The 288,358-nt window shown below is 38.3% G+C and overlaps 4 protein-coding genes across 12 annotated transcripts in view; 1 reads left to right on the top strand and 3 right to left on the bottom strand.

Annotated features, from left to right (window-relative positions):
- Positions 1 to 22,026, bottom strand: part of LOC130559201 (collagen alpha-1(XIX) chain) — a 129,440-nt gene extending 107,414 nt beyond the window's left edge. For 2 of the 6 annotated variants that reach the window (XM_057342138.1, XM_057342140.1), the window contains exons 1-9: positions 21,891 to 22,026; positions 20,214 to 20,338; positions 18,648 to 18,719; positions 17,408 to 17,507; positions 11,108 to 11,231; positions 8,983 to 9,258; positions 8,789 to 8,869; positions 7,627 to 7,746; positions 7,209 to 7,268 (exon numbers count right to left, since the gene is read on the bottom strand). In XM_057342138.1, coding sequence (XP_057198121.1) covers positions 7,209 to 7,268; positions 7,627 to 7,746; positions 8,789 to 8,869; positions 8,983 to 9,258; positions 11,108 to 11,231; positions 17,408 to 17,507; positions 18,648 to 18,719; positions 20,214 to 20,338; positions 21,891 to 21,892 — 960 coding nt within the window. In that variant the 5' untranslated portion in view covers positions 21,893 to 22,026. The remainder of the gene's footprint in view (positions 1 to 7,208; positions 7,269 to 7,626; positions 7,747 to 8,788; positions 8,870 to 8,982; positions 9,259 to 11,107; positions 11,232 to 17,407; positions 17,508 to 18,647; positions 18,720 to 20,213; positions 20,339 to 21,890) is intronic. The other 4 variants (XM_057342142.1, XM_057342143.1, XM_057342139.1 and 1 more) reach the window with 3 other exon arrangements.
- Positions 22,027 to 31,540: 9,514 nt separating this feature from the next.
- Positions 31,541 to 33,414, bottom strand: prmt3 (protein arginine methyltransferase 3). Its single transcript, XM_057341698.1, has one exon. It carries the CDS (start codon positions 33,412 to 33,414, stop codon positions 31,825 to 31,827), a length of 1,590 nt encoding a protein of 529 aa, XP_057197681.1. The 3' UTR covers positions 31,541 to 31,824.
- A 43-nt stretch (positions 33,415 to 33,457) lies between these two features.
- Positions 33,458 to 111,565, top strand: lmbrd1 (LMBR1 domain containing 1). The gene is made up of 16 exons (XM_057341697.1): positions 33,458 to 33,590; positions 35,753 to 35,929; positions 40,521 to 40,584; positions 55,858 to 55,955; positions 57,641 to 57,708; positions 61,087 to 61,178; positions 69,024 to 69,097; positions 78,646 to 78,771; positions 78,941 to 79,093; positions 87,764 to 87,828; positions 88,158 to 88,260; positions 89,715 to 89,819; positions 91,752 to 91,901; positions 94,043 to 94,124; positions 110,544 to 110,635; positions 110,728 to 111,565. Exons 1-16 carry the CDS (start codon positions 33,522 to 33,524, stop codon positions 110,836 to 110,838), a joined length of 1,629 nt encoding a protein of 542 aa, XP_057197680.1. The 5' UTR covers positions 33,458 to 33,521; the 3' UTR covers positions 110,839 to 111,565.
- An 11,169-nt stretch (positions 111,566 to 122,734) lies between these two features.
- On the bottom strand, positions 122,735 to 266,941 carry adgrb3 (adhesion G protein-coupled receptor B3). Of its 4 annotated transcripts, XM_057341391.1 has the most exons (31): positions 266,562 to 266,939; positions 263,591 to 264,335; positions 202,795 to 202,905; positions 200,122 to 200,283; positions 197,189 to 197,353; positions 193,400 to 193,564; positions 183,958 to 184,122; positions 183,482 to 183,583; positions 180,696 to 180,802; positions 178,296 to 178,490; positions 175,053 to 175,121; positions 169,873 to 169,981; positions 164,344 to 164,490; positions 162,514 to 162,589; positions 159,072 to 159,174; positions 156,793 to 156,836; positions 150,669 to 150,795; positions 149,387 to 149,490; positions 149,192 to 149,294; positions 135,139 to 135,289; positions 133,324 to 133,393; positions 132,891 to 132,957; positions 132,405 to 132,490; positions 131,534 to 131,632; positions 131,097 to 131,268; positions 130,528 to 130,623; positions 129,818 to 129,857; positions 126,537 to 127,180; positions 126,408 to 126,443; positions 125,768 to 125,872; positions 122,736 to 123,804 (listed from the first exon to the last, which is right to left on the bottom strand). In XM_057341391.1, the coding sequence occupies exons 2-31, from the start codon at positions 264,318 to 264,320 to the stop codon at positions 123,616 to 123,618; spliced, it is 4,539 nt and encodes a 1,512-aa protein (XP_057197374.1). In that variant the 5' UTR covers positions 264,321 to 264,335; positions 266,562 to 266,939; the 3' UTR covers positions 122,736 to 123,615. The 4 variants fall into 4 exon arrangements, with proteins under 4 accessions (XP_057197375.1, XP_057197374.1, XP_057197376.1 ...); XM_057341392.1 differs by lacking the exon at positions 125,768 to 125,872 and having other exon boundaries at positions 122,735 to 123,804; positions 266,562 to 266,941; XM_057341393.1 differs by lacking the exon at positions 202,795 to 202,905 and having other exon boundaries at positions 266,562 to 266,938.
- Positions 266,942 to 288,358: the final 21,417 nt, after the last annotated feature.

The raw sequence follows: 288,358 nt of genomic DNA, 5'->3' as shown, positions 1-288,358 counted from the left end.
TCAGGCTACATTTACCACCTGGTACATGTTTCAATGACACTGACCAGAATGTTTTTCTGCATTTTTCCTTATCCTCCAAAGAGGAGTTCATGATGTCCTGCTTGTTATGAAATATGAACATTTTCAGTCACACTTTTATATTCTGGATTTCTGTTCAAATTATACATCTGGATACATAGCTATTCACCCATTTTACGGTTGAAGTCATCAATAATACTTTGAGCTCACAGCTGATTGGATCACGATTTTAATCACATGCATCCAAACCAGACAGAGCATTTAAGTGGACCCACTTAATGTCCGTGAAGGGACTAAAGAGAAACTCAGGCACAGACTAATGATTTTTCAAGCTCACTAAGAAGCGTGGCATCTATCTTACAACAAGAGACTGTTGACAAGTCTCCGTTAACATACTCGCACCCGAGTCATAGCGCTCAAAACTTCTCTTCTGGTGAAACGGGCGGTACAGCATGCCCCCGAAGAGAATACAGCAGATGGCCATGTTTGTGGACAATCCCATATTGACACATTAAGAGGGATTTTAAGGTCCAGTGTTGTGAACTCTCATAGCAGCATTACAGCTGTTCTGGGCTTTTCCAACACGCTGGCCAGCAGCTGCAGAACTGGATAATATTACTCGATAATTGGTAGGTTACAAGCTCAAGACCCACTTTAACTTCGTCTGACACGCCTGAGAACATTAAAGTCGAGGTTAATAGAGTAAAACTACCGCAGTTGAGTAGCCCATGTGCAGTTGGGATATCCAGCGGGTGTTACGTTTGCGTAATATTGCATTTTAAATTTAATTGCGCTTTATCTTCTGTTTCCATATTGATGCGCTAAAGAGTTAAGCCCATTGCACATTGAGTCCGAAATTTGCGTCCGAAATTTCCGCACGTTAAAAAATAAATATGACCTCACGTTGTGTCAATCACATTTACACACCGCCTCCGATATTTTCGTCCGTCATAAAAAAATTCGGACCGGGTTCGATTTTCTGCGTTTTCGCATCCGTAGCAAGCATTTTGAGTGGCCTCTTATAACAATTCAGAGACACCGTACAAACGAGAGCCAAATACGAAAAAACGCATACGAAAATTTCGGACTGTATGTGCAAAGACCATTATGAGACAAGAAATGAAATACAGTATTTTGTTATTAACCATCAATCAAACTACACACATACTGTCAATTTCACCTAAAAATAACCTTGAAACTCCATTGATTTAATTCAATGTACAAAGCATAATGTTGAATGTGCTTTAATGAATTGCAAGGCTATTAAAACAACTACTTCAAAGCTCATAAATAATTCAGGTGTGCAGGTAGCCCCTAGATTCACGTTTGCTGCCCAAAATCACTTATGTTGCTTGGTTTCTAGCTCAATATTGCAATAAAGAGAGAGAGAGCTCTTAGGGAAGCAGTGTGGTTAGAAAGTACATCTCCATAACAACAAAACAAGCTCAGGTAATTGCATTTCTTATTGCGTGTGCATTGACCAGTATAAAGTTCTAGAAATGCCATTCCACTCCGGACAAAATACCTCACGCGGTTAATTCCGCTGCATTCAATCCATGAAACAAGATTGAGACCGGCAATTTTGAGTGCTGGGTACAAACCCTATTGAGAGACACATTTTAAGTGATCCACAAAGAAAGTTCTCATGCAGGTCACCGCAATTAACCTTTGGGTGACACTCCGTAAGCTTAATAGCTCAGAACGCTGTAATGTTCCATGCTATCTTGCAAACTGGCACAGTTTAATACTCTGTTCTCTTTCGGGGGTTAAGAGGGGACCGTGTTCAGTCAGAGAGTATGACATTCTCTTTGTGCCTCAAACAGATATAATTCACATTGCTAATGCTTCTATTAAATGTCTGAACAGTGTGTCTGTGTTTTGTAAATGCGGTTTTAAAGCTGTTGCTTGGTACAGCAGGCATTTTAGCTGGTTTATAGGGCTGTCAATCCGAAGTTTTAATTTAGCATAATTAATTACATTTAGAAATAAAAAGTTGACAAAATAAGGCATTTAATCCTCCCCCTGACTCATGCGTAATTAATAAGGGATTTCCCAACCATCTCAGAGAAATTCAGCTGAGGCTTAACTTAAAAACACGGTTTTACTACGGAACAAGATGATGAGGTAAAAAAATTGGATGCATCAATCTGCATGTGTACACAGACCAACTATTTAAAAATAGCCCAGAAATAATGCACACTTTGATTGTAAAATGGATACCTGGGGGTTTGGTATTGGGTCTTTGGTATAGTTTGGGCCTTGGATTTATACTTTTTATAGACTAAAGGTTTTTGCACATACGGTCCAAAATTTCTGTGTGCGTTTTTTCGTATTTGCCGCTCATTTGAAAAAAATCGGCCTGGGTTCGATTTTCTGCATTTTTCGCATCCGTAGCAAGCATTTTGAGAGGCGTTTTGACCATTCAGAGACACTGTACAAACGAGCGCCAAATACGAAAAAGCGCATACGAAAATTTCGGACTGTCGTGCAAAGACCTTTACTCTATTAGTATTCTCCAAAAAACTTACATTTTTTACAATGCCAAAGTAAAGACAAGCTGTAAAAACTTAATGGTCAGTCAAATAAAGAGCAAACCACAGGTCATGCTCCACAGAGCAACTATACATGATGCACTACAGCACAGCAATTCAATACAGAGACAATCCTACTAGGCAATTCAACCGTACAACTCAAATACAGCCGATTTAGTAAGTAAACAAGTTTTGCAGTCTATAAATATGAGTTTTTATTTCACCCTTTCCCATTCACAGTGCAGCAGTAAATCAGGCCTGTCAGCTCATACATATGCACGCTCTCCCCAACATTCCCTGTTGCCATAACTTTGCATTTACTTAAAAAAACATCCCTAAAATGGTGTGTCATTGACAAATTACATCACCAACACAAAGGTTGAAATGGTGTTTGGTACACAGCTTCCCTGCCTGGGATATTTTCTATGTGGAGGCAATAACGGAACAGACTCAAGGGGAGATAGTGAAAATCACCGCCAGCCATAAAACGCATGTGCTTCGTTTCTACGTAATGTGTTTTCAGTGCCAGAGAAACATTCTCACGTTAAAGAAATGTGGGTCACATTCTTCCCTCATTGCTGGAGATGAGCCTCCCTGCTGACACTCGCCAACCAGTAAACACAACCACAGAAACATGGTGCCCAGATTCTCATGAGCTTCTGGATCATGAGTTAAAGAATATGCTTATGCAAATACATTGGATATTTTAATATGGACATGGTGAGAAAAGGTTTTATGGCATAGTCCATGTCAGTTACAGTTTTAAAGGTCCAGTGCATGAAATTTAGCAGCATCTAGAGGTGAGGTTGCAAATTGCAACCAACAGCTCACTCCTCCCCTCCATTTCGATGCACGACAATGGTTGACACAGAACTAAGACGTCATCACGTTTTCGCTTCTTTGCCATGAGATAACGTATTTACGAAACACGCTCTGTATTGCAGTTTGTCCGTTTAGGGTTACTGTAGAAACAACATGACGAATTCAATGTAAGGGGACCCGCAGTATATGTAGATAGAAATAGCTCATTCTAAGGTAATAAAAACAAAGTTTCATTATGTAAGGTCTTTATACACCTCTCAAGACAAAGTTATGTATATTATATTGCATTTCTGTCAATATACTCCAAAAAATGACACACTGGATGTTTAAGAGCAACAATATGCTAGTACCTAAAATATGTCTTTTAGCAGACATACGCATTTGAGATTTACAGTCTCTCTCTTTTGGAACAAAACAACAAAATATATATATATCATTAATAGATAACGATGATTCAACTTGTTTGTAGGAGGAAATACAACTTTTTATACAATAAAATGCTGTTAGCAAAACCTTGGCTACTTGGCTAGGCTACTGGCTAAACCAAAGGTCACAGCCTTTGATATATTCCACAATATTTGCACACAAGTTTTCAATAGTTAACCTTTCAACACGTGAAATACATTAGTTTTCGTCCAACTATTTAATCATGTCTTCAAAGAAAAATGACATTACATTTTTTTTAGAACAAGCTTGTTAGTCACTTCTGCTAATCCTGTATTAAATGAGATTAAAGCCTATGACTGGTTAAGTAATACAAAATAACTGCTAATCTTTTAAATATCATAACTAGAGGTGCACCGATTGACCGGCCAGAGATCGGAATCGGCCGGTTTTTCGTATGATCGGCCCGACCGGTGACCGGCCGGTCAGTCTCACGTCTCGCCGATTCTAAGCCGATCTTCTGTTGCCCGTGATGCGGGCAAGAACGTCACAGCCGTCAGTACACTCAAAGCCGCAAGTAAACATGTAAACGTGCGCGCGCACAGCCTGTCTTTCACGGCTCGTTTATACTCGCATGTGGGTCCACCGGACCGCGAGTCTCTGCTGACTGACGCGCATCTCTCATATCCGCTGACTGCACACGCATCATGTACTGTACAGACTGTAGTTCATCTCTCGCTGCTCCGTCTCCATGGGGTATGTATGCTAACAGTGATGCTATTAGCATCATGCTAAACTCTGACACGTGCTAAACTCATGTTGAAGTCGTTCACTCTGTGTAAAACAAACGTAAATTCCACTCAACCTGATTGCTTGTCTTACGTTAAAACTGTGGTCATTTCACCTAGGTAAAATGACATTAAACACGACTTCTACTTGTTTGTAAAAATCCAAAATATAAAAAAATGAATAAATCAACCAATATATGTGATATATATCTGATTGAGTTCTTTACTAACACAAAAAACTGCAAATACATATACTTCTTTAGAGTAGAATTCACTCATAAGATTTTTAACCTTTTTATTGAAGTTGCAGCAAAAATCAACCCACTTCTTTTAATCCTACAGACCCAAGATAAAGACAATTTATTTTACATTTCAGAAAAAATGAAATAAAGCAATGTTAGTTTCATAAACGGAAACAGATGAGAATAAAGTTGAAGTATTTTATTGTTATCTTAGACTTTTGTGAGATGAGTACAAAAATGAAAAAGGTAAATTAAGTGACATGTTTAGTTATATTTTATTATTTGTACTTCTTTTCAGTCACAGAGTTATTCAATTTAAAAGTTGTTTGGGAAAGAGAAGATTCTGTAATTTAATGCAGCCTGGAGAACTGCATTTGGGGAAACAGTAATGTTCAATCATTTATTCAATGAAAATAAAAAAAATGTGTATTGAAGAAAAGTTCATATGGATTTATATACAGTATACTGTCAATTATAGTTTGTGGATAGAAAATCGGAATCGGCAGGTTTCACTTGTAATAAAATCGGAAATCGGAATCGGCAAAGAAAATTGCAATCGGTGCATCTCTAATCATAACATCATTTTATTCGATTTCCTAACCTCAGAAACCTCTTACAAGTAGATCAAGCGCTAAACTAGACGCCAAACCAAATGTGTCCAGACCATTGAAACTGACCATTGATTAATGTGCACCCTGCTGTCACAAAACAACCATCAGAAGACAAATGTGCAAGAATGTGTGATTCCAAAACCGGACAATGGACTAAGAAATGCACCGTGATGACGTATTGACTTCAAACTACTGTGAATGGAGATTCGAGTCATCGCTCTGCATTGAAACTGTTCCTAGAATATCCCATGGGATTGTACACTTTACCACTGGATCTATGGAGAATTCCAACACTGACAACTTGAGAATCGAAGCATGTACCTCCAGTGATCCTGCAAAAACACAATAACCCAGAATGCCATGAAACGCTGAATTAGCCAATTATCTCCATCTTACTGCAACAATAACGTAGCCAAAACACCAAAACAATGATTGTATCAACCACAGCGTCACCCAGAAAACAATAAAATTCCCTTTCACCTCTGGCCTTGTCTAAACCTCTGATAAAATTGCCTTGCTATTTGGTTAAAACTACTTGGATTGTATCACCGAATTCAATATGTACTAGTTACAAAATTACGTGAAGAAACAGCATCATGTTTGAGTTCAAAACCATTTAAGACACATTCAGATATTGAAGTCATTTTCAGAGGTTTCGACTACTGGACGGAGTAAAACAATCTACAGCAGGTTCTACAGATACTTCCCAAGACCAATTCAACTTCATTTATCGGTAAAAATGAAAATGGTAGTCAAAGGTGCCCTAGAACGGTTTGCTTTCCTAAATTCTTCAAAATATCTCATTTTGTGAAAAAAAGATACAATCATTTTTCCTAACTATGGTATCCAATAATGTCCCAGAAATGTCAGCTGCTAACATTTTTCCAAATATCTTTGTGTTCATCAGAACAAAGAAATGTTTACATTTATTTATAAATAATGACAGAAATGTCATTTTTGGGTGGAGTATCCCTTTAAGTTTATACAATTGCATGGTGCTAACATCATCAACGTCATGTGTTTGATACCATATTTGAACAACATTGTCAGCAAAATGAATAAATGTAAGCATCAAACGGCTACAACATAACTTAAAACCAACAAAATACTTAACAGCGAGCTGAGCACACATCTGTCTGATCGGTTTCATATAGACCGTCTGCCACAGAAGACGCAACACAGATGTGACTATGTTGTGGACACCTTGAACTCCTGCTGGATTTGAAAACAAATTCAATGTCACTTCTTGGCAAAGGCCGCACTAATTGTGTGAATGTGAGGCAAGAGGAAATTTCACAGCAAGTGGGTCCTATAGCAATGTGATTTATTGAAAAAAGGCATTCAGAACATCCCACTCCATACCGAACACGTGGTGCTGTCAAAAAACGTCTCTATTCCAAAACACAACAAAGCAATTAGGCTAATGACCTGAAAGACCATTTGTCCTTAACAAACATATATTCAGCTGTTCATTCATACGAATTCCAATCATTCTTGCTGCGATCCAGTCTCTTGTCACACCACTATCTACTGCTAACACACTTCACAGAGAAAAATCCTTTAAATCACTTCTTAATATGTTAGGATAACAGCATTATAACCTCTGCATGAGGCAACACATGTAATGATATAAAGTCTAGCGCAAAATTTGTAGTGGGGAAAATCTTATGATATTAAACGATTGTTTAGATTTTTTAGAAAAAATATTTTGGCAACCTTATAAAGAAGAGATTCACTGCAACGAAGAACGAAGCAATTTTGTGTTATTAAAAAATAAATCAATCTGAGATGTTGTTAAAAACCATTATTTACCGTATCTCCTTTTTCTCCTTTAAGTCCAAAATGTCCCATACCTAGTAGTCCATGACTCGCCTTTCAAAATTAAAGCAGAACACAAGTCAAATTACTCAACGTTGATATGCTAAAACAGCTTTCCGCATCAGGTCTTGAAAACTGTGATGAAAATTCAAACAAGGGTCCCAGCCTGGACTCTCTTTGTACTTCTGAACATCACCCGCTGATGAAGTGCAAGTCTCTGCCCAAACACCCCTTTATTTGCGCTAAATTGCTGCTAATCAGCTTTTATTTCTGCTTCTGGCTGTCGTCCAGGTATATGGACTGGCATAAATATGCTTTAATTGACCATTCATTTTGCATGCAGCATTATCTCAGAATGCACAATGGAATGATAAGTCACTCATTTAAAAACGCTTTCAAGGTTTTACTTTACTTTTAGAGCAGGGCAGTGGCATCGGTCTGTAGGCTGCTGGGCCGGCAGAGACAGCATTCGGTGGAAGTATCCGGTGACCAGTGGGGCCGCTGTGGGTTTGTGGGTTATTATGGGTTCACACTGGCCAAATAGAAAAACAAAGCACATTGTTAAATCATTCAAGAGCAGGCTGGGATAATCAATTATCCCGGTGGAGTTGCACTCTGACAAAGATGGGATTTGTGGGGATTTTATACATTTGCATGCATGCATACAGTGTTCATGTAATTTCTTGTAAAATGCATAACATTGGCTGCCAACACATCATTTATATTCTCCTCATTAACCTGCTTGGCCACTTGGACCATGGCCTTCCATGTGGAAAAAGTTAAGGAAATATTACCCCTGATGCTGAGAGTGGGGGGATTAGCATATCACTAAAGAGCATGTTCCAATTACAGCAGTGAGCAGGGATGTGGATTTTCTCTAATCCAATCGCTTACGACAGGATGTTGCCTTTAATTAATCAGAAATTATTGACCGGAGCAAGTCGAGCTAAAAGGACATCCTCAAGGGCTTTACCTACTGTAGAAACCATCCACTAAGAACAATGCATGGAAATCACTGTGGCTCACATCCAAAACCCACGTAGGCAGCATTTTAAGACATCAAAGGCATAATTATATTTATGCCTTTTAAGATAGATTCTTTTGGTCAAGAGCACTGCATGTGTACTTCTCAAAGAAGCCAATCCCATAGTGCATTATGACAGCTCAGTGGAAAAATCCGCCTGACATGGCTGACCATGCGAGAGACATAAACATAATTAATTCGATTTATAATAAAATCGAAGATTAAAATGAATCCAATCCAAAATAAAATGGACTATGTAATGCAGGCAGCTTACTAGGTTTTGGAACAGAGCCTTTAAAAACTAAGTAAATCCTGCATTTAAAGAAATTATGTCTTTTAAATATTTATCAGAAATATATTTTACATATATATTTATTCATAGATATTTTAACATGCAATAGGAGTGATGCCGTGTGAAGAAGCCATTAAATTTACATTAATAAATATGTGTAAAATTATGGGTTGCTTGTATACAGTTACAATCAGAAAGAATATTTTCGTCTGTATCCTTATGTTGCTGCACCATCAAACACCACAAACAACATCTTACCGTCACTTCAGGAGAATCGCAACACCTGTCCAGTTCGGCTATTCTAGCATCACAAAACATCAAAATCTCTTGAAGTTCAATCTGTGAAAGTAAATGACATTCGTGGGAATTAAAACAGATGCAGTGAGGGCCCAAACAACTGAAGATTCAAAACCAATAGTATTAGGATTTCTAATGTTTTCTGAATGACTCACATCCACTGGACGTCCATTCTCCACACTCGTGGCGATAAAGGTGCGCCCGCTCAGATTCAGTCCCGCCCTTTCTGCGGTCACCTGACGCTCTATGAGTTTACAGTCTAGGTAAACGGACACGGCGTTGCTCTCCACAGATACACCCAGCTTGTGAAACTGCCGGTCGAATAGGGCTTGAAGGTCTCGGTTTTTGAACACATACAGGAGACTGTTCTTCAGAAAACCTTGAGCTAAAAACTCCACAGATTTTTTGGCTCCATCCACTATTAATGACACCTAAAAGAAATAAGAAAATGGACATTAGAAGTTCACTGGCGCGTTTAATTAGGAAGCCACGTCGATTCTGAAGCAATCAAAAGGTGTTCGACTTCACAGACTGTGCAGACTGACCGGCTTAAGTACCGCGAGAGCATTTGAGAAAATACTCCCATAGATCTTCATAAAATCAAACATTTTAAAGTCGCCGTGAACGTTAGTTGCGATAGTTTTTACTTCCGTATTTTGACGCATTTCTGAGGAAAACGGTATTTCTAATGAGAAAAAAAAGTTGCCGTGGCTTTCGTCTTCCTCTGCGATTTGATTGGATGTATAAAAACAGCCGTTGCATTTTGACATGTAACTGGCAGCAGACTGACAGTTGAAGGGGAGGAGTTAACAGATGCTCCGCCTAACGTACGTCATTTAAAGGAACGCTCCACTTTTTTTGGGAAATAGGCTCATTCTCCAACTCCCCCAGAGTTAATAAGTTGAGTTTTACCTTTTGGAATCTATTCAACTGATCTCCGGGTCTGGCGATAGCACTTTTAGCATAGCTTAGCATAGATCATTGAATCCAATTGGACCAGTAGCATCGTGTTCAAAAATGACCATAGAGTTTCGATATTTTTTCTATTTAAAACTTGACTCTTCTGTACTTATATCGTGTGCCAAGACCGGCGGAAAATGAAAAGTTGCGATTTTCTAGGCCGATATGATTAGGAACTATACTCCCATTCCGGCGTAATAATCAAGGAAGTTTGCTGCCGCAGTGATATCACGCAAACCATGTGGAAATAGGCTAACTTCCGTCAACATATCCAACGTGAACAACTGCTTGCACAAGGAGCATGATATCACTGCGATGTTCACGGCCATGTTACGGCAGCAAACTTCCTTGATTATTACGTCGGAATGGGAGTATAGTATAACGGTAAAACTCAACTTGTTAACTCTGGGGGAGTTGGAGAATGAGACTATTTCCAAAAAAATTGGAGTGTTCCTTTAAGATGGTTAGTCATTACAGGAAGGAAGTGCATTTTCAGATTTTAACTAAAGATTATGAGGGCACACGAATTTGAAAAAAGAATGAACCACATTGATAAACTATTTACAATAACGGAGTGTCTATTTACACTGAGTACAAATAACCGCCTTGTTGGCAGAGACTATTTGCACTAGCTCCGCCCACCAATATGTGATTGGAAAAGAGAAAGTGTAAGAACTACGCTATCTCAAACAGCGACTCCAGTGGCGTAAGGTGTAAAGTCTGTGTGGCTTAGCAAGGGAGACCGGGATTCAATTCCACCTCTCGCTGAAAATGCTCTTTAACCTGTTTCTATTACCTTACAGATAAAGGCATTTGTTATAAATAAATAAAATTGATTGAAGACTTAAAATTCATTTTTATTCATAAAGTTTAGGGTAAGGTTAGGGGTAGGTGTAGGGCTTTAATATCTCAAAAAGTTGCCTTCATTTTAATAATTTATATTTATACAAATGATTAACACTCTGTTACTATTGCATAATGTTTAATGCACAACAATACTGAGGTGCAAATAGTAACGTTATCTGCCACTATTTATAAGTAAATAGCATCTACTTAATCCAAAGAAAATACAGCTATTTTCGGTTAGTGTAAATAGCATATCGCTAAGAAATGCTGCTATTTTCACTTAGTGCAAATAGTGAAAATACAATACAATAGCCTTACAATAAACACTGTAATATTTCACATAAAATAGGCATTGTCATTTTTTTTTCACTTTAAAAATAATAAAACTTTAAAATAATACCATAGTCATTTTGTTGGATTTATTGCTCTTCAGCATAAACATGTTTTACATTTAAAACAAATATACTTTCATACCTGTAAGTCTCCGCTTTTATCAAACACTTGCACGACAAACCAGCGATCTTTCTTCATAGTTTTACGGAGCCGGAAGGTGGCGATGATGGAGTATTCATGAGAAAGTCCACTTGGGAACACAAGTCTATATAAGAAACATACAAACAGCGCCATTCAGTGTTTTATCAAGCTTACAAAAATGGACATTGAGTGCGTTTCCATGCACAAAATAAACGGATATCTATCAAAAATAATCTTAAAAACTAACCTGTTTTCACGTGTTTACATGCATAGTAATGAACCGGCCATGCGTAAAACTGCATTTACATGGAAGTTTACTTGCCGGGTTTCTCGCGTGAAGTGACGTCACCGTCGATAATCTGTTTAGTAATTAAAAATACAGCAGGAGAACGGTCAGAAGCTGTATTTTTACATCTCTTCTCATGTCCGCAGTACCTGCATATGCTTATTCTTACTCTGCATATTCTTCATTTTGCCGTTTCTACATTAACTGTATGATTCGAGAGCGGATTTATGCGTTATTTTACTATTACTTCCGTTTGGAACTTTTACTAATGCGCTGTCAGACATGCGCACATAAACAAAACAGAGAAAACCGGATAAAGGCGTTTACATGCAACGCGAAATCGGAGTAATGGGTTTTTCTTATGCCGTTTATGAGCTTTCCCCTATAAAAGAAACCCGTTTTACGCGTTTACATGACTTACACGTTATCAGCTTGCGTTTACATGCACAGTCTTACTCCGATTATGCTTAATAAACTAATAACAAGTAGGTCATGTAAACGCATAAAACAGTTTACTTTTATAAAAATAAAAACATTTTATGAGTTTAAAGAAATCCAAGTGGCGTTTTTGCGCCCTTGAATGGTACTGTGGGAATATAATGCCACAGGAACAGTCATTCCAGTTAAGGTGTAATTTTTATTGCTCCATTCGTCACGTGTATTTTAAACAGGCACATTATGAGACACACAAACATCCTACATCCTCTAAGACAGTGGTTCTCAAACTTTTTCGTTGTAAGGCCCCCTTTGTGTTAAGTGCATCGCTTTGCGGCCCCCCATGTAAAGACGTATAATCTTAAACTTAGAATTTTAATTAAACCAAAAACATTCAGTTATACAATGCTGGAACCTCAATTCTTTTGGTTGGTGGTGTCATTTTTCTGATGTTTGATTGCATCAAATCTATGATAAATTTCTATATTTCATAAAATGCCAAAAAATCTGTAGCCCCCCTGGATCCATCTTGGGGCCCCCCAGGGGGCCACGGCCCCCAGTTTGAGAACCACTGCTCTAAGAGTTCACACATCCATCAAGAGCTCTGCCCCTCAAAGTTTGTAAGGATGGTCATTTCCACCTGGAACCTGCGCTTCTAGTGTATGATCTGTACGTATTCAACACAGTCTTTGGTTTGTTTTGAAACTTGAATTTTTTATTAGGGTAAAAATAAATAAAAAAATTCAAGTCTTTCTTTTAAAAAGAGTTTCTGTGCATTGAGTCAGTGAGTAGGCTACAACAAACTAGAGGTTTGAAAACAACCGAATTACTGACAGCTCAGTGAAACATGTAGCAATGTCAGAACTGTTACTCTGTTTACTCGCAAACTACCTTGGTTAATTGTCTAAAAGTCCATTTTTTTCAAGACAAAAAATATGCCAAATCAACAGGACAGCACCGGGAAGTCAATCTTAAGATTGAACTATATTCAGACAGTTCATAGCTGATAAAAGTTAAGCTAAGTGTTAGCACTGTTAATCTTATTGCTAGCACTAACATGTGTGTTATTAGTTTCAGTAACTGATTCCACCATAAGTGTGAACTCCGTGAAATATTACAATATTACAATATTGCATTTCTCTAAACTTAAGGAGTCAGCTTCAGACCATTCATAGCCTATAACATACTTTTTGAGCTTCTGTCAAGTTATTAAATTCACTAAAACAATAATATTAGCCTTTAAAAGTGAATCTCATAACACTGTGTTACAGGAAGAATTACTGCGACTTTTTATTTCATTCGTACGGTATTTGCTAATTTACTTAAACACAATCAGCAAAACTGACAATGAGAAAATCTCATGTAGCCTATGAGCAGTTTAAAGGACCGAAGAGAGAGAGAAATCAAACTTACAAGAGACAGGTTAAAAATGAGTTTCTGCTTAAATACAGTAGGCTACATCATGCTCTTTTCTCTCTAGGCTATAGGCCCGTCTGTGTTTCACAGTGGGAGAAATGCACATTATTAAATTGAAATACTCTGACTTTTCATGCTGACAAGAGCAAATGCGTTTGTAGAAAAAGAAAACTCAAAAGACAGAGAGAAATGAAAAGGAATGTGGCCCGAAGGCTAATGGGAAACTACAGATGTAATACAGTATACGACAATTGGTAGAAAATTAGTAAAATGGGCAAAGATTTTAAAGCGTATTTTCTTTAAACCCCCTTAAAGGAACAGTTCACCAAAAAAAAAAATCCTGACACTCATGTTTCATATATTTTTTCATTTTCCGTTTCGTTTTATTATAAGTAAATTGACCAGCCATTAGACTGGACTCCACTGCTGAGTGAAACGTCACAAAACGCACAAACCCAAGCACAATGACATCAATTCACTTCATCACTGAGCTGTTAAATAGGCACATCTGAGGCCATATGCCAAATATAATGGGATGTAACACTTCCATTAACACAATCATTGAACATACAGTTTTAATTCAGCAAAATAAGAAAGTTTCTAGAATTGCTATATTTTCAAGGTGAACACAAGGCTCTCAGTCACTAACATTCTGTGTTTCACGGTCAAAAAAGTTTGAATATACTGTGAAAGTGAGTAAATGTATTTCCATTTTTGGGTGAATTGTTCCTTTAAGACAAAGCGTACAATTAGTATTAAGCCTAATCTGTCAGAGTCATTTGTGACACAACTAATGGAAAAGCATCTGTGGGAGTGCAGGTTTCCATTTCAATTTGATTGCATCAACTAGACGATGAGACTGCCGTTTCCTGCGAGTAAAGTGAGAAAGAGGTTTAGAGTTTGGGCAGGGGGCTTTTCGACGCCCCCCCTCCCCGCACACACATCCAGCTGACTAACGCCATCACCTGTCAGAGTTCAGCTTAATTGAGGTCTGGTGAAAAACTGTATACAAGTCTGCATGAGGTAGACAGCCTGGCATTCTCAACCCCCAGAACCGCATTCTACCTCCAGGGAGATTCATAGTTGAGGGCCAGTGTGAGCAGTGTAGAGAGGACCCCGCAGCAGGCCGGTGACCACCAAGAGCTAGATAGAGCAACAGATCGCAAATCATCTGACCCATGGCCCTGTCAGGGTCCCGGGGAGCAAACAGTGTGTTTACAGTTGTAGAAAAAACGCTAAATATATCTTTCCTTTCCCTGTGCAGATGAGCGAGTGTTATTTTTCACTGGTGAAGAGTAAGGAGGTACAAGAGACGTCCACAGAGTGCTAAATCTCTGTGGCCAAACCAGCAGGTGTGTTTGCAACAACAGTGAATAATCAATTAGACTATAAACCAACGACCATGGTAAACTAAAACGCACAGTAAATAAAAATAGAAATGACCTACAAACATGAAGCAATGTACAACTTGAGTATATTTTCACACTGGGATACAGTGTGACTACAAACTCCCATAGCTCTTGGTAACTTTGGAAATACAGTCGCAGGAAAAATTAGGAGACCGTTCTAGTTTTCATTTAATTAGCATTTCTAGATGTATTGTGGCCATTCCGGTCCAGTGTCCGTTGAATTTCAACAAAATCAAACATCAGGAGTGACACAAAGTCATCCAACAGCAATGTGAAAGACTGACAGCATGACAAGACACATGAAAACTGTGATAAAAATCGAGGCTGTCACATAAAAATAGATTTTTGAACTTTTCCTAAATACATATTGCTTAAAAGTACATATAAACTTGTTTTCTTTGCAGTATTTGAGGTCTGTAAAAAGACAGAGCATCTTTTCTGTTATTTTGACCTGCTTCGCTTGTTTTTATTTTCTGCAAATAAATGCAAATAGAAACTATATTTTTATTTGAAATTTGGTAGAAAAGTTGTAAGTAGTTAACAGAACGAAACAAAAATGATCATTTTACCTAAACACATACCTATAAATAGTGAATTCAGAAAAACTGAAAATAATTTTGAAATGGTTTCTTACATTTTTCTGCGGCTGTATTTGTGCATGCTCTTAAAGTGTTTTACACAGTGTTGCAGTGATTATTATAAATGATTTAGCCGTGCACACCATTATTTTTTTTTTATTCATTTGCACTTGTAATCTTTAATCAAAAACATTAAGCTCCCTTTCCACTCTCAACGACAACTCTTCACCACATGACGTAAGCAACAAAAAAGGGGTAGGACTATACTGATTGTCCGATGGCCAGGTATTTTTAGCCCTCCCCTCCAGGCCGCCCTACATTTTTTTCTAATTTCAGAAGCCGTTTCGCTCGGATATACGTCACGATACGGAAAAGAGGTCAATCGCAACTTCCGTTTCATGGTGACTTTAAAAATATAATAATAAATATGTCTTTATTATATTGCATTATAAGAAATATTTAATATTTTGTATTACATATGAAATTATGCTAGACTTTTTCAAAGTGATTTTTTGTGGATGTGTTGTTCCTATCAAGGTTACACACACACACACACACACACACACACACACACACACACACAGGCTTTGGTTGACTATCCCCGTGGGGACAGTCCATAGGCGTAATGTTTTTATACTGTACAAACTGTATATTCTATCCCCTATCCCTAACCCTATCCCTAAACCTAAAGATCATAGAACACTTTTAGCATTTTTAGATTTGTAAAAAATATTGTTCTGTACAATTTATTAGCTTTTTTGCCCCTGGGGACCTCAATTTTGGTCCCCACGGTGACACGAGTCCCCATGTGTTGGTGTGTATTCAGGTTTAGGTCCCCACCGGGATATACAAACATGAACGCACAGACACACACACACACACGCACGCACGCACACACGCACGCACACACACACACACACACACAAGAGAGGTTACACAGGTGTGCAAAGAAAATAAATTGCAGGTGTAGCTCATTGTTATACTGTTTGAACATGTTCCACCAAGTTTGACAACCAAAGATTCTCTGAATACGTTGTCTCCTTTATTTTGAAAAGCATAGACAGCTATAAGCCAAAAGGAGATACTGTGCAAGCAATTCTAAACCCCCTTGTCCTGTGGTAAAACCTGTGTAAACGTACACCCAAAGTGGCTCATTATAATAAAACAATGAGGAGTAAAATTGTTTCAATAAAATACAAAGAGTTCATGAAAGATGTACTCTAAATAAAAAGGTTCTTTGGTTGGAACAGGTGACCTTGACACTACACAATATGGAGTCAGATACAACTTTAACCATCTAAGGCAATAATACGCATGATACAGCAATGATTAAACACACCTACAACCAATCTTTAAGCTTGAGGTGTAAGTTATAGAGTCATTTCAAGGCAATTAATATACAGGACATGATTCCCCATTACTGCTTGATTTCTCTACTAGATGGCACTCCATTATAGTAACCTATCTTTCTCCTTGGTCAAGCCCGCTGCCCACGGTCTGCAAATTAATTCTGTTCGAATTATTCAACATGTCTCACGGCTCACCTCACAGTTTATCCTTATTAGCCAATGCGAGAGGAATTATCTCGGCTATAGCTCGTGATATCTGGGTCATCGCGTGTCAACACACCGTTAAAAGTAAACCCGGCTTCTCTCAGGTTTTTCTTCCGGATATCCGCTGAAGTGTAAGCAAGCTTACACCATGAGAAAATACAGGTTGCAGAAACCCAATAAGAGTCTGGCATTTTTTCAGGTCTTGCTCGTGCAAAGCGCAGGGATTGGTCGGTCAAATGCATTTGTCTGGCGATGTGTCTCATGCTTATACCGGCCTCACAAAGATTTATATGAGAAGCTGTCAGACAAGCTAAAGCAAAGCTTCCAGAACTCGCAATATGTGGATCTGGGCATTAATTCAAACTACCATAATAATGTGCTCATCACAGCATAGATCCTACAAAAAAAACTGTCCTACTTTCGGCTCTCCAGATGCCAGAAGATTCTACACATCGTTGCTCACGTCAAAGCTACGTAAACATCCATATGGACGTGCACATTTGCTTCTGTAACTTTTAACTCGGATAGCTCTACATTGTTTGCAGACAAAGCGGCCCTCTGCGTGTCGTGCGAGTGAAGAAATGGCACAATATCAAACTCAAATCAACATTCGAAGCACTTACTCTGTGGGTTTAAAAAGGGGTTTGCTCCCCAGTCTAAACAACGGTCTGTTTTCCGTCACTGTGCCTTTTCTAAGAAGAAACTTCTCGGCTAAATCGAATCCTGTAAATGGGAGAGGAAAAACATGCCTTTGTTAGATTTCTATGCATTTGACAGATGCTTTTATACAAAGTGACTTACAGTGCACAGTGTCACTGTGTTTATTTTATCAGAATAAATGTACAGCATCCATAACGTTGAGATTTCTAGCCGATCCACATGTTAGATTCAGGGTAAATAACCTCTCAAGAAGTGTTTAAAATGTCTTACACAAATTGTTGAAATCACACTACAGCACTGGCAAGACATGGTAGGTTTTTCAAACCATTTCAATAATTCATTAATTCCAAACTTTTTAAGAAATCAAAGTTTAAAGTATGAAAATCCAAACTTACAGTGACAGAATGTCCAGCATTCTAATATAACCTACAGTGATGTCATTGCTGTTTCACGTACCGGTTTGTCATTGGTCTTGTCTTTAAAAACCTAAAACCTCAGCCCACCCACACCTTTACCATTATTCATTAGCTGCCACCAGTGTTGGGTAAGTTACTCTGAAAAAGTAATTAATTACTAGTTACTAATTACATATTCAATAGTGTAATTAGATTACTGTACAAATTACTCTCTCCAAAAAGTATTTAGTTACTTATTACTAATTACTTTCTATATCCTATATCAACCTTGATTAGTTAAGTGATTCAAGGATAGGCATGAAACGGCTCTTTTAATTCATTCAAATAAATAATATAAACTACATAAAGTACTCTTATTTACTGACCAAAGTATTACAAATGTGAGAATTATACATTAAAGCACGGATTTTAACGTTAGACTTTGAATTTTGATGTCAATTCCATTATTGCACACACATATATTACACAAAGTATTTAGTTTAATTATGTCAGAAGTAACTGTAATTAAATTACAGAAAAAATAAGAGTAATCCCTTACTTTACTTTTTCAAGGGAAAAGTAATTAAATTACAGTAACTAATTACTTAGTAACTAGTTACACCCAACACTGGTGTTTTCTTCAGGAAATGCAAATCTAGCTTTGTAAACCGCTCTGTCGGTTTCAGCCGTGCGTGACATTAGTGATGTTTTAAACAGCCGAATGGATGTTTTACAGCAGTAGAGGTGGACGAGGGCTGCTTGATTCATGAGATTTTCAGATGGAGATTGAAGTATTTCTGGTCTGTACCTGTAAACTCTTTGTGAATGCTCAAGCTGGTATACCATTTCTCCTCCAGCTTTATGGATGGACATGCATGATCTGCACAGGAGACAAATACAATGCATGAATGATGTGAAAGTTCATAAAGTGTTTATCTTGTTTAGTATAGCGAAAAGCAGGACTGGTTGACATCACTTTTTTATTTTTGAATGTACTGTACAGACACTTAACAATTTTGACTATGAAACAGATGTTTATTACTGCCTTGAAAAAAGCCTATATTGTACATTATATACTTTATCTCGCCTTAAAAATTCTGTCCTTGTTTATTCACCCTCATGTCATTTATTTGCGTCAGTTTCTGGGTTTGTGTCCATACTGTGAAAGTCAATGGGGTCTAGTGTTGTTTGGTCACCAACATTCTTCAAAATTTCTTCAAAGTCATACTGGTTTGAAATGACATGAGGTGAGTGGATTATTAATGCTGTTTCATTTTGGGGTATCCCAGTGTGTTTTTTATTGTGTTTTTATTGTGTTCAGTGCTGTTTCGAAAAAATATGATATTGTAATTTCAGTTTAGAGGACAGAACTCACAAACATATTCTAAGTTTTAAAGTACTGTACCCATTGCCAAAATAAAAACAAACGTAGCAATTGTGTGGACTTTTGAATCAAAACCCTTGTAACTGTCAACGAATCCCGCTTTCCCCTGCATGACGTTTGCATTCTGATATTGTTGAAGGATGAATTTTGCTTCATCAACGACAAATCTACAAAATGGAAAAAGATGCCACATGTACATAGACTAAATACACAAACACACACCTACCCACAAACACATGCACACCCACACCAGAATATAAACAAACATATCTACATTCACACCCACAAAACAGCATTAAGAGGAAATTCCAAAAATTCAGCACATCTGTTGGCAAGGAGAGGGGACACATGCTGTAAATCCTCTCTAAATCTCTTCCTGGCTGTCAGACTCACACAGTTTGTATCACGGGAGATAGCAATTCACACAGCTGGCAAAAATATTGCTTAGCTGTCCCCTTATTCGATACAGGACCCTCATCGGTGGGCATTTACACGGCAGGAATATTTCTTAATCACTTGAGGTTAATCTGAATGGGGCCAATAAAGCAGTTCTGCTGGACACGCAACACCACGGCGCATGTTTGCCACCCAGGTCAAGGGCTTCACACTATTTCCCAGTAGGCACAAATAAACAGCACTCCAAGAGTCCACACTTCCTAAATTAAAGCAAGACGGCTTTCATCGCAAACAATTCATTTGCATACAAAGATTCCAAAGAAGAGACCTAAAACAGCGTGCTAATTAAAGGTGATGACAACAGCTCGGCATCCTGGGATATCTGGGCAGCAAGGCATTGAAGTGAACTTCGACCTCTTGTGTGCTAAGACTTACACAAACTACAGTGGGAAACCGTATGGCTCTTACAGAAAGAGCATGTGCGATAAAAAAACAAGATGTAATTGGTTCTCATCAAAATGTTTGTAAACAGAAAGCTGTGAGTAAATGTGGTGTGTCACACAAGAACAGTTGGTGACAGCATACTGAACGTACCTATTCTCTCAGTCACTGCCATTCCTGAAGTAAAAGGGACGGAATTTACGATCCACAGGAAAACAGTCCATCTGAGCAAGTAAATCATGTCGTCTTTGGCACATGAGAAAGGGCCTCTTGAAAACCTACAAATAGAAAACAACGTCACTTTTCGAAACTCTTTGATGCTCTTCTTGGTAACCCAACACCACTTGTTATGGTCCTTACTGTAATGGATATCTTTCCCACTGTATTAACTGGACTTTTTGGCATTTTATATTATTATTCATAATTCTGTAGTGTTTAAATGCACTTTTACAACAAAGTTTGAGTTAGTCAGGCCTTATAAAGTTTAGTATTCACGTCCCATATCCAAACTGATATCAACACCGGCTTACTTGGAAGAACCACTTTATCTGATAGAACGTACAGGAACAAACTGTGTTTAGCAAAATTCGTCTAGCAGTTCAATTACGTTCTGAAATGTTTTAACACAAAATGTCAAGCGTGACATTTCGCCCCTCAGAATAAACTCCAGGCCAGAGTAAGTTTCCAGCGTGAGGGACTTCTGAGGAACCTGTGCCAGATTCCTGTAAACCAATATGAGCCGTTACCCATCGCTGACTGTTGTTATTGAGCTCTTAAGTAACAGGGCAAACAAATTGCAATAAATAATTGAACACTTCTGCATACATCATTTTCAACGGAGGTGAAATTAATGCAGCTATTATTTCGCGCATAAAAGTGCAGTAAAGCAGTTTTGCTGCACTTGGACCTCAAGTTAAATTTAACTGTCAAACGCACAGCATAAATCACAATTTACCAGCAGTTTCATTTGTTTTCCCTATAAAATAACAAATAACAATAAAAAAGAGCCTGGAAAAAAAGAGATGTGGATATGACAGTCATGTCCTGAAGTGTAACTTTTCTCATTTTTATAGCCTACCTGAAATTTTCATTAATAAAAAGACTACATTTGGCATTAAAATCAAATGTATCAAGATGAAAGATTATTTATGCAAAAGGTTATTTGAAGTTATGAAACATTTAAAGCACATTTTACATTCATAAATAAATAAAAACCCATTTACGTTGTACTTGTCAACCATAAGCATTATTAATATAGAAAAAACACAGAAAAAATCAACATGCTACATGTTGGTGCTTCATGAAATAAACATGCACTATGTTGAATATCTGATACAGCGTTGCATATTAAACCAAAACAGCTGGATTGCACTTCAATCTTTCTTCTAAACAATAAAACAAAAAGTAGCAATCACTTATATGATCATAGCTGTATCCGATATAGGGATACTGTCCCATTGTGACCGATCTCCAAATAGTTTCTTAAAACTTAAAATTGACTCGCGATTTATATTAACTCGTAATATTACGAACAGCAGCTTGTCCGAAATTTGCGTGCGGTTCATCATCATGTGCATGGAGAAAAGCAAACGTTTCCTGCAATTTCTCTGCGTAAATGAGCATAAATCAGCAATGCTGAACGTTCTCTCGCTCTCTCTCCTTTAAGCGCACGGAGATCGACAGCAGGTGTGGCGTGTTAAACTCCCGTGACATTCACTTGAACATTACCACTTATAAATAATAGCGGAGACATGGTTTGCGATCATCAATAAAGTCAAAAGCACCCAAGCCAACGCACGGAGCAGAGCGAAAGAAACACCGGCTACTTACATTTGCTGAGAAAGTTTATTATTCCAGCGCAAACACACGCAAGAAATAAATCCTGTTTGGACAATTAGCGCATTTTAGACATCTGTGGATCTAAAGCACACTTGCACATAAAAAGTGAGAATGAAACCTCGTGCAGGAACCGTGTCCTTATTTGTCGCACTGCCTGACCCTCCCACCCACTCATTAGAGCCCCCACAACACATTAGGACACAGGACACTCCGAGGGGCGCTCGGTACGGAGGTACACTTGACGAATCACATGGATATTGTAGTGACGTGTAATGATGACATTTCATTTATGGTTGCAATTTGTGTGGATGAGGGAAGCGTCTTTTTTTGGTGCTTGTTCTTTTTTCCATGAATAGCGTGACAGGAATTGATTGATTTATTACTTAATTACCTTTTAACAAATTGCATGGTTAATAGTTATACAATAATTCAAATAATGTTTGAAATAGCTTTAGTTGAAGAAGGACACAGCTGCTGTTATAGCGCAATCTTGGACTTTATCGCACCAGAATATCATTTTACTGAATGATCAAAAGAAATGTGTTTCATAACTTGTAAATGTTTAAATCCAAATTGCTTTGTAAGAAATATTGCATTGTTAATTATATGATCCTGTAAGACATGTAATAACAATTTACTTTATTTTATATAAAAATCACAAATCAAATAAAAACTATATTTATGATTTATTAAACAATGAAATGTTTATATAAAATACACAACATACACAGTGCATCCAAAAGAAAATGATTCAATATTGACAGAAAAAGCTACACATACCACTACAAATCTCCAATATATCGTCAACAAATCTTTAGTATATGTGCGATTTCTTGTGATATTTGTAACCTACATGTCTGAATGCCCTTTCATATGAATCCATGACTTTGAAATCATCATCTCACCTGACCATCTGACTCCCCTGGTCATTACTTTGTTTACACAAGGCCCTTAACACACTGATGAATAATGAGACACATTTTTCAGGATTGTGTTTGTGTTGGCTTTATTAGTGTGACTGTCTCCACATTACCATGTAACCCCCCCACCCAGCTGCTTTCTGAACAGCTGTTTCTGAGACAGAGAATCAATGAGTCTGTGAGCCATTCTCAGCTGTGACTCACTTCAGACTCTTCACCACGATGCCATAATGTCCCTTGTGTTCTGTTGTGGAACACCACCACTGCTAAAGTCCCACCAATATTCATCAACCAATGAAAAAACACATGCTTGGTTTAGCCACTGTTCACGTTGACCCAGAATCAAACTTTTCTACAAAAAACGCACAAATATAAAAGAACATGTCATGGCTCTGCTTCATTTAGTCATGTTTTTCTTGGTCCTGTAGCAGAGTCATGACAAAGCCTTTGGTTATGTGTGGAGAGAAACATATTATTGTCCTTTTGACAATAATATACGTTCTCTCCAGTGTCTTGTCATTGGCCCCGCCATCTCGTTTCCTTGTTATCTTTCCCTGAGTGTTTGATTTCCCACACCTGCCCCGTGTCGTTATCCATCGTTTGTCTTTCCTTTAAATACCCTCTTGTTTCTTTGTCTTGTGCTTGTGTATTGCGTGTATTACGTTTGTTGTGCTCACCGTTTGATGTCATCCCTACGCTCCATGTTCACTGTGTCCAGTGTTCTGGTGTGTTGCTGTGAATACCCTGTCCTAGTAAGTGTTTAGTTTAGCCGTTTGTCAAGTATTGTCTAGTTTAGTGTTAGTTTAGCCTAGGTCCTGTTGTTTGTTTATTATTTTGTTACCGTTTTGTTTACCCCCTCGTGGGTGTTTTGGTTCTGTTTTTGTTGGTAATAAAAGTCTTGTTTGTTAACCCCTTCACTGCCTGCCTGCATCTGGGTTCTTTCACGCCAGCCGTGACAGAATACACGAGCCACCACCGAACCCAGCAGGCATGGAGTCGGACGAGGCGTACAGGAGCCGCCAGGCTCACGTCCTGTTCGGCTTCCGCCAGAGGGGGACCCCTGTGAAGGACTTCGCCATGGACTTCCTGTCCACCGCGCGCTACTCGGGGTTCACCGAGGCAGAGTTGAAGGTAATCTTCAACAGCTGCCTCGATGAACCTTTCGAGCCAGTTGAGATGCGCCGGTTGAGACACCTGGGCTTCGCGGACCAGGTCGAACTCGCGATGAATCGTGAGGAGCCCAGGGGAATGTCCATGGCGGAGCCTCTCACGGGACTGGTGGCTATCCCCGAGGATGGTCCCTTGCAGATCGGGGTTGTGGGCATCGCCATGCCATCCCCCTCACTCTCGGCAGCCTCTCCACCGTCCACCAGCCTCGTGGGCAAGCGGGGCAGGCGAGCGTCCTGGGAAACCACCTCCGAGGAGTCCCAGCCAGAGCCAGCCGTTCCGTATACCTCCTTCCATCACCCGACCACCAGCCAGGTGGCTCGGCGGAAGAAGAAGAGGCAACGGCGGGCAGCGTGGACTCCAACCCGGCCGGTGCAGCCAGCGTCCAGTCCGGTGTCCAGTCTTGTGTCCAGTCTTGTGTCCAGTCTTGTGTCCAGTCCGGTGCAGCCAGCGTCCAGTCCGGTGCAGCAGCCGGCGTCCAGTCCGGTGGTCCAGCCGGCGTCCAGTCCGGTGGTCCAGCCGGCGTCCAGTCCGGTGATCCAGTCTGGCGTCCAGTCTGGCGTCCAGTCTGGCGTCCAGTCTGGCGTCCAGTCTGGCGTCCAGTCTGGCGTCCAGTCTGGCGTCCAGTCTGGCGTCCAGTCCGGCGTCCAGTCCGGTGTCCAGTCCGGTGTCCAGTCCAGTGTCTAGTCCGGTGTCCAGTCCGGCGCCCCAGCCGGTACAGCAGCCGGCGTCAAGCCCTGTACAGCCGGCCTTCCAGCCGGCGTCAAGCCCTGTACAGCCGGCCTTCCAGCCGGCGTCAAGCCCTTTACAGCCGGCCTTCCAGCCGGCGTCAAGCCCTGTCCAGCCGGCCTTCCAGCCGGCGTCAAGCCCTGTCCAGCCGGCCTTCCAGCCGGCGTCAAGCCCTGTCCAGCCGGCCCTCCAGCCGGCGTCAAGCCCTGTCCAGCCGGCCCTCCAGCCGGCGTCAAGCCCTGTCCAGCCGGTCTTCCAGCCGGTCCCCAGTCCGGCAGCAAGCCGGTCCCTGGGAAACTCCCAGGGCCAAAGACTGTCCTCCCTAGGACTCCCCTGATGTCTACCCTACGCTCCATGTGCTCCATGTTCGCTGTGTCCTGTGTTCTGGTGTTTTGCTGTGAATCCTCTGTCCTAGTAAGTGTTTAGTTTAGCCGTTTGTCAAGTATTGTCTAGTTTAGTGTTAGTTTAGCCTAGGTCCTGTTGTTTGTTTATTATTTTGTTACCTTTTCGTTTACCCCCTCGTGGGTGTTTTGGTTCTGTTTTTGTTGGTAATAAGTCTTGTTTGTTAACCCCTTCACTGCCTGCCTGCATCTGGGTTCTTTCACGCCAGCCGTGACAGAACATCTGGTGTGCCAACTCACGCATAGTACAGCAGGCAGTTACATGTATTCTTTTCAAACTTACTAACTTACTCTGTTAAATCAGCATAACTTGACAACCTGACAATCCGTATCATCCCGGCGTGATGTGAGAATGTCTCAAAGACATCTATCTAACATGTTAAACTTATACAAGATATATTTTGATGCATCAGATGTTATACTCATTACGATAATTTGATACTTTACCAACAGTTCTTGAGTATTACACTTTGTTTATAAAAAGTCTACCATAATGTTTAACAAAGTGTACCAATTTTAACGTTTTTTAAAAATAAACACATAAGACAGGGCAGTTTTTTTTTATTTTATTAAAATCGTAACCTAATAACTTCAGAACTGACTGTAGCATTCCCAAGTGCAAACAGACAAAACGCCAGCAACAGATTTGGCTCCACCTTTATGTTACTCCAACAATGTCACTTGGACAAAACCATTTCAGTAAAAATTGAGGGAATTTTGTATGTATTTTTGTGTGTATAAATCATTGTTACTATTTCACTTTAATTACCCAACAGTTTGATCCAGTAAATATTATATACCTTTCCTTTAATGTTTTTGGTAGAGCCGTGTCGACAAATGTTCCTTGTTTATACAACTGGATGTGGTAGAATTTGGAGACTTGAGATTTTTGTTCTTTTTCCGTGAGATGCGCATTGACTCAGGCTATTTCTTTTATTTATGATTTCTTTTGGGAAGTTTGTTTTTGTAGGCTTAACCGTGTATGTTTTGAAAAGTCTCTTTTTCCACAGTGCTGTTCTGAAGATCATTAGATCTGTGAATAAACAGGCAGTCAAAAATGTGTGTGGGTTTTTGTCATAAAACATTAAACCAATTTTGCACAAATTACATTTTGGTTATTGTGTTCATTTCAGTAAAATTGCAATTTAACATTCTATGGGAGTGGCTATAGTTTTAAGGGATAGTTCACCCAAAAATGAAAATTCTGTCATGAATTACTCACTCTCTAGTTTTCCAAATCTGTATGAATTTCTTTGTTTGGTTAAACACAGAGAAAGATATTTGGACGAATGCTTGTAACCAAACAGTTCTTGGCCACCATTGACTACCATAGTAGGAAAAAATGACAATCTTTGTCGTTCAACAAAACAAACAAAAAAGTCATTTTTCCTACTATGGTAGTCAATGAGGACCAAGAACTGTTCGGTTATAAGCATTCTTCCAAATATCTTTCTCTGTGTTTATCAGAACAAAGACATTTATACAGATTTGGAACGACTCGAAGGTGAGTAAACAATGACAGAATTTTTATTTTAGGGTGAACTATTCCTTTAAATTCTCAAATGTTGGCCAAAATGTGAATGATAATGAATTATAAGAAGTTTTATTGTTTTGTTTGCTTTCTTCTCAAAGCAACATAATGAGTCTAGAGTGTCACATGAGAAAACATTAATTCGTTTACGCACGCAAACACACAAAGGAAATGCGTTAAAAATTCAAAAGCGTATTCATGTATGATTAAATGGGGTTTATGTTAAAGCCATTTAAATCTTTATACACAAGTTCTATCAGCACACGTCGTGTTCATCTCTGGACTGATTGTGTTTTACGGTAATTAATTCCTTTAATTTGTCAAACAAACCTGTACTACAGACTTTCAAATCCTCTTTGCCCTTGTAAGCAGAGGAAGTTGGTATTACAGAAGTGGAGCGCTAACACGAACGCCCTCTAAATCTCTTCCTAACAACCCCGCTCTGCTTTCCCAGGTGATGCTGCCTGCTTCTCAAATAGAATGTTCTGAAAATCAGAGTCTGAAACTTTCTGTTTTGCTGGCAAACAAACATCCCAATCCACACACGATATCAGATGGAACACCTGCCTTTCTAGCACACCTGCCACTATAAGAGAACCACTATTTACTTTGTCCACCGTTGTTGCATATTTCCCCGCTATTGAAATGTCTGTTAGCTCAGTGCATCATTCTGAACATGGGTTATATTACTCTGTCTGTCCTACTGCCATACGCTGTGTTGACTAAAGTGTTTAGTTGAACGCATGCTTTGTTTCCCCAAAGTGCTTTCCAAACAATGGCTCTGCTTCAGTTTGTGACTGAACACTATATAAATGGATATTGCGAGCCACCGAGAACAAGAGGTCCTAAAAACCTCATTCACTGCTGCAGTGGTGAGCTCACGTGGCCATTTGGAGAATGTGAATCTAATACAAAAGCACAAAGGCGGAATGTATAGCCGGCCGATGCCGGGAAAGCCCAATGCATTCATTTGAAACTCAATTTGATATATGTATTTCTGTACATGTAAAAAGGTGAAGCGTTGTTTTTTGGGGGGGCTGAATGTACCTTGAGACAATGTGAGCGGAACAGATGCAGATTTGCAGGATTGTGGGAGCTGAGCCTTAACATTTAGTTTTAGCTGTGATCATAAGAATAATAGAATAATATTTGATAGATAAATAGAAAAGATTGATACAGTAGATAGATCCTTTCTCTTCTGTAACTCCTGCTGGGCTTGTCGAGTCGTTGTAGAAAGGACAAATGCGACTGATAAAGCCATGCTGAATGATACCCGGAGGCTAAATGAAATCAGGGTATTAGATGCAGTATCTCCTAGTGTCTCACGGCTAATGGAAGTCGCCTGGTGCCCGGCAGTCTCCTTGAGACTACACAATATAGTGTGTAGTGCACTTATTAAAGGAATGGGAGCATATATCAGCTGTGTACCTGCCTTTTAAAGGACACTGGTAGAAATGAAGAGACAGCCTATTAGTTTGACAGTAAATTAAAGCTATTTGAGTAGGTACTCCATCACATATGACAATTTTCATTTAGGACTGTTGATAATGAACATCAACCTTTTGACATTATTGCTTATTAGATGCTGTTTTTAGCCTCTGATAGGCTTTCATTGTTATCATTATGAAACATTATGAGTGATCAGCTTCATTTCTGTACTGTAGCTCAGCTGGGATAGGATATACTAGTGATACTAAAGGTTATATGTAAAGGATAAACTTTGTACTGTTTTGAGTAACATATAACACAGTTATTTACCTTTTAAAGGGACAGTTCACCAAAAATAAAAATTCTGTCATCATATACTCACCCTCGAGTTGTTCCACATTTCTTTGTTCTGATGAAGAACACAGAGAAAGATATTTGGAAGAATGCTTGTAACCAAACAGTTCTTGGCCACCATTGACTACCATAGAAAAATAGCTTTATACATTTCTTTGTTCTGTTGAACACAAAAGAAGATGTTTCGAAGAATGTAGGACAGCAAACAGTTCTGGGCTACTTTTGACCTGCATTTTTCCTACTATGGTAGTCAATGGTGGCCAAGAACTGTTTGGTTACAAGCATTCTTCCAAATACCACTCTCCGTGTTCATCAGAACAAAGACATTTATACAGAGTTGGAACAACTTGAGGGTGAGTAAATGTAGAACTTTCGTTTTTGGGTGAACTGTTCCTTTAACTTGATAATGTACTTACTGTATGTTTAGTTTTGCAGTAGAGATTGAAGCCGCGTGGTTAGTGTCATATATCTGTAGTGATTATCCTGTGACCGCTTGCTTTCCGCCCGATCACTTTGCACTGGTGTTTAATCGCTATAGCAACCGCTGAACTTGCTCCAATATACCAAAGTGGGTAAAGTGATACTAAGTTTATATAAAGTCCAGACACCTGAGCAGCATAAACAACATTCAAGATGCAGCTGGTGTCATTACGGGCTTTGTGACTGTATTGCAAAATTTGTTTAAGAAACAACAACAACATTGTTGCTCAAAGCAGAAGTTCCAATGTTTGAGATTCTTTTCCCGTTTGGTATGCAGAGAAAACTATAGAAACCTGTTCTACATTTGCATTGTACATTTAGCATTTACATCAAAACCTTTTCACCTTTGGGTGATATTGTTAATTTTGGGAGTATTCACTCTTCTTTGGAGCTCTGTCAGTCTTTTCTAAACACCAGAACACCAGATGCATTATCACAGTGAGAAGGTTATTCATTTACACCTTTCACACTGGTAATTATCCTCATTAAATCGAACCAGGTTCGTTCTCCTGATGTACAGCCAAGCTATTTAAAGAGATAAAAAATTAATTAGAAATAATGACAGAGAACAGATTATGTTTGATGAACCTCGATGAAAAGACTTGCTGAGCTTGACATTTTCTGATATCTGTGCCGTAAGGAAAATCTGGGATTGCTGGTTCACCAGGGGTTAGAATCAATTATTACTGTGTGTGTGTGGACAATGTTATATCTGTACTTTATTAAAAATGTTGATTTATCATTTTGTGCAGAATCCATCATAAAGACACATTCATTGCCTACCGAAAGTAATTAAACTGATTATAGGAAAACCTTTCTTTTATAAATCACAGTGTGTATGTTTTGTATTGTTTTTCTGGCGTGTTTAAATAATATGGATTCCTGTCTCTGCTTTCAAATCATACAGGAATCAAACGTGAGTACTGCTGTAAATCATTGTTCACCTGAGGGTGACCTTAGAGCGAGATCTCATCTCTGACAAAGCACTGACTTGCTGCCAATCATCTGTCTTGCAATTTAATTCAAAGTCAAAAAGCTGGCATTAAACAGAGTTTTGTAATATTAGGTAATTGATTTTGAGACGTAAGAGACAGGAATAATGTTGATTAGATAAAAACCCTAATGGCTCCCAAAGTGTCACTCAGTCAGAAGTTGGCAAGTGAGTACACTCGAGGAAGATTTATCTCCTTATATAATGTTATGCAAAAGTACAGTTTTGCTCTCTGATTATAACCAAGGGCAACTTGATTATGAATAGATACACGGTGGAGCTGAAATAAAGAGAGGTGAAATTCAAATTTAGCAGGCGTCATGAATTATTACAGAGACACTTGTGCTAGATTGAATATAGGAAGGATTTGGACAGACAGTTCCAGCCCAAACATTCACACTGTCCCAGCTGAAGGGATAAGGGATTTGAAAAGATTAAACTTTATATCAGGAAAGCAATTTTTTTGCCCGTGAGGAAAGAATTATGTTAAATTAAGATGACATTTTTGTACTCTAAATTTCTTACTTTTAAAAGAGATATAGTTTTAGACACTACTTTGGACGTTGGGTAATGTGTAACATAATGGATAAACACTTATTTCTTTCCAGAAAATGTAGAGCTATATACTGAGAAATATACTGTATTCAAGGTTATTTTAGTTAGCGTTTTTGTTTATTGAAATCAAATAAAATATTGGCCTAAAAATGATTGAAAAAAACTAACAAAACATTGAAATGTAGCCTCAGAAATAAACTGAAATAAGTCTAAAGCACTAAAATTATAATAATAAAAACTTTAAAACTAATTAATCTTATATGTAGCAACATAAAAAACAAACAATAAACTGACAAAAGCATATAACAAAGTTGCTAAATATTTAACTAAAATTAACATAAAAATGAAAAATCTGAAAATAAAAGCTAATTTAAAATATTCATAAATAAGAAATAAAACTAAAATCAAATCTATACTAAACTGATTGTATTATTTCTAAAAATAAAAATGATTCTCAAATTTCAGACCATGTTTGTTTATAAAAATATATGATTGAAAATTGTATTTATCTATGTTTATTTTATTTGTAGTTATTTGATCCAAATGAATTGGGGACTGCAAACATAGCAATAATTTTTTTTCATTTAAAGGGATCAAAAATTGAAATTGTAATTCTGTCATGAATTTCTCACCCTCAAGTTGTTCCAAACCTGTATATATTTATTTTTTTGGTTGAACACAAAGATATTTGAAAGAATGCTAGCAATTTAGCAAATGAGATTTCTCTGGCACCATTAACTACTATAGTAGAAAAAATATTGTATATATTTTTTTTTGTTCTGTTGAATACAAAATGAGCTATTTTGAAGAATTTAGGAAAACAAACAGTTCTGGGGCACCTTAGACTACCATTTTTTTTTCTACTATGGTAGTCAATGATGTAACAGAAACCTCAGTTGCTAACATTTTTTAAACATCTTTCCTTTTTTTTTAATTCATGACAGATTTTAATTTCATTTTTGGGTGAACTATCTCTTTAAATGTCTGGAAATTTTGAAATAAATATAGTCTTTAGGAGTAAGACTCTGACTTTCACATTTGTTTGCTTAAAAAATTGTAAATTTAGATTTTTTTCATTTAATTGTTTAAAACATGAACAGAGAAAACATATCTCAGATATGATACAATTACAATAACATAAAAGTGAAATCATTGCTGACCATTTTTTTTTATATTCAGCCATTTTTTATTATTTTGAGAAATGACACAATAATAAGACATGGCCAAATAACCCACCCACATAATGGGTTTAGATGTTAACCAACTCAGCATACTTGGTCATTATTCAAAACCATTTCTACATGAAGAAATTCTACTTTTTAATAGCATGTTCCACACATGCTGTTCTTCCCAAATAAAAGGTGAACTCTCACTGGAGGCTGTAGGTTTGTCTCAGACCGGAAAGGTCCAGAGTAATCAGCAGTGCTCTGGGGTCCTTTTTGTTTTTATGTACAGTGATTTGACCTGGAAGTTCTTCTCCAGCTTTGACAGAGATTGGATTCTCCAGTATAAATGCGGTTTGTTTCCAGTGGGTCTTAGGGCAGTTTGGAGATGTGGAAAACTCGACCTTGTTTCTGCAGCGCACGTCGAAGAAAATGTCAAAATAGCCTACGATTGCTGTACAGAAGGTGTCGAGCGTTATTTTCAGGGCGAAATCTACACTGAACTCCAATTCAGACTCAGTCACAGTACAACAGTCAATAGTCTTTATAACTGCAGGTTCCGAAATGACCGTCTCAGGCTTCAGGACCTCCACTACCGCCTCCGGCACCACAGCCTTCTTCATACAGGTCATCTGGAAGCCATAAACATCATCCCAGAAAGCAACACGGTCATTGTGCTTCTGAACGTCCCCCACTGCCGCCAGGCTGATATTGCAGCGATCTGGAAAGACCAAACCATTGGGAGCAAGGTAACGATCCCTCGCGTATATCACGGAGTCCAGCATCGACTCGAACAACAAGAAGTAACCCATCCATTCTGAAATAATTATGTCCACTTTTTCCACGGGCAGGTTTATTTCCTCTATTCTCCCCTTGATCAGTGTGATAGTGTCCTCAAGTTGATTTGACCTGACAATGTCAATCGCCTGGTAAATGATCTCTGATTGGTCGACAGCGATGACCTTCCTGGCTCCCGCTTTGGCGGCGAACATGGAGAGGATTCCCGTACCACAGCCGACGTCAAGCACCACCTTGTCTTTAAAGACATCCATGTTGTTATACATAAAGTCTCGATAGCTTTCAGTGCGCACACGGTCCTTCAGCATCTCTTCGTGGATGCTGTAATGCCCGTAAGAGCTAAAGTATGCCTCGTCTTCATCATCTCTCAACTCAGCGACGGGCCCCAGGCTGGAACGGCCACGGCTCGTGTCTGCGTCTAGCACTAGACCTTGGGCCAGCAATTTGAGTTTGTTCAGATCTTCCATGGCTTGAGCCAGAGCTTCTTCCGCTCTCCGAGTTCTGTCTTCAGATTGCCTGGCTCTAAGAAGCAGTCCAGATGCTTGATCTTCAGAAGGGCTCAACATCATGGCAGTGGCCCCGCTCAGTTCTTCCACATCGATCTGCAGTAATGGGTCATCAGGCAGGACTGGCTTCATATATTCATCGTTGTCCCACGGCAGTGAGCCATTTGGAACCATCAACAAAGCCTCTGCAGAACATTGATTCACTCTGATGTAGTTTATCATCTTTATATAGCCATAATCATCAAGGCTGTGTTTATTCACAAGTTCTGGAATGTACACACCGTGGTCTGCCTTACAGTGTTGTAACGTTTCAGCAACCGACCCGAGATTCCTGTCACAGAACACACACGGCACCGACACGTGATCAGATCCTTCTTCCTCCATTGAGTTCCACTTTTCATCGTCGCTGTTATAAAGCTCGGGTACATCATCATCACCATCACATTGCTGATCGTCACGTTGCGCTGCCATATTGTGCTTTCGTCTGTTCATGAGGTTTACCTCTTCCGGGTCTTTGGATCCGGTTTCCAGCGCGCTCACTGCGTGACATCATCGGTCATGTGACGCGCGTCGTCGGTGTTGCAGGAAGTGAAGCCGTCATGGCGACAGCAGTAGCGTTACTCTCTGAATCTGTGCTCGGATGGTCCATTTTTACCGTCGTTTTACTGGTAAGACACAAAAACTGTCTGTTGTAATTTGCGTTTTGTGTTATTTTATTATTCGCGCTTATATTCTTTTAGGTGTCCCGGTGGTCTGTGGCTCGATATGCATATTGTTATCATCACACATCTATCACCTGTCACTATCATTTCTGTGTTTACAGTCAACATGGATGTTCTGTAACTCAAAGTACAGCTGAAATATATACGTTGTTTCTTGATTGAGCAGTTAATAAAGTACACTTTTGTTTGTATTGTTGTTGTTGCTATTTCATTTGATTTCAAGTCAGTGACGACAGGTGTGCTATATTCGTTCAATATGTATAGCGCTTTTCACAGTTTACACTATTGCAAAGCAGCTTTACACAGTTTTAGTGTTATTTGGGATTAGTGAAGTGTGTGATTTTGTGAAGATTAACACTTTATTCCACTAGCTTTGTTTACATTTATGCATGTGGCAGACTCTTTTATCCATAGTGACTTTCAGAGCATTAAAGTGATAGTTCACTTAAAAATGAAAATTTTGTCATCATACTCACCCGCTTGTCATTTCAAACCTGTATGACTTTCTTTCTTCGGCATAACACAAAAGAAGATATTTTGAAGAATGTTGTTAACTGGCCCCCATTCATTTGCATTGGTTTTCTGTCCATACAATAGAAGTGAACGGGGGTCCGGTGCTGTTCGGTGACGAACTTTGTTCAAAATATCTTCTTTTGTGTTCTGTGGAAGAAAGAAAGTCATAAAGGTTTGAAATGACAAGAGGGTGAGTAAATGTTGACAGATTTTTCATTTTTGGGTCAACTATCACTTTAAAGGTTGATGTAGTTTATTATTAACCAAGAATCTAACCCACGACCTTTGTGCTGCTAGTGCAATGCTCTGCATGTTACATTTATACATTTTAGGCAATTTACTTACATTAAATCTAAAATTTGTTTGTACTATACCAAGTCCTGGTGCTTAATTGCAGCGTGCTATGCGAAGAGAGCTGCATTTCCTGTTATATAACGCGCTCAGTTCATCCTGATTTAAATGCAGAGCATTGGGTCATTATCTGACCAAGCGTTCAGGCTGAGTCTAATACGCACTGGGCTCTTAATTGATCTGGTCTGAAAACAGCATCTTGTAATCACAGGCTCATTTGAGCTGCGTCCTGAGAGCTAATGCTGGATGTGTTTGGAATATGACCTTTCTATTCTCGAACAAGTTCCTCCGGAAAGTTTGACTCATCGCTCTGTTTTGTTAATGAGATACAACATTAGGGTTTTCAGAGACAACTGTCCCAGTGGTTCGTTTGAAATCTCTATGCTTGTTTGTCTTTGTCTTTTTAGGAGAGCAACTACTGGCTGGTATATTAAAAGTAGATTTACATGTTGAGGACTTTAAATAACAGGAGACTTTTAAGCTGTTTTGATCTTTCACTGAAGTGTCGTGTTAAAGTAGGCCGACTGTCTGTCTAACATCTGAAATAACATATCAGTTTGAGATTTAGGAGTGTTACAGTTTTCTTTAATGCTATTGAAAGGAAAACACCACAACATTTTAAATATGCTGATGAAACGGTTACAAAAAATCAGTTCATTCACACATTTTCAACATTGATAAGTTTACATTTTCATTTTCGGTTCTTAGCGGGGACTGAGCACTCTTTGTTTTAGTCTTTGTGTTTGTACTTTGAACTGTCAATTATTCCATGTTGTACTTTTGACCGGAAAATAAGTTTTGTTGTCTGTGCACTGTTGTGTATGTACCCACAAAAAATATTTTGTGGGTTTTGTTATGGGTTTGTTATTGTGATGGTGTTTTAAATGGTGTAGAATTTAAACTTTCTAAAAATAATTTAAATTTAAATGTAAAAATGGATTAAAATCCAACAGCTAATTTCTCTAAAATTTATTAAAAATTTTCATGAAAATAAATAAGTATTTAATTAATACATTTTATTTTAAATATATAATTAATATTTTTTTAATTCTAATATTTGAGTTACTCAGATTTACTTATTTTACTTACATTTGCTCAGTTGAAACAGTATATTTCATTGATTTTGACAGCTTTAGAATTAACTCAATTTTTTAGAGTGTAAATTGTTTTCCTCAAAAAATTGAGACACAAATCCACAAATATTGAAGTCCATCCCATATTGTCTGTTTCCCCCGTATCTTCAGGTCATCTTGGCTTTCTGCTGGGTTTATATTCGGAAGTTTCAGAGCCGGCAGGAGAGCGAGGTCATCTCCACGATCACAGCGATATGCGCTCTGGCCATTGCACTCATCACATCGGCTCTTCTGCCTGTGGATATCTTTCTAGTGTCCTTCATGAAGTACCCCAATGGCACATACAAGGTATCAGTTTCCCTGTATCTTTTACAAGCTCCTTACTCAAAACTATGTTATCAGACAGGTTAATTCAGCCTGGTGGCTCCATTATTAAAGGTGTGATGGATAAACACAAAAGACAAAATGAAATTCCCTGGGGTTAGTGTGCGTGATCAGTGCACATTGTTCTAGAAATAAGTATTTGTCTGCCGTCAGTGTGTGTCCTGCTTTACATCATTTTCTGTTTTTCTATTTTTCTATTTTGTTGAATTTGGGAATACATCAAATTACGGAAACTAAAATCAAAATGAAAAAGTCTTCACAACCCGTCAACTTTTATAATGGTAATTAATTAATTTGTCACAGGATATTTAATGACAGCATTCACCTTTAGTGAGAGTTTAGAAAAGCTGCATTACCTAAAATAGTAACTGAAATACCCGTTAACATTAACTAATACATCATGATACCTAGGTGACATCATCAGAGGAGTTTCATGGGTGATGCAAACTATTTCGAATGAATAAAAATGTAAGAAACTTTTTCTTGACAGTTAGATTCATTCAGTATAAAAAATAAAATCTTCAGGGATGTTATTAAGTATGATTGTTATTCTTTGTGTATTTTTACAAGAATACAGTGGACTATTGTGTTTAAGTCTCATGGTCTCAACAAATCATAAAGTTGTGACTTTAACATTCTGACCTTTTCTATTAAATAAAAAATGATGGTCTAACGGTAAATATTTTAAGGGCACTATTGCTGTTAGGACATATAAATGTTTCTCATACTTCACAGATGTCAGTTAGATTTGATGCAGTCTGTGAGTTATGAAGAAAAGTGTAAAAAAATCCCCCTGTTGTCCCCCATAAAGAGACATGAGAGAAATCAATACTGCACTTCAGGCTTGTATATACAAACTGAATTAAGCACTTCATTCTTTTTCAATATTCTTTTGGATAATGAAATATTTAACGCAATATTATCTCACAGTTTGGAAAAGAACAAAATGTTCTCTTATTTTACCCTCATTTACATTTTATTCTTTTAAAGCATCCATGATAGCCGTTTTTCTGTATTGCAGTATTGTCAATATTAGGCCCTACACTTCATAGCAACATGAGCACAATTTGTTTAGGGCTGTCAAACGATTAATCGCGATTAATCGCAACCAGAATAAGAGTTTGTGTTTACATAATATATATCTGTGTACTGTGCATAATAATTTTGTTTTTATTAACACATACACATACATGCATATATTTAAGAAAAATCTCAAAATTAATTAACATTTATATATAATGTTACAAACAAATTCTTCAATTAGAGAGAGGAAATGATTTCGACTTTGTATTTAAATATGATTTCATCACATTATATTATGTCATTTGGATTCGATTTGGGACTATTTCCTTATTTAATGTTCAGTTGTGCTTTGACTGACAAAAGCAAACCAATTGTGCACCAAGAGTTTACACATAAATAAGCAAGTTAGAAGTTTTCTGAGGAGATGCGTGGTTCAGTATTTTCACCCGGACGTGTGAAAGGGCCTTTGAGCGTGCTGTCCAGAATAAATTGAGATCTAAAGACAGTGTCGGCCTGGCTTTAATTTGTGATAATAATCTGCCCTACGATTGTTAAAAGGGATTTGTAGAGGTCAAGCCCAGATATAACTTGATCGAAACTAGACGAGAAGTCTTTACCGGTTTCATTCTTTAATTGGAATTTAAGGGTTTTGAAGTGTTATGAAGAAACCAGATTCCACGATTATATCTGAGGTCATGTGTCTGGGAGGAGGAGGTTAACCAAGATTCTCAGCAGCTATGTCAGGTTAATGAGATCTTTGATGAAGACACAGATCCTGTCTCGCACATTCTTAAAACACATTCAATGATCTTTAGCTTAAAAGCCATGTAGAAAGTGTAAATATCTATTTTTGTTTGCACAGTGTTGAACATCACACATCTTCCTGTTTGCTTCACTAGCTAATAGCAATATATAAGTTTAGAGGTGTGAAATTTTGAACGTCAACAGACACGTTTGCCGTTCTTAAAGGGCACAGTAGAATGTTTACTGTAACTGTGCAGGGAAGATGCTGATGAAATACAAAACATTAACCCAAATCGGTGTGAAACTGTTGTTTGGAAATCACTCTGAAGTGTGGCAGTGATTCACGCCGCATAATAAATCGAGCAGACAACTGCTTTTGTTGTGGGAGGCTGAAATGGAAGAAGCCGTCAAATCTTTGGATAAACATGCGAGATTATGGGAGTGATCTTCTTGGCTTTGGCCCACTGGTAATCCGTTTTTCTTATGCGACGATCAAATGTCTCTTGCTACAGCTGAGTAAACTGGCTTAATGGGCAGAGGAACCTTCCTGACACCACATCTCCTTAATTCAGACTTTATTTCTGTTTCTCTGCTCGAAAGAGATTACGGCAATGAGTGACAAGCCAGGGATTCAGATAATGAGGATGCATTCTCGTATGCTTAACTTGCCTGATAAAGTGTTGTTAAATCAGGCCGGTTTTGTTTCACAGACCTTCATTATTCTAGGAAGGATGTTTGGAAAGCAACAAAGGTGAACGTGTTAAATTAGGTGACAGAGTTTAAGCCAGAGCTAAAAATGTGAATGCCATTGTGTTTGACAAATGAAGAGCAAGCCAAGTGGCATATATTTTAAAGGTAAAAATTTTAGGCTCTATTGACAGAAATGCAATATAATATACATAACTATGTGTTCAGAGGTGTATAAAGACCTTACATAATGAAGTGTTATGTTTTTATTATTTTAGAATGAGCTATTTCTATCTACATACACCGCGGGTCCCCTTACATGTAAATCGGCATGTTGTTTCTACAGTAGCCCTAAAAGGACAAACTGTTCTACAGAGCGCGTTTTGTAAATACGTTATCTCCTGCAAAGAAGCGAAAACGTGTCGACATCTTAGTTCTGTGTCAGCCACCGTAGTGCTTCGAAAGGAAGGGGTGAGTGAGCCGTTGGTTGCAATTTGCAACCTCACCACTAGATGCCGCTATATTTCATACACTGGAATTTTAAATAATAATAGCACATAAACGCTTCTAATTCAAAAGTATAGTTGCAGAAAGACATTTGTTGGGTTTTAAATGAAAAACAAAGCTCTTTTGACAAAATGTATTTTTTAGGGTGTTTTCTGATGATCAAACATTAGTGGAACGTGTACATGTTCTTCCAGGGCTTTATTGTTTCTATAAGCATCTCTATTATTTCAGATCAAATAAAATATAGGTATAAATAATATTTGAAAAATGAAACAGAAATTTGAAATGTTGCCTTAGTAATGAACTGAGATAAGGTGAGGTCGAGGCACTAAAATTATGAACAGAAAATAAAAACCAAACTAAAGCTAAAAATGTGTTAAACTTATATAGCAATATTACAAATAAATAAATAAGAATAAAATGACTATAGTGCACAAAAATTGCTAAAAAATTAACTAAAATAAACTTAAAAATATGAAAAGCTAATTGAAAATATTAAAGGGATACTTCACCCACAAATGAAAATTCAGTCATCATTCACTCACCTTCGAGTTGTTCCAAATCTTCATAAATGTCTTTGTTCTGATGAACACAGAGAAAGATATTTGGAAGAATGCTTGTAACCAGACAGATTTTGCCCCCCATTGACTACCATTGTAGGAAAAAAACAATGGTAGTCAAAAGTGCCCCAGAACTGTTTGCTGTCCTACATTCTTCAAAATGTTCAATAGAACAAAACAAAATGATAAAGTCATTTTTCCTACTATGGGAGTCAATGGGGGGCAAAATCTGTTTGGTTATAAGCATTCTTCCAAATATCTTTCTCTGTGTTCATCAGAACAAAGAAATGTATACAGATTTGGAACAACTTGAGGGTGAGTAAATGATGACAGAATTTTAATTTTGGGTGAAGTATCCCTTCAATTATGATCTTAAAATCTGATAGTTATGAATTTGTCAGATAATTTTATCCAAAGTGACCTACATTGTATTCAGACTAAAAAATGTTTTCCAGTATGTGTTCTCAAACCCATGGCTTTTGTGCTGATGACACAATGAATTACAAGAATTCTTGAAAAATCATGAACAATTATTGATCAAAGATAGAGGCAGGAGGCCTGGTCATTGTTCATAATCTCTGATAAAATTTCTTGTTATCCCTCAGCCTGTTTATTTTGTAAGGAACGAAAGCAGACGTCACATTAGTTTGAAGCAACACAGAAATGATGTTCTTTGTCTAACAATTACGAGTTTGATCTCTTGGCATGATGAAATGGTGAGTTACGAATGCAGGAATATCGTTTTTTGAGGAAGAGAGACATTTACTGCAGTAAGTCAATTTTCTCTGGCATTTGGATCTACTGAGTCATCAGAGTGTCAGGTCACGTTTTTGATGGAATCTCTGACACATTGGGAATAAAAAATACACTGTGTACTTGAAAATACGGTTCTTTGAATTACCACTGTCCCATGGTACCATTTGATGTGCTGATATAAAAGATATAAAAGATCTAATGCTGATGTAATTTAATGTGTGACAGTGCATTGTATTGTTTATTCTGACATTATTGTGTGTTTTTTTTTGTAAATCTAGAACTGGGCAGCAAACAACGAAACAAGGCAGCAGATTGAAGACACAGTTTTGTATGGCTACTATAGTAAGTAATATATTTGAAATGTTCATAATATATTTTTCAGTCATTTTGTCCACCCTCATGTGTACTTATAGTATTAGTGTTTTTTGGTCTTTGCAATGACACTGACTGTTTTGTGCTGTTTTGTGTAAACGCCTTCTTCACATGTGGAACGAGAAACAGTTGCTCTTTACACACAGGGTTTTTTGCTTTATAGTTTGAACGTTTTAGGTTTCTGATTCTCAGAAATCCACAGGCTTTTGCGGCTTGATGTTGATACGTTTCCTTTTTGAACTGGAGCAAAAGTTTTGAGTTTTGAAAGTTACAGTATGTTTTCATAATACAATGAACTTTTATCCGTAGAAAATTCGATTTCTCATGTTATGACCCCTGTAAGACGTCTTGGAACTGGAGATGACAAATGCAGTAAATTGAATTTCTCTACCTTGCATTTTAGAGAATGTACCATTCATATTTCCTTCATCATCTGCTTCCCTTATTGTGTGCAGTGCATTGTGGGAGCCTGCACAATCCACCGCTCACCATTAATGTCCATTGCCTAGGGTTATAAATTACGGCGTGTACACGATTTGACATCTGTCTACAAAAGCCGGTAGTTAAGTCACAGGACAGTTTTATTTGTGCGGTACCTTCTTGGTGAAATTAAGCTAAAGCGAGTGCAGTTTTCAGCTGAATAAATCTCTTGTCCGCGTGGGTAAAATTCTGCATTAGTCAAGTGACCTTTTCTACAAACAAGGTCGGAAAGTTTGGGCGAACACAGGCACGGTTGTCCGTCTTTCATTGCGTCTAATGCTGACTTCAGAGCGTTAAATATATCTCAATGACACATGTGCATGCTTTAATTGAGTCCTCCATTGCTTCCACTCTAAATAATATCTTTCAGCAATGTTGCAGGCTAGGACAAGGTAACATAAAATTGAGTTATGATACACTTGCTTGATTATCATTAGAGTTTGTGAACAGATGCTGCGTGGAACAGGCCGCCAATAGCAGGACGGCGCGGAGTCTGTTGAGCGGTGCCAAATGCGCCAGAGACAAGCTGTCAACCAATACAAACCAGCCAATCAAAAAGCCTCAGTTTCATCATCAGAAGATTAACGATGACAGAGCAGGTAGACGCGTCACAAATCCCTCGTCCAGCTGTCGGGTCTGAGTTGTCCAAGAACAAAAAATAAATGTGATTTTGTGCTCAAAATTGATGTGTGTTTGTTGGGAGGTGTCTTCAGGAGAACTTTGGTGTGAATTGTGTCAGAACACAAGGAAAATACTGTAGTTATAAAAAAAAGTGTAAAAGTGGGTTATGATGTTATTTGTGCCAAGGCAAGTATCTCATACTTAAGGTTGGGGGTTTAAACAAGCACCTGACCTTAAAGAGAAATGTAAATTCTGTCCTCATCTTTCAGGAAGGAAGATATTTGGAAGAATGTCAGTAAGTATTTATTTTCCCTACTATGGCAGTAAATGGGGGAAGAGATCTGTTTGGTTACTGACATTCTTCCAAATATCTTCCTTTGTGTTCAGCAGAACAAAGAAATGTATACAGGTTTGGAACAACCTGAGGGTGAGTAAATGATGACAGAATTTTCATTTTTGGGCGAACTGTCCCTTTAATACTGTCGTTCTAACTCAGTGTTGCAATCACGCTATACTTATGAACTTCTTCTTCATTTCCCATGTTGCATTTCTTCTCCCTTTGCTGCGGCATCAACACAGGGTCTGATCCTTTCATTTTGGGCTTTGTGGAAGATCAGGGGTTGCACCCTGCTGTCTATGCAAGATGCACCGTGGCGGCACCATGTCTGTACTTCAGAAAGACATGAAACTTAAAGGGAAAAGACAAATGCCACAGTAAAAGTCTTCCCGGTGTGCCGTGTGGTCCCTCATGCAGGCGTCATGCGTGAAAGCAGGCTAGGAAGATGAAGATCAAGGTACCCGACACGTTAAGTTTCTTAAGAAGATAGGGAACAGAGAGATCGTCGTGTGATCGCATGTGAGCCGATGAGCAACGCAGCGCAGGCTGCAGAGCGATCCATTCACCAGAAAAATGGTTACAGGCTACAAATACGTCTGCTTTAAAGGCCCGCGTGGAGAGGGGTTTGAGTTGTAACTCGTGCTTGCATAATACACATGATTTTCAGTTTTCTACATATTCAGTCTGCTACACCCATCGGTTTATTCTGCGGAGATGGACTGTTTGCTTTTGAACTCCTGCTGTTTGTCTTTCGTTTTTATTTGCTCTCGAGCTCATCCCGTGGCACTCGTGGGGAGGGTTCCGGTCTCATCCAGAGAAGCTCAATCCAAGCAGGAGGAGCAGGAACAAATTTGATTCCTCTGAGAAAGTGTGGTGTCAACACCTCTCATAAGCTCATCTAGGAAAAGTGCCTTTGTTCTCCAAAGAAACAAAAAACCCCTGAACGTGCTGTTTGCTGCTTTTCTATCAGGGGCTATTAACACTCTGAGCTTTGGGTATTTGCATTACAATCACCTGCTGCAGTGAAATCTAACGGTAATTAATAGATGGCCCTCGATCAATAGTCGCATCCTGCACGTCCCGCCCGCAGTCATTATACAACGATTAAGGTGTGTAGATAGCGTTGTTTTCCTGTGGATATAACCGCAGTGGTTTCAAATGGAATTATCCAGCCTTTTCCCCTTCTCTCGGTGGCATTTTTGCTCTGCTGCAGTTCTTGAATTAGTCGCATTGATTGCAGCCCCCCTCCCATCATCCTCGGCATCATGTGCAGAGATTTCCCAGCAGCCTGTAGGTGGAGATCAAGCTCCATCCAGCAAAGCAGAATCCAATATGTGTGAGGAGACTGTCAGGTCAGACCCTTAAAGGCGAATTTACAAAGCAGAATTTGAGATCACCGTCCGCCTGCGTCTTTGCAAACGGAATAATTACAGCGCCGACATCAGTGCGATCATCACGCTTGTCTTTAAGGAGGAAAAGAAATGGCTTTTTATAAAGCAGTTCGGCTCCGGAGACATTCATTCTTGTGGTTATTTTAGCTTGAATTTTGATGATGTCAGGTGCACAAATGTGCACTGTTTGTTAGAAGCGTAATTCGCAATCCCGACGTGAAGCCCTCTCAACATCCACTGACGTGCTTTAACAGCCTCTTTGAGAGCTCTTGGCTTGTTACAGCCGCCCGGTTTTAATCAAACTCTGCAGCGCTGTGTCCTGTTAAACCGAAAATGGTTTGATGCTTTGTGTGTGACAACACTTTAGCTGTCATGTGACAGTACTCAGAGCGTCAAAGATCTCGGTTCTTTTGCAAATCTGACAGTAAACTTATAAATCCCACTTTAAGCCTGGAGTTGCAGAGAACACATTTTTTGCAACTGTACAGTATGTATTTAAGAAGGGCCGTAAATGTCCAAAATAGGTCTCTTCTTAGTCTTTTATGAAGCATAATCCTTTTACCATCTCTCTTACAGCTTGACATCAGCCTGTTTATATAAATGCTCTGTTTGAGTTGCACTTCAAAGCCACAGAGTTGCACGCGGTCCCAGAGCAACAGGGTAAAAGACCCTTGAGTCCTCTAAATAATTCATTAGGTTTCAGTTTGGCCAAACGCTTTATTTTTGCATGCATTTATCTCTGGGAGATGGTTCAGTGCATATTCACAGTGGGTCTCATTTACTAACTGTGTATGTTCACTTGTAAGTTTGCACTTGGAGGGATAGTTCTTACTTCATTTGCACACTCCGATGTCATTCCAAACTTGTATGAATTTGTTTCTTCTGCAGAACACAAAAGAAGATATTTTGAAGAATGTCGGTAACCGAACAACGCTCGTCCCCATTGACTCCCATTGGATGGACACTAAACCACCGAGACATTTCTTAAAATATCTTCTTTTGTGTTACACAGAAGCAAGAGTCATATACAAGGTTTTGCACAACATGAAGGTGAATTAGTGATGACAAAATGTTTATTTTTGGGTGTACTGTGCCTTTAAAAAGATCCGTACTCCACGCCATGTAGTATTGCTTTATGCTACTTGTATACTGCATGCACACGCACTCTCATTTTAAAGTGATAGTTCACCCAAAAATGAAATTCTGTCATCATGTATTCACTCTCTTGTCATTTCAAACCTGCATGACTTCGTTCTTTCTAACACAAAAGAAGATATTTTGAAGAACTCACTTGCATTGGTTTTTTGTTCATACCATGAGTGAATGGCTACCGTCGCTGTTCGGTTACTAAATTTCTTCAAAATATCTTTCATGTTCTGCGGAAGAAAGAAAGTCATACAGGTTTGAAATGAAAAGAGGGTGAGTAAATGGTGACACTATCCCTTTAAGTAATCCGGATTAATCAACAATACAACTGGGTAAGAATAATTGTGTTCGCACCTGTTGTAAATCCCTTTTTCTCGCACATAAGTAACAGTCATTAGTGACTGAGACCTGAGACCCCGAGTGAGCATAAATATGTGTTTTGTTGGCCTGCTCTCTGTTCTTCTTGCATGTTTCAGCATGATGCCTAATGGAAAGTGCAAATCGCTGGTTGCGCCCAACAGCAGCAAGCACTGACAGATTGTGCATTTATTGAAGCGGGCAGCTGTGCATGGTGCAAGGACCTTGAACCTGCTGAGATGTGGTTTCAAACACCGCCCGGCTTTGCCTGCCATTAACGCTCGGCCCGATTTCTGAGAGCCGCATCACGGTGCCTTGTGTCTCGTAGCGGGGATTTTGTTGATCGGTAGTGGACGGTAAACCCAGATGGATTGCGGATGGAGCCGCTATCCAAGACATCCCTGGAGATTAACCTTTTAGGTTAAGTAATTAAAGGGAAATGTATATTTGTTCAGATGGCCCGAGGCCAAGTCCTTGGGCTGCGTTTCTGTTTAATAGTGTTCTTTAGAGTGGACTTTTGGCGTTTGGCTGCAAAGTACGAGGTTAGATGGAAAAACATCCTTAAAATCTTCAAATACATCCGCAGTCTTGATCTTAAATGCTTCCCAACAGCCCGGAGTCTGTTACCAATCCAAGCTTTTGTTTGAAATGTCAAGGATGTTTAAAAGCTGAATGCTTTTTCTGAATTTCAACTCAACTTTTTGCTCTTTCATACAAGAGTACCACAGACGGTTTTGAAAGGTAATCAGATCCAGCTGTCGAGGAGTCGCTGAGGTGTCCACCTCTGCACACATTTGAATCTACATCTCAGAAAAATCGGACTAGGGCTGTATGTCCTCTGCTCGCTCTGCGCTGGCTCTATTCATGCTTTCATCAAATATGTGAAAGGCAAAGTCAGTCAGGTGTGTCCTTCTGCAAAGCTCAAACTTAAAATGAGTGTGAAGATAAAAGTGAGGTAATTTCCTGAACTGTGGACGGCCCTCGCATCAGGAGGACAGCAATTCATACGCCATCACAGAATTAGTTCTGCAGTTAAAGATAAAGCTGAAGTCAAAGTAATACATTGAAGCGTCACTGTTATGGGACCTTGAAGTACAAATAGATGGATTTCATCTTAAAGGGATAGTACACCCAAAAAATACATTTCTCTCGTTATTTACTTTTGTGTTGTTTCAAACTTACAAAGACAATGGAACATTCATGGAACTCAAGAGAAAATTTTATCTTAATTTTTGGAACTTGACGGCCCCAGTCCCCGTTCACTTTCATTGTATGGAGAAGTGCACCCCAGGACTTTCTTCCTAACATATCTTTTCATGATGACACAGTTTTCAGTGTTTCTTCGAAGGTTTTCAAGAAGTGGCTGGATCGTGCGAGGAAGAGTATTTGCAACGTTCATGCAATATGATTCATAAGTCTTCTTGGATTGCAACAAATGGCAGCTTTGTCTGTATTTGCCATTTACAAGCAATATTCAGCAAATTCTCTGGAGACGTATTCAGAATATGGGCTATGGAGGGAAATCTCTGTGAAATCCATACAGGACAGTGTGGTTTTTTATTTTCTAATGTGTTCAATGAAGATGATCTTACCTCTCCTTTGTGCTATTTTAACATTACTTCACCATTCTTGTCTTGTATTACGCCACCACTTTATGAAATTGATGCAGTTTTTCCCTGCTGTAAAGACGGACATGGAATCCCATTAAGTCTTCATACCTCACCAAGGGTGTAGTGCTTTATTTTCAATCAGATATCAGCCACGCTCACCTGCAAAGTGGAACAGGGATACTATTCAAATGTTGCTTTTTCATTCTATTTATTTATTTCTGCTTTCAAGCACTTAAGTTGCAAATAGGAAAGCCATTATAGCGGCCTGTGTTATGTCGGGTAGATGTGAAGGTTTTGCATCATTTTCTTTCTTTAGCATTATAGGGTTGATATTCTTGTACAATATATTGATATTCATGTGCAATATATTTAATTTATCTATATGTATACAGCCAATAACTGCACTATTATGACACTTTTCTGATCTGTATGCTGTGTAAGATCATTCAGTGTTATTGTTTTGCACAGTATTTGTTATTCCATTCCATTCCAAATCATTATATTTGATTCAGAAAATTTGATGTGTTAAGAAGGTCTGCAAGTATTTTCAAGTTTTGTGAGCATCAAATGTCGAAAGCGACTTTGGGCGGTTCAAGGGCGTGCCGTCTGAGGTTGAGACTAGCCAAACTTTGACCCCTTGGGTCACATTCTTGATGAGGCCTATATTTGATGTGGTCCAGACACTTATTCTGGGGTAAAGTGTTTTGCTCAAGGGCACTACAAAATGGAGTGAGAGGAAGATCTCAGTGGCTCTCCGGTTCATTAATGGTTCATTTGTGATAGCAGCCCGCTCTTCAGCTATTAGGTTACCACAAAACCACTATACTGTGTCAAAATATTGTCGAATGATAAGGACAGCACTTGTTAATGTGCGTATTTGCTCTGACTGTGATTTGATTTAATTACAGTTCTGTACTAGATCATACAGTATGATGCAATGAAATTCTTTGGTTAAATATCGTTCAAGTATGACCTTTTATAATATGACTATATTTCAGTGTTGTCCCTGGCAACCAGTCATCTACTCCATTGTAGTGTGTAGTGTTAATTAGGTACTTATTTATACAGCTGTGGAAAAAGTTAAGAGACCATTTTAAAATTATTTTCAGATTTTCAGAATTTACTGTTTATAGGTGTATGTTTGGGTAAAAAGATCATTTTTTGTTTCATTTTGTGAACTACTAACAATATATATGGCAAATTTCAAATTTCAAATGTTTCTATTTGCATTGATTTGCAGAAAATAAAAACTGGAGAAACGGGCCAGAATAACAGAAAAAATGCTCAAATACTGCAAAGAAAACAAGTTCATATTCACTTTAAGCAATACAACACCAATACTTGTACATGTATTTAGGAAAAGTAAAAAAAACGAATTTATGTGATGACCCCTTATGTCACTCCTGAGGTTTGATGGTGTTAAAATTCATCGACTGGAATGGCCACAATACATCTACAAATTCTGATTAAATTAAAATTTTAAATGGTCTCTTCATTTTTTCCACGGCTGTATATATAAAATTTAATTTGATAAAAATGAAATCTTTCTGTATGCACGAAAAGCTGTTTTGTAACAATACAAAACTGTGAAAATCGCTGTAGAAATAAAATTGTATTAATAAACAGGATGTTTAGCTGGCTTTTATCAAAAAAGAAACCCTTAGAGGGTCATTACGACACATAGCAGAGGGGTGTCGCATCATCCTGAAGAGGCCTACTTATACAATTTTGTAATAAATGTATTGCATTTTCATTGCATCGTGATCCATCAATGCACTTTTATACCCACACTTCAAGATCTGGTATCATGTCTTTTGGTAGATCCATGTGTTTCATAAAAAGCAATTATAGTCCTATTCGCTGAAGGTCGCGTCTCAGATTCTGTCGCACGGTTTCTGTTTGCGTTGGATTGCTAGTAATAATGCCCTGCCACAGTGTCTTTCTGTGATGTCGCCTGATCCAACGCTGCTATCAGTATTCTTGCTGTGCTACTTTCAGAGGATGTTTGGCCTCAAGGGGTCAGTCTGAGTCCAATACAATGGAAAATTATTACCTGTGCTGATTTGTAATCCGACAGGCCACACACAAGCCAAGAGGTTTAGCAGACTGCTAATTTTCAATCTAGTGACAATCAATTCCAGCTTTGCCGCCGCTGAATGAGCACACGTCTCCTTCACGCAAACCTGCTGTGACATTCAGAGTTTAAGATGTGTATGTCCCCAAATGACTAAAGGAAATATTTGATCAAACCTGCTTGACCTTGGTTAGTGTTCAGTCCACTTCCACCTGCCAGTGCTGTGAGATCTCAACAAGTAAAAGACTGCTTGTAATGAGCTTCTGTTGTGTTTAACTGTCATCGTTCTCTTTTTAAAGCTCATTGTGTTGAATGTGGCATTGCAATCTGTATGCATATCTGTACATGTACACAGTATGGTGGGTCAACACAACGCTAATAGTTTTTACAGGAAACTGCAGGGATGTTTAGCATTCATGGATGTCATAATGTCAGTGTAATATGTTTGTTCGTTCAGGGAGGATCGGATGATACCCTTGCGAGAGACAGCTTTCTATAGTAGGACAGTGCTGGATGAGTGATCACCAGTCTCGACCTTGAATGATCGTTCTGGGTTGACGTGGCTCTTTGTGGTTTGCTTGCCATTTTAGGCTGTGATTCCTCCGCAGAGCTTGTGACCCTGATGTGTGTCGGGCCTGTAAACCTTTGATTCTCTCATACTTGACCTCCCTTTCACAGTAAACATCAAAGTGTTTTTTAACGCAGTGTCAAAGCGGTCAGCTGTTGTCTTCAATGTGATGACATTTATGTACAGAGCCAAGTAGGGCTGGCCGGTATATAACTTAAAAAAGAGATTTTTGATGAAAGATATTTTGGGACATTGTTGCTATGTATGTTGAATGTTGTATGTTTAATGCAAGACGTGAATTCTAGTTTGAAAAAAATCATAGCATGTGTTCCACTGATGGTTTCGCACCAAAACACAGTGAAAATTTGTGTTTGGTCATATTATATTTAGACCTATTCATTTATCAGGTGACATATGAGCTAAAATGTATGTACATTAATTGTATACTTGTCATCATAATATAACAGTACTGTACATGGTAGTGACAATCAATATTTTTACTTGTATTATTTTCTCATTATGAAAGTGGTAGTTCTATAGAGACACTTTTCTCTCACCCACATGTCATTTCAAACATTCACACTGCAGAACACAAGAAGATATTTTGAAGAACGATGGTAACCAAACAACATGGAACCCCATTGACTTCCATTGAATGGACACAAAGGCATTGAGACATTTCTCAAAATATCTTATTTTGTGTTACACAGAAAAAAGAATCATATACAGGTTTTGAATGGCATGACGGTAAATAAATGATGCAAGAATTTTTATTTTTTGGTGAAGTATCCCTTTAAGTATATCAGTAAATGAGTGTGCTTCAAAACAGTGACAAAATTCAATGATTTTTATGACATAAATCTGTACTTTTGTACTAGATTCCGGGCTGTGAGGTAAACTAAACGCTATTGGCTGTTTGAAAAGGGGGAGGGGCCACTAAATATTTCCCACCCTTGCTTCCAGTTTCAGTGGAAATGGAGTGGTGCGCAGATGTATTTTTGTAGACCAAGCTGAAAGTTAGTGCCACACGGGTTCCCTCGACCGAAAGCCTATGCATTTTTCCCATAGACTTTTGGAAGATCGCAAAAATAAGATTTGTCGATTAACAAAAGGTTTATGATACATGTTTTGTTTAGTAAGATATTCTTTACAAATTAAAACAACATTTGTTACTTTTGAAGCCGAAATACAATCGCCAGAAGTAAAAAGCTAACATGAGGCTATTGACAGACTACACTACGGTCGCTCGATATCAACATCGGCACCACCAAGCCTCCGACAACTCTTTCAAACTTTATTAAAAACTTGCTCCCTGGTAGGTAATTACTCCGTGAATGAATTCCAATCCACGTTTTTAGAGATTTGTACCCATGTTGCATTATTTGTGAGATTTATATGCGCAATGACATCTAATGTCCCCGCCAAAGGAAGTAGTCGCTTATAGCAACTTGTTAGCAACCGCTGTCTTTAAGATACAATAAAGCTTAAAAAAATCACGAACGGGTTATAACTGGTGTGTTTTCAGATGTTTTGTTAACCACAGACCTTATTTCAGGCAATTTACCAAAGACCCATTCAAAAAACCCATACGCTACGTCCGAAATCGGCTACTTCCATACTATATAGTAGGTGAAAATGAGTATGAGTCATAAATAGTATGTCCGAAACCTCAGTATGCAAAAAACAGTAGGCGAGAAATACCCGGATGGTCTACTACTTCCGCCGAGATTCGTGAGTATGGATCGGATGGACACTTCTCTATCCCATGATGCCACGGGAGCTGAGCAACGGTCAAATTTCAAAAGTAAATTAAATAAATATTTATGTTTTTATCAACGCTCATGTATAGGTTGATGTTAATACGTCATAGGTCAAAGAGCATACAGGTCACATGACCATAAAACATGGCGGACGCAGTATCTCCGAAATGTATTCATACTACTCCCACTCATACTATATAGAACGTACTGTTTTAACAGCCGATAGGTAGATACTTATTCAAATTCAGTATGTACTGTCACAGTATGCGATTTCGGACGCAGCGCTAGGCTTTGGGGCAATGGAGCCGGAAGTCCTAAAACTCGCTTCTGGGGTTTGCATGCAAAAATACGTCATCTCTGCGGCTCCCCATTACGCCAATGCATCAAACAATGCTAAAAAATTTTCAGCTCTTCACAAGGCACTCACTTAATTCTTGGTGTTTCGAGTCAGATCCGTGGGCGTGGCTTGTTGGTTTTGACTAAATCTTTGGTGTTTCAAGTCTTACGAAACCTTTACCCTAACCCACACCCTAACCCTAACCTTACTGTAACCATCTAAACTACCCATGATTGTTAAAATTGACGAAAAAACACGTTTGGGTGATCACATCTGACTCGAAACACCAAGGATTTAGTGAGTGCCTCTTCACAAGGGAAACTGTTTTTTGCTATTTTGTTTGGCAGGACAGAAGTGACACACAACACCTTTAATTTGGCGAAAGGACAATATCTCGAGTTGTTTACAGTTAATTAGACTTGTAAAAGGCTGAGCAAATTTAACAAACCAACTTTCCCCTAAAGGTACACTTGCAAATTTAGCTTCCCAATAACATGCAGGAATGCAGTAAAACTTTGCAACCCTTTTAAACTAATAACCATCAAAATAACAATACCCGCAAGATAAGTCTGCAATCCCAGGTGTGTTTTTACGGGCTTAATCTGGGTGCCTCGCTGTGCTTTAGTGGACTCATCCGCATTCTTGTCCCCACACCTGGGAGGGCGGGGGATTGCCGGCGTGCTATAAAAGGAGGCAGAATTTAGCGGAGGGCTCGAGGTTGGGCGTTTAATTATTTAGTTCCCTATTCCTTTTGTCATGGGGATTAATATGCTAAACTTTTCTCCCCAGTCAGGTGCTTTCCCATTAGATCTGGTTAGATTGAAATGGATGATCTGCAGTAAGGCAGTGCAGCCTATTCCCTCACCGTGTTAATATTCATGTTGTTATGATTAATATTAGCCATTGGTTAGGTGCCATGAGCTCATAGACTGGGGATAAGGATCCGTGTATCCAATGTGTGCCTGCCACTAGCATTAGATGGGTTCGGGTGTGTGCGTGTTTGCTGGAAAACGGGTCTTTGTTATTAGACTGAATAGCGGGCTGAAAGCGAACACATTTCTGCATTATCTCGTGCCCATTTGATCCATCCTTTGCCTTTTTCTGACATGCGCTAATGACTTCATTTGGAGCAAATGGAAATAAATTCTGCAGGAATAATCCAATAATTTCATTTGTGTATGATTCATGTTTTTTTTACTAACCCGCTCGTGGTCTGATTGCCTTTTTTCGACGGTTACCAATTTACATTATAAAGCTGAAATTTAACGCTGCGTGGTGCTCGCGTTAGGCAAAAGAATTTACACTCAAACGTGAAGTGTAATTCAAGACGAACGTTTCCTGCAGCCTTTATAAAACAATACAATGAACCAAAGCAGCCATCATCTCACCAGGAGCCGTAATTGCTGTCAGTGAAACGTTGACGTTCAGGTTTCACATTTACTCGCCCTGGTTTTCCGCAGCATGTCTCGTATTTAACCGCTACACTCGCGGTACCATAACGCCAAATTGGATTTAAATTCTTTGCTTGCTTCATTTGTCTTTATTTCCCATACGTCTTTGGGATTAATGCGTGTGATTTCATGTTTTAAAAGAAAACGACAGATATCTGCTGCGAATGGCATTGCGTTTATTATAGTCGACTGTATACCGAAGCATCCACTGTTTGTATAATTTGTATAATTGTGTTTTTTATGTTTCTGTTAATGAATCAGCAAAAAAAAAAAAAATGCATTGCAGCCAGACGTGGTGGTGACGCATGGGGTTTACTGGTCCTGTCCTCATAATCATCTATGGTGAAGAGAACCCCCTCCAACCTTAAAACGCTTCACAGACCCTTTAAAGTTACCATGAAACGGAAGTTGCGATGGACTTATTTTCCGTATCGTGACGTATGTCCGAGTGAAACGGCTTCTGAAATTAGAAAAAAAATGTAGGGCGGGGCTTTATTTTGCCCTTCTCTTTTTGATTGGTTTGTTGTAAGTTGGGCCTGGAGGGGAGGGCTAAAAATGCCTGGCCATTGGACAGTCAGTATAGTCCTACCTCTTTTTGGTAGCTTAATGTTTTTGATTAAAGATTACAAGTGCAAATGAATTTGGAAAAAAATAATGGTGTGCATGGATAAATCATTTATAATAATCACTGCAACACTGTGTAAAAGACTTAGAGGTTTCCTGTTTAATTTCATGGTGACACTGGCTTTAAGTGTCTGCTCCTCACCACCTTCACTTGAATTCATAATGCCTGGCAGAGTTATTGTACCACATGTTAGAAGGGGTTCGCTTGCTCGGGATCTGCCAAACAAACACAATGGAGGCATTTAGCATGGATGCTGGAGGAAGGAAGAGAGTAAGTACTGTATTTGGGTCAGCTTTTAAAGTAGGAGAAAAGCTGCGATAGGGGTCATTTAGAAATCGCTGTGAATCTGATATCACAATCGTGAGCATGTTAACGTTCACATGACAAGGCTTATTGGATATTCAGCAGACGGACCCGCCCTGATAAATGACCCCTGCCACTATAACATAGTCATTTAGTACATAAAGATGTCTTAAAGGTATAGTTGTAAAAACAACTGTGTATTTAGGTGAGTTGGTGAAGAATGGTATTGTGAAATGTATTTATTGTAGATTTTGTTTTTGGTTTAAGAAACCTTTACATTTTATTTAAAGGACTTTTAAATGGATTTAAGAGCCCATGGTGTATAGTTTGATGTCCTGTGATTTACCCTGATAGGCTTACACACATTATCATTATAACCACGAGAAACGCTTTATTCACTAACACTGCGATGAGAAATAACGCACCCAGTGATTCCCCAGACGCCTCGAGGTAAATTGTACAGAGAGTTTGCGAGAGCGTGAAGTTTATCTTCATGAGGAGCCCTGAGCCACCGAACGAACTCGTACCAGCCACATGACCGAATCCCTCACCGGTAATCCAGAAAAAGTGCAGCAGTCGAAAGATAACGTTTGGAAAAGCGCACGAACAGCTGGCGAAATCATCCTCCGTTCGCCACAGGGCTCGTGAAACAATAACAATAACCGTTTCCATCCCATTATGTTTAATTTTGAAGTGTTGCGGCTGTTCTGCTTTCTTCCTCACCTGCTGTTAAAAGACATTTTGTTTTGCTGAAACGCGTTCTGCCCTCGTTTTCAAATATCTCTAGCTTACAATCAGATTTCAAATGACTGATGTGTACATAGCGTGTTTACATGTTCATGGGAATGAGCTTTTTGTCCTACATGACCGCATGATGGATGCATTTTTGGGTTCTGTATTGTGTCTGTGGTCATTGTGAAGCATTTTGATGTGATGCCGGTATGTGTGATTACAGGCCTGTTTCCTTTTGGAAAGATGTTTGCGTGATAGAACTATTTCTCCTGTTTTTCATTCTTTCTTATTCCACTTAATACAATAACCCATCAAACTAAAGAAGGATTGTATTATTCGTAGAATCAGTAGAATAAACTTGTAACCTACATTAGAAATGAGGATGACAGCGTGGATTCGATTCATAGGGTCACGGGAGTGTGTGATCTGCTCGAGGACTCAAACAGGACAAGTTGACAAGTTCAATTCATTGCATGTCATTGCAATCACGGAAAACTATTTCTCTGTCTGCACAGTCTGTTACATAACTGTGATTATAATAACAGCGATCTTTGGACCTTTAACTTGATTATTTTAGCTCATCTCTACATTGGGGCTGAGGGCTGATAATATTGCTGTTCTTCTTGTTTTTTTGTTGTTGTTTTGACAGACACTGATTTGACACATGATTTGTGTTTATTTCCTTTATCCTGTTTTATATAATTGTATAGTAAAGTTGGAATGTGTACAACTTTGGATCTTTTGTAAAAGCTCATACAGTTGTTTTCTTATTTTTTAAATGTACTATTTATAGGTATGTGTTTAGGTAAACGGATCATTTTTGTTTCATTCTGTGAACGACTAACAATATTTCTGTCAAATTTTAAATATTTGTATTTATTGACAGATAATGAAAACTGGAAACAGGTCAAAATAACAGAAAAGATGCTCTGTGTTTTTCAGACCTCAAATACGGCAAAGAAAACAAGTTCAGATTCACTTTCACAACAGTAATATTTGTAAATGTATTTAGGAAAAGTTCAAAAATATTTTTTTTTATGTGATAACCTGGATTTTTGTCATGTCATGTATTGTCTTGTCATGCTGTCAGTCTTTCACATTGCTGTTGGATGACTTTACGTCACTCCGAGGTTTGATTTTGTTGAAATTCAACAGACACTGGACTGGAATGGACACAATACATCTAGAAATGCTGATTTAATTCAAATTTGGAATGATATCGTATTTTTTTTCTCGTCTGTATATAGAGCTGCTATAAAAACAAACACAGCAAACAGGCTGAATTGATGTTTGTTTTATATGGTTTGGTCAATATGGAAAACCACGCCTTATTTATGTGGTTCTGTCTGGTCTTGTAATGTCAATGACAGAATATGACACATAATGTCAAGGAAGTTTAAAACACATACTTTTTGTACTGTCTCATTGAATGTATCTTTTCTCTTTCACAGCTCTGTATTCCATCATCCTGTTCTGTGTCTTCCTCTGGATCCCCTTTGTGTACTTCTACTATGAAGAAAAAGACGAAGACAACAGCAACAAGTGCTCGGTAAACGTCTATCTAGTACACCCGTGTGCTCTGACACAGATCGCCTTTTCATCCTTTATATGGGGCAGGTCAGGCTAAGGGCATAAAACAATCTATTGTAGTATGTAAAGCGAGGCTTGCTGTCTACATTCAGAAAAGTTCATATTAATCATATCAACAGAAATGCCTGTGAGACATTGCTAAGTGATATTTGCCTGATTACAGTTGTGGCAGTTCATTTATAACAACCCAGACTCCATCTGCAAGAGGTTTGACTGCAGCGGGGCCACATAATGACAAAAGGCCCAGTCTCCGCTTTATAACGCTGCTCTCTTCAAATGTCAAATATTTGTCTCTTAGGACACCGCAGTGATGTGGAGATTACATGCTGAGGCACTTGCTCCATCTTCTAGAATGGGTTTCAATCTAAAAAAGGCACCTGTCTTTCCAAACCTTTTCCTACACCTCTTGAAACTGTCAGAAGTGAGAGGCACAAATTGCTCTCTTCCGCAATTGAGTGAGCTGTGCATTTTTAGACATGCCTCCAATAGAAAGCCAGTTTCAAAATGTAGACCGCGTGTGTTCTGAGGTATATTCTGTTGGATGAATAGTGTATCATGTGTGTCCTTTGCAGAAGATGTTTTCCCACAATGCATTGCAACAAGCATAGTGTATGGCATGACATGACATGGCATATACAGTATAGCAATACAAACAATTTAATATGTGTCGTAGTGCTATGGCAATTGTTGTATGATATGAGGTCTGTTTAATTCTGTTGGTTCAGCTGCATCTGAAAATGTGAAAACATTTCTGTTTATTAAAATAAAATAAAATATTGGCCTAAAAATTAAGGGAAATTTAAAAAACTAAACAATTAATTCAGAATATAATCAGAAATAACCTGAAATAAATTTAAGACAAAAATTCATAATAAACAAAAACTAAAATACTACAAAAATAAAAATGTATTAATTGTATTTAGCAACATAAAAAATAAGCAAATAAATAATAAAATGACAAGAGCATATAACAAAAATATTGCTAAAAATTTAACATAATTAACATAAAACAAAAAAATCTCAAAATAAAAGCTCATTGAATTTTTTGTGAAACTACAATAAAACTAAAAACAAAACTATAATAACTCTGGTCCACATGTTTTAATATGTTCTTTTCATTTTTGTAGTTTCCCTCTTAGGGTTTAGCTTCTTTTTTTTAATTTAATTTAATTAATTGACATACATATGATTCAATTACATATTGAATGTTGTCTTTAATTCTTTGTTTTGCAAATAAAATCTCTAATTTAAATTTCACAAAATTTGGTACAGATTGGTTAGGTATTGTATGGAAACGCAAGTGGAGCGTAACGTTACACTTCTAGTCGATAAAACTAAATAAAAAATCTTAATTTAGTTTTGTACCCAATATTTGTAAGATAGTATGTTCAAGTTTAATATTAGTCATTTATGTGGTGGCATTTCAGTTAGATGCTGCCTTGACTACACTAGTTTGTGTAGTCAATATAAAGCTAAGCAGCTTTTGGAGCACAGCCACACTGCCAACACTACTTCAGTGCTGCAAATCTGAAATGACACGGCATCTGAAAACCTTTGGCCTGGCCACATGGATCATGTTGTTTTTACAGATGTATGTCTTCACAAATATACGATTGATAACACGCTTTTGTTGTCTTTTTACAGCAAGTGAAAAACGCACTGAAGTACACAATGGGATTTGTGTTCGTATGTTCAGCGCTGCTTTTGATTGGGTAAGTGTGCATTTCTGCAGCACCTTTTGTGTGTGTGGACCGATCAATGTGGGCTTTATTATATCGTTCAATCGCCATCTTTAACCTCCATCAAGTGTACAGCAAGTGTGGGCTGTTGGAATGTTGTGAAGAGAAAATGGCTTGATACAGCATTGACCGTGACCTGTGTTTTCTCTGTGCTTTGTTTGTCTTTGTCAAAGCAAGGTTTTTTTAGGAGAAAACAACTCTATAATTAGGAAACTAACAGAGTGTATTAGTTTAAAAGAGTGATATCTCTACAGGGGGCACCTCCAATGCTGATTATATGATTTTCAGGAAGTCATGGTCTACCGGCGACATCATGTGTTTTTTCTTCTAATTGCATCACTGAAATTATGCTTTGTGTTTGTAAAACAATATCATGCTCACAGTCACAGGGAATGTATTTGAAGGCCCAAACATTAGTGTAATGACTGCGGTAGGCATCACATTGAAATGAATGGCTTAGAGAGCTATTGCCCAACACATAAACCAATATGGCCGACTATCTCATTCATTATTTGCAAAATCCATCAAATTAAAAGTCCAGCGGGTGGTCCTTGAAACAATTAACTTGCACATCTAAACCTGCCGTAGGTTCCATCAAGATGTTTTCTTAAGCTTGTGTACCCCAAAACAACCGACATCATGCTTCTCAATGTGCGCTAATACACGTTGTGGCTTTGTCCCATTTATACTCATTTCTTGACTTTGTTAGTACAGCATCAACACCAGGTTATATAATTTAATGGGCTCTTATCCATTAAATAGTATTCTCCTAGAACAGGAAAGCTTTATCAATGTAGTGGGACTGAACCATGTCTCATAGATCCAGTGGGATGGGATACTCGTATCGGAGAATAGAAAGAGAGACACGTCGTAGACCAAATCTAAAAGTGGCGCTTCGGACAGAACCAATTTGGAACCATTTTACCTTTTGAACCCGTGCTCTCTTTTACCAGGGGATATTGTGTCTCTGAGTTCTTGATGTGGGAGGGCATAATGGCTTTTTCCATCTTCTTTTTTCCGGAGTCAAAGACACAGAGCCCTTGTGTTTGTGACTGTTCATTCGCAGACAGACTTGCCCCTTTTGTTTGCCTGTTTTGATTGGTCTGTGTTAAGGATGGACCTTATAAATGGAAAGTTGACCCGTCTCAGCCTCTGTCTTTTCATTCGGTGCCAGTGGACCCAATTCAAACGGGGCATCTCTCAAGTGCGCTTCATTGGCACCATTGGTTTGAAAGTGCAAACATAAAGACTTGACATAAAGACGGTAGACTGCATCAAGTTTTTTTTGTGGGACTTTTTTATGAATGGATGTGTGATTATATTCAGCTTCGCAAACTGCGCTGTATACAGTGACAGTAACAAGTATTTGGGCACTTCAGCCACACATACTGCATTAGCTAACAAAGTATGAAATTAAGTGGCATCTCCAAATAAATTATTACAAACTTTAAAAGGGCTTGTGATATATTCATGTTCTACTTATTGCCACGTGGTTTGATATTTTGTCATTGTAATAAAGAGTTGATTTCTAAGTTTGGCTTAAAGGGATAGTTCACCCAAAACCTGTTTAAAACCTGAAGCACAAAAGAAGATATTTTGAGAAATGTACAGTACAAGTCAATAATGGCAGTGTTGTTTGGTTACCAGCATTCTTCAAAATATCTTCTTTTGTGTTCTCCAGAAGAAAGTAAGTCAAACAGGAATGACATGAGGGTGTGTCAATGAAAATCATTTTGGGTGAACTATCACTATAAAGTGTATATTGCAGATGCTACAGTTGCTGCATGTTATTTTGGACCTTAACTGATGAAGGCGAGGAAGTGAGTGCGGAGGTCAGATATCTGTTATCTCGCATCAAGCATAAACCAGGCTTCAGTCGGAGAACATTCATGCTTTATGGAACTGTTTTATGCTGTGCATATATTTTACGGCATAATTTACAGGTGCCCTTAAAAGGTGACGTTTTCACGTTTTTGATGTGACCCATCATTTGAATTCCCTCAGATTGTGTCGATGATGCTGAATGATGTGGCTGCATCAAACTGCCCCATTAGTGCTAACCAAGTTTCATCCTTTTACATACGTTGTGATTTGAGTGTAGTTCTCTTTGCTGATTGGATGTTAACACTAAGGGCCAGATTTACTAACAGCTTGCGGCAGCTCAAACGCCTCTTCTGGTGTTAAAAAACTACTGTTGTTATTTACTAAACACACGCAGTGAAAATTAGCACTGAAAATGCGTGGACATGTTTTTGCGACTTATTGCATATGCATTTGTAAGAGTTTCCTCTTCAGACGCAAACTTTATGGGAGGAGAGTATTTAAATGAATCACGCAACGGGATTTACTAAGGTTTGCGCTCATCATTGTATGGTATTTGAGGCTTTATTTAACGCACAAAAATAGCAAGTCTTAAACCATGTGCTAATTTGTGCTGCACTTTTTGTGTTGGTCATTATGGGAATGAGATATTGCGCCTGTGTTCTTTAATGTGCGCCTTGTTAGTAAATCGCCCACAGAAATTTCCACTGAATTTGAAAATTTGCGCTCTCGTGCTATTTTGCCCTGTTTAGTAAATCTGTCCCCAAATATTCAAAACTACAATACATGTATTAGTTACAAAAATGTTCACGTCGTCTTCTGCCTCTGTCGTCGCATGTTTGCAAAAGAACCAGGTTTGTTATGATTGCCATTATTTAGGAATGAGCAACAGCCAGGCATACATAATATAATTGCTTTCCATATAAATTATTGAGTTGATAAAGACTAAAACTGAACCTTCTGTTTAAAACACGGGATTCCTTTTCAGAACAGCTGTAGCCTCGGGTGTCTGCTTATGTAACCTCATACTGTGACTGATGTTCGCCTCATTGGAGATGACTGAGTTTTCTAAGTGTTGCAGATATTTACTCAGAATGTGAGTTGCTTTCAAAGCTTGCGGCGATACATCGCATGAGCCACGCACCGATATCCGTACACGGATAGTTCAACGCAAAGCACACGCACCGTCAGCCGTGGGCAAAAACAGAATACAGATCGTTTTGATGTAAACAACTTTTGTTGACCTGTTAATGTGGTCATATGGTTCTACACAAACTGGGAAGTAAACAGCACTTCATCTTTAAGTTAAAGGCGCACAACGTAACTTTCCACTGCAAAAAGTTTAATATCTTAAATGCGTAGTATTACTGACATATCTGTTTATGTTAAGTCACAAGATCAAAACAGCTGTAGTATCGGTGGCCCTAAAAAGTTACATAAAAGTACATAAGGGTGTCTCAGAAATGTTTGCTGACTGATGTTTTTTGCTTCTAAACTTATAATTGATGTACAAATGAACTTCTGTTTCAGAGCGTTTGTTCCTCTGGCGCTTCCTCCCAGCCAGAACTCCACCAGTGAGTGGGAGAAGGTCCAATATCTGTTCCAGGAGTTGGGCAGCAGTCGTAAGTACCATAGCGACCACTTTAAATGAAATTGTAGATTTACTGAGACTTGCAAAAAGAGGCTTGTCGAAGCATTCCGGGGCCGAACGCTAAAGCGACAGGTGCTTTTTAGAGAGCGACGGATGCTGCCTCACGGCGAGCGGAGGTGATGTGAAGGGTTGGCAGCGTTGACATTTAGCCTCGTCAATGTCAACAGACCTTATTGTGCTGCCTAACATTGCCGTCTGAAAAAATAAAGGCCTAGCCCGCTTTTCATGTGTCAATCAGGGCTTCGAGCTGAAGCAGAGGTGGCAGACCTATGCGTGCACCTGTGTTTATATCTGGGATTCCGTGTGGCCATTAGCAGTTACCTCTTTTTCGTACGTTCTGAGGGATCATCCCCCTTTTCCAATTTCCCATGTTTCTTTTTTTGTCTCCTCCCACTTAATTGCTCCAGATAGAAAACTAATTGAGCAAAGGAAAATGTGGCTGTGCAGAGTCACCCCATGTCCGAGAGTTTTTCTGTCAGCGTTCTCAACGGGCCCTTCCGTACTCTTCTTATCATATTCTAAAGGATCATTTGAAGGTCACGTAACAAGACGTGTCAATTTTGCCACAGTTTTGTTTTGAACTTGTTTTGTCAACGTCACGGTGCTCTTCGGAGACGTTCCCTTGTTAGGCGGGTTGTGACTTTTTCGCTCTTTTGTGGAGACCCTCGAGCAAGCAGGAATAAAGCCACCAAGCAAATCCAATAATAGCCTGTGGCTTTGTAAGACAGTGCCTGAGTCCTCTGAGGGGGTCTTAGAGCTGCCCCCTTCCCAAAAGTCCCAGAATAATGAATAGAAATCAAGCAAAAAAACAGGTGAAATAGACTTCATCATGATCTTCTTCAGCTTGAGGTTGATGGTGCAAATGCTTCATCATCTTCCTCGCTCGATGGTCGCGGTGCCCAGCGCTTTGTCACCACTCTGCAGGAAGAATTAATGACCAGACCCGGTGCGCGAGATAAGCGGGGTCACAGTGTCCCTTAGAAAGCACAGCTGCTGTAGAAACATCTTGACCTAAGATAGAGACCAGATAGAAAGACTTCAGTAGCAGTGTCGTCCTGACGATCTGTCGGTTTGTTACTGATGCTGTAGATATGACATAATTCAGCGACTGTTTTCCTATTGAAACAAAAATGTACTGTAAATGCAATACCTGGTTTCCTATTAGCGGTAAGGTTCAAGCAGGAGCGAGGGAGCGTGCGGATGGGTAGACAGCTGGAGATGTGATGTTATCGCAGACAGAGGCTCGAGAAAACGTCTCCACTTAATTATGCAGCGAGGACCCAGACCCAGAATCCACTCAGACAGCTCTTGTTCACTGATTTACCTTCCCACTGAGCCCAGCATTGAGTTTTACCAAGAGCAGTGTTTCAGATTGAACCTAACGTCACACAGTGTGATGGAGAGACGTCGGGTGTCATCTGCTCTGAATATCATTTTGCACACACATTATTGACCTATAGTGATGGATGGTAAAAATACAGTTATGCATTTGGAAGATGCTTTTATATCAAAGATATTCATATTAACAAGATGCACCACTGCCGTTACAATGAATGGCGAGGAATGCAACGCTCAATATGGCCGCTCTAGCAAAGGAAGTCCTTCCTTCCAGTAAAACGAGCCAATCGTCAATCAGTAAAGACTGACGATTCTCTGGGGCGGGGCTCTCGTGAGGCGCTTGCCAGCCTGTGCGCATGCACACACAGTAGATGAAGCGACCTCCAAAAAGCGCAGTTGAAGCTTGGCAATCCATAGTTATGATACAGTTCATGTCATGTTAATTATTGATCGGAAATATGCTGTTTAATTGTGATTTTATGCCAGCGATTTTAGAAATATCTGCCTTCCCCCATGCAAGTGGATAGGATTGTGGACTTTCTATGACGTAAATAGCTGCCCAGATGCGTTGCAAACATGGCCGCCGAGTGGCGTGACTTCTGTAAACGGACTTTGTTTATACAGTATGCTGTTTTTCAGGAAACGGAAAAATACTGTACTTTTAAAATGATTAAATACTGTGTTGTTAAAGATGACAAGCAATTTTTAATGCTTTTTATTATTATAATTGAATACTTTTGTTAGATATTTGCAAAATTCAGTGACAAACATAAAGGGTGACTAATATTAACGATTTGACAAATATAAAATAACAACATTTGGAGAAAAATTATGGTTTCAGAAGGACAGAGTGTGTTGCAAAAAAAATTGATCAAAGGGAAATTAAGCTATGTTTACCCTTTCAACTACTATCTATTAAATCTATGAAACGTTAGCACTTCTCAGTTCTGGGCCACCATTGACTACCATAGTAGAAAACATTATGGTATACATTTTTGTTCTGTTGAACTCAGAAGAAGATATTTTGAAGAATGTAGGAAAGCAAACAGTTTTGGGGCACATTTAACCACTATTGTAATTTTTCCAACTATGGTAGTCAGTGGTGTTACTGACATTCTTCCAAATATCTTCTTTTTTATTCAGCAGAACAAAGTTATTTATACAGGTTAGGTTAAACTTGAGGGGTGAGTAAATGGCGACAGATTTGTTTTTTTTGGGGGGGGGTGAACCAGCCCTTTAAGTCTTGTTTTTTGTGTGAATTTAAGCTTAAAACAAAATCAAAAGTATTTGCTAATGATAGACAAGCAGATAAAAAATAATCTTGCTTTAAAGATGTTTAAAAATGTCATTTGTACTGGAAAAGAAGACCAAAAATACTACATATGAAATTCATTTCGTTAACCTGAACTCTGTCACACTTTTGCTTAACAGTGTTTGTCGTTATTTGGTAAAAACTATGTCTTTATTTCTTTCTCAGAAATGCAGAATCCTGCAAGCGCGCTGGTTTCTGTCTTCATGAGGATATCACAGCAGATTTGTGCGGCGAATATCACGGCTAAGAGCTCTTTAATAAACACTTCTCGGTGTCGACGGTCTCCTCCGCACACATAAGCCCGAGGTGCTCGGTGCCTGCTGAGATAAGGGCCTCGGCTCTCTCCTCATGCAGAGGAATCAGGCACTGGAGCAGCTGTGGAGCCGCCACAGATAATAAACAGTATATTCTCTGTCCAATCCCCAAGAAAGTCTTCCGGGGAAGCGACGGAAAACGCAGGTCTTCCCGCATTGTGAGGAGTTCATAAACAGAGCTGCCTTCCGCACCGAACACGAACGCCATTGTCTCCGGCCCGGCGCCTTTGCCGCTTAACAAAAGCAGTGAGATCACAAAGGGAAGCACCTATTCAGATGTAAATGCTCATTTCAGCCATCAGACATCAAAGCCGTTCTTCTTTTTTTTAATTCTTTCTACGTTTGCTGCATTAGCACACGGGAGCGTCATCGTCTTGGTTTCTTCTCCTCGCTTTTAGTATCTTGGGGCTTTTTGTGTGTGGAACATGGTGGGTGGTGTTGCAAACAGTTTTCAGAATTTGTGTGGTTCAACAAAACGGAAAGGAGTAGTTTTCTTTGAGTGCTGTAAGGCAGCTCCCGAAGAGTGTAAACAGAACAGTTTCTCGCATTGAGTGAGGTGGGCACAACGGGGCATTCTGGGTACAGGGCTGCCGGGATGCTGTGTTTTGTCTGCATAGCTTAGAACCATGGGAGTTTTTGTGCATTCGACTGTCTGGCTCAATATGACAGGTGGGATCCTAACAGGGAGTGTGGTGGCGGTCACTTTCCTTAAATCTGCCTCTGCTGGCCTCAGATCTGACAGCTGGCAATGTGCCCTCATGTTGCACCCATTTTCCTCTTTCTTTCCTTCTATTTCACTCTTTGTCTCACGCTAATGTGTATTATAAGCACCAGTTACTCCCAAAATGCAGCACTGGGAATGTCAAAATGCCAGTAATTATGTGTACTCAGTTTGGTTCCCTCTATATGTGAGACACAGTTTGTGTATGTTATCCCACGTAGAACTCTATGATAGTCGAATAGATGCATGCGTGAATGTATTGAGTTCAGTTTGTTCACCTGAACACTTTTTAACTGTGTAGCTGGAGTCTGTATTTTGGGCCTTTTATGTTTAAATGTATATATTTGAATTTTTTAAGTTCAATTAAATTGGCAAGTCATTTCAACTTAATATTAAAACATTTGTCAAGTTGATGCAACTTATACAAAGTTGGAATTGAAAACTTATTTATTAAGCAAACAGTAAATTGTCTAGCGTTACCTTCTCGGTAACGCTAGACAAAGTTGCTCCACTACGTTTAAAGAAGATTAAAAATAGCAGCCCCACACCGTGGTATAATGAACACACTCAGGCTCTAAAGATAGCGGCCCGAAAAATGGAGCGCAACTTTAAGAAAACTAAATTAGAGGTATTTCGTACAGCATGGAAGGATAGTATTCGAAAATACAGGAAAGCCCTAATAACTTCTAGATCCGCCTACTTTTCATCACTAATAGAAGAAAACCAGCACAGCCCTAGGTTTTTATTTAACACGGTGGCTAAATTAACAAAAAATAAATCGTCAGTGACTTCTGATCCTGTATATCAGCATAGCAGTGATGAATTTATGAACTACTTCACATATAAAATCCAAGATATTAGAGAAAAAATTATAACAATGCAATCAGAAGTGAAACCCGCTGAACAAACTAACTACAGCGCCCTTAAGGAGAAAATGCAATTATTTTATACCGTAGATCAAGATGAGCTGTCTAAAATTATTAGATCATCTAAATCAACAACATGCATACTAGACCCTATACCTACAAATCTACTGAAAGAGATGCTCCCAGAAATTATAGATCCTCTTCTTGGTATTATTAACTCATCTCTGACATTAGGACATGTGCCTAAAGCATATAAGGTGGCTGTTATAAGGCCCCTTGTCAAAAAACCCCAACTCGACCCTAGAGAACTAAGGAACTACAGGCCTATATCGAATCTACCTTTCATATCTAAAGTTCTGGAAAAAGTAGTTTCAACTCAATTATGCTCCTTCCTCCAAAGGAATGACATCAATGAAGAATTCCAGTCTGGATTTAGAGCATGTCACAGTACAGAGACTGCTTTGATCAGAGTTACAAATGATCTGCTATTGGCGTCTGACCGAGGTTGTATCTCGTTATTGGTGCTGCTAGACCTTAGTGCTGCATTCGATACCATTGACCACAGCACACTCCTACATAGACTCGAAAATTATGTCGGCATTAAGGGAATAGCTTTGAAATGGTTTAAATCTTATTTATCCGACCGTTTTCAATTTGTAGCAATAAACAATGAGGTGTCACGCAAATCGCAAGTCCAGTACGGTGTACCACAGGGCTCAGTCTTAGGGCCTCTGCTCTTCGCATTATACATGCTACCTCTAGGAGATATAATAAAGCGACACGGAGTTAGCTTTCACTGTTATGCTGATGATACTCAACTTTATATTTCCTCGAAGCCTCATGAAACACAGCAGTTCCATCGAATAATGGAATGCATAGTCGATATAAAAAACTGGATGAGTAACAACTTTTTATTACTGAACTCGGACAAAACGGAAGTGTTACTTATTGGACCGAAAACTGCTATAAGTAACAACCAAGAATACTGTTTAACTATTGACGGATGTTCCATAAAACCCTCGTCGTCAGCAAAGAATCTTGGCGTTCTATTCGATAGTAATCTGTCATTTGAGAGCCACGTCGCCAACACCTGTAAAATTGCGTTTTTCCATTTTAAGAATATATCTAAACTACGTCATATGCTGTCAATCTCAGATGCAGAGAAGTTAATTCATGCATTCATGACATCAAGACTAGATTACTGTAATGCACTGTTAGGTGGTTGCCCTGCAGGCTTATTACAAAAACTCCAATTGGTCCAAAACGCGGCAGCTCGAGTTCTTACACGTACAAAAAAGTATGAACATATTAGCCCGGTTCTGTCAACCTTGCACTGGTTACCTATAAAGCATCGCGTTAACTTTAAAATCTTGCTTATTACCTATAAAGCCTTACATGGTTTAGCTCCTCAGTACTTGAATGAACTCCTTTTGTATTACAGTCCTTCACGTGCATTACGCTCTCAGGCGTCCTGTCAGTTGGTAATACCTAGAATTTCAAAATCAAGTGCAGGTGGTAGATCCTTTTCCTATCTAGCGCCTAAACTTTGGAATAGTCTTCCCTGCACTGTCCGGGAGGCAGACACACTCTGTCAGTTTAAATCTAGACTAAAGACGCATCTTTTTAATCTTGCATACACTACTCTTCCATAATATAAATCTTCAGAGGGTTTAGGCTGCATTAGTTAGATCAACCGGAACCAAAAACACAACTGATGTACTTGTTGCATCAAAGAGTACAGAACAGTACTCTACTCTCAGCCAGTCTTGTCTCATTGTTCCAAGGTTACCACAGCGAGCAGGATGCAGTTCATGGCCTGACCTGATGGTAGAGCGGAGAATGGGAAGTGGGGACCTGACAAGAGCTGAGATGATAGAGCTGGATAAAGAAGGACGCGGTCTCTTGACATGTCTTCACCACAAAACTTCAAATGCTATTAGATTATTAATGATAATCTTAAACTATAATTTATTTTATTATTAAGTTTATTTATTTTATTTAGCCTTGTTGTGCAAGTTCTCTGGAGCTTGTGCAGAGGCAGCAGCTTTTGCCAGAGGGGAACTGGAATCCCCTGGTTGGGCCTGGGTTCTCCTGAGGTTTTTTTTCTCGATTAGAGTTTTGGGTTCCTCGCCACCGTTTGCATACTGTTTTTGCACTATCTGCCTGACCGGGGGGGCTGCTTTAGAATTTTAAAGTTTTACTTAATTAATATTGCATATAGGAATTTATTATCTGTTATATTTGACCTGTGCTTCTCTCTCCTTTATCCTAAATGTGTGCTCTCACTGAGCGTGTGTGTGTGTGCGTACTTGTCTGTGTACGTACGTACGTGTGTGTGTGTGTGTGTTGTGTGTGCATGCGCATCCGTGTGTGTGTGTGTCTCTGTGTCTGTGTGTGTTGGTGCGTGTGCGTGTTGTGTGTGTGGAGTGTTTTGTGTGTGGGTGTGTCTGTCTTCTGTGTTTCAACCTTTTCTTGTTTTTGCAGGTACAACTTTGATTGTTTTGCTTGTAGTCAATGTGTCTCATGTGCAGCTGCTTTGTAACAATGAAAATTGTAAAAGCGCTATATAAATAAAGTTGAGTTGAGTTGAGTTAAATTATATAGCAAACAGTAAACAGACTGACAGATACAAATACTTTAAAATTGCAGCATTTTGTTTACTGTTGTGTGTCCATTTAGCTGCTCTGTGTCTGCACTACTGTTGTTAAAATTAGCACGTGTCTGCTGCTCTTCATGCTGCGTGTCATTGGCGGGAGAGAAGCAGTACACGCGGAGTGAAAAGGGTTCAAATGAAGTGCGTTTGGCTCTAGATAAAGGTATAGCGGCAAAAGATCAATGACATGAATGATCATGAGAGCGCGTGTGATACGATTCTCTGTCAATTTAAACAGCCGGTCATAGTCAAATGTTTTAAATGGTTTATTAGGCTATGTCTTGCGGTCCGGATGGAAAGAAGCAAAGGTTCGGATCCGGTCCGCGGTCCGCCAATTGAGGATGACTGGTCTAGATCTATTCAATGTCCTTATATCTGCCGTATCATTGTGACCAAAAAAATGTGGAGGGTAAAATCTTCTCTGACCTTTCGGGAACTATGTCACAGTATGAGAAAGTTTAGAGAAATGATAGCAGGAGAGGAGATGAGGTGCATTGAGAAATTTCCCAGGGGGCGAGAAGTGCTCTGAATATCTGGCGCATGACCAAAACTTAACAGAGCTCTGCATTTGGCCCATGTCATAAATAAATTTCCCCTCTGTCTTTCTTGCAGAAGGCCTGGCCGCCCTGTCGTTCTCCATCAGCTCGCTCACCTTGATTGGCATGCTGGCAGTGATCACATACACGGTGAGTAGCAACAGAGAATTGGGAATGGTGGGTGGTTTCTTGTGCCCCATCGATTTGCCTTCGCTCACAAGGGTTCTCAGCAGTGGCGTAGGAAAGAGCTTCAAGATATTACCGTGACGTTTATGTCCACCCTCGGCCTGTCAGTGCTGTTGACCTAAGCAGAAAGTATTTTACTATTGAATTATTTCTATTATTTAAATGGTTCGGGGTTTTATTTCATTCAATTATAATATTGAATAAGGTTATTATAACATTGAAACCTTGTTTTTAAAAGAATTTAGTTTGTCATGACTATTTTCCATCTTCTTTTTGTAACTTTTTAGTAGTTTTTTTTAGCTACTGCTCCTTATAGGTCTTGCAAGTAAATACGCTCTTTACAAATAAAATGCAGGTTCGCTGCTTCGTTTCAATGAATTGGCGCTTAATTTGGATACGGGAAAAGTTTTGAATCTTAAGATTCAGGTCAGGGATGCCAACATGCTTAGACATAATGTAAACGCACCGCCTGACACACCTGTAATATTGGGTTAGTGCTGAATAGCGATAATGTTCGGCTGAAGTGGTTGTTGACCTAACTTTGATGGTGGAGTTCACATCTTTGTCTTTATGGAAACTGTCTTTGATTGTAGTCATCCTGAGTGATGAAGCGGCCTCTCAACACTAGAAATGTTTTGTGATTCTTTCGTTTGGCCTACAATTGCTCAAAATGACACGCTGTCATTTCTCACCGACATGTGCCTGAGATGCCGGCGTGATGTATATGCCCTGTTATCTCACTCCTATTTATATTTCTGAGCCTCAAGGCCATTAATAAATGCCCGTATTCTGATTCTTTCAGCATACTGTAGCTGTTTTATTCGCCTAAGATAAATAGATTTTACTGTTACATTTGTTAATGCCATCCATTTTTCATCGCTATAAGAGAACAGGGTTTTGCAAGCAGAAGCGTGTTGGAAAAATGGTTAGATACTTACCGTCATGTTAAATACTGTAAAAGCAGTACCACATATTCCTTAACAATCTCGGTAACAAAATTGCAGCAGTAAATCTGTGTTTCTCTGACTTGTGGTTGAACCTTACGGAGGCTTTGGTGTGCAGTGCTGGAGAACACAGGGCCGGTTTAAAGTCTTGATAATTATTGGGGAGTTCTGAGGATAGTCATGCTCTGTTCTGTGACCTCCTGGTGTCAGAAATGTGGAGAGTGGCTCACAGAGAGAGAAAGTCTTATCCAATGCTGTTGTTTTTCATCTTCTCTATTGTGGTGCAGAGACTCAGAACCCATCAAAGATTCCCAGTCAAAAACCGTGACAGACCAGGGTTCACTGACTCTCTCTCTCTCTCTTTTGCTCGTATTGTCTCTCATCTGGTGATGTCAAAAGCACTAGTTCTCTGATAGCAAGTTGATGCTACAATAAAGTGCAAAGATGTGTGCCCTATGTGGATTTTAGTTAAGTCTAACAGTATGGAATCAGCATTAATGTATTGGATCTGATCATTGTTCCGTGTTTACAAATTGGCAACAGGTAGCTGTATTTTACATTTCAATACTTTTGTGTTTGTTTTTGTTGTTATTTAATAGTGACACAATCAGTTTACACAACACAATCTGTCCTTAGATAATCACATCTCTGTGTCTAGTTAAAGATTTTGTGTTACTTTTAACTCAACCTTGTGTTGGCCCTTTAATTTATATACACAATCAACACAAAATGACATATATTGTGTTAAAATGACACAGTGTTTTTGCTAGTTTCAGCCTGACGCAGTTCTCATTTTCCCGTCCTGCACCGCATTGTTTCAATAGCAAATGCATTTGCACCCATTTGTGCGCCCATGGGCATGCTGGTCTGAAAAAGAGGTGTGCTCAGGCGCATTGTTGGCGCGTTGTTATTTTGAGGAACTGAAAATAGACGGCGCCATAGACCAACTCAAACCTGGTCTAGAGTCTAAAATCAATGACGCAATATGTTTTGGGTTATTTAATTACATAATACATTCTGCTTATTACACACAGAGGGACGCGCAGCAGCACACAATCATGCCAAATATACAAAATAAATGGACTACAATATAAACGATTATCATTGTGTGTAAAAGATAGAAAAATTTGGCTTGTCCTCTAGATCAGTGGTTCTCAAACTGGGGGCCGTGGCCTCCTGGGGGGCCCCAAGATGGTTCCAGGGGGCCACAGATTTTGTGGCATTTTAGAAATATAGATATCTATCATACATTTTGTGCAATCAAACATCAGAAAAACAACGCCACCAACCAAAAGAATTGATGTTTTAGCATTGTTTAACTGAATATTTTCTTGGTTTAATTAAAATTTTAAGTTTAAGATTATAAGTCTTTATTTGGGGGGCCGCAAAGCAATGCACTCTACACAAAGGGGGCCTTACAACAAAAAAGTTTGAGAACCACTGCTCTAGATGGTCTGCTCCAGATGCGTTTCCTCTCTGGAGAAGCGTCCAGTCTTTGCTCTTGCAAATTCCGCCGTGTAAATAGCGAATCCGCCATGGCGCGAACGCAACTGGCTCTTAAAGGGAATGGGAGATGAGACTCTGATTGGTTTATTGCACGTTTTGCCCAAAACACACCCATGATTCATTAAGAGAACCCGTTTAGACCAGGCGCACCGACCGTTGTGAAACTAATGATACCTTATCGTAAAGTGTTACCACAATTGGTTATCCCAACAACTTTTTGCTTTTTGTTTTAATCTGTAGATACTCATCAAAGAAACAAAGTCACTCCCCCACCCCTCGAACCCCACCAATTCCATCTTCCTCAGGTTTCCAAGGTGATTTATCATGCAGGGCTATGTGTTATTATTATGCATGATTAACCTAATGGAATCTAAGTGATGGGCACCGTATGCAGCGGTAGTGTTGTCCAGGGGAGGGCAGGTTAATTTATCGCCGCGCTTTCAACCGGTGTGGCCGTTCGCTCTTAATTCAAACAACTGGCTGAGATGTAAACTCATAATAACAATGCCGCGGCTAGCTGCACTTCAACTAAACGCTAAAGCAAGCAGTTCAAACCTCCAGCACTCGCTTGTTTTTGGCCAACACCACACTTTGCAGCGCTGCTGGGAAATTAATATTCAACCTAAGCGCGTACAAACAGGACCCCCAGCTTGTTAATAAGCCTCCGAAGTGCCATATGGTCAGGGCGGCCGAAGCTAACTTACCTGTCCGACGCCTGGATGGCCGGCTCGTAAAAACAATTATGCGGGGTTTTTATGAAGTGCGACTGCGTTTTTGCATGAAGTCACAAAAGTTTTAGTTTGTTAGTTTAGGATGTTTGGGGGTGAAACGCTTATTTGGGGAAATTCACGGTTTCTGAGTTGTTTGGAAAATCCTTTTTGTTTACTGAGTGATGCACTCGTTTTTTCACAGAACTTTGAATTCAAGCATCCGCTTGCTTCTTCTTTTTATAAATCTGCTTGAGATTTTAAACGTCGGCCTCTCGCGTCATTCCCGCACAATACATTCAGTTAAAAGTTCACAGTCTTTTGTCACTGTATTTTCAACGTCTGCCGTTGACTGAATCCACCAATCACAGAGTTTCACCTTGACCTCATTATGACCTCATCCGTGTTTTCAGTGCGAAAGGTTTTCCGATGTGACATGTTTATAGACTTCTTGATGTTTCTTTGTCCCGCTTGAAGGTGCCATTTCCAGTAGCCTTTATCACGCTCAGCGTTACGAGGTGAGAAAGTGTGCGCTATGCTTGATCGAGTCCCGTTCTGCTCAACGAGGTTCCTGACCTCCCAAGTCTGAACAGGTTACTGTGCTTCAGTAGTTTCGGACATCAAACCTTCACTCGCCGTCTGGCTTAACCTCCTTCATTTTTCACCGGCTAATGCAGACGTCCAGGCCATATATAAAGCTCAATTTGCTGTCGGCATGACGTTACAATGAAAATTATAGGCCTGCTGACTTTTTAATGCGAATGTAATATTTGCATATGCAAATGAACGTATATCACGGCTCTTTGATCTGTCCGTTTGACCGTGGGCCGTCGCGGGCGCTTTGCTGCCAGACGCAGCGAGGTGATTTAAAAGTCTGGCTGGCGCGCTGGCGTTCAGCCCTGGAGGGTTTCTCTCCCTCTTAAATCTGCAGCCCAAAGATGCTGATTCCCAAAGAGAGGATGACCACATTAATTCCCTCTGATTTAATCACGATGCTGCAAAAATGACCTGTGAGCGGTGAGAATAATCCCCCGTTTTCCCCCACCCTACCTGCGATCCGACAGAGGGACCGCTTCCAAACAAATCTGATTTTCTAAGCTTTGGTTTTGTCTGCTGCTTTTCCCATCTCAATCCTATTCATGTGATTCTTGAGATATAATAATATTGTTTTTGTCTTTTTGGTTCTGGTTTCATTTGTTTTATATTTTAGAGGTTTGATTTTGGAATTACATTGGTGAAATCATTTGTTGCATTCGTTTTTCATCTCAAAATAAGATGGTGGTAAATTTAAGGTAAAGTGCTGCAGAGAGCAATGGGTCATTCAGGTGATGTTGAAAGTTTATAGATCGTTCGTCTATGATATAATAGTGGACGCCTTCAAGGTTATATACAGTAAATAAAATCAATAAAATTTTATCAAGCAAGTTTATTAAGCACCATTTTTCTGACATTACCAAAACATTCTTTACTTGTGGTCATATACACAGTAACTAGGAAAACAGTTTTGTTCAATGTTGTCTATATCGTTTTTGTAGCATGCATGTTGGCCTAATAAAATCCAGGCCCAGAATGTTTAATATGGTTTATTATATTAGTCCTCACCATCACAGGTGATATGTGCGCGTTTCTTACCAACATAATGTGCTCCACACCTGTCTGGAGGGGGTAAATTGACAGTGCACAATGTTTACAAAGCTACAGCAAATAGAATTAGTTCCTCATTTCCAGCAGTGTAACATGTTTGTATTTAATTTAGGGACTACAAAAGGGACAGAAGAAACACTTGCCACCATCTGGCAAAAGAGCATTTCTTATTGTAGACTCTATACATCTGTTTACAGGTTCAGTTGACGGGTGCTTGCTGATGTCTTGGTTCACTATCGCTTCTCATTGGATAGTGACTGTTTGAGCGGGGTCACAACAATGAGCACATTATCATTACGCAGTTTAGTATGCAGCACCTTGGCCTGCTTTTATGTTTTACAGTGAGAGCTACAACGCAAGTTTTAACATGTAAATTTATCCAATTATAAGGGTCATTTAGAAGGTACCGTAGCAAAATGTATGTTTGTATACGGGTCAATGACGTATAAGGATTTTCGACATGCCAATTTTAAGATACAAATAAACAATATCTATTGCAGTTATTCAAAATTAAGAACGCGGTGTACACATTAATGCAGATTAAAATGTTATATTAAGTGATTTGAGTGTTTTTTTATTTATGAATTGGCCATAACCTTAAAAAATGTCATGTGGTGCGATTGATTTATATTAAATATGTTATATTAAAATTAATTCATTTCCTTGACATGCCTAACATTGTTTTTCAAATCTTTAGTATTTAAAGTGGTTAGAAACAAAGTATTTGCATTTTTTTGAGTTTTGGTAAGTAATCATCTCACAAAATGAACAAACTTATTTGTCCTGTAAATCGCATATGGTATGTATAGTAAGTAAGTATAGTAACAGTTATTGTAAGTAGTAATTAAATTAAATGCAAATTTTGTCAAAACTATGTGATATTGTCACGGTTTGCGCAGGGAACAGACAAAACGGGCAGGTAATCAGAAGGATATCTTTAATCCACGACAAACACAGGGAAAACACAACACCAAAACATTCAATACTGGACCATGAAACAACCAAAGAAGAGAACTTATATAACACAGATAATGAGACATAAACAGGTGACGTGGATAAACTAAGTGAGGGCAGACGGTGGATTGTGACAGATATTTAGCATCTTCAAATTTAGTCACTTTTAATATGTAAAAATACTCTTTTAAATTCTCCATTTTATCAAGCAGCTTTTTGGGGGTCTCACCATGGCATGCTTTTTTTTAACAATATTGAAGAAATCTGTTCTGGGCTATTTACATTTACATTTATTCATTTGGCAGACTATAGGCAGATTTTTCTTTATTATTTGGTCCTAGTCATCTATTTTAGAAACATTTTTTTATAAAGAAATAAATTAAATAAATTTAAAAGATTCAGACCTATGCCTTCAGATCCAAAGATGTTTAAGATCAAGAAAGTGACCCTCTTAGTGTAAATCTGAGAGACTAAGACAGGTTAGAAAATGGTAATGTGAGAGTAAGTTATGTTATTAAAAACTTCGGACTATAGCTCATTTCATTTGGAAAATTGCTCCTTGACAGAATCCTTAAAGGAGAAGTGTATCATTTCTGTACCACTAGGGTCACCAATTGGAATGGCTAAATAATTACAGGTAAAGTGTTGAACGAGTCTTTTATTGGTTGACAAACATCCTAAACTCACGCCATTGGATGCCAAACAAAGCCCATATCAAATCGGCGACCTACCGAATGGCCAATAATCGTCTGTACATATTAAGAGTTGGTGAAAGAATTTACTGACCCAAAAAAATAGCATTCTACTTTTAAGTCCACAGCTTGGTTATAAGCAATCCTTTGGCTGTGTACTCATTACGGCTATGGACACTGAAGCAGTGTTAAAGTAATGTAATAAGGGATTGATCTTTATATGCTTTAATGGTGCGCGTAACCTTTAGTGAAAGCGCTGATTATCAAACCCACTTGATTATTGTTGTGAGGCTGATGATATTTTCATTTGTTGCATCTTTTCTTGGTGACTGCCATTATTTCGGGTTTCCTTCCTCAATCAAGATGTTTTTTTCCCATTCGTTTGCATAATCACAGTATGCTCGATCGAATAGAGGAACAGATGATTTGCCTGTTAAATAAAGTTACCTACCAAAAAACTAAAAACTGCATCTCTGTCATTAGATTGGATTGAAACTGACACAAGCACGTGGGCAAGCGGACAGACCCTGTGTCTCGATCAGCTCCCTTGCTCCCGAGATGGTGAATCGGTATATTATCGTGTACACGGTTCCGGGCACTGTTGGGACACCGTTCACTTATTTTCCTGTGACGTGACTGTTTAAGCGCGTTGTGATACTTCACAGCTGGTATTAATCAACAACCGGCAAAACCGACATCTCTCTGACTTTATTTTTTAAATACTGGTTAAAGTACATATGAGAAACACTTTCGTTATTCTGTTACATATCAACAAATTTGGTCGATTATTAAATTGAACTGTGAAGTAAATTGTGTTGCCTGCCTATGTTTATACATAACATAAAATAAGCGTTTGTCTTTTCAAAAGTTATATCGCGTTTCATGAAGTTCATTGAGTTGGCTCCTGCGATTTCGGTTAAATGTCTTCAAAACTTGTCACGTGATTTCCGGTAAGGGAACATAGGCTGCATCGATGCTCCCTGGTTTTTGCGGCGCATTGTGGGAATTTTTAGGGAACGTTTCAGATTTTGCGAATGAGACAGCTCTTGAAATGGCTGACTCCCTGATCAGTGCCCTGACTACTGAACAAGGGAGCTGATAGAGACACAGGGGCAGTCATCAGCTAATTTTGGTCAAAAGAGCTAAAACATGGGTAGCTTAAGTATCGATTATTCGGCCAGGCCAATATATCAGAAGGTTGTTTGTAAAATGTCAAAAAACTCTGAGTTTTGTGTTCTCCCCAAACAGCTCTCACTTTTCCCATGCAGTCTGTCGAACAAAAGCATCCCTGTGTAAGGGGGAGTACGCCTCCACTTTTTCCACCCCTCCCCATCTCTCTCTCCTCATATCTTCCAGCTGACAACCGCAATCCCTTCATCTCCCAACTCTCCACCTTTACTCTTTCTCCCTTCCTCTCAAACTATACTCTCTGTCTCTGCCGCCTCAGGTCTTCTTTTCCAATCAACACAGAACACACCTGTTTTTGTTTGGAGTGTCTCTTTTATTTTTCTCACGCTTGACGGGCTGCAGGGGCGAGGAGGGCAGGGAAGGATAGGAAAGAGGAGGCGAAGCTGGAGGAGGCGAGGAGCGCGTCACACCGGGGATGTAGGACAGATTCCTCTTTTATGAGGAGTGCTTGGTATTCGGGACATGGTCGGCCCTTTAGAGCCCCGTGATTCATAGAGAGGGGTGACACGGCCCGTGGCGGCGGTCTCGGGCAGACGCGGTTCCCTGCGCGACTGTCGCCGCGAAGCTCAGAATCGCCCGTTTGAAGCTAGAGCGGCACGTCAGTTTCGCTGCTTTAAAAGCAGTTTTCTGTAGAGGAGTTAAAAAGGTCAGCGGTGTTTTAGCTGCCTTCTAAAGATCTAATTGTGCCGGTGACTATTGTCTGCGTTCTGATATGAAAGCTTTTGAGTGTGGACGCATGCGGGGTTTTTTTCAAGGCAGAACAAGTGAGCGCATGTGTGTGCCTGTCTCTTTTATTTTCTGCCTGTATTGATTTGCCACCAGGAGAGAATTGAAAATGGTGTTCATTTTTAATTAAAGTTCACAAAGCCCATACTGAGAAGGCTGCTGGGCTTCTGACCCCAAGAACCACGCTTTCTTATGCAAAGAACGGGAGGAACAGCACGGGATTTTGATATAACCTCTGATTTATAGCATTCAGAATGCCGAGCAACTGCAGGGTTTTATCATATTTCCATACATGTGCTCAGATATTTCTAGTTCCTTTGCTGTGCGTATTTCTCGCTTTCTGTGAAGAGAATACACGTGTGTCACATAGCTGGTTTTTTTTGCATTAGAGGATCATGTAAAGCACAAATCCCATGTTTTTGTTGTGAGAAACACTGTATGTCTTTGATGAACTTGCATGAAGAATAGTTAAACACATCAAATGCATGTGTTCATAATAATGTGTTACTCAAGCTACAAGTGATCAAACAAACCAAAACATAAATGTTTTTTAATTATGAAAATAATTATATTTACTAACCAATAAATGTAACTACAAACCAACTGGTTCCTAACTACAGGTATCCCCCAATATGTGACATCTAACACAAGACAATACAGTACTTTGACCTCTTGAGGTTTCTGAAGGTTACGTCTCTCCTTCACAGTCCATTTCCTAAGGAAAATAAATGCTTGCTTTTCAAGATTTTCAGGCAATATCATGCACCATTCTCACGAAAAATGCCTCATGCGTTCCGGTCGAGTGCCGTCACATGGGGGCACTGTAAGGCTGTGCATTGCAGGAATCAAACCGCACATCTCAAAATGGTTGCTGCATGCAAACACACTCTCACACACTCCCTTTCATCTTCCTTTCGCACACAAAAACCACATGTATGCGTTCAGAGTTCTGAATGACAGCCTTTGGAAAGCTCTCTTTTATCAAGTGCCATAATATATGGATTTAGCTCCCCCGTATCGCTCCGACAAGTTATTACACACGCCACGCGGGGTCCTTTGGGCCAATCGCCGGGGCTCTCGGTGGAATCCTGGTGGCACTTTGGCTGATGATTGTGAATGGTGTATAATTGGTCTTTAACACTATCTTGCAGGCTTATGGGATGTCCGTCCTGCCGCTGAACCTGATTAAAGGCACGCGCAGCGTCCTTTACGAGCGTTTGGAGAACACGGAAGACACAGAGGAGGTGGAGCACCAGATAGACAAGCTCAAAGCCAAGGTTTGTGTGTGTGAAGTGAATTCAGATCAGCTGTGCCCCGCTCAATTTATTTATCATGAGCCGCTATCCGTCGCTGTCCTTAGGGTCACAGATCTGATGATAGCGGGTGAGAGATGTCCCAAATGCAAATAATAAAATGCAATTAACTGTATGAATATATATGTCGCAGTGTGCTGATGGGCGTCCGCTGTCGATGAGAGATAGGCGGAGTCTCCAGGATCTGGAAGCCAAGCTGTTGGTTCTCTGTCGGCGGGGGCGTCACCTGGAGATTGCAGAGAGGAACTGTTGCAATAAAGTGAGCTCTGCCCTTCGCCCCATGAAGGTTTGTTGAGTTTGACCCCCGATATTGTCTTACCCTCATGCATTTCCAAACCTGTATGACTTTCTTTCTTCTGCAGAACACAAAAGATATTTTGAAGAATTTTTGCCTCCATTGACTTCCACTGTATGGACACAAAACCTTTTTCTCAAAATATCTAATTTGGTGTTCTACAGAAGAAAGAGTTGTACACTCTACAAAAAATAATAGTGCTATATAGCACTAAAAGTGGTTCTTTGCTTGTTATCATAGGGGAACCACTTTTAGTGCTATATAGAACCTTATTTTGGTGCTTCAGTGGTTCTTCAGAGGTTCTTTGGGATGACTGAGGTGCTATATAGAACCGCTGAAGAACCATACGGTGCTATATAGCACCTCGGTCACCCCAAAGAACCTCTGAAGAACCACTGAAGCACCATCATACCATGACACCATTTTTTTTTTTTTGAGTGGTACATGTTTTGAATGACATTCTAGCAATTCAGGGTCTGGATCTCTTTTGGTCCTCTTTTTATGATCTGATCATTTCCCAATGGATGCACTCATGCAGTAGCCTAGTCTTAATTATATATACACTTAATTCTCATCTATATTCTATTTTTTCGGTGGATTTTTTCATGTTGGTAGTCATCTGTTCTCTAATTAATTTCTCCAGTATTGTCAGTGTGTTATTAAGGGGGAGGTGTGAATTAAATTAATTTTCACGGTGACTTTGATGCAACTCTTTTGCATATATTATGACTTGTTTGAATGCCAACACGTATGCTTGAGAGTATCAAGAACTTACTTTTACCACTTAGGCACCAAGTGTATTTTCTGGTTTTGCTAAATGTATAATTTTACAGATATGTTCATATGTTTTTGTTCCAACTAAAAAAGACACATCTAGGTTGAGTCTGTAATGTTTAAGTGTGCGTTTATTTGTTTGGCAAATGTTTTATCCAAAACAAGTCAAAATGCTTCCAGACTGTGTAGTGTCTGGGTATGCACTCTCTTTGGGAATCAAACCATGGCATGGTTCGTGTCATGCCCTACCAGTTGAACTACATGAACCACTTAAAGGGACAGTTCACCCAAAAATAAAAAATCTGTCTTCATTTACTCACCCACGAGTTGTTCCAAATCTGTATAGATTTCTTTGTTAGATTAGATTAGATTCAACTTTATTGTCATTGCACATGTACAAGTACAAGGCAACGAAATGTGACCTCTGCATTTAACCCATCCAGTGAGTAGTGAACACACGCACAGCAAGTGGTGAACACACGTACTCCCGGAGCAGTGGGCAGCTATCACTGCAGCGCCCGGGGAGCAAGTAGGGGTAAGGTGCCTTGCTCAAGGTCACCTCAGTTGTTACCTGCCGGCTCTGAGAATCGAACCGGCAACCTTCTGGTCATGAGTCTCTAACCATTAGGCCCCAACTGCCCCACCACAACTGCCAACACAACTGTGTTCATTGTTGTGATGAGAAAGATATTTGGAAGAATGTTTTATACCAAACAGTTCTTAGCCACCACTGACTACCATAGTATTATAATTACAATGATAGTCAAAAGTGCCGCAGAACTGTTTGCTTTCCTACATTCTTCAAAATATCTTCTTTTGTGTTCAATAGAACGAAGAAATTTATAAAGCAATTTTCCTACTATGGTAGTCAAGCCCCAGAACTGTTTGTTTACAAACTTTTTTCCAAATATCTTTCTGTGTTCATCAGAACTAAGACATTTATACAGGTTTGCAACAACTTGATGGTGGGTAAATGATGAGAGAATTTTTTTCTGGGTGAACTGTTTCTTTAAACAGGTTTATATTTCTTGGGATGCTGGGATATTGAGAATTATACAACATTTGTTTCCGTGTTTCCTGTTTTTAGGCGTTACAAGTGTGCAAAAGAGATTTTGTCTGGCGTGAGAGTGGGTTTTTTAAAAGCATCTGAGCATCTGGGTTTTCTCTCTCTAGTTTTGCTCAAAGAGGGATTTCTCTCACCTAGTGAGTGTGTAGTGGCTAATGGAAAACCTGGAGTGTAGATTGAGCATAAGAACGCTTTCTGGAGGGAGGGGGATTTGCTGTGTTGCTCTGTTCGAGTCTGTATGTTGCTTGGTGACACGCAGAGCCTAATAGACTCTATGCACGATCACTTCCGCGTTGTGTCTCAACCAGCTCAGTTACATCCGGCGCACGTAGCGTCTGTATTGAACAATTATGTTTTTCATTCGGTCACTTCAAGATGCACCTCGGATTACGCTCAATGACGTGAGTCGTATTATCCAAACACTACATCATACATCGACAACCCAAAAGAAGAAAGCCTTCAAGCTATACGTTTCGAGCTACATTCGCAAATATATAAAAAACAAAGTAAACTTTCACGCTTACTCGAGGCTTGATCACAGAGGCAGTAGTGCTGTTGGTTCGCTGAAATTTGAATGTTTTTTTTTAGCAAACATATCGTTATCGCTTGGCGGCAAATAACCTCAGTGCTATGAGAGCGGAAGTGGCTTAGCTGGATGAGATTTTGGTGGAAGTACGTCATCATCCTGTGCACATAATATTGCTTTTTGGGGAATTGTTGGTGGAGAGAAAGCTGGCCAAGTTTTGCCTGAAATATAAATGACTCTATGAAAGACCCCAAAATAAACATTAAGTCACCATACTCACCTACTGGACATTGTGACTTTCTTTTTTCAGCAGGACACAAAAGAAGATATTTTGTCCAGTAAGCAAAAGTTAAACGGGTCTTAAAACTGCGCTAACTATCACTGTAAAAAAACCCAAATCATTCCACGAAAGAAAGAAATGCATTCAGGTTTGAAAGATAAGAGCGAGACAACAGTGTCAGGATTTTCATTTTTGTTTGAAGTATTCCTTCAGCTTTTTAAGATCTGTTGTATGAAAGCAATATCAGACTGCTGCTCGTGTGATATTGCTTAAATATAAATCCAGTTATACACAGAATAGCTCTGAGTGTCAGAATGTCTTTTGTTGTACTCTGTTTCTGTATTCTGTCATCAAGTCTCTCATCATCCTCCTCTCATTTGGTGTTTTTGCACCGTCTCTCTTCCCAGCATGCTCTGCACCGGAGGGGTTCCTCGTTTCCATCTTTAGTGGCTCACTAGCAGAAGACATGAGCATGGCACTCTAATGATAGACTCCAGACTCTATTTATACCTAAACCAGGCTTGAGATTTACTAATTTTCCCAGCAGAGCTTCAGGGGAAAGGCATACTGAGAGAGATCCGTCTGCTTACACCGACAGACGTTGTGCCTCGTTTGTGCGGCCCTGATCGTTCACACTGCGCCACGCTTATTTTAGCTTTGACTTCAGCCTCTAGCAAGAGTGTTCGGGTGACTTGAGAAAATGTCTTGGATTACTTGACAAATTTGATGTCGTGCATTTTTTGAGACCATTGAAGTCTTGGAGTTTTTTACATGAAAGTTTGTAAAGACTGACTGAAATTTTCCCAGACTGCCAGAAACACGAGAAATGATTTGCTAATTAAATTATAAATGAAGTTGTTTTTGATAATGAGACTTGTTTAGAGAATGATTAAATAGTTTCTCGTTTTAAGCATAAACATCATTAAATGTTGTTGGATCAATGTTTAATGTTTAATGTTTTAATGTCTTGTTCTTCTTTTAAGCATTAACCCAACAAAATATTGCGAAGTGCTTAAACCAAAAGTATATTGAGATGTGTTATTTGAGGACAAATTAAAGTTGTGCGGTTTAGATGATGATGTGAATGTTGAAAGCACATAAAACAAAATACCGCTTAAGACATTTTTTCCTCCGTAATCCTCCAAGGGCCGTTTTCAGGCGCGATTCACACATCCCGCGGCCAAGTGGCACGTGTACTTTGTTGTTTCTAACACAACATGTGTACTGCTATTAAACACGTTTCCGTGGCCGTTACATGGAGTCACATTGCGGCAGTTGCTCGGTGACAGTGCGGGAGAGTGGGTGGTTTGTTAACTTGCGCACGGGTGGTCTGACGGGCCGATTCGAGACGTGTAAGACCCCGCTGATGAGTTTAGATAAATTCAGCTGTCAAAACAGACTAACGGATCGCACACTCGCGCTCACACGAACACGCGAGCGCACACTTCCATTACCTTCTAATGTGGGACTGGCAGGTGTGATTGATTCTGTTAAGAGAGCGGGTTAATTGACCTAAATTCTGTATCAGATTGATTGATTAACTTTGATTGATTTTAATTATTGTGTTTACCATTTCATCTGCAAAGGAAATTGGTTTGGAAAATTGAAAGTGGCGTATTGGAGGTGCTTAGGTGTTTTAATGAACCCCGAGCAGATTAAACGCAACACTTAGCGCTCAAATTGCGTATATATTTCCTCCCTTTGCGACAGAAATAATGAGCGTGGTGGATCTATATTACATACGTTACGTACAGTACAGCGCTGGTTTGCGTGCAACTTATGGCTTGATGGGATGCTGATGATGCGAGCAGTGAGAAAGAAACGAGATGCAGAAGTATCGGGAGGTTCACAAGTGAAGACCCAGCAGGCCCGCTACGATGGCAGTGGTAGGTGGTCGACGGCCCAATTATAAAATAAAATAAACCTGTTTATGCGTTTGAGACCTATGGAGATTTTCAGTATAGCTGAAAGGATATTCAAAAAGCCTCTCCCATAATGCTTCTTTAGATGTGTTGTGATAAAGCTGTTAATTGGCCTTGTGTTTGGTTTAGCTCAGAGCAAGGAGGGATTATGGGTAAAGTCAACAGGGCCAGTGCACCGCGGCCTCTGACTGCCATTGGCCTCGAGCTGAGCGGCCCGGTGTAACCCAATATCCGGAAAAATGTGACTGCGGGGTAAAGGTGATAGATAGATAGCGAATGTGTGCCGGTGCCTTGCACAATGTGAAATAAAGTAGAAATGGGTCAGATGATTGATGACAGGTTGATTTTATCATTATTCTTTTTTAATATACTGTATATATTTTGAGTGTTCTGCTGCAAGTGTTTTTAGGACACTGTAGTCACAGATAATCCTTTTTTTTAAATAAGATAGCTAGCTGTCTCGCAGTGTGTTTCCTATGAAACGCATAGAATTTGGGTTAGACCCAGAAAGGTCATTCACACTATCCATTGATTAGTTGATTTTAAATAAAACAATTTCTTTATTTGTATTAGCCTATTTATTTTAATTATAAATTAAGATTAGCACATCATGGAAACGAAAAATACGAAATTGTCTGTTTTTATGTTATCTATTATATATTGGTATATTGATTTTCTTCGAATGGTTATATATTGATATGTTAATTTTCTTTTAAACGGCTCTGTGGAATACTTGATTCTGATTGGTCAGCCACAACATTGATATGTTTTAATCCCCACGATAGCAAGGTCTAAAACTGATAACACGCTCATCTGAGTACGGCGGGACAGATTGAACGGTACTACTATGTTAAATGTATCACTTTTTGTTTGTTTGTTTGAATTTGTTACAAATAAGCTATTCAAATATGTCAGATGAATATTTTGTGCCGTGCCGTGTAATAAGCGGGACAGTGTACATCCAGCCGGTTGTTATCACAAAATTAAACCCTTCAAGGTGTATTTGTATTCCTGTATTTGTTCATTTATATCTCACAATTGCATCTTAAGTTCACATATGTACAATATTATTTCTCATTTTCTGTACATTGCATATCAAGTAATGACAAGAGAGGGTCTTCAGAGGCCTGTGTACCAGGGCCCTCAAGGACCAGCGTCTGTCCCTGGCTCTTGTGGAAACGTCTTCCGTTGCTCTGCAAGATCTTGTCTGGTGCACCAGGTGTTGAGCTTTATGCCCCTCTCGAGGGAACAAGAGAAAAGAACATTTCGAATATGCTGACATGTTACCTCATGTACTGTTTTAAAGGGAGGTGTAGTTTGGCTGGCGGTGTTCAAGCTACATATTGAAGCCTGAGGTCTTGTTGTTTACCTAAAGGGATGTTAAATAATGAATTCCTTGCCACAACTATTGTTATTATTAATGCACTTCTTTCTTTGCTTGTCACAGTTATTACAGCTATAACGGCAAGCATTCATTATTGGAATTACGGCAACAGCTTGAAATATACATTTCTAATATACTTTTAGAATTGCTCCAGCTGTGTTTTTAACCACAAAGCTTAATGTTTAGCATCACTAATAACTTGCAGTCATTCATTTGGATGAGTTATAGATTATGTCTTTAGGGCAGATTCAAACTCATTTACAAATCTGTTTTCGCTGCACTTCATAATCTGTTTTCTTGTTCTTGAGGAAAATGCATATAATGCTAACATAACTTTGCGGTCACTTGTAAACAACCAGATATGTTAGCATTACTCGGTCTAAACATTGCTAGTTATGTATAAGAAATATTTGCTCACGTCAAATTTGTATTTGCTCAGTCATTGACCATTCCTTTGACCATAATATTCGTTATTAATTATTTTTTATTTAAAATGGAATATTTGGATGGATGGATGGATGGATGATACTGTAGATACATGAATGTACATGCCCCACCTATAAATACATGTACAGTAGATATGGTATCCATTTATCCATACCATATATATAGTACATGGATGGATGGATAAATGGATGATACTGTAGATACATGAATGTACATGTCCCATCACATCTATGGCATCCATCCATCCATTATCTATCCACCCATATATATATATATAGGATGGATGGGTGGATAACATATATACATGGATGGTTGGATGATACTGTGTATAGATGGATGGGTGGATGCATGAATCGATGGTTAGATGGATTGATACATGGATGATAGATGGCTATATACGGTGGATAGATTTATGTATGGATAGATACAGTACTTGGATAGATAAGTGTCATGGTTCTGCCCCACCTTGTCTTGCTTTTCTTGACCTAGTGGCAGAACCATGATAGAACCTCTTGTTTTATGTGGAGAGAGTCAGTTTTGGCATTCCATATACTCCCTCTCTCCGGTGTGGCGTCTCTGTTCCCGCCCTTTCGTCTCGTTATTGCTTGTTAATTAGTTCATGTCCCGCACCTGTCCCCTTCTTGATTTAGTCCCCTTTATATAGTCCTCTTGTTTCATTGTCCTGTGCTGAATCATTGTACTGTCGTGTGTGTGTCATATGTGGCGAGTTCCTGTCTTGTCAGTGTAGTTTAGTTATTTTGTATTTAATTCAAGTGTTGTCTTAGTCTGGTTAGGTGTAGTTAGTCCTTGGTGTCATGTTTTATACCCTTGTGTTTTGTTATGTTACCCCCCCCCCCGTGGGTGTTTGTTTTGTATTTATATTTTATTAAATGTCTTGTTAACCCCTTACCCGCTGTCTGCACCTGGGTCCTCTGTCCTTGTCCTCACCACCCACGTTCATGACAGATAAGTGCATGGATAGATTATCGATTGTAGCACAATAGCTCAACGTTCTCTATTTGGAGCATGTAACTGCTGCTCAAATAAAAAGCGTATTTCAATATGTTGAATATAAAATCATCCCACACACAGAGTAAATATCTGTCCCACTGTCCCTCTGCTGTCGTTTTGTTTTATTTGTCTGTGCCTCCGGTCCCTCTTCTGTTTATCTCTCTTCACGCCGTCTCACTCGCTCTCGCTCTCGTTCTGAATTTGTTTTTGCTTTGTTTGCCACCTCTTTCCCTTTTGTTTTGTGAAAATCTGGAGTGATTACTGCGCACGTCAGGGTTTTGTTTACTCCCTCAAGTCAAGTCAAGCAGACGAAAGCTCCAGGAGGCCAGTCAAAGGCAGCCGTTCAGTCTGGCATATTGCTTTTGTTTTGCTTCGTGGATGCGAGACTGTGTTTGTGCTGGTGTCTTCGTTCATTTACTCGTTTCATTTTTTGTCTTCATTCAGTGCAGTTCATCCCATCTCTTTTTTTGAGGGGATCATGACCAGTTCATATCACTAACCTTTGCTTTAGACACGATGAGCTAACAGAGAACGTTTCCATTTTTACAATGACGTTTGGTGAGGAAGTGTGCAGCTTCGGGGATGTAACTAAATGGATGCTATTACTTACTGTACATTTGTCAGTAGCGTGACAGTAGTTTGGCTGTTTTCAATGTATTGTTGCTTTTCCAGTAACAAGCCACTTTTTCTAAGAAGTATCAATGTAGCAGGAATGTCACATTGTGTCGGCACTCAATTCAGCTGCCTCTCATGTAATGTGCTATTCTCTCCAGTATGTGTTAGTCTCCATTTATTCAGACAGTTCTTAGTTAGATCCTTTGTCAGCTTTTATTTCTTGTGGCACGATAAATTAAGCTAATGTTTTACTTAAACTGAGACCCTCCTTATTCAATAAAAATGAAATCTTTGTATACAGTCTCTGTATTGTATGTTCTATATATTAATATTGTATATTAATTCTAGTGCTAACTAATGTCATGCTATCTTGCACTTTTTAAAGCTGTAATTCATTGGTCCTTTGAAACTGTCTCCTTTCCACGATTCGCAACTGTAAGTTGAGCTGGCGTGTACAGTTTTGCATTCAAATGTCAGTTGCAAGTCATTTGTCATTTGATTACCTGCAATTTTACGTTTTAACAGAGATGGTGATTTAGAGGCAAAACTTACAGATTGCAGCTTGAACGTGGAAACTCTATTCATCTGCTGCTCATATCACTATAACTTTGTATTGATATTTTGCGTGTCTTTCAGATTTTGCTTGGGGTCTTCTTCATCCTGGTGGCTCTTTTGTTCATCGTGACCTTGTTTATTTCTAAGTAAGTTTCGCATGTTACTCTGACCCGCTGATATTAAAAGCACTCTTTCTGAAATTTCTGTTTTGCTCACACACATTCACATGTGCTTACAAACACATGACTCACCCAAATAAACAGTCAGAATGCAGTCACCTCAAAATACGAATGAAGAACACATCAGAAATGAACGTTTTAAAGTAGCGTTGAAGTAATTGTCGTAGTCATTCAGGCACCTTTTCATTTGCTCACGCTTTTCGCTGTCTTTCATTTGGTTACAGAACACTGTAGTTAATGATGTTTTTAATTTGGTCTCTTATGAGATGATGGAATGAAATGTTTATTTGTTGCAGTCTGGATCAGGCTTTACATTCAGCTGGTATCAGCACTGGGTTTATCATCTTTGGGACCAACTTAACCAACCCGCTTAATGAGCTACTGCTGGCACTGCAACCGGTAAAAAAAAACTCTCTTTATTAAACTATTCATGAGAATATATTCACATTTGGTTTTATTACTTGATCTGAATGTGAATTTATTCACACATTCAACATCATTTAAACATGTTCTCCAGTTTCTTTGCTAAACATGTATCTTTAAGGGACAGTCCCCCCCAAAAATATTCTTTTGTCATCATTTACTCACCCTCGAGTTGTTCCAAATCTGTATACATTTCTTTGTTCTGATGAACACAGAGAAAGATATTTGGAAGAATATTTGGTTTTTGATAAGGCTCTTTGTCACGTTTTGCTCAAATGAAAAGAAAAACTATAGATCACAATCTGCAAAATACAAATTTAACTTCAAATTAAAGTCATATCTAAAAATAAATACTATACATAGATCATCTCTTGGCAACGGTCAGATGGTCTTCTGCTGTAGCATAAAGAAATGAGATGTGATGACCTCTGAATTAGCGCAATTTCTGCATTAGAAATAAGCATCTTCATCATTTAGTTTCTCAGAGGTGGTTTCAAATCCTTCAATCTTCTTTAAGTAGCACAATGATCAGTTTCCATGTGCTTGAATAAAATACCATCGCTTGTTTCAGTCTCCGCTTAAGATGCCTTGATTAATCCAAATTGTTCAGGAATCCGCGCCATTGATTTCAGCAATTACGCGCGTGCGAAGCGGGAAAAAGAAAAGTAATTTGCAGAGGAATAAGAAAGGCAGGCTCTTGTGGACACCCGGATAATTATTGCCCGTGCATCCAGAAACATTTCTCATTTGTGCCTCATGATGTCATTCCATCCGCGATTTGAGAGCAACAGTTGAGGTCAGCTAATAAAAAAAAAAGAACTTTAGGGGAGTTACGGAGGACAAGCTGGCAACGAAAGAGGCATGGGCGTTTCTACAAGCTGAACCGAAGCCAAAAAAACTTCCAGGAAAAGAGAAAGTGGGCCGTTTAAGCTTGACTTTCAAAACGGTTCTGTCATCTCTTTCCTGTGGCTCTTTTGAAAATAAATGCATTGAAATAACCGCGATTGCCAGAAAAATCACCTCCGAGTTTTGGAACGATATATCTCGAGGGCAGGAGTGACAGTAGTTTAGTCCACTGTTGTTGAGTGTGTGTAGATATATTCGATAGCCTCCAGCATTGTGGGCTTTGTGAAACATGCATCATTTACTACAAAAACCATTCCATTACACAAGTAAAAGAGACCAAAAGCAGACAGCACTATCATGGTCTTTCCGCAGTTTTCACGTTAGGCTTTGTGATGGTTGATAGTGCTTTTTGTTGACTGTAAGGCCAGAAAATTGTTTGGGGGGGGTCGGGAAACATGAATAACAACAGCCCTTGTTGAATGGCTAAAAGAGACCAAAGCTCTTTGGGTTAGTTTGGGTATGTAGTTTCTTTCCATTTAAGAAATTAAAGAACTGGTTGATTTGTCTTTTTCCTTTCTTTACAGGTTTTTCCTCTGGATTATGTTCTGATCACCATCATCACCGTGTATTTTGTCTTTACATCCATGGCCGGTATTCGTAACATGGGTATTTGGTTCTTCTGGATGCGGGTGAGTTATCCCCATTTCTTTAACCCCACCTGTCCGCGTATCAATCTGGATTATGAAAGAATATTTCCATCTTTAATATTTTTGGTTTACACATCAGTTTAATTGTACAGTATCAATCAAGTATGCACAAGCTTTGTGTTTAAGCCTAAATCTGACCTTCAGTATAATGAAGAATGATACTGTAAGATTTTGGTTTTAAAGAAAGTTTTTAAAAAGTTTAAAAGGAAACGTTTTTAGTTATTATTGAGAGTGTTTGTATATGGGCTTAAAAGCTAAAAGTAAAATTAAAGGTTACAATTGAAAAAGTGTATAAGGGCCATTCTACAAAATCAGAGTTGGAAACATCTTGAATAAATGTGTTTTTTTCCCAGAATTTTTTATGTATGCTAATTGTATCATATCAAAGGTACATATTTCTAGTAATTGTGCAGTTCATTTTTATATTGTAATTTCAGAAAGTTTTGGAAAATTCTTCCTCACCCCAAATTGTGTAACTACCGATTATATTTTTCATATTAAGATTTTGTTTAAATCTACTTTTTTAAATATATTTTTATCTATTTTTTAAAAAATGTTTCCACATGTAAATGAGCAATAGTTACAATTTTAACAATATTTCAGGTGTAATTTATGCGATTTGTTGTATTTTGAATCCAATCTTTCTTTGTAAGAGGCATAAAAATGATCATAACGATTTAAAAGTTAATGATTCATTTGTTTATATATACATTGAACCAAACACTATCATAACATCTTAGTTTATAATTTAATGTACGTTTCGGTACAACACATTTTCAGTAGTGATGGTAATGTTTTGGTAGTGATCACAATATTTAATTTGTTTGGTGCGCACCAGGGTTCGGGTTGCAGCGTTCACACTATATATTTTTTAAGTATAATTTTCATAAGTTGAAATTTAGGGGTTTGGGACACCCATCTCCCAATTGAAAGTACCCAATGAATTATGATTTTATATATTAGGCTTACAATAAATATTTTTGTGGGGTTCCAAAGATGATCGAAGGATCTTAGTAAACAACTAAGATTTGAATGCTTTTTAAATGAGTTTTTTTTATGTGGGAGAGCAGTTTGCACGAATTCTGTAGAATGGCCCATAATATAAAAGTTTTAAATTATTAAATTATTTATTTATAATTAATAAAAAATACATTGTTTTCATTTATTACGAACGCAAACTTGATTTGATACTGTCTAAAACTCAGTTCATTTATTTTTTCACAGTGTGCATATGAAAACAATTTAACAGAGAAAACTAATGGACAAAACAGTGGAAAACGTGAAAATATGCAAATTTGTCATCATTTAGCAATAAAGATAACTGTGGCAAAGTGTAATAAACTCCATAGAGTGTTAGAAGAATTATAATTCGGCTCAGTTTCTGTTTAAATATCATGAACATATTGCAAGTGCTTGTTGTGTAAGTCATATTAAGATGTTACAATACACATGAAAGAACAATGTATAACACTACAGATATTGATTTTATCTTACAGCGCTTAGATGTGTATAGGATTGTAATCAAGGTGTTGTATTCGAAGCAATAGACAGAGAATGTATACTATATGTTGTGGTTAGTCCTGACATCTCTGACATTATTCAGAAAACAGTCCAACCAAGCAGTTACGCACACAGTTGATTTATTAAGACTGAATATAGTCTCAAATTATTTGCTGTGGTCCTTTGTGTGAAACTCAAAAGGTATTTCTATAATGCCTCAAGTTGCATTGCTTAGCAACCATAAATGAATAATGTGGCACATGTGCACGTGGCGTACTATATATGAATAATTATTTAAGTTATGGACAGTTATATATAGTTTTACGTAATGCATGTTACTTTTCTAATAGCAGTTTGATATGTTGTTCTCAGTCATATGAGTGCTATAATGATGTTTGAATTGGTTCTGCACAGCTGTATAAGATCAGGCCTAAGAGAACCCGTCCACAGGCCCTCCTCTTCCTCTGTATGATCCTGCTTCTCATCGTCCTCCACACCAGCTACATGATCTACAGTCTGGCCCCGCAGTACGTCATGTACGGCAGCCAGAAGTACCTGCTGCAGGTGAGATGAGCTCTTATAGCAGTCAATCCTCTCGGCTGTCTGGATTACAGGATTATAGCTGGCATAATCTCAGCAAACAGAGCCCACGCTGCTGACTCGAGTATGTAATGATAAACCCTTTACATAGCAAGTGTTTGACAACCTTTCAGAACCTTTTCTACAGACTCCAGAATCTGTTGAAGCTCTTGATGCATATGCTGTTTGTTTCTAATGCGAACACTTGCCCACACACTGTATACTTTGCGTGAGGTAAGTCTGTAGAGTCTTGCAACTGCTGTACTGCTTTACATTATGAAGTATAAGGAAAGGGTTGAAAAGTACTGAAGAGAACATATGATTTTGACCGTTGGCATGAAGTGTGGTCCACATTGTTTTGATAAATAATAAATTCAGATGAAATAATCTGTAAAATAGAATATAAAGATGTTCACATATCTTGTGTACTTCCTAAAAGCTTACTATTAGCATAATTTTTATAGTTCTGTTTTTAGTTTTTTTTGTTTTAGTTTTTCTAGTATTTATGTTAATTTTAGAAACATTTTTAGCGATTTTGTTAAGGTTTTGTCATTTTATTATTTTAATGTTGCTATATAAATTGTTTTTTATTTTAGTTTTTGTTTTATTATAATTTTAGTGCCTTCAATTTATTTCAAATTATTTCTGAGGCAAAATGTAAATTTTGTAAAAGTCTTTTCAGTCATTTTTATGCCAATATTTTGACTAATGTTTTAAATTAGGTTTATTTTTAGATTTGTAGTTTTTATGTTAACTTTAGAAACATTCTTAGCTATTTTGTTATATCCTTTTTTTCATTTTATTATTTATTTGTTTATTTTTTATGTTGCTTTATACATCATTTTTTATTTTAGATTTATTTTCGTTTTTTGTTTATTATTATAATTTTAGTTATAGTTAAACTTATTTCATTTGAATTCTGAGGGAAAAACAGAGGAAAAACTGATTTTAATAAACAGAGATGTTTAAATTTTAGTAAACTAAAATAACCATGACTATCAGTTCAGTCCTTCAAACTGTGAAAATCCAACAGTAAAATATAAATCATTCTTTTGACACAACTTTAATATCGCTGCTGTCCTTCTGAAACCTTGGATGTTCAAATTTGCTGTTTTTCAGGAAATTAAAATAAAACACTGGACTGTAAAAACTGTGTTGTCAAAGTTGACAAGCACTTATAATACTTTTTATTGGTGATATATTTGCACAACCCAGTGACAAACAAAAAGGATGACTAATAATAATGATTTATGGCAAAAATCAAAACGACAGCAGCGATATACGTCTTTGAAAAGCTAAGCCATCCTGTCAAAACTAGTTGTTTTTGTCATTCACTGTTGACTGTCTGACACGATAAATTATCCAATCAGATTTCTCTTAGTCGTCTCCCAGGAGCGTAACACTATTATTCTGCATCCACCCAGCAGTCCGTGTTATCCTGTTTGGTTACTTCTAAAACTATTATGTTAACTTTATGGAAATACAAGCTCAAATTAAGAGTCATTTGCTCAGAAGCCGACATGCTGTCAGAGGGCTGATGGTTCAAAAGACGAAAGAACAGCTCACGGCAAGAACGAACCTCCTGTTCTACTCTGTAAACATCACATCGTGTGTCAAAATCTGACCAATTAAACCTGTCCGTCACGTCTCAGTGGTAGCGTGCTGTTATGCTGTGAAACCAATTGCAAAGCTTGCACATGTTTTTACTCTCATAATAAATACCTTTAATTTAACCTGGTTCCCAAACCACAAGAAGTTTACTTCATGTATTATCCAACACGAGCTGTGTGGCATTACCTCAAAGTACGTAGTTTGAACACGTAATTGAATTACGTGTAATTGAATTTCGGAATCTACAGTAATTACCCAAAAAGCGTCAATCAGTCTGCTTCGTATAATATTTAGGAAGTGTCAAATGAAATCAGGCAGAACGAGTCAATCAGGATCGTTTTTTTGCTTCGTATTTGATATCAAACTTGATCAGAGCAATGACAGATGTCACATCATTCTAACACTTATTGGCACGCTAATGTCATACACCGACGTAGATACAGTAATGTATGTATCCATATGTTTGCCCTGCATGCGGTCCATCTATTCCATATTCCTATTCCATCTCTCTCCAGACCCCGCTGCCCACCTCAGAGCCATCACAGGGGAATCGTTCCACTGCCATCACGAAGATATGTGACGCTGGCGCTCCTGAAGGTAAGACTGTCTCTTTTATCACCCCCAGACTGACTGAATTCAATGAATAACAGTCAATCATTCCATACGACAGAGTTGTTGGGGTGTTTCAAAGGCGATATATCATGGAAAATGGTTTTTTTTAATATCTTGTACAGTAAGTGTGATGTAATTTTCACAGTGCAGGGCTTGTGACGTCGCAACCGTGAGCTTGTGAACCGATGACAGCCATTTACATGTCGTTGCTTATTCTGTATTTAGCAACAATCGGTCCAGTCCATTGTGAATGGATAATACGTTTGTCCAGTTGTATAAATAATGTGTATTTAAATTATATTTAATAGTAACAATTTAAATATTACCTTAATATTGTTTAAGCATTGTTTTATAATATTTAGATAATCTATTTATTATTTAAATTAAATATTAATGGTAAAAAACATTGCTTTCACTAACCTTAAAACATTTTTAAGTCATTTTTAAACTATAGATGCAAAATTAGCCGGTTCAATTATGTTGGTCTAAAACGGACGCACACATCTGGCCATAAGTTAACTTCAGGTCTGTTTTTGGCTGTAATATAACAATTTATTTATATTAATATTAATTATATGAATATTTTATTGTATATTAATTGTAGTAAATTCAATTAGAACTACGCAACAGTTATTGATTCTTTGCGGAGGTCTGCCAGAAGTTGAGTTTGGTCCACATAACGTTTGTTAAAACTATATTTTATAAGTACTTGTGGACTATAAATGTGTACACAGGATTGTGCGACATCACCCAGCATTGTCACTTTCAGTGTGCACAGAATATCTGTGGGAAGCTGTGGGAATTGTGCTATTGCATAGCATTTTTGATTAGCAGGAATCGTAAATAGTGCTGATAATGCAAACATTGAACAGTAGATATCATGCCTGCGCCACACAACCCTCACGACCAGGCTTTGCTTTCATAATGAGGGGTCAGACTGAAAGCAATCTTTAAAAGATCTACATTAGTTAAAATGTGGCAGAAGTATTCATTACTGTCTAGAAGGTCAATTGCCAGCGCATGTTTTCAGTTAATTGCAGATATTCTGTGTGTTGTGAGTAGGCAGTGAGTCAAGCAGAAGATAGGAGCCTGAATTCAGTTTAGTGAGCATGTTGTAGCCTATAGACACTGCTTTTCAACATGTTTATACTCGTGTCTTATTACACACTGCGACAGCAGAGCGAAGAGAGAAGGTGTTCCAAAAAACAATGACGTGGGATTTAGTGTAAAATCTCAGATTTTGTGTTTTCACGGTGTGATATCATGTGATTTTAAGCTCTTTAGCATCTTGTTAACTTAATGCCGCTTCTCTCACTGTTTCTTGACACATTTGACAAGATCATCTTTAAAACCAACAGGCTTACAAAATTTTTCCTTAAAGTCACGGCGGATTCAGATTGGATATGTTTGTGGTTTGATATGCCACCACCCAGTTAGCTTCTGCAGTCACGCTGCTGTTTTTTATCCAGAGGAGGGCACTCCGCTATTACAATCTCATCTCATTGGAGGACATGAGAATAATAATGAAACGATGGTGTTAATATGTAATTGGATCAGCGGTGCAAGCAGCCAGTCGTCCTAAATGTTTTTTAAGACTGATCTGTAACCTTCAGTGGGTACAATGTACCTCTGTGCTGGTCCATGTTCCACTTTCATATCCGCTTCGGTCTTCCTTAAGTCCTGCAGGAACGTCATATTGGCAGCCTAAGGAATTCTTTAGCTCAAATGTTCACTTAAAATCCAGGTCACGTAGGCTGATGATGATATGAATGTGTGTGTGTGTGTGTGTGTGTGTGTGTGTGTGTGTGTGTGTGTGCGTGTGCGCATGCTGCTAACACATGCTAGCTGTCACCATGCTAGTCGTTTGTGGGTGGTTGCCAGGGCATTGCTGTGTGGTTGCTAGGGGATTGTTTTTGTAGCATGTGACCGTTTTTAGCGTGTTCTGTGTGGTTGCGTGCTGATCCAAGTAGAAACAGCCCACACCAAAGTCTGTATGATCCAAAAGTCTTTGGTCCCATCCTCCCCTCTGTGTTATCATTTTTTTCTATTAGTCTGTAAATGTGCATTTTTTTTGTTCGCATTCTCTAGTTGTACCTCTGCATTGAATTGGTCCGATTTGCTGCCCTTGACCACCCAGGTGTGTAAGTGATGTTTATTCATCATCTGCCAGGTGAAAATTAGTCTGATCGCTTTGAAAAGTAATAGCTCACCTCTCCTCAACAAACCATGTGATTTAAAATATTGTTCAGGGAGAGATACTTTTATACTCTGGGTGTGTTCAAATCTCTATTCTTATAGGAATTTTTCACCCAAAAATCTATTTTTTTCACCCTCACATCGTTCAAAACCTGTACATGACCTGTACAATTTTCTATTGAACACCAAAGAAGATATTTTGAGAAATATGGTTTTGTGCCCATACAATGGAAGTTAATGGGGACCAATGTTGTTTGGTTAACAATGTTCTTCAGAATATCTACTTTTGTGTTTCACAGAAGAGAATATCATACATGTTTAGATTGGCATGAGGGTTAGTGAATGAACAAATAATTTTCATTTTTGAGTGAACTATCCCTTTAAGTATGAGCACTAGAAATATTAATCATACTTACTGTACAAGCAGAAATGATAGAAGACGGTTGTGCTGCATCGCTTTGTGCCGGCACTCTTCCCCGTGTGCTTTATTTAAACAAACGCTCTGTATCATAACCCAATTACGTCTCTCAAAGCCAAATAAAGACGCAGTCTCGCACAATAGAGGAACAGAAGTTGCTCTGCGGGTCATCTGCAATTGATCCATCTCCAGTTGACTCGCACTTTAGAACCAGCGTCGTTTTAAAGCGTCTGCTCGCCAAATATCACAGCCCTCCAATCTGTTAGTGTGGGTTTTGGCCTTTTCCCATCTGTGGACGGTCAGTAGAGCCCAGTCATTGTGTTTCTGCCACCTACCCATCATCGGCAAAACGCCTCATTACTGTTTTCACATAGAACAGCGCAAGACAAGCTGTACGCCATCCATTAGCACACGACTCTCCATTGCTTCACAGCGGGAAACGTGATTTCAATTTGCTTTTATTACGATTACAGTTTACCATCAGCATGATAAAGCTTTTGGTGAAAGAAAAGCAGCTTCTTGTCGTTAAAGGTTTTGTTAGTCTAGTCACTTTTTGGAGACATAATTTTCCTTCGTATTGACTCATTTCATCTTTTCAACATTTGCTGTTGAAGTGGAATTGAGACCATAAGCGGTTTATTTGTGGCACGAGCTAATTGACCAAATCTATTTATTTAGGTATTGTTGTCGGTATATTTCAGAATCTCTTTTCAGAGGCTCTATTCCACTTTCTCCAGATGGTGTGTGACATCAAATATTTGTCTGTTCCTGTGGTCGCCTCCTGTATTCAGACTACGGCTTTATTATTGTGGTTTGATTTCTGTGATTGAAGTCACGCGCTTGGGATGCGCTTGTTTTTCACCCTGAATAATTTTTCAGATCATTGCGGTCAAGTCAGATTTGTTGTCTTTGTTGTGGATAATAGGAAGAGGCTCAGCTTGTTTTTCACGACTGGGTCCAAAAAAAGATAAAAACTATATACTCTGCTTAAGGATGCTGAGCTGGAACTGTCATGATATGTGTTGACCGTTCAAAACATGATGATAGGGATTTTACTTTACACTTTGTATATGCATTATATCATTTATGCATTAGATGTTATATACAGTCGTGGAAAAAAAATAAGAGACCAAGTTTTCATTGATTCAGCATTTCTATGTATTGTGTCCAGTCCAGTGTCTGTTGAATTTCAACAAAATCAAACCTCAGGGGTGACATAAAGTCATCCAACAACAATGTGAGAGACTGACAGCATGACAAGACACCAGGTTATCCAAAAATCCAGGTTATCACATAAAAAATACATTTTGAACTTTTCCTAAATACATGTACAAATTTTACTGGTGTGTCGCTTAAAAGGGAATCTTTTATATACTTTTATATACTCTTTATATACTATTTTACATAAATATTACTTTCTTTGCCGTATTTGAGGTCTGAAAAAATGTAGTGCATCTTTTTTGTTATTTTGACCTGATTCTCCAGCTTTCATTTTCTGCAAATAAAAATATTTTTATTTAAAATTTGGAAGAAATATTGTTAGTAATTCACAGAATTAAACAAAATGTTTACCTAAACACATACAAAAATAGTAAATTCAGAAAAACTGCACATCATTTCGAAATGGTCTCTTATATACAAATACAGAAGTTTTTCAATTACTTCAAAATCTTTAAAACTACTGATTTTTGTGAAATTTGTTTAAAGAAAAGCTTTCAAATATAAAATAATGCCATAGTGTCTTGTTTTAAGTTTTACATATTATTATTATTATTTTAATATTGATCTAAAATATAATTTAATATTAATATTAAAAAACATTTTAAATAGATTTCTTAATCTGTTCTTTTGTACAATCAGTTGCAGTGCCTGCCATTACAAGTTTCAGAGACCAAAACAAAAATCATATTTACTATTGAAAAAATACTGAAAATGTATTTAAAATAAATATGTTTTACAGCAGAAAGTGACATTTGTTATATGTTTTTTTGTGTGTGCAAAGTTTATGCTTGTGGTTGTACTAGTGCTTTGAGAATTTTTATTATCCATCTTATTTGTTCAAATCCAACAGCCAGTGTTGACCAGGGGTGCGTTTCCCGAACAACGACAACTCGCTGGTTAACCACCGTAGTACGATGCATCATTGGGGAAATTAACGATGTAGTTACGACTGAATGTTTCCCGAAACCGTAGTAACTCTGTCAGAGATCAATCGTTTGAACCAAGTTGGTTCAGCAATCTAGTTGATGACACCATACAGGTGGCGGAGTAATGACGTCTACTGATAAATACGTTCAGATCGAATTAATGTCAAATTCTTGCTGTAAATAACATACATTGCATTTAACGGCGACTTTTGTTATCCTATTTTTGTTATTTGTTGTTTTATTTCACTATTTCATTCATTCATAAGTTTCCCTCCTACATCACTCCTTGGATTCCCCAGGGTCCTACAGCATGTAGGTTCATGCACATGCGCACTTTTAAAAAAACGGTGCTTGTATTTTCTTAACAAACTAAAAGATGTCAAATTAAATTTGTATATATTTCAAATGATGTATATAGAATGCACTGCTTGTTGCTTGCTTAGTTTGCTCAAAGGCATGATGCTTGTAAGTCTACACTTCATAATTATAAGGAACTATGCTTCTAACCACAGCTCTAGAGCTGCAGTTCCAACAACGCAACTTTGCGATGCTGTTTGCGATTGATCGTTGGAACGATTGTTTCGGGAAACACTTGAATCGTTGAAGTTCACTTGAATCGAGTTCTTGTGCGTTTGCCCTCGGGGTTTCCCCCACGCATCAGGATTTCTGATCGTAAATATTCAACATGATTCGCGTTTGGGGTGGCTCCGATGTTCTTCCGATCACTCTTAACACACATCATCACACCACAGGAAAATCTGATAAGATCATTTGTAGAGCCGTTTTAGATCATCGGGACTTTACCTAGGATTGTCGGAAGGGGAGAAATCGGCTTGATTATCTTGTGGTGAGGCCCCAGCTAGATGTCAGACATCATTTACATTACAAAGTACTGAAGTTTAAACTAGAATTGTTATTAAAAAAGGTTTGATTGTAACATTCTATTCTATTTATTTATTTAATTTTATATGAATATTCAATATCTCATCCAGCTCTAGGTCGCAGCGGTTAATATGTTGCTCGAGAGCAGAAAATGTCCCTAGTTGAGGTCTTTGTCTCTGCTTTTCCTCTTTAAAGAGTAATAAATGAGGGAAGGAATGGTAAGATGAAGTGCTTTAAGTGGCAGCTTAATTATTTTAATTGAAAGAGTAATCAATTTAGCACTTTCCTCAATTCTCTCCAGACCCTCCACTCTCCACGTATCGACTGTCAATTTAAGACACTTGATGAGATACTCAGTTTAACGGCCTCGTGCGCTTTCCTTCCCTATGTACCTGTTCACCTGCAGCACAAACCAGCAACCCTGTGGATAAAAGAATTGAATATTATCGACGTCTTCTCTCTTGCTCTTCTTTTGTCAGTCGTTTTTCATCCGCAGTGCTCTCTCTCTGCCAGATCTTCCCTCTTGTGCAGCAGTCCGAGTCTTCTCATCGGTCGGGAAGCTGCTCCGTCTTGCGTAACAGCCGGGCGTGAGTGGGAGGAAGTGTCAAGCAGGGAGAACACATGCGACGGAGAGGGCGCGTTATGCAGCCGAGAGCATCTCTTGCTGCGGGGCTCGACCCGTGCTCTCGAACCCTGCCGTTCGCGCGTCTCCAGTCCACGGAGCAAAAGGCACGTCCCGATCCAGAGAGCACAGCTTGGATTGGGTCATCTTTAATTCTCCTGAAGGAGTGATGGCGAGTTAGGGTTGGGTGGTATGATGGAATGAAGTGAGATGATAGAAACCTTGTGAGAAAGAAAAATCACATGTGAACCCTCTAATATGTTAATTATTTCTTTCAGACATCAGTGAGATTAAATGGAGAGTCAGTCTTCTGCATCTCATAAATTTCTTCTGAGAAAAAGACCCAGAAATCTCACAAATGTTTCCAGTTTCAGAAGAGATCTTACTATTTGTAATGTAGTTATTAAATATGTTAACCTTTTTTCTATCGACTGCTCGACACATAGATGTAAACTTTATCTGACAAAAGACTTTTCTTTTGCATTCAACAGGCAAGCGATTGTTTTTCTTTTCCCCTTTCTTTCACCATCCTTTGTTTTGCAGATTTATTTAAGCAGAAATACATTTCTCTTTCTGTCTATCTTTCTCTCGCTGCACTCATTTAATGATATTATATCTGTTCGTTTTAGTCCAGATATATGCGGAGTATCTGGAGGATCAAGTGTTGTTGCCATGACAACCATCCACCAAGTCACTTGGTGTGCCAATAGATTCAGGAGGCACAAATTAAAATGAAACTTACAATGTTCTGCTCTCCCCTCCAGTCTGCCAGGCATAAATTTTCTCATCCTGTCAGATTGATTTCTAACCGCGCTCTAATGAACGCATGATACCGCTCCAGCTCTCTCCAATGCCCACATGAGGTTTACTTAAAAAATCTATCCTATTGATTTTTAATGCACTGATCACAGGCGAAAAATGAGTAATAACAGATGAAAGATGAAGAGATTAAAATGATCAAAGATTTACATTAACACACAAGGCGTTTAGCAGACACTCTCAGAGTACTTCAGATGCCTAAATATTATTTGTTATTTGAATTCTTCCCTTCCGCTACAGCTCTTAAATCGTATGTATTTACAGTATACTTGCAATAGTTAATAACACTTTTTTAAAGTCAGTTATCTGATTTTGCAAATGAACTCTTCAGATCTACTTTTGTTTATTGTTACTTTATGTTTGTTGATCCAGAAAGTGTCATTTATACAGCTTGAAAATGGAAAAGGCGTAGAAAAATGTATTAATATGTACGATTCATACATGCTGTAAAAGTATTGCTTATTTCATCAGATTAATTAATGTTGATGATAACTTCACTGTATTTATTGCAAGGTTATTTTAGTTTACTCAAATTAAAACTGTGAAAATGTTACTGCTATCTCAAAATAAAATATTGACATAACAATTTATCGGAAAAACTAAATGAAAAATGTAAATGTTGCCTCAGAAAAACGACTAAAATGATAATAATAAAAAATAATTGATCTTATAGCAACATAAAAAAATGACAAAAGCATATACTGTATCAAAATTGCAAAAACTTTAATTAAAATTAACATAAAAAATAAAAGCTAATTAAAAATATTATTAAAAAGGAAATAAAACTATAATAACTCTGATTTATTGATGTTAACTTTATTATACACAATGGTGAGGTGTCATAGAACGTTCCTACAAGGTTTTTGTAACATCAGAAATTTGTGTACAATTCAGTTATAAAGTTAATTTTTGATCATGTGTATAAATACTGTCACTACAATATCAGTACACTTTTATTATCTGAAAAAACATCTCACAGCTGTAACAAACTTGTATCAATCTAATCAATCAAAACAAATTGGAATGTGAATATTTGAATCTGAAATATATAGTGTGACCGTGGTGTTGAACCGACGTGTATATTTTGGCAGATTTTATTAAGAGAATCTCCATATCATTGCTAAAACGACGTCACTATTTTTGTGGTCCATGCTTTTTGGACAAGTAGCACATTAGTATTATGGCACACTGTAGTATTGAGTATTCAGTACCACGGTACTGCGGTAAAACACTGCGGTATTACCATCCGCAGTATTTTGTAAAAGTTCTGAAAGTATAATTTTGACCATAAACTATTGTGATTTGTGCAGAAACTCCTACAACATCATGAAATGTTTTAATAGGTTACATACAGATGTTGTTGTTGTTACATTTCCTAAGGGTCATATATCTGACATGTGAAAGAAGCACTCATATTCATGCTGAAGAAATCAAGCGCTCACAGAATTCTCAGGACCGTTCCCTAGCAACAGGGATGTTCAGGAGAAACGTTTGATGTGTTCAGAGATGGCAGGTTCTCACGTTAGTTTTCTACAACACACTACAAATCACTTGTAATAATGTCATTATGTGGATGGGTTAGGCTCACGGGTCGCTCTGTTTGTTCATAAACATGAGATTTTTCTCCCCTCTTGTAGCTTGTGACAGATATAATAAAGAGACAGGAAGACGGTGCGCGGATGTCAGCGCTTGATGTCAGCTTTGAAGGACAGAACAGAATTCAGCAGTTTAATTTATGAGTTCAGTCTAGGGTAGGCCTACATGTCGAATGGAATGAAGGGAATGTGCTCTCAGAATAGAGGAAGGCCACAGTTACTTTATTAATTTGCGTATTCTAAATGTGACTTCACTAATTTATGTTTAAGAAGTCTAAAAGAGACGAGACTTTTTTTCTCAGAAACAACCAGAGCCATGTGTTCTAGACATAAGGTTCTGGGGAATTTTACTGTTGAAAGAGAACATTTTTAGCAAAAAAAAGCTTATTCAATTACAATTTTATTTTAAGCATCTTAATAGTGATAACCTTGTCGTAGTTTACCCTCACGCTGTTCCAGATTAATATTAAATACCCATGGAACATGGAATTTTGCAAACCTGTATGAACCTTTATTTCCTAAAGAATACGACACGCAGAAGGCATCTTATGCCACAAAATGTTTCGCAAACAAAATAAAGTCATATGGTTTTAAAACAACCTGAGGATAAAGTTTTATTTTTCAGTGAACTTCTTGGGTGCATTACAAAGTTGTTTTCATTTCATGCTAGGTTGAACTTGTATGCGCTTGTTCTATGTTCAATGTCCGTGCACGTGCGCTCGGAGAGGTGTTGTGGATGACTGGTATGAATCATGAGTCACATGATGCACCTGTTACATTGCCTATAAATAAGAGGATAGGTGAGACGGCGGCTCTCAAATCACTCATGCGCTTCTGCCTCACATCTCCGCCTCGATCTCATCTCATTCTAACCTCGCAGGATTATTTGTGGTGAAAAGTGCCACCATTTGATTGTATGCTATTTCTCACTCGATCTGACGGCCTTCTATTTCGCAGTTTCCTCGAGGTGACACAATACACTCTCTTCTCCTCCCTTGGTTTTGGCTCTCGTTTCTGTTGTTATGTGTGAAAGATTAGCAACTTCTTCCTTTAAGCGCTCGTGAGAAGACTGCACCAAATGTATGCATCTGTTGGCTGAACAAACAAAGAAACTGCGTATCCAAAGCTTTTCCAAAAGTGGAAAGTGTGTTTGCTTCCAATAATAGTGGCACGTGTTTCTGTGGGTTTTAAAGGTCCAGTGTGTACTTTTTTGGAGGACCTTTTGACAGAAATGCAATATAATATACATAACTATGTCTGCAATGTATGTATGACGACCTTACATAATGAAACGTTATGATTTATTACCTTAGAATGAGCTATTTCTATCTACATACACCGCGGGTCCCCTTACATGGAATCCGCCATGTTGTTTCTACAGTAGCCCTAAACGGACAAACTGCTCTACAGAGCGCGTTTCGTAAATACATTATCTCCTTCGGCAAAGAAGTGAAAACGTGATGCCATCTTAGTTCTGTGCTTCAAAAGGAAGGGGTGAGGGGTGGAGTGAGCTGTTTGTTGCAATTCGCAACCTCACCACTAGATGCCGCTAAATTTCAATGCAGTTTCTAGATCCTTAGCCTTACTGTGACACTTTATGTCGTTTTTTACTTTGTCACCTGCCATGCTTGTCCTTTACTTAATACTCTTATGTAGACGTTCAGAAACTGCGGTGTTGTTTTGTTCTAGCCTCACCTTGTCTTGCTGGTATCTCAGTCTGAATCGGAATTCATCCCATGACTGGTGCATAGATAGCGGACTATAATTACCCAGCTAAGCACTAAAACAGAGCAGATAATGAAAGCACACTTTAATGAATAGCCACGTCAGGCACAGCCTGGCACGGGTCCATGCGCCATGTGCACCCCCATGGTGTTACTTTAGTGGTAGATGTGGACCGCTGGTACAGAGAGAGCTAATGCATCTTATTGCAGCTGGGTCAAAGCCAATGCACACTGATGCTGACGGTGCTGAGACTGAAGAATACTACATGTCCTGTATATAATCCTATATATATTTATATATGACTTCATATAAATGTACTGAATATAATAAGATATTTTTGAAGAAAGTTGGTAACCAAACATCACTGGACCCCATTGACTTACAAAACCACTGAGACATTTCTCAAAATATCTTCTGTTGTGTTCTACAGAAGAAGGAGTCACGTTTCGAACGACACGAAGGCGCATAAATGATGACAGGATTTTTATTTGTGGGTGGTCTTTAAGATGTTTACTGTAGTGCAAGTGTTTTCCAAGAGTTTCTACAGTAGGTGGAAGTCGTTGCTCATGTGTAGAAAGTGTATTCGATTTTTTCAGGTCAGAGCAGGATCTCTGGGGTCCAAGTCAGATGTCAGAGAGTCACGCAGCTTTGAGAGCATTGGTCAGAGGTCGAGTCAACTTGGAATACTCATAAACGGTCAAATGTGGAGAGTGCTTTCAGAAAACAGCATCAAAACCCAAACCAAACAAACAGAGAGGTTGAGAGTATGTTCTTCTCACAGAGAAAGTGCACTTTGGAGCACTTTCCCTGTTTTCATCCTCTTCCTGTCCGGTATACACAGAAACAAATGAGGGATTATTAATAATGTATGCTTTTAGTGAAGGCCGCCCGGCTGACCACACGCTGAACTCGCACTCTGCCATGCTCCTCCTGTCAGTCAGCTTCGTTTCTTAAAGGAGCAGTTCACCAAAAAATGAGAATCACTTTTGTATTGTTCCAAACCCTGTTGAATAAGGATTTCTTTGCGTCATTGACTGAGGAACAGATTGAAAAAATCTCCTTTTCTCCTTTTAAACTCAAACCACGTGACTTTGGAAAGACAGGAGCGTGTGTGCATAATAATATGATTTTCATTTTTGTGTTGAACTGTTGCTTTGGCTGTGGTGGTTCAGCAGGCGTTCTCCATCAGCAGTCACTGCGGTCTGAAGGTGAAGCGGGTCAGCGCTGTACACGTTGATTTGTTTAGCCAGAGCACCGGCGAGAACCATCTGCCAAGTAATTCAGGTGAGCATCTGCTGAGCTGCAGATGGCAGGAAAAGTGCAGGAGCGGAGGAAGATGCCTGCTCTCAAACAGGTCCGGTTCCTCACGAGCGTCATTGTTGCTGTGTTGGCCTATCAGACCTGCTCTTTTAGGATTATGGCATTGGGATTTGCTTCATATGCAGAGATTCCATTTATTCTTTATTAAGCTTGGATCGTTTATAATGAAGAAGATATTTTGAGAAATGTCTGCGTGGTTTTGTGTCCATTCAATGGAAGTCAATGGGGGCCAATGTTGTTTGGTTACCAAAATATCTTCTTTTGTCATACGGGTTTGGATTGACATGAGAGTTTTGAGATGCATGTTGATATAGTAAGGATGCCAAGTGTAAAAAGAGCTACATGTGCGTGAGATGAAAATAGAAAGTTTGGTGACCTTGTGATGTCTCTCATGTTTTTTAATAAGACTAAAGGAGCCGTCATTGATGTTGTCTCTCTTAGACTCTATATGTGTAAACACTATCAGACCTTTCTTTCCACTTCTCGTCCCTTCTCTCTGAAAAACATGCTCCATAGGGCCGGATCTTCATAAGCACCTGCCGTCCCAGCAGCCCCACAGATTGAGCTGATTACAGGCGTCCTGCTCCAGTGACACTCAGCCCTGTTTCATCCATGTGCCCATATCAACAAACCCTTTACATGAACATACATGATTCCCATATGATCAATACCACCACCATCTTCAGCTCCGAAATTCGAGAGACTCTGACATCTCACAGATCAGATTCAAGTTCACACTGCCCCAACAATTTCATGAAGTTGTGTGTGGTTTTTTTGTGTTTGGTAACTGCAGGATTCTGGCTAGAAACTCACAGTAAATCTGCTCCTTTGTAAATCTGCTCCAGAAGATAAATGAAACCGAATGTAATTTAAATATATTGAGGCGTCTAACATAAATAACTGTTTTTATTTTACATTCTGTTGCTTTATTCTGTTGCTATGATTTTACTTTTTTTTAAGTCCCAGTGAAATTAAAAATTACCTTTTTATTTTTTTTATGAAATATTGCTTTATTGTAAATAGCTTATCAGTGTGGGTCATTCTCTTTTTAAAATTCATTCATCTTCAGTTAAAATCTGAAAATGCACTTCCGCCGTCTAGTGACTATTCATCTCAAATGAGGTAAGTTAGCCGGCTTGGGCGGAGCATCTGTTAACTCCTCCCCTTCAATCTGCTGCAACGACTGTTTTTATACATCCAATCAACTCGCGTTGAAAAACGCAAGCCACGTCTACTATTTTTTCAATCGAAATTCCGTTTCACTGGAAATAAAAACAACTTCCGGTTCACAGGGACTATAAACGTAAAGGTTTCTTAAAGGGACAGTTCACCCAAAAGTAAAAATTGCGTCATTATTTATTCTCCTCATTTTGTTCGAAACCTGTGTATTTTGAGAAATTTCTCAGTGGATTTGATACTCAGATTAAGAATGGAGCATGTAAACAGAGCTTTTTGATTAGCTTAATCCGTCTAGACTCATAATCGTAGTAAACACAAATCGAATTAAGACGGGTGGAGTACTCCTATTTTAGTCGCATTATCGAAGTGCGGTATGTATACACCTTAATGGCACTATTACCGGCGCGTAGGAGCTTTCGCGGCACTTTGCGACAGTTACCAAACCAGTTACCAAACCACCCCTCCGTCGGTTTCGGCGGCTTTTACCCGCTGGTTCGCCTCCACCTGGCCTGCCCAGCTCACAGTATTACCATAGTCTCTCGCATCCTCTGCATTATTCGAGCTTTACCCAATAGTCGTAGCGGCTTAGCTGTGGGGCAAAGAATGGTCCGCCTCCAGCATCATAATTCATTGCGACAATGAAGCAACGGTGCACTGCATTAATAAAGGTCGCTCTCATTCACCCGCCTTAATGCCTCTCCTCAGACGCCTCACATGGATATCGGATTGCGATCAGTTCATTTTGACAGCCAAACACATACCCGGGTCAAAAAATCAGATAGCAAGACGTTCTCTCTCGATTTTCCTTCCAAAAGTTTAGGCTGTTAGCGCCGGAGGCAGACCCCATGCCAACGCCGGTCCCTCAATATTCGGAGCTGATCTTCGAGTAAATCACCCTCTTAAAAACACTGCTAGAGGCCTCTCTCATCCTCATCACCCAAAACATCAGCACCAATCTTTCACCAGCCCACACTCTGACACAGCAGACACTTCCAAAGCTCATGCTCTGCCACAGCAGACACTTTCCCAAAGCCCACGCTCTGCGACAGCAGACACCAGCCCACACTCTGTCCCAAGCCCGTACTCTGTCCCAAACCCTACTCTGTCAAAAGCCCGTACTCTGTCCCAAGCCCACGCCCTGTCCCAAGCCCACGCTCTGTCCCAGCCCAAGCTCTGTCACAAGCCCATGCTCTGCCGCTGCAGACACAAGCCCTGTCCCATGCCCTGTCCAAAGCCCACGCCCGCACTCTGTCCCAAGCCCGCACTCTGTCCCAAGCCCGCACTCTGTCCCAAGCCCACACCCTGTCCCAAACAGACGCCCTGTCCCAAGCCCACGCTCTGTCCCAGCCCAAGCTCTGTCACAAGCCCACGCTCTGCCGCTGCAGACACAAGCCCTGTCCCATGCCCTGTCTAAAGCCCACGCCCGCACTCTGTCCCATGCCCGCACTCTGTCCCAAGCCCGCACTCTGTCCCAAGCCTACGCTACATCCTACACCCACTCCCGTTACCAAGCCATATGCCACATCGGCAGCCTCAAGCCCTGTGCCTTTTGGGGGGAATGCATTACCCGGCTGCTGTCCAGCATCATGCGCCTTTTGGGGGGTACACAGGGTTCCGGCCGGTTCCGAGTTCGGCTCACTCCCCCCATCGAGGGGGAGTGATCTGGGTTCGACAGGAACCGGCGAGCTCGAGGCCCGCCCCCCCCGGACAGCACGCCAAACAAGCATACCCTCGCTACTCCTGCTACCATCAATATTATCTGCATAGGCGAACTAGTGAAATGATGTTTTATTAACAAAGTTCGGGAGGAGCCGGAGCATATAATCAAGCCCGGCTGATGTGCATCAGCAATCGCAGCTGATCCGCATCAATTATCATGACTTTGACCCTATCAGACCCAGCGAACTATTCAATAAATAGGTAACCGTCTTACCTGCACTTTTGCAGTCTTCGACATCCCTCCACCACCCCGGCTCCTCTCCCCAAACTAACTTTTCTCGCAGGACACTGGGGGGTACACAGGGTTCAAGGCTCGAGGCCCGCCCCCCGGACAGCACGCCAAACAAGCATACCCTTGCTACTCCTGCTACCATCAATATTATCTGCATAGGCGAACTAGTGAAATGAAATTATGGAGGGAACGTCAAACGGCATTGCTTAGGGACGTAATGACGTATGCCATTAATCCAACTATGTAGTGTAACATGTAAAACGGGAACATGAAAGGTATATTCTTAAAGCAACTCATGTAAACACCTTAATCGTAATATTAGTTTACTCAGAATAAGGCAAATAATTGGATTACTGACGTCCATGTAAACGTGGTCAGTGATGTCCAAATTGAGTCTCTATGACATGAGCTCAGCTTGTTATTCTAGTTGATGTAACAGGTTAGCTGGTAGCTGATGTGGCTCTCTGCGGTGCTGTGAACAGGTTCTCTTGAATGCAAATACAGAAATCTGTGTGCCGGCTGTAAGAAGCAAACAAACTGCTCTTCGTATAATTTGCTCCACAGTAGCTTTTGTGTGGTGGTAAGATGGAGACTCTTATGGGCGAGTAACCCACTGACCTTCTGGCTACAAACACATGAGAGTTATTTGTATATTACTGTACATTACAGATGTTTATTATTAGTTGCTTTCTGTTTTCTTCTGTGGGTGCATGCCTCTCATTAGCTCGATTCATTGTTGTGATTTCCGCTTTAGGGTGTTTGGATGAAAATTACATTTCTCCCTGGAGAGCACTTTGTAACATTTAGAGTTCGTGCTGATGGAGCGAAAAAAACACGCTCAGAACAGAGGTGCCCTCAAACGCCATGAAATAAAGTGTTTTATCGCAAGCTTAGCTTAGATTACCCTTCCTGACATGCTCCAGTTCTATTACTTTTCTGTGTACTGGAGGCGTGTTTAGAGCGAGGGCTCTTTTAACATAGCAACCACACAGGAAAAGGTATAACAATGCCCTAACCCAGTGGTTCTCAAACTTTTTCGTTGTAAGGCCCCCTCTTGTGTTAAGTGCATCGCTTTGCGGCCCCCCATATAAAGACGTATAATCTTAAACTTAGAATTTTTATTAAACAAAAAACATTCAGTTATACAATGCTGGAACCTCAATTCTTTTGGTTGGTGGTGTCATTTTTCTGATGTTTGATTGCATAAAATCTATGATAAATTTCTGTATTTCATAAAATGCCACAAAATCTGTGGCCCCCCTGGATCCATCTTGGGGCCCCCCAGGGGGCCACGGCCCCCAGTTTGAGAACCACTGCCCTAACCAACCAGATCGCTGTTCAGCTGCTTTGAGGAAACGCAAAAATGTTTAAGAGCACTGTAGAAGTAAAACGGAATTGAATAGAGGTGTGGAGGGAAGACTTCAGGAGGGATGAGAGATATTGCTTTAGCATCATGGCAGCGAACCACCACCAAATACAGAACTGTGTTCTATCGATATTACTTTTTTCAAAAACTTAGGGGACATTTTTGTTCACATTTTGTTTTACAGACCAGTGCACAGTAACCAGATCATATCTGTTTCTACACAAGTTTTGGTTCTTCAGCACCATCTACTATTTTGGCAACTGGGCTTTCCTAGTGGTAAGTTTATATAAAGTGACGTTTATTTACATTAAGGCCAAGGGTGACATTTCGATTGTATTTATTGTAACCTCTCTGTTGTTGTGTTGCAGGTGTTTCTCATCGGTCTGGTTGTGTCGTGTTGTAAAGGGAAGAAATCTGTGATTGAAGGTGAAGTTGATGCAGATGACTCAGATGTCAGTGATGATGAATATGTGCATTAACTCTCCGTCACAACCACCTGACACTCTGCTGGTGTTATTAAAAAGCTCAGTTTTTACTCGAAGTTAAAGCTGGAATAAATATTTCTTTAGCATTTCATTGGTCAGAGAGAAAAATATTTAGGTTCTTAAAAAAACATTGAATGTTTAACTATGCCAAATAGATTTCGTCTCATTAGAGACATTGTCATGTTTAACTTGTAATCTGATATGCTAACTTGTCTTTACTAGTGACCCTCACTACTAAGGGTACGTTGTGTATGCATGTCAAATGACATTTTGTTTTCTACTGTAATACAAAAAGGGTTTTCTCTCTGGCATAAGACCAACTTATGTTTGAAATAAAGACAAGGTACGCTCTTTGTTGTAAAAAAGGTTTAGATTTTGATTATTTAAAATATTTGAGATTTTTATGCTGTTTATCTGTGATTTTGCATCTAGGCATCATCATCTTCCTGTGTTTTTGATGTGCGCTTCCTGTAATGTTGCTTTAATCCTGGTTGAATTACCATCGTTCTGGTGATTGGATCTTAAAAACCCTCTTCATTTATTTGAGATTTTTATTTTTCAAGTATAGCAGTACTTGCAATTAAGTCAAAGTGAACTGAGACGAGACTAAAATGGTTTAACAAATGTATTTATTATACAGTATTAGACTTTTTGGGGGTTCTGAACTTCAGAATGCATGTACTATTGCAGTTTTGAACCATTATTAAAGACTAAAACAGTATTTCTGGTTTTATGTTCATTAATTCACACCTCAAATTCATAAGACAATTTTGAATCTTTTTGAAGGTGCAGAACCAAAGAAATATTTCGGACCTGAAGTTAACTTTGTAAGCCTTGCACTATTGTATATCGCTGCTGTCATGTATTCTTTGCATGTTTTGAAGGACACTTTGCTCATACAATACAGTCAAGATAATACAGCCGTTGATTTAATCAGCATTTCTAGATGTGTAGTAGACTAGTGTGTTGAATTTTAACAAAACCAAACCTCAGGAGTGACATGAAGTCATCCAACAGCAATGTGAAAGACATGAAAACCTTGATTTTTATCACAGTTATCACATAAAAAAACTTTTCCTCAATACATGTAGTAATATTACCTGTTGTATTGCTTAAAATTGAATATGAACGTATTTTCTTTGCAGTATTTGAGGTCTGAAAAAAGACAGAGCATCTTTTGTTATTTTCACAAGTTTTTCCAGTTTTCAATTTCTGCAAATAAATGCAAATAGAAACTATATTTTTATTTGAAATTTGGGAGAAATATTGTTAGTAGTTCACAGAATTAAACAAAAATGATCATTTTGCCTAAACACATACCTAGAAACAGTAAATTCAGAAAACACGAAAATAATTTTGAAGTGGTCCCTTAATTTTTCCATGGCTGCATATGATATTTACATGCAACTGTTTGGATTTGAGTATTAAATCATTATATACATTTTTTCAGGTCAGAAATGTGTTCTGTTCTTTCTGCCCGAAAGACAGCCTACTTTGCATTGTACAGGTTGCTCAAATTTTTACGTTCAATCAGTCTGTTAGAAAAGCTCAAATGAAAACAGAAACAGTGTGTATGTTACATGAATCGGTGATTTACATTTAACTCCGCTGGATTAAATTTGATTGTGTCTAATTGTGAAAAACAGTTGAAGTTTTCACGTCAGCTGTGTTAATTCTCAATCACAGTTATGAATAAAAGTTCACCATAGAGAATTAAGAGTCATCCAGACTCTACGGTTTATACTGTAGATTGCACACATGCTGAGAGCTGTTTGGCTTTTTGCATTTTCTCACCTGGACCAGATGTTCATATGATTCATGATCCATGAAGACACACCAGCCAGACTCTTCAAACAGATGGCACAGTCATCGCAAAGGGAAAAATAACCATTTTCTCCAGCATGCCTATAATAGACCTTAAAACAGTGGTTTGTGACAGCTTTCCCTTACAAAAGGTTTTCCCTTACAAAATGTTTTTTTTACATATCGATTACATATTTTACTTTTTTAAATAAAACAATAAGAGTTTACATGCACCCTGGCAGTTTTTGCAGTCTAACTCATTCTTTAAATAAAAGGAAATGATGAATTTGTTAGATCAAAAGACAGTTAGATAAAAACGTTTTTAAGGTTGAGAGCCATAATGTCGCGTATACGTAATACAAGTGTCCAAATTCATTTTGTAGATTTATTTTGTCATTTTAAAAGTTTGCAGACACTGAATGAAACTGATGCTGGTTAACTGCACATTCACTTCTGTGTAAAATACATGTTAAAAACTGTTGTTTGTTTCCTTGTGGGGTCAACAGAACATTCTTGTTCACTTCAAAACGGTCAACTTTAAAAATGCAGTAAGTGGCAACTTTTTATTTAATGCATTCTCTTTATTCATCTTCAAATGGAATACACTTCTCCAAAGGTGAAGAGAAACATTCTCATGTCACTGCATGTTCGACCCGTGCATGAGGCAGGGGGTTCCAAACAGCACTTTCAAAAGCCGTTTGTCCTGATTGATTTGTTGCCGAAAGGGAAAGACACGATTGACTCATGGATTGAATGTAAAGCTCACAATCACAGATTCCCACTGGACTTCTTGTTTGCTTTTCATGTAGGTCTTTAGAAAAACATACAACGTGATTTTAAAGCAATATTGATTTTCAAAGAAATTGAATTATATTGAAAATGAAATCGAGTTAATTTTGTTTGTTGTTGTATTAACTGGTAACAGCAGACATCTGTTTTATGATGATGTCATATGAACATAGTCATTGTGGCTTAGATATCCTGGGTTTTCAACCCGGCCGGTTGGGTAAGAACTATCCAACATTTTGTTTTGTTCGTATTTTAACCAACCGTGTATTGAAAACAGCCCAGCATTTTTGAGTGTACACCATACTTTTTCGTACACCGCTTTTTTGAGTTACAATATTTACATTCCCCAAAAGTGTAAACATAAATGTAAACTGTGTAAAAATGATATAAGGAGTTAAGGAGTTAATATAAGGAGATAAGGCGTTTTTTAGACCACAGAATACTTGAATATATTCTTGATACAAGTTTATTGTAATTCCCTTATATGCATCAGTAAAGATGGTAATAAGATTTCATTCAGTTTTTTAATTACTTATTATATTACTATGACAATGATTCCTAAGTAGATGTGCATATGATTTTCCTGTTGACCTGTCTGTTCAGTCATTTTGTTCTTATTGTTTTACCAGAAAATAAAAAGCTTTTTTTTAAAAAAAGGAAGTGATAAAAAGACTGCATAAATAGACAAAATGTTGGTGTACAGTACTGTACAAAAAAAGAAAAAAGAAAGAACACCTTTTTAACGTTTTTCTTTTACATCAGAGACGGATGCACTGTGAGAACTCCACCAAGGTACCCAACAGCCCTTTAGCTTTTACCCAATAGCTTTATTTGAATATAATATTAGTAATATACCAGTAAACTGGGCATGAGATATTGTTCATTTTGTTTTATTTTTCTATAATTAATTTTGTGTCTATATTTTATCAGTAGAGATTTTTGTTTCACGTGATTTATTTTGCTCACCTAAATGTCGTAGTCTCACTGGTGGCATTAATATAGGATATTCTATAGCTGCTTTAAAATGATCTGTTTTCTAGCTGCTTTTTAAATAGTCTGACAGCTTCGCATATACTGTACGTCTAACATGGTAACCAATGAAACACCCTGCAATTTTCAGACCCTGCTTATTACACGCAATCACAGGAAGTTTCAAGAGCTTTTAGATTTGCCATTACAATAGTTTTATTTGAGAAATGACACCCTTCACTTACAGGAAACACTTCATACCGTGTAGTGTTAAAGGCGGGGTTCTATATATCTGGAAATGTACAGTAAAGTGGCCGATATTAATGCTGACTAAAGGGGATTTAGATTTTTTGCAGTCTGTGCAGGTGTCACGGTTCAGAATAAACTGATGTGTGTTTACTGTTAATCACCACTGAGCTCCTTTGTCATTATACAGCATTTATCAGCATTACATCACGTTCAGTGTGTGTGTGTGTGTGTGTGTGTGTGGACTTGGTTTTTATATGTTAGTGGGGACCTAAACCTGAACGCACACCAACACATGGGGTCACTGTGGGGACCAAAATTGAGGTCCCCATGGGCAAAACAGCTTATAAATTGTACAGAACGATAATTTTTGAAAATCTAAAAATGCAAAAAGTTTTCTACGATCTATAGGTTTAGGGGTTGGGTTAGGGGTAGGGGATAAAATATACAGTTTGTACAGTATACAACTCATTACGCCTATGGACTGTCCCCACGGAGATAATAAAACATANAGAGAGAGGGGGAGAGAGAGGGGTAAAGAGAGGGAGAGAGAGAGGGAGAGAGAGAGGGGTAGAGAGAGGGGGAGAGAGAGGGGTAAAGAGAGGGAGAGAGAGAGGGAGAGAGAGAGGGGTAGAGAGAGGGGGAGAGAGAGGGGTAAAGAGAGGGAGAGAGAGAGGGAGAGAGAGAGGGGTAGAGAGAGGGGGAGAGAGAGGGGTAAAGAGAGGGAGAGAGAGAGGGAGAGAGAGAGGGGTAGAGAGAGGGGGAGAGAGAGGGGTAAAGAGAGGGAGAGAGAGAGGGAGAGAGAGAGGGGTAGAGAGAGGGGGAGAGAGAGGGGTAAAGAGAGGGAGAGAGAGAGGGAGAGAGAGAGGGGTAGAGAGAGGGGGAGAGAGAGGGGTAAAGAGAGGGAGAGAGAGAGGGAGAGAGAGAGGGGTAGAGAGAGGGGGAGAGAGAGGGGTAAAGAGAGGGAGAGAGAGAGGGAGAGAGAGAGGGGTAGAGAGAGGGGGAGAGAGAGGGGTAAAGAGAGGGAGAGAGAGAGGGAGAGAGAGAGGGGTAGAGAGAGGGGGAGAGAGAGGGGTAAAGAGAGGGAGAGAGAGAGGGAGAGAGAGAGGGGTAGAGAGAGGGGGAGAGAGAGGGGTAAAGAGAGGGAGAGAGAGAGGGAGAGAGAGAGGGGTAGAGAGAGGGGGAGAGAGAGGGGTAAAGAGAGGGAGAGAGAGAGGGAGAGAGAGAGGGGTAGAGAGAGGGGGAGAGAGAGGGGTAAAGAGAGGGAGAGAGAGAGGGAGAGAGAGAGGGGTAGAGAGAGGGGGAGAGAGAGGGGTAAAGAGAGGGAGAGAGAGAGGGAGAGAGAGAGGGGTAGAGAGAGGGGGAGAGAGAGGGGTAAAGAGAGGGAGAGAGAGAGGGAGAGAGAGAGGGGTAGAGAGAGGGGGAGAGAGAGGGGTAAAGAGAGGGAGAGAGAGAGGGAGAGAGAGAGGGGTAGAGAGAGGGGGAGAGAGAGGGGTAAAGAGAGGGAGAGAGAGAGGGAGAGAGAGAGGGGTAGAGAGAGGGGGAGAGAGAGGGGTAAAGAGAGGGAGAGAGAGAGGGAGAGAGAGAGGGGTAGAGAGAGGGGGAGAGAGAGGGGTAAAGAGAGGGAGAGAGAGAGGGAGAGAGAGAGGGGTAGAGAGAGGGGGAGAGAGAGGGGTAAAGAGAGGGAGAGAGAGAGGGAGAGAGAGAGGGGTAGAGAGAGGGGGAGAGAGAGGGGTAAAGAGAGGGAGAGAGAGAGGGAGAGAGAGAGGGGTAGAGAGAGGGGGAGAGAGAGGGGTAAAGAGAGGGAGAGAGAGAGGGAGAGAGAGAGGGGTAGAGAGAGGGGGAGAGAGAGGGGTAAAGAGAGGGAGAGAGAGAGGGAGAGAGAGAGGGGTAGAGAGAGGGGGAGAGAGAGGGGTAAAGAGAGGGAGAGAGAGAGGGAGAGAGAGAGGGGTAGAGAGAGGGGGAGAGAGAGGGGTAAAGAGAGGGAGAGAGAGAGGGAGAGAGAGAGGGGTAGAGAGAGGGGGAGAGAGAGGGGTAAAGAGAGGGAGAGAGAGAGGGAGAGAGAGAGGGGTAGAGAGAGGGGGAGAGAGAGGGGTAAAGAGAGGGAGAGAGAGAGGGAGAGAGAGAGGGGTAGAGAGAGGGGGAGAGAGAGGGGTAAAGAGAGGGAGAGAGAGAGGGAGAGAGAGAGGGGTAGAGAGAGGGGGAGAGAGAGGGGTAAAGAGAGGGAGAGAGAGAGGGAGAGAGAGAGGGGTAGAGAGAGGGGGAGAGAGAGGGGTAAAGAGAGGGAGAGAGAGAGGGAGAGAGAGAGGGGTAGAGAGAGGGGGAGAGAGAGGGGTAAAGAGAGGGAGAGAGAGAGGGAGAGAGAGAGGGGTAGAGAGAGGGGGAGAGAGAGGGGTAAAGAGAGGGAGAGAGAGAGGGAGAGAGAGAGGGGTAGAGAGAGGGGGAGAGAGAGGGGTAAAGAGAGGGAGAGAGAGAGGGAGAGAGAGAGGGGTAGAGAGAGGGGGAGAGAGAGGGGTAAAGAGAGGGAGAGAGAGAGGGAGAGAGAGAGGGGTAGAGAGAGGGGGAGAGAGAGGGGTAAAGAGAGGGAGAGAGAGAGGGAGAGAGAGAGGGGTAGAGAGAGGGGGAGAGAGAGGGGTAAAGAGAGGGAGAGAGAGAGGGAGAGAGAGAGGGGTAGAGAGAGGGGGAGAGAGAGGGGTAAAGAGAGGGAGAGAGAGAGGGAGAGAGAGAGGGGTAGAGAGAGGGGGAGAGAGAGGGGTAAAGAGAGGGAGAGAGAGAGGGAGAGAGAGAGGGGTAGAGAGAGGGGGAGAGAGAGGGGTAAAGAGAGGGAGAGAGAGAGGGAGAGAGAGAGGGGTAGAGAGAGGGGGAGAGAGAGGGGTAAAGAGAGGGAGAGAGAGAGGGAGAGAGAGAGGGGTAGAGAGAGGGGGAGAGAGAGGGGTAAAGAGAGGGAGAGAGAGAGGGAGAGAGAGAGGGGTAGAGAGAGGGGGAGAGAGAGGGAGAGAGAGGGAGAGAGAGAGAGAGAGAGACTGGAGAGTTGAGTTGAGTTGAGTTGATGGATGAGGAAATAAATATAATTTGGAACTCAGGAGACACAAAGGCCGCTGTTTGCTGTAACGGGCACAATTGCAGTCATGCAATTGAAAATCTGTTGAGTATGTTTTGTAGTTCTTGTAGTATGAGTTGAGCTGTCGGGTACGATTTCCCGGGAAATGTCAGTTTGACATCCTTTGACTTCAATCCACATAAAGATAAGTACGTAAAATCACTTGCATGTTTCTCTTTCAAACAGAGATGGCGACATAGAGGCAACAGATTGCGGCTGTAAAATCCTCCCCACTGTCATCAACCTTATAAACCTCCGACCAATTTCTGATTCCACAGAGGCCTTCACTTCAGCGACTGGATCCCTAAATAGCAACGCCCCATCTGGTCCGGAAAAGGCCATCTTTTCGAGGATGATAATTACTTAGTCAGAGGTCAGAGAATAGAAACTGGTACTTGCCGTGTGATGTCCTGTGCCATTATGAGCTCAGTTAAACTGAGGCCATAAGGGGCTGTTGGCAGCAGGGGAGCCGTACAGCTGAATAAAACACAAACCCGTCCTACAGGGAGCCATTAGCACAAGCTTCTACTTCAAAGTAATTAGAGAATGTCATGGGACGTGCCATGTTTACTGAAATAATTGAATGCCCCCAAACTTATGCACCTCAGCAGACTGTTAATGCCCAGAAGCATGACTGTTCGATGGTTATTTGTTACGCTGGTGATTTTGGTGTCCTGTAAGCCAAACTTGGTGTTTATCTTACATCCTATGGACACACCAAATTAACCTTGACATACAGTGCATTCGAGGTCCCAGCAGTGTTTGACCTCTATAGATAAAGGGTCACATTTTAATTATTTAGGGATATTCTAAATACGGCTCTGGAAACAACTGAGAACACTGCAGATTTGCCTTGAATCAGCATGTATTCCCTTATAAAAAGTTTACTCAAATGTGCTATTAATATACACTTATAAACTAAAACATAAGAAAGTAAACTTTCAGTCAACTTATGAACTTCTCAGAAATGTCATTAAAAATACACTTAAGTACTTGACTCATACTGACAGAAAAGTCAGTTTGGCTTATACTTGTACTCAGTCTTTTGATTGAGATGTACTTCAAAACTTTTCTAAAGTACACTGTAAAAACTCTGAACTCATCCTTTTTTTTCTGTTTTTGCATGGGCTGTTTTTTATTGTAGCCTACTGACTTCCAAAAGCTGAGATAACTTATATTTTTTAAATTATCAAATGGACAACATGGACAAATCAATTAGATTCACACAATTAATTAAGTTGACTAAAAAATGTTTACAGTGTACATTGAAAAGTATGTTTCAATATAAATTATATAATTATATCTAAATAGATACATAATAGTATCTAAAGTGCAACATTGTAAAATAGTAAACTGTAAGTATGAAGTTACAAATATAAAAACTACTAAATGTTTTACAGAGTATACTTCACAATGTACTGTTATAAACCATAAAAGTGCTATATAAGATTATGGTTTGTGTCTATAAATGATTGCATTCACTAAGAAAATATCAAACCAAGGGACCTGCAATCAGTAAGGTAAGACATCATTTCATTTTGTCGGTGTGTTCTATGAAACAGCAAACAAATTTGCATGCTAACCGAAACTGTTCATTTTTTTACTTTGGTTGAACACGGAGAAAAATATTTGAACGAATGCTTGTAACCAAACAGTTCTTGGACCCCAATGACTACCATAGAAAAATGTAAAAAAATGATAATGATAGTCAAAAGTGCCCCAGAACTGTTTGCTTTCATACCTTCTTCAAAATGTCTTCTTTTGTGTTCAACAGAACAAAGAAATTTAAAAAGCAAAATTTCCTACTATGGTAGTCAATGGGGTCCAAAAACTGTTTGGTCACAAGCATTCTTCCAAATAGCTTCCTCTGTGTTCATCAGAACAAAGAAATGTGTACATTTCAAATCTTTTAGTCTCTTACACAAACAGTTACTATAGTAGATCTCAGTCATGCATTCGTTTAAAAGTTCCAAAAGTTCTCTCAGAATTTGGAAAATGTGCTTTCTCCTTTTATGCCCCTGGGGCTTGGAATGTTCTGAAAGTACTGTCAAATTAGAGTCTCTGCCATCTCTTGGGTCTTCTGCAATCTGTTTTAAAAGAGTCTTGTACGTGTTTTGCTTGATCTTACCTTTATGAACTGTCTTGTATTGTAATTGATTGTGGATGTAACCTTATGTGCGGCCATCTTGACCAGGTCTCCCTGGAAGAAGAGACTGTAAAGTCTCAATGGGATTTTCCTGGCTAAATAAAGCATAAATAAAATAAAATGAAATGTATACAATATGGAACAACTCGAACTAAAGGTGAGTAAATGATGACAGAATTTTTCTTTTTGTGTGAACTGTCCCTTTAAGTGGTAATACTTACTGTGTTGAAATGCCGTGTCTTTTTAGTCCTCTTTTTATATGACGTTATAGCTCATTCTTTCAGCTTAAAAATCATCCTTCAAGTGACAAATGGTCCTCTCCCCCGTCACAATACCGCAAGACGAGTCTCTTCCAGCTCTCCACGTGTCCCCTGCAAGAGCTACAAGTGTCCACGAGGGCCCATTCGCTATATGTTCTCAGAATGTTATTTGCTGTGATTTCCCGCTGGACCGTAACGTGATGGATTTGACGTTTTGAGAACAGAAGAGGACGAAAGCATTCATTCAGAGCCGTGGAGACCGCGCAACCGCCGCTTGGGATCTCTTGCGCGTAAGAGAAAGTGTGTCATTGACTTTGGCTGATGTCATAATGAGACTGTCTCACGCACTTTAATATGGTGACATATCCAGTCACCGTTCGCATTATCCAGCGCTTCCTCTAAAACTCATTATCGTCTGTTTTTCTGAACTCGGGTCAATGTTTCGGTCACGCTCATCATTAGGTCTTCTCGAAGCTCGACTAACAAATCGAGCGCGTTGTTATTCGCGCGCTGTCTGTTCCGTTTAAAACGAATGACACGCGCCCTATTTCATATCTCAGAATGTTGATAATGAATGACTCATCTAAACTCTTGCGCGTAAAGTTGAGTTTGATTTATCCACAGACCCAAATGTTGTTTCTCTGAAATACAAATTGTGCTCTTTAACAGACTGGGGGATGAATTTAAACTGTCAGACACCTTCATTCGCTCAGACGTCACCATGGCAGCAGGCGTTCCTCTGTGGCTCGGTATAATTTTAATGCATTTTAATGTGTCAGTCATAAACCAGAACTTGTGGCTCATGTTATTAGCTCCAGGTGAGATGAAGTCGGGACGTAGAATCCCTTTTAACCACTTTTACTGTCATACCTGTCATCAGTGAAAGTCGATATAGCCCTAGCGAATCTGGTAAAGGTATTAAATCAAATCCCAGAGAGTTCCGAAATAATCTCCTCGAGTATTGTTAAAGTCTGACCTGATGGAATTGAGGATGGTAGGCTATGTCTTATTGCGTAGGCTACACATGATTGACGTGTGTGTGACCATATCCCATTACACATTTCACACAGCGTGGCATGTCTCCGATGCGGTAAACATATAGGATGAGTCAAGGAACTGCAGTGTTTGGTAAATCAATTCTTTGACGTCATGGAGGCTGCAGGTTTGTGGGATGAGGATTTTTTCCTGCATTACATGCATCTGAGGAATAAAGATTGAATAAAGATTATCCCGTGGTTCCACCTCTTCATGATGTAGCCTCAAGCTAAAGGTATCAGGGCAGGTTTGACTTTAAATGACTTTAAATTCATAGAGGAGGACCTGAGATATAAAGTTCTAAAGATAACTTTTTAAAAAGTTCCAAAGCGACAATTTGTCAAAAAATATATGGATCCTGCATGCTGATCAGTTTTGAGATAGATAAAACCTTTTCGTTTTCTAAAAAAGTCTCTAAATGTACTGTACACAACTTAAAGAAACACATCACATAATGTAAATAAGTTGTCACAAAATTTTTGAAAAAATGTGACATGGCAGATAGAACCTTATTATAATTCCAAGGCGACAAAATTGTGACATCCAATAAGTATTTTTTTCAAATGTGAAATCCACACATGCTTTTTTTACACAATGCTTTTCTTCATATCATGTTGTTTTTGCTGACAGGATAGGCTAAATTTGCATCCATAGGTCTTGCATTCTGGCTTTTTTAAAGATCAAATAAATTTGGTTTAATTTGGATGTTTTAGATGTTTAGTATGTCTCAAACTGTCAAATGTTGCAAAATCGCAAGCCTTTATATTGCATACAATAAACACATGTTGGAAAAAAACAGCTCATACAAATATTCAGTGTGAGATCTTAAAAATGTTAAAGGGACAGTTCACCCAAAATGTTGTATTCAAAACCCGTATATGACTTGTTCTCCTGTGGAAAAGAAAGTATCATGAAAAGTGGTTTTGTGTCAATACAATGGCAATGGCTTACCAACATTCTTCAAAATATCTTCTTTTGTGGTCTGCATGAGAAAGTCACAGTTGGGAATGGCATGATGGTGAAGAATGAAAGAATGTTCATTTTTGGGCGTCCTATCACTTTAAGTACCTTCTTTAAGTTTTGATGAAAAATGAATGCTTGTGGAAAGTGCCATATGGTGTGACGTGCAGTAAAAACAGAAAAGCACTACAACTGTAATATATCAAGTCAATCAATCTATTTACCACCAATATGACACTGTGCTGTATGAAGCTGTTTGGGTTTTTGTGGCTCAGTCTTCTTTATCCCGTCAGGTCCGCAGCTCACTGCATACTGGCACATAAGGCATGACATATGTGATGCGGCCTTACCCCGAAGTCACTACACTTGCTGTTATTTTTAGCGTCACGGTGCTGTTTTTATATACAGCACCACGCAAGACTATTGCCACTGTTGTTATTTGCCTGTGGTGTAACAATCATTATCAAACATTTTCTTCTGCTGTTAAATTAGGAATGACCTAGAGAATATTTCCACACAGCCTCAGGGATCATTGCTGGAGAGAAAAGCACGGCAGACACACGCAGCAGCACACAGGAGTAAGTTGACAAGCTCTCTGAAGCAGTACGAACATATTTCCTCTTTTATTTACATTCCGTTTTCAAATGTTAACATTTTTCGCTATAACTCTCTCATCATGTTGGCATTTTCTCTTTTCTCATTAAAATAAACTTGGCACAAGTAAAACATATGTAGACAAAAGTTTTATTTACACCATACAACATTTTGGATTTTTAAATATTTTATACAGGGCTGCAGATGAGAGAGCTTTACTGAGCTTCCAAGCAGATTCTGCAGTATTAAAGTTTTGAAATATATTATTCATAAAAAAGTGAGTATTACCTTTATTGCATTTAAAGCAATGAAGAATGTAGCTTGACAAACATTCGTTTTTAAATGACAGTGAAATCTCTCTTTGCCTCTGAATAGTTTTCTCTTTTCGTATTATAAAGTAAAAAGTGTAGTAATGGCCAAACGGACTTGTTATAAACGTTTTTAAAAACCTGCTCAAGTATATACATTGTGTTGCCGGGCTCGTCTCCAGTCGAACGTGAACCCGCTGCCGCTCGTGGGTGGACGTCACACGTTGTGTCTTGTTCATTTCTCTCATCTGGGACTCGAGATATCAGGACCCAATCTTTTCCGATTGGTACGTTTGAAACACGCGATGTTCGATATTGTACATGTCTGCCCCCCACTAAATACACGAGTGCGAATACAAAAGAAAAGATAACACAGATGTTTTTTTGTCTTTTTCTAAAGTCTTCTTATCCTGCGCCTTTGTTTTTTAAAATCTTATTGGCACGTATCGTCCCTGCTATTCTCCTAGAATCCAGATATGTCGTTCCAAGGCTGCGTGAAAAGTCTTCAGTGTTTTTGTTCAGTGCAAAATATGTCCACCGTCTCATACGCCTCATTATTCCTCAGACTTCCGTCTGAAAATCTCCCTCCTGCACGTCCAGCGGGAGACTGACACACTTTTCCCACTCGGCGTTAGTCATCTCCAGAGAGTTCTTTGTGTCGGGTTCTAGTACATTCATTGTGGAGTAGTTCTGGTATTCGCTCGCCGGGTTGAAGCTCTCCCAGGGGTTCTTGTTCTGCATTATCTTGTCCTACAGAAAAGGACGAGATGCAGACGTGTTAGAAATACCACATTACCGGAACGTTCTCCATGCGCTCGCTCATTATAGAAACTCGTGTGGTTAGCGTTTTACAGCACAGGAGTGAGCGTGAATCATTCAGCTTTAACTCATCTTCTAATGTGTTCTTCTATATTGGCCCCCAAATATTCAGACTACAGTAACAGTAACTACAGTAAGCCATACTTATACTGTATGAATGTCTTTGCATTGCAAAAGTTTTGCCCTCTGAAACGAAAGTTCTGGTTTGGTTAACTCAAGTCTCTGAATGTGTTGAATGTTTGAAAAACTTCAAGAGCAAGGTTATTATATTTTATTAAAACTAAAACTATTAAAATAAATCTGTTAATCAGCCGAAATAATCTTTGAAATACTGAACAAAAATTAGTAATGTTGCCTCAGCAAAAAACTGAGATAAATTTAAGTTAAGGCCCTAAAATGATTAACTGAAAATAAAGAGAAACTAAACTAAACCTAAAAATAAATAAATAAATAAACATAAATTAATATAATGTAATGTACTATAATATAATATAATTTAGTATAATATAAATAAATAAATAAAAATAATAATAATAATACAATGACGCCAAAAATGAACATGAAAAAATATATAAATAAAAGCAAAACACAGAGGAAACCATGATAAAACTGAAAACAAAACTACAATAACTATTTTCTTAAGATTTAAAGTAGTCATCTGATTGTACAGTTGAATTCTGCGGGATGTCTGGGACATAATGTTTTTTTATAAATGTTTCATTTTCACGCCCCTAAACATGAAGCTGAACAAAACGAGCTGTGATTGGTTGCATCAGACGGCCTTTTGGGCGGTCCTTGGCCAATGAATGTTGCTATGGAGACCATAATAATTCACATAGCTGATGGATCTATACACCAAACATGAACTACAGTAAATGTTATATTTTAACATTACTATATGCTAATGCAATAACATTCATTTATTTGTTATTGTGCTCCAGAAAACTGAACAGTTAACACATCCAGAGATCAATCATCGCAGCATCTGACCTAACATCATCGTTTCAGTGTTTTTGTGTTCAGAAAGAACGGAAGGAACTTCTGTGAGTGAATAAAAATGAAGGTTCATTGCTTGTGGTGGTTACTAAGCAACAGGCGGTGAATAGCAAAGTTCTGCAGAGCTGATTGAACATGGGTAAAAGGGAATAACGTGGTAAAAGGGACATGCTGTCAGGAGCTGTGACTACACAATGATAACTGTGTGTGTGTGTGTGTGTGTGTGTGTGTCTGTCGACAAATGAATATTGTAATAATACCGAACTAATAATAATTAAAAAAAAGAGTAAAAATCACTTCATTGATTAAGGGTGTGAGCACTGCAGTGCCAGTCAGCTGGAAAATGTTTTGGAGAACGACAGCGATCGCGGCTCTGATACATGCGGCTGGATGGTGAAATGTAATTGTGTTGGAATTGGTCTGATGGCTGCTCGAACCAAACAATCCCACCGGTCTTACAATTACAGATAATTGGCGCAGCGCAGTGCAGAAACCACAGAGAGCCTCTCCAAAATCTGAAGCAAAGCAAGTGATGTTTTTTCCGTGCATTCGCCAAGCGGTTATATGCCAATGGGGAGGAAAATAATAAGCACGTTAGCGGCCTTGTGTGTGAATGAGCGCATGAGGTGGCGGTGATGACAAAAAAATGATTTTTTTTATTCTCATACTCTGAATACCCCCGCCATCACCCTCGGGGGTAGGCAGGCATGCAGGGGGCAAGCTATTTTTCCACATGAATACAGCGGGTGGATTACTATTAATTCCTCGAGTCGCTCGATGATGTACGAGAAGAGTGTGGCGCTTGCAGAAGACAGACGCTAAACATAGACAACGTGGCACTCGGTAATGAGACACGCTGAACCCACACGCCCTGCAGTGGCTGCTTCCTGTTACTCACCATGCCGCCCATATTTGGTATGTCTCGAAATCGGTCCAGGGTTTGAAATTTCTGATTGAGTTCCTGGAACAGCTCCATATGCCTTTTTCTGGTGTGCATGACTTTCTGCAATGGTAAAGGTGAAGGGTAAGGGATGGGATTTGGAGTTCAGTCAAGCTGAGAACCAGAACTTTGCAAGGAAAAAAGAAACCCTGCCTACTTTTAAAGAGTGCATGACCCTGTGGAAAAGCTGCGAATTTGGCCGGATGCTGTGACGGGGTTATGGCAAACAGCGTTGGCGTATGAAGGGTCAGTGGTAGCACTTGACATTCAATTTCATTTTGGGGGTCTAAAACGCTCTCGGGTGACCTTAAAACTGTGAAAATGCCCAGGCTCTTTTATTTGGTTGATTTTCAGCTTGAAGTCAGGAGATGTAAAAGGATCGAATGAGAATATGCGGCAGCTGACGGCATTGCTTTTACGCTTAACCACACAACGCTTCATAAATCGCAGTTGTGTCAGGACATGCTGCTCCAATAAGCTTAAGTGCTACACAAAGTAGTTGTAAATTAAAGGCGAAACGCAAACGCAACAAATGGCCCTTCGGTTGATGCAACAAAGGCCTGACGCATGCACTTCGGCAGGCGGAGTGTTCACTTACCTCGAAGTCTAAATCCTGGTACCTCGACTTCCTTCTCTGTAGATACAAAGACAAAAATTGATGTGCGCCGTTTTTATACAACAAACCAAAATACGCAGCATCATTTGAATACGTCGCTCAAAAGCGCACCTCTAAAGAGCTCATGGATACAGTGGAGCCGGTTTCGCTCCGAGACAGCCCTCCGCTCTCCTCCATCTCCGCCAGGAAGTTTTTCACGGCCGTGCGCGGTTCGAACGGCAGGTTCTGCATGTGTTCGGCCTGGCCCGGGTACTGCTGGTCCATCCCCGAATGCCCGAGGTTAAACTCGGTCCCCATCTTGTAATGCATCAGCCTCTCGTGCGACAGAGAGTCCATGGTGATGTTCATCTTGCCGTCATCTTTCAGCAGTGTTGGAACGCTGCTGGAGCCGGCCGCCGAGCTGCGGGGCAGGACGATGTAGTCCGTCTCCATCTGGCCCGGCTGGGGGTGGCCGCTCAGGTCGTGGGCGCTTAGCTCTTGCTCGTTCTGCCTGGTGGCGTCGTCCGTGCACAGGTACATGGCCCTCCGCATGTCGGCCGTGCTGTCCAAACACTGCTCCCCCAGATTGCCCATGCCCATGGACATGTGAAGTCCGGAGGGCTGCTGGATGATCACTTTAGACATGATGTTGCCAGGCAACGTGGAGTAATTGAGCCCCTCGGGACCTTTCTCTTCCTCCTCGTCGTTCAGAGAGATGCGAGAGAGGGTACCGGTGATGGTGGCTGCCCGGCAAGAGCCCATGTCTTTGTGGAGAGCTGCGAGTTGGGAGGAACATCATTAGTGAATGTGTGTGTGAGGGAATGGATTGTTGACTGTTTCTGTACATGCGCACGAACATATTAGAAGTCGATCATTTCACCGTCATGTCATTCAAAACCTGTAACAAAGATATTTTGAGAAATGTCTAGGTGGTTTTGTGTCCATACAACGGAAGTCAATGGGGGGCAATGTCGTTTGCTTACCAACGATCTTCGAAATATCTTCTGTGTTCTGCATAAGAAAATAAGTCATACAGGTTTGGAATGAAATGGCCAGCACGCCTAATCGGTACGACTCCATCAGTCAACCAGCTGACTACACTGAATATTGAATATACAACCCATACAAAACCCTCTGTTAGAAGCAATCCAAAATATGGACATATTTGTATTCATTGGAAAAAGGCACACACACATAAACAGGCCCATCTAGAAGCGATGACAGAATCATCAGTAGGACGAGAGCGACCTGTCCTCTGCAGCAGGGCTCTGTCTCCACAAATCCATAAGGGAATTACTGCCGGCGTTCAGAAATGAACAACAAGGAGACCAGAGGACAACAATGCATGCATGGTAAAAATCCTCCAGCCAACATTAATGCATCACACCACATTGCGTGTAAACATGCACGCTGAATGCTGATAGAAGGACACTGGGATGGCTTCGGGCTCAAAACAAGGACTTTTAGGGCAAATCTCAAAAATCCTGTCAGTGTCACAAATCAGATCAAAATCACAAAAAGGATTTTTTATCAGTATATATATATATATATATGTTTTTTTCTATACATTTTGTGACTTTTTCTTAGGGTCATGAACATGTATGCAAAGTTTCAACATGCTGTGTTTTGACATATACAAAATACATTTTGTTACGTTGGTGATGTTTGCACATGTATTGCTGAGTTTAGCTCTAACACTAACCAAACGATTGAGAAACAATTAGTAAAAATAAGCTTTCATTTCTATATTAATGTCTACATTCTACTGTACATTTTTATATTCAAATCAATTCAAAACTGCAAGTGGCAGTTTTCTGTAAAAAAAATCTTCCATTATGATGTTTTGAACTGTAATAATTGGGAAAAATAAAGAATTTAAAAAAGAATGGACAACAATTTTATCTCCAAATTTTGTCAAAACAAAACTGTTTAAAAAGTGGTTAACAATGTTTCCATTAATCGCATTTTTAAAAATGTATTTTTTGTAACATGTCAAGTGTTGACATTAATAGTGGATTGTGTGGAGCTGATTTTTGTTGTTTTTCATAGTGTGACTTAGAAAATTGCATTGAATCCATACAGGTCAATTTGACCCGATCCATAAAGAAGGTTACAGAAAATTGAACAGAATACAAGGTTTAAGTATTTAAACATTATTATTCCGTCATTAATTTAGCTTATTTGCTTCTGATTTAAAAAAACGTTGATAATGAGTATATAATGTGAATTACCACTGGAATCATTAATAATGTAAATTACATAAAACATTCAAAGTACATTAAAACATAAGACATGCTTATGAAAGCAAAGGCACAAAAAATTCGACTTCAGCATGTTTCTTTCATGAGATTCTCGGATTTAATTGAAACCTTTTCTTAAATCTTCCAGACACGTGCAATGTCACACAATATGATTCATTGTCTAAGCAGATTCTAATCCACTTTTAATGAAGAACGCTTTAGTCAGGATGCTGTTATATGAGGCTTGCATTTGCACCACAAAAACAAAACGGTCAGCAAACTGAGCATCTCATAGGATTTTAGAGCTACAGCATAATACCTGATTAACAGTGCTCTTGTAAAGTCATTTATTTTGATCAACATTAAGTTTAACAACAGCAAACAGCATACAAACAATCCTTGTGACATCCCATTACATGCTTACAGTACTTCCGTGACTCATTCCAGTTTAAGTGAAGGCTCGCAGCATGTCCTAACCTGATGACAAGCAACACAACCCTTCTCTTCAATGAGAACATGCATGAGACGAGACATTTCATCAGTCGTTTGGTTTTCTAGCTGATGAAATCTGAATCTGGTCTAAACGCTTCCTCCACATAAAGTGCATACTGAGCATCACATAAACTCTGTTCGACTGTGATTGTGTCGTAACATTTAACATATTAGTTAGTTATTAAAGTGCTACAGTCGCGTGCAAATGAATTCAAAACGCAAACATATTACAAAAGTGTTTTTATTATATGTTCCTTGAATCTTTCTGAAACGATCATTAAACAAGCCATCGTCTACTCTAGGGTATAACAACGCTCCACAACATCCAAACAATGACTTCACAGACAATCCACAGCTCTAATAAAGACATCACGCTTTGATCTTGTCTGGAAGTGGTGATAATTGCAATTTTTAAAGCCAAACGAGTTTTAAGCAAAACGGCGTGACAATTCAGTCTAGACCTTAAAACAAAAATCATGTTTTGAACTGATTTCAAGGGACTAAAAAGCTTCATAAACCGTTTACTTAGGGGAGACAATTAAGCAACACGTCTACGAAGTCACCCGTGAATTCACTTTTATTCCACACGGCAACATCAGATAAAAGAGAATACAATACGTGCGATCAAATAATTAGGACTATTTCAACGCAACACGAACACAAGTGCAATCTGTTTCCTACCTGATCGACAGGCGATGTCCACGTCTTTCTCAAAGTCAGTCTGTGGAAGGTGAGACAAGAAACGAGATCTTACTCTTACTATACAAATATACAATCTGACAGATCAAATAAAGGGTTTACAATACAAAAATGTTTGAAATAGTGTTAATGCACTGTTAATAAAGTACAGTGCAACCTTCAATGTAAAAGCAAAATTATACTGTACATCAACCAGATAACACAGAGAATAAAATCGCACTGTGATAACGCAGTCTGCAGTCTAACCACATCCCAACAGAGCAAAGCTTCTTTTCAGTCCTCCGTCGTAACAATTTATAAATAGAATCGGATTATTTGGGTTTCACAATAGTAGAGGTGATAGAGGTGCTGAATCAAAGAGATCCTGCGCATCGGACGCCTCATTATAGTGAAACGCTTCTGCTTGAGAAACTTTATATCACAACCTAATTGAGAACTATGATTGTTATGCGCCAGTGGGTCCGTGCAAGTCTAGAGTCGAGCCAAATATCTCCGGTCGCATTTTAATAGCAATTACTTCCCCCGAGCAAGTCAAGGATGAGAAAGATGAAAGTATAAAATATGACAAACTTGGGAGGATCCAATCCAAGAAAAACAAAGACGAAGGAAACACCAAACGATCTGAACGCAGTTCATTCAAACTACCACCATTTACAAAGAATAAGCCGACGTGAATGCGTCAGGTTTCGTACCATGATCTGCGCATGTCCATTGGGGAACGTGCCGGTCGCGTCAGCGCTGATGGGGTCTTGACAGTTTCTAAGGCGACATCTGAAGGCATCTTGAACCTGTGAACCATTATAAACGTTGAACGTCACCAACAACGTTTCAATTAAGAAACAACCAGACGAACAAACCTGCTTTGTGTAAAGGGTAAAATGAGGATGTCTTATCATTTAGTGGTTGGTTAAAGGGGGTTTATTTATTAAGTCAGGACCAGGGTAGATTCTGTCACCCTTATCCTCATATCATTCGTTCAAAACTTTGCTGGGAAAAAAAACACACACAAAAAAAACGAGAAACCGAGCAGATATCCTTTTCAAACCATGAAAGTTGTGGTCACTATAAAGTGTCCTTTTATAAAAAATGTCTTTTTGGAAGTGTCGAAGAATCTTAGCATGTGTTTGGAAAGACATTAAGGCGAGTAAACAATGACAAAAACACTCTTTTAAGAGTAAAACTGGGCACGGAATGAAAACAAACTGTGTCTGTGAAGGAATGAAAGAGTGAGAAGTAATTTATGAGAACGGTTCCAGCCTACCTCTCTTCTGAGGATACAGTGGACCATGACTATTACAAAGCCCTGCAGGGAGTCAAAGACGGCAAAGAGGATCTGGAATAAAATGGAACGTTTGTCCGTCATAGCCAGCACTGCAGACATCCAGGTGAGAGCTAAGAGAGGCAGAACAACACAGGAACTCCACAAAGACGCCCTGTGACACAGAGACGAAGAGAGTTCTGGTTTACCATCAGTACATCATGAATCCAAGACATACAACATCTGATACACATTTCATTTCAAATGGAGTGTGTGAGTACAACAAACAGAGAAGGAGAGCCAGCTGTTCATTTAACACCTCCACAAATAACCTTCCTCAAAGCAAGGACATGCATAAACCCAACCTGTACATAAACTCGCACGCTTTCTTGCACGCAGCATAATCGTAACGATTTTCAGGGTTGTCGTTGGACACTTACATGGCGTTGCTGGCCGTTGTTGCTGATAAAGCAGTAGTTGAGACCACACCACATTTGGCACATTTTAAAGTTAATCCTGTATGGGGCTCACTCATCTGCCTGCAGAACAAACAAAATATTTGAAACAAGATGGGACGTGTCTGTTGATGAAATAATATTAACAACATTTATATTAACAACATTTAAAGCAATAAATAAAATAAAACAAATTAAAAAATATAATGTAATATAAAAATATAATAATAATAAAAACCGCAACATAAAACATATAATATAAAAAAACGATTAACTAAAAATATTATCAAATAAAATAAAGGAACGTCACCATGTGTTCATGCATTGCCCTCTTGAAGGATATATTATATAATATGACAAATGTAATATACATAACACTTATAATAATAATAATAAATCAAATAACATGAAATATAAAGTATATAATATAAAATAAAAAATATTTAATCAAATAAAAAAAATAAAGCAATGCGTGCATTGCCTTCTTAAAGAATATATAATATAAAAAATAATAATATAAAATAAAGCAACTTTGCCATGCATTCATGCATTGCCTTCTTGAAGAATATATTGCATAATATGAAAAATCTAATATACATAACAACAATAATAAATCAAATAACATAAAATATATAATATAAAATAAAGAAACGTTGCCATCTTGAAGAATATGGTAATGCTGCCTTTCAATTACACCAAAACAAAGCTCAAAAACTGCATGTTGTACACACATTTGAAACAGTGTTTGGACCTATGATTCCTTAAAATGCTGTCTACATAGTCAGCTCACTAGGTTTTGTAACCGAGTTTGAGTTTTTCGGTATGGTTTTATATGATGTGGCTAGTTGGCTCTTACCCTGCTCTGTGTTTAAGCTTCTTTTCCAGGATCCCATCTCTCGAAACCAATTTGTTAAACACCAGAATACCAATGACCATGTTAACCTGAACACACATACAGAACGACCGTCAAGTTCTCACCTTATCAAACTGAAAATAATCACTTTCCATCCTTGTTCTGTATACAGGAATGGCACATTCAAACACCACAGAAATTCTACAAAACAGAATCATTTCTATAAAATAATCTAACCAGGTTTTATGCATTGATGCTTGTTCATGTACATTCTGCTAAAACCCTTTTTAGAAAATAAATGCGATTATTAAAAAATCTGTCATAAACTGTAAGAGGAGGGTGACACAGTCTTCAGACTGTGCTGCAAAAGAAGGAGCCTATTTTCCATTCTAATTCTGCCAAATGACACGAAACGCTCTAAGGCCCTGCTGTGTGTAGTTAGAACTAAACTCTGTAAAATCACAGTAAATATACAAACTGTACAATTACCAGCACCACTGCGGCAGCAGGTCCCACGAACGCATACAGAAGACCGCCTTCCAGAGATAGCCAACAGCTGCAGACACAAAAACTTTTAGCAAATCTTGCATAAAATGTAACATCCGGCATCAATTTAATGAAGCGTGACGGTACAGTACACAGTCATATCGTCCTTGGGTGTCTAGGGATCTTGGGGCCATATGCCAAGGTTCTACATGAGAGACTTTTAGTGAGAAACAAGAACTCTGAAGAGATCTTAAAGCACTGTTTAGATCCAGGTATTCTCAGGAGTAAATGTGGGTGGACTGGAAATCCCTTGGCTCTCCTGCTATTTCAGTTTATGCAGATTTTCGTGTCGTTTTTGCTCGTGGTTTCATTGGGAAGGTTTTAACGTGCTGTGGTGGGACGTTTCATGTTCCTGGTTGAAGAATGAGTGACTTACTATTGGGGCGTCCCGTATCCTTTCGCTTTTGTGAATCCCATTGAGATGGCGACAACCAGGGCAGGCAATCCTTTGAAAGAAAGAATTATTAAATATCGTTAAAGTTGCCCTTACAGTTATTGTCCACAGTGTAAATGAATTAATACAAAGAAAAAAATAGTAGTAGCTGTGTTTTATAACTTGTTCAAGCTGGCAACATCACAACAAGCTTGATAACATGTTCAAATATACAGTTACAATCTTAAACTGGATTTTCCTGTAGGGTAATGACCTCGTGTATATTGTCTCCCCCATCATTTTAATCCTCTCTCTAGTTCGCTCTTATTTTCTGATCTCCAACAATGCTGCCGTTATGAAAGGGTTCTTTCTGCTCTTGCCACCGTCCCGTGATCTGAATATTAACAGCGTCCCTCTCGCGCCGGTGGCTGAATTTATCGATGCAATCAGCTTGTCTGAGCAACCCAGCAGTCCCCCCTCTTCTTCGCTGAATCTAAGCCCCGCCCCTAACTGCCCAGCAGATTTATCCTCCAATCAGAAATCACGAATTCTTGCCTCAAAGGTCATATTTAGTCTCTGGATGGGTACAAAATAGGAAAATATATGAGAAGGATTAATGATTTTGACCTGGAAAGTGTCCATGATGATGTGACCGTTCCCTTGGAGATGCACACTAGGTTAGATGATTTATAGTAGAGACGAACAACAACGACGTCACTTCAGTAAACCGTAGAATGCGAGACGCACACATCTTATGTGTGTCACGCGTCTTTTGACCACAAAGAACTTTTATCATGTCTCTAAGAGGCATCTTCTTAAGTACCCAAGTAGCCCTTAAAGGGACAGTACACCTAAAAATGTATTGTTTACTCATCCTCATGTCATTGCAAACCTGTATAACTTTATTTCTTTTGTAGAACACAAAAGAAGATATTTTGGAGAATGTTGGTAACCAAACAACACAGGCCCTCATTGACTTCCATTGTATGGACCACTGATATCTTCTTTTTAGAAGAAAGAGTCATTGACAAGAAAGAGACATGAGGGAAATAATGATGACAGATTTTTTATTTTTGGGTGAACTGTCCCTTTAACTTGGTGTCATGCTTTTTTGATATGTTTGACATACTGTATATACTGTATATGATGCCACATTGCTCTCTTGTTTCGCATTAAAATGGATCTTAACAGAGGTGTAAAGATCCAGAAAGTAGCTGCTGGTGTCCAGTAATTTATTCTTTTTGTCTCCTCATACTCACTGCCTAGCAACCGTTTCTATGACAATGGAATCAAGAACTGCTTCAAATGGAGGAGCAATAGAGATTCTGAACACAAACTGCTTCAAAATAAAATGTTTAACACTTTTAATCTTGATTAGTTTAAAAGAAATCCACATTAAGACGATGTCTTAGACTAGAACATCGCACGGATCCTAATCAATTTCAATTAATCCACTGAAATGCATTCAAATACGCAAACTAATAAACGGTTCACGTATCTGTCCTTGTCTATCTTCGCTTGTCTTGTCTTCTCCCCAACACACAGCGAAACGCTGCAATGATGAAAAAGAGAGCCTTGTTTGTTGCTAGGTAACTGGAGAGATGAGTGTTAGCTCTTCTGTAATCAATTAGATGTATGTGTAAAGTGGCCCTGTATAAGCAACCCTGGGGAGGTATGGAACATACTAGATATTATTTAATAATACAAAAGCTAACTCACATCAGCCATGTTTGAAAAGTAAATGGCGACTTGATGATGGAGCTGCAAAAATGCATTAGGGAGGAGAAAGAGTGATGTGTCAGAGATGTGAACACTCACCCCATCCCAGACAGAGGAAACGTTTCCGGATGAGCCTCGTCCGAACTTTTCCCGTCACGGCCATGTAGGACTGCCAAGCCTCTGTCAAAACCCAGCAGAAGGACGCCAGGAAAAAGAAGTGCAGAAATGCAGTTGTCATCGTGCATATGCCCTGTCCATTCGAGAAAGAGAGAGAGAGAGAGAGAGAGAGAGAGAGAGAGAGGGGGGGAGAGGAAACAGATAAATTAAGGTCAAAGTCGTGACAGACTTAAGTCAAAAGATTAGTCTAAATGGAGGTCTTTTTGACTCTGAATGGCAGATTGAATATCACTGAAAGCACCGGCTAGGCCAGGCATCGCATTAAATGTTCTCAAACTCACTTACAAAATCACATGAAATGTGAACAGAGACTGGCTGAAAGCAGATTAACAAAGATAATGAGGTACACAAAATGGATCCCCCCCATTGCATCAACTCTAAATGATGCAAACACTGCAACAGAAAGTCTGTGACTGACAAAGAGGAAAGCGTCAGACGGAGAACACATTTCACTCCAGACTCCACTCGTCTGCCACAGACCACCATCCCATGTTTTTGATTCCAAATCCAGAAGATCTCACAAAAATTACAACATATGGGTCACCGATAGCTAAGCAGACACGTGAAATGCCTTCTGAACAGAAAACCCAAAATATGAATATCCCTCTCAACATCCGTAGAGTTCTCTTTGAATTTGACAGACAGTGTTTTACTGTCAATTTGATACTCATCCTTAGTCAAGAACATTCTAAAAATGAATTCAGTGGCTTAGTAAATATTACAAAATTAAACAGCTAAATTTAGTTCATAAAATCTGTCAAAATCATTTAAGTGATTTCGACATATTAAAAAAATATTTAGTTAATTTCTCTCAAATGTACAAATATTATTTAAGTGTATTTAATGAAAAGAAATAAGTATTTAATTAAATTATATTTTTAATATACACATAAAATATTTTTGGCGAATTGATTCACTCAGATTTACTTAATTTTTTTACTTACATTTACTCAATTTGAACAGTATGTTTCATTGATTTCACAGCTTTAAAATGTACTTTTTTGCGTGTTGGCCTTCTTATCACTGTTCCCTTTTCGGGTCGCTTTATCTCAACTGTGACTATATTTTAGATTCAAGTAGCTTTTTGGACATGTCAAAACAGCTGTACATCACAAAAAATAACGTGCCAGGACCAACAAGGTTGGTGATGCAACAACACGCCCTCTTCCGTAGGTACAGCATGTTAGAACATAACCTGAGCTTGTAGAGATGACCACCCACCAGCCAGAACCACAAACTAAACCTACAGGGAGAACCTAGGCTCTGCTTCCAAGGTAGGTTGTGAAGGCATGATGTTCTGCGGCCAGAGCCAGAGACAAACTGGAACGTAATGAAGACCCCGTTTCCACCTGCTGCCAGTCCACCTGGTGCAGCCAAGACCACTGCGGTGAAAATGGATCTCTGCTGGCAGTGTGAGATGAGACCCATCTGATGCCATTGTGTCTACTGCCCTGTAAACTAGCGTCTATGAACACATGGAAATAATTTCCTGGTTTGAGCACAACCAGAGCGCTTCTATACCAAATGATCGTAAATCTGGACCAGTGTTCCCTTCTGCAAGGGCCACTTGCTGACTTCCAGAATTGCAAGGACATTATGGCCCATTTTGAAAGGACTCCTCTCACACCATGTTGTGGACTTAAGGTCAATGCCTCTGCTTGTGTATTACGTAAAAAAGCCAAGCCTGGATGAAAATAAGTTCAGTATCAAAGTGATTTTAATTCTGGTGTCAAAGTATTTCAGTCACATGCCTGTATCCCTACTATACGCGCATCACATAGTTCATACATATGTAACTTTCTTTGTCCTATTTGCCACTATACAGATATTACAGTAAAGAAAGGACAAGAAATATTGAGGTCAGACGATGCACAAACTTGAGCATTAAGGCTCAATGCGTCACACAAACAAAGTCACGGCTTTACCATACTTTATAAGGACTTGTCACACCTTTATGAACACGTTACCACTATAATAGAAGTAGTAGGGTATGAATAGAAGTTCTATTCATACCCTACTGCTTAAGAATACTTCGAGCTGGAGCTCATCCTAGCAACACATTTTCAGAGCCACTAACAACAGCAAACAGCTAAATATATGCAGCAATATCGATCGCCTGATGTGATGAAAAATCAAGTGTTTTTTCTTCTCATTTCTAGGCGCTGGATGTGTTGCATTTCTTGTCTTATTTATGCCATTGCTACAGGCTAAAATTACAGAGACACTACCGGAGACAGTTCCGAGGTGATGCGACTCATCGCACTGTATATCATTGCAGGATTAACTATTACAAGTACTGCATCAAGGTTACATACACGTTAGCAACTGGCCGCTCAAGAGAAATACGCAGTGACCGACCCCACATTGACTGCAGTGGCGATCCGTGACAAATAAAATCTAAAAATGAAATAAATGTAATAATCCGTGTGTGTTGCACGTTGTTAAAATTGTATAAAACAAAATAAAATAAAATTCCTTGTATGTTGCCAATAAAGCCCTTTCTGATTCTGAATCTGATCTCTGAATGTGTAGGACATGACGAAACAAACACACACAAAAACCAAAATAAAATGTCTTGCGTGTTGCCAATAAAAATAAAATTGTATACAATAAAATAAAAAAATAAAATAACATTTAAAAATAAAATAAAAAGACAATAAAGCCCTTTCTAATTCTGATTCTAAATCTGTAGGATTTGCGCTCAAGAGGAATTTAAACAATTATAATGATATACCAGAAATCACAAAACAAACAAACAAACAAACAAAAATGAAATAATATTTCTTGTGCGTTGCCAATAATGCTAAAATTTTATCAAATTAAATATAAAAAAATGAAAAAAATTATAAATAAATAAAATTTGTTGCATGTTGCCAACAAAGCTCTTTCCGATTCTGATTCTAAATTTGTAGTATTTGGCCTCAAGAGGAAGTTTAAACTATTACAACAACAATAACCCAAGAAAATGGACAAATCTGCACACAACCTTAGCTTTAAAATATCCGGTATAGCATCACAGAGAAGAGATGCTGCTTTGCAAGGGCATTTGAAGGCACCCGAAGCGCATACCCGCAGCAAATCTCCTAACCTGAGTGGGAATTTGACTTGTATCAAATGTACTAAAGCTGTATGCGTGTGGGTTTGCTTGAAGAGTCGGGCAGCAGAGGAAGTGGAGGGGGTGGCACACAGCCTCAGCTGAAATCCTGAGTGCACGCTGCCCTTTACAAAGGCAAATTGCCGGGAGATATTGAGCCCACTGTGTCTGTATCCATGGCAACAGAGGAAGTGCAGGAGAACAGTAAAGCACAACGAGGCTGACGTAAAGGGAGACGTGTGTGCGTGTATGTAGAAAGGGAACAGCTGAGATTCATATATAGCAGCGTGAGGCTGTGCAGGTTCAGAACATTAACTCCATGGGCACCGAGTTCATTTCCATACATACACGACAGCTCTCTGGTGTAACACTAACTCACTATAATAACCTTCTTGACACGTCAAAACAAATATTAAGGTAAATATGCAACACGTCGCAAATTATGGGAAACATAAAATCAGGGTAAACACCTGATATCTAATCAGATTCATTTATAACCGTTTTCATTTGCGAAACCACACGTTTAACCACTAGAGAACCCCGCGTCCATTATGTTGATCGAACGCCCATCTATTTTGCCAGAATGTGATTAACTAATACATTAATGTAATGAATTGAGCAGAACTCACAAATGGAAAACTAGATCATAACTGATATCTTAAAGTTGGAACATGTAGTGGTGTGCTTGTTTGCTTATGGGGTTTATGATGCCAGTCTTAATCAGACGAAAAATAATGAACTAAATACATATTTCCCACTTTTTGGCAATTTGACAACGACATAAATCCAACTATTTAGCCATCAAAATTGTAACCAAAACGTTACATTAGAAATCGTGACATTCTTACTCCTATAATATCTTAGTTCTCGCAAATAATCTGATCACACCAAAGGTAATACGTGAAACATCGCTGCTCTCTTGATGAATAGAAACCAAATTACATCATTATGTCGTATCACTTACACGACGTGCACAAGATCCACATCTGTCATAAGATATCTGCAGTGCTGCATTCTTCCTAAAGCTATAAGGCTGTAAATAAATATCACCCAGGATAACATCTACAGACGCAGTGTCATAAGTTTGTCAGTGCAGTAGGTCAGTTTGCCCATTAAGCTGACATTAATTATTTATCGCTCAGCTGTTCAAACAGGAGACAAGATTGACTCATTTTAACCCAAGGCAGCGTCGCAGATAAAACAAATTAGGGCATGTTTTTTATTGAAAGCTATCTCTACAGATCATCAAAGCAGCTTATGCGTCTGAAACGTTCAAATCCTTGACTTTAAGGAATCATTTGATCCGTGAGTCATCCATCTTATCGACACAGAATCTGTGTATTTGAGATGATTCTTAGAGGAAGCAGCATTGAGGTTTTAAGGACTGACTTTCATTATTTAGTCAAAGTTAGATTTTACTAGTGAAGTATTCAAAATTGTAGTTCTGTAATGAAAGACTGCAACTAAAATTTTACGCCTTTATATAATTGTAAGGTGAGGAGAAACATTCCAAGTGACCCAAAAACGGAATAAATGGTAGTTTATCCATATCGATATATGTACAGGAACAAAAAATAAACCATGAGAAAATAAAATATTTTTCTTAAAGAGCACATAACATGAGATCATGAAAATGACATTTCATGCAGTGTGTAATGTTGTCGTGTTTGAAAGTAAGCAGTCTGCCAAGTTGTAAATCCGAAGGTGAATGAATAACAAAGTTATTGGCTTGGAAAAAAGGGAGTCGACTCTGAATCATGCAAACGAGTCGTCCCCAGTACGATTCGCGAACCGCCGCGGATTTACGTCACTATATATAGTCCCCGCCTACGTTTTGCTAGGACTGCCCGCGAAAACTTCACTCTTTTCCCCCAAACACTATAGCTTGTGAGCCTCGTTCGCGGTAGACCAATCACAGCAGACTAGACCATCTGACCAATCATATCAGACTAGGCTAGCGGAAAGGAGGGGATTAGACAGATGAATCGCGGAATGAATCATTTGAGAGTCAGTCAAGAAGTAAGGTAAAAGTAACTAGCTATTATTACAAAATAATAGTGTTTTTACACCTTCTATGTACATAAACTTGTTGTTGGACACTCCATAAGCCAAAGTAGGACCTTAAAAATCCCTGGTTATGTACTCTTTAAGATGCAATATATAGTCTTTGTTGGTCCTTTTGAATGTAGAAATTTGCTATATAAGAAACTAAACTAAACTATTAGAAAAAAGCAATTCGGAAGCCCCTCCCCTCCCCTAACCCCACCCCTAAACCTAATGTCACAGATGCGAAAGCAATCGTAGTAAAACGTACAAAATAGATCATACGAATTCATACGAATTATTGGCTAATTCGTATGAATTCCTACAATCTGGATCGTACAAAACATTTAATTATTAGAATAAGATTATATGAATTCATACGAATTACACCACACACTAGAACAACTGATACGAGAGAGACAGTGATTTCCCTTTCCCACTCAAAGCGATCTGTAATCCACTCCAACTCCACTTTGGGATTCCATTTCTAGTTCACCACCCACTCTGAACACTCCACGCTCACTGTTCAAAAGAAACCATGCTCTGAACGATCCCAGGGTGACCAGGGTTTTTCCTGGCTCAAAATGAGGCGGAGGTGGTGCCATCCTAATCTTGTACACACACACGTAGGCCTACCGTACCTTTAAGTGGCTTAACCAAAGTGACTTCGAGTTTGACATATTAAAAGTTCTAATAAAATTAGATAAAAATGACAATTATTAAGTTATATAAAACATTACTTTTATTCAACCAAACAGAAATGTTTTTTTAATCAAATAAAGCTTTTTATCATTTTCAACTAACTTTTCAGCCCACAATAGCCAACTGAATTAACCAGTCTTTCTAAATGAGCAAAGCTCATTCACATCTTGCATTCTCTGTGGTTCACTTTAAATGATTGAATGTTCTCTTATATTCGCTAGTGACCAAAAAGTTCAATAGTTTAAATGAATCGGTTCAAATGAGTCATTCGTGTTCGAGTCGTTCTGAACGCAATGTGCGTTCATACTGGCGAACTCGGTGTGTACAGTATACGCTAATTCAACGATCCAACTGCACAGCTAAAGACATTACAATGATGTACGTCATGTTAATTTAATAAATTTCAAGAAATTAAACGTACTTGGATGCAAAACAAACAGCCGTGAAACACAGGCTGGCTCTTGTTCTGCAACTCTTTTTAGCGCCTGTGTGCTGATAACGAAACAGCGCCTCCACTGTGGCGTAATATCACAACTGCAGTTACAAATGACAGTCTGTTGAATGCACGCAGCATTTCTTGTGAAGACTCACAACATAATTTTGGCGAGAGCCTGAGGCGGCACGACATTTGACGGAGGCGGCCGCCTCCAATTCCTCTATGCAGGAAAAACCCTGGGTGACAGAAAAATCCGATGCTTCAACCTTCCAAACCCTGCATCTAGCTCCGGGCAAAAATCACACAAGCAAACAACCTACATTCCACTCGTACGCATACATCCACACTGCTTATGTCACACAGACAAGCCCAGAGATACGAACGGTGAAGCGTCCCAATGTGGTTCATCTACACTGTATATCAGCATGCATGAAACATCACTTGCCAATCAAATTAGAGGACTGGAACTAATTGTGTAATGAAGTTTAGAAGTTTGGAAGACTGACTCTATTCCTTCAGCTAAATTCTCTATCTAGACGGCAAAGATGCTGATTCAGAACAGGGTTTTCAAGTACCCCCCCAAACAAGATAAATGTAACTAGGAAGCAAAACAGCATAGGATATTAAAACTGGATACAGTACAGTATGTATTTTAATGGGCTCCAATGGCTTTTGCGTTTTACTTGTTTAAAGGCAAAAACTTCACAAAATTGCATTTTATTAATATTCAGAATTATGTCTCATCTTATAACAGTTGCTATTTTCAGAGTATTCAAATATACTGTATGGGGGAGTACTATCTGTTTGGCCAAACCATGGAGGACGGGGGAGCATCTGGGAAAACATGTTTGAAAACAGTTGTTTTGCTTGCATTTCATTTGGTGATGCTAGTGAAGCACAAATAGCAAGTCATCTTAAAGGCAAAAATAATCAATGGTTAACCAATAATGGGAGATTAAAGGTCCAGTGCATAATTTTTTGGATCGTCTATTGACAGAGATGCAATATAATATACATAACTGTGTCATCAGATGTGTATGAAGACCTTGCATAATGAAGCGTTATGTTTTTATTACATTAGAATGAGCTATTTCTATCTACTGTACATACACTGCGGGTCCTAAACGGACAAACTGCTCTACAGAACGTGTTTCAATACGCGATCTCATTCGAGAAAAAAGCGAAAACTTGACTACATCTTAGTCCTGTGTCAGCCACCGTAGTGCTTCGAAAGCACAATGGAAAGTAAATGTTAAAACTGTTAGCAGCGGTTGATAATAAAACTGACAAGATGCAGATATCCAGGCCAATTAAGCCTGATTCATTATACAGTAGAAAATAAAAACGCTTCCAAAGCCCTTATTCCCGTACTTCATCGGTCTGGATATTTCAGGGATCTGGTCTTTATTACGCTCTTGAGTTGTAGCACGATATTCAAGTTTAACAACGATGTATTCACACTCTGTCCAGATTATCGCCAGAAATGCTTTTCTGCTCGCCAATAAACGTTATTCTCCCTCCCGATGCAAACCGCGCTGTTCATCCGCTGCGCAGGCTCGCTGGTGTTTTGACATAAATGCCTTTACCGCATTAATATTTATGACAAACGCTGCCATTTCGCAAAGATACCAAAACGTCCTGTTACATTATTCAACAACTGAGGTAAAATAGAAGCGCTAGGTACACTAGCAGACAACTCATAATGTATGCCTGTATCTTTGTTTCACATAAGGAGCCCACAAGTAAAGAGTTATTATCAGCGTCACAGTTTAGAGATTAGACGCAGGGAGAAACCTCAGAGGTGAGTAAATTATAAATGCTTTTCATCGTGTCCAAATGTTGTTTGGATTGGGTCTTTCCAATCAAAACCCTTGATGTCTGCCGTTTGGAAGGACGCCTGAGGCCGTCATCACATCTCACTGCTCGAGAAGATAAACAAGTCAGAGAGTGATCAAAAAGAAGTTGAGCATAAAAATAGAAGGTCAATTACAGATACATCTTCAAGGTAAATATTATAAACATTATATTTCTTTGAGGTTTGGTGCAAAAACATCCGGGAGAGCGGCTCATCGCGCTTTATAACAGCCTACAGCACATACAACCTTTTTAATACTCCATCATAAAGTTGCATAGCCTATTCAGATATTCACACCTGAGAAAATAGCTGTATTTTACCGTCACAGCGGCCCAAGCCAATCTTCCTCGACTAAATGATCGAAACTCCACCGAGATAGCTGAAAGTCGAAGCACCCGAGAAGTCTCTTTCAGCCGTCGCCTTCAACGCTCAAGTCTCAAGTTTGAACGATTTACACTTTGAATTGAAAGTAAAAGTTCAGGGTTTCAAAGTGAATGAACGCTGGTTTATATAAATCTGCTGTTTCATCACCAGTGACAGCTGGTACGTACCGGCGCCCAGATACTTCACAAAGAGGCACCGGATTAAATGGCACCTTTTCTCGCAGCGAGAGATAAGATGAAGTTTGACTGAGCAGCATTTAATAATCCTGGAGTCCCACAAGACACTTTAGGGGCTGTTAATGGAATAAGAGCAGACGCTATGGCCGACCGGCTGTTTCTCTTAAAGGAACAGCAACACACACACACACACATTAACGAAACGCACGTTATATATTCACATCGGGTTCTCAAGGCTGAGCAGTAAAAGAGATGTGCTTGTTATAAATCAAATGGCCTGACAAAGAAACTGATCGGGCTTAATTCATTCAGCCCACTGCTGGCTCCAGGCTGGGAGTTTTGTTGAGATCCGTCTCTGTACTTCATCCACTACTGTAATAGTTGCTGTTTAGTCTGTCTTTAAAAACAAGCAGATTTGGAATTAATGACGGGATTAAAACTTTGTCAGCAGTGTGAAGTAACTGAAGTGCTTGACGTCTTTAATGAAACAAAGACGTCAACCTTTTGTTCCAATTAAAGGAATCATAAGCAGCAACAAAGGTTCAAATGAATCATAAAGTAACAACAAAGGTTTGGTGGCAGGTTTTCCAGCGTCATTCAGTTTCAACCTTTTTATAAATAACAATAACAAATAATAAATGTTTCACAAAAAAGGTATTCAAACACACAAAAAATGGTCAGCTTCAATAATAGTGTGCTTCATGTGGTAATAAAATGTAAAAGGTTTGGCTTGCAAATATTATTTCTACTTTTATTTAAGATTCAATAATTATTTTTGACTCGCATTCAATATAATATTGACAAACCATGCATATTCACATGCACATTTTGCTACGTTGCTTAGCAACCGCAAACAATGCACCTTTAGGGTAACTATATTGCTTTGTTGAAAAACTATACATTCTATTAATTATTATTCTTATCAAAATAAATAAATCCTTAATGACAAACACACATTTGAAACTTCATATAGTGCAGTACTTATGGAAATGATACATTCCCTCCCTATGCGGAATGTAAAATGATGTGGAATAAATGAGAAATATGATATGAAATACGAGCCATCAGATCATCCCAATGTTTGGAGAGGCCGCAGGCTTCACATGAGCATCACGTCACACGCGTGACCTCAAGCTGGAGGAAATGACCTGTAACCTCTGCTTATCTGTGACATGCGGGGCCGGGGCCAGAAATCTCCAAGTCAATGGTGCTGGTTCAAACAATGCAGGTCATCATCATTTTGAATAATACAACACATGCTTCTGATTTTCTTATTTTACACAACAGGACTTTAATTCCCAACATGCAGGAATGAATCATATGTGGTTTACTGTTAATGTTTACTACATTGTTTACACTGATGCTGATGCCATGTGATATTTACTCGTTTAAATATTCCTATGTGGTAGGTTAAATATATAATAAAGAACCTATGCAGTTTTCTCAGCTCATTTATTGAGAGCCAGCCCACGTGAAGGTTCTACAAAAAAATACACACATATAACTACTGTGCTGGCGTAGTAACAGCTTTTTTTTTAAATAGACATATTTACTTTTAAAGTAAAAAAATAGGCAGAATAGACCAATTACAGATTGGTTTGATAAAGGCCTGAGGAACGAGAGACATGATCTCAAGTCACCATAACCACATATTTGAAACGAAACAATTTATGAATATACCTTTTAGGTACTATGCAACAAAAACGTGTATATCTGAGTTATGATTATATGAAAAAATGCAGTTTCTTTCTATGGTTTTCTCATTAATGCCAAACTATTAGTTTATTTCAACAACTTCAAAATATTTCATATTTAAGTCCCACTCTGACCATAATGGTGAAAACCATGCATTTGCTCCATCAATGGGAAGAAGGAACCAGCCAAATTGTCACTTTAGAGCACAAACATGGCAAATGGCTCAGAAGAGAACTGGGTGGATTCAGCCCTCTGAAGAACGACATTTTATTGTCATGGTAACTATAATGCACTGACCATTTAAAACTCTCAGCTGATGCCGTAGATATGGACAGAGCAGAGCTCCAGATGTAATTATGGTCCATTAATGATGGACTGTACCTCCTGTACTGCAGGAATCAAGACCTAAGTTTTTCTATAAGCTAGGCTTATATATACAAGCTATATATCAGCTATACAATACACAGTATTGACATCAATAATTATGATTCTTTCCACTACAAGATCAATCAGACATCTGTGCCTAATACAAAATACTATATTGTAAACGGGCTACTTACATACATTTTTCCAGCAAGCTGCCTAACTAGATGGCATTTTAAAGGGGTCATATGACACGGCTAAAACAACTATTATCGTTTGTTTTAGATGTAATGCAATGTGTATACACGATTTAAGGTTCAAAAACGCTGTATTTTCCACAAATCGTGCATGTTTGTATCTCCTCTTTGCCCCGCCTCTCTGAAACGTGCAGATATTTTACAAAGCTCATCTCTCTGAAAAGCGAGGTGTGCTATGATTGGCCAGTTAACCAGTGCGTAGTGATTGGTTGAATTCAGCAAGTGTGTGACAGAAATGTAACGCCTCTTACCATATTTGGAACATCAGGTTCCAAAGCAATTGTACTGACAGGTACGCCCATCTTACTTGAGTATACATTTGGGCGGTCTTAGTCAACTCATACCACAAACTGACGTAGATTTGTGGGGGTGTGGTTACACGAGGCGTTTCAGGCAGGTCTGGGTGAGCATTCGCTTTTAGATAGAATGCATCTTTTGTTCCGATACTTAAATTTTAGCAATTTTACGTGTCTAATACATGCATGGGCAACTTATAACACACCAAAGACACAGAAAAACACGTGTTCGCGCCATATGACCCCTTTAAGACAAAAATTGTATTCAAAGGCAGGTAGCAAAACAACATTTTCTTCTAAGATGCCTAGTCGTAAAGAGATTTAAAAAGTTCATTTGCAAAATCACATAACTCTGTTTTTAATCATTTTTTTAAATCATGTTTTTATTGTGTATTTCAATTCATGACAATCAAACTGCAGTTGGGTTGTTTTGATTAAGTAATAATAACCCTAAAAATAGTTCATTTTAAGGCTTGAACTGCATGTATCCATCAGGAATAAGGTACTATGAGAATGTAATGCAGTCAGCTCAGTGAAATGATTTCTTCAAGATGCTAAAAATTGAGACAGCAGGAATATAAGGTAAGGCTGCAGTGATGGGACTTATTTTTACCTTTCAATGCAGTTGTGTCCTACACACCTGTACCCAGGTTTATGAGTTTTGTTTAAGTTTTTCCTACGTCATTGTTGCATATGCACTTACGTTCCACACAAATGCACTTGTTCAGCATGCTCTCCGGAACAGTTACTGCATGTAAATTAGAATCTAATTGTATTTAACCTTGATATTTCACTTCCATCTAGGCCAGAATGCTTCTTAGAAGCCGAACTACGAAAAGCTTGCGAGAAAAAACTGCACAGAAATGTCTGGCTGAGTGGCTGCGCGATGTGTTTTTCCCGCATCGGTGTTGACTCACTCGCAGGCCCTGTCTGTGTGGGCAGCGTAGGAACAACGTTCTCCTCTGTGTAAACCCTCTTCTGATGATAACCAAAAACCACCAGCTGTGCTAGTCCTGACAAGCTTGTAAGCATTGAAAAATCAACCTCTTTTATTTTGTTTACTCAAATGAGGCCAAACGAGTGTTATTTGTAAGCTGCGGATAATTTATTTTTGTTCTTACTCGTTTTTTCCTTCTATATCATTTCTGATCTTGAATTAAAAACAGTAAATGTGACAATTGTTTTTCCTTTTAAACTAATTAACTAACACGTCTAATGCCTCTTATAGTCATGAATGATGCTCAAAGTTAGAAAAGAGTGTTTCCATTTTGGTCCAGTTTGGTTCTTTTAAAAACCAAATGCAGACATCCGGAGAGCTTTAAAATGCTATCACCCTACCTGCATCCTTAACTTTAAATGTTTCACAATGGAACCAAAGGTTCAGATTCACGTGGGCTCCGGATATTGCAGAGAGACTGTTATATAACTGGACCATTTGGGCTGTGAACACTAAGGGACTTTTGCTTCAAGTTTATTCCGTAAGATACGTAGCACACTGCCAGAATTTGTACTTTCTGTCATGCAGCAGTCGTCTTTTTCCCCAGGACGAGATACACGTCTAGATGCACATCCAGAGCATTTCTTTTTTGCCAAAAAGTGAGCAAACACATACAATGGATTTCCAGCTTTCCCTAATATGAGCAGTGTCTCCAATCATCCAATCACAAGGACAGATACTTTCTCACCTCAACAACAAAACCACAACAACAACCACTTGTGGATTCCCTGGACACAATCTTTCATGTCTGACCCGTGCCAGCCCGTGCAAATCAAACCCACCCATGTTGCATCATAGTTTGTAATTCAGAACGCAGCCAGCTGGATTCTGGGTATTACATTTAGCGGCACTAAACAGAGAGACGTCATCATCATCATTTCTCCTTGGCTTTGGACACAGAAAGATGTTCTCATTTGCTAAAAATAACTGCTACGGCTGACTGAGTACTGACTCAAAACATTATCTAGAAATAGTAGACTGATAAACAATACTGAGCTCAGTGGAAATGTTTTCGATTGTAAAATATCTTACATTCACGCCTGTAACAAAAAGTGATTCATGCAAAATGTACACAAAAAATACTCCTTTGGCTAAATTTGGGGATCGTGAGTCAGTTACTTGTGAGCATGTGAGCAAAAACTAAACTGAACTAAAGGGCTTTAACATTACGTATAACCGTTTACAGCATGTGACAGCATGTGAATGCAACATTTAGCATATACAGTAGAAGAGTTCCAAGCATACTATAAAAAAAGACTTAAACATCTGGATATGTAAGTAGGTCACTTTATAGAAAATTAGGGCAGACGGCTTGACTTTTAGTAAGCCACAGTGTCTTATAACAGTAGAGAAATGAATACACATCGGTTAGGGGTGGGGATTGCTTCTGGTAAGATAATATACAGATAGAAGTCCTTACCAGTGAAGCCACTGTTTCATTTGTATTATAAAACCTGAATCATCGTGATGGGCATCATACCAAAGCGAAGAAGCTGTCTACTTTTAAATCAAGCCTACAAGATCAACCCACACACAAACCAAGCCAAGCAATAAATATGGGAATGTAGAGTGGACTTTGATAACAAATCAGATGGAATCGACGTTCAGATTTTCACGACTTGATTGCATATTAAATCTAATCTGGTAGTATGTAAGTAACAAACAGAAAATATTTACCGCATTATGTGTCTGCGTCTGTCCAATCAGGATCAGAATGTTGGAGCAGATGATTGAAAGGCAGAAATTGATCAGGATAATTGATCTCTCAGACCTGATGTACCTGGAAATAAAATACATTTTCATATACACGAGCAATCTAAATCTTTGCTATAGCAAAGCAATATTAATACTATCCTCCGTATATGCACTTACCTCCACAAAACAGCATACACCACGGCCAATGTGATCAAGGCCAGACAGGACACACCACATCCTACTATGAGTGTCACTGATGGGACCCCTGAGTACTCCATAGCCTGTGAATGACACACGAGAGCTTCAGCGAGCGAATTTCAGCCCCTTGTAGCACTAATAAAAGCCCATTTCAGTGTCTGGTAATAAAGCACATTACGGTATGCTTACTGCGGCAGGGCCATTTGTACAGCCCAAATTTAGAGGATTAAAGCACACGCTGTTTTGGTCTGCAATTCAGTTTTTTAATTCATTTAATTTCCCCTTCACATGAATGTAATGTATTAGCCTCCATACACAGCGCTCATTATCAACAGGTAGGTGCTTAAGGTCACAAAACGCAGCTAATGAACCATTATAGATAACAATCTGTTTTAATGCAATTACCCTGTGGCTGACACTGTACGCAGACTGCCATTTTGGACTAATAAATATGTCTTTTGGCCACAATTATACCTTCAAAAAGTGTTTAGATGCATTTGACTATCTAACATCATTTAGGCATTTACTGTTTGTTGGCCATACAGGCCTCAGCGTATTTACTGTATGTATGCCTTTTTCCCAGAATGCCATCCCCCCAACGCCCCACCCCCAATCTAGCTCCCAAATGTCACAAGTCATAGTGACACATCAGCTGTGCATTGAAATACTTATCAAACTTTGCCCCCATGCATCACCAGGATGCAGACAACACCATCATTAAGTCGATGCTTGGTCACATGAGCAGAGAAAAAAATGGCTGCCTCTTACTCTGTAGGGTAAAACAGAGCCGTATAGCCACCTATTTTTGTGGACCAAACCTGATTGTAAATCTAATGAATCTTACTGGTGAAGAGGCCACAGCTAATGCTATCATAGCTTCTTAAAATGTGAACTACACCCTGCTGCTCCACGCAACAGGAATGGTCAAACGAAGATTAAGATCTATATCACACTGTAATCTTAATGTATATCGTTCTGTGGGGGTGAAGGGAGGGAGGGGGGTTTAATAGAATGAAGCCATTATTACAAATCCATATGTGAACAATACACAATCCAAAACATCTGCATAATATTCCAACAGTTTTAAATAAATATTGAGTATATTCATAAATGCTTGATGCCATTACACGCAAACACACAGAAGCTCAGACAAATGAGCGTAGGTAGATCTCTATCAGACATGGCAATACGTTACATCCATTTGAACATCAGCACAGCACAGCTCTTTAGCTCCGAATGAGAAGACACTCTCAATACTTACTATTTCTCTGGGTTGTTGAGCCAAAATGGCGAAGGTAGATACCCGATCACATAAGCATTTGGTGTGGGATGCATCGGTGAGCACAGTTCTACATCCTTTAGAGCTCCAGCTGCCCCAAGAATCGTTCCTACACAACACAGACAAGATTAATTCGGACCGGAGCTCGCCTTAACAAGCTTGTACGTACTCCCCTAATTCCTTCCCTCTTAATCCTTAACAACGAGCAAAATCTCATCCACTTTACTTCTTAGCAAAGCAAAGCAAACGCGTTTCAACGCGACCGTCAATAGCGCGAGCGAAGCGCTGAGGCTCGGCGGAGCTGTCCAGCGCTGTGGTGCTGAAACACTCACTCCTCACAGATACACTCACACGCACACACCACACAGCAAAATAAAGCATCTTTACCGAACCTGACGAGGTTTTTCCTCTCTTTCTGCTCGAAGGATTTCGTTTCGCTCTCTATCGCCGTATATTTCCGCTCGGTTTTCTAATTAGCGGCTTTTGGACGCTTTCCTGAGGGGAAAAAATCAGCCTAGAAACGGCGGACGGCATCAGATTGATACTCTCTTGCCTCCCGCCGTGGCGGAGGGGGGAGATGCCTCGAAAAGAATCCCCCTTTCTCGGTGGTTAGCGCGGTTACGACGGTCGTGCTTGAATTTTACACAATACGTAATGGATTTCGTGCTTTCTTTTACACAGTTGATATTCCCGAGGCATACGTGTGAGGGAAAACGCTAGCGGAACCGGTAACCTCCCCGTGAAAACGAGCTGGATGGTAGCAGCCAGTTTCTCCTTCTCTGGCGAGCGGAATTATAGAACAGACAGTTCACCTGTTTATTAATGCTTACGCTTCTCGGGTGATGGTTAAATGTAAAGATCTGACAAGAACAAAACAGCTCACTTGCACTCTTTTAATAATTTTTTAGGAACAAATGGGTAAATAAATAATGCCTTATAAACACGACTCAGGTTCTTAGCTAATTGTGTTATTCATATCAAGTTGGACACGTTCAAAATATTAACATCACAAAATCAGCTTTTTACACATGCTTAACCAAAAAACTTGCAACGATTAACCAGTTGAATGTAAGTATAATGTCCAGTATAAGCAGATGTAGTATAGTGCCTCCAAATGATGCATAACAAATGCAGTCTTTTCTGAAGGCCCTCTGACATGAAACCTTTTGTAACCCTTCCCAGAGGAAGACCATGGAGAATTGTGTCTGCACATCACCATAATTAAACTGCAGCAGGGCTCTCTTTTCAAGCTTTTAATTAAGCTTTAAAACTCCCTCTTTTTCATATGCATGGATAACACTTTATAATAACCTTCATTAGCAAGTCAGTAAAAGACATTATATAATCACACATCAGTACGTAATGCGTAATGTACATTCAAACATGCGTATATGTGAAACGATATGAACAATGTCGTGACATCTTTACCCAGCATTATACACTAATGTAAAATCCCATACCTTTATGGTAAAACTGGTTAATATAATGACAATTTGTTATACATTTTGAAATATCAATCTGATTATGGCCTGTAGGTGTGTGATAGTGTGAAGTTTTGATATTTTGTTTGATGGTAATGATATGGCGATGGCAAGGTTTTAAAAGCCATCCATCCAACAGCTGCATTAAAAATGTCAAATACGAAATGGATGGGAAGTGACATCCTACCAATTTATGTAAAAATCATAAATAACATTAGCAATTTTTGTATGAATTTAACTTCCAAAACAGAACAATTCATTTTTGGTTTACGGATCATATTTAACTTCAGATATGTGTACAATATAAATCAGGCTGGATTGATTCACTCATAAGACGAAGTACGGCTCTGTCCCGTCTAACCGTATTGACAGCAAGCCGATCGCGACTGACTTCAGGTGTTTATTAGGATGTCGTGGGATGGATTGCTGTGGGTTACTGTGTCAGCAAACTCAACTGCACTCAATATGTGGTCAATTCATTCAATTATTGAACATATGAGCAGCTGTACTACAGAAGCAAAATCACCTTATCATAACTGAACAGCAGTTTCATGCTACTAAAAAGTTTACGTAAACTACAAAGACATTAGTTTGTAAATGAAAAGTGGATCTATTTTGTAAATGAAATAAAGTGAATTAAGATATGTTACTCTAAGATATGTTGCTCAGGTCGTGTTTAGTATGTATTTTGAGCCGGATGAGAAAGAAATTTATTTTCAGTTAAGTTGCATCTGTTCTCTTGTTAGTCACTTGGCTTTTCCGGTCTAGATGGAATTTGAGAGACACCGTCTGTGGAGGAGTCTGTGGGTGTATGAATTACGCCGGTCTCAAGATAGACTCCATTTCTAGGCAATTGTGCTCGAAGAAACTAATGACAAGACTTTTAATAGCCAAGATGAGGCACTGTCCATAGTATTGAAACATAGTACCACATACTGACATGCAAAAACTTGCTATAGTTCATTATACATTCATTTAAAAACGGGTCATAATTAAAATTAAAAGCAATTTTCTTAAAGCAATTATAATAAATAGTCTTTTTTAACGGTTAATATGGCAGGTTAACCAGCATTAATTCACCTAATTATAATATGTGTGTCTTAATCTGCTAAAACTAAACACATTTCATGTTTATGTCCACTTTACAGTTATTTTGGAGCGTGCAGTTTTCACATTAGTCTTAACTTAAACAAGAACCCTTTGCACACATTTTCAAAATGCAACTTATGCATTTAAGTTTAATGTGTTCTGGAAAACAGGTAATGGACACCTGATGAAAACACATTTGCTTACCAACAACATAAAATCTTCTTCGCTAATAATAAAAAAAAAATTGTTAAAAGGATTTTAAGTATTCATCAATTTTACCATATCTGCTTTATCAAGATGACTGATACTACATTTAAGATTGAAACTATATGAATATGAATAAAAGTGTAGTTTATATACCCTCTTTGCATTTAAAATCCTCTTTGAATTCAATAGTTTAAAGTTCTCTATCTTTAATCCAACATTGTTGATGTCACATCTGTGTATACCAATTCTGCCAATTTTTTCTATTTACTTCTTGAACACTACTGCATGGAAAAAACAATAAAAAGAAGGGGAAAGTAGCAAACTTGTATACGACTTTTGCTATTACAATCATCTCTATCACTTCAGACAAACATAGCATGATGGGAAAATGGAGATTTATGGCTTCTTGTGCATTTTCAGACATGCAAAGATCTAGAAAGTTATTATTCAAGCCTGCATCAGCATAACCGACATTATGGCCTTAGAAAGAACGATTCTGCCTTTAAATCAAGATAACTTATCATTTTAACAATACTGGGACATGAACCAGACCTTTGAAGAAACCTTTCATCAGCTCTCCTGCGACTGGAGCAAATCATTTCATTTTGATTACACAAAAAAACACTCCAGCAAAATCTACAAACAAACAGGACTATAATGGTGAGGTGACTTCAGGTACTCATCATCCAGCATTTTTCATGTTGCTTGTTGTCTTGCTTTCTTAAAGAGCGTCTCCGTGTACTTACAAAAGGCACTTACAAAATAAACACCAGACACAAATGCATGTTAATGGCAATCAACCCCATACATTTCACATGAAAGAAAAGAGTTCTCCAGAGACAACTACTGTATGTGCTGGTCTTTTATTACACAGAAATCTTTGTCTTTTTTCTAACTGAAGTCAGAGGTTAAAACGCAACACTTCTGATTGACACCGAGCTCTTGTAGGCCAATGTAAACATGACGTCTGGAGAGAAACGCACAAAGTATATGAATGTCATTGAAATCAGCAGCTGTTTCCCCTCGATGTTGGTGAAAATCTCTCGGGGCTAATTAAAATTACACCGCCTCAAAATATGCACAATCATGCCACTCGGAGCTGATAGAGTTGTGCATTTGTGTTCCCTAATTGTTTGTTTGCACAGGCCAATTTTGATTTTGCGCAAAGAGTAAACACGTTAACCAACACATTTATTAATGAACATGCGTCCACATAAATCATCATGCAAACAGATTAGAGACTAAACTCGACAGCAAATTTACAATCATGATGCATGTGCAATCTGCATTTTAAAACTCAAAAAAGCAAATATGAAATTTGTGTCTCAGACTGACCCACCCTCTTTAAGCCGGTTATGATAACACCACAAGGCTAAAATTCTGCTGGTTTAAATTACACTTCAGGGGGCAAACGTGCATGGCCATGATTCAATGGAAATTCAATTTGGTAAATAGGTTTTCTCTGTGTTCTTATCGGCCGCCGCACAGAGGTCTGGCTCATACTCGGTCGTGTCGCCTCCAAACCACCGTGTAATTTTCATATTTGAAGATTATTAAGATTAAATAGAAACCGTTTTCAATTCACAGCATGGGCCAGACGGGATTAACAAGTAAATAATTAAACGACTGAATCTACGAGGATCATAACAGAATAACCCAAATCCGCATGATAAGCATGTGTAGCACTCGGATCATAAACTCTTATCCTTTTAGGAAAATGTTTCATGTTTAATTTCTTACAAATGGGGTCCAAAGCCCGGAGGCCACATTGTAAATCTGGAAATCAAAATCGAACCTGAAAATAAGCAGTCACTAATCAAATTTGTCTTTTGAAACCAAAATGATCGCATTAATTATGCATTCTTCGATCATGTTAGGATGACATGAGTCACCGGGTTGTGTAAGGACTGTGATAAACAATGAAGTGAACAAATGTGTAACACATATCAACAAAAGCAAATTAATAAAATAAAAAATGTTCACGCACAACTGGAAAAAGAAATAACCCTCACGTAAACAAAGTAAGTGCATTTAACCTGTTGTATTGATAAAATTATATTTCATTATATTTATGTTTAAAGATGTTTAAACTTATCACACCCAGCTTTCATGGAACAGTATGTACAGTAATAACGTTTGCTATCACTTAAGACATCTCGGCGTGTGGCCAAACCTGCCTTTCATTTCCAAAGAACGATAACTTTCACAGAATCTGTCAGTAGATAGCCTGCCTGAGAAAAATGCGTGCTTTATTAATTGCACGCTAGGGAACGGAGGCGAAATAGCTGCCAAAACAAAATGGAGTTTAAGCAAAGATGAGACAAAACGTTTATGAAAAAGCATCTCCAAGCTATAGCCCCAAACAGAAGTGACAACGAGAACATTACATTACCAAAATGGCTCACAGCTATTGTTAAGACGATGAGCCGGTGGCTGCGAATTCTATATTTCTGTATGTAATAATACAGTATATGCCATAATACACTATGTGCCAAGCTGCTATTGCTTTGCTTGGCAAACATCTTACAGTTACTTGGTAAGTTATTTTGTTAATAATTCACGAAATAATTGGATCATATTGCTATTGCCATCATTTTACAGAAGCAATAAGCCAAATGCCTGTTTTTAACACAGTAAAGAGGGTTTAAGAACCACTCTGGGATTTTAGAACACCTCTTGTAGATCTTGTAGCTTATTGTTTATTGCTGTAATATACAGCACATTCAACAACAAGAATATGTTCAATGGCCAAGTAAAATAAAAATAAATTTGGCAAGACGAATATTTAATGTTTTATAATACTTATTGCATCCTATATGTCATGTTTAAACTCTTTGCCTCAATATATATTGCATCTATTTCTTCAAGAACCGTTTCAAGGGCTTAGAAACAGTGGTTTATATTATCATAATGTATTCCTTCTTAGCTATACAATTGACTGTGAACATCAACATCAAGTGCTTCCACAATATCATGTTTTACTTCATATATTGATATTGTACTCAAAAAGTGGACCTGAAATGGATGTGACGGCACACGTGTTAAAAACCCTTCTTTATCATATGCATTATGTGAGAAAAACACAATCAAAATTCTATTACTGCTAAAGTCAACCGCTGTTGCACCTCGACGACAGAAGCATGTTTCCATGGATACAATAGCTGGATATTTCAACAAGCACCACCATTTATTATTTGCCATGAAGTTACTGTATTAAAGGCTCATTGAAACAAATCAGAACACAATGGCTTTTAAGCACACGCACACGCACGCACGCGCACGCACGCACACACACACGCACACACACATAAAAACTGACTTTCACTTACATAACAGAGCTGTCCCACAGTGCACAGAACGGGTTCATTGTTCCCTGGAAGAAAAACACGCTATGATTGAACTGTGATTGGATAAGTGGCATAATGAAAAAACATATTGCGGTACATACGGCACATGATAAACACCATTACGATGCCAGCGTCTTGTCATTTTAAAGACCCAGAGGAATGAAAAATAGATCTTATATGTATCAAAAAGCCCCCGTTGTAATGATCTGGCCATATCTGTATCTGCTCTCCTGACACATTGAAACAACTAGAGGTGATGACAAATTAATTATTGGACTAATTGCTGCTGGTTATTTGTTGAGTAATGAGGCAGAAACATATGACAGTGGCATTGTGAAGCTCCCTGTTGCTCGACTGTCGTGACTCACAAAGCCATGGAGGAACCAGATTTCAGTCCAATTTCAGCTCAAATGAACCCTGTTTCTGTTTCTAGCTTCTGTTTAAAAGGCCATGTGTTTCATGGTACTGCATTCTGGGAGTATATTAAAGGAATAGTTCACCCAAATTGAAACCTCCATTTTCTTACCCCTCATGGTGTTCCAAACCCTACAGCATATGACTCACACCTGAAGTGAAACTTTAAAGAGTGTTTCGAACAGGCTTTTACAATATATAATGATGAATAATAACGAGTGAATACGGACCTAGAAGAAAGTCATACAGGGGTGCGTTTCCCAAAAGCATCGTTAGCCAACTATGGTCGCAAATTCTATTATTTTCTGCATAGTTTAGCGATTCAAGTGTTTCCCGAAACGCTTGTTCCAACGATCAATCGCAAGCAGCATCGCAAAGTTGCGTGGTTGGAACTGCAGGTCTAGAGCTGTGGTTAGAAGCATAGTTCCTTATTATTATGACATGTAGACTTACATAGACCGTGCTTTTGAGCAAGGTAAGCAAGCAACATGAGAGTGCATTCTATATCCATCAATCTAAATATTCAAATAAAATTTTACATTTTAGTTTGTCAAGTAAATAGAAGCGTTGTTTTTTTTAAAGTGCGCATGCGCCTGGACAATGAGGAATCCCTGGGCGGAGTTACGTAGGAGTAAACTTATGAATTAGTTCAATATCGTGAAATAAAACAATAGAGAGCAAAAATACGACCACAAAAATAGGTTTCAGATGCAGTGTCCACCTTTCTACCACCTATGTGACGTCATCAACTGTGTTGTGGAACCAACGTTGTTCAAAGGACAGATTTGCGACAAAGTTACTATGTTTTTGGGAAACAGCCGTGAGTAGCTAGTTAGTTTCTCAAACTATGTATCGTACTATGGTGGTTAACCAGTGAGTTATGTCGTTGTTCGGGAAACGCACCCTAGGTTTGGAGTGACATGAGGGAAATCAAAGACAGATTTATAAATATTTTTAGGTGAACTTAAATTAAGGTACTTGCATTGAACAATTGTACTATTTATATAAAAACAATCCTAATATAATAAATAATAATGTTCATTATTATTACTTATTAATTAATTATAATAGTATTAATCAAAGATAAGAATTAATGTAATAAAACATAATACATACAGTACATACATACAATATAATAATTATGAAAATAATAATATAAATCATTTATAACAATTATTATTATTGTCAGGTTTGGAGTGACATGAGGGAAATCAAAGTCAGAGGTGAATTTAAATGAATTAAGATTATTATTATTATTATTAAAAATATAATACATACTATATATACATATAATATAATATTATATACAGTAGTCAACATTTGAAGTGGATCAAAAAGGTTCATCAAAGTTGTCCTTTGACAAGAACAATACCAGTCCTTGTCTAGGACAACTTTGATTAACTTTTTAACTTTTTTTAACTGGTGTTTTTTAATAATTCTTTATATTATTAACTATATTATTAAAATTATTAATATAATATAATATAATTCAAATAATAGAATAATTGTTAAAATAATAATACCAATAATGTATTATTATTATTATTATTATCGTCATCAGGTACAGCCAAGAAAGAAATTTAAAGTTATAAATCTAAAATTAAGAAAAACTATTTGCTAAAATTAAGCTATTATTAACATTATCAATATTAATATGATCAATGTTAATAATGCACCATAATGCACTTAATGCAATGTGTTTCCTGACTGCATCTTAAAGCCAACAGAAAAAAGAAAAAGTGAATAAAGACAAAAAACTACAGTTAGAATATGTTTAACTATTTAATGTATATGTCCTCTGTGTTGGCGTCATTTAAGAAGCGTGTGGAGATCAGACTGGTGCTTACATTAGCTAGATGAGCCAACTCAATCTCCAGCTGGGTCTCCGTAACTCTGGGTTCTGGTCGGACGGTCACAGTGATCACTTTTGAGTTCACAGCGGTGTTATTCCTGCAGAGATTCAGACAAAATCAAACACAACAATCAGTTTATGCTTGCATTAGGAATGCTAATTTCATTCATTTCAACACTTCCATTTCAACAACTCTTCATTCTGCGCATTTGCATAGAGACGTCGGTTCACTTAGCACAGAAGAATGCATTGTCGCAGGGTGAGCTCAGTGTAGGACTTCATCACTGTGGGCTCGACATTTGCGGTAATTCACTGTGAACAAGATATTTACTTATTTAGATCAGCAATGGTGATATGTATGACTGCTGTATAAATGGGAAAACAAAACAAAGCAAAAGCAAACCAACAACATAAACAAAAATAATGCATATGTTGGAAATTGTATATTTTCTTACTATAAGTTATTCTAAAATATATGCAAAATGATAAGTATGTTTGAAACCCGATTATCCAAAAAACAGGCGGGAAATATTTCTTTTTATATCTGGGTCAGATGGACATGGGCACAAGGCTATATAGAACATATTGTTTTAACACCAAAAGTGACGGCTTACATACTTCATTCAATTCAATACATACTATCAAAGTACACAATTTCAGACATAGGGTACTGTATGTCTTTGGGTTTAAACATCAATCATATGATCTCGCTTATTGCTCCCTGAACTCTCTGTGTCGCTTTGGATAAAAGTGTCTGGAAATGAATAAATGTAAATATGAAATACAAATGTCATATAAGGGATGATGAAATAACCAGCAAACAACCATATTTGTTCTAACTGTACAGATGGGCGAATTCACAGCATATTAAACACAGCCAATCAAAATGTGTTTTCTTCAGTCTGTTTGATGAACTTTAATGGTCGCTCTGGGCAAAACAATCACAGATAAGAATCAGTCATTTGCCTGTGAAACATTCAAGAAGTTAAACACTTTATTTAATGCATTATTTTTCACTTTCATTACCAAAGCAAACATTATTTGACTATGTATATCTTTTAAGTATATTCATTTGCTCTTATCTCTTGCAGTGGGGGGGTGAAAATTATGTTTGATACTAAGTTTCAAATAAACGAAGGATTCGAAAAGTCTCTTTTCATCTTGCCCTCCTCCAGTGAACTACCGAGACAAATTCTACTCGTGTAGCATTTGTCAACACGACCAGTTTAGGGAATGATTTCATGGTCCATTTGAAAGGAGGCAAAGACACAGAAACCAGATGCACAACATGTAGCTACTCAAGAGTCTGCAGTGAAGAGTGATGCAACACTAAAAGAGTGCTTTTGACACTATTTTTAATTATTACTGTACGTCAAGAACCCACATGTACTGGCCTAAAGATAACATTGGACTTGTAATGTATTTATGAAATACAGAAAACTAATTTTTTTTAGATATGTACGTAGATAAACATGTGGAAAAAATGATTCCTATAAGAATGAATGGAACAATGTTCTCAAAGACATTGTGTGTACATGATCAACCAGCCGATTTAATCAAGCAGAAATTTTGCTTTACGGTATCATGGATGTCTGCATAGCCAGAAAGGAATGAAATTACTCAAGTCTTAAAGGGACAGTGCGCGCAAATAAAGCATATGTTTTCAATTATTTTTATTAAAATGAATGCTATTATTTATTAAAGGCCAAAAATGATTTTTTTTCATAATTTAAACTCCTCATGTCATTCCAAACCTGTGTCAGAAAAAAAAGATAACACTAAAGAACACTGGCCCCCATTGACTTCCATTGTATGGACCGAAAACCACTGAGACATTTCTCAAAATATCTTCTTTTGTCTTCCAATGAGTATTTTTAATTCACTTTTATTGTAAACAAAAGAGCAACTTGCTCATTCTACCATAATGTTCCCATTGTGTGGTCAACAAAAGAAAAAAAGACACAAGTTTGGAAAGGCATGAGGGTAAATGGTGACAGAATTTTAAAGCTGATTTTATTTCTAAGCCAACAGCGAAATTGCACAAAAAAATGATTGTTTACAAACACTTGTTACTCGAACGCTGGAAAACTTCAGAAAACATGACTCTACTCTTTGAACTAGTATTAATGTGCTGATGATTTTAAAAGTGATATCTAAGTATTTTGTCTTCTTATTAAATGTAACACCCTGTCTTTACAAATCCCGCAGGTGTAATTCATTTTTTGTTTGTTTTTCTTTCTTTATTACAGCTCTTCTCTGTTATCCTCCACTGTTTGTACAGATCTCCATCTCCCTGATGGCTTCATTGAATCCAGCACAGCTCAAGAACACAGACCCGCCCCTGCTATCTCTACCATGAACCTCTCTCTCTCTTGTCAGTGAAAATTCCACGGAGGAAACAAACTTATGTTTGCTGAGATCTGATTGACAGCTCAGAGGCACATCACGAAAGGTCTGTTCTGTCCTCTGGCTCTCCAGAGGTTTGCTGGAAGTCGTCAAATGCAAGTAGAGGTTTTGATCCTGAGCTTCAAGACGGACTCCAAGGATAACCACGAATTTTCATTCTGACATATCAACTGGGAGAGAAAACACCACAGGCTGCTTTCTGTTTGGGAATTAAAGAATAGCTGACATAAAAAAAAATATTTCTGTATTCTTTAAGTTTGGTGTGTTTAATTCATCGAATGACAAAATGTTTTTATTAATAGGATAATGAGGAGAGCACAGTACACCAATCAATTTCTAAAAATTGTGAAGGTTAATAGAAAATAATAGAATCTACTTTTCTGGAAAAAAAATTATTGATGGGAAAGACACTAGTAAAATATTTTTTAATTCTAACTATTTTGTTATTTAAGTTTAAATATTTAATTATTAATTTAATTATTGAACAAAATTACTTTTATTGTTGAAAAGCTACCTGTTTTTACATAACTATGCTTTTAAAGCTGCAATTTGTAACTTAAAAATAGAAACAAACCGAAACAAAATCAATAAGTATCAATTGAGTATAAGTACATAAGAAAACTATCTCCTTACGTTACTCCAATTGACAGTAGTAAGCTTGTTTTATCTTACAAAAATTTAAACTTCGAAAATGTCTGTTTATTGTTATTTGTGTATTGTTATTTGTTTTCTAAAATTAAGATAAAAACTAAAAATATGAAATAAAAGATAAATAAAACTAAAAACAAAACTGTAATAACTCTGGCTTACGGTATAATAATGATGTATAATTTGAACCATTGGCAAGGTTTTGCCAGACATTGACCTTTACCTCTTTAAATATAAGTATGTAAAACAACATATTTTCGATAGAGGTCAGAAGACACCTTTCATCTAACCAGAGTTGTAACCACCTCATAGACTTTGAAGAAGACATGACAACTGACTGAGAACAGCATGTTAACCCCGTAGTCATCAGGACTCCCTCTTACCGTGGAGCAGGCAGCATAAGGCCAAGAGTTTTGTAGAGGACCGTCCCAAGAATGAAGACAGGAGATCCTTCCATATCTGCCGGAGAACAGACTGGTTAGATTATCAGCATATTATGCAATCACATCTGCAAATAGTGTCTCCACAACAAGACATACGCTTCGGTTTACTAGGCAGTGTGGAGGATTATATGATGATTTGGAGTGTAGATTTGTTTTGTGTCTTCAAACAGACAGACAAGACAAAAACCGGCAAGAATAAGAATGCTTTCTCGGAATATCAATCCTAAATAATCCTGAGAGGTAATCCATCATAAATTTCCAGCCAATTAATGGATATCGTGCTAGATTAGGCTATACTAGCGAATGCATTGATAATTAAAATGAATAGATATTCTTCACCGTCAGGAGGGTTAATCCTGATTCTCTGCGTATCCCCTCTAGTGTAGCCCAGGGTGAGCTGGAGTGAGTTATGTATTAAATCAATCCTCCATTACTTCCCTCTGATACACTTCAGATAAGACTGATCACTCTAATTAGGTAAATAGTCTGGTGCTCCGGCGCTTAGCTCGCTTGTGCTTGTTCCAGAGGATTCCATGAGCACGGTGTCATCTGAATTGATGCCGCCTACAAAGCGCATTCTCCTCTAAAACAAGCATCCGGCAAGAATTCGACATATTATCATGTTTTCCTCAAGTTACCCCATTAAACAGCAATCATACTGTAGCAATTATCAAACTTCCCACTCATGATCCAATATAACGGAAAATGTCATTCTTTTATAGAAAGCTATCCTTTTAAATAAAAAAAAACATGTTTTGATTTTTTTTCTTTTCCTTTTACAAACAAATAAACTCACCAAAACTGTAGCACAATTGAAATTGTAAATAAAAACTTTATGCAAATAAAAGCATCTAAATTATTCAGTATTTTAGCATTTTCAAAGTTGCCATACTTTGACTAGATTTAGCAAAATCAATGTCTTGGCATTTTATCGTTCAGCTTCTTGAGCTCTCACCCTGGAAAGCGTTTTAAACAGTACTGAAGAAGTTCCAATTTATTTTGGTCTCTTGTCGGCGGCTTTTTATTTATTATTTAGTCCAAGAAAAAAATATTTTTTTAATAAATATTTTGTTTATTACTGAAAGAAACTCATATGTTGACAGTTATATTTTTGTCTACAAAATCTCAAACATTTTAGCATACACCTTGAGATGATTTTTTTTAAAGATTATTAGAAACAGTTCAGACCAAAACTGAAACAGTCTGATCAGTCTGAAACCTCATATTTCCACATTTTTATTCTTTGCCCTAAATCATTATCATAACTCTTTATGTTTGTCACTGCACTGTAAAAAAAATCACCAATTTCGGCTGGCTTACATTTTTAAGTAAAATACAATTAGCTTTATGAGTCAATTGAACTTAATTACATTGAACTGACTTAAAAATCTAGTTAAATTTAACTTTAAAAATTAATGAGGCTGTTTAACTTTTTTAGTTGGTTTTGCAAAAGTGTGGGTTTAACAAAAATAAAAAATGTTAAAGTGCTTGTCAACTTGCTTGACAACAAACAGTATTTAATCATAAAAAAAATCCTGAAAAATTCCTGGACATGCAAGGTTTTGTAAGGACAGCAACAATACAAAACTATGGTCCTTTATGCATCACCAGCATCACTTTATCATACGGAGCATGTGCTAAAATGCATTATTTGTTAGGTCAAACCCCAAAGTTAACATGGGTTCATTAAATCATGTTGATGTAGTCTCAATGTGCTGGCCACAAGATGCATCCTTTACATATACAATGTGACATAGTAAAATGTTGTACCTGCTGTCTGGGGTACAAAGATTCCTTTGGGAATGACGACTTTGTCCTCTGGGTTTCTGGCCCAGTCTACCATCCCTTTCCGACCCTTCATGGGGAAGTTAATATCAGTCTTGTCAGACACAGCAGGCAGCCTCTGTATACTGGCAACTGGAGAGAGAGAGAGAGAGAGAGAGAGAGAGAGAGTTGAGCAATCACTCTTTTACAGCGTAGGGAGAACTCTGAGGATGGGGGTACAGTATATTTCAGTAATAAAAGATGGTGATATCACTACAAATCTCTTAATATTTACAGTTATGTGGTTTGCCGAACAACATCTCGTCACCCGATGTACTAGTACTTCAAAATGTTCCATTCATTTCACATTTATGGCTGAATAAACATTCAGGGGGCTCTTACATCTGTAGTTAAACATATAATAATGTATGAGCATCTCATTTCTTTTCAGCCTCAGTGTATTTTTTATAGTCAATTTCTTTTTCTTTACTAGGGGCAGTTTTATTGGTGAAAGCTGGTTCTAACTTCAATGCCAACATCTTCACTTCTGCCTCTAAAGTACAATTTTGCAATCTCTTCTCAGGCCGCTGTGAAATACAAAGACATGGGTCAGCGGTGGCAGGTGGAATTGCCATTGATTCTGTGTGACTTCACTGGATCACAGAAACAACAGAAAAGCCTTTAAGACACAGAGCTGTAAGCATTTCAGACTGTCGGAATCAAATCTCTCATCTGACACTGGCACGGTCCGGAGTGATTTTAGGATTCTTCAAACATATGCCTGTTGGTTTTGCAGGAAGGCACATGGCATATGGGTAGTTCATTTATCGTGCATGTGCCCTAGGGTGTGACAGCAAAAATTGAGCAGCATCTAGCGGTGAGGTTCGACTTTTTGCCGAAAAACGTTTGTCCGTTTAGTGCTACTGTAGAAACAACATGACGAATTCCATGCAAGGGGACTCTCTTTGTTTCTAGACAGAAATAGCTCATTCTAAGGTAATAAAAATATAACGCTTCATTATGTAAGGTCTTTATACACCTCTGTAGACACAGTTATGGATGTTATATTGCATTTCTGTCAATAGATCCTCCAAAAAATCATAGACTGGACCTTTAAGTTTGACAATTTATTTCCCAAATTCTACTTAAAATCTTCTCCCTGAAATTTGAATTAGAAGCATATTAAATTAAGATTTTTATCCCACTTGCAATATAAATTCTAAATCATGATTTTTAGGTCTCCAGGTGAGGATCATCTAACAGCAGGCACATAATTCCTCTATCCTATGAGGTGCAGAAGTGTGTGTGTGTGTGTGTGTGTTTAGGAGGCTGGCAGTCTTGCCAGCTGCTGTGTTTGGCAGAGCTGGGGGAGGGCATTAGTCACAGGAGCACATGGGTAAAAAAGAAAAACATTGGGTGAAGCAGCTCACATGTAAAGATCTAAAATCACCATGAGAGCAGCAGGCCTGTGATCCTAGAGAGTCCTCGTTTACCTGCAAGTTATTTATAAAAGCTTATACTAAACGAAACAAACAACCAAACAAAGGTAACACTACCGGTCAAAAGATTAGGATCACTTGAACAAAATGTTTCTCGTGATTTTCAAATCTTTCAATGTTTGAAATCACTTTTGTAGACAAAAATGTAATTGTGACAATGTTGGTTTATTAGAAAACTTAATTTATTTAAATATTTATATATTCAATTAAATAATTTATTGATTTGAAACCAATTTTGAAATGGATTATTTGGACCAAATAATAAATAAAAAGCAGCCAGCGTAGATGGAAATTCCTTCAGTACTGTATAAAAAGCTTCCCAGGTTGAGACCTCAAGAAGCTGGATAATAAAATGACAAGTGTGCGATTCTAGTCAAAGGGTAGCTTCTTTGAAGATGCTAAATTTCATTCGTTTTGGATGCTTTTAGTCACAACATAACTCCCACAGCTACATGTGTGTTATGTCATGGTTTTGATGGGTTTAATATTATTCTAAACTGTAGAAAAATATGAATAAAGAGTGATCCTAAAACTTTGACCGGTTGTGGATTACATTCTAGCATAAGCAGTATGTGCTTACATATTTCTGCAGTATGTTTCCATCTGGATTTTCCGTCCCCTGTAATACCTGGGTGACCTGCTACATTTGCCGAATATTGTATCCCACAATGCAAAGCTCTCAACTTGACCTTCTATTCCCCGTGAGATGAATGAATCTGATGTAGTGTCGTCGATTTTTAATATCTCCTTCTTGACTGCCTATTTGATCAGACCGCTACGCCTTAAGACATTTTAAAACCAAAACGGATTAAAGGTCAGGTGTGTCATTTATTCTATATTAAAAATCTGTCGCCAATCCCAGTTTAATATGCAGAGACGGCTATACGCCTAAACCACTCGTGTGTTGATTTCTCCAAAAAAAGTTAAGAAATTGTACTGCCTAGTCAGACTTTGGCTGTTTATGTGACAAATAATAGAGAGGAGGATTGTTCAGTAAGCTTTGTTGAAAAACAAACATTACTTTAATGTTTCTGGTCAGTGATGGCAATGACAGAAAATGCAAAAAGCTCTTACAAATGCAAAATAACTAACTAGACGGTACTCATTGAATTTAACATACAATGTAATAAGGCCATTTGAATACTGCTAATTGAGAAGCATACTACTAATTAAAACATTATTGCATACTACAAACTATTTTACATACTATTTCTTTCAAAGTAGCATGCACCAAATGTATAATCACTAGAACGACATTTTTAATGTATAGCAGAAAATTTATAGCAAAGAAAAACAACGTAAGCAATGAGAAATTGAATTGGTGAAAAGATGCTGCATATCAATTCCAATGAAGAACAATGTGGAGATTGAAGGGACTCTTATGTGGACAGGCTTTAATTATCTCCCGCCACACTCATTAATTCAACGCATCTCCCTCTTTGTGTGAGGTCCATCGGTTTGGATGTTCTAGAAGCTGTTTGCCTCCTCATGACTGTGGCGTGAGGTCTCTGTGTGTAATGGTCTGTAGGGAACCCAGCCAAGAGACACATCGCCACCTGCGCCCACCTGTAACTAATAAACTTAATCATTGAATCTGTGAGATTAAAAACAGACAGACATTAGCATCTTTTGGTACATCCAAATTTTGGTGCAATCTCTAAATACCCATCATTGTAAGGCATTTATTGGAGTAGATGGCAGGACCACTCTACTCAATCAATGCGCACCAATCGATGTCCATTAAACGCATTTAAAAAAAACACATTTCAGCTTTAAAGACTGCAGCTAGGAGCAAATTTTTGTTTAATCTTACAGGGAGTCTGCAATGAAGGTTACTTTGCTAAAAGAGGACGGAGGAGTGTGGAGTGTTGACAGTAGGTATTTATTATAGTGTCAAGAAGGTGCTATAAATTTGCCAAGAAATGATGCTGCAATATCTTACTATGACAGATGATTTCACTTGGCTAGTACAGGCAGACCTGTTTTTGTTCTTTTAATCAATGCGAGCAGACTCTAACTCAGAAGTCGTTTAATTTTACTGAGAAGGATAAGGAAATTGACATTGCTGATGCCAAATAAACAAATAGGGATTAACACTTCTTTTAAATTTTAGCCTTGAGGATTTGCCTTTTTATCATAAGCAACTCATTACTTGAATATTTGGTGGAAATAATAAGCATTTATGTAAAAAGAACTTTGGCTGTCAGTCAAAATGGGGGAATTTTGTGTGGGTGTCCTGATCAGTTTAAATCAGCTTTGAAGGTCATGATTTGTTCATTCATTCAGATTAAAAGAGTCACAATGTCAAACCAAATAAATGCATTCATTAGGTTAAAAATCTTCTAAAATTTTAGATGCCTTAAAATAAGAAATAATAATTACATTTACATTTAGTCATTTAGCAGACGCTTTTATCCAAAGCGACTTACAAAGAGTTTAAGGAGCAATAAGCGATATGTCATAATATCTAATATCTAGCCATCTGCCTGTCTGCCTGCCTGTCTGTCTGCCTGCCTGTCTGTCTGTCTGTCTGTCTGCCGTCTGCCTGCCTGTCTGTCTGTCTTCAGCCGTCTAATATAGACGGCTGAAAATCAGATAACAAATAGTGGACATCAAAGCAAAAGAGACATAATGTCTGAGAAGCATCTGCTTAAAAAATGTTCTTGGTTTCTTGATTGAATCGCTGGAGTTTGTTCATGCATCTGTTAGCAGCAGCTGGTCTCATTCAGTTGAACCTTCATAGCACGATACGGCTGTCAAATGATTAATCGCGATTAATCGCATCAAGAATAAAAGTTTGTGTTGACATGATATATGTCTGTATACTGTGCATATTAATTTTGTATTTCTAAAAGCATACACATACATGCATATATATTTAGGAAGTATTTACATGTACTGTAGTTATTTATATTTACCAATAATTGAAATTAAATATAAATGTTTATTAATTTTTATATTTCATATTTTCTTAAATATATGCATGTATGTGTTTATAAATACAAAATTATTATGCACAGTACACAGACATATATTTGTGTACAAATGCGACAATCAAACATGTTCTTCTAGCTCAACAGGTCATTCCAATGCCAAGGTCTTGGGTTTATTTCCCAGAAAAAAAACATCAAATATACCTGTAAGTTGCATTGGATAAAAGTGTCTATTAAAAAGACTAGATTTGTTTTTAACCTAGCAAAAAATAAAAACACAAATCAAGCATCTCTGTCCAAATATTTCTGTAGGGCATTCTACTTCAAACAAGCAAACCAGGCTTTAAATACTCATTGTATATAACAGCATGTCCTCAGACAAAAAAGTTTTATGGCAAGCTACATAAAACAACTTAACATAAAAGAAGATATCAAAGGTGCCCTTGAATGCAATTGCCTTTTTAATGACGGTTGGCTTTATACCATTCTCAACATTACAGACTCAACTACTATATGTCTGCTGAATGAGAGCAAGGTCATCCTAATCCATTCATTTCATATTTCTTGAGCTCTGCAATTCAAGCAGATTTCTATTTTGTGGGTCAATGTTCCGTTCGTTCGAATAAAGAGAACTGCACTTCACCACCGGAAGCGAACGCATTTTTTGTCATTTAAACTTCGTTCTGCACAAATCATTTAGTGCGAGACAGCGGTTAGCGCTGGAGCAATGTGGTGAAAAACATGGTGACTCACGCTGCAGAAAACCTTTCTTTATAAATCAGATTGTTAACAAGTTAACCAGGTGCGTCGAAGCTCTATTATAGATTTCCAACAACATGCAGGAGGATGGATGAGAAATGATTTTGTTTTCCAAAATAGAAATCTCCTCTCACCCGAGCTGATATACGATGAGGCTGTTTGCATGAGAATTTAGCACATTAAGTGGAAAGGGCTTGATTTTAATTAACATTATCGACTGGATGGCTATGCCCCCCCCTCTCCCCCTCCATGCCCCATTTATCCTCAATTACGGACGACGCACAGAATCGACAGCGAGAGTCTGTGGGTGGTGCTAGGTTCTGCGATCTGTCTAGAGGTCTTACCCAGGTTTCCTGTCATCTGGTAGGTGTTCTGAAAGTCCTTCATTCCCAGCCCAACGATGTGGATGAACTCTTCGATGACCTGCATTAGCTCCACTGATCCTGGGTATATCTAGGAGGGGAGACAGATGGGAGTAAAAGAGCAAATTGTAACTTGTAAATGAATATTCATCGCAGATAAAAACTGACCCGAAAATGGATTTGTCATTAAACTACATTTCAATGTTATGAAACCAGAAATAAAAAGATCAGCAGGACAAAGTTTGATGTTGGCTTGGCATCAAGGTTACTAGAAATAGAAGGTTACACAGACAGATAGAAAGAAATCTGACAAGTTAAAGAAATAAATACAGTATAAACCAAAAAACTACCATGTGCAGTGGACAAAGTTTGACAGTGCATTTACTATTTAGATATTTTGGTCTTGATTTAGAGCAGGGCTGTCAAACGATTAATCGTGATTAATCGCATCCAGAATAAAAGTTTGTGTTTACATAATATATGTCTGTGTTCTGTGTATATTCATTTTGTATTTATAAACACGTACACATTCATGTATACATATTTAGGAAATATTTATGTATTTATGTATATTTACCAATCATTTAAATTATATATAAATGTTTATATTTCTCTTAAATATATGCATGTATGTGTATGTTGTTATAAATACAAAATTAATAAGCACAGAACACAGACATACAGTATACAGTATTATGTAAACACAAACTTTTATTCTGGATGCGATTAATCGCGATTAATTGTTTGACAGCCCTATTTTAGAGAAACCAACATTACCAAGTCAACATGATCCTTTAAAACTGGACACTAAATCAGGGTATATACAGAAATCATGGAGCTAAATTTAATACTTTTTTAGACCTTTTTAAGACTCTTTCCATACATTTTAAGACCTCATCGCCACTTCAAGTTTTAATCGGTTACATTGACGACACTTTAACTTACATTTACTATATACTGATTGTACAATAGCACAACTAAACAGTCTTAGTTTGTGATAACTCCTTATTAATGCAACATAATTCAGAAGTGACTAACTCAATGCAAGGTTTATTACAAATAGAAACGAGGCTACGCTAAACGCCTTCCGACACACAGAACAGTACGCCTCACAGTAATTCCAAGAGACCTCAGCCATGGTTCCAACTCTTTATCCTCCAACCATTTGCATAAAACTTGCATTTCCCCATTAGTCAACGATGTTGTTTAACAACAAATGTTGTGCAAATGGACCTCCCACTATATTCTATAACTTTAGCATATGACCTCTTTACTGCTGAGAAAAAGACCCAGAAATCTCACAAATGTCTCCATTAGAGCTTCAGAAAAGATCTCCAAAATGTCACAAACTGAGCTCAGATTTGCCATGTCTGCAATCAAAGTCAATATTATTGAATCATTCAAACTAAACTCAATACATTATTCATAAAATTGACAGGTAAAAATGATTATTTTACCTGTAGAATCTATATTTATCTTAATTGATTTTCCACAATTATCCCATTTGTTTCAATTTTCCCTCCTATGCAATTTCTAGCCAAAAACCTGGGCCTGGGCTTACAAACCTAAGGTACTTAAATGAAACACAACCGAGAACTCCATCAAATCTAATCTCTGAGAGAGCATTCTCAAAGCAATACCACTTTCCTCTGGGCAGGCAGATCATTACACAACAGTATCTGAGAAAGCAGCCAGTTAAAACACTTCTAGACCCACACGTCTAACACTTTTGGAAAGAGACTATAAAGTCTTTGTAAAGGGCACTTTCTGTGTATCTCATCCTTTAGAGCTGCGCTTGCTGTCTGTTCAGTCCTTCACAAAGACAAACTCGCGCTGCAGAATGATTGTGCCGGGCTTACAGCCTCTCTAGAGGACCAGCCATCAGTGTCAGAGCAAATGCAGATGAGGAATTCAGACCTATGGCTGGAGCTGTGGGTCAACACCCCCCCCCCCCCCACCACCCGAGTACACCATCTCATGCTGTCAAAGTACCTGTTCTCTTTTAGTCAACAGCATCATGGGCTGCTGATCCAACGCTTGACCTTCAGGTGCCTGACCTCGGCTATTTACCTCTGCCATCACTCTGAAAGTCCTCAAAGATCTTTAGAAGGTGCAGGGGGGGTTGGATGAAGCATTTTTTAGGCATTTTCAGGCTGATTTCTAGCTGTTTATACATTTTATATTCAATAACTTCATTTAAAATGAACAAACTATGATTCTGTGGTGTAACATCCACCAAAGAATGTATAAGATCAGTCTTAACATCACAAACTTTTGCGGTCAACTTTTAAAAGAATCTATCAGTAACACTTCCATCACAAATGCTGGAAACAGAGTTTTTACCCTTATACCCAGCAGATTCTCATCTCATTAGCATCATCCGAACGTCTCTCCTCATGACAACAAACACCGCGCAAAAACACATTGCAGCCAATCTGCAAAAGACAAAAAAATAAAAAGAGGGTGCAGAAAAATAGCGCTGAGTGACATTTCATAATTAGCACCCTTAGTGAGGTGCAGAAACAGGGCGATGGAGTCACATCTAATAATCCCCCTGGCGGGAGGGCCGATCTTGGGCCAAGCCAATCAGACGGAGAGAGAGATCCTGATGGCACGCAAGCAGATAGGCCCTCCCCCCTCGGTCAGACTGGCGGGGGACAGCGGAGAGCATCTCTCTCCATGGCAACAGCGCTGGGCTGCTGAAGTGTGCAGGAAGATAGCAGTGCGGGAAATGGCCGAGGCAGACGGCCATTAGATGAACCAGCACTGTTGCTGCACTCAGTTAATAATGCAAATCACTGTTATCTCATACAGTATACATCATAGTGTATATACGGAGTTACACAACATAATTCTCAATGTTCCTTTTGTGGTATTCCACAGTTTTGATGAGCTTACTATTTTTCTATAATGTGGTAAAAATATGAAGTGTTCAAAAACTTGACCGGTAGTGTATATACAGTTATAGAGATTTTGTGCATGGGGGTGTATATAAGACTTTGCTGCACTGATTTGTGTTGAAAATAAGGTAAATTGTGATTTTATATAAATTACAACTAACCAAACAGTTAAATACATACATAACCAATGCATGATTAAATAATACGCAAAATGAGAATAGCATATTGATATTTTAGCAAAATATTTCCTGAGGCTTTTCAAAAGTTATCAACTAGTTAAGAATAGCGCTGGCAACAGGGTTGCCAAATCTGCAGAACAAAACCATCCAGACTGGTCAATAAAAACTAGCTCAAAATCAGCCCCAAAACCCCAGACTACCACAACTCAAAATATGCCACCCCTATACCCAATATAAATATTTTACAGTTACTCTTATGCTTAACATACAATTTCATCTTAAGAATCACTGTATATACTAAAAAATGTACTTGATAGTACTTTACACCTCGGTTCCTGGGTATCAAACCAATGGCATTTTCAGTCCGGGTTGCCAAGTTTATTTAAAAATCTACTTCGCAATAGTGAAGTGAAAACTATGATATATGCTTTGTAATGTAGGATCCGATAAAAGGACGGAAATCACATTTTTCCAAACTAAAAACACAGATAAAGTATATTTGAAAATGTAGAGTAAAAATACTTAAAGGAACAGTTCACCCAAAAATTCTGTCTTCACTTACTCACCCTCAAGTTGTGCCAAATCTGTATACATTTCTTTGTTCTGATGAACACAGAGAAAGATATTTGGAAAAATGCTTGTAACCAAACAGTTATTTATAAACGTCTTTGTTCTGTTGACCACAAAAGAAGATATTTTGAAGAATGTAGGAAAGCAAACACTTCTGGGTCACTTTTAACCACCACTGTCATTTTTCCACTATGGTAGCCAATGGAGGCCAAGAACTGTTTGGTTACAAGCATTCTTCCAAATATCTTCCTCTGTGTTCATCAGAACAAAAGATCTGGAACAACTTGAGGGCGAGTAGATGACAGAATTTTTATTTGTGGGTGAACTGTCCCTTTAAGTACTTTACATATGCGCATACTCATAACAATCTGAATAAATATGTTTAAGAAATGGATACATGTACATGTAATATAATGCAAATACCAGATATAATTGTAACAGAGTTTGTCATTAAAACAGAAGCTACAGACTTTCTGTTCGGTCTTTCTCTCACTGAATACCGGCAAGCACCATGAATCTGAGGTGTGAACTCGAGACAGGCAATCAAAGCTCAGTCTGAACACCAGGCAGGCTGACTTTGTAGATGACAAGACAGGCAGGCCAGATAAAATCCTGGGTGATCTTTAAACGTCTGGTCTCTTTGAGGTCAATCATTTAGCAGGGCCGCTGACAACCACCTCAGGTGTCCTTTAATGATTTGAGGAGCTTGAAGATTTAATCTGCGACAAAGCCGAGGAGCGCATGAAAGAAACATCACGACCGCTCCGAAGACCGGTTCAGGCACGCAAAACAGCTCCGGCAAAACAAGCGACCCGCTACGTGACCTGATCTCCAAACACGCTTCAGACTGAGAAACGCATTACTTGTGACATTCTCCTACTGTACACGCTATTAAGGGCTAATTCGGTTGACACGCAGGACCCTTTCTGCCTCAAGGACACGTGTTTCAGCACAGCTCTCACGAAAACAAGAACTCCAAAGCAGCTTATGTTTGACATACAGTAACATGACTACTGGCTGCTTAAGAAGCATTACAAGTTTAAGCCTAAAGAGAAAAAAATAAAGGCTCTCAAAACCACAATAATGCACTTAGTAGAGATGTTGTTTAAGTTTTAGAAGAACACTGAGCTCTGCACGATCCAAATCCCTCCTTCACACCGTCTCGTGTGAGCGAGAAAAGACAATGCGTCATCGCTTACGGATGAGCAGCAACGGGGCTGGACGTTTGTTGCCAGTGTTGCTGCCCTCAAGTGGTCGCAGCGGGTACTGCAAATGCCCTTCCACCAATCACCACAGCAGGCAGGTCTGTGTTTGGCAGAGAGAGCTCGATCTGACGCAGCTCTGCCTGTGGAGACAGCCGTCCCCCTTGACCTAACAATTACCTAAAGCATCTGCACGGCTGATAGCCATTGATTCGCTGTGGGCTCATCACACAATATTCAGCCGCAGAGCGAGTCAGAGCGACACAACACCAGATACTGTCTGAGATGTCAAGCAGGACATTCACACCCACCTGTTGTGCGTCTTCCCACTTCTCCCTGTTCTCCTCCTCTAGAAGATTACTGATGATCTGGAAAAAATTCTGTGTGGGGAGAAGAGAAAAGAAAACAGCACGGGTCAAAATAGATATCAAAAAGGGACATTATTGCTGTTCGTTTGGAATCGAAAATATATATTTGACTGTTAAAGGTACACTTTCTAAATCTGTATTTTTGTCTTGCTTTCGACTACAAATATTGAAATGCTCTTAAACGAGGTTACTTTTACTTGTAGGCAAAATTGCATTAGAAATGAAAACTTAATTTAAGATGTATTATCTGAAAACAAGATTATTTCGAATTGGGCAAATTGTTTCCGTTTTTAAGCAGAAATCAAACTACTAAGGTCTGTACTTAAAACAAGCATTTAAAACTATTTGCCAGTGGGGTAAGAAATAAACCTTTAATTCAAGATATACTGAATTATCTCTAAAAAAAAATGTCACAAATTAGTTTCAAGTAAATTTATCTTGTTTCAAGGACATTTATTTTCCTTAGAATATTTAGAGAGCAAGACAAACATTCTGATTAAGAAAATGTTTTGGCAGTGTGAGATTAACAGTTGAAGCCTTTAAAGGGACGGTTCACCCAAAAAAATTAATTCTGTCATCATTTATTCACCCTCACGTCATTCTAAACCGGTATGACTTTCTTCTGCAGAACACAAAAGAAGATATTTCAGCATCGGCCCCCATTGACTTCCATTGTATGGACACAAACAACTGAAACATTTCTCAAATTATCTTCTCTTGTGTTCCAGAGAAGAAAGTGTCATATACAGATTTTGAACAACATTAGGGTGAATAAATACAGAAATTTTGTTTTTGGGTGTTATATTGCACAGTATTATACACGTATTCATTATGTCTGAAGAAATACAATAACAAAAAATTAACAAAAAAACCAGCCATATTAATACTTAAAATTTCACTTCACATGTATTTGTGCAGCGTTTTTTACAATGCATATTGCTTCAAGCTTTAGCAAAAATATGCTGCGGTTGATAGAGCATTATGCAAAGGTACTAGTTTTCTGTTTCTCAAGCCATTGCAATATTCATAGTCAGCCATGATACATTTATGTTGTCCTATATTATGCTTTCAAGAGATAAAGTGAGCATGAATATGGCACGACCCACGCCGTGTTAAATACCAATATGTTTTTATTGGGACACTAAGAGGACTGGATTCTTTATTTCATGTCAATGATTTAGTCAGATTTACTGTATATTATCCTTTTTTATTGTGTTAACAGATAAACTCTTTTAAACAAGGCTTCCCTTGAAGGGATAGTTCACCCAAAAACGAAAATTCTGTCATAAATTACTCAACCTGAAGTTGTTCCAAAGCTGTATAAATGTCTTTGTTTTGTTGAACACAAAAAATTAGCAACCGAGATTTCTGGGGCACTATTGACAACCATAGCAGAAAAAAATAAATGGTGCCCCAGAACTGTTTGTTTGTTTTTCAAAATTCTTTAAATTCTCTTGTTTTGTGTTTAACACAACAAAAAAATACAATATTTATTTTCTACTATGGTAGTCAATGGTGCCACAGAAATGTCAGTTGCTAACATTCTTCCAAATATCTTTCTTTGTGTTCACCAGAACAAACAAGTTTATACAGGTTTGGAGCAACTTTACATTGAGTGAATTTTCATTTTTGGGTGAACTATCCATTTAAGCTCTTTAAGTGAGAATCTCTTCAAGACAATAGTTGTCATACTGACGCCTGGTTGTTCCATCACAGCGAGGCACCAAATCGCTTGCATAAACCTTTACTCATTCGGTTCTCCTGTGGTGGAATGAACTGCCAGCCTCCACCCGAACTGCAGCATCCTTCGCAACTTTCAAAAAACAGCTCAAAACATACCCGTTCTGCATTTATTTGACTAACCAATAACTGTCTGTCTTGTGTCTAATAAAAAAAAATATTGCTGTTCATTCTCTCCCTTGCTTACCCCAGCTTTTATCCTCCTAGTAGCATGGCCTTGTAAACTAACGGTACTTTTTAGTGTGTTGACAAAATGTTTATATGCTCGCTTTGGATAAAATTGTCCGCCAAATGAATAAATGTACTGATTCACTTGTTGACATTATGACAGATTTATAGCAAAACACCTGTGAGCATTTCACAAGTCTGACATGTGAAGCATTGGCTCTTACAACCTGTACACTCACACGGTATAATGAAGAGTTTCTCCTGCCCTGTTGAAGGTCTGAACAAATAGCATCGTGAGGAATTACATGGAGCATCACGGCTCTGATTTACTGGGAGATGATGGGATACGTCCAGCGTCTACAACTCTAAAACACACCTGGGATTTCCTGCTGCTTTCAATTTCAGGGATTGGTTGATCTTCTCTAAGCACTCAAATGTGCGCATAATTGAGGGAAACGACAGAGCCTCTGCGTACGAGTTTGAAGGCGCTCGGGAGAGCCGCGTACTCCAAGACTGGAAAGAGAGCTGCGTGCCTGTGCTGAATGAGATATCCTGCTGGACGCGTGCCTGTCTTTTCTGTTTGCTGTTCTGCCTCTGTGCCATGAAAGACAGGAGAGAGGCAGCGTCTTGGCTCTGACACGTTTGTTTTTCTACTTGAGCGCTTATGCTCCCTCTGGTGGTAATGCGTCCGCTTAAACACACCGTTATTATGTTCTAAAACACGTGACACATATGGGGATTGGGGCCGATCCGGTTCGCCTGGGGGCACGGATAAAACCCACCCGTGACCCGCAACCAATCAAACCCGCAAACGTGCACGAGGGATATCACATTAGGCTGTATGTTACGTAAAAATAACCATGCTTTTGCAAGCAGTTCGTGAGCAAACAGTTTATTGTGGCATTGAAATGCTTTGAGATGGAATCAGATAGACTTGGCGAAAATCGCTTATCAGCTGCTGGCACACGGTGTCAAAATCCCATAAGCTCTCCGTGAGGGGCAGAAGCAGGGAGATGTTTATCAGTAGTGGTCCAAGAAGTCGCACTACCATTTTGAAGGTGCTGTAAGTGATTTGGGCTGTTTTGCTGACCTCCACCATTTTGCCAACTTTAACTGCATGACCTGAAACCGGAGCTCTTTTGAAGCTAACTGCCACATTCTAAACGGCTTTAGTTCTTTACCTTTTTTCTATATAAAATGTCACATGAAAATTTCTTGGAAACACAAGGTGGGCACATATAAAACGTATGTCACCAAAACATCAGGTTTCTCTCTCACCTGCACGTCATCAGAAGAGGGTTCGTAGCTGGCTCTTTTGAAGGTGTCCGTAACGTTCCGAAGAATCTCCACTGAGGACAGAAGGTCACCGGCGTAGAAATTGCGTCCCTGGGTGAGATTCAACAGGACCTTTGTAACTTGGGACATGCCACCCCCTGCCAGATTCCTCTGACCTTTAGCAAGGTGCCCCTGGACCTGGAGACAGACGCAGGGAAAGAGACTGGGTTCTGTGTGTCCTTCAAAGACTGCAACACACACTGCTCATGTCAGGAATGTCAGGAACATAACTGTACCAAAAACTCCTAGTTACCTATATATTTAATCGAATTGAAAAGCATAAATGATATTTACACATTATTGGATGGTGTCACAATATGTTAGTGTTGACAATACTTGTGATATTAAAAATCATGATTATCAATATTGTGCTCATTTCAAACATATGATAATATGGTAAAAATTTAAAATGGATTACAAACTTTTTCCTCTCTCCACCCCAATACAAAAAACACAAATAAACAAAATTAAAGATATATTTGAAAGCATTTATTTATTAAAAACGGATATTGTGATAATATCATTACCATGAATTCTCTTTGCAACGATAACTATATTAAAGATCTAATATTGTGATAGCCCTAACATATATACAATAATATAATATATAGATAAATAAACTGTATTTAAAAATATACAAATTAAAACATTAAAGAAGAATATGTCATTTTCATTAATGAAGAAATGTACAATTGCTCATCTCCATTTAACGATATCAATATCGAAAGGCTTGAAATGGACTTGGTCACCAGAAATTGTATGAAAAATGAATATGTTAATCAATAATTTAAATGTGGATTTAATATAGATTTTTATATTTTTCTGATGGAATTTCACTTCTTTAAATTTAGTTAGCGAGTAGTATAGCTGTTTGAGCATAAACAACATCTGCCAAGTAGCAATGCTCAAAGATCACAGAAAAGGAGGATATTTTCTTTAATAGAAATCACTTTTTAAAGACTATGATGGACGGCTCGTTGGGACTACACCAAACTTTTTCCTGCGTTAGTGACATCATGAATCCCAAAATTTACGTTGACCCTGCCGGCTAGAACACGGATAGGGAAATCTCAACACACAAGCGGTAGACCAATCATAAAAGACTGGCTCAGCTTGACCAATCAGAGCGTTTCGGAAGGAGGGACTTCATAGAACCAGGAACTCAACAGCCCGTTTTCTGATAATCGAGATGACGTGAAATATATGTAATATATAACGTTTTTTTTTGAAAATCTAAACATGAACATTTGTTTAGCACATTGTTTAGTACATCATAAACATAAAGACCCTTTTAATATTTTAATATTTAATGTCAACTTAAAAGCAAATAAAGACAGAATTTCAACATTGGGTAAAATATTTCTTGAAAGGTAAAGTGAGTTATTTTCTCTTCCTGTGGATGAGTTGGTAGAGCAGCGTATTAGCAATGCAAAGTTCATGCGTTCAATCCCAGAGAACACACATGCTGATAAAAAGTATAAAAGCGTCTATACTGTAAGTAAACAAGCGCCAAATGCATTAATGTAAATTTCCACGCAAACATTGTTTCCCAAATACTTCCTCTTCTGCAATATTCACCACAAACATACACTATTCGGTTAGCCAGGACTCATCAAAAAAACACGGCCTTGTTTTAAAAGCGTGTGAGAGCCGCAGTGTTTACACAGTGTTTACCTGATTTCTGTGCATATTAAACAGCAACAGGAACAAATATTTTAACGTTAATTAATAAAAACAATTTGGACTTTACCCCCAAGCCATACTGTAAGGATCTGACCAATGAACAAGCATATATAAAACACACTGGCGTGATGTCATGCACACTAACTCAAGAATAAAGCAAAAGAATGCAGATTAAATTGTGTGTATGTGTGTGTGTGTGTGTGTGTAGGGGGGGGCGGGTTTTGTCTGCGCTGTGGGAACCAAACGTCCCCACAAGAATACAAAAACCCGAAAGCAGCGTGTGTCCAAAAGCCTTCCATAGCAATAACACAACTCAGCATGCAGCAAGCCTAAAAAAACAACACAGGAAGTTAAAAACAAAAGGATTTAAAACCATGCATTTGCATCAAGCAAAAAAACGACATTGTGCTAAAACATCCATCTCGGGGATTTTACTGGAAATTAGGGCCCTCCATTATTGCAAGCTATGGGAAAGTGCAAAACTAGCAGTTTAATTTGCCTCTTCGATGATTGCAGTTAATCTTGCAGACCTGCGCGGAGGTCTGGGATGCTGGGGAGGGTGTTGGTGGAAATAGTTTGGGTGATGTTGATGACTGCAGGGGTAATTTATGACACGTCACAAAGACACGGCGGAGCGCGGCGAGCTGACTCTGCACCTACTGATTGTTGCAGGTATCTGTATTCATTTGTGATGCATCGAGCATAGCTGGGCTGTTCCCAATAGGCCACCCCGCGGTGATCCAGCGAGCAGCGTCGACTAGTGGTGCCTGCAGAGAAAGAGGAGGGAAAAGAGAGATTCAGTGACGACGAGAGCGAGAGAGAGAGAGAGAGAGAGAGCGAGCGAGAGAGAGAGAGAGAGAGCTTTTATACTTGTTCCTGTAAGTCTTTTTCTCCTTTATCATTTCACCTGCCAGCCCCCACATCTCACATCCGCGGGATAAAAACAGCCTCCATCATCGGTTGCAGTATCACATGCGCCTCGCATGTGCCACTGCAGTAAAATTCCACATGTGCAAACGAATCATCTGCAATTATGAATTCATGTTAACCTACCATGTGGGTTTCGTGTGTGTTGGTGACTACCAATGAAATCCTGCAACCTGTGATATCAACAAAACTGCCGCCCACATGCGCAAGACGCAATAAACAAGCGCGACTCCTAAGAAACGTTTTTCGCATCCTACGTATATCGATTTGCATTAACAACACGTCCTGCCAGTAGAACAACCTCACCACACCCACCCGCAACCATCCACCACACGCACTCCTCTCACAGACTCTCTTATCGCTTCTCATTCCAACACAGTTCCACCCGCTACCCAGTCAACCTGAGACGCAGCTGCCTGCCCCCGAGCCAAGGAATCCGGCACACGGATCACGGAAACCCCCTGCGGTGCTGGATCAAAGCCCTCGTATTCAGAGCTCACCGCTAAACACACATGGCACCACGGATGGGGCCCAATCAGATTTAATTTCTCTCACACACATACAGTAAGATCACACACGCTCAGAAAAATTGGAGGAAGCGTGAAAAGTTCTCATTCGTGCCAGCGCAGTTTTAACATCTTGGTCGTTTATCAATCACTTCTTTGCAATTAAACTTCAACCATTCCCAAACATTTGGTTTTTGTTGCTCTCGTTCGTTTCTCGCTGCTACGTAGCAAAAACAGAGCGAGTTTAATTTAATTCCGACCTCATAATGAATGAAGATTTTCCAAGCCCATTTTCCAAAATGCTTTTGCACGACACGAAATTTCAACGTGGGTTATGTATCAAACAGACAATGTAAATCCAACCGCTTCCACCTACGAATTGACACACTGTTTCTTTCATGTATGATATAATGTTTTCAACCCAAAAACGCACACCGGCCTATGGCAGCAGTCCACCCACATATTGAAAGATATCCACAAAGAGATTAATCCACACACATGCATTTGAAATCAGCCTCTGCCTAGTTTCAGCTACACCGGTGCTGCTCGCTGTAATCACTGGAGTCTGTGGCACTTCTGTCCACATTTTTTATTCTTTCTCCAGCACCTGCTCTTTCAAGAACAATACAGCGTGTGGCAGAGCATCCTCACAACAGGAGGACGAAGGTGCAGCCCCGAGATACCAAGAGCACTGAGAACAATACAGCACCTTCTGCCAATCTCACAGCACAATCAATAGGAGCAACATCTCAGAACAGCTATCTCAGATAAACCAACCAACCGGAGGGAGAGAGAGAGAGAGCGTAAGGGAGAGAGAGAGGCCACAAACTGGATTAATCTTTCATTCTGTGTGCATGAAATACAGTATAAACCTAAAGGTCCAGTGTGTAGTTTTTTGGAGGATCTATTGACAGAAATGCAATATAATATACATAACTATGTTTTCAGAGGTTTATAAAGACCTTACATAATGAGGCGTTATGTTTTTATTACCTTAGAATGAGCTTTTTCTATCTACATACACCATGGGTCCCTTTACATGGAAATCGGACAAACTGCTCTACAGAGCGCGTTTCGTAAATACGTTATCTCCAAAGAAGTGGAAACGTGACGACATCTTACTTCTGTGTCAGCCACCGTAGTGCTTCGAAAGGGAGGGGTGGAGTGAGCCGTTGGTTGCAATTCGCAACCTCACCGCTAGATGGCCCTAAATCACATACACTGGACCTTTAAAGTACGAATAGCATGAACAGTTGTCACATCTTTTAAAGGGACAGTTCACCCAAAAATAAACATCAGAGACGATATTTTGAAAAATGTCTCTGTGGTTTTGTGTCCAAACAATGAAAGTCAATGGAGCTCTGTTGTTTGTTTACCAACGTTCTTCAAAATATCTTTTTTTCGTGTTCCGATGAAGTAAGTCATACAGGTTTGGAATTACAAGAGAGTGAAGAAATTATGACAAAAAAAATAATTTTTGGGGTGAACTGTCCCTTTAAGTTCATTTGGTCGAGGACAGATGTCACTCTCAAATCTAACTAATGTAAACAGAGCACTCAAAAACCATATTCATCTGTAGCGTGTACGTGGTCAGAGAGTGTTACTATATCTTGCTGCAAAAAGTACAGATTTTTCTGCTTTCCCTCAATATTGTAAAAGGCGAAGCAGACTCACAAAGATGTTGACAAAATGCTGGAGGGCTCTATGGTATGTAAATGACAGCAGTCTCTAGGTGCACGCAGCATAACGCATTTAAAGGCAGTCACAGTACAGCTGAATACACTAGTCTGAAACATTTGTCATTGTGGGCTGTGGAATTTATGAATAATTTTAACACCGTTGAAATAAATGCTTGGAGAAAAAAACATGCCAGTCTGTTTATTTCTTTGAAAGTGACGCTGGTCTATTCTTCCATCGCGCGTGTGTGTGTGTGTGTGCGTGCTTTAATGCCGTGTCAGATGGCCTGCGGTGTTCGGCGGCTTCTTAAACCGAAACTGTCGTGGCTGTTCTTACCTGTGGCATTGGGTGGACACCTGTTGAAGGCCAGTTCCCCAGAGGGAGTTCTTCTCCACAGCATGGACACAGAGTAGTCTTCTGGACAGATTTCATAAGGAGCTAAAGTGAAGGAACAAAAACGCATATTCAGGTACACGTATATTACAATTATTTGTTTTAGTTAAACCGATTAATCAGATATAATGAGCACAAGCACTGTTTCCATGGAGACTCTTACCCATGCATGAAAATGGTATGGCATCGTTTATGTGACATTAAACATCCATTACTGGCCAAAACTGTGCCCCCCTCCACAACGAAACATACAGCGTAGTTTCTGATCATTATTTCTCGCACGAATAATGATCCAGAGCAAAAATCGCTAGGGCTCTCTGAACAGGAAAAATAATTATCCCCGCATCCGTATCTCATTCACCCCTTTCTGCCCATTCTGATATAATTGACTCTTGGGGCTCAATTATCCGCAAGGTTACCTGGGCAACGCTGCTCGCTGCATCTGCGGACCTCCTCTCCATTGCCATCGCACGGCTGCCCCGTGACCGCCTGTCCCTGGCACACGCGCACCCTCCGCTGCCAACCGCCGTCGCAGGACTTTGAGCACCCGCTCCATGGTGCCCAAGGGTTCCATTGCCCATTTGCTACAGAGAGACAGATATTTTTAAATAATCTTAATCATTACTTTAATAAGTCGTTCTTCTGCCAAATATGTATTCCTGAAGCTCAATTGGTCGAGAATTGTGTTAGCATTGCAAATGCCATGGGTTTGATTTTCAGGGTACACACATATGGCTAAATATACCTTATATATCATTGTATATACTGTATTATATTTTATTACAAATAAAACGTTTACAGTTCATTATCCCAATGCACATGATTGCAAAGAGTAAAATATCAACTTTTACAGGTGTACAAAAAAGTTTGTTTTGTATCTTTGATTTCTGCATAATTTGTTGATCAAATGTAAACTGTTCATCTTTAACTGTCACAACATTAAAGGGGTCATATGACACGGCAAAAACTAATATTATCTTTTGTTTTAGATGTAATGCAATGTGTATACACCATTTACGGTTAAAAAACGCTGTATTTTCCACATATCGTGTATGTTTGTATCTCCTCTTTGCCCCGCCTCTCTGAACCGCGCGGATTTATTACAAAGCTCATCGCTCTGAAAAGCGAGGTGTGCTATGATTGGCCAGTTAAAAAGTGCGTAGTGATTGGTCGAATACTGCAAGCGTGCGATGGAAATGTAACGCCTCTTACCATATTTGGAACATCAGGTTCCAAATATGCGATGTACTGACAGGTACGCCCACCTTACTTGCGTATACATTTGGGCGGTCTTAGTCAAATCATACCACGAACTGACGTAGATTTGTGGGGGTGTGGCTACACGAGGCGTTTCAGGCAGGTCTGGGTGAGCATTCGCTTTTAGATAGAATGCATCTTTTGTTCCGACACTTTAATTTTTGCAATTTTACGTGTCTAATACATGCATGGGCAACTTATAACACACCAAAGACACAGAAAAACACGTGTTCGCGCCATATGACCCCTTTAAACTAACACAGTGTATGCTTAAAGTAATAGTTCACCTTCACAATGAAAATTCTGTCATCATTTTTCTCACCCTGTTGTCATTTTAGACCTGTGTGATTTTCCTCCTTGTGCAAAACACAAAAGAAGATATTTTGAAATACATTGGTATCCATAAACCCCATTGACTTTTATTGTACGTACACAAAACCAATGGAAGTCAATGGGGACCACTGGTTTTCTGTTACCAACGATTTGTGTTCTGCAGAAGAAAGTCATACAGGTTTGAAAAGACAAGAGGACGTGTAAGTAATGACAAAATTTTCTTTTTTTAAAGGTAAACTATTCCTTCAAATGACACACAATTTATGATATTTTTCATGTCTTTGAACACACTGTCCAAACAATGAGATGAGACTGGAGGTGTTGGTCATGACCATCCCAATTTTGAGTTTGCCCTCCGGAGCGGCCCAGCAACAGTCCTGACCTCAACCCGATGCGGACGCTGACATAACATGAAAGAGTTTTGTAAAGAGAAAAAGTGGACCTCCCTCCTTACAGCAACTCGAACAGTTATTGCAGCCAAGAGAGGCTTAACCAGTCATTAGATTCAATGTTCTCTTTATCCATCCTCTGCACTATGAATGTTTAAACTGCGAGTTAAAGATGAATTTAAATGCTGTCATTGTTTGCCCACTGTGTTTGTCATCATTTAGCTGAAGATCACATACATTTTTATGACAAATTCATGCAGAAATAAAGGTAAAAACACTTCTTTCAGTGCCTGTAGGTGATAAACACATTAGCTGGGGTTACAGTAGGACATCCGCCGGGATCTTATTCTATTTATCATCTTTTACATTTCATCTTTCGTAACATCCATCCCTTTCACTCTCATTAATGAGATGGAAGCTTTATGTAGTTGTGCGCTCGTGGCTCTTTGAGCCGACTTCTGTGAACGCTGAAAACAATTATGAGAAGTGTAGCATGGAGCATTATAAAACACACTCGATCGCAAAGGAGGATTCAAGCGTTAAAAGTCAGCCAGTTTCATACAGCTTTTCTACACTGTGGTGCTAAACAGGACTTTTGGCAGAATTCTCTCTTGATTCAATTAATAAAACCCTTAACCATCATACTTGCAATAATCAGATATTTGTCTCTGTTTTATGAGTGTGACGGAGCCCCGCAACCGGGAAAGTCGTTTTTCGCACTTTGCAGACCTGAAACACGTTTTATGGTAAAGTTTTAAAAGCCTCCTTAATGCTTTACGGGCATTTAATGAACGGCATAAAATCTCAAATCTTGGCATTGCAAAGAGATAAAGACAGACGCTTTACTTAGATGTGCTGTAATCATACATGAGAGAGGGCATTTTCAGCTGCAGACCGGCGGTTCACCTGTACTGACTGTACTTTCTGATCAAGGACGCATTTACATTATCAGTTAGACCGTGTGGGTGCTGGAGGAATGTTACTCTGAAATCCAGAGCCGATCCTCCCTATAAGCAGACTACGCAGGCTGTGTAGGGCCTCGGCATCACCAGGGGGCCCCCTTGAGTACCGAATAAAAACACTGTACGCTATTTTTTAACTTGCAGATTCAACTTTACAGGAATTATTTGGAAATTTCCTTTTGATTTATTTCATTACTTTGACATACTCGGTCTCGGACATCGTGTAGTGCGCGGCAAGTGATGACATGCGCGTGATGTGATGGAACACGTTATATGACCATGGCTATAAAACGGAGCTATCCGTCTGTTGCGTAAAAATCTCACCAAAAACGCGAAGCAAAAGAACAAGAAGGCATGTGTTGTACTATTTTCAAAGTCTTATTTAGTTTTGCCAAATTATGCAAGTACAGATTTATAAGTGCAGTATTTATCCACTGGCATAAAGTTGGTTTGACGTTGGACGTTCGATAGTCTGAATTTAGGGACCGTCTCCAAAGTTACAAAGGCTACACATTAATATACACTTTTCTAACTTCAATAGCATTTAAAGGAATGACTTAGTCACAAAACCAGCTGTACAGTGTTTTTCGTTTGCCCATGATGATATGTCATTTTTGTGTCATCACATTCAGAGAATTATTAATTTTCGTATAGGTTTCTTGAGTAAACTAAATTTATCATGTTTTATTTTTGTTAATCACTCATTTGGTTAGTTAAAGTTTTTTTGACAGCTAGATGGTTCCAGAGCCACGCGTTACTTTGGGTAAAAAAATATTTACACATGAATCAAAATGTGAATTTAATTTTCAACTTAATTGTTCTAACTCTCAGTTTAATGGTTTTTTTTTTGTCTTTTTTAGTTTTTATTTATTTAAGTGTGTTAATTGATTTATTAAGTTTATTTCCTATAGTTTACAGTTATGTTTATCTAAATTTATAAACATAACTGACAAGGGCCCCCACAAAGGTTTGCTTAGGGCCCCCCAGACGTCTAGGATCGGCACTGCTGAAATCAATAAATAAACCAGGTTCAAATGAAGCGCTGGGAGACATCTGACCTCAGCATGGCTTTATATAAAAGCCTTTAATCAAAGCACCTCAATAAAAGTGTCAAATACATCTTGGAGATGATGCTGTAATAGCGCAGGTCAAAAAAGAAGACTCAGTATCTGGTATGCACAAGCATCTAAGCGAACAATATTCTGACCAATAAAATATTTGACCAAAAAACAATAATTGTTCTGTATTTAAAAGACCAAACAACCTTCAGATATGATTAGATTTAAATTACATTTATGCATTTGGGAGACACAAAATAAGAAATATTTTATCTTAATGCCCCTAAATTGTATAAAGTCTACAAAAACAACTCCAAAGGTTTAAATGATCTACAAATAAAGAGTGAATGTGGTCTATCTGTTTAGCGGTTTAAAGTAGAGATGCACCTATACTAATCTCTCCACCATACTGACAGCCTATTATTCGGAGTGATATCTGCCGATACCGATTCAGAAGATTAAATGAATATTTCTTAATGACTATTAATATTGAACATCAAATTGGTGACATAAAGACATTTTCTATGCAGTATAAACACAAATGCATTGCATTTCCCTGTCCTCTTGTGATTGACAGGATATATCGGCCTTGACCATCAGCTGTTTTTAAACTATCGTCCGATAGCCGATAAAAAAAAACTAAACACAATATCTAATGTATTGTGTATCAAATAATACGTTTTCAATAGTGAATATTAATGCAGATAGAAAGGTCAGAGCTCATGATAAACAAAATATTTCTGATTTAATGCTACTGTAGTGTCTCACACTGAAACTCCAAACTGAGGCTCTCTGTTATCATGAACCATGAAAAGCAAGAGTCTCACAGTTTTAAAGTAGCATGCTGAGAGGCCTCTGTGTATCAAAGAACTACCTGCCAGGCATACTGAGCAGGTCCCTCGTGAGACCGTCACAGGCCCATCACCATAGGCTATCATCAACAAAGGCTTGTGGCTAATGACTGACACGATGACAGACCTCTTGAAAATTCATGCAGTGTGTTAGATTAAGATTGCTGTTCAAATCTGTGCCATAAAGACCCCATGTCAATATCAACGTTCTGTGGCTTTTACACCTGTTAGCGGTTACCTTTGAGGTCATCTACTGAAAATGCTATTATCCAACCAGGGGCTTTATTTTAAATTTGCTTTATAAGAGCTATAAAACAAATTAAGATTTAAATATGATTTAAAATATTAGTGTTTTTAAACAACTGAAACAATGATTTTCATGTTTTTTTTTTAAACATGAAGGTTAACTGTGCCATGGGTATCTGTATGAAGACTTTAAATACTTGTATCCTATAAAGCAGTGGTTCTCAAACTGGGGGTCCAAATATGGATCCAGGGGAGCCACGGATTTTGTGGCTTTTTATGAATTATAGAAATTTGTCATAAATTTTATACAATCAAACACCAGAAAAATAAGCCAACCAACCAAAAGAACTGATGTTTCAGCGTTGTATAACTGGATATTTTATTGGTTTTATTAACATTTTAAGTTTAAGATTATAAGTCTTCATTTGGGGGGCCGCAAAGCAATACACTCCACACAAAGGGGGTCTTACAACGAAAAAGTTTGAGAACCACTGCTATAAGTCAAGTCAACTTTATTTACGTATATAGCGCTACAATTTTCATTGTTACAAAGCAGCTGTACATGAAACATATTGACTATAAGCAAAACATTTAAAGTTATACAAGTAAAAACAAAAAAGGTGAAAACATAGAAAACAGACACACACACACACCGATTCAAACACACCCACATACAAAGCACTCCACACGCACAATATGCACATGTACTAATACACATAGACATACACAAAAATGCGCGCACACACGGACGCGCAGACACACACGCACACACAGACACGCACACACATGTTGGCTTTCCATGTTTTATGGGGACATTCCATAGACGCAATGGTTTTATATCATTGTATATCATATTCCCTACCCCTAACCCACCCCCTAAACCTAACAATCACAAAAAACTTCCTGCTATTTTAGATTTTCAAAAAAGTTAATTCTGTATGATTTATAAGCTTGTTTCCTCATGGGGACAAAAAAATGTCCCCACAAGGACAAGGGTTTTGGATATTGCCATCTTTGTGGGGACATTTTGTCCCCATACCGTAGGGTTTACCCTTCCCACACATACACACACACACACAGACACACACGCACACACAGTGGTTATCACTGAGAAGCACACATTTAAGATAAAGGAGAGAGAGACACACATGTCAAATTTTAAACAGACTATAAATTCCTATATGCAATATTAATTTTGAGAAAAACTTTTAAATTCTAATTCTATAAATTCTATAAAGACTTATAGATACACTTCTCTATTAATCTTAGTGTTTCTGATTTGTTTTATTTCAAGTTTACCACAAAGCATTTAGCTACATAACATACTATACATGGTAATGTATGTAAAAAATAAAACTTAACAAAAAACAATGTTTTGTCTTGTCCTAGTATATAAGAAACTTATATATGAAGCAATATTAAAACATACATTGCACTGTATACTTTTCAACATGCAAACACCTTGGAAGTCAAAATAAATCTGTAAACAGAAAATCTAATATTATGGACTCAATGTTCCATATAAAGCAAAGTTGTTTAGAATGTCCTGTCCTTAAAATTAAAAAATAATACAAATGTAATTTATTAAATGTGGAAAAAAATTCTTAGATTGCTCTTGAGGTTTACAGTTTTTTTCAACTGCTAACAAGCATTGTTCAATACTGAAGCCACATTTTCAAAACTCTTCACACAGTCTGCATTACCAACATGACTGTTGGCCCCACAGTTCATCTCACCTCCAAAACTCACTCAGACCAACAAAACAATTCATCTATGTCTCAAAATAAGCTCATTCCAACACTGTAAACTCGGATAAGTTGGCAATACTCAAATATTTTGAGGCAACTCGTTGCCTCAAAATTTTTGAGTTTAAAGATTCTTGGTTTAAGTAAGCAGAACCTTCAAATTTTGATTACTGTTAAGTTAAAGTTCTTAACAAATCTTAGTTGGTGCGACTTACTGTAAATATTTAATTTATCCTTTTTATGAAATTAAGTAGACAGAACTTAAATAAGTACCAAAATTTCATTTTTAAGTTAACTAAACTAAATTCTTTCGGTTTCATTATTTTGCATAATATTCCTTAGTCTTACTGTAATATGCATAAATCAAACACCTTGATTTATGCAATCCAAAATGAGCAAGAAGAGACTGATCTCAGAACTGGCATTAGCACAGTTACTGCTCACTGGTAACATACCACATGTTACAGGTGAAATGTAGCTTCGCAGAGACTATGCACATGCACCACTCTTCTAAACAATGGTAACCACAAAACTGAAAAATATGTCAAACTCTTCTAAATATCTAAGAGAAGTGAACATTAAACACTAACAAGTCTTTAACTTTACTAAAAACATATAAAAGAATCATATTTTTTTATTTACTCTCCTAATGCATTCTGACGCAAAGCATGCTGGGAATTGGAAATCCTTCTTGACCAATTGTTGAATTAACATGTTTAAATTAAGTAAGGAGCAAATAAAATGTTTGAGTTTTAGTCAAGTTAATCAAAAATAATCATTATACTTTACTCAAAAGTAAAAAAAGTGTTTCACGAACTTAAAATATTTAAGTAAGTAGAACTTTTTTATAAAATTAAGTTTACATTACTTAATCTGTTTGATTATTTTGAACATTTGGGTTTACAGTGAACATAACACTGACAACAATTCTCATTCAGAAAACATACATTTCATTTATAACATACTGACCTAAAAAACACTAACAACAAGGAGCATTACAGAAATGATGAACTTTATTAGTAAATGCTGAATTATTTGTTTCATAAATCAGTCTTTCAAATAGAATAACCAATTTTCACTAAAATGAATGTACTACAGCATTTTTTAATCAGTCTTGTTACATATGCGTACAGTAAGTTTCTTTCTTTGTTTATACAGTAGTACTTCATCTTTGAAAGTTACAGTACAAAGGTGAAACGAGGAAAACAGTTCTAGGGCTGCAATGATGATGAAAAAATAAAGAATAAAAATTCCTAACTTAAATGTTTTGAGTTCCTGTAACTAATTCTTACTTTTGAGTTAGTTTAACTTAATTTCAACAAGTTAATTCAAGATGATTTGTTGAGAATGAAATTCAGTTCCCAGCATGCTTTGCGATGAGACTGCATTAGGAAAGTAAATTTTGAAATGAAGTGTTATTTTATGAGTTTTTAGAAAGGAAAAAGCCTTGTTAATGATGAATGTTCAATTATCTTGGATATTTAGAAGAGTTTGTTGTTTTTTGACTTTTGGGGTTACCATCGTTCAGAAGAGTGGTGCTTATGCTTAGGTTGTGGGAGGTGCAATAGCAGTCGTGTGTGTGTTGCATCACTCTCTGTGAAGGCTGTTTGTTAATTGTTGATGCAGCTGAACTGTTTAGGTTGTCTTAAGACCTTTCATTTATTTAGCTGTAAATAAAAAAAGTTACTTTGCTAAATGTTCAAAATTAGAAGGAGTCAACAACAGTACAACAAACTCAAAACTGACTAGTTTTGCTTACTTAAAATTGTTCAAAATTAGAGGGAGTCAACAACAGTACAACAAACTCAAAACTTGCTAGTTTTGCTTACTTAAAATTGGGAACATCATAACTCAAAAAATTTGATGTAACTGATTACCTCAATTTTGTTGAGTTTTCCCAATTTAATCGGGTTTACAGTACTTCATCTTTGAAAGTTACAGTACAAAGGTGAAACGAGGAAAACAGTTCCAGGGCTGCAATGATGATGAAAAAATAAAGAATAAAAATAAATTCAACACATCAACAAAAGTATAGTGAGGGTTCTAGTCCTCCCTCTCTCTTGCATTTGGCCACAAGTTCTCATCAACATCACATCTGATGTCTTCTCTGGCCATGCATCGTGGAAAATACCGCCTGGAATGTCTAATTCAGTTATAGTATCATCAAAGGATGCTTGTCTCGCCTGTTGTTTTGTCGGAAGATTTGTACTATTGATGCAACTGTTGAACACAGCAGATTTGGTTGCACCCTTAGACCGGCCTCTCTCAAAGATAAAGAGATCATGATTTACTACATGATCAATAATCTCATCAGAGATTATGGCTCTTGGTCTTGGTCTTCCTCTCCTTTGTCTTCCATGCGCTCTTCCTCTCTGAACCATTCTTCTTTGATCCATATTTCCTAACAAAAGTTCCAAGCTATCCCCTTTATAAAAACAGTAAATCATGGTAATGAGACTGAAAGTAGGATTTCAGTTAAAATTGTCTATACTCTACCTTAAATTATGACTGCAGAAATGCATTTGTCATCATTCTGTTTTAAAAGTGTTTTTAACCATTTTGAAAGCAGTGTGTTAGCATTTGAAAAATGTGCTGTAAATTCATAGTGTTTTGCAGGTTGTGGACTATGAATGACGAAAGTGTTTGTGAATTTTGAAAAATGTGGTCGCTGAATGCATTTTGTCTGAAAGCAATGAGAAATGAGTCACAGTTTGGTCTGCACAGACTTCTGTTTTGCTGAACGTGTGAAGAGTTTTGAAAATGTGGCTTCAGTATTGAACAATGCTTGTTAGCAGTTGAAAAAAACTGTAATACGTTTATTAAGTATATTTGTATTATTTCGCATCCCAAACCAGTATTATGGTCTGTTTTGCGGCATTTCCCTCATGCAATGAAAGTGATTCAGAACTATGGCTGTTAACTACAATTCCTTTTCAGTTTGGATTAACATGAGTCAATGACAGATTATTTTGGGGTGAACTATTCCTTTAATAAGATCCAGAATAAAACCGAAGTCATACCTGTACACTCAGGATTAGAGCATTCTCTGCTCTCCGCCCAGTGTCCTCTACACTCAGATCCTCCGTGTGCGGCTGCCGAGCATTGCCTCTTCCTCTGCTGTGTCCCGTTGGAACAGGTCACTGAGCAATCACTCCAAGCGCTCCACTCCTGCCACTGTCCGTCCACTGCGGCCACCCATGCAAAACCCAAAAAAGCATCCGGGGAGAATATTTGACGGAGAGAACAAAATAAGTGTCCAGAGTCTGGCTGGACAATACAACAGGCAAAATATCCTATAAGCACACATTAAAGAAGTTTCAGAGCAGATTATTAGACTTTCGAGCTTATTGGGTGGGCGCTTGTGATAACCAACCGCCCAGACAAATCTTAGCCACCGCAGAACAATGTCCTCGCTACTGGGGTTATTTACCCTCTAATCTTTCTCCACTATAATACACAAAGTGCTTATTTTGGACAAAATATGGGACGTCCTAGTTAATACGAAACAGTTGGCAACCATACCATACTTGGGTCTAATTAAAATATAATGAAAATGCCAGTGGGCTCAGAGCGGCTCGGTTTGTGTGCATGCCCCACACGAGTTGCATAGAAATCACAGAGCATGCTAGTTTGACTTATTTTCACGTTGTCTTAAAATTGTTGTCAGTTTTCTGTCAAAAAAACCCCTCTCAAGTCACTTGAGAGTGAAATAAATTGAGAGAAAAATATATTGCCAGTGTTGTGTGTAACTAGTTAATGTAATTGTCTATGTTGTATATTGTACAGTGAGTGTTTTTTGTCTTCGTTCTTTGTTGTTTGATGAACAAAACTGAGGCGTTTATTATGCTGCTGCCCCTTTAAGAGATGCACGGTAGTGGTGGGCGATACTATAAAATCTGGTATCGATCCGATACCAAGTAAATGCAGGGCCAGTATTGCCGATATCAATACCGATACCAATACTTTTTACTTTTAAAAAGCATTCACTTGAACTTACATTTACTTTCCTGTTGATGAAATGTCATGATTTATCAGACGAATGCATCATTAATATACTAAATCTGAATACATTTTCATGATCACTAAAATATTTTGTGATTTGTGCTCTTAATGTGCTTGTAGGTTAATTAATCATGTAGATTTTAAAACACCGGACATAATTTAAACCAAATAAATCTATTTATTTAGTTATTTATTCCTGTAATCGAATTTGCAAACATTAACTTTGCACCAAATTATTACTGGAAAATAGTACTTTACATATTAGTACTAGTAACATATTAACAGAACTGAAAAACTATTTATAACAAATCAATTTCTCGTTATCCCAGTACTACTTCTCTAGCTTAAAAAAAAAACAAAGTGGACAAAATTATTACTGAAGAACAAAGATTTTAAAACTGCTTTTTTACTTTTTTGTTCAGTGTTATGTTTAGACAAAATAATAGAACAAATTAACATGTTTCCCTTTCATTACACTTTTTTAAGTGAATTTATAAACAAAGTGCACACAATTGTTTGAGAAACAAAGTAAATAAAGTGCTTAAATAATAAAGTACTTTCAATCTTTGGCTTTTTACCCCCAAAGGCCCACTGCCATACAACGCAGTTCGCAGTGTTTTTATTCACCGAGGTGAATAATCTATCCTTTTCGATCGATCCGCCCACCCCTAATGCACGGATCTTATATAATGTAACACACGCGTCATGTTTCCACATGCGTTTTGTTCCCGTAAGACATAATTGATGACTTTTTTAAGGATAATTAGTAATATTTCCATTTTTGCTTAATTTTGTGTCGATTTGTCTAAATAAAGAGCAAGAAGACGTGAAAGAGAACTCAATTCAGTATTTTGCGTGTTGTATGATGAGGCATTCCGCTCGCGTATCTCAAACAGCACGTGAGAACCGAATCTAGTCCTCTTTTGCATCTTCTTGGACATGAGATGACATGTTTTAAGTCATTTTCATTTTCTAATTTGAAACCTATAAGTACTTATTAAATGATATTATTATTGTTATATTGAGGAACATCAAATTGCTGGATGGTCCAGTTGACCAATCAGAATTGAGTATTACAGCGCGCTTTAAGTAATATATTATTTTAGTTGACTGGGTTCCAAAAATGAACAGCGTGAATTTAGTATGTACTGTACTGTATGAGGACAGCTTTTCACAGCTAAAAGTGAACTGCAAATAGAACTCTAGAGTCACTGTAGGTGGTCTAAGTTAGTATTTTTAAAGAGTTTACCCAAGTGTGAAGTCTTAAATGGGAACAACATGACTTAATTTGGAGACAAAAAAAAAAACACGTTGGTAGCTTCTGCGAATGCTGTTTTGAGCTGCAGTTTAAATATTTTTAATGTCTTTTCATTCTTTAAGCAGGAGCAATAGGGGATGTTGAATGTTTGTCATATTGCAATCACAATATTTGTAATAATTGCAAATGAAGAGTTTATTTGCAAAAACAGGTAACTCCATTTTGAAAAATGTTCAAAAATTATGTTTTAATTATGTTTTATGTAGTTAGCGCTGTTTTTAGGTATTATTACTTCATCAAAACAACCCAAATGCAGTTTGATTGATATTACTAAAATGTTCAAAACAGTGTTATCTGTTTTTGCAAATGTGCTTTTCAAATATAACCGTTTGGCCAAATTGTACCATACACACTTTCTTAAAGAAATGCAAAAATCAACCTTCTCATATATGGAACACTTTATTTAATTTCAGTACAGTATTAGAAAAAAAACACATTTTTTAGAACACACATGTTTTGATTAGAATGTAATCAGATTCAGGACTGCAGAAAAGAGAGCGACCACGTACAGTATATTTTGAATTAGGGCTACTTTCAGGCAGAATAACCCTATTAACCCTGGGAAAAGAAACTAACACAACCTAAGTGACTGAGATAGGCTGCCAGCTAGCCGACGTAACCTGGTAAAGCTACTCTTGTACCGAATATTCTCCATAATGCATGACAAAACGCCTCCAATCTCAACCGTGAAGAAATTTATTGCAAATGGTGAAAATGGGCTTTTTAATCACACTTGAGCTCTAAGGTCAATTCTAAAAGCCTCGGACCAAAATATGAAAACCGGAATTTGGCAAAACAGCATATGCGCAGGGTAAGCAGATGCTATAAAACAAAACACAAAGGTGTAAAGAGGGGATAATTGCCTTCTTTTTTCTGCTGAATGGGCCGGGGCTTTTAAAGCAGCGGGCTAACAAAGCTGCCCAAGATTGTACAATCAGTTACTTACTGAAACATTTTCAGCGCATAGAAACGAAATCATGGCTATGTGCCTATCATTCACAGTGTTTTTGTGAATTCACTTTAGCCGTGATGTGTCGAGTCTGAAGCAGTGCCTTTGGGTTTGGGTTTTATTGCACACGGCTCGTGGTTGCTTTCAACATGCCAAGAGGCCTCGCGAGCGTATCCGTTCCCTATCTGTGCAACGCAATAAACTATTCTGTAATTGATCCTGTAATGATTCACCACTGGCAGCTGCTGCTTACTCCCCAGAGCCACCTCAATGCGAGATGAGCTTTGATTCTTTATAGACGGGATCAAACATGGAGGGGCTTCCGTGTCAGGCCTAATTCCACCAAATCATTCTCGGAGGACGGTGGCTCGCAACCGCATAAAAATTAGTGGAGTGGTCTTCAATTTACAGCAAAATTGATTACGGTTAGGTTGGAGAGCGGCTAGAAAAAAGCCAGAGGGAACGGGGAAATGCTGGATTTAGACTGGAGAATAGAACTCGAGCAGACAACGGACTGTAAAATCATTTAGGCAGACACACCTGGGCAGAGAGCAATGTTGCAGAGCTTGCTTTGGGTCTCGGGTCCGTCGCAAGCCCTTCCTCCGTGCTGGGGCGGAGTGCACATCCGAGTGCGGGTGCGATGACCCCGCCCGCAGGTGAAAGAGCAAAGGCTCCACGGGGACCACTCCTCCCACACGCCGTGCACTGCCAAAAGAGGAGAAGAGTTAAGACGCATGCACGCCGCCAACATCACGCACCCACACACACATACCATCACTCAAACGCAGCAGAGAAACACTTCCAGCACTGACTCAATGAGCCCGTTTATCAGCAGCTGTTCCGGCACGGCAATGCATCTAAACAACTGCATCGGTTCTCCTTTCCTTCACGATGTACCTTCCCCGATCGCATACCGCTCCGCCCCACGTCCACAGCACCGACGCCACTCTTTTGTCTCTGTGTGATGAAAGATGCGCCAGGAGGGCCGCCGCAGCCTCGCCGAATTGGTCTCGGCTCTCTCCGCGCCCTTATAGTCCCAGGTGAGTGTTTCGCGCGTGCACTCCAGTTTAATCCAGTCATCAGTGTCAAGACCGGCGGGCACCGCCCCCCCTCCCCCCTAAAGTCAAATCCCCTTCTCTAATGCTCTTACTGTATAATGAAAACTCCAATCCCACTCAAAGAGCATTAATTAAAAACAAACTCTCGCCGAAGCACTCAGAAGCAGCAGGCATTTCCAAAAAGCAGCTCAATGCCATTAACAGGGAGCCTTTTTATCCGCTGGATTCACATCTTATATGGAGATATAAGATGAGGTGAACAAACACCTTCTGGGCCATTTTTTTACTTGCTATTACAGGTAAATGAATGGACTGGACCAGTGGGGTTAAACTGGTGAGTCGCTATTCAAAAATGGGTCTCTGCACATCTGTTTTGCAGAACAAACAATGCTAAACTGCATTGTTAGGAGAGCAAAATAAATAGGGTCATTAACTTTTAAAGAAGAGGAGAAAAGCGTTTTACATCAGTTGCTTTCGATGTCAAAGGCTGTAAGTCTAATTAAATTCAACAGTATCTTGGCACAAAACTGGCGAAAGGCAATTAGGAACTAAATTTTTTGTATGATAAATATTGTAAGTAAGGTCACCACCTGACGTCTTAAGTCAAATCTGGGCTGAAACCAGTTGAAATCCAGCCAGAAAATATGTTCTAAAAACATTTAGCTAAAGTAAAATGAACATTTCAAGGTTTTAAACATTCTACGGACAATTTAAGAATAACCAACATTTTGACGACAATTAGCAATGACATCTCTTTTAGCGTTACTGCAAAAAGTTTTTTGATAACTTTGAGAGAACTTTTAGAGAACGTTAGACAAAGTGCTAACAACATTCTTTTTTAGTTGGGAAATCACTGGAATAAAAGTCCTTTTCTGACCTCTTACTAAAACCAGTACACCTGTTTTAACAAACTGGGATTATCGGCTGTAATGAAGTACACCCTGACCTTAATTTCAAAGAAATGTCAGATATGTGAATGTCCACATATAAAACACATAGCGTGAAAGACTATTCTACAAGTCAATAGTATATTTAGGCCTATCTAACATCGTTTTTGTGCTGCATTACACAGCGATTTGATAAGAACTTCCCTCAAAATAAAAGTTGTGTTGTGATGAATTAGGCTGCCGTCCAAGAACGTCCAGAGAGAAAAGAAATGGTTTGATTTGAGTATTCAAGGGTCTTAGTTTTCCTCCCTTTAAGCTCCAGCCGGGCGGTCCAGCCTCATATCATTTAAATGTGCCTACGAGGCTTTTTCAACACCAGATCTGAGCTGCTTTAATGGTGAAGATGTCGCATTGAAAGAAGATTTTCAATTTAATGCAAATGTGAACACTATCTTTCTTATCTGTATAGCAAGCCCATTTAAAAAGATGATTAGCAGCTTTTATAGATTCTTCCTATTCATAGTTACTATATTTATATTTGTTAAGAGAGAGAGAGAGAGAGCAAAACTTACCGGTTTAACCTACCAATGCTAACAAAGCTAACAATAACGACTGACCTATAAATGTGCCGGAACATCTATATATTCTTCAAAGTATAAGAAAGCGCTGTATACCTCCAACTGTGTAAACCACATCGATTTAGCCTTACAAAAAGTCTTAAAACAGCTGAATTGCCATTTTTAAAGCTAATGGTGTAAGCAAAACAAGTCTCTCTTCATGCCCTTTTGCTTAAAATAAAAATCCAGTTAGCTCGTGACATAAGTTCAATGCAGCTGAGGTGATGTGTAAACAGCATTAATTTACCGATACCAAAAGTCCTAAAAGAGCTGAGCAGCATTTTTACAGCTCATGATGAAGAAAAAAAGAAAAAAGTCTCCCTTTACGTTGTTTTACTTGAGATAAAAACCCAGTTAGCTTGTGACAGCAGGTTCAGTGCACTTGGCGTATCATTGAACCCAGCTCTATCAAGACGGCACCTCTAAGAATTAACAATTAAAGTTTATACCTCCAGTAATTAAAGATTTTATAACCAGAGGCTAATTCGGGTCGCTTTCGGCCACACGGGACTTTCACTCGGGAACATTTTCTTCGGCGCCAGAAGAACGCTTCTGACATAAAATCTCGCTTTGTGTTTCAGCAGGAATGAGACACAAAGCTTGGCTGGGTCACACATCGAGAATAGTGAACGGTGAAGGAAATGCGAATGAGAACATTTATGGAACAACATAAAAACGAACCCATGGCAAGATAAATGACAAAATAAACGAGAGGAAAATGTGAATATCAGAGCAGACACGAGAATAAACAATAAGGACGATAAAAACAAAAACATCCAACATAAAAATAAAACAATTTGAAGCGATGACAACAAACAAAACGATAAATAAAAGAAAGATTCTCTGCCCCGAGAGATGAGAGATACATTACAGACACTGAGGGAGAGTCCAGAGCCTGCGGCTAACACTACCTGGGCAGGGGGCAGTGTTATTGCACACCCTGGATTCTCTTAAAGGGCCGCTGCAGTGTGATCCATAAGGTGAGACACACGTTCTTGTTCGCACCTGCGACCCTTGACCGCATGTAACTGAGCAAGAGCTCCACTGGGACCACTCCTCAGCACCAGGGTCACCTGTAGGAGAAGGGTGACACCAGTTAAAAGCAGTAAAATGGTCATGTGACACCCCGAGGGGTCGGGAGCCAGTAGGAGCACTAAGGGCCTCGTTAATTTACACAAGAGGCCACCGAAAAATATTAAAAGGGGGCCAGAGTGGGACGGGCTCATGAGGGAGCGTCTTTTCTTTTAGATACGATCCTGTCTGAATGACGTTCAGTTGGAGGAAGGTGCCAGTACTGCTCACTTGTGCTCCTGGAGGTCTCAGTTTCAAACACAAGTCAATCTTGACATGTGTTTGATGAGGGTTAAAGCCAAATTTTGAATGAACCATCACCTCCGGGAGAACAGTTGTGCAGTTCTGTCCTGGAAGATAGAAATATGCATGATTTGTTAGTGGCCCACATACAATATTTATATTCGATTTTTTGTCCAAATAAGACCTAAGTAGAAGGGAAATGTCTCAGTAGTGATGAGAAGCAATTCCAAATAATTTTACACTAGAACATATTCAAAGCAGGATCATATCAGTTTTACTATGTGGCCACCCTGTATCATAATGGGAGCTTTAACTAGCATTTTAAAAACACTAAGGCTTCATATACATCTTCATATAAAGCATGCAACCAACTTGATGGAACAAACTGAAAGAAAAAAGGCAAACGAAATTAATCGATGAAATAAATATATAAAATATGATAAACTATGCAGAATTCATGCAAACATGGCTTTAAAAAGTTAGAATGACCTTTTGATGGGAGTTAGTTTTCTACTGACTACAGTTCCACAGCAGAAGAGACCTCTAACTTGAACTCTTTTCTCTTTCAGGCATAATCAATTAGAATTAGAGAAAGAAATTGGCAGGGGTGCATTTCCCCCCAGCGTTTTCGGCAGATCACAGCAATTTACAGAAGGGTCGAACGCACAATTTCTATGTCGAATTCAAACAATCAAAGCTTTTAGCTGGAAACCTTTTTCCTGACTATAATGTGAATTTTATCATCGCCATTGTTGGATGGTGTAAGAATACATGATTGCAAAGTTTATTGTTGGTCTAAAAGCATAGACTGCTTTCTGGCTTACACCTAAAAACAAACGTGGTGCTTTTATATCTTTACGCTAGAAATTGAACTCTGGAACTGTTGTAATTCCCAATGAGCAACTGCATGGCCAAACCAAACTTTAACAAGTCACAATATAACAATCCAATTGCCATGTGATGCTGGATAAAGTGATAGCATGACAAGGAAAAAATGTTGGATTGAGACCTTTAATGGCTTCATTTTGTCTTTTGAAAAAGATAATAACAGCGATCAACATATAATGGATATAATTCGCTCTTTTTTTCAGCGTCGAAGCCAAAACACGGTTTGAAATTCTGAAGAGCATATTTAATAATAAATGATATCCTCTGGAAAAGGATAATCAGTTTAAGTTTGTACTAACTTTCCAGAGAATCTACCGGCCTGCCTTTAGCACATGGGTTTATGACCACTTCCTTCATCTTTAGAACTTAGATTCGATTGAAAGGTGGATCAACTGTGGATGACGTGATACGTTAACTCAGACAATCTGAAAACAAGAAACTAAATGCAGGATGAATGACATTCTGTTCACATTTAGCATAAACAGAAATGAAGAAATGGACATTTAAAGAGACAGAAACCGATTGGAATGGAAACAAGGTTGTTAAGGTTTAGTGATGCACAATGACTTGCAAATCAAATGATATTAAGCGCTACACGAAAGGTGAAAAAATAAGATGGCTGCTTAAAGCCCCTCCCCAAAATAGCTGTAAATCATCTACAGTACATGCAGGAATTCAAAAGAAAACAGGGAAAATAATGCAAACGAAAAAGGCAAAACCTGGTAACACGTTACAATACATCATACATCAGGTAACACGATCATCTAGCATTTATTAACATTGATTCACATATACTGATACATATTCAAATATATTATAAATCTTTAACATTGATCAAGAAACGCTATAAGAAACTGGTAATTGTTAGTTCATGGTATACCTAATGTTAGAACATCATTGTAAAGTGTTACCAAGGATCATTAAGCAACAATGTCATGTATGTATATTTTATAATGTAAATAATTTGGCACTTTATAAATCAGGGTTATTTTGGCTCTAAACATTTTAACATCAGCTGACAAACTTCTCTATTTCATTGTATCTGACATTGTTTGTCTCTCTCCTTGAATCTTTGATTTATTACTCCAAAGTCTGGGGTCTATTTACCGCTTTTAGTGGATAACATTTTCTGTCAGAGCAACACAAATTGAAAGCTGAAATTCCAATCATGTATTCTGTCAGTATGCAGAGGTGGCCAATTCTGCCTGTCTTACGGCTGTTTTTCCTCACCGTATTAATATGGTGATAGAGGGAGAAAATAAATATGATAAATAAACATTGTCACTTAAAGGTGCAGTACATAAAAGAGCATGCAAGTGACTTAAGATGAAAATTAAGTTTAGTTTACATAGGAAAGGAAAGAAGCATAACTATTGAATTACCAGTTTGTGCCATAAATTTAGCAGACTCATCTCGCTCCTGTAGGTTCTTTGTGTCAAGTACTGATCTCGGTCGCTGACTTTTAACAGTATGTTCTCCGATCATTCCATATTCTAGGGACAGAATAGAGGTTCATGAAAACTAGGCTTGGATACAAAATCTTGAGAAAGAGAGAGAGAAAAGGAAATTAAAGAGCTTAGCACAATTCTGACAGAATGCAGAGTCGCTCGGCAGTACATGGCTAAAGGAAATCACACATGGACAAGTTTCTTGCCTTTTATCTTTAACGTTTAAAGGAAAGCAAAGAACAGTGCACAGAACGCTTTATCAGTGGTGAGCTGGGAGTATTAATTGAGCGCAGAAGCACAGCTATATGACACATAGAAACACATGCAAAATCAACTCATGTTGGATTCATTTTTTTTACAAGACGCTTGGATTTGACCTCCCAAGCCCTCCCCTCCCACCCGGATAAACAAAAACCAAAGGATAAAAACCAAAAAGGAAAATGTGTAAGCCATCTGAAAGCCACAGAGGAAGGGTAGGGGGTGGCGAGGGTTGGAGGGAGGGAAGGAAGGGGGGTGTGGCGTGGTGTCATGGACATGCTAGATTGATCCACAGTGTCTGCAACAGATCCAGGCTTCTGGAATAATCAGTTAGTTAAGACCCAGAATTAGTAAAGGAATTATGTGCTGTTATATCTAACAGAATATAAAAAGATGAATTATCTTCCAAATGTATCGTTCATTCTGGATTAATTACGTTCCATTTTGCCTCAACAGTATGGCTAATTTGGCTTTGTTCTTATCGCGATTGATACATTATCTAAAAAGCTTTGTCTGTACAAATGTAGAGATTGTTAACCCCTCCTCGGGTCGCACTTCTTTGCTGCATCTCTATGGGGCACTTGGGGGTCACGTCTAGGCTCATAGATGGGGCGAAACAGATCAAAAGCAAATCACAGGCATGCCTCCGTTGCTAATTGGGAATTACAATGTAGATATGAGAGAAAAATACCGCTTTTGGTTGTGTCTAATTCATGTCCACACAGTGATTTCCACCCTACGAATAGAAGTTACAACAACAGCAAGAAATAACATGCCAGAACTGGAACTTAACAGATGCAAAGGCTTGAGGTCAAAGTCCTTGTACAGTACGTGTGCTATGTATTCGTGAGCCACTCTGAATATAATGCGGTTATGAGAGATTTCAGGCCCGGGGCTCCAAGAGCCATTTGGTCACACACACGTTTACGGTTCCGTCCTTGACCTAGTATGGCCCAGAGCTTTCCCACTTTCTCCAGTACACTCATAATAAATAAAACCACACCTGGTACTGCCTTGTCAATGCCCACAAAACATACTGTAAATTATACAACCACCAAAGCGCTACAATGTATATATCTGCTAGTGTTGGTGGCAGAGGGGTCTCCCCGAGCCCACCTGAATTGTTTTACTGCATGCAGGAATGCCTGAGGATACTCCACCTGATCACTTTTTTCTCATGTTCTAAGCTGCAGAACAGTTCAATGAAAAATGAAATCTCTGTCATCACTTACTCACCCGCATGTCGTTCCGAACCACGGCTTTCCTCTGTGGTAGACAAAAGGTGATATTTTGTTGAATGTCCTGGACCTATTTCATTTAATGAAAGAGGGGACGAGTGCTGTCAAGTTTCCAATAGGACAAAGAAACACCATAAATGTGTCATAAAGGTTATGCATGATATTGTGGATTCTACGATAGCTTGGTGTGAGGAACAGACCAACATCTAAGTCATTGTTGAATTAAAATTCAATATGGTGCTTTTAAATGACATAAATGGTGGATGTTTTTGAGAGGGTGTGAGTAAATGATGGCAGATTTCTTTAGATTTATTTATTATAACGTTATATTATAGTTATTGTATATTATTAATTATTTCTTATACGAATAGTGTATTTTTAGTTTTAAACAAACTAATAAAATAAATATACATTAGGCTTAATTAGTATACATAATTATTTACATATTTATTATTTTTTCCAAAGCGACCTACACATGAGTAAGGTTCGTGATTGATTCAGGAAGTTTAAAGATTTATTTATTCATTCAAAAACCACGTCTGAGCTGACACAACGTATAACAAATCTCTAACAGCATGCGACTTTTCTGATTTACTTTTTGAGTTCCAGTGCTTTTGTGTTATCATTCCTATTCCACTTGAATGAAATAACATTTGTTAACTAAATACTTTTGAACAAATTTTTAATTAAATAATATATGTAAATTTTACAGAAATTAACTGTTGGATTTTGAATGTTCCACTTAAAAAAATCACTTGATGAATTGTAAATATTAGATTTTCTGGCCATTCTAAGCTGCTCTTTTCCTCAGAGATGGCAAATTAAATCTTTCTGGACAATAGGCAATATACTTCAGTGTTGGGGAGAATACATCCATGTGATTATAGAGTAATGTTCTCATCAGAGACAGTAAACTATAGCGGGCTACATTGATTGAGTCTGAATTGTTCAATGGAAGAATCACAAAGTCTCGACAGAAACCTAATGAATCCTCTAGCATAATATCTACAATAGCAAGTTACCATGACAACAGTGAGTCAAGGGAGGTAGAGAGAAAATAATAATAAAAAGACCTAAAATAGACTATTTAAAAAGGATGGATTAATTAGTTATAAATGTCAGAGAAACGATGCTGTAACCACCGAAAATGAAGAGGAAGAAAAATCATGGGCTATAATCTTATATAAATATGACAAATATTTCTCTGGATTTAGGTGCGTTTTGTTCATTAAAATATTTAATGTAAACTTTCTGACTAATAGATTTAAAATTATACAATATCTTCTGCACTACAGTAAAAATAGCTAAACACCTTGGTCAAAGTGAAGACCTGACATCTTAAATCTCACAATCTCTGCATAACTTTTTTGCTTTTAGCAGGAATATGATTAAGAAATTAGGCTTTTGCTAGTTTGACTGTGTTTAATACAAGCATTAGCATCTATTCTAAAGATGACAGACCTTCACTAAATGAATCTCTGAGGACAGTTTGGCAACATTGTACTTCACAAGCTCTGAGTGTTGATACAGACAAAAGAAGAGATGCTGCTTAGCACAGCTGAGGTCAGGGGTTAAAATCACCAAGCCCAATCCACATACAAGAGCAAACTGATAAAGAGCTCATCAAATGCATCCACAACACTGAAACGAGAGACGCCGGCGAACGCTGTGATCGAGCCATCTGTGATGAATGTATCTGTGAAGAGCACGGCACATAAAACCTCTGCTTTGTGAGAGTCCATCTAACAGGGCACTAGATGAAACACAACTGCTCATTACTAACAGCACTTCAGGTTGTTTTTACAACTACGGGCACAGGAATTTTAGAAATTACACTCCCTAGTTTCTTTGAACTAACAATGTCCGCGAGTGGATATATAAGCATTACTTAGAATTCCGTTTTTCTGTCTTGCTAATAAATTCGAGTAATTTCATAGCTACAATACGAAAATAAAGGTTCCTAAAAAGGTCTCGCAGATCATAAAAAATGTGAAAAAAAAAATATTTCGGGAATCTTTAATTGAAAAGTTCTTTGGGGAACCAAAATCAATTAAATTAACTAATAATTTAATAAATATTTGATTTTAAGAGTGTAAGGTTCGAAATACACAGAAAATACAAATATTTTTGGGCAAAACTGTCACAATTTCAGTCAATAAATTTCACAAATTACTTACTTTTTAATATTGAATACTAGTATGAATACAAAATTAGTATTTATACATTAGTATTTACTATTATTAGTATTATAGTAAAATCCAAGCATTGATCGGAGACAAACATGAAACCAAAAATCTACAAACACGTTTGAAAAAGTAGCAAACAATAAATGATAAGAACATGGTTAAATGTTTCTGTAATAAGACATACACGAAAAAGAAACTATGTGACATAAAAAAGCTTTAAACAACCTTTAACAGATTGCATTAGCACTAACTAGCGTATTTCGGTATTTCGGAATCCGTTTTGGTCTTGATATAGAGGGAACTCACAATCAATAAAAAACTGAAAAACAATCCCTGCTTGATTTATGGTTTAAGAAAACTGCAGCTTCCACTGTTCCTGGTGCCATAGGAGGTTCAATATGGGTGCCATCAGAAGAAAACAGCATCCCACAACAGCTGTGGTGATAAAACACGGACCAGACACACGGAGCTCACCCCAAATGTTCAGACTGTGATGCTGGAAAATCAAAATTTTTCTGCAGTCCTCCAAAGCTACTCGTGATAGATGACGCCCGAGCAGACAGCTATCTATACCCAGCCCTCTAACCACGCTAGATGGGGATGGATAGCCTGCTCTTTACTCTGACAATGATTTGAAAAATAGGGGACATGCTGTCTGAGGGGATTCGGGCTGTCTGATTCGGCCTCCATCTTGCTCTCTGGGCCATGGTTAAAGAGCGGCTCCATTACATTCCACAAATACTCTTTGCTGTCCCATTACTTTGAAAAAGCACTAGACGCGCACATCTTTAGTAAGTTATATGAACGATTATCTAACAAAATACTAACCTAGCGTGAAAGCAGCGAGTATTAACGGTTTTGACCTTCTCAACCGTGTCCAACAATTAAAATCGTACAACCATGTCATAATTCTAACATAATCGGTTGAACTGATAATCAGATCATTGTAGTGAAACTACAGCCATTTTAATTATTAATCTTAATTTTTATTGTTTTAATATTTAATTTAAATGTGTCACAGTGTGTGTACAACACTGTTGCAGCATGATGTTGTAACATCATCTAGACCTAAAAAATACAGAGATTAGGACACCAGGAACCAAAAAATTCACACAAGAAAAAAGATGCATGCATAAAAGACCAGATCCATTCCCAGTGTCATAAAAAACATACATATTCACAGCACTGAGAGCCTTTTAAATTATGATGATGTTGAAATTCTGCATGAAATGAGGGAGGTGATGAATGTTCACACAAGATAATGATCCAGAGAGAGAGAGAGAGAGCGAGAGAGTATTGGTTGGATATTTCAAAGGTTGCTTCTGCCCTTTGCAATCTTGCAAAACAAACAGAAAGCTCTATTGAGAGTACTGCTCAGTGAATAGCTTCTATAGTACAGTAACAGCAGACCTAAAGAGTAAACGCGACCTTGCAAAATGCAGGAAGTCTGTATTTCTATTAAATATTTACTTACAATATGGTTACGGCTAGACATTAGACATTTCAAACATGGCAACACGACTCGTGTTTACGTGTTTACGTGTCGGTTTATAATTGTGATGTTACCTCGCAGTTGTTCTGTATTTGTGTTGACTGCATTTAAGAAGTCAATGTTTGCAAACATGTCACACCTAAATTGCACCACAGGTTTCCTTTGGCTCTCGGAAATTAGTGCAGAATTTGCCGTAAGTAAAATTACAAATGACATTTCTGTAATATTATACTTTCTCATAGACACCAGTAAAAATAAATAGAGAACTAATGGAGACTTAGAATAATGTCTTAAACTGTGCTCTGTTTGGCAAAGTCTGGAATCAAAAGTTAGAATACAATAGACAGATCTTACAGTAATGTGAGTGTGTTTGTCAACATCAACACTGCAAGAGTCAACATACACAGGTCTCAATGTGCAGATGTGATCTTGTTTATATCAACATTTAAATCAATTCTAATGAGATTTAAAGGAACAGTGCACCAAAAATAAATAAACATTTATCATGTATATCCCACAATACTCACATATATGTCTTTCTTTATATGACTAGATTTAAAGGATGCTAGACAGAGCACTTTCGTTGCATCTTTTGCTTACAATGAAACTGAATGGTGACTGACACTGTCACACCGCATCCTAACCAAACGCGATGCGATGAAATTCCTGCGATTTGTTTGTCCATACCGAACGCGAAAAGGGGGCGGGACGCGACAATCAATCACAAAACACAGCCAATCAGAACAGTTTTCCCCGTCCACGCAGCCTTGCACGCTGCAGCTGAAGAGTGCACAAAGAGAGATGCGTCCTGTTCTCATGACTTCAGTGATGCCTCACCGGACGCTATGCTATGATTTTAGAATCTAAACGTATGTAATCAAAATAGCCTGTCCTCCTCCATGTTTGCCGATTAATATTCATGAGGTGCAGAACTTACATCGAATGAGACCGTTGAGTGGGCGGAGCTTTCAGCCGCGACGTCTAAATTAAACGGCCGTTGCTCGTCGCGGCTGGTTAGGACAAAACCTCTGGTTAACATGGAAAAGATACCTTTTATCGCGTGTCGCAGCGTCGCGTTTGGTTAGGACGATGTTAGTCTCTAACAATCTGACTTTTTAGGGCTATTCCATGATTATTTGCGATTAATCGCATCCAGAGCAAAAGTTCGAGTTTATAATATTTGACACTGGACAACAAAACCAGTCTTATGGGTGAATTTTTCGAGATTGAGATTTTACATCATCTGACAGCGGAATAATTTAGCTTTCTATTGATGCATGGGTTGTTAGGATAGGATAATATCTGGCGGAGATACAACCGTTTAAACCTTTGGAATTTGAGGGTGCAAAAAAATCTAAATATTGAGAAAATTGCCTTTGAAGTTGTTAATCAGAGGCACTGTAGCAGGCCATCCTCTCACAAAAATAAAGTTTTTATATATTTAGGGTTTGAATTTTACAAAATATCTTCATGGAACGTGATCCTTAGCCTAATGATTTTTGGCATAAAAGAAAAATAGATCATTTTGACCCGTACAATGTATTTTTGACTTTTACTAAAAATGTTCCCATGCTACTTAAGACATTTAATCATTTAATATGTCACTGTGCACTGTGAATATTAATTTTGTATTTATAAACAATAAGAAAATATAAAAATGAATAAATGATTATATATCATTTAAATGCTGTAAAAATATTAATATATCCATGCAGATATTTCCTAAATATATGTGTACGTGTATGTGTTTATAAATACAAAATAAATGTGCAAACTAAAGTGCATGAACATAATTATGTAAACACAAACTTTTATTCTGGATGCAATTAATCACGATTAAAAATGTTGATACCATTTTTTGTACACTTTTCTTTAAGGTTAGTTAAAGGGATAGTTCACCCAAAAATGTGTTCATCACAAAGAAATTTAAACAGATTTGGAACAACTCGAGGGTGAGTAAATGATGACAGAATTTTCATTTTTGGGTGAACTGTCCCATTAACACTTGCCCCAGAAATCACCAGATTTTCAAACAATCCAAGGCTGGCTGCTTAATTTACATATTGAAAAACATTTTTACACAGGGACGGTGTGAATTAGACATCTGTCTATGGTGCTGTAAATAAAAATCAACCTTTTGGTGACATAAACATTGCTCAAGTATTTTTGTACTAGATGGGATTCCCCAAAGTGCTTTTAAAAATCGCTGATAAGCATCTTTAAAAAAAAGTCTCAAATAAATGATGAGATTCCAGTTCTCAGCCTTGTGCATAATCAAACCATCTCCCCATCACAAAATACAACCAATAACCAGCTGTCTGGACTCTTGCTTATAGGTTTATCCATTTTTAATGGCCTACTGCAAAAATAAACCTCTCTAAAGGAACCATTTTGTCCAGCGCAACGTACGGAAGAGAATATTTGAATCAGTCCTCGCCAGCGCTCATGTAAACCTGCACGTCACAACGCAGAAAAGGGAAACGTTCGTGCCGGAGCATCTAACTCCCATTAAAAGCAGCCACACGGGAGGACAGAGATTTATCAACGCCTTAAAAAACCTTTCAAAGCTTCGCCTCATAAATCACGTTCAGTTCCTTTAAGACAAACTATTTACCCTCCCACTCTTTGTCAGATCTCACACCACCTTACCTTTTTGTGTTCAGAAGCTGAGAGAGAAATAATGGCCGAGAGAAACAAACCTCATTTACCGGGCACACTTCTGACTGGTTAACCAAGAATGTGTCTGACTGTTACGTAACGTCCACATCGAATATAAAAACAGCTTACCGATTTACCCTTAGTTCTTACATTCTGCTTTCATGCGACACAAAGTTTATGAAAGATTTCAGGGCGCTGTGGCGGAGAGCAATCGAGTTTGGCCTTGATTTGAGTGGAGAAGCTTTTTTGAAAATAACTCTGCTTTTCTTTCTGAGGGGTTACAGCACAAGGTGGGAGGACATTTTTTTCCAACTGGAACTGTCCGCCCACTTCTCTCGCTGTTGGCAATCACATTCAATTCAGCCTAAATGCCTGCTGTATAGCGTTGATGCTCCACACCGGAGACACGGGGACTTAAGCCAAATAAGCGAGCTGAAATACAATCGTTACAAAACCGCTGTGGCGTGGTGATGAGGTTCATGGTTGCTCAAAAGATTTCTCCAGGCATCAATATCCAGAATATTTCAGCACAGGCCAATCGCTTCGAAAACAAACACAGAGTATTAAAGCGGCAATGAGCAATATTAATTGTGATTTAAAGGGTTGTCACGCATTGATCCATAACTGTACCGTTTTTAATATGAATATTTCATCCACCAAATGATAATAAGAGTCATAAAACATATGGGCACAGATCACAAACCTTCTGTTCAGGAGGTTGAAATGACAAATGGTCTGTCAGTCAACAAACCCTGTGTCCTCATATTGCATAACAGTATAAGTCAGATTTCCCCAGCACACAGACCTTTAAAATATTCTTACAGCCTTGCTGTCTACTCCCTACACATACAGCTGCCTTATAAGACAAACTTTCTAACTGACATGATGTAACCTTATATGTGATGATGTCACAAATAAGGCATGATGATGTCTCCCTAGTACATAGGCAGCACATTTTTAAAAAGCTCCCTTAAAGGGACAGTTCACCCAAAAACGAAAATTCTGTCATAAATTACTCACTCTCTAGTTGTTCCATAACTGTATGAATTTCTTTGGTTGAAAACAGAGAACGATATTTGGACAAATAAGAACAGTATTTTTGCCTACTATGGTAGTCAATGGGGTCCAAGAAATGTTTGGTAATAAGCATTCTTCCAAAAATCTTTCTCTGTGTTTATCAGAATAAAGACATTTATACAGATTTGGAAAAACTTGAACGTGAGTAAATGATGAAAGAATATTTATTTTTGGGTGAACTGTCCCTTTAAGGGTACCACCCCAGTGATGACTACTGTACCTTAAAAAGTACAGTTTTATACTTTTTCGACAGTGTTTATGGACATCAGATTAAAATAGATCATTGTATATTATTATGGGATTGCTTTCCCCAGCAAGAATACACACACTGGCTGTTTGTGAATTTGGCCAAATCTTGGAAGGGAGCATATTGTAATTATGCTGCTTACTCTTTGGAACGGCCTTCGTGCCGTGCCCATGATGCCTTTCAATGCTGCCACCTCAGGCAGCTCACTAGGTTTTGAAACACAGCCAAATGATATTGTACAGCCTGTCTATGTAAAAAGATACGGCAAGGGACAGCTGCTTACGCCTGGCATGCTTATTCCAGACATCCAACTAAACATCTCTATCTACAGTATACATCATCTGTATTTTTAATTTAGCACTGCATTGAGTTTCGCTTCAGTGTAACGGAAATGTCTGTAAAATGAATGGATGATGTCATGGAGAAAAAAAGCCTATACAGTACATACTCCATTTTCTTCTCTTACATTTTTGAACAGCGTATAACTGATCACCTGTGATTGGTCAGCCGTACTTGGTTTGCTGTGATTAACTGTGATATTTAACAAACCCCATAACCCACTTCACACTCAGTTGACCCTTCGGGCGTAACTTTATCTAACTATCTCCCCAAGAGTAAAACATAGCGCTTGAGTGCTCTGATACTCAGGAAAGCAGACTGTCTGACTGAATGATGTGTGTAACCTTGCATGAAATGAGACTCCTCTTTCCTGCTCACCACCGGTCTCCGACAGCCCTGATCTGAGCTAGTCATCGCATCGCATAATTCTGTCCAGCAAGCGGCATGTAAGATGTTGTACACTATGATAAAAAGTTCCCACTTTAAAGCGATGAAAAGCCACATCTCGAGCTTTCAATCGATGCTGGGTGATATGCTTTGAAACAGGAAATGTAGTAGCAACACCATTCTGAGATTTTTTTAGGTTTTACAGAGAATGATACAGGAAAACTGCAAACTGTTTGTTTCGTTAAAATTAATGTTTATAAAATGTTTTATAAGTATCTCAGTTTTGGAAAAGTGTATTGTTATCATATTATTCAGCCTGAAATGTGTAATTCTTGAACCTCTCTTTTACAGAATGCTGCATCAATTCCAGTTTTGTACATCTCACTGGTGGTCATTAAAATGATTTTGGCCGGAGTGACGTCTAAGATAAACACGGTTTCATAGCTCACTGCCTTTTTACATTTTCAATATCCGGTCTGAGTATGTCCTATACTCAGCTTACAGTAAAATCATTTTTATATCACTCATGACCGCAGAGTCACACACACAAAAGCCCTAAACTCACCCATCTGTGACTTGTGGTTAACAGCAGATTACTAAAGCTAGGCAGTTTGTGCTCCAAAAGCATCTTCTTCTGAGTCATTGTGAATTCATTTGTCTTATAACGCAGGGAACATTTGACAAAAAGAAGATTATTCATTATTAATGAACACAACAGTTAAAATAAATGAACAATAACTTAAAATGGTTTAATTAAACATGAATCTAATTTAATGTCAATTTGATTATATTTACAAATTCAAATGAATCTTAAAAGTATAAACAAAGCCTAAATAAATGCTATGAAAATATTGTAATGCATGATATATCATGCATTAATTTATGTTTTAAAAATGCAGAATTGCATATAAAATCTGAATAATAATAATAAAACAATAAATAATAAATTCATAAAATGTCCACCTATGCATGCATTGTCTGACCGTGAAGTGCAATAAATTAAAAACACAACACAAAGCAATTCAAAGTTAATATATAGGAAACTATATAATATATATATAATAAGAAATGCTGCTACATGAAATTGACCAGCAAATCCAGTAAAAGATGTAGGCTGTTTATTAATCCACAATGAGCTCATCTGGCAGTACCCCATACAGCTACCTAGATGGCGCTCTCATGTTATCTATGCACACAGAGCTGCTGAGAGAGTCCTGTTGCTGAGAGAAACACACACACACACACATGATCCACAGAAATCCACACACACACACGGTTCTGACCGCCCAATGCCAGCTCCGTCAGCGGCTGCCTGAGAGCGCCGTGGCCCGATTCTGTTTCTCTGACAAAATAAACATGTGCATTTGAATGCAGCCCACCGGTACTTACAGCCTAATGCACGTCAAAGGCAATAAGCTGCAGAGCAAATACACGGCTTTCAGTATTTTCCTTTTATCTTCACTTAGGAGCCTAAAACATTCACAGAAAATAAATCAGTCAGATTTATACGAGTCAGAGCTCACGGAAGAGCAATGGCAGCATTAAAGCAGCTCAACACATCCGCAACTGCTTGAGATTATATTTCAATGTCATGATACCATTAGTCTGTTTAGTCTATATATTCTCAGACTCGATTTTATCAGTTACTAAAATGCACCATCATATAACACTAACAAATATATTGGTAAATTAGTAACAAGTATTGGTGGAAAAACAACTGATTGGTTTGAACTTCCTTAAAAACAGAACAAGTTATATAAAGTGAACTTAGAATCAGAAATAGCTTCATTGCCAAGTGCGCTTGGACACACAAGGAATTTGTCTTGATGACAGACGCTTCCAGTGCACATACCAACCCAACACGTTCTCACTCCCAACTCGTCACATATTTAAGCTCGGTCAGCTCCCCTCGGCGTCACTTTTGAACGCGCAGGGTACCCCTTTGACGTCGTTTTTCGACGAACAGGGAACTGCGTTGCTGTTTGCTAAATGCTCCAGACCGAGATGCGTGCAATTCTTAGCATTTCATAATTATTTTATGGTTTTAATATTTTGTAGCACCTTACCCCAACCTCACCCTAAACCTAACCCTAACCACTTCTCAGCCATATAAAACACAACACGCGAATAAAAGTACAGTCACAGGTATTTATTGCACAAACAGACCAAAAGCATTACAAAATAAAACAATCAATTCGTTTCGAAGACCTTTTTGCACCAAAGCCGTACGATAACTTTACATGAAGATGCCGTGCGTGTCCGTGAATACATGAAGTTGGCTCCCATTCAAAAGATAAACCGGAACAGCTAGATGCAGTCGGTTGCGGGAGCCAATACGCCCTTTTCACATGACGTCACGCATCTTCCGTTCTGCCGCGAAGCAGCTTGTTACTTCCGCTAGCACTCCAGTTCATAAGGTGGCGGTAATGCACCTATAAGCTGGTTTGGCAACCGCCAGTAAAACTCCAGAAGAAGAAGAAGTTACTTCCGCTAGCGCCTCAGAATGGAGTTTACCAAGTGGCTTGCACATCTGCCACAAATACGTCTAGATGATGTACAACGTCTTGCAGACAAATTTTCTCTAACGACAAGATCAAAGCTAGAGAAAGGATACAAATTCTTCGTTGAACAGTACCTGTTTGATTATGAAGGTAAGTGTTTTGTTTTGTTTTGTTTTCTTTTTGTGTTAGCGAAGGTGCTAGGATAAGTACTTGAATACGTGTTCTGTCAGTTTATTTTCTCACTGTTGTTAAATTCCAGCGCGACGGCTAAACGGAAGTTCTTCTTCTTGTTCTTCTTGTTTGTTGCAAGACGGGTGTTATGATACACTGCTTTGCAAAAAGGCGGAAGTTAAGTGACGTCATTGTGAAAAGGGCGTATACCGTTTCACGTTTAATGCCAACGAAATGACGCGATCGGTCACGAGACACGCGCGTCTCGAAGAAGTGTTCTCGTGAACGCGCGCCATACACTGACAAGACAGAGGAGAATACATCGATTAAAGTCGGAATTTTGGTTTGTTTTTCGCACATAAATAATTCTCGTCGCTTCCAATGCTCCCAAAGACGCCGGAAGATCTCTAAACATGTTTAACGTCATGTGGGTGAGTAAAAAAATCACACAAAGTTGATTTTTGGGTGAACTTCCACTTTAACAACAGGTCTTTAAGAACACTTTAAGAACTATCTTGTCATAGTTCAAGTCACATCATTGCCTTTACATTTCATTTTATTGAGGTGAAGTGGCGATTTTGAAGTAAAACAATTTCACATCTCTGCTGAATTAAACTGTTTTTCTGTTCTCGATATGTCGCATGCATTGTGTTCAGGCAGATATTGATGCTGAGCAGCGACTGAGCTCGTGAGATCTGCCAGCTAATAGTGAAGATTACACAGAGCAAAATATTAAAACGATTATGTGCAAGAGAAGCATAAATTACATCTTAAGTAACATGAAACCCATAATGGATTTATTTCATTCAGCATTTGTCGAATGACACAATACTCATCAAGTCGAAGTACTTGGATTATTTTTGCATTTTTTGTGCCAGTATGGCCATAGTACCTAAAGTAAAATAACAAATCTGATGCTATCTCTATTACAGACATCATAATTTAATCTCAGTTCATTGCCCCTTGTGCATAAAATTATGCTTTCTCTGTTCTCTTCAGCATCTGAAACGCAAAAAGGTGCATTGTGGGTAACAGATTGTGATGCAGTGTGGGTGACAATATGTTTGTGACAGTTTTAGAACGTCCCATAGACTTCATCCTGACTATCTATTCACACACTGAATGAAGGCTTTATCTGATTTAGAATTCATACTGAAGAATCTAAAACATAAGTGCTATGAATCTTCGCGAGATGGGCTCCCTGAGCACAGACAACCAATTTGGGATTTTGCTGATGGTTAAGAATAGAATATTTTGAGAATGAGATTGCAAACAATGTAATGGAAGCTGTGAAAGAGAATAAAAAATAACTGAAAGTTCTGAATTAATGCTGTTCTTTAGCAATAATTCAACAGAACAACAAGTTTCATTCCTCTTCCTATTGAATGACTCAATACTACAAACACAACATTTATTACCGTCATAACCTTACCAGAGTATGATTAACAAACAAATCAATACTGTAGTATAATATTGTACAGTATATTATAGTATTTTGCATTTAATATAGTAAGTTGACAAAATGTAGTATACTTTTAAAATGTAGTTATACAATAATATATAGCATTCACTATAGTATCTAGACATTTTACTAGTTTACTATAGTAAAAAGTACACTCAAAAAAAGGTACAAAACCCATCAGTGTACACTAGACATTTTCTACGATTTACTAGAGTAAATAGTACACTCTCAAAAAAAGGTACAAAACCTGTCACTGTACACTAGAAATTTTACTACGGTTTACTATAGTAAACAGTACACTCTCTGAAAAAAGGTACAAAACCTGTCACTGCAGTGCAAACTAGAAATTTTACTAAACTTTGCTATTATAGTAAACAGCACACTCTCAGAAAAAAGGTAAACATCTGTCACTGTGAACTAGACATTTTACTACGATTTACTATAGTAAATAGTACACTCTCAGAAAATGTACAAAATCTGTCACTGCACACTAGACATTTTACTACGGTTTACTATAGTAAACAGTACACTCTGAGAACAAAAGTAAAAAACCCGTCAGTATACACTAGAAATCTTACTACGGTTTACTATAGTAAACAGTACACTCTCAGAAAATGAGGTACAAAACCCATCAGTGTACACTAGACATTTTACTAGGGATGTTCCGATACCCTTTTTTCCTTCCCGATAACGATACCGATTCCGATACCTGGGCTCAGGGTATCAGCCGATACCGAGTACTGATCCGATACCAGGGTGTGTATCTGTATACAGCTGTATATACTAGCCCTGTGTAAATTGATATAATTATTTGATGGTGTGCTTTAAACTTATCTCTTAATGAAACATGAACAAATACATACAGTAAATTAGAGAGTATTTTTATTATCTGACAGACATTTGACCGTAATATTATTTATTTTTCTTAAGTCGCAGTTTTACTGGCTGGTTGGTCCACTCTGAAATACTGCCAAACAGCGCTAGCACTGGGGATGGGCATTTTTCAATAATTTCATATTAGAATATTTGAGCTCATAAAAAATGAATATTCATTTATTTAAATTAAGTGAAAAAATACGTAATTTGTTTCGTTTTTATTTAGTCACAATTTCACATCAAGCTTATAACTATCATTAAATATTCATAATGCACTAATATTAGATCCTGTATATAGGGTTTTTAATGTTGAAAAGATTAGCAACGTTGGAAAAAAATAGAAAAATACATAACTGCATTTAAACCTGCGCGAAGCGAAAGCATACAAAAACCAAACATACAAAACAAAATGCATATTGAAAGTCTGTGATATATGGTTATCTTGTTTATTTTGTTTAACATGTTCTTGATAAGAAAAACAAGCATAATACAGTAGGTCTATTTTACTCTGTTGAAAGTCTGTTCAACAAGCCGACAGTTTACAAGCCGACAGCGGAGAATGTGAATAATGCGTTGCGTTGCTCTTCTCTAACTCCCGGTAACAAATCCCAGATCTGACAAGAATATCTGGCTTTATTGTTTATAATGTTGCTAATAAATACAGTAAACAGGCTTCTTGATAACTCCATACCGATTGTTAATTGATCCTAAAAACAAAGACGGAGCCATTTTAGTGCTTGTTGTTTATTATGTGACCGGCATTTGAGGAAGAATGACTAATTCTGCTGATCACCACCGCAAATATTGTTTTCTTTGTCGTTTCATGGTCAGTGTCTGTCTTGTTTAGCTTTGCATTGCATTAACATCAATAAGTAAATTCAACTAAGCCTAACTAAAGAATTTCAACGCGTTTTAAAACAAACACCCGTGCGGATTTATTTACAGGCTATAACTTGAAGGCGACGACCCTGAAGTTCTTAGGAGGAAAATGCAGGTTTATGTATGGAGAAAGTCTTATACCAGTCTTATGCTAAGGCCAAATTTATTGACATTAGTTGCTGTGAAATGTACATTTTAATGTTTAAAGTTATTGAAATCAGCATTAGTTAGCCCAACATATTTCTAACGAACAAACAACCGCTCCGAAAAAGTCATGGTAATAAATAAATAAATGAATCATCGAATCATTTAATATTACGTTGGTATTTTTATACCAACTTATATATAAGTAATGTAATGTTAACGAATTCTGTGGCTCACCAGTTTTTAAAACATTTTTGGTGATGTGAGCTGAACATTATGGAATTCCAAAAGTGACAATATTAAAAATAAATAAATACAAAAATAAATCCATGAAGAAATGTAAAAAAGCAAAAATAAATGAGTATTTATACTTTTATTTCCTTATTTATTGGTAATTATATATTTTTTCACGCTTATTTATTTTTTCATTTATTTATACATTTATTTATTTCCACTTTTATTTATTTCCACATTTATTCATGTATATATGTATTTATTCCTACATTTATTTATTTTTACATTTATTTATTTATACATTTATTTATTTATGTATTTCTTTGTCTGTATGCTAATGAGTGGGGGCGTGTTTCACCTCAGACATTAGCAATCGATCTCAGAGCGGCGGTGCTGAAGCTTTGAGGCCACAGGGACACCTTGTGGTGTGACCAAACGAAAGGAGGTTGACGAAGTTGCATAGAGAAGTCAATCTAGTCATTTAATGTCACCCTAACTGTATGTAGATAGGGTTACCACACATAGCCTACATACTCTTTATTAGGGACATTGCCGTAAAACATTATCCGGTCGAGATTTCTAAAATGTCTTTGCACACATGAACAGAAACTGCACAACAACAGGTCTGCTATGAGACACTTGGAAGAATACACTTGGACATGGAAGCGCGTGAAATTATCCACTAGTGATCACATTTATTGTAAATGCGCTGGATGGAGCTGATAAGAACTTAAGTTGTTTGTCGATGAGACTCGCACAAACCAGCTCAGAACGCTGAGAGAAACCAGCGCATTTCACTGAAGTCTACGCAAGCATTATGATCAATGCGTTTGAAACGCGTCTGCAAATACAGTTTACATTCGCGTTTCCTAACTTTGCAATGCATAACACGTGGCATTTCGAATGCTTAAATTATAACGCATATTTCCATTTTGCTTTTTTACATTTCTTAATGGATTTATTTTTGTATTTATTTATTTTTAATATTGTCACTTTTGGAATTCCATAGAACATAACACGCGATGCTTCAGGCCGTCGTGTGTGAACTTAAAATATTTAAACTAGCTTGCGATCTGACTATAGAAAGATTTAGGACACATGCAAATTATTTTTTATATTTTCTGTACATTAAAGTCATTATAGATGAAGTGAAGAAGCGTTAAATAAGACAAGACAATTCTAAACCTGTGGTGATGATGCAGTTTTTTAATGAAAAATAAAAATATTCAAATAGCATTTTTAATTTTCTAATAATTATTGCGGATCGAATATTCGTGCATGTCCCTAGCACATTTTCACTTCTTCTTCACAGCACAACTTTCTGTGTTTGCATTCTGAGCAGTGAAGAAGCCTTGCCATTTGCAGCGTTAAGCTAGCGGGCATAACTAGGTCCTGTTTAAGAAATTGGTATCGGATCGGTACATGGATTCAAGTACTCGCCGATTCCGATACCAGAATTTTATGCGGTATCGGTGAAATTTCCGATACTAGTATCGGTATCGGAACAACCCTACATTTTACTACGATTTACTATAGTAAATAGTACACTCTCAGAAAAAAGATACACAATCGGTCACTGCACACTAGAAAATTTACTACGGTTTACTATAGTAAACAGTACACTCTCAGAAAATAAGGTACAAAACCCGTCAGTGTACACTAGACATTTTACTACGGTTTACTATAGTAAACAGTACACTCTCAGAAAAAAATGGTTCAAAATCTGTCACTGGGGCGGTACATTTTGGTACCAAATCAAAACATATCTGTAACTTAATTGAACATATGAAGGCCTTTTTAAATGGTACCATACCGGGGACAGCTTTTGTACATTATTTTCTGACAGTGTATCGTAAACTACAGTACTTCAAGTTAATACAAAATGTTAATACATGTTGATTATGTGAAGAGACCTTATTGTGCGTGTAGGCCTTGACGCTTTTGGTATGTCTTTGGGGGCCATCTAAAGTTTGAAAAGCTCCGGTCTTGATAAATAGATGAGACATCAGGAGATAAGCATTTGATAGGTTCAACATTTATCTGCACAATTAACAAACTCCTACCGGCAACAAGAGTCAAGCATGCATGGACCATTTAACGTAATAGCTTACTTAATTCACAATCGATCTGCAGAAAAGTCTATGCCTAATTTCTGCTCAGCTGCCCACCTCCGCATAAACTACATCGCTACTTTAAGACATTATATTGATTAGGATGCTTGAAGATGTGTTAAAACAGACGCATTTGATCACATATGTTCATGCATTTCTCAACATATTCTGCTTCTTTGCTAGCAAAACAAGTTCTCTCGAGAAGCCCCCTACAGAATGAATAATGAGTGTTCTCTCCGCACAAACAGATCTTGTGATTGACACTTCAAGGAATTTGTGCCGTCTTCTTCTCGAGTTTAAGGAAAAGGCTGAAGGATCTTGGTATAGGCCACCGGCCCATCAACCATTTCAAGCCCCTAATATTCCTTAATGGTCAATGCCAAATCTAAAGAGTTCACGCCAAGCGCTGCATCTGTCATGTGAGAAGCAATGGCATGACACTTTTTTAACGTTGACTTAAAAAAATCTCCCTCTAGTCTTTGAATTATGAACAACCATGGCAGCACAGACCTTGAGATGCAGCTGTTAGAAGAGAAAGAGAAACAGAGCCAGCACGCGGCTACAGAGTGATCCGACAGAAAGCCTCCCTTTAATGGCTCTGGCTCGTGCACCCGGAATAAAGGCTCCTGTAATGGCTACGCGCTATTACGGGAGCACAATTCCTAAAGCCTGACTGATGGAACTCCTATAATTCATATTCCCATGGCAGTCCTACTCCTGTCACTTGCATTACGCCGGAAAATTCAACAATCGCTGATCACCTTTGGAGAACATTTCGTCATATGCACAAAGCAGCCATGAGGAAGATGTCCAGTGCCAAATTTGCGTTGGCTCCATGATGAAGCTGAAGTTAAGGCAAATGTGCTTTACTCGATCCATAATTCAAAGAGAGGGGGACAAGGGCAAAGAACATTGGGAAGACAGCCGCGAAATCCTCCCCTGCCATAATGTGGGGATTAAACTGATGCAAATTCATTAGAGAGGACACTATCATTTAAGGATAAAAAAGGTCACCAAACTTTGTTCTCATAAGAAAAATACTTGGCTTTATCACTTAGAAAAACATGTTCATTTTATTGCAATGACCTTAATGTTATTCTTTTCTAAAGACAAATCGGAGAATTACCTCATAAAAATGGCTTCCTGTTTAAAGGTGTAACATTTACACAATTTCTCACCAAAAACTGTCCCATTTGTATAATAAAACCAAAGCAATACATCTCTTTTGTTATTAAGGTTTTCTATATAAAGACTGTTGCCGTGTCGCGCCGACTGTTAATGTTTACCTCACCGTAGGGGATTATATTGGATTATAATGTCTTAATGTACACACTGCATGCTTTAATTGCACATACAGTATTTGCTCTCGACCTTGTGTATACAGTAGTGTACTGTACATTATATATAAAGAGAGAGCAAAAGAGAGAGAGATTTTTGTATTTATGTGCACTTAGATTATAAATCGCATAACAAACACGCAGACATCTCCGATTTCTTTTTGAATCCATTAACAGTTCACAACATATTTAAAAATATTTTCTCTTACTGTAATACAAGGTTCACTACTTTTTTTTTGGAGTAGTGTTCATTGTTTTTAACAAAGTAAAAATATGTTTTTAGCTGCAATGTGCTGAAAATACTGTTCTTGAATTATGTTAAAAAACACAATTATAATATGCCGTGAATGTAAATGCAATCAAAAAGCTCATTATGGTGGCAATAAAGATTTCTGTTTATTTCATTTATATCGCAAAATCTATTATTCTGTGGTGTTATTAAGAAATGCCTCCTAATTCTGCTGATTACGTTTCACTCAGATGGCCTTTGTCATGTTTTGCTTAATATTTATTTGGTTGAAAGAAACTAATGGCAAGTTAACATTAGAGTTATTACCAATATTACTGCTGGAAACAAGAGATTCATTTTCAATCTTTCTGCCAATTAAAAGCAGCATGTTCCACAGCATGTTATTCACATCATTACCTCCATTAGCTAAATAAAAAACAACAACAATGCTAAAACACATTAGAATGAGAATGGGTGATAATATTGCACTGCCGTAATTTAAAAAAATCAATTACAGAACCGTTGTGTTAGAAAACACATGGCATGCTATGAAAGGTGTTACTGCTTCAACATAATCTATAACCCCTACAAGGGAAAAAGCTGAATATTAGCCTGATATTCATCACAGATCTGAACTTTAATAAATTTCACTAGTTTGAGTTAACATTTACCAATATATTATATAACTGTAATCCCAAAACTGTAGGTTTTTTCTTGGATTCAAAAATATTATGCCCATTGAGATGGTTTATACAAAATAGTTTTAAAAATTATATTTGTATATTTGCTAATCAAGTTATATTATTACTGTAGATAAAGATTATACAGAAATTGAAGGGACTGATAGCCCTTCAAAGAAAAAATGCATGAAACGCCCCAAAGTAATTCATATCCCTATTTCAATCCTGCAGTATCTGGCATGATGCAAAACCAGCGGGAAATGCAGACAACATAATACTTTATGGCTGTGGGGGAATTTTAGCATTTTCATGTTAATAAAGCAGATATTTCAGGTGTGTATGTGTTCATAAGGATAGACACAAAGTGATTTATGTCGTCATGATAAGCCAGACAGCTTCAGCTGAATGCAGAAATGCTCCAGAGTTATTAAAATTCTATCAGTTCTCCTCTCACAAACACACAGACACACACACACACCTCATAGGAATCAGCAGCACATGAAATATTAAGTCCACGGCTTGTAAACTTTCTAGGACAGATTTCTATGATTTGCAAATAAAGTAACAGGCCAGAGAACCTGTTTATATACCATTAGCAATTTCATAGTGAATGAATGTCCAGCAAACCTCATCCCTCAAAATACACCAGACATTAATTCATGCATCTGAATAAGGATCTGACACTCTGTACCTGTGTGCTCAACGTCCTGCTAAGAAAGTACATAAAGAATAGAAAAGAGTAAACAAACCACAGCTGGGAAATATTCTGCAGTAATTTCCCGACACTTACAATCTTCTCGACCATGTCAAAGCAGGGATGACGTGAGATGAGTTAGAATACTGTTTATTTCCATCTGTGGGTCTAAATAATCACCTAAACTTTACATTACTAAATATGAAAGACCAGTGATGAATATGGAGAAACAGGAAAAAAAATACTTTCGATTGTTTTCTGAGCGTCTCCTGGGGCACGCGGCCCAGGTCCGCTGTTAGAGTTGGGTTCAAGTAATTGAAGCATGAAATGGCTTATCAATGATGGACTCCTTGTTCTAAAGAGCCACAGAGGCAGCCAAGAATAACGGCGATATTGGAAATTAATTGTTCTTTAATGTGCACGTCGCAGACGCCCATCGCCGCAAAGTTAACACAATGTGCACAATTAAACGCCCGACGTTCTCGCGCCAGTCACATTCACTTACTGAAATGTATGGAGCTGCTCATCATTCGACACGCTTCACCCTGACATGTTTTGGGAAATGGATCAAATTTGGAGTCAGCCCAAAATGCCCTGTCCACCCTGTTGCTCAATTGGAAGAACACTGCATTAGAAAAGTAATGATTATGGGTTCGATCCCCAGGGAACACACATACTGATGAATTTAAGCTTGTAAATACAAATGGAAACTTGGATAAATGCATCCTGGCTGTAGTATTAACACACTATCTGAACTTTTTATCTTTGGCATGAATTATTAAAAGTTAAAGAGCCTCTGAAAACATGTCTATTGCTCCGTTTCACAGCAGTACCATCCATCACAACATTAAAGGAGATTGACGCGCATTATCTCACTGCACAATGTCTGCTGTTCTCTCTCAGGCAGCCGATTCTGCGTAGCCGAGTGAGAGACTCCACAGAGAGTGAAAAGTGGAAGGGCCTTTTAGACCCGTCGACTCCCCAGATCCGCAATAACTGTTCTTGAATAGCCCGACTGACCTCCTGTCAACCAAGCTGCATTACTCCCAAAGACCCTGTCCGACATTCTCTCAAAGCCCCCACGCTCAACAGGCTAAAGGCATGTCGGCTTTAAAAGAGAACAGTGAAACATACCTTCGCCTTTTCACTGTATTGAATGTCATTATGCCATTTCTGTGATTCAGGACCCTTTGAAATCCATAAGGTGTGAAAAAATGAATATATTGAATTTAAAGAGGTATTGGAAGTATTTTTTGTATGCCGGACATTCAGAAATATGCTGTGGTCACAAAGCTCAGGCAAGGTAATCCTTGGTGAGAGTTTCATTATATGATAAATATCTGCTTTTTCCATCAAAACTATGTCACTTCCAGATGGATGACATTGAAGTGGATTTTGTCTGATATTGAAAATTCTAAAATGATGAAAAAAACACTTTACCCATTAAAACTTTGCCAATTAAAAGAATATTTCCAAGAAAACATTTTGAATATAGAAATAAAAAACAACATTGGCAATATTTCTTAATAAACTGGCAGTTTTTCATTTCAGAAGTGTACAGCACCTGGGGATAGAGCAAAAATAGCAACATCTGCTGCTCAAACTAAAACAGTGAAATTGTTATTTTAAAATATTATAAAAAATCAGTCCATATTCACTTTAGTCATACTGTTGTAGAAAACTACAGTCAGTATTAACCCTTTCACATGCAGAGGTCACTTCAAAGATGCATTGATTTTGATGGCACAGTCTAGGGCAAAAAAATGTAACATCTTGTTTTATATTATTCAAAAAACCTAAACTAAGGTTGTCATAATTCAAGCATGAACATACAACATATAGTAAAGTGGAAATGACCCAATCGTCCATGTGTATTGTGTGGTGTATAAGCATCAGAAAACGGCCAAACTGTTAATGGTGTGAATGTGTCAGGTCTAATTGCTTGCTGTATCTCTCACATCACCGATGGCTATCTTTACCTAAGACAAGGTGGTATTAGACCAAAAGATTGATCACGAGCATACGGCTTCACACAAATGACATAATCTGTTTTTTGTGCACACGCCGGTTTTCTCCTCACTGCACAGAGCAGCCTTCAGATCATTAAACAATCAATACGTTTTTCGCATGATTGAATCAGCCGTTTGTTTAAACTTAAACAGCTCTCACCGGCTACAGAAGCAGGTCTCTCTAACATACAGAGTTTTATGCATGTCTGTGTTAAACTGTCGCAGTATTTTTGCAGTAATCTGTAAAGTGTAAGATTGTGTCCTTGAAAACCGCCCCTCTTAATCTAATTAGAATGTATTAAACTCTGCTCGAGCCCAAGGACGTACAACCGGGACAATTCTTCTTTCTCTGGGTTTTGAGAAGTCAAACAGCCTCTATATCGTCAACCTTTGACTATATAATTTGATATAAATGTTGGTATTTTTACGATACCCTTTGGGGACGCTAGTAGCACAGAAATGACACACTTTACATTTAAAGGTCCAGTGTGTAGTTTTTTGGAGGATCTATTGACAGAAATGCAATATAATAAACATAACTATGTTTTCGGAGGTGTTTAAAGACCTTACATAATGAAGCGTTATGTTTTATTACCTTCGAATGAGCTATTTCTATCTACATACACAGCGGGTCCCCTTACAAGGAATTCACCATGTTGTTTCTACAGTAGCCCTAAATGGACAAATTGCAGAGCGAGTTTCGTAAATATGTTATTTCCTTCGGCAAAGCGAAAACGTGACAACATTTTAGTTCTGTGTCAGCCACTGTAGTGCTTCGAAAGGGAGGGGTGGAGTGAGCCGTTAGTTGCGATGCGCAACCTCACTGCTAGAAGCCTCTAAATTTCATACACAGGACTTTTAAAGGGGTCATATGACACGGCTAAAATGAATATTATCATTTGTTTTTAGGGATGTAACGATTCACTCAGCTCACGATGCGATGCGATTCACGATTCTGATCTCACGATGCGATTTATTCACGATTTACTCACGATTTATTTTTTAAAAAATGAGTTGAAACAAATTAGAAATGAACAACTTCCCTTGCATTATTTCTTAAATGCTTCACGTTTCTTTGCATAATAAAATAATGTTTTATTTCAAATAACAAAACTAAACTGCGATTTTATAACAAATTAATAATAGAAAAAGTCTCTTTAACATAAACAAACTAATACTGTCTGTGCTTTTCTTGGATTTTTTTGCATTTAAGAAATATCAGCATCCACGTTTAGGTTTGCAGTGAAAATAGCGGCCCCTGCTGTTCAAAGAATGTATTGCGATTCAGTTCAAGCCTCAACCGAATTGAATCGTCACTCATTATAACCGATTTTCAACCGACTCACGGTGAATCGTTACATCCCTATTTGTTTTATATGTAATGCAATGTGTAAACACGATTTAAGGTTCAAAAACGCTGTATTTTCCACATACCGTGCATGTTTGCATCTCCTCTTTGCCCCGCCTCTCTGAAACGCGTAGATTTTTTACAAAGCTCATCGCTCTGAAAAGCGAGGTGTGCTATGATTGGCCAATTAACCAGTGCATAGTGATTGGTCGAATTCAGCAAGTGTGTGACAGAAATGTAACGCCTCTTACCATATTTGGAACATCAGGTTCCAGAGTAATTGTACTGACAGGTACTCCCATCTTACTTGCGTATACATTTGGGCGGTCTTAGTCAAATCATACCACGAACTGACGTAGATTTGTGGGGGTGTGGTTACACGAGGCGTTTCAGGCAGGTCTGGGTGAGCATTCGCTTTTAGATAGAATGCATCTTTTGTTCCGACACTTTAATTTTTGCAATTTTACGTGTCTAATACATGCATGGGCAACTTATAACACACCAAAGACACAGAAAAACACGTATTCGCGCCATATGACCCCTTTAAGAGAATTTTGTTGTTGTAAATAGACAATTTTTGACCTAGCAGTTGATAAACTAATTAAGTAATAAAGTTGGGATTTTAAGCAAATGTATTTGAATGTTTTGTATGTACGTACACATGGAGGGCCAGACAGAATGTGTACATTTATTAAAAAATAAAAATACTGATTATTCACAAACATGATCATCACGTCATACTTCATTTTTATCTTAAAAAGACAACGTATTTTCAAAAATGCAAAATAAGTACACTGAAAGGGAATCATGGGTTATGACTTTTGAACATTTCTGTGGGTTACCAAGACAAACCGGGTAGTATTCATCTGGTCATGTGATCTTAACACATTGGTCACCATGGGGAGTTGAGGGGGTTGCTGTTATGTCTTATGTAGATAGAATAACTGTTTCTGGGCCACTGATTTTACTAGAGCTCATATTTATGCTTTTTAACACATTAAAAGCACTATATGTTTTTCTTCATATACAAAATCATTTCACAGTTTAAAAAGTTTCATTCACAGCATTTCATTTCTGCCACCTAAATCAATCAAATTAAGCCACTCTGATGAAAAGTTTGAAAACTCAGGAGATCAAACACGATTCGTTATTGATGGCCTTTCATTTGTATTTCTATACTTGGTAATTCAAGTTTCAGAACTTTTAAATGGCCTTTCATCTTACAAGCTTTCTTAATTGTAAAAGAAAAGCATTACATTTGCAAAAATGCATTATTTATTGCAGACAAATTATTTAACATCGTACCGTATATTGCAGAGACCCCATTCAAATCGAGATCCCAAAAGAACACTGTTTATTAATGCACGCATTCTTCATGATTTAAAATCCACCATAGCCATTCCTTCACAACGTTCAATCTGCAAACAAACTCTTTCCAATGTGTGGATTGATAGTCACAAGCCCAGCTAAAATTGCTCAAACCAAAATATTGTCGTCCTCTTCTGTCAAGAACTGCCCACTTAGACAGGAAGTGACCATCTGACTGCGATCTTAAATGACCAATCACAGTTCACACCAGCAAACACTGACGTTCACATTCCATACCACATACTATTTCCTCACCAAAACAGGCTTGGAGAATAAAAAAAAGCTATTTTACATTCAACAAGTAGTGTGACTATACAAACAGATACAGATATCAAACTAGTTTTCAGGTTTTTAAGTGAGGCATAACACATTAAAACAAAACCAGTGTGACCTTTATACGTCCTTCGTATTATAATCAAAACAGATGAAACCGTGCAGTAACAACATTGGCTATCGCACTCCATTGCTAGGAAGTCGGCAGCAGACCTATTTTAAGTAAGTAGGTCAAGCAGGAAGAGGGAATGAGTCCCGCAGTCGACTAGTTTTATAATTCAGTCACATCTAAACACATCAACTGGTTTAAGTAGGTCCCATGGCAGAGGAGATCCGCTTAATGCAATTAGGTGAAGTCATTAGACACTTCTTTCAACCAGACGTACAGATATGAGCGCTGCCACAAACCAGACGGATCTGATAAACATACGTCTGTAAAAGGAAACCAAAGTGAAAACAGAATTATTTTATCAGGATGCAGTTTAATAATTGAATTAAAAATGATTTGCATTCAAGAACAAGTCACATATTTCTGGACAAAAAATAGAAACATCGCTAATGAGCCAAGACACACTCGCGTGGCATTTAATTCATAAATTAATTCAAAGTATTTTCATTTTAAGTCGCCTTGGTCAGCATTTCTGTGGACCCCAGGCATCTCACAGAGGAAATATTCATCATATATCTTATTAATAATTCATCTTGCACGACTTTGACCCTCACAGATCTTAAATTGACGGCGCTGTCTCCTTTTGCTCCGTCGCTCTCAGTTTTACACACACCCACCCAAATGAACACCTCATCATCGTCCCAACACACACACCAACACGATCTTACACAAACTCATGTCTATTTTACGAGGTGGATCATTTATATGGAATCGCATGATTTCATTAATGTTTTAGTACGATGTGTGATGGCCCCATTGAAGTAAATTTTTTAAAATAAAAGTCCTGTAAGAACAGGAACGTGCACACATACTGTATCCATCCACCCCAAACACACCCCGAGCATCTCTAGCATCATTCACACATACAGACACACTTTTGAAGTCTCATCTGAAGATAAATCGATCAGTTTCTCTTTCTGTCTCGCTTTCCTCTCGTCTCCTGTCTTGCTGCTCTTCCCGTTTCTCTTTGGTGCTTCGCAACGTCCCTGATGGCCGGTTCCTCTCTTCCATTTCCACGCTGGTTTAGTGGTTTAAATGATTAATAAGCAGCTCGGAGCAAGGATCAAGTCGCATCTGTTATGGCTTAATATCTGAAATTAAACTTTTAATGGGAATAGAGCAGCTTCAAAGTCCATCCTGGAAATCTTTCCAAAACGAGCATCCCAGAATTCCAACCGTTCTATTTTCGTCCATTTATTTTTCATTTGTGATACTCAAGCATTTACTCTATGAAGTATTGCATTTAAGCTGTTACTCTATAACGGTTTGTAACCTAAAGGTTAGTTACACCATAACCCAGACACACAGGTAAGGGATAAAATCACGTAGGAATGTTGATGTAGAATCAAGTATTCCAGAAAGCCGTATAATAAATTGCTGTTATTATTAAAGTGGCCCAAAAGGATTCTGCACCCACGGAGCACGGCAGACAACTCAGCACATTTCAAACGGAGGTCATTCATATACTTCTCCAGGTCTCCTGCCTCTTGTGTGTTTATTCAATATTTGGGCTAAAGTGATATAGTGCTTCAAATACAAATAATAGCTTAAAGTGATAGTTCACCCATAAATAAAAAATCTGTCATCATTTACTCACCTTCTTGTCATTTCAAACCTGTACGACTTTCTTTTTTCCACGGAACACAAAAGAAGATATTTGGACGAATGTTGTTAACTGGCCCCCATTCACCCGTATTGGTTTTGTGTCCATACAGTAGAAGTGAATGGGGGCCAGTGCTGTTCGGTTACCAACTTTCTTCAAAATATCTTCTCTTGTGTTCTGCAGAAGAAAGAAAGTCATAAAGGTTTAAAATGACAAGAGGGTGAGTAAATGATGACAGAATTTTCATTTTTGGGTGAACTATCCCTTTAAAACTCTCAGCTTTGTTTGATAGTTTGTGGCCAAACAGACTTTTCTTGTATTTACATATAATAATATGCAGTCTTTGGAACATTTAGTATTTCAAACTGACTAAATTCCAACTCATTAATTTTTACCTTTATTGGCTGAATGTGGCTATTCATACCGTCTTCCCTTTTCTTTCAAAAATATTATTCCCTGATTTATTGAGCTTTGAAATAAAAGCTGCTCCGAAGACTACTGAAAAAACCTTATCATTATAGCCTAGAAAATAAGTCAAAATACCACTGTAAAGATAACCTCCATATAACATCCATCCACATCAAGCAACATATTTTTCCTCTTTCCTGTTTAAACACCCACCATTTAAACACCACTGACAGCATCAGAATAACATGTTTAGTTTGAACGCATCCTATTGATCACATGAAGACTTGAGTCAACAGATAAAAAAACAAACTATTTGTCCAACAGATGAGCACAGATGCTCAAATGCAAAGTAAATAATTAAATCTCAGACTGACTTTTTTCCCATCTCCCCACATTTTAACGTCACTAGGCAACCGGAGTCAAGAACGTACATCGCAACCCGACTGCATAACAGGCTGCTCTTAAAAGAAAGGCGGTTCCTTGTCAATTCCGCTAAAATGGCTTGAATATGAAGGGCAGTTGAGAGAAAACGAGAGCTGCAGATCGGAGCGTGAAAGAGTTTTTTGGACGAGTGAGCTTATTCGAGTAAAGGGCGACATCCTACAGGAGACGACGCTGTGACTGGAATTGAGAGTAGCTGGACTGAATGGACCAGGCCATAAATGCTTTTGAGAGAGAAAGAGGAAGCTACAGCCGGACAGAGAAAGAAAAATAATGGAAGAAAAGGCTAAAGAATGTGATGTGACTGGGTGGAGAGTTGAAATGCATGTTATGGAGACAAAGCCAAAAGTATAACAGCTGGGGTATACTACAGCGACGTGACAAAGGATTGAATCACAGCATGGTTTCTTAAATTGAGCAGTTACAGAGTTAAACAGAAATGCCCATATAAAAGCAGACATGTTACATAATACTGTATCAGAATCAACATATTGATATCTTATCAATTATAAAAACTAAAAAAATCAACCCATTTGTTACAATGATACTTAAAGGATTTATAAATATTATTGTCTATTGAACACATTCAGACGTTCGTTATTATATCAAGGCACAACACAAAAAAATATGTATAAAGCTATGGCAATGTTTTTGCATTATGATGTCTGTTGAATCCTATTGGATGAGCTGCCAACATGTGACCTGCATCAACATATAGACGAATGCTTTGTTTTTATTTGTGCTTTAATAATCTTTTGCTTTAAGTAAGGTTTAGCTTGATTCATTCCTTTTGAATTTTAGTTTTTAATATTTGATTAAAAACTTTTTTCCTATCCTATTAAATTTGTATGATTGATATGAAAAAAATTGCAACTATACCTTGAATGCTGTCAATTCTATAACAGGTTCTGTGTAAAAAATGTTATCGAATTTTTTTTATATTTTGGATATCATTATTTGATATTAAAACTCGGTAGTGTTTTTTCTTATAGTTCTAATAATTTTTTTAAATTTACATGGAAAAAAACATTGAATGTTGTCAATTCAATAACAAAAAATGTTATTGAAAATTGTTAATATTTTGTAAATCAATCAGTTATTTTATTTTTCATTATTAAAGAATATCTTTTAAAATTTTGTTAAAAATATTGCCATACTAGCATTGTGAATCCAATAATGTATGTATCAAACTGTGAACTGAATGCGTTATCTACCCAAACCCATTAATGGTAGAACAACACTTTACATCCAACATGTGACATTAAATGCTGGATGAACATGAACTTTCTACAATTAAACAACGATAAAACCGAAATTGTTATCTTCGCCCCACCGGTTATGACCCCTGACTTAATTAATCAGCTTGGATCTTTATCTCCAAATGTTCATGACCATGTTAAAAATCTTGGTGTCATTTTAGATTCCAATTTGACTTTTGATAGGCAAATTAGTGCGATTGTTAAAAGCAGTTTCTTTCAGCTAAGATCTATTGCCAAAATCAAGACGATGCTTTCTAAGAAAGACCTTGAAACTGTTATTCATGCATTTATCACCTCAAAGTTAGATTATTGTAATTCTTTATACTTGGGTTTACCCAATTCAGCTGTAAATCGTTTGCAGATGGTTCAAAACGCAGCAGCCAGGTTTTTGACTAGAACTAAAAAGTATCAACACATCACTCCTGTTCTTGCTTCTCTCCATTGGTTACCGGTCAAGTCCCGAGTTGATTTTAAAATCTTGCTTTTTGTTTATAAAGCTTTACATGGGCTTGCCCCTCAGTATATCAGCGATCTTCTTGTTCCACACAATGTTTCAAGATCTCTACGCTCTTCTAAACAACTTCTTCATTTTGTTCCTCGTTCACGTTACAAAACGAAAGGTGATCGGGCTTTCTCGGTGGCTGCTCCCAGACTTTGGAACAGTCTTCCTCTCAATATTAGATCTTCCCCTTCTGTCTCCATTTTCAAATCTTCCCTAAAAATATATCTGTATTCTGAGTGTTTTAATTGAAGGTGTTTATATCTTTACATATGTCTCTATGGTTTTGATCCAGTGTGCTAATTTTGCTTTTAATTTTCTTTTTCTTTTAAATAGTATTTTAATATATCTGTACAGCACTTTGGCTACAACTTCCGTTGTTTGAAATGTGCTTTTATAAATTAATAAACTAAACTAAACTACTAATGAAATTATTCTGTCACTCAAATGAGAATACCTACACATCACCTGATTTCTATATTTAATTTTTATATCGTCTTTTATTGTTTTTCCCCGGCTAAACTTTTGACAGCCACTATACGCATCCTTGAGTTAAAAGATTTTCATTTCAATCGTGGAGATAAAAATGGCAAATGTATTAAATGATTCCACAACCCCCCCACCACCAAACCACTGCGTCTGTGTACAAATATGTGTGCCGCAATCTGTCGAGTTGGTTTCTGTTGAAGAGGAGGAGATACCTGACAATGCCACCAACCCCCTCAAAATCCTGACAGCTCTATGCATGACAGATCACCCAGACACGAAAAGCATCTGAATTATGCAGTCGCCGGGCACGGCTCTACCCCATCGCTCGCCATCCTAATACCGGATGAAGTTCTGGGTGCGCAGGCTCAAGCGGGAACTTTTCCCTTTTTCATGCATTTTCACAGGGCTTTGCGTCCTTTTTTTCAGAAGCGTTCGCTACTCTGCTGTGACGACCTGTCAGCGTCAGCCTCCAGATCGCCTGCAGCCCCTCTTCAAACCATTAATCTAAATTAGTGCTCTGACAAAGTGTCAAAACACTTGAAGCTCAAAAGTGATGGAAGCTCCAGAGGACCACATCCATTTCCAACCATCTCGTGACATTGACGCGGGTAAACGCTTAAAAGTACAAAGGATAATCGAAATAATGGCGAGAAAACCCCGTAAATTGGTTGGAAGGGGACTACAAGCGATTTACGAGATGGGAAATGATCAGCGATCGAGCCCTTGAGATACGACAGACACCCCATGGGGATAGAGAAAAGTGTTCCACTTTCAAAGGAAAACAAAACTGACTTTTGTGAGCTTACTGATGTGGATGTTGGAGAACAAAAAAGTTGTCAAAAAAAGTAAAACTGAGCTGATTCTAGTAGGCTACTGTTCCGAAAAGCATGGGGATATTAACAGTAAACGTGATAAAAAATAAAGTTAGCACGACTAATTTTAATACTCAGCAATTATTGATTTGTCCAGAAGCAACTGATTCACAAAATATGCATTTTATGTGTAAATCTCAATGTGTCAAGGTCTATAAAACAAAACAAAAACAAAAAAACTACTGCATTTTTTGGACTTTGCATTGCTTTTAGTATGCTTAAGTATATTCGTACATCAGTACACATTTAAAAACAAATATAATTATTATATCAATATATATAAATATATTATATTGATAATGTCACTGCTGTTTGTATGCGGTTTCTTTTTTTTAATCAGAAAATCTGACCTTAAAAAGAAAACAAAATTTTATTTTATTTTTAAGCACAAATAAAATTGTAAGTTCCTTACATATTTAACTATCCCTGAAAAGAGGAGCTGAAAAACATTTGTCAATACAAACTTAAAGCGCCATTACACAACAGACTAACACAATTATAAACCTATTGTCTTTTTACTGTACGTCTGTGTGTGTGTCCTCCGAGTAAAATCAATTCAGTTGGCTCTTGGTAACCTAGTTGTTTCAACAAAATGATATATACTTCAAAGGAGCAAGCAATACTTATCTATTTATATCCATTTTTTTATGTGTGTGTGATACTGCGGTGCTCTTTATATCTTTAAAAATAGGTGTGAAAAAAGGAAGAGAGACTATCTTAAAAATTATGAATTGGTGCTTGCATGCTTTTCCATTCATTCAAATGTGACTTTGTAGGTGTACCATTCTATTAGCATCCACAGCAGGGTAAAGTTGCAGTATTTTTGTTTCACCGAACACTCCGGGTAAGGCAGATGTATTGTTAGGAAAGCAACCAGCAGCATCCATTAGGAGCGGAGACTGAGAGGTTTTTGGAAAATAAATAATTCAACACTTGGCATACAGCTTTACTATGGCAGCAAGTCATAATAACAATTTCCGGTAGTAAACAACATTCAAAATTTAACCCAAAATATTCACCTACATGTATGCGAACCATTCAGTTCCTCGTTGCTATATTGATTATTGAAGACCAAGAATCCAACAAATATAATATTTTTCTACAAGCACTCCGAGACTCATTTGGAAACAATGACATCCAAAACAAGACTGCGTCAAGTGATCGGCTATACAAACTGTCATTACGCTTTAACGGCTAAACTGAAAGCAAATTTTAAAGCCATCACACTGAGAGCTTAAAAAGTGTTTTCCCATCTGTTAAATAGTTGTGTTAATATTGTTTCTCACACATCACTGGTGCTAACAGGCCTGAGAGTTAAACTAATCTATCTAATTACGGCATGCATTGGTTTGCATATGTAACTCCGAACAGCCCTCGCTCATAAACAGCTCTGGCACGGCCCACACCTCCGATGCCATAAATGCTTCATTTCCCATTCACTGCTCTGCCTTCTTGCTATAAATAAACACCCCACGACCACAAATTGCTTTCCCGTCTCGTATAAATGACTACAGCGTACTGCGCTTTCCTGCCGAGTGACACAAGGTCGCCGTCCTGCAGAACCAGGTGGCGCCTCTTGGCTAGGCCCGAGGCATCTTCCTCTTCAAATATCTACGGTAATGAGGCGGAAGTCACGCGACGCTCCGGCCAATGGGGCGCGAGAGCGCGGCGGTGACTCAGGTGTGGGCACGAAAAAGTCAGAGCAGCAAAATTAAGGCTCCGAGATGTCAGGATGACTTCAACAACTTGCCAGGGGACATGCTAATTATAGCATAAGGGATGGAAAGCAGGAAATGTTGATGAATTATTATTCGGGCTATGAGAGATGGAAGTTAGGGTGGTGAGATGAGAAGCGCAGAATAAAGTACATGATAAATAAACTACAGTAGTGGACAGAAGTGATGCTTGGAGGGCCAATTTGGACAATATTTGCTTTTAAACAAAGTTCAATTAAAGCAAAGTTCAATATATTAGGTGTATGATACAAAAAGAAAATATTAAACTTAATATTTTTCTTTTATACAAAAAATGCATAAGAAAAACAGGAAATAGCTAAATCACAGGAAATAAACCATACATTGACTACAATTTTATCAGTGATCAATCTCTTGTTGATTCTCTCATTTTTAATGATAAAAGTTAGGGATGCTCGATTATGACAAAAATTATAATCAGGATTATTTTGTCCAGTGTTGAGTTTAAGATTATTTAACACGATTACTCATTGACTTTGTTTCCGAAGTAGCCAAAAGCTAAATTATTTATAAAAAACGTAATAATTAGTTGTCAACTAACAAATAACAAAATTAAACAAAATATCATTATAATATACATTCAAATAAATAATATAAAATAATACAAAGTAAATTAATAATAAATAAAAATAATGAAATGTTGTTATTTTTTATTATTTCGTTTTCACAATTGTTGGAAGAAAAAGATTAGTTAGTTGTACCGTCCTAATACAAGTCATTCGCCTTGTGAAATAAACTTGCATGTGTTTTGTGTAATTTTTCGCAATGCCTTCACTCAAAGCTGAGCATCAGTTTACACTTCAAATACAAATACGCAACATGCATACCATTTTTAATACAACTTTAATAATATTATATTTGAAGGGTGCAGTGTCAATTTTTCTAAATTGGACACCACTTTTGGTCACTACTGTATTTCTGAAGTATATCGATCAATGAGTTAAAGCAGAGGTTATGTACACTAAGCAGAACATACACCACTTGACTAACCAGTAAGGTACAATATAAGCAATTTTTGGCAAAAAATGACATTAAAATAATTATATTTTATTCAAAATAATTTCTTCTAATCGCAAATTGTCTTCTGACTACAAAATGTTACAAGCCAGAAAAAATCTAGTGTGCATTGTTTTCTGGACTATTACACATTGTGCAACTGGTGTTATTTACACCTGCCGCACACTAAAGTAACAAGTAGAATTTAAGAGCAACAAGAGAACTTCTGAATATTATTGGTTTTCCTTCCCCCACTACAAATGTCTCGCAAACTACTCCGTAAGGCTCAGAAGGTCAATCTTTGTCCATGAGTTTAATTGCTCGTTGGTTTAAAGCAACATTTCCTCTAAGCCGCTCTCGAGAGTCCCGCTGTTCTCAAACACGCTAACTTAAATGTCAGGATATCAACTGCTGATGTTTGCACATTCTTACAATCAGTCAGCAAGTGAATCTCCATGTCAAGGCTTTGCTTCACTAATAATGAAGAACACCCGCTGCTTCCAGCTGTTTTATCACCACCTCATTTTATTCCGCCAGAAACATGAACCAGAGGACTTTGTTTTTTTTACATAATAACAACTTTCAAAAATCCTCAATACATAATTATTGAGAATGATGTGCCTGTTCCTAATGTTTTATGGGATTAAAACAATATTCCAGAACATTCACTGAGTTCAAGAACACAATGGGTTATGGTGCTCAATTGTCAAGCTATTACAAGCCTACAAGCTATTTTTATCAGTTTGTTTTTAAGAAGTACTTAAGTATGTTTTTAGAATAACGTTAAAACGGTCTTTACGACAAAACATATTCCTGTAGCTCTCTTGATAGAGCATTGCACTAGCAACGTAAAGGTTGTGGGTTTGATACCAGGGACATGTATACTAAATGCACTTTATGCGTAAATCTAAGGGTACATATGAGGTGAGGTATGTTTTAACATCACAGAATTTGTCCTTACGTTTCACGTTTACCTGAGGTTGTTTAGTGTAGTCAAATACTGTAGTCGATTCTCAGTAAGGCTGAATCAGCTATGTTTTTATACCTGAGTGAGCCCCTCCAATGTAAGTTTGGCCTTGTGTTCATCCTTCAGAAAGATTTTCTCTATCTCTCTAGTTTCTCTGCACACTGAAGTGCTTCTAATTCCTGCTAATGAAAAGCAGCATGATTGTATCACTACATCACACACAGCACTTTTGACTCATACGACTTACTGAAATTTGCCTAAAAGGGACTAACTTGCTCTCACCATAACCATGCAGTCTTTCCCTATATTTAACCGGCTCTCGGTGCTTTTTAGCAGGAAGAAGTAACAGGTAATGGCTTCTATTGTACCTCCCCTCGATTCAAGCCGTTGTTATGCGGCGCTCTGGATTTACTTGACACTTTTACTTGGGTTACTGAAAACCTGTGACTCCTTAAAAAGGGATTGTTAAGCTCACTATGGCTTCTCTTTAAGTTCTTCGTCTTGCTGAACTGGAGACATTTAAGAAATAATGTTTCCTCACTGTGCTTTTAGCTTAACTGAACCAACGGTGCCCACCGATATAATATTATTTCGTCCTATTCACCTGATGTGTGTGTTTGTTTTACTTTAACCCCATTGCAATGTTCACGGCTGTTCATTTTCACAGCAGTCATCGAGACTCATGATTCTTAAACTGTAGGATCACAAAATGTAGTGGTTATTTTAATGATCCACAGATGATTCAAGCCAATTTAAAAGGGATACTTCACCAAAAAATGAAAAATCAGTCATCATTTACTATATATTTTGAAGAATGTCGGTAACCAAACAACGGCGGTACCCATTGACTTACATTGTATAGACACAAAACCAACGGACGTCAATGATCTGTTGTTTGGTAACCAACATTCTGCAGAATTTCTTTTTTTGTGTTCTGCAGAAGAAAGAAAATGTAAGACAATTGTGTTCTTGTAATGGATTTTGGATTTGTATGATCTCAGAGCTTCTGCAACACCAGAGAGACCTTATTAGTATTTGTACATTTAGTGCTATTCTAGAACGCAAAAGCTATAAGCACAATATCAATAACAGCCTGAACAGTCTACATTTCTGAAGATGTACAAATGTTTACATAGTTTTTGCTGAAGATCACAAAATATTGGATTTTTTGTAATGGCTGATGCTAAGTGTATTATGCAAAAGCACTATTTTTAGTATTATTAAAGAGAATATTAAAAAGGCAATATTAACTTTTCATAGCTTATACACACTCATTTAAATAAAATACACTGAACCTAGTAATTTTCTGCATTTAGCAGACATCGTGTTTACATACTGTCTGACATAACCAGTGGAAATCTCCATTTGATGTTATAATGGACTCCATATGGTGTTGCTCTAATCATGAACAAGTTAGTATGAATGCATCTGTTTGGACCATTGGCAAGAGTGTAGATTCATACTAGTAGACATTTTCTCCAACACAAGATCAGGACATGCACAAAGCAGCGCGATATCACTGAAACAATGACAGATCTGCCTATCTTAGGCTATAAGAATAAAAAATGCTAAATTAAACTTCAGTTACACTAAAAAGCACTTCTGTTTGCTCTGTTTTGCACCAACATGTTATTCATCCACATGAATGAAAACTCGCTTTAGAGCAGAATTCTCGGTAACCAAATCTAGGTCAAAACGTATCGGTTACGTACTCGTTGTAATGAAAATGTAAAACAGAACACTTAATAAAAAATTCACCATCGTTTGTAATACTCTCCATGACATTCAGAGGCAAATGCAATCGAGGATATTAGACGATAATGAGTAAAACCTTTGGTGACAGACTGTGCGGAGAATGTTTTTATATTCGGTATTGCCTTAAGGAAAGTTCTGGTATGTTATAATATGGTCATTCATTTTCCTGCACTGAGATATTAATGTAACTTTATTAAGGAGTTCTGTTGTACATCTGCATAATTCAGTGAAGACCGAAACCTGTTCGCAAAACATCCATTATAGACGGCTGGAGCATGTTAAAAACAAACCACAAACATACAGATAAAGATCAACTGTGGAATATGATTTAATGTAATACAATGCTACATTAAATACAAATAATAAATACACCTAGAATCATATAAAGTTGGGAAACTATTGTACATTTCTTGTAAAGTCATGAAACTTACAAAGCAAATCAACGTTGGACTTCATTTTCCTTGTCAACGAGCGTAGTACAGAATTGAACGAGTCTTGAATTTCTCGCTCCAGTCTCGGCTCAAAACAAAGAAATGCTCTGCTGATCCAATTCAACCTACAACACTATTAGCGTAGAGATTTCCACCGGTCACGTGATCTTTCTGTAGCAAGTAGCATGTTTTAACACCCTTCTTCTCTAATAAGCATATACTCTGATCCGGACCACTTCACATGGCTAGAATAATGATCCTTATTGCATCTTCATAACTAGAGGCACACAAAGCAGAAGGCGCTGCCAATATCAGTCGTCTTCCAGAGCGGAAACATGCCCTCACATCACTTTCATCTATGCATGCGCCATGATTCATAATTCATTTTGTAAGAATGAACGGGAAAAGCCCAACAAGTTATCTCAGCTGTGCAATTCAGCTGGGCATGAAATGCAACTACACATCAGCGTCTTGTGCATTAAGCAAGAAAGGGGAGGGGTGTTTGTGCACCCGCTCTTCCATATACAAACAAACAATGACATAACTGATCACTTTAAAAATACTCGCGTTAGTTTTATGCATTTGAATATGGAATAAAAAGAAACCTTTCTCATGAGGAATCAATTCGATCCGGACACTGTTTTATATTAAAGGAACATGTGGACTGAGGATGGGAAAATGAGCAGTAAAGCAGTTAGACTCTTCTCCAAAGACCTACACTGTTAGTTTAAAGGGAAAGTGCACCCAAAAATGAAAACTCTGCCATGAATTACTCCTCCTCAAGTTGTTCCAAACCTGTATATATTTCGTTGTTCTGTTGAACACAAAGAAAGATATTTAGAAGAATGTTAGCAACTAGGATTTCTGGGGTAGACAAAGGTGCCGCAGAACTGTTTGTTTCCCTTAATTCTTCAAGATATCTTCTTTTGTGTTAAACAGAACAGAAAACATATATACAAAAATAGCTTACAATGGTAATCAATGATGTCCCAGAAAAACATTCATCCAAATATTTTTCTTTGCGTAAAACCAAACAAAGAAATGTATACAGGTTTGGAACAACTTGAGGATGAGTAATTCATGACAGAATTTTCATTTTCCCTTTAACCTAAAATCAAGCAAACAAACATTGAGAGGAAATGCAAACATAAGAAAAAAAATCATTGGGCACCCTGATGAGTTTGGACTCAAAAGTGTCAGAATACGTCAATAGTCCTTGTCCCCTTAGAATTTTAAACTAGAATAACTGTTTTGGCCACTTTAAATGCTGACAGCAAACGTAAGACGTGGGTTGTTCAAAAATTCAATGGAAACCATTTTGTCCTTTTTCAGACCGACAAACTTTAGTGGCACTCTTCACTTTTTCACTGAGGAACATTATTCTATTAGCAATGCTCTAACTGTAAAGAAATGTCAGAACATCAGGCTTTAAAATATTCTTCATAATTATCTGTGACCTAAAGAATCAGTCACAGTTATGTGAGCAATTGTTCAAGTTCCTATTGTCTAAAACTTCACATTTCCTAAATACGGAGAAGAAAAAAAGAGCACTTTGAAAAAGCACTTAATAAAGGTTCAGTCAGAGCCTGACACTCAAAACCACCATAAAAACTGTTCAAAACACTTTTAGAGAGAGCACTCATGGTACTGACAGTTAATGGTCAGAACGACAAAATGGAGAGGGAGATAAAAAACAAATCTGATTCCTTCATGCTTTCTGCACATAACTTTGTGACTTATAAGACCAGTATGCCGTTTTTTGTTCTTCGCACACTTTAAAAAAGATTTTTAAAAGTATGCCAGTGTGACTTCGACGCTCTGTTAAAACTATCAATCCCTTACCTGCAAAAACAACCCTGTACGGTTCCTCAGTCATCTCTCTGTGACCCGGGATAAATGTGCACCAATCTGTAATTCATTAACCTCTATCTCTCGCGCCGTACTGCGGTGCCAGCAACATCTGTCAGGAGCAATCCAGCTCAAAGAAAGCCTCCTGCCATCCAGCGTCCATAAACTATGCAAATTCCAGAAGGTGGAAGATGCACCGGTGGGGGCTGCAGTGCGGATGGGAAATAGAGGATGAAATTTACCTTAAGGACGCTGCCGAGATCCCACATATGTTGGCGGTCTGGGTAAAAGGCCCTTGCGTGTGCGTGGCCCGCTCTCGTGCCCCGCTGTGATAAGCTGGACAGGAGAGTGAGCAATCAGTGATTAAATCGGTGTTTTAGCCCACGCCAGCTCCCACCCGCCGCCCTGACCTCCGGGTCAGAGTCTGCAGCAGATATCTGATCATGAACAAAATAGCTCTCGGCTGGTGGGGCTTCTGCTCTTGGGAATGTTTCGGCGGGGGTCAAAGGTGTGATCCATGCGCAGCCGTGGGGAGCTGATTCAGGAACAGCTGTGTATAACACTCAACAGGAGCGAAAAAAAACTGTGATTAGCCCCTTACACTTGACCATGCTGGCAATATCACAATCCCACACACACAGGGGTTCATAAGCAGATTTATGCTGCTAATGTCAAAAAGTTCACACACACACAGACAAACATGTAATGCTGATTCCACACGCTGTTTTCTTCCTCTAATTTGTCACGGTTAATCAGAGAAGAAAGCTGCAATCATTGCACCTCGGTGTTGAAGCAACATGCTGATGACAGCCAAGGTCTTCTTCAGCGAGCTGATGGCCATGGAAGATGTAGTGAAGTGCACTCGACAACTTGAGTTGTCGAGACAAGCATCTGTTCGGCACCAGAGCTGCAGACCTACCACAGCAAATGCACAATCATTCCCAAAATTTGCTTCAGCTACATGGGTACCACGATTTCTGTTGAAAACTGCAACCAAAAATATGAATAACCTTCTTTTTAAAGAATTAGAAAAAGGAGTTCTATAAAAGAGTGTACGGGAGTTTTAGAAATATGCTTTGGTCAAATGTGGACACTTAAAGGAACAGTCCGCCCAAAAACTGTCATCACTTAATCACCCTCGAGTTGTTCCAAATCTGTATATATTTCTTTGTTGTGATGAACACGAAGAAAGATGTTTGGAAGAATGCTTGTAACCAATCAGTACTTGGACTCCATTGGCTACCGTAGTAGGAAAAATGACAATGGTAGTCACAAGTGCTCCAGAACGGTTTGCTTTCCAACATTCTTCAAAATATCTTTCTTTGTGTTCAACAGAACAAAGCAAATTTTCCTACTATGGTAGTACATGGGTGGCCAAGAACTGTTTGGTTACAAGCGTTCTTTGAAATATCTTAATCAATTTAAACAGGTTTGGAACTACTTGAGGGGGAGTAAATGATGACAGAATTTTTTGAGGGGGGTCCTAAATGTGTTTAGACAAATTAAGTAGCACCTAGAACGTGTCTTCCTACATTGCCACCTTTCAGGTACGTTGTAGAAACCGTAACATCTGCTTATTTAAAAAAAGTGTTGAAGCGGTTTCAAATTCATGTTCAAGCCATATGTTCACCTAATTATGATATTGTGTCTCCTAAGCCAACGAGAATGTTTTTAATAATAGCTTTGCTGGAAAAGTATTCTTGTCTTACACAACAAACTCACACTTGTCTGATGGCCATGTTTATATACTATCAAATGCTCTGATATCAATATGTCGCACATATTGCAAACATTTTTACCAACAAATTTCACCTCGCCACTTTTGAAGCTGTGTTGCCGACCCTGACACACATCTTAATCCATCTTTGAACTCAAATGTCTTGTTTTAGAGTCACATCTGCACAACGGCCTTAATGTATTTCTATAGCAAATGAAGAGAATGGTGTAAAATCTAAAGTATTATCCCAAATAAAACAAAATACTCTAGTGTACTTTAGTAAACTGTAGGGGTGTAACAATATGTCGAAGAATTTCATATCGCAGTACAAAAACATTAAGATATGTATCGTAGTGCTATTAAGATATGTATTGTTAAGATATGGCAATATAATTTTTAATGAAATGTATTTTGTATATTTTTATGTTAAAATTCAGTTTTAATTTTCTGTGACAGATCTATTCAGTTTTTATTAGTTTCTATTAAGATTGTTGAATTAAACCTTGAATGTTGTCAATTGTTTAACAAAATAACAAATGTTACTTAAAATTGTTAATGTTTTGGGGAAAAATCTGTCAATTGAGTGTCAGTTTCTTATTTTTCAAACATTGTGACACAATTGCAAACTCGGTATCATATCGAATCGTGAGCTGAGCGTATCATTACACCCCTAGTAAGCTGTAGTAAAATTCTTAGATATTAAATACTAAAGTATTTTATATACTAACGTATATTACAGTAGTTCACTTCAGCGGATAAATTCACTATAGGTAATACAGCAGACTACTGCAGTTTATAGTAAACTGTTGTGATTAATATACCACAGTATACTACAGTTTACTATAGTAAATACAAAATCACACTACAGCATTTTTCCATGTGTAATGTCTACTACTGAATCAAGTTTATTTTGTAGTTCACATACTAAAGTCGTACAATTTCAGGCACGAACATTTAGTGCAAAAATAAAGAACAGCTCCATGCTTCCCATCTACACATGTGAATTATGCACCGCGGTTGTGTTCAACATTCCTGCATATTTTTGCTATCCAAAGTGCCGAAGACAAAAATAACCATTTAAATTATGAAGCACCATATGCCTGTAGACTCTATGGATTTCCCCACCGTCCCCAACGCAGCCACGGAGAGCTGTATAGCCATGCAATTAAACACCTTAATTATCAAACTGCCCTTTCACCATAATAAGATAAATGTTAAAATTAAAATGCAGATTTCAGCATTCGGTCGTTTCACCCCATCTAATTCAGTTCAGGTTCAGAATGGTTACCGTGGCAACGGGGATCCTTAAGAGAATAAGTAAGTGCCATTGATGAGAAAACAGAACTAACAAGGCAGGTTGAGTCATCTGACTTGGAGAGACAGAAATAACAGGACATATTTCAGACACCCACCACTTCAGAGAAAATGCAATATTCAGGTTCAAGGGAACAATTTTAGGGTAAATGTATTAAACAGACTTAAACAATCACGATGAGAATGCTCTTTATGCCTCTATGGAAAAAATGCGTGTACATATCAGCGACGGCAGTAAAAAATGCCCAAACAGCCCTAAAACTGAATAAGATATCAAGCCTTGTTTTCAAAGAACATATCTCGCTTTGTATTTATTCCTAAAAATTACCAACAGGGTCAATAAAATAAGCCTCTGTATTTCTATGTACCAACAGAAGAATACACATGATTTAAGATATATTATCTTAAATCAATTCTTATTATCTCATGCAATCTGGCTTAGAGTAAACGCGTCTTCTGACAGAAAATGATTTTTTTGCCGTCTACGAGCGATGAAAGATGCTTTGCTCTGTATGTGTTAAATTGAACATTCTGAAGCACAAACGCAACAATAAATGCCGCAAGATTTTATTTGAGTTAGTGGTTTAATGTCGGCTACATTTAAAATGAATGACTTCCCAATATTCACACTCTTCCTCAGGGAGAGAAGCGCAGTTGATATCTACGGGTTTAAATAAAGAAATAGATTGTCTCATTGTACCGGAGGGTAAAAAGGGGAAAAGGATTTCTGGTTGTTTGTTGACTCATAGGCTTACTGGACGACTCGCAGTCAATTAGAATTAGTGTTGGAATGAGGCATTACATGTACCTGCTATAGTTACATTTTCTCTTTGGCCCTTTGGAGAGGAACCTGATCCAGGGAAAGCCAATACCGAAGCAGACTAACAGAGTGAAGTGTGTGTTTCTGCTGGGAGCCGGTGGAGAGGGTGAGCAGCTGATTCGATCACAAGTAAACATGCTGATTACCAAGATCACAGTCTCTCTCACCGTGGTCTCCTTGAGAAAAATCACTGAGACGCATATCAGGACTGCTGCCTAAATCCACAGGTAGTCAGTACAATAGAGGACCTCAGCAGGTCCCTTTGTCTCCGGGCAACATAAGACTAATAAATGCATAATAAAATACAATATAAAATAATACGCAAGACATAATTTACAGGCAGCAAGTTGTTATTGCAAGAATCAACCGTGACAGTGATCAAGACCCGACGTGACGCGATAACACCCGGCTGTCTGTTCATTATCCCGCTAATTACACGACTACTTGCCTCATAAGTTATTGAACATTAAATATTGATTTGAAATATTTTAGCAGCTCGTTTTTAACGAATGCAGACCGTCCACAAGAAAAACCTGTGTACTTTGGGTTTTAAGGTAAGACACAGCGTTTAAATGCCACAGAAACACACACTTTGGTTTAATCATTTGTAAATATAATAATCATATATGTTACTAAAAAAACATGGTTATATTAAATTTTTGTGTTATATTAAACTGTGGCTGTCAAAATAATTTGCAGAATTCTGGTTACCCTGTGTTATTAGTTTTAAGCGTTTGTTATCTGGGAATACCAGACCTTGGAATGTCGCAAGTGGCCAATCAAAATAAAGTATTCCTGAGTGCGGCGTAAAATAAAATAAAATAAAAAATAATCAATTTTATTGGGCAATTTTGATTTGGGAATAATATATTAAAAGATTAAAATGAAATAATATATATTCCCGATTAGGTAACAATACCAACTCACAGATGAAATACTGTCTGAGAGACTTCAGACCTGAAAAGTTTTACAAAGCCTTACATGAAAGACTTTGAGCTAAACTGTGTTTTGTTTCCTGATATATGGCTGCAGAAAGATGAATTAAAGAACACGATGTGAATTAAAAACTTCTCTTTTGATCTCGCATAAAAAGCAAAACACATTTTCTTCAACCACCTCTTAAGAAAATGAACTCAGGCTGCGGTCCAAAGTGCACAACAAACTCAATACCCTAGAAACACTCAGCAGGAAATGCATCTTGTGTTGTCGTCTCCTCGACAGAACAAAACATTTGTTTATAATTGATTTTATCAACAAACTTTCTCAAATTTCCAAAAACTAATCAAAAAGATACTGCATTTTCTATTTCATCAGATATCGTCGCAGTCCTTCCGAAACCTTGGATGTCCAAATTCGCTATATTTTCAATATAAAATATAGCAATATTTCATACTATTTATTGTTAGATATTTGCAAAAGTGAAAAACATAAAGGCCAAACCCATAATATTAAGCCAATTTATTTAGTGAAAACTAAAAAAAACTTGACAGCCGTAATTACCATTCACCACCATTCTATGATAAAGACCATCTTGGATATTGTGTTACAAATAACTGCTTTTGTGTTCCCCAGAACAAAGGAAGTCTTAAAACGGATCTGGAACGACTGAGTAAATGATGACAGATTTTTCATTTTGGTGGGAAATTCCTTTAAAGTATCTTCGGGAGCACGCCACCACCTGTTTGCCTCAATCCTGCTTTTTGCTAGAGGAAAAAATGATTTTGGGGTAAATTGTCTCCAGCTTCCTGTCGTCTGAAAAATGAGGCAGCGAGAAAGAGGAGCTGCTCAGGTGGGATGTTTCTATTGATTCTTTATGTGGGGACAATTTCCTGAGTGCCTCTGATTTGTCTGTCACATCCCATTATGACTTGTGTGCTTTGAGTTCCTCTTTCCTCCATGATACTGCACGAGGTGTCACCGGTCTTTATGGTCCGGTATTGAGGGAACGTATTGAATTCTGTGCGGTTTGGTTATTATTTTCTCGCCAACTTGATTTACCCATCTGGGCGAATTTCTGAAAGCAATACTGAAATGCTGTAATCAAGTTACCTATTGTAAAAGTGTTTCAGTCATTGCGCTGGTGGCAGGGGGTGTCTAGATGTTGGACATCTCACTGTGCCTCGGTCTAGACGTTCTGGCAATCATGATAAGGGAAAATTGTCGTGCATAAAAAAATCGGAAGCAGAAAGACTTTTAGCGTGTCCTTTAAAGAAGTTACTAGAGAAATTAAAGAGAAATGACTACTTTCATTAATGAAATGGTAAATGGATCTTTTTTTTCACAGCAATCAGCAAATAATGCCAAAATGGATGTTTGTCTTTAAACACAACAATCAGGAGTCTATCCATACTATGAGGATAAAAAACAAGAAATGTTTTTTTTTTGCCCTCGGCTTACTCTGGGAATTTCTAATGCCATATTGTTTATAAAGCTGCTTTAGAACAACATGGATTGTAAAAGGAGGTATCCAAACAAACCGAATATGAAAACAGACATGAATTTAGAGTAAGTACTGTATATGTTGCATAACACACAATATAAGGCATTACTTAAAGGGATAGTTCACCCAAAAATGAAAATTCTGTTATCATTTACTCACCCTATTGTCATTTCAAATCTGTACGACTTTCTTTCTTCCGCAGAACACTTAAGAAGATATTTTGAAGAAAGTCGGTAACCGAACAGCTATGGCACCCATTCACTTCTATTGTATGGACACAAAACCAATGCAAGTGAATGGGTGTTAACAACATTCTTCAAAATATCTTCTTTTGTGTTCTGCAGAGGAAAGAAAGTCATACAGGTTTCAAAGAACACGAGGGTGAGTAAACCATGACATTTTTGGGTGAATTATAACTTTATTGTAGTTTCAATACAATCCTATCCGTCAAGCGTGATTTGCAACATTATTGGAAAACCTGACCAGGCAGGGATAAGTTCTCCCATCTCTGTTCCTCTTTTCATGCAACTTTTGACACATTTAATTCAATTGTACATACTGAGCCCAAGAGCCAAATCACATCAGCCAGAACTTTCCTAGGAAACCCCAACCGCCTGTCGCACACGCAACAAACCCCGGCCCGTGTCACGTCACCTTTTTGTAATTGAACATGAACAGCCCTAAAACACCTACACTTGACAGCATTTATCCAAGCCTGAAAACGTGCTGCATTGCTGCCATTTTGCCATTTGCACTTCACAGGAGAACACCACTGAATGAAGATACATTTCATAAACATTGATGAACCGGCTTTCATGTTTCAGTTTCCATTTCATCAAAGATGATTCTAATAGATAATGCCAAGGTTACTTGTGATAGCAATCAAAGGAAGTGTAATTGGGAAAGCTAGAAGAGACTGCTTATGCGTTGGGTGGAAATGAAATTAGCATTAGTTAGCATAATCACATGGGAACAAAGAGAAATGATCATTTCCTTTAAAAACGACGGGTTGGAGAACAACCAAACGCCTTGAAAAATTATCACAAAAATAACCGAGACCAAGGTCAGTGTACTGTATAGCATCTGTATTTTTCTTTGAATTGTTTTTTTCGCTTCTTTCCCCGGTGGCATCAGTCTTTCGAGATCCAATCCAATTCATTCATTTCAAACTCTCCGATTTAAAGTTGGTCAATATAAGTCACACAAAGAGATGGCGTTTCAATGCCAAGTAAAAACAACCTGCTGAGCTCTGCCCTAAATATTGTGTGTTAAACAATTATAGCCAAATGAGACAGGCCATCTAGGAAGTCAATTAAAGGTCTCCTCAGATGAGCACTTTCAACAAGTTGGTGTGATTTATTAGGGTCTTCATGAAATGTCTGGAACATATTTTGCTTAAAAACACTCAATGGCTGTGTAAACAAAACCCTTCTTGCCTCGTCAAAAACAGCTATGCTCACAGCAACCCGTTTTGGTGCATGTCTCTTTAACTGATAATGAGTTACAGCGAACCCCACCCCCCTTCTGTCCGGCGTGTCAACACAACACGCGTGTAGTGGCAATGGTTTAGCTAAATGATATTTCCCGAATTCCTCTGCGGTTAGTTTCGTCTTAAACGTCTCAAATCATTCGTCCGGAGACAAAAATATAAGTCACCTAAAATCCACTGCAGATCTCAGCAGAATTACATGCATTTTAGCGCTTGTCATTGACAAGTTATAACGTTACACGCACAACGTGAGAGCTAGTTTGCTGTGACAGTTTTTCAGCCTAAGCACGAATGATTTGAGACGTTTAAAACTAAACTAACCCCAGTGTTCGCCCCTGTTCATTAGCAAAACAAACCGCTTGCCGCAGCTACACATATTAACGCACATAATGTATTAACATTCATACAGCTAAACTCCAAGTGTCCATCTGCACTTATATACAGTACGTTTAACACTGGCTTGAATGTTCTATTTAGCCCGTGACTGACTTAGCTCCCTTCGCTATCATATGCTAACGTTATCCTCCTATATATACGGTAAATTTACGTCAATTCAGACTGTTGATAAATATTACTTACATCGGCAGTTTTGTCTCGTTCAGTCGGTCTCGATCCCTCTTGAGGAACAACTTCGAATCTAATCCTGCTTGTACTGTCCCAGGTTGAAAAAGCACTCCGGTTTGAAGTGATTCGCGCAAACAAGCAGGTTTTTACTTATGGTTTCTGATGGATTTCCACTAAAAATAAAATAAATCCACTCCTGTCTCTTCCAAGGTTAGGACTCTGTGCAGCAACTACATTACATGTTGTCCACGAACTTTAGCCATGATGTCACGTACACCGCTGTCGCTTGTGAAAACAACAATGGTGGAGCGCGGTGGGTGGAATTGTGTAGATTAAGCGGCGGTAACATTATAATAAAATCCGCTTTGGACGACACAATCGGAGCGAAATCTGAACAGCTCGATTTCTCACGTGCTTGCAGGGAAAGGAACACCAAAACAAACTTACTGGGTTCTTATTTTTCACGTTTTCTGGGTTGCTAGATGCACCGGGGACCCGATTATAGCACTTAAACATAGAAAAAGTGGGTGTAACACGATTCAATAGACTGGAAGGAAGGAGGCGGGAACCGGCGATCATTCACAAAACTTTAATCAAAATAAACAAACAATAATCCAAGAATAAAAGACCGGCAGCCACCTCACGGTCGACTGCCGGCCACACAAACATAAACAAACTTAACAGTTTCCGGGCCCGGGTCCTCTCTCCCGATGGTCCGGTCGCTCGTCCTCTTATGCTCCCGAGCTCCCCCGTGAGGCATGCGGGGACCGGCAGTCGCACAGCTGACACTCGTTGCCACTTACGCCGCCGGCCCCGCCTTACTCGCCCCACGGCTCTCGCCCCGCCTTCCTCGCTACAGTGGGGTTTTCATCTGATGTCTTATTTAAAGTGAAGTAATAAAAATGTATTCAGGGCAAAAACACATCCGAAACTGACTACAGAAATTCACAGCAAGTGCTGACCTTAAAAACATTTGAAACCCCTTTAGAAATGAAACACTGGTGAAAGACTTACTGGCATCTTGACGCCAAAGTGTAAAGTAACAGTACACTTTTAGGCTACGTAAAGACTAAAGCTGTTAAAATATTCACAAACCTCAAATAAAAAAAATCTCCATAAAGGAACATTTACAGGGTTACTACAGTGCAGCAGCCTATTCCAAAGATATATGGTTTGATTACAACGTATGTGATGCACACATTCAGAAGTGGCATTTTAATTGCCAATTCCGCTTAGTTTAACAACATTCACAGTGACTAAATTATAAGTGCCTTTTCAATTTCACAATCAGGATATGACAGTCACAACAACAATTTGAATGTTTTAAGTGTTTGAACTTGCATCTCTCGTTTGCATTCAAATACACAGCGGTAAAACATAAAATAAGTGAATAGTGTTGGGGAAAATAACGTCATGCTTCTTGGCCCCCATCGACGATTTCAACGCCATGTCCCACGGTGACTATAGAGTGCAGTTTTAATCAGGTAAGGTTATGTCAGCTTGTGTTCATCACATCTCCCCGGACACTCAACCCTTCATATCGTCCTTGAGAAAGACTCTCATCTCTGCTGTTTGTCCTATCACATCACTGTTTATGACTGAAACATTAATAATAGGCCAGTTAATCTCATTGCCCATTCAGTTTTCCCATCTCTCTTGCTCTCTGGGAATGCATTTATTTGTGAGCCCATGCTTGTTTCTTACATTATAATGAGGAGGAAAATAACCCTTTTCCATTCTAATGCTTTATTTGACTAATGCAATCTTTTTAATTTGTTTACTTTCAGTCGTTCATAACAGTGTGCGGTTGCATACAGTGGAATTTCAAGAGTGAATAATTTATGGTCTTATTAAATCTAAAATATTAAACTTCAACACGAGTTAAAGGAAACTTTTATGTTTCTTACCACACAAGCAAGAACGCTTTATATTTTACAGGTTTTTTTCCCATTTGGTAGACGCTTTTGTCTGAAACGACTCGCACACATACATATCAGTATAAGGTTCCCTTGAAGTTGAGCTACAGGATTAAAAACACATTGTAAATCCAAATATGTGCACATTGAATACAAAAGTACGAATAACTCAATTCTGACAAAAATGTCTGATTCCAAGGCAACGATATTGTATCTATATAAGCATTACAATAAAAGACACAAATAAAAAAATGCAATTCTTCTATCAAAATTTTTTGTTGTTCTTGTCACAATTCATTTTTAAGACAGTTCCTGTCACAACTTTAACTCCCATTTCTTCTCTCTAAAGTTATATGTAAAAATGTGACAAAGACAAATTTTTGCTTTATAGAGAGAAAAACAATGCAATAGTCTAGCAATCATATTTCTTCTGCGTAAGTGTCAAACTTGAAACAGGAGGTTCATCTGCTTTCCATAAATTCTCTATTTTCCCGGATGCGTGACAAAAACTTTCATTCAGAAGTATATCAGCACCCGGCGGATGTCACTATTATCATTACAAAGTGTCTAAGGCAGCCATGAATTATCCAGCAAAAGGCTCAAACTCATCCACCGTCCGTACAAATCAGTTCAGCTCATTTCACACATGGAACGATGTATTGTGAGCTCTTCACATAAAATCTGAATCAAATGCATGTTAGACGGACAAATATTTTTTGATCAGCTAAATAACCTTGTGTTGTACCGCGCTTTAAGAGTCTGTGAACGGAATCTACGCCACAGGCCACAAAGACAAATCTGAGCTACTCCACGAGCATTACGTGCTATATAACTGTGCCAAATAGATGCGGAAGGTTCTCCCGAGAGACACCGGAGAACTAAACTCCCCAGTAATGTGAAATGGAGTATGTGCTCATTATTTCGGTTTCAGATAGAGGTAAATGAATATTAATGGAGAATTTATCATGAGCCTTTAATAATGTGGGCCTTATTTCTGCCATGCTGAGAATTTCAAAAATCGAAGTAATTGAAATAATGTAACGTTCTGTTAAAATATAATCTGCTCTTTAGCTCCACCCACTTCAAAAGTGTGTCAATAAACAAACCACCAATGCAAACTCGTTATACACAGACAAGGCATGTTCAAACAATGGTCTCTGAATAAAAAAGCAATACCGCTGGTTTTTCAGTTTCTAAAGCTCATCATAATTTCTGTGACAAACTAGTAATTTGTGACTAATGAGTAATTTGACATGCAAAATAAATCACACGGTGTAGATTTTGCTGCCTGACATTTAAAATGAAGGTTATATTTAATCTTGCTTCAACTAAAACACACAAAACCTTCACTCTGTACCTGGTTGAACTGAAAGAAATTAGGGCTGTCAAACGATTATTCACGACTAATCATATGCAAAATACATATATTATGTAAACAAAAACTTTTATTTTGCATATGATTAGTCATAAAAAAATCGTACCAAATGTCTTCTACTGTATGTTGCGACACAGTCTCAAGGGAATTCGTGACTTTGTCGCGAACTGTAATCTATTCATTTAGATTTAGGGGCGGGGTTAGGGTAGCCATTTATCGTTGCTTTGCCACCTCGTGACACTCGCGTTTTTAGCAAAATTATCCTTTGCGGCTGTGATTTTAGGGTTTGGGGTGAGGTAAGGTGTTGGTTAGCCAACTCCTAACATATTTACGAATTCTTTTTATATCAGGTTATAAACATATAAATGTACATACACACGCGGTCCGTGTATTGAAAGTTGTGATGAGTGACATGAAATAATGGGGAAATTCATGTCCACGAACACGGATTAACAGATTCCAAATGTTGTGCCTATACAACGAACTGCTTTGAGACTGGGTATATTACATAACAGACTACTCCCATTATAATGGTCTGTCTGTCTGTCATCAAATATTAAAGTTATAAGACAGATCTGTTCCTGTAGCTCAATTCATAGAGCAGAGCATTAGCAGCACAAAGGTTGTGGGCTAGAATCCCAGTGAACATACATACAAATGCTTGAATGCACGGTAAAAGGTGTTGGATTAAAGCATCTGCCAAATGCATTTAAAAAAAAAGTGTATGTTGAATCTCATTGCATTACAATCATTATGCTGTGCAGATCCACATTTTAGAAAAACATCCACCATTCTGGACTGTTTAGGTTTCTGCTCCACTAAATAAAGTAAATAAGAAGGGTTAATAATGTGCTGTAATGAAGGTAGTTACAAAGGATATGACCTCACAGCTTCCAAACGGGGAATTCTTTAATTAAGGACGTATATTTGATGTTTATTTCTGCCGGTTCAGTGCCCGTTGTTATCTGCATTCCCTCCTAATAAGACAGTGACAAATGCTGGGTCAGAATGGCCCCTGAATGGGGTCAGACGCAAGCATAATGAATCAATGAATGTTTTAAAACACTTCAGCTTAATGTGTCACAGGAGAACCCCACACAAAGACTCCACAGAGAGCCATTCTGACCATGACTATTGATGTGACAATTAGCCGCTAACGTTAATAGATTTCACTACAGTTATTGCATTTATATACTGTGTAGACCGCTTGTAAAAGTTGACTTGATATTTTCCATTCTTCTCATTTACTTTGTACAAACTTGGACAAATCAAACAATAATCAATTATTTTTCAATTAAACTTCTTACACAAACTGCCATGCTGGTGATGTAATGCTTAATAAAAATATTTATTATAATTTTCAATATGTTTTTTCCTTTGTGGTTATTCCAGAGCAAAATCACAGGAGATCAAGTCAATCATAACTAAGGCATAACGGTAATTTTATACTAATGTTTAATAACCCACCTAACTTGAATAACTAAGAAATCTAATATCACTTCTGTATTATTTATTTCTACAATTATCAGGAACATGCTCAAAAATCTCTGACAAAACTAAAAAATCTGTTAGAAAGGTACATCCAAAAACAGTGAATATCAACAGAGTGAACATGAATTCTCTAAAAAATGCATCAAATCAGCAACAGCCAAAAACAGAGTCTCAAGTGTCCATCTCTCAGCTCTCAGCACTTCTACTTATTGATGACCCGGCCGGCGTGCTTCACAGCTGATTGGATGACCATTTCAAAGCGAATCCAATCAAAAGCCATCAATTTTCCCATGCATGAGTGCATCATTTTGATGATGATGCTAGTAACAGGACCATATGGTCATTCTGCAGTCAGGGACCTCCCAGGAAATCTAAGCATCTATGTACTTGCCAACATTTGTGGGGAGTAACGGACTGGCAGGGTAAGGATAACCACAGAAGATTATTTTGGATATGCAAAATTAAATCATTTGCATAAATATTGCTCGCCTGTCAATGTTAATTTAATACCGCAATGGCATCCTGCTTGTTATAAAGATGCTTTCAGCTATTCAAAAATTCTAAAAAACGGGACATTTTAAATACGTAATGTAAAATCTTTCTTCGGTTTACTTAACATTTCACAAGTGGAGCCTTGAGATTTCTTCTCTTTGTCTGTCATTTTTACAATCTTAAACCTGATTTGACTTTGTAAACAGCTGATCTACAAACCCAATAACTACAACGCTGTTTGGCTCTGGGCTACGGATTCCTTTGTACAAAATGACAAAGTGAGCCCAATTCAATTTGTAATTTTGCAGATCATAATACAGTAACATTGAAATCAAAACACACAGATTTACGGCTGTTCTGTTTAACAGGGGAAATGATTTTCAAATACAGCCAAATAGTCAAAAAAGCCACTAACCTGTAGTAGTCAGATAAGCAGTAAATAACCTAAATTGCTTCAAACAGATTACAACGCAAAGATCGTTCAGGCTATCCAATGTTTTTTTTTTTGCTTAAGAGCTTGTAAAAGAAGTACTATTTGTCATAGAAAGCAATTTTGCAAGCATTAGAACGCACTAGTTTGTCGTCTGTCATCCAACACCAACTAGACATTCACAAATTATGGACAGCTGCTGCACTTTCCTCCCTTTGAGAGATTAGAACAATCCTGCGGATGACATGCAAAACAGACATTTTATGGTGCGTGTATGTATACACAATACTGCAGAACCCAAGATCCGCTAAAAGCGCAAACATCCAACAAGCTGGTCCTTCGAACTCAAAAGACTTTCCATTCCTCTGCAGATTCTTTGGAGAATATTGTTGCCCCAGAGTTTGCCATTTTAACCACTACAGGAACATCTCGCATTGCATACAAATATAACACGAACTGTAGTATGTCTGAAAAGATTCTGGTCATCGGAGGGACACTCTGCTATCCCATAAGGCCACAGGACTTTCTATGATCGTGTGAAAGTACTTTCATCAAGTGGAAAGAGCGAAGACAGTGAAGGTGTAAGCTTGATTTTTTTCCTAGTATAAAAGATGTAAAAGAAATGCTGGCTTTGCAAAAAGGCTGCATTGTGTATGATTTGTGCACCGCAGAGGCTTTGCATCCCTTGATAAATGCTAAACAGCCCTCCCTCCTACATCTGTGCCTCACACACTCTTAAAGTCACACACCCCTTGATATCAAAATTGCGCTTATTTACTTTTTATTGCATATTCTTGGTTGTATAATGAATAACTTATTAAAGCATGTTTTTCTTAAAATCTTATGAAACGGATTCTGCAAAACTTGTCTTGCATTTGGTTCCACCCCTATGACTGAACTGATGTGAAATTTTGGCAAGGAGACTTTCTTAAAGTTAAAATCAACAGCCACTACACTTCATGATCAATAAATAACAGTTGTGATTGCCATTTCGCAATGACTTTAAGCAAAAGCTTAAAAGCCATAAAAGCAAAAGCCCCCGCAAACAGTGCTATAATATACGCTATTGTGAACATAAAACTATGCAGAAAATGACTAGAATTCAATATGGCCTCCAAATTGAAGAACTGAGATCCAAAGAAAACAAAAGGCTGCACTATGCAGTAAAAACGCAGAGGGTTTTGCTGGCCCCGGGCATCTATAAAGAGCCCTCGTTCTCGTAAACTGGCAATACGAAAGCGCTGTTATCCTGATGATTCTTTTAAATATCACAATAAAATCAAGAGGGTTTGTCCGAGACAAATTTCTCTGTGAGGACCGATATAAATAACTAAAACAAAGTCTACCAATAAACGGTCCATCAGCACAGCTTTAATCCTGTTTTCAGCACAGCAACAGAGGGCTCGTTTTTCAGTAGAACATCACCCCATACTTTTAACCTTTAACCTAATTACATCACGTAGAACCAATCGTGGGAAGTAATTATTATTTTCAATGTCTACATGTGACATATGAAGAGTTTGGTTCCAAAATGAGATAACTCCGTTTGACTTTTTTTTTCAAAAATCATGTTTTTTATAATGTTAACTTGTTTTTTTTGTGTTAGTTAGCTGTATTTTTTGAGTTATTATGGCTTAAATCAAAACAAACAAACGCAGTTTGATTGATATTAATTGGAATGCACAATAAAAAAACATGATTTTTGAACATTTGAACCAAACTCTTCATATACAAATGTATACAAATTATCAATTTAATTTTATACATTTAATACTAAGGTTGGTTTTGCAATTCTATCGCCATCCATGTATAAAACTGTACTTACTTTTACATGAATCGAAGTTAAATTACATTACACTGACATTTCCCACAAAATCATACCCGATAGCTCAAATCAATTCCATGTTATTTACAGTTAATATCACTTTCACAATTTCGCATTGTTGCAAAGCAGCTTTACATATACATTTAGGAAGTGGTTACTATAGTAAAGAGAAATAAATATGAACAAAATAAAACCAGAATGCATTATAATACACAATATTATATAAATCATTGTTATGCTTACCGTTATGAAGCGGTAAAGGTCGCGAGACAGTTTTGAACACAGATTTTTTATGTACTTGTGACTTTTTGGTTAAAACTAAACCAAAAATTTGGCAAATATCAGCTTTAAGGAAAGCTCTTGACTTTCTTTCAAAGGGAGAGGAAAGAAGGTCAGATTCTGCTATGATGAAATTTACAGTAACTTTATCCTAATAACATCCTACATTCAGAAAAACACTGCTTACCCAAAAATCATCACTTACATGTATCCCTTTAACACAGAATTTTGGCTGCGTGATATTAAACAAAATGTGATAAGAAAATAACTTGCTAACAAATTCAATATGTAATATAATAATGCTTTCAGTTTGTAAAATCAATTTGAACTATATTAAATATATGAATATACTGCGATTTGTAATATTTTATAATTTCAATATATTCTGCAACTCTAGACAGAATACACAAGAATGCTGTTATAATGCCAGCCATCGCGATTACATAATAGTTGTAGCTCTACAGGCATTTTATGGTCCAGTTTTAAACTCATATTTGTTATGACCGTCATTTTGTTACGATGTGGTTTGCTTTGATCTTCTACTTTGGTAAATAAACAGTTTAGATAATCAGAATAACACAGAGTTTGATCCCAGCAGCCCCACTGAAATCTGTTAACAAAACAAATCGACTTCAGGATGCAAAACACCAAACACTCAAGTCCGAAAATGCTAAAAATCATCTCGGCCCTCCTTCTCATTTGTAACCATTCCCGTTTCTCCCCGTATCTGACATTTTGCATTCCAGCGGGTGGATATTACCTCATGTACATGACTCAGCGCAAACTGACAAACTGTGGACGTGAACTTCATTAGCATCAGCCGAATTCCTGCTCCGAACCGCTCCGACGCCCAGGGCCTGACAAGGGTCATTCGCACATAGTGACAGATCAGTACCCCCACAGATCCGAATGCAGGAGCCCTGGACCCTGAAGTGCAGTCAGACAAGTTTCTTCTCCAGAAGCGGTCAGGCAAAAGAGCAAACGGACACTGGCGTCTGAGGGTGGTGGAGTGGGAGACACAAAGTAATGAGGAAAAGCCCCGAGATGTTGCTCATCATCTCCAGCAGGGCTTCATTTGCGACTAATTTGGGAGGCGCCATTCAGAGCGTCTGACTTTGAGCTATCACATCATGTGTCACTGCGCCTGGAGAGGAGAAGATACCGAGATACAGAGAAGAGAAAGCAGTTGCTCATAATGGGAACGTAGGATGGCTCGGCATGGCCCACTTATGGCCACCGCACACAGGAAGCACTATGAAGACCATTTTGAGACAATGTTCCTGTGGCACAACAATAACCCCATGCCATGTGAAATACGAATAGGCCTATTAACAACATTACAGGAATAATAAAATCACATTATAATGGCATGAAATTATAGACACCTAACATATCATTACACATATTGCTGTAAACTATCAAGCAACCATGTCATGGTTGAATGTTGTAGGTGGCCGTCTCTATTATACGCTACCTTTAAGCACAAAGTTATGCTCGCCATTCCATTTTCCCACCTGCAGTTTCAAGGACAACAGTGACATTTCTACAAAGATCACAAGCTTGAAAGGGATAGTTCACCCGAAAATGAAAATTCTGTCTTAATTTACTCAGCTTCATGTCATTTCAAATGTGTATGATTTTCTTTCTTCTGCAGATCATGAAAGAAGATATTTAGAAGAATGTTGGTAACCGAACAACGGTGCATTGGTTTTGTGTCTATACAACAGAAGTAAATGGGTACCGCCATTGTTTGGTTACCGACATTCTTCAAAATATCTTCTTTTGTGTTCTGCAGCAGAAGAAAGAAAGTCATACAGGTTTGAAATGACGTGATGGTGAGTAAATGATGACAGAATCTTCCTTTTTTGGGCGAACTATCTTTTCAAATCAAGATTTCATTTTCTTGAGAATCAAATATTGTTTTCTCATAAATGATCAAAATTAAGTGAGTTCATGCTTACAACAAGAAAACATATCTAATATGATGAGATCTATATTTCAGTGATGCTCATCTGTGACTGATTTTCATGTATAACGTTTTACATTCGCCATGTTTTTTTGTCAATTTAAAAACGATTTACATCGCTTATATTAAAACGTTTTACACTTTTTAAAAACTTGAAAAGCCTCTCCTGGCATTAGCTGTCTCTTCACTCAAATGACGCTGCAGCCATTTCAACTCAGACCTGTTTATTGCAATTACAGAGTTAATTTAACCGAACTACACAAACCTGCTTAAAGGTCACGTTCAACAAGCCCCTCATGTTCATACACCACAGAATCGTAAATCCAAACAGTTTCGGCAATATCACCACGATCGCTAATGCCCGCTCAAGTGCATTTAATGTGCACCACCATCATAATTATCCATTATGCAAGTCTAATATGTTTTTACATTTCAAAACACTTTACTTTCATCCTCCGTGAGGCAGCGTTCAAACACGGTTATCATAAAGTATAATCAAGCTCATGTTTTGCTGGCTAGCTTCACATGATCCTGCGCCGAGCAATGAACCGGAAAAACACTTTTTTTTCACGATCCTCTCGTGGGTGTGTGTTCAAAGACCACACTTTGTTGCCATGCACACAAGCAGGCGTGAGGGATATCAAAGACGCCCATTTATTTTGGCCCCTCTCCTCACAGATCTTGTATTGTTGCCGTTGTTTGAAGGCTTGCAACATTGAATGCTCATCCGGGAGAGCGGGGGCTTCATTCTGACACCACAGCAAGGCCGTGTGTTCTTTTAAACCAGCGATAGCAATCCACTAAAGCCGCCAGTGCTATAAATAGAAGCTTTCGGCGTAATCTTTTGGGAAAAAAATAAGCTGATGCATATAAGCTTCTCTAAACACGCAGCTAGTTGACATGTTTAGAAAAAATTGAATGTCTGCTGCGCTACTACGGTGAACAGCAAAGTTCTAGTACAAAATAACTTTATTGAGGGAATGTTTTGAGGCCTGTTGAATAATTTTACACAATCTCACTGCAATTCGTGACTATGGGCAAAGATTATATGAATTGTAATTCGTTTGTCCCATAGTTAAGTTTAGGAGCAGGGCTTCATTCTGGCTTTATTTTCTAATAATTGCATGTTTTTTTTTTTGTCTGATCATACAAATTCATACACGATACACAATGAACAAACCCAACTGTTGGGTTAAATTAAGATGGTTTATATTTGACCCAACATTTTGGGTTGAAACTCAACGCTTGGGTTTGTCCATTTTTGACCCAAAACTGTGTTAATATAACCCATCATTTTTAGATTGTAAGATTTTACATCTGACAGGAAGATTTTAGACACAAAGGACGATGATATTAAAGGGACAGTTCACCCAAAATGAATATTCTGTCATCATTTACTCATCGTCTTATTTCAAACCTGTATGACTTTCTTCCGCAAAACAGAAAAGATAATTGGAAGAATTTTGGTAACCAAACAGCACCTGCACCCATTCACTTCTATTGTATGGACACAAAACCAATGCAAGTCAATGGGTGCAGTCACTGTTTGGTTACCAGCATTCTTCAAAATATCTTCTTTTGTGTTCTGTGGAAGGAATGAAGTCAAACAGGTTTGAAATGACAAGAGGATGAGTAAATGATGACAGAATTTTTATTTTTGGGTGAACTTTCACTTTAAAAATGTAGTCTATGTCGCAATAAAACCGTCACACAAAAATGAGGAAAAAAATAATCAATAATAACTTAATATTCATTTTAGACTTGATTCACATTTAACCCATTACACATTCTACAATAAAAATTTTTTTACTTGTTTCAGCTAGAAGCTCATAAATGGAATATGACATAGAGCTAATTCGAAGAGGAATGAGAAAGGAAATTAAGGCCCTACTTAACTGAACTGAACCTTGATCATTCCAAAGCACCGTGTTCCACTTGATCGGAAAAACTGCCACTTTCTCCCCAGGGGGTTATTATTTTCAGCGAGTAGAAACGCAATGCCCATGAAGGGGTTCTCCCTTACTCTCCTGCTCACTCTCTCCACCTCATTATTCATTATTTTTGAATGGCTGTGCTGGAATTGAAGTGAGACTGTCAGCATCCGTTCCCAGCCAAGCATCTCTGAGAGCTTTTATCCTTTCACAATATGCCGGGTCATCCCTGCCTCCAGTTGATCTCTATCTTGTGCCAGTTGCAAAATGTTACAGATGCTAATTAGCCGTAATGTCTGTGACCCCGATACAAGTCCATACAAGTGCATCATCTGAGAATGTCTGCTAGTATTTTGCCTTGCTATTAAATTCCTTCAAAGGCTGCCAGGATCCGTATTGAGAGGAAGCCGGGTAGCTGACGGGCATGTGACAGGACACCTGTCATTGTTGGAGGCTGACAGCAGCATTACAATTACATTTAGGCCAGAAGGTTGCCAGGTGTTTAAACTAGGTTAGAATGACCCCCCTCGCTGCAAAATGTGTCCTGTGCGTTATCTATGCCTCAATAAGTGGAAATCCAAATGATAAATTGTCTTTTTATTGCCTCCTGGATACACAAAGCACTCTTTATTTTTCAATGGGGAACTCTCTGAATATCAAAAGGCTGTAACACACGTTAAATTATATTAAAGATAAAACAGACTACAGAAAAAAGAAACCCCTTTCTAACAAGAAAAATCCAGGCATATCGAACAAGAAAATAAAACCCATCATCAAGTAAGAATTGTACTGTTTAGTCGACAGAGATCTAAACCGAACAAAGGAATCAGACATCAATAGCATCAATGAACTGCATCTGTGTTGTTTAATGTGGAAAGGTGAAGGAATACAGGAGGGCATCATAAAGACATAATTAGGATATAACAAGATATAATTAAGCTGTGAAATGATCTCCAGCGTTAAAGGTCTGCAGCTGTCTGGTTCATACTCACCCTCCTTGGACGGGCGCCGCACCTCCGCGCTCAGGTTGCACACCTGCGCCGAGCGCACCTGAGGAGTCAGGCATCCTTCGGTTTGAGGATTTAAAGGCAACACCACGTTACTGAGCATCAGCACGCTTTCAGATTCCCCGTCGCCTAAATGCTGCGGACACGAGCATTTGGTGTAGACTATTCCACACGACTCGTCTTTGCACCACGTGCACAACACCTGACATCCAAACTGACTGGGGCTCGCCTTGTTCAAAACCACAAACTCCACCACCGACCTTTCCTCTTCATCCATCTTCTTCGTCGGCAATCCATTGTAATCGTATGGAAACGCCCTCCGGAGCTGCACAAAATTCTTGTCGTAATGCAAAAACACGTGAATATTCTTGGCGTCGTCGCACAGGTGCACGATGGACTCGTTGATCCTCAACAGCTCGTTGATCTTCTCGTGAGAGAAGTGATCGAACTGGTAAGCCAGCAGGGAGAACTCCGAGCAGCTTATTTCTTGTTTGTCAAGTTTTAGGTAGATGCTGTATTTGGTGGGATCAGGGTTCTCCAACGTCCACGTGCAGTTTGTGAAGTTCTTGGGGAACATTTCATTCATCGAGTAAGATCCATAGATAACTCCTTTCACCAGTGTGGAACACCAGAAATCTTGGCCGCCAGTATATCCAAACATAACCAGGAGATAGGTGGAAAATATATAAATCAACAGATTACGAATAGCCTTCATCCTATGTCATTTGGCCTACAAGAGAAACAGACACTTTTATTGTTAGTATGCATGTGTATGTTTCATAGTGTGTTCATTCATGAATCTAAGACACTTTTATTGTTAGTATATGCGCGTGCGTGTACGTTTCATAGTGTGTTCATTCATGAATCTAAAACACTAGAGTATTGGGATGCCCCCTTCCAAAAACATGTTTATTTATTCCAGTAATTCCAATCAAAACAGATTACATGCTATATCATATTAAATAATTTTGTTTCCATCTATGTTGCAACAGTTTTGAAAGGGCCTTATTCTGTTCCAAAATGACTGAATGATGAGTTTGGGTGATGAGTGTTTGGCTGGGTTTGGTTCAGAATGGGCTTAATGCAGACCAGTCAAGTTCTTCCACAATAGACTGAATCAAACATCTTGTTGATGTTGGAATAGAAAGGCTCCTGCACAAACAGTTATTATAAAATTAGAAGCACCATTCTCTAGAATATCATTATACGCTCTAACATTAAGATTTGTGCTCATAGAAATGACTAAATTAGTCAAACCTGTTCGTTTGAAGGGGGCATCCCAATACTTTTGTCCATGCAGTGTACATGTATGTACTAATCAAGCTTTACACAAAACAGACTCACCTGTGATGTTCATTTGCGCTGCCTATTGACACCATAAAGTCATCGTGCAACGTGCGTCTCAATGTTATATTGCATCTTTAGGTCAAATGATTCTTTCCAAGGGAATGTAACACATTTCGGATAAACATTGCCACCTTGTGGTGTTTAATAAATTGGGGGTAATAACTTTGGGCATCTGCGCTGGCGGGATAAAACAACATCATAATATTCGATGATCAAATGATAATTTTATAAGATGATTTCACGTTTAATTATCTTTACTGTGGCTGAATTTGTGACACTGTCGGACGCGGTGATCATTAACAATCAATTGCTTTATTGACGTTAAGTCGAGTCTCGTTAGAGGATAAAAAGGGCTGTGATTATGTTTCGTCAACAAAAATGAGATTTAAAAACACTAGACGCATAAAACGTGTTTTATTTGGTCGATGGTGATGTGTCGCAATTCTGCAGTGATCTACATGTCTGCGCGCATAAACCACATCTCGGTCTCCATAGACTCTGTCGGGTTTTCTACTCGTTTTTAGATTTACCAAATATATTTTCAGTGAACGAGAGGGATCGTTTTGTGGCATTGCGTGGTCGTTTAAGAAAAGCAGCGTACTTTCAGCATTTTATAACCTTAGGGAAGCGCAATCGTTCCTTTCCATTGCGCATAAAAACTTTCATTTCTATGTGAACAGGTTTGTCTCTGCGACGATCTGCTATGCGTTTTATCATCGCGTGCGCAAGTGTGTTGAATCCCCAAATATTCTAGAAGTCTGAAAGAAAGGCGGCAGAGAGAGAGAGAGAGAGAGAGAGAGAGAGAGAGAGAGAGAGAGAGAGAGAGAGAGAGAGAGAGAGAGAGAGAGAGAGATCCAGCAGGGGAAAAGCTATTCGATGTCCTGTTTGCATGAATCCTGCAGGCATTGCAGCTGTGTGCGGTGTCACAGCATTCCCAAACCGAACCTTTATTTGACATTTATTTTATTTTCATGCCCGTGTCACCTTAAATGCGACAACAGTTACACTGCATCGAAAGACACGTTGCGATATGCAGTTTAAACGTGGATATGTTAGAGAACACATTATTGGCGCACATTAGAAACCACCGCGCACTACTTGAACAGCCCGTGCGCTGTGTCGCGTCGTGCGCTTGCAGTGTAGCCAGCTCGGAGGATTATGATAAAAGCGCTCCAGTTTGTCGCGTCACTGGGAATATAAATTGATTAGACGTGTTTTTATATGTCCAGCCTCTTACGAGACCCCACCGTAGTGGGTTTTGGGGATGCAAATGTGAATGTGGTCAAATAAACCACCAAACGGATCTGATATACAGTCGGCGCCCAAACTCCATTTCATGTCATTTTCCTTCGAAACTCGTCTATCGTCGTTTAACTTCGCGCTGCCCTGGTGTAAGGTTAGAGTCGTCTGAAATATTGACGTAGTTTGCTTCGCATTAATCAGAGGCAGATACAATGAACTATGCAACTCAGATCTTTAACTCGGATGCGTTTAAGAGAAATAAACTTGGGCGAGGGCCATCTCATTTCCGCACGACACACATCTATTCACCCGTATCTATACTAACAAGAATCGTGATAATAAAAAAGGATAATTTCATCAGACTTACCTTGCACTCTGACAGCTATGGCTATTTTTCCCACATACTTGGAAACATCCTTTAGAAATAAAACGCGTCGCTCCCTTGCGAATCAATATCTCCCATTGCCGATCATGTAAGTCCGGAGCAACAAGATGGTCAATGAGCAAAAATGCATTAGACTCCGAGCTGGATCATCATCTCGCTCCTTTATATCACCTCAATGCAACCAAGTGATGAGAGCGCAACAGAAGTGAGCGGCGGGGATGTTATACTCTAGAACGAGGGCTAAAAATGTTGTCTGCCAAACAAATGTGAATCTGTGGCAATCAGTCGTCGTCTGCCCTTCCCTCAAGAGATGCTAGGGTCCGGTAGCAGGTAGAGCGCAATCCTTGACGGATGGAGGATGCTGCTGACTCGCCGTGGAGTGAGATGGAAAGCGCCGAGCCTCAGGACTGGAGCTGCAATATCACGTCACTGCCACTAAGATAAGGCACGTATGGACGTCTCGAGCTGCGTCTCTCACCATCTCGCCCCCCTTCCTCTGGATCACATAGAAACTCTTTTTATTGGGAAATCAAGGCAGAGGAATGTCCCGCGCACTGGAACTAACGGCGCGGCGTCTTTTCTGCGACCTCGGTTCAGTTTAACGCGGACTATTTTATCAGGAGTCAACAAAGGCGCGTGGAATAATTAACCCTAACGGGCTTGTTACCTTGGGAATTATCCTTACAATTGTTTTGCGCGAGATTTTAAATGGTGTTTACATTGACGGCCTCAACTTCGTTCTCGTACGATCATGAAGAATTGTTTCAACTTTTTTGGACTGAAAACAAAACCCCAATTTCAGTGCGAATTGCTTACTGAAAAAAAACTTTGTGCGCATACGTGGAACCACCCCATCTTTTTTCTTATTTTGAAGCTTTCGAAAAGGCACCAGACTTTATGCATTTAGAGGATACTGTGGGTTTAAATTTAAACGGGACAAGACAGATGCGGGAGCTCATGGCTTTTACCCCAGATGCATGTTCATGTACAGATGTTCACGTTCGTCTGCCCGTTCCGCGGTAAGTGAATTGCTCAAGTGATCTATAAACTCACAGCGGCCCTTGGTGGACTTTTAAAGTAGTCTATGTTCATCTCAAAACAGGATTTGAAATGAACCACTACTTTGTGAGGCGCGCGTGAATAATGCCATAAACAATATTGTGCGCACCTGTATTTCCCAGAGATCGACTGGACGCTGCATGCATTAGATTCAATTTTATTTTAAAGTACTGCATTCTTTGATGATTTGCTAAATTTGTGGAAACATCGTTTATGGATGGATACAATATAGAGCAGAATAAAGAGTTCACCAGACAAAGGATATCAACACTGCGCATGCATTATTATTTGCATATGGGGGTTCGTCTTAAAGCTTCTTTAAAATCTGATGGCCTAGTTTCTTGCATCCAAAGGATTAGAAGGGTTCGAGATGGATGTAGGTCTCTGAACAGATGTTCTTGTTGCAGTCGAATGACTTTGGGTCGGTGGGCGTGTCATAGAGGTGGTTTGATCATCCATCAACTACAGAGATTGGCAATGCTCTCTGTAAGAAAATGAAAATGCTTTGCATCTTATGTTCAAGCATTATTGTGAAAATGTTATTATTTGTGGTACATACCTAAAAATAAAGGTTCCTAAATGGATGGACTCTGTTGGGTTGTATGCAACCTCCACAAAAAACTTCTGGTGCAGAAAAGGTTCAATGGTGGGAAAAGGGGTTTTACGGATTATATGAAGAAGTTGTTGTTTTAGGAACCTTTGACTGAAAGATTATTTAACAGGACCAAAAATGTTTAAAGGGATAATTTTGTCGCCATTTATTCACTGTCATATTGTGCAAAACCTGTAAAGGACTCTTTGTGGTGTGGAACACATAGGAAGATATTTTGAGAAATGTCACGGTGGTTTTAGGTCCATACAAAAGGAAGTAAATGGGATCCAATGTTGTTTGGTTATCAAGTTCTTTGAAATATTCTATTTAATACAGTGAGGGAAATAATTATTTGATCCCCTGCTGATTTTGTAAGTTTGCCTGGTCTATAATTTTTATGAAAGGTTTATTTTAACTGATAGACAAAATATCAACAAAAAAAATCAGGGGAAAAATGTTATATAAAGGTTATAAATTGATTTGCATTTCAGTCAGTGAAGTAAGTATTTGATCCCTGAACAAAACATAACTTTGTAGTTTGTGGAGAAACCCTTGTTGGCAAGCACAGAGGTCAGACATTTCTGATAGTTGGTCACCAGGTTTGCACATGTGTCCGGATACATTTAGTCCACTCCTCTGTCAATCTTTAAGGTTTCTTGGCTGTCGCTCAGCAAATTGGAGTTTTAGCCTCCTTCACAGATGTTAGTCTATAGGACTAGGGTCTAGAGACTGGCTAGGACATTTAGGCCTGGTTTCACAGAGATGGCACTTAAGTTGTACCTAGTGCATTTTGTAATGTCTATTAAAACTCAAAAGATGCATAATCATTACACTATAACCTTTTTAAATATTACTGTCTTTAAAGGAAGATATACAAACAAACCACAGCTTTATTTTCATGGCACACAAATGAAAAGATTCATAGAATTACTTCCTTATCGCTGTAGTTGACTACAGGGCCAGAGGAACAATAGCTCCATCTCATGAACACTCATCAAGCTTTTCTCATGTGTATTTAGCCTTTGACAAGGTCATTATAACATCAAACTAGCTTGATCAGAGGAAAGCTGACCAGCGCGTCCAGCTTTGATCTCTAGAGGCTTTAGTCTTCATGTCATCCTTCTAAACAAAAACAGCATGTTTCAATGTAAGATGGCTTGTACAAGGAGCTGGCACATGCTTTGTTTCGGTGACCTCTTCCTTTATTCTGGCTGTCATGAGCTCTGCCTTGGTAAGTGTCCTCATATTGTTGTGTAAATCTGATCAATTTTTGTTAGAAAGTGTCCAAAGACCTGCACCATTTGTACCTGCACACAATGACTGCCAAAACTAACAGGCCACGGGGGTCTCCTGGGGTTTTGTGTATGGTTGTAATTCTTTGACTGTTGCGTTGTTGACAGGTTTAATTCTTCAGTTGCGTTCGCACAATGACAACAGATTGAGTGAAAACTTTGATTATAAAGGTTGCCTTAACAAATTAAAATGCAATTAACTATTCAATTGAAATTCATTTTTAATTATTTTAAAACTGGTATGAAAAAATAGTTAATAAACATCTCAATAAGAGATCTCTTTTCCACTTAAATTGGAAAGGTTTCCCACACTCTGTGTGCAACAGTCTTGTTTCATAAGCACCTAACAAGATAATTGACAGTGAAGCTGAAGTGTTTTCAAAACCACCGGGAGGTGTAGCACACGTTTACAGAAAGGACACAATTATTGCTGTCGTCTATAAAGTCCATAGAAAGATTTCTGGCAGTTGCGATCTGTCAAGGTGTGCACTCACTAAGAATCAGTACTGATGTAAGACTGCAGTTAAAGACAAGATAGACATACAGTACTGGCCATGTACAGAATGATTAAAGACAGCATCAGACCACACACCTTCCATGCTATTTATATCAGCAGCCCATTGAGATTGTACTTCTCATATGATAATCATCCTTTTCCATGTTTCTGTACAGTAATCTGTTAATCATAACGCCCACAATTCCTTTGTCTCCTCAAAAACTATTTTATTAGTGCACATAATGTGTAGCTAAGATGATACCATAACACTACAAGTGCACATTAAACCCTGAAATCTGTGCTTTGACTAACTGCTATTGAATAGATGAATCATTTAAATTTATATAAAAATCTGGGTGAATAGAGTACTCCTAGTTGCCATACTTAAAGGGGGTTTTCACACCGGCATTTTATTGCCATGTAATGTTTACAGTAATAGTTCTAGGAAATAACTGTGACATAAGCATTCTGCTTTAAAGGGGTCATTTCATGAAAATCAGACTTTTTCCATGCTTAAGTGCTATAATTGGGTCTCTGGTGCATCTACAAACTCAGAAAACGTGAAAAATGAGAGCCCAGTAACTTTGTTTATGTGAGCCCACCTCTGCAAGCCTGTGAGAAAACGAGCCAATCGGATTTCGCTCCCCTTCTGACGTAGGTAGGAGGTTTTGATTATAATATTACCGCCCCTTTATCTGAACGTGCTGCGTGTATGGTTTGTAAATACGCGACCGGTTTGTCATGTGTACTTTCGCATGTAGATAACGTGATGCGTTTGTTAGGAGTCCGTTTGCTTATAGACATACCTGTCAACACTGCCGTTTTGGCTGGGAGTTTCCCGTTTTTCACACCCATCTTCCGCCACCCTCCCATTTTGTTATTTCACCCGTGAAACCCTAGGACGCCACTGCGGGTATCCCCCCCACCCGAAAAGCGGTCGTGACTGGACCAACGGGGACCGGAGCGCATTCGCGAATGGCCCCGGGGAAACAGGTGTGCTTCTAGAAAACAATGTGTTTGCTCTTTTAAGACGAGACACAGTGTTTCTCATTCGCTTTACGTGACCCTTCTTTTGGGTACTTTCACTTATAGAAAGCAGCGGTTTGTAAATACGTGACAGTTTTGTCATGTGTACTTTCGCATGTAGAAAGCGTGACGGCTTGGTTAGGAGTCTGTTCGCTTATAGAAAACAATGTGTTTGGTGTTTAAAGACGAGACACAGTGTTTCTCATTTGCTTTAAGTGACCCTTCTTTCTTGTTTTATCGTTGGAAGCACAGGCTCACTGCCCTGGCTGCGTTTTGTGCTGAAAAGGGGGCGGAGACTAGCAGCTCATTTGCACTTAAAGAGACACACACCAAAACAGCATGTTTCTTCTCACATGCAAAACTGGGCATTTAAGGCATGGTATAATAAAAGATCCGTGGTGTATTTTTAGCTGAAACTTGATTTATATTACATTAGTGTCAAAGTAGAAAAAACCTCCCCTTTAAAACCACAATGATTATCGGTGTCTGCATTAACGTAATCACTTGTACAGTGCATTTTCACATGAACTCTAATAGCATGATGGCCACGCTATATGCTGCAGTATTAATATATATGTATATTACCTATGTGGTTGCATTCTCTACAACTTGCTGTTTTTTCAGCTGTTGTTGTTTTGGTTGTCACTTAATTCACTTTCAATTTCAATTTAAATCTATAGCACGTTTTACAATTTTGCATTGCTGCAAAGCAGCTGTTCAGAAAATACATTTGAGCAATATAGCAGTCCAGGGGCGTAATTTCCACTGGGGACAGGGGGGACATGCCCCCCTCACTTTTCAAAATCCTGTTTGTGTCCCCCTCACTTTTAAATTTCTTTGTAATGATTTTTTAACCACACGCCGTCATCTCCACGGAGAAGTACTAAGACCGAGTAGGACACAGTGTCTGCCTGTGTCGATGCGCGCGTCGTGTGCACACTCTTAAAATAGATCACTGAAAGATTTTTTTCAATCACGTGGTTTTGATTTGAATTTAATTTAATAGAAAATTGTTATTACGTGGTCGTTGTTTCGGTATGTTAAGCTGTTTCCTTGTAAATGGACTTCTATGGGGAAGAAACGCGTAACGTGTGATTTATTACTTTTTTCGTTTAATAAGGACTCGTTCTTTTAACAGCAGTTAGTGTTTATGACAAGGCTCGACAGAAACGTGGGCTTCCCTGGTCGTTGTTTATGTACGTTAAATCTCGTTAAGCAATTTAGAAAGTCATCCTGCTCGTCTCCTGACTGCAGATTCGGGTTTACAAGCCATGTTTTCCTCCGTTTCGCAGTCAATACTCGCATTTTCCACCTACATGAACATCAACTTTTAATACACAATAAAGACACATTTTGGTTTCATGGTTTAATCAATTTAAACAATCAAAAACAACACAAAACCTAGGTATTTTGAATTTGTGACAGGATTCAAATCAAAAACATTCCCCCCATTTTGTGTCCCCCCACTTCTCAAACCAAAGTTACACTTTTGTAGCAGTCCAACAGAAAAACTTTATAAATAACGAGAAATTAAATGACAGAAAATTAAAAAATATATATTATATACATTATGGTTTTTTTTTTTTCAAAAGATGTACATTATGGAAAGTTTACAAATAATTGTCTGTAGTATTGCAATCCGACCAGTAGGGATGCCACAATTCTCAATATAGCCTAATATTGAACCGTTAGGTACGACCTCCATGGTTCAATAAGTGAAAGTGAATTGCGGTTTTCCGGTTTTGCGTTAAAAAAAATTCTGTGCGCTTAATTACACTCTGAACTGGCTCTGCACGTGTTTGTCTGTATGTTGAGAAAGATAAACGCATCCCCACGAGCAGTGTTGGGTAAGTTACTCTGAAAAAGTAATTAATTACTAGTTACTAATTACATATTCAATAGTGTAATTAGATTACTGTACAAATTACTTTCTACAAAAAGTATTTAGTTACTTATTACTAATTACTTTCTATATCCTACATCAACCTTGATTAGTTAAGTGATTGAAGGATAGACATGAAACGGCTTATTTAATTCAAATAAATAATATTAAACTACATAAAGTACTCTTATTTACTGACCAAAGTATTACAAATGTGAGAATTATACATTAAAGCAAGGATTTTAAAGTTAGACTTTGAATTTTGATGTCAATTCCACTATTGCACACACATATATTACACAAAGTATTTAGTTTAATTACATCAGAAGTAACTGTAATTAAATTACAGAAACAATAAGAGTAATCCCTTACTTTACTTTTTCAAGGGAAAAGTAATTAAATTACAGTAACTAATTACTTAGTAACTAGTTACACCCAACACTGCCCACGAGTAATATCTAATAGCGAGTGGTGGTCGGGCGGTGAAGCGAGACTGCCTGCAACACGAGAAGCAATGTGCTGTTGAGTAGTATAAAGCTGACGAACAGACGCGGGCTGGCTTTATTGTATGCCCGTTGTACTAAAAGTGATAATGCCCGAATTTGGCACATCAAGAATGTATTTTTACACTGCATATGAAAGCAGCACGTTCGCGTTGCTCTCAGCACATGCAGAAAGAGCGCCGTCTACAGCACCACGCTAAAGTCCGTTTAACGAAAGTCAGGCCACTCGGCAGCCTTTCGGACAGCTATTTACGTCATAGCAAGAGCGCCTCCAAGCAGCTATTTAGCATTGCATTTCTTCCAATTTATTGCAATGGCAGTGGCGCACCTTGTTAATATATTATCTTTGGCCTTTCCCATTGAGCGCACACTTCCGTTACAGCCATCGCAAGTTTTGAATGACGTCATTTTAAATACTCTGATGCACAAACCTCTTCAAGAAGCTTATTTTACTGGCATGTTGATGAACAGTAAACCAAAAACTGCTGTGAGCTGCCAGTGTAAATCTGTACATTTATTCAATACACCAGGAATTTGTACAAGTTGATTTTTGCTTAAAGATAATAAAATAAGTCAAGTAAAATAAAGAGAATTTCAGTAAAATAGTTTTTTTTCTTCTTAAGTTTTTACTGTTCCTGTCACATAAGCATAAAACATTGAAAAAACACCTTAATGTGCCGAAGCCATCAGAACCGAACGAAAACCGTGGGCGAAAAACGTATTGAACCGTGGGAGAGCTGTATTGTTGCATCCCTAGTATTCACAGTGCCTATACTGTATGTGTGTCTTAAAGGTCCTGTGTGTAATTTTTTGGAGGATCTATTGACAGAAATGCAACATAATATACATGCTGTAACTATGTCTTCAGATGTGTATATGTTTTTTATTACCTTAGAATGAGCTATTTCTATCTACATACACCATAGGTCTCCTTACATGGAATTCACCATGTTGTTTCTAAAGTAGCCCTCAACAGACAAACTGCTCTGCAGCGCACATTTCGTAAATATGTTATCTCTTTCGGCAAAGAAGGGAAAACTTGACGACATCTTTGTCAGCCACCGTAGTGCTTCGAAAGGGAGGGGGAAGGGGTGGAGTGAGCCGTTGGTTGCAATTTGCAACCTCACCACTAGATGCTGCTAAATTTCATACACTGGACCTTTCATATATTGCCACATAGTGAATGTTAAACCACTTTCAATTCAAAAGTCTTATTACTGTACGTATTCATTGTATTCATAGTTATATTCATTAACGGCACCTTTATTCTTTATTCACATTGTTTCAATACGGCGTGCAAACAGCTGAATTCCATTCCCTTTAGATCTGCAGACATGGAAATATTTTTATAAAGTACTTCAAGCAGTTTAAAATAAAAGCAACGTGTGATGTCCCATTCAGACTTTTTTTTCTCTTTCAGGCTATTTGTGATGTACACTCCACCACATACTTTCATCAGCTGAATATCACATTGTCCTCCAAGGACCCTGAGGGTTCAACAAAAGAACCCCTATTCCATCACCAACAGCCCCCCGTACGCTTGCATCAGACAAATATGAGTATTAACCGCTCGAAAAAGGTAGACTCTACAATCAGCAGTTCACAAACAAATGAACCAATATACAATCTTTTGATTCCAACCCCCAAAGCTCGAATCACCCCCTTTTGTTCATTAAAAATCAGTGATCTCTTGCTTCACAGATTGCATTCCCCTGCCTTCGGTTGTTCTGGCACGGCATCAGAAATCCTCCTCAGGCGGCCAGAGGAACATCAGGAGTGACCCGGAGGCATCCCACATACAGCGGCCATAACGAAGAGCAGGGAGCTCTGGGAGCTTTAGCTCAGTGAGCTGTGATGGGGGAGATCTATTCAAAGCCTTACTGAAACATGAATACACTGAGAGGGGTGTCTCCTGTGAGAAACAGAGGCCAAATATGAGACTGCAGGAGCCACAACGGCTCTCTCCACTCTGTCATGACCGGCACACCGTCCTCCCCCATGGCCGTATTTGACCTTGAAACAAGAATGTGCAATCTTTAAGGTGTCTTAGTGAATTTTACTCTGAAAACATTGGAGGTGGTGGTGTGTCTTGGACAGTTCCACAGTGGTTTCGAAATGGTGGAGGATCCAGATCTGATTCCTTACCTAGTCTCGCTTCACCTAGACTAAATAAAAGCATGCAAACGCATGCACACCAACGGAAATGTGGACACAAGACTGATCCCACTTGACATCTTGATCCAAATTAGTTGGGAGAAAATGAGATGAAAAGAAAGTTAAAAGCGCTGGTCTAATAAAGAAAAAGCCTGCATTTGTTTTTAGTACATTAATATTTTAAATTAGTTTGGATTAATATTGTGGCAAAGAACAAGATATTAATAGACATATATGTTTCCCCCCCACTAAAATGTCCATACCAGGGATTGTACAAACAATATTAACATCATTTATAGGCAGAATGCCAAAGCTTTTAAAAACCAAACCAATTACAAACCTACCATTTACTTTACACACGTTACACAAACTGCATATTTTGCAGCAAGCATCAGCATCCAAGAAACTTGACAAATTGTATCTTCCAAACAACCTCTCCAGCAACTTGTTACTGAAATCTCTTCAAATATTTTAGCCCTACAAACTTTCCAAATGATAGAAGGTTGAGAAATGCCTCCCCCGAAGCGAGAGTTGGTATTTTCCAACATTGTGTCAACTTTCCCCTAAAGTCCGACTACTTATTACTTTGCTTCTTATTTGCCAATGTTATTGTTTCAGCCCACTGCTTTCCTCGAGATGAACCAGCAGCTATTATTCAGAGCGCTAGAATTAATTGGTGAATCCCTCATATGCTTTGAGACATGAATAGATCTACATAATCAATTACACAGTGTGGGAGGCTGCCAACAAAACTTTGGAGAAATGTCTGCTTTATAACAAAAGCAGAACTGTGGGGAGCGAAGTCAGAAAACCGGTCTAACAGGGGCCAAAAAAAACTTTGTGGACTAGCGTGACCGTTTGCCCTCTTCTCCACAACTCAACTGAGAGCTGAACATCGCTTCATATTACAGGAGCCCCAGTGTGCATCAGTTAGCCGTTTCCTCTGGCTGTGTATGAAATATCATGACTGGTTTTATTCTGGAAGATGGTTGAGCTTGTGTCATGTGGATGTATCTTACTGTGCCAGTTACGGTTTAGAAGACTTTATGCGAAAGTGATAATTAACTTGTGTTGTGTATTTGTGGTGTTTTTTTTTTTTATGTTGAAGATATGAAAATATTATAGGGATATTCTGAGGCACTATTTAATGGTTTACCCATTCATCCGTTTGGCTCGGGCTGAATCTGTGCGAAGGGTTATTCCTCAGGATATGACTTGCATACATTCAACATATAACATTCAACAAACGAGAGTTCATTTGCAAAAACAGATTAAAAAAAACTTCAAAAATCATATTATTTATTGTGTTTTATTGTGTTAGTTAGCTTTTAATTATTACTTGTTCAAAACAACCCAACTGCAGTTTGATTTATATTAATTGGAATGCACAATAAAAAAAACATGACTCTTTTCTGTTTTTGCAAATGAACTCCTTTCACAATTTATGCCACCCCGGATGTACGTATATGACTTCCTCAGTTGAATACACACACAAAAATGTTTTATTAAAAAACCTGTCAAGTCATCCGAGTAGATAAAATGATAGTAGATAAAATGATTAATATTTTTAGCTCATTTAGGAAAACTGAAATGTAAACGAGCAGATTTGAGTGATGGGTGTGCTTTTTGGAGCTTTGCCATTTTGAGTACAGTTTAAGAAAATAAAAAATTTTGGAGGAACTATTTCCTCAATTCATCAATTTTCATATTCTGTCCTCGTGATTCGGGTTTGATTTTGTAATTTTTTGCAAAGGCACATCAACACAACCACGGTCGTGCAAACGTGTTGCTCAATTACAGCAACTCGTTCTTGGAAACTTCCCTGGGAAAAAAATGACAGGATCTATTTCCCATGTCTATTGAAGAGCTGACATTTACATGTTTGTCTTCAGGCCCCAGCATTAGGCCAGGACTGATGCAGCTTAATTTCCTCTGTCAAGATGCCATGGTGCCTACGAGCGATTCTGCCGTGTGGCGTCTCCGTTCTGCTTCATCCCCTCGCACCTGAGGCATTGCGGCCCATTCAAGCGTATCAAGGACCATTTCACAGCCCACAAAAATCTAAGCTGACTCTATAAATAGTATAGAACTGAATAAAAGTTCCAAATGATGCTGACTGGAGACTCAAACCTTTCGCAGGCTAAACAGACACATTTTACCCCATCAGTCAAAGAAAGGATTAAACAAAATATGATTGGTCTTTGAATTTTTTTTTAAGAAAAACATGTTTGTGAGCCATTTAAATGTTTTATAGACCGTCACTAATCTATATACCATTTCTTTTTGTTCCACAATACGAGCATTTATATGAGCTCTTTATCCAAAACAAAGGTACCGCACCACGGTTCTCTGCCTACACCCCGAAGAATTACAATTTAAGCACTTATGAAGAATAACATAAAATCAATCAAGCAGTCTCCATATTTTGTCTAACACATGGCTCATGTTAATCTTAGGCATATAGTTGGTCATTATTATTTAGAATAAACAGCATATTTCTTTGTTCTCATCTCTTTTCATATGTTATTATGGCCCGGTTTCACAGACAAGGCTTAAGGCTATAGTCCCAGACTAAACTGAACTGAATATAACGTGATATATATCGTCTCAAGACGCACACCGGTAATGTATTCTTCTAAGGCATTTTTATAAAAGCAACATAAATATCTTAATTCAACTAAGGCATAGTCCTGGTTTAAGCTAAGCTGTGTCTGTGAAACCGGGCAAATACGTTTTTTATTGAGATGGGATTTCTTTGTATTTGGCGTTTTAGGATAAGCAAACCAGTTGTATCGCATGGGTTTGTGCCAAATAGGTCAATTTCAGAGTGTGAGAATAATCTCTGTCAGCACAGATCATGCAACACAAACTGATCTAATCTCACACTGTTGTACTCCAAGGATTAATATTGCGTAATGTATTGTGACAAAACGGCGACAAAAACAAAAGCATAACACAGTATGTGAAAATATGTCAATTATGCACTCCATTCTTGTTTAGAATCGTAAATAACATGCAGATACAAAACAATATCTTCAAGATATCTTTTTGTTTACCGTTTTTAAACGCGCCCCCCACCCTTCTTACTGTACCTAACACCATCATCATACCGTATCCAAAAATAGCACTGTTAAATTGAAACCAATGTGAAAAGAAAGACCTTCAATAAGATTTCATTCCCCCCTTCTGCTTTTCATTCTGTACACTTGTGGGTTCGCCCGTGCCATGGTTGGATTTGTAAGCGAATTTTAAATCAATGCGCTTCTTACCCAGCAGCGCTCCTGTTTTTCAGAGACAATTCAGAGACAGCGCCACCCGAATCCTCTGGGCCATTGGTCCTTTGAACGCTGCACCAACCGTTGGGCCCTCTTCTGCCCCAGACCTACAGCTCTGCCTACGCAAACATCCCACCAGCAGCTGCCCTCACCGCAAGCACGAGGCACCAGATGCGACCGAAAGCCTCGGCGGTCCTCACGAGAGGCCGAAACAGCCCCCATGAATGGGCACGTGGCTGCGGCAGATGTGTGTTTGGAGGTCAGTTTTGAGCAGGGGGTTGAACATAATTTGGTTTTTGTTGCACAGGTTGCTTCATTCGGAAACTACAAAAAAAAGATGAGGAAATAGAACAGCTCTAGTGGACTTCCAAAGCTCAAAGAAATGTTGTTGTTTAGTCATCTGGTAAATTTTGAAGCAGTCTAGATTTTTTACTGGATCCAAAATCCTGTGTCAAATCACTTAAAGGGATAGTTCACCCAAAAATGAAAATTCTGTCAGGAATTACTCAACCTCAAGTTGTTCCAGACCTGTATACATACCTTTGTTCTGTTGAACACAAAGAAAGATATTAAGAGATCTAAAGATTTTTAGTTTGTTTTCCTAAATTCTTCAAAATATCGAATATGACAATATTCAACATAACAAAATTTTTATTAATTATACAATATAGTTTCTGTTATGGTATGGATGGGCATTTAAAGAAAAAATTATATTCGCTGGGAATTATTCAAAAATTCTTCTAAAATCGCACTCCTCCACCGCATGCACGCATATACAGTAGGCTGCACACACGCATGTATAGGCTACACCCTCACAAACAGAGAGAAAGAGAGGGAGAGAGACCATTCACGCTTCCCATCTGTGTGATGACAAACTGTTTAATTCATTAGAGAATAAGCTATCTTAACTCAAGCCATATGGTAATTTTAAGATAACGTGCTGAAACATATTAATATAATAAACATAACCCAATGACGGAACATATTATGAACAGCCTGAATGATGGCACTTACAGTATCAGCTGATCGGAAGCATATCTGTAGCGATCATCTTAGTGATGAGTGCCGCTGTTTGCTCTGCCCGTCTAGCATTCAACTTGGTTGATCTGATCATGAAACTAGCCGATTGCCGCTGACCTGTGGATGCTTCGCCCTCAAATGAATGCTCATCCTAGTGGATGACCTATGATAAGCAATCTTCGCATGGCAGAGTTAGCACTGCACTTCATTTTCACTAATTTTATAAATGAACGCGTCACCACCGCATCAACAGGGAATTGTTTTTGCTGTTCTTTATTTTAAACGCCAATCGCACACACGATTCGATGTTGTATAATTAAATCAACTAATCTAATATTCGAAAATCGTGACTCATCCCTAGTCAATGGTGCCACAGAAATCTCAGTTGCTACGATTCTTCCAAATATCTTTCTTTGGGTTCAACCAAACAAAGAAATGTTTACAGGTTTGGAACAACTTGAGGGTGAGTAAATCATAACAGAATTTTCATTTTTGGGTGAACTATCCCTTTAAGACCCTAAGATTAAAGCTATATAAACCATGAACGAACACTGTTGTCACCTGGTTATCTCTACCACAGACTTTAATTAGTTCTAGATCACCAGACGTGATGTCATGGTGCCTTGAAAAACAGCCCAAACCTTAAGAGGAACACTGCACACAAAAACACTGCTTCACACAGCCAATAAGAGGAACGCAAACATCTTAGCAGACGTCTCAAACGGAAGCAGAAAAAAAATGGAAATAATTTCCATATATTCATCCTCCAGAGAGATCTTTATTATACTGTGATCCAAAACACCTGCGATTACAGTAGACCAGCCCTTGATTCATGTTTAAAAAAAATGTTAACGCTCTCTTAATGCAAGAGAACATCTTCTACACGTGTTTTCACTCACATTTGCCACTGATTCGCCATTGACAACACATTCATTAATTTAACATTAAGTAAAAGCTGAAGTGTGTTTTAAATAGGACACATGTAGCTGATATCCCCAAAATTGTAAGGAACATGTCGAGAGTGTTATCAAAGCATGGTATTCTGTGTTTATCATGAACTAAATGGTGAATCACGAGCAATTCATGGCAGGATCAGGTTTTTATCTGGCCAACTGCAATTCAGTTTAATGACACTAGTCTTACAGAATGTACACACTTAAACAGTTACCAAGGATTTTTCCCAATCCTAACATGTTAGAAATGTACAACTATAAAGGAGGGCACGGTTTAATGAAGTAAAAAAGAAAAGTAGAAAACAATGTGAACAGGTATTTAGCCATCTGCACAGGTTGTCAACGTTCACTCACGGCATCTGTTCTGAGTTTGAGGAGCCTCTCTCGCAGTCGAGTAATGAATAAATGATTCCGAGTGCGTCACATGTCACATCCATCAACACTCGTGTTAGGGACTTTCTGCACTAAGCATTGCTCTAGATGCAGTTAATTAAAATTTTTGTGATAAAATAATTAGCCTCACTTGCAGACAATAGGCTGGAAAATTCCTCTTCCTAATAATTAAAAGAAGAAGATAAGGGAGTGGGGAATTATTAAGTCTTTGTTGAGAGTGTAGTTGTAATTCTTTTTGTTCTGCAAAGGATGCTGGGTACAACGATGAGCATGTTTGACAATTATTTTGTAACAATATGTGTCATGGAGAAATGTATAATGTACACACACATAAAAGAACCTAAGTTTGCAATTGACAAGACTTTATCAGAACAATCAGACTGGGTAATATTCAAAACATAATCTCTAGAACAGAATAAAAGCAATATTTTCTATTAAAGAACATATCTTGTTCCGAAATATGACATGGAACAGGAAAAGAAAGAGTTCTGTGAGGTTACAAGCGAGATAATGTGATATAAAAAGAACATTGAGAATGACACAAATATATGTTCAGAAATATTATAATACAATGTTATTAGGTCCCAGTTTGGTGGCATCCAGCACACATAAAACATCTCTGCATGCTGGGAAATTTTATGACCCATGCAAGCAGTCTTAAAAATGATGTACTATCTACCAAAGATGGTCCAATGCAAAATGTTTCTTTAATAATTCAGCACCTTATTTTCTTTTCTTGTCAAATTATTGTACTTAAGCAGTTTCTTTCTTTTCTAGCCACACTATAACTTTCTATTCAAATGCATTGCTTCAACCTATCGGTGTCTGGAAAAGTATGAGAAAGGAGAGCTGTGATAAAAACAAGCCTACTGCTTTAGTTTGGTTATTAATTGAAGATTATTCTCACTATTGAAATTCAACAATGGGAGGAAGCATTGATGCAACCAGTTAAGACAAAGAAATTTAAGACTTAAAACACGAAATCGCATAAGATAAAGGAAGAGTTTCTCGTTGCTTTCTTTGAGAAATCATTGGAGTGTTTCGGTGTTCTTTTTATCTCCTAAGTTTCAACGAAGCAAAAAGTTTTAAAAAGACATTTCTAAAACGCTCTTGTTCTTGGGCCCTATCTTCACAATTTAGAAGATGCTTTCCGTCAGCAATGTGTTCCGAGTGTTTAAAGAGGGCTGGCTCAGACCTCGACGGAGAATTCGCCCATTTGTAGTGCACAGCGTGCAGATTTTCTCCCTTTTGTTGATTGTCAATTTGGCTGTGCTAAAATGAGCCACTAAATCAGCTCTCCATAGCTACAAACTGTCATTATATATGGAGTGTCAGACAGGGCCATACCAATCATTTTAGAAGTGATGCAATAAAGAAAATAACTATATTTGTAGCATGCTTGTATTGTCTTAGGGCTTCTCCTACAAGTGCCTGGTTTTTGGTTCCATTTTAAGCCCAAGTTTAGCCTTGACCACCAGATACAAGATTTTTCCCAATCTTAAACCACCCCTGGCGCACAGTTCATGTTCTGATTTACAGACATCACTCATAACACCACTGCCCATAAAATACTAATAAGCGAAACTAAATGTTTTAAAACTCAAAAGGAAAGAGTTTCGTACTAAAACATTCTTATACCAATAAGAACAAGGCTAAGACTAAGAAGCAGCTAAACAATGTCCATGAAGCTCGATGCTGAAGAACAGCCCTCCAATGCAATCTCACAGCAAAAATGTAACTATTTTACGATGTGGCTAATTAGTATAAATTAGTATGATCTCATTCGTACATTTTAGTACGATTTGCTTTTGCGCCAGTATTGCTTTTTTCACCTCGTAAAATAGTTACGACTGAGATCAGGTTGGGCCCTCCCAAAACTTGAGGATAGCTGACAGTTACCTTCTCACTGTTAAAGTCAACTTCCTGTACAGCGCGAGCTTATATGCCCCTTAGCCTTTTTCCTATTTGTTTACAACGCGATTTACAGCCAGCAGCACAGAGCAGCGAGAGACATGTGTCGAAAGTTAAACATTTGTTGGAATCACGATGCCGGCTCAACATAGTCATGTGTGTCAGCCATCGGCAAAGGACGATGATGGCATCGTCAATCAACCCAACCCTAGTTTTAAACCATTTCAGAATGAAGCATTTAGCATTTAATAGCATTTTTTTAAACTACTACTATTTTACAACATGACCCTGTTACAGTAGATCCAAATTACTCATCTGTAGACCTGGAAAACATATTTGGATCGACTCCAGAACATTTTCACCATGATTTCAAGCATCCATTACTTTAAAGCTTATCAAACAAAGATACCGTTAGGTGAGACTATGGAAATAAGGCTTAATTTAGCTTCTCATTAACAAAGCTACATTTTAAGTATCTCCATTGGGTTTGGGTTTGTTTCCTTTAGGGGATACTTGAAAACAGCGTCTACAAATTTTTGCTTTTCACATCTATGCCTCCTACCGAGTCTACGTTCCTGTGTAGAAAGATATGCGGTGTTTGACTTGAAATATTCTTAAAAAGTCCAAAGGGTTTCAGGTTTAACATTTATTCACACGTGCTGATACAAAGGGAATGTTTTCAAATGGATCGTGATTATGGTAATGCAATACATCGGGCAAAAGGCTAACAGGTACAAATGAGCCATTTTCGTCTTCAGTTACTTAAACTGAGCACCGCAGTGCGCTAAGAACCAATGTGTCTTATTATGCTGTTTATTAGGTGCTGTCTAATTCATTCTCACAAATCACGAACATAAATGTGACATGATTAAAACAAACACTCAAACAACTCAATTGAAAGCACAATGGCCACTTGCTAATGCTGCGTTTAAACTAATGCAATGCCATTGGACAAACACAGGAATCTTCTCCTCATGGGGTATATGTGCGTGCCATTGATGAAGCGCAAAAGAAGAGATCTCCCACTCAAAACCATTCTGAGTCACTCCATGCAAGGCTCATATTTACCAAACTGCTTTTTAGAGGCGCTGGTTGTTGTGTAAGCTCGAGGAAGGCAGCTGCATGTCAATGAAGCGCCGTGTCGTTCTACGGCTTCGGTAACGCAGGGTTCGCAAGATATTTTGAGATCTGGAGCAGTGAAAGTCTGCCGCTCCCGTCTGACTCTCAACAACGTATGTCATGATTTAAAGTGGCTGTCCCTGAATCCCGCAGAATACATGCCGTCGTGAAATCTGTGCGTGTATTACAAGAGGCTCTAAAGGCTCATTGCGCTTAAACTTCAATATAATTACAGTCTACCTTTACATAGTCAAATACAGGAATCATATAGTTAGGAAAGTAGTTTTCATCTGCCACAGGCTGTTTAGTTCTTACTACGAGAACTAGTTCTGCTGTCGTTTAGTTCTTACTAAACAACAGCAATCAACAGGGATTTATCTATTATCTTTATTTTAGTTTGATGGTTTTTAGAGAAAAAATAGCAGGAGACCTCTAGAGCCACATTATGTATGGCATATAAAGTCATTTGAACAAACATAAGAATGCTGAAAGCGTTTACACATAAAAAAACCTACAGAAGGCTTAAATTTGTCTGTGCACATTAAACTAAGATAATAATATGAACATATGAATCAAATTTGACACTGTGGCATTTTGGAGAAATCATCCATAAGTAAATTTTGCAAAAATAATGATTTTAAAATGAAATGTTTTTGTTTGCTTATTTTAAGTTCAGTGTAATGTCTAATACTGTTCAACTTAACAACCAGTACACGACCTGAACTAATGAGTGTGCCAAATTATGTGAACACATCCAACAAAAGTTATTATTCACCAAAGCGTCCCTAAATAACTAACAAATCAAATACACACAGGAAGCTGCAGTCCACATGGCTCTTTGTTTTTGTCAGTCTATTGTTAATTACACATACATATTAACAGTATATCTACAGTACATAGCCTACATGTACACCCTAAATGGTTAAGAGTATGCGGCATAACCGGTGTGCCCAAAGCTCAATTGGCAGAGCATTGTGTCAATGTGTTAGCAATGTCCAAGTCCTGGGTTCAATCCCCAAATGCATAAATGTCCCTTACAGAAAAGACACTTGTGATAACATGTGAAATGTGTGTTTTTGGAACATTTTTGTGTGAATCCAAAGTGAATTGCCATGTGAAACCCATATATGTCTCTGTGATATGTCTCCACATGCGATCATCACATGTTCTTCACATGTCACCACATGTTGCACATGTCATCCCATGGGTTTTACTTTGGATTCACACAAAAATATTCCAAAAACACATGTGAAACGTGTGTTTTTTGCACATGTTATGTTGTACACTAGTGATCACATGTGAAATTCATGTGTCTTTTCTGTATATATTCTATAAAAATAGGCTGCATTTATTATTCTTCGCTCAGCTTTTATTAATAAAAACATATGGAGAAACATTCTCTGCAAAAATATATCACATTAAATGTGTACTCTAGTTAACAGTAGCCAAATGCTTGTTAGTAAACTTACGCACAATCCATAGGGCCACATGCCAGCTCAATAACAGCAAGAAATCATTGCATGCAGAGTCAGTATATGGCCTGCAATCTTATGTGGTCGCCTCACATGCTTTCATGAACTGATCTCTGTCAACTTATTTTTGAAATAAACAAAACCATGTCAAAAAGACAACTGAGGAAAACAAGGCATCACATGCTCAAAAGTTTGCCATTGATTCTCATGCACAACTGACAAACAACAAGACGCTAACTGACAGCATCACTGACAGAGGCAAAGCCATCAGAGCCGCCTCTGATACCAAAGGGTAAAGCGGGTCAGAACAAGCATATTTTAGTATTTGGATTTGTTAAGCAACTGCCTAGCGAGATAACGCCGTGTTTTATTTTTCAGTCAGCTCTTTTGCTAAAGATAAAGTCATCATAAAGGCCATAAACGGAAAGGGCAAATGGGCTTGTAGGCTTTTTTCAATTTGCAAGCTTTCTCCACCAGCAGAGATAAGACACACTGCATCTCTCAGATGAAAACAAGGCAATAACAAAAAAGGGAAAAAACTTCTAAGTAACTACCCACAACATTGCTCCGCCTTTGAGCACCTCAACAAAAAAACTCTAAAGATCACAGAGAGATCAGTAAACAGAGCGAAGAGGCAACAATGGGCAGCATAATGATGCTAATTCTATGAATATTAATGGTTTACAAGAAATGTATTTTATTTATAATCAATACTCATTAAACACGCAGAGGTAACATTGCCATGTTTCTTTTTCTCTCCCTTTACAGTGTTTTGACAGAACATGTTGGACTGCACCTCTAGCGAGGGCAGATCAATTGGCCGGTCTTTATTGACAAAATGACAAGATCCCCCCTCCCTCTACAACCCTGCAGAGGCTGCACGTGAGAGGTACAATAAGGACCACAGGCAGGAGCATATAAATACCCATGCAGCTCACACGGGGTAAATGGAAGGATTATATTCAATCACTTTGCAAATAGTTTGGAGATATTAATGAGGTAATTTGTGTTGTACATCTCCAGGGGAATTTCATGGGAGAACTCCAGGAGGATTCATTTCTCACTTTTGGGGACTATGCAGCTGGACTAAAAAGCCTGCACCCATTACATAGGGAAATTGTTGAATTTACAGCCAGTAACCTGGAAAAACTGGGTATGAGAGAAAAGCGTGCGAGAGAGATGTTGGTCCATATGAACATGTTTAGAAAGGCTGATACGGTATGTACAACAAAACAATATTAACCAATAAATAAGAGATTGTGATGTTTTAGTATCATATTTTGGTTTATATTCCCTAACACTGATTTCTCTCTGATATTTTAAAATATCGTTTAATAATATTAAATGACACGTCTGCAAATCACCAACACATCACTCCTTATTCAAAGCAACAAACTGAACAACACAGTACCCAGCCTCTACATAGTAGCTTATATTAAACCATGCAGTACCAATATAAACATTATAATACACAACAGCGTTATAATATAATATAACACCTGTCAATCTAGAAAAAGAAAAACGGAACACTTCACAGTGTGCCTCGCTCTGATGTCATCCACTGACCCCACAGAAAGATGCTGCATCGAACACTGAAATATACGTCAAGGGCGCAGCCATATTGGACCGGTCAAGACGTACCATTTAGCATTTGTGTACTTCACTTTTATACCGTAAATCTTTGAAATCGGTTGACTGTAAATGTAAATTATAAATGTAAACATTATTTATCCCCGTTAACTCATATGTTTTCAATGGAGAATTTGTCCGATCCAAAACAGTGGACTAACGTTAGCTGTCTTATCACGTCAATGCACACCATAAGACGCTTCACTCTTACTAATAATAAAACTTACCTATGGGTCCTGGAGTTACATCCTCCGCTCCTTATCTGTGGTAAATATAACGTTATATATAATCTCGTCAAACACTCGTTTCCTGATTTTGTAATCCCGCAATACTATTTAGATAAACGCTATTTGTGACTATAAAGCTCCCACACCGGTCGCTTTTATCACAAGCAAGCGTGATGACGCACTACAGGTAGAGTGATCCTAAATGCTGGTTGGCTTCGGCTTGATCAGTTCTACTAATGATGGCTGTTATGCGGAAGGAAACCGTGTGCTTGTATTTCGGAGGTAAACTTGCAGGCTTCAGCATAAAGGAAACGTGTGGTTGAAAACAAATACGTCTGAGTTATAATAAGTAATTATATCCTCCACGTTAATGTAAACAGGTTAAAAGTCACACTACTGCACCACGTCCGTGGCTTTGTAAAGTTTGTTTTCGCAACAGGTGCTCTAATCCTAAACTTTAGCTAATAGCTCCACCTGCTATGCGTGAGATAACAGTGCACCTAATTGGACATCACGCATGCAGCGATTGATCGTGATTGTGGTGATCGTAACAGAAATAATGCTGCCTGCACGTGCTCTCGGAAATTCGACAATTCCCAATTCAGCCCGAAAATAATTTATGGAATTGTGCCCTTTTAATGCTAACAGAAACGTGTAATGTTTAAATGCTACTAAATCATTAGTAACATTATTGCTTTAATGATACTAAATCTTTTGAATGTTCGTAAATCCAGACATTACTTCCGCGTTTGTGGTGGGAAATATCCCACTTCCGA

This window comes from Triplophysa rosa, linkage group LG9 (assembly GCF_024868665.1).
Source record: "Triplophysa rosa linkage group LG9, Trosa_1v2, whole genome shotgun sequence".
NCBI lineage: Eukaryota > Metazoa > Chordata > Actinopteri > Cypriniformes > Nemacheilidae > Triplophysa > Triplophysa rosa.
This window is presented reverse-complemented; position numbering and strand designations above follow the sequence as displayed.

Coding starts and splice junctions, on each gene's coding strand:
- adgrb3 (XM_057341391.1), bottom strand. CDS start 264,320: ATGAAGGCTATTCGTAATCTGTTGATTTATATATTTTCCACCTATCTC. Junction 132,491..132,890: donor CTGCTGCCGCAGTGGTGCTG/GTAATTGTACAG, acceptor ATGTGTGTTCAG/GTTAACATGGTCATTGGTAT. Junction 123,805..125,767: donor TACCAAATATGGGCGGCATG/GTGAGTAACAGG, acceptor CCTTTTCTGTAG/GACAAGATAATGCAGAACAA.
- lmbrd1 (XM_057341697.1), top strand. CDS start 33,522: ATGGCGACAGCAGTAGCGTTACTCTCTGAATCTGTGCTCGGATGGTCC. Junction 78,772..78,940: donor TAGACAAGCTCAAAGCCAAG/GTTTGTGTGTGT, acceptor TATATGTCGCAG/TGTGCTGATGGGCGTCCGCT. Junction 89,820..91,751: donor TTTGGTTCTTCTGGATGCGG/GTGAGTTATCCC, acceptor GGTTCTGCACAG/CTGTATAAGATCAGGCCTAA.
- prmt3 (XM_057341698.1), bottom strand. CDS start 33,414: ATGAACAGACGAAAGCACAATATGGCAGCGCAACGTGACGATCAGCAA.